The sequence below is a fragment of the Lynx rufus genome, unplaced genomic scaffold (genome assembly GCF_022079265.1).
Source record: "Lynx rufus isolate CCGP_SWC_20201006 ecotype Redwood Valley unplaced genomic scaffold, mLynRuf1.p SCAF_1, whole genome shotgun sequence".
In the NCBI taxonomy this organism is placed as follows: Eukaryota; Metazoa; Chordata; class Mammalia; order Carnivora; family Felidae; genus Lynx; species Lynx rufus.
In genome coordinates this window covers 19,923,269-20,163,205 of record NW_025814823.1, presented here as the reverse complement: position 1 = coordinate 20,163,205, position 239,937 = coordinate 19,923,269, and the positions used below count along the sequence as shown (strand labels likewise).

Genomic DNA, 239,937 nt, shown 5'->3' with positions numbered 1-239,937 from the left:
CTGCCGTTAAGCCTTTGCCTTCCCTGTAACGAGAAGCTCAGATCCTGTCCCAAACATCCTGGATATTCCCGGCCTCCCAAATCATAATATGCTCCATTTTAAGTAAATAAAAACACGATCTCTTATAATTCTGGGCCAGGAGAGAGCAAACTTTTTTCTAGAAAGGGCTAGGTAAGGAACATGTTAGGTTTTGCCAGCCATTGGGTTTCTGTTGCAACTACTCAACTCTGTCATCACAGTGCGAAAGCAGCCATGGAAGATGTGTACGTGAATGGGCGTGGCTGAGTTCCAGTAAAGCTTTCTTCACAAGAACCGGCCTAAGCCTCGTGCTGGACTGAGGATTTACGATCTCGGGCACAGTCCACAGTAAAGCTTCTCAGTCTGCAGCCCTCTGCTGCTGTGGGGTCCTCACGTCATGCCAGTGACTACAGAACCACAGGGCTCAGAGCAGTGAGGGACTTCTTTCTGCTGAGATGGTTCCTAGAAAGCCACTAGCTGTGTACCTCCCCTCCGGAAATGTGACTCATGGCAGCTGAGGATGAGAAACAACATGTTAACGTTAGGGAAGAGAAAACTCTGAGGTGTCGATGCAGCCTCTGAGGAACAGGAGGCAAGCTCATGCGTAGCAAAGGTCCATGAGACATAAACAAGTGGACCAACTGCCAAGTTTGGCTCCTCCTGGCTTCCCCCCTACCAGTACCCTTATTTTACTTGCATGCACCCCCAGGATTGCTTTGGAGCCCAACCCTGATGCTGTCTGGTCCGATCCCTTCTTTGTGACCCACCCTCAGCACAGTCCAGTCTACCCAGTTCAGCGACCCCAAAGGATGTCAGTGATTCCATTTAAAAGCAGGAAACGCAAGATGCCCCTGTAACACAAGGGGAGCACTGAGGGAAGCCCACCACACACATTCATGCATCCCCCCCCCCCTTCCCTCCCAGGCTGTGGTCAGAAGTGGCCGTACACCCTGTGCAGAAGAATGTCACAGAGAGATGTTGACAAAGCCCCAGCTTCAACTTCTGGCTGTGCACCAGCATTTTCCTCATCCAGGAAGTCTCCTGACACCCACTGGGGGAGCCGCATTACTTTTGTTGTGATAGATGCTGACATACTGTAAGTGCTCAATAAATTTGTTCACTTGAAACACACGAGGCAGTCTCAAATTATTTCCCTCCTGGATTAGGCTCTGTGGTGTAGGAAGTCTAGATTTTAGCCCTAGTTTTTTGTCATTTAATGGAACCCAATATCTTGTTGACCTTCTATCTCCCCCCAGCGTTGCACAGGGGGTGGGGCATGGTGCCACATGTCCTGGTCTAGGACAACCCATCTCTTGTCTCTTTTCCAAAAAGACTCCCCAAATTACTGCTTATGGTCCCACCGTGGTCTACTCTACCACCCAGTATGGGCTAGAAAGATCAAATGCTTCTTAGTTCCTAACTGACCTGCCAGCCCCTACAGAAATCATCTTGGGTCACCCATGGGGGGTGGGTTGGTGAGCTACCAAAGATAATTTTGTGATCGGAGGGCTGATGTCTGTACAAAATGGAATATAGTCCTGGGTGTTCTTTGAGCCCTGTGACCCAAGAACAGGGGAACGGTCACATGGAAGTCAGTGGGACCATGCTGTAAAGTACGTTCCAAGTAAGACCAAATGTTTACTTTTATTGGGAAAACCACGTAAATCAGGAGAAATACAGGAGTCTTTCTTTCCCCCTGCTGGAGTCTGTGTAGACGAATGAATTCTCCAATTCATCAGGTAAGAAACACCTAAGTAGATTCAGAATTCCTGGAAGAGATTCTTAAGGACAAATAAAAGTAATCGTGAAGAGCTCCTCCCTCCCAAACCCCCAGAATGCTATCAACGAGCCATTGTGGTCAATGATCTCAAATCTGGATTTCAGGAGAGCAGTGGAGAGAGCTGAATAGTCCTCTTTCCCCCTCCCTGCCCACCGCATCTCTCCGTGTTTCTGGTCTCAACACAAATGCCTCTTATGATTTATAGGGTTCTGTTTCTCTTTAATTCCTTGGCAATACAATTGATCAGATACAGTAGAGGCTTGAGAAAACTAACATGAGAAATTGACTTTACATTATAAAAATGGATTCAGGAGGGGTCAGGAACCTGAATTTAAAGATTTTTATATAATTAAACTCTTTCAACTTTTACTGAAGGCTGTTTTCTAATCTTGGGCATAGAAGTCTAGATACAAAATGTCTTTAAATCACATAATTTGAGTGAATAACGGAAGAAATATCAATGGTAATGTTGGTACACTTTGGTCTTTAATAATTTTTCTAGAGATGTGATAACTATTGTCCAATTATGTCCCCAAAGTTAGGATCAACATATCCATTTCAGACAGAAGTCTCCAGAGTTATTTGGTGAGACTGAAAAGGCCCCTTCTCTGGGTCCCTATGGCATGCTTTCTGAACTCTCCATCTGTGATGAGGGTCCCACTTCCAGCTGCCTAAGATGGTATAGAAAAAAATGCTTAGATAGATGAGGCACAGGCCCCAACTGGCCTAGTCCAGTTGGAGATTGCTGCAACCACCCCATTATTTGAAACACTGGTCTTATAATTTGAGCATCTGGAAGAAGCCAGACAGGCTCCCTGAGGTCAGCCTTGCCCAATCTCTAGAACAAAACCCAGAGCATTTTGGAACAGGAGCAACTCCACATGTGTGTGGCACAGTCCAAGAAAGGGCCTGATGAACAAAATCCTTCAGGCCAACTCACCTCGCTAGCTACGTGGTTGTGGGAAAGCTTTGGTGCCACCTGCTGGCCGCCATGCCCAGGAGGGCCAGCAACCACCCTTTTCGTTGAAGACGGCTCCACCCAGATGAACAAGAAAGCATTTCATTTCCACTTGTTATTCTGCATTTATTTTATTTCTACTACAAGGTATCACAGCAACTGAAATCACGACTGAAGACAATGCAAATAGAAGTAGAAAAGCAGGGCCAAGGGCTAAAGGGTCCATAAATATGCCAACCATAAAGAAAGAAAAACCTAACTGTTGTGGATGACTCTCCCAGAAGCCAAAGCAAAAAGGGAAACGTGAATAGCCTGGTTCTCACATAGGATTTGAAAATCTAGTGACATTGCCTTATATTCATTATAATTTAAGTTGCCTTGATGGTATTCCTCAATGGGAACCAAGTTTTCCTTAGCACAGATTTCTAAAAATCACTTAGAAAGGGATTTCCAGGAGTGATTTTCTCTCAAGGGATACTAGTTTGGTCCAAGTTGATAGCTTTCTTGATTGTAGGATGGAATTTACAAGATCTGGAGGAGCAGACACAACCATGGGTTGACTGAGCCTTGCTAGACATCTCCAGCCACACTGTGGGGAGAGGGCAGAAAGCCTGAAGGCTGGCTTCCTCCACTCTGGAGACCAAATCTATAGTTTGGCACGTGGAGGGCAGGTGATGAGGCCAACATCCCACTGAGAAAGCAGAGGCTTCTCCCCATGGTTTTCGCCTACACGCATAGAGAGTCCACATCTTCTGGAGGCCCCTCTGCATCCTCACCCGTGCTCTGTGGTTCCAAAGTCTACTCCACTCTCTACCCCTCTCCCTGGCATTTGGAAGCCCTTCCTGGTAAGTTACAAATCCCCTCAGCATCCCTCCCCGAGCTTCCTGAGAATTGATACGAATTCATTGCTCTGAAGAGATTCACTTATTCATCCAACAAGCATTTACTGAGCTCCACTACGTGTCAGGCTGGGTGCTCGGGACCCGGGACTGAACAGAAGAGACGTCGTCTCTCCCTCAGAGAACCAGCCGCCCCTACTACCATCATTAATGTTTAGATTTTATAGTCCCGCTGATCTCTCTGATGGAATTAACCTCTGGTGCAAGTACCTACGTGTTCAGATTTTGGCATCAAGCAGGCCTGGCTTCCAGTTCTGACCATCACCCACTGTGTGAGCTGAGGGCAAGTTATTTCACTCTCCTGGGCCTCAGTTTCACCATCTGTAAGATACGGACAATACCTACCTTGGGGGATAATTAGGAGACTTAAATTGCGTAATTTGCATGAAAGCCCCGCGATGCCTACAGCACAGCCATACTGAGTGAAGGCTGAGGTTCTTTCCTCCTACACTGGGGCTGCAGGATGGCACGTGTTCTGACCCCGGGGCTCCAGGCTCCTCACATTCCCTAGTGCAGAGAGCACGGCGAGGGCTGGCTTCCCAGCGCTTTTTACAACACAAGTTCTGCTGTCCCCTCACCACCGTCTCTCTGGACGATTCCCCCCGACAGGAAAGTGCCTGTCCGTCATCACATCCTCAGCTTCCCGGCTTCTGTCTCTCCTCCGTCTCAAGCGGCTGCCGGCAAAGCCAGACCTTGTGCTTGTGCCCACCTGCCGCCGCTGCTGCTCCCAGATCTCCAGCTGAGCTTCCCTTCGCCAACCCCCAACGCCTCAAGCCTGTGCAACCCGTTGTGCCTTCCCGCCTCTTCTCTCCTTCGGGCGCCGCGGGCCGTGTGGCACCTGCAACGCTCCCCTCTGTCCTGTCCCTGCACGCGCTGGCCCGGCCTCACTGCCCGGCCTCCCCGGGGCGGGGGGCTCACCCGTCCACCCCACCTTCTTCGCTGCTTGGCCAACTTCCACGCAACTCACAGGCTCCAACCGTCCACACCTGCTCCGACTTGCCAACCGCCCCTCAACTGTCTGGGTTTGCACTGCCCTCAGCAGCGAGCCTGCCCCCCATCCGGCCACGACCAGAACTGCCCACCGTCCCCTCGGCCTCCCTCCTCATCACCTGCCGTGTGTCTGACTCTCATCAGAGAGGACACAACACTAATGGGTAGAACGGATTGACCGCCAGGTCCTCTGCCCTTGGACATGGTTTAAAGACCGGAAATGCAGCCCAGCTCAACAGAGGAAGCCGATCTTGAGCAAGGAGAGTCCTGGTCCTATTTCCACTCCAACAGTTATGTTCCACTTCCTGCAAAATGAGCCTCCTGTGTCCTATACAAGTAAATCACCCCATGCCAGCAGCTCTGGAATTCTCCTTAGCCATAAAGCTCAGTGGCAGTCTGGGTCTATGACCTGAGCTGGCTGTGCGGACCCACAGGGACCCCTTTGCTTCTTTGGTCAGTGTCCGAGCTCACGGCCCTGCCCCGTACTTCCCAGGAGTGATTCCCTGTCCAGCTTCGCCTTTGTGACTTTGCTGGATCCAGGGAACCGGCGGCAGCTGTGGAGGCAGGCTCAGGATCGTGACCCAACCACATGTGACCACCCCCAGGAATTCTGCCTGGTCACGGTCCTGCTCTGGGTCTAGCTGGGCCCTAGGTCTGCCAAACCCTGCCTCTCTCACACATCTGGTCACACTCTTTCCTGTGGGCCAGCCCGGAACTCTCAGCTTCCTGCTACATACCCCACATGCACACATCCGGTTCCCAAATCAGTGTGACCCACAGCCAACTAGCACCACACTCACATACCAGGCAAGACCAGCTCCTTCGCCGTACGAGTCCTCAGTTCTGTTCATGGTTTCTTCTCTCTTCAGCATTCACATCCAAAAAACCAGATTTGAATGTCATCACTGAGACATACTGGCCGTGTGACCCGAATCAAAATACTTCATTTCTCGGGGCACTGGGGTGGCTCAGGTGGTTGAGTGTCCAACTCTCGATTTCAGCTCAAGTCATGATCTCAGGGTCATGGGATCAAGCCCGGCGTCGGGCTCTGGGCTGAGCATGGAGCCTGCTTAAGAGTCTCTCTCTTCCTCTCCCCTGCTCACTCTCTCTAAAAAAATTTTAAAAAGAGACAAAAACAAACCACCTTCATTTCTCACCTTTGGTTTCTTCATTTATAAAGTGGAGGAAATCAGAGCTGGGCGTAGGGCACTCGCCTCAGGAGCAAACTGAGGCAGAAAGGTTAATAATATTTTAAGAAACGAGGCCTTCTTCATAGGGTCATTCTAAGGAACAAACGAGATCAAGTGGCCAAGTCCGGCACAGCAAGAGGTCGTTTTCACTTTTCAAGTTAGCAAAGGTTCTTAATACTCAATTTATGTTTCTACGTGGCTCTTAGCAGTAATTGGTGCAACCTTTTTGGAGAGAAGCGTGGCAATAGATCTCAGTAGCCTTACAAATGCTCATGCCTCGTAACTCAATTTCCAGGCCTCTATCCCTGGATGGATAAAGAAATTATCCAAGACGGAAGTAAAGCCTTATGCATCTGTTGGTCATAGTACAATTTGTAATAGCAAACCACTAGGAGACAACCTGAACACGTGTGTATAGATTGCCCTTGACCATGTAAAACAGTGCAGAGAAACACAGACTGCCAAGGAGTATGTCAAAGCAGAACAGCTTTTGCTTCCGGATAGTATCATCATGGGGGGTATTTTTTCTGTTTCATTTTCTTTTTTGCACTTGACACATTTTCCGTGATAAACATTAATTTTATAATGAACAAATAAGGATTGTAAAACTAGAGACACCCAGCCACTTTGAGGGTTCTCAATTTTCACATCACGTCTGTCCCCATTCCTGCTTCTTCGCCCTCTCCAGGTTTTACGTGCCTTCTGTTCCTTCCCCCCAACCCTAGCCACACAGGTGTTGTAGACTAGTGATTAGAGCAAGGGTCTTCTAATCCTGGCTCCTTCCTTACTAGCTGTGAAGCCCTAGACAAGTTCTGTAACCTTGCATGACTCCATTTCCTCATCTGTAAAGTGAGGGCGGTCAGATACGGCAAGGATGACAAGGTTGTCAGTAAGACCACAAGAGACCAGAGACCCTTCCCCAGTTCACCTACCATTAATCCTCCTGGACTCCTGTATGTCCCCATTCGGGGGAGGGCAGCACTCAATTGTAACTACAGTGGAACTTCCCTACGACGCACAGGATGATGGCTCCACGTCCGAATCAGTTTGATTTACAAAAGTATTTCTGCACCCCTGATGTTGCTGCCTGAGAGCCACGCCCACTATCCAGTGTCTTTATAAACCGTGTTACCACTGCCCTCGTCTACGGCCACAGACTCCCAACTAGTTTCATGGCCCCCACATCTCCCCACTCCTGCCAATTTTTTTTGAGACGTGCTTTGCACACCCTCCTGCCATGGCCCCTTCTTGCCAACCAAGCAAAAGTACCCGCTCCCCAGATACACCCTCAAGGTTCTCCCCACCTGGCCCCTGTCATCTTGTACATACTAGCGCTAACTATTCTATGCTCTGGCCAAACAGGCTCTTAACTCTCCACTAAATATACCCTGTGCTTCCCCGCCCGCATGCCAAAGCTCAGCTTATTCCTCCAACTCTCCGCCCATGCAACACCCAAACCCTACCTTCCCCCAAGGCCGGTGCGAACAGCGCCTCCCTCAGGAAGTCTGACCGGTTCTTGCTGCCAGAGCACTTTCTGGTGCCATTCTGTGTAAGCACTCGGTCGCCCGTAACTCAGGACAAATCACAGGTAGTCTTGCAGTCTTAGGTACAAGGCTGATCTACCCAGGCAAATTATAAACTAGGCCTTGGTCCAAAGCAGAACCTGAATAAGTAAGATTCAAATGAGCACATGAGGGAGGCATTCACGTTTGTCACAGCTCTTCAGCGGCCTCGCTGGTGTGCCGTTCAGGATTAATCCCCATTTTCACATTCCCCAGTCGAGGCCCCTGACCCGCCTCAGGCTGTTCACTTCATGGTTATTCAACCCAAATGTCCTGCAGGGGGGGCCGGTGAGGAAGGAATCGTAGGCAAGGAGGAAGACTCCCCAGGCCATGCTGAGCAAGTCTGGATGTACACAGAACCTCCGCCATTTTTAACTTTGTTTTCTGTTTTCAATCCCATCTGCCTTTATGCTTCCAGACTGAAAAACCCTGACTTTTCTGATCTGTTTGTATGGAATTTTCTCTGTTCCTCCCTCCTCACCTCTGTTTAAATTTCAGTTATTATTTCTGGGCCCTTCGTTCTCCCCATTACGTATTTCTGAGTCACTCTATCCACACCCACATTTGGATCCAGACACACCCTGGTTTGGACCAAGAGTAACACAGACTTGTTACTCTGACCTCTAAAATGTTTCTTGTCTTTACAAACATTCGGGGCTAAACATTGAGGGCACTTGCTCACGGAACCTTTTTCCAGCCTAGAATTTGCCCATATTTCCCTACAGACATCCTATGTGTACATAGCTATTTTTAAACTCTACACCCACAAAACTCTTGGCAAAAACACCAACTGAATGGATTTCAAACCCAGCTGGCTTAAATCCACATGTTTGAAGAACACTGAAATGGCATAAACGCACTTACTTGCTCTCTTTAATGTTCCTCAGGTTAGAATCCCAGCCTTTCAAGGAAGATCTGAGGGCTCAGGTATTTGACCTGTTTCTTAGCCTCAGACTGAAAATCATTTCCATCATCACCTTCCAAGATTTCCCTCAGGGTAGACCAACCCAAGCCCTTGGAGATTTTGTACCCTCCAATGCCACATGTGTAACACAAAACAGCCCGGGGTCCCTCGGATGGGGCTGTGCATGGAGAATCTCATTCAGAGCCACAGCCGCGCCCTGGAGCTGCGGGTCCCATTTTCACCATGCCCGTGCACTTACCATGCAATTATTCATATACTTTAAAAAATCTAACAGATGGGGCGTCTGGGTAGCTCAGTCGGTTAAGCATCCAACGTCAGCTCAGGTCATAATCTCACAGTTCATGAGTTTGTGCCCCACGTCGGGTTCTGTGCTAACAGCTTGGAGCCTGGAGCCTGCTTCAGATTCTCTGTCTCCCTCTCTCTCTGCCCCTCCCCTGCTCGCTCATTCTCTCTCTCTCTTCCCCCCACCCACCCAAAAATAAATAAAACAGTAAAAAAAAAATCCAACAGCTAGCAGACTCAACACTAGGGTATAGGAAATGTGGTGCAATAACCCAGCAGTGTGAGGCAAACAATGATCGAGGAGGAGGGAGGCCACCTGTCTGTTTCAAGGGCATTTCTCAGAGCCCTGGCCTCCCTCTTAGTGCACCAGCAGCTTTGAGGCCACCTTCCTCAGATTGGTCAGACCTCAGGAGGGCCAGCGTGTCCCTCTCTACCCTGGGAGAAGAGGCAGCACCAGATTGCCTGGGAAGGTGCAGGTAAGAACCTCCCTGCATAAGACACCGCAGGAGCTGGTGAGGCATTCACAGCCCAGTAGAAAAATAAAGAGGAGAAGGTGATGGAATCTGTGTGCTGGGTCACGTCACTGTCCCATTTCAAGTCCTTCCGTGGCTTCTCATTGCCTTTGGACTAAAATTCCATTTGCCTGTCTCCGAGCCAGAGAGGCCTACATGACCTGGTCCCTCATCTCTTTCAACCTCCCTCCCAACCCCCCTCTCTGCCTGCCTCACTCTCTGCTGATGCAACATACTTCTTACAGGTCACCCAACACTCCATAAAATCTACACATGCAGTCCCTCCACCCGCGATGCTCTTCTGCCTCTGCTTTGCACCTCGATTGCCTTATTCTTTTGGACTCCAAGCAAATGCCATCTCTTCTGAAAGGACTTCCTTGATGGACCATTCGTCTGTGTCTTCTTGCCACCTATCTATACACACATGTATCCCCTTCCCTGCATTCCTTTCCTTCTCCAGGCAGCCTCTGGCCTTTCTTCCAGATACGGATCACAATTTTTAAGTGTCTTCTCCGTATATTGCATTATTTTTTATTTGGCACCCTGACTAAAGTACCCTCCTGACAGCAAGGCCCTCCTCTAACTCGCATACCGTTGTCCTTACATTTGACAGGTGCTCAACAAATATTTGTTGAAAGGATGAGTAAATGAATATCCACACAAGTGAGGAGCACTTATTAGGTATTGAATGACATTCGGTCACATCCCTAGGGTACGTGATCTATTGGATTCCTTTGTTTCCATGGATCAAATGTCATCTACTGAAGCACTGACCTGCCATCCCCATGTCCCCATAGGAAATTTATCCTGGCCTTCACTGGGGCTCCCACACCCTCTCCAGGAATCACATAATAATGTGGGCTTACTTGGTGCTGGGAAATCAGGAGAGAGGTTGGGGCTGGGGCCGGTCCATGGTGGTAGCCATCATGGCCATTGGAGTAGCACTCTGGTCCCAAGTATAACAGGCACTTTGCCCCAAGGAGGCTCAAAGAAGACTCCAGAGATGGTCTTCTCACTGTCCCCAAGCCCTTCTGTTACAGTGTTAGAGACATAAACAAATCCATACTTTTTAGTGGCTCATAGTCTACCAATAGACACAAACCTTTAAACCTTGCCCTACAGTAAGGTAATGGCAGTGACCCAAGTAAGAACCATATGTGTTGCCCAGAATGAGGACAAATAACTCTTCCTGGGGAATAAGGAAAGCTTCCTGGTGGAGGTGAATGTTTGAGTTTGGTTGGGGAAGATGAGTGAAAGCCACGATGCCAGAGAAAAGGGATACAGAACGACTTTGGGGTAATTAGGGAAGGTAGAGAACATGAAGAGAAAACATGCTGGGTACAGCTTTTTGAAAAAAGAATCTCTGGTGAAGAAAGTGCCCCCACCTCATTGTCCACAGATATTAGCCAAACCTACTTGATTGTTGACTTGAGGGTCATAGATTGCAAAGGTCTCTGCTTGCTATGGGAAATGAATGCAGAGAGAAATAAGGCATTAATTCACCCTTCCTTGTAGAGTCCTTTTCAAAGAGCCGACTACTCAAGATACCACCAAAGGCACACTGGATCACAGGGAGACCAACGCGATATGCACTCACTTGATAATGGACAAGATTATCTTGGCTATAGATCAAATTTATGATGAGGCTGAGCTGTATTTTTATGCGGTGAATGTATGCTTAAGAGTACATTGGGCCCTTCTGGAAACCTGCCCATTATTGTATAGAGAACTTGAAGCATCATTTTACCAGTTGAAATGACTCTAGCTTTATTGCTGTTACTTTGCTTTTATGAGATACTGTGATCATATCTATCCTTCATTTACCACTAAGCCCTTGGTCAGCAAAGAAACCACCTCACCTCCAGGTAGCCACTGAAAAACTGCATTCCTTGTCAATGATGATAAAACAAACAGCTGACATTTATTGAGAATTCAATGTGCCATGCCTTGTGCTATTTTATACACATGATCTCATTTAATCTTAGACGTATAAAGTTGTAGTTTTCACCATTTTACTCACGAGGAAACAAGCACAGAGTCGATAGGAAATTGTCCTAGATCACATAGCTAGGAAATAATACATTATTATCATTCATTCATTCATTCATTCTGTTAAATAAATACACTCAGAATTTCTAAATGACATCAAAACATACAAAGTTCTATGTAACTTGAACTTCCCCCTCGGGAATTTGTGGTACAGCAGGTGAAATGAAACAACACAGACAACCTAGGAGGAAGAGTGAGGTGCCTGGCAAGTGATAGGAGCGTTCTGTTCTTGTAAAGAAGTGAGGAATCACTCCTGTGAAAGCAAGTAACAACTGTGCTGCGTTGTGAAGAAGGCTGAAATTTTAAGAATAAAATGTGAGAAAGTTTTTCTAGGCAGAAACACTTCTTAAGTTGAGATTTCCCAAAACAGGAGTAATTAAACCAGCAACATCCAGTATAGCATGCATCATTTTCTCATTCTTTTGTTAACAAAATATTAATACATTTTATTTACTTGTTCACAAATTTAACTGTAAGCAGAATTCACAGGATGGTTCTTCTCAGACACGACACCTGATGGGGATAGCCCAGGAGGAGCAGCACACAGTTGTCCAGGGCTAAATTCAGGTTTCAGGAGTTATCAGCAGATTCTATTAGAATTCTATCCCTGTGACTTAATTATGGTCATTAACAAGACTAACTAGAGAGAAACCCATCTCCTTTTAAATAGGAAGGCCCTGCTTACATCAGATGGAAGTGGGGTGTGCCAACTTACAAGTCTGACCCTGCCTTTGGAAGGTCATCAGGAATATCCAGGTATAACACATGAAAGATCTGGTTCTAGGAGAGTCAAATACACAAAATTCCAGGCCCATCCATAGTCGGCACACTGAGGACCACATAGTTGCGTTTCAACGGTCTTGGTCACATTTGTGATTTGACTGGGAGACCTAGCTGTTCTCTCTGCAACCACAGAGCCTGGAAAGGGGGAGGAGTCTCTGCCTTCCTTCCACCTTCAACCAAAAACCAAATTCTTCCCACCATTTTGATGCTTGAAGCAGAAGAGAAGAAGACATGGAAATAACTAGGGGGTAAGAGGAGCGAGGACGGAAGAAATGAAAGCAGAGCTCCACACTGAGCTCCCCACAGAGCTCCTCAGTGCTGTGGTTTTGAGGGTCAAGAGACATGGGGAGGCCTTAGCAGGGTACCTGGGTGTTCCTGGGAGGCCCTGACTCAATGCTGTACATCAACACCAGTGAAGCACTCTTCACACTCTTTACTTCAAAGTGGGATGGAGAATTTGCATCTCTACAGTGCCTTTTGGTGGCCATGGAGGGCAGGTATTTTAAAACGCCAATCATTGGGTCACCTGAGTGGCTCGATCCGTTAAGCAACCAACTCTTGATTTCAGCTCAGGCCATGATCTCACGGTTTGTGGGTTCGAGCCCCACATCTGGCTCCACGCTGAAGATGCGGAGCCTGCTTGGGATTCTGTCTCCCTCTCTCTCTACCCCTCCCCTACTCACTCTCTCTCTCTCCCTGTCTCAAAATAAATAAATATAAAAAACATTAAAACACTGATCACAAATTAGCACGATCAGGCATTGAAAAGGCATCATAATGTGTGCACGATCACATAGTTTACAAAAATCAGATCTGTGACATTTTCAATTAGGTCAATAGAGGTCACAAAATTTTCCAAACAAAATTCATTTTCATTTGCTCTCTTTGGAAAGTTATAATGTCTACCTCTGGAATCAGGAGTGGAGTAGAGGGCTGGGAGCATGCAGTTGAGCCCCCGGGTCATCAGAACGAATGAAGCAACGAGATGAGGCATCTGGAACGCGCAGGCAAACGAGTCCCATGGTCCCACACACGGATTTCACTCCTGAATGAGGGCCATTTGCACAAAGCCTGTCACAGAGTTCCCTCGGACCATCAGAGTTCATCCAGCCTTTCCCCAGCTAAGCACAATCAATTTGGGAATGGGAGTATTTGATTGTCCTATCACAAATAGAGGGTCCTCAAAGCAACCATCCTGCCTGTCTGGATTTTTGTCTGCTCATTTAATGACACTGTCTAAAATTCCTGCAGCGGAAACATAGCACTGTAGTTAAGGCCGTTCTGCTGAATTGCAAATGTCTTCCATTGCATTTGGCAGCTTCCTCCCCTACCACATATCTTTAGCAAGGCACCATAAATCAGCATGTTCTAAACGGCTGAACCAGAAATAACCGAAGAGGATGTTTGGACCAAATGGAGAGGGAGACCAGGAGGAAAGATTTAAACACGAAGGAAAAATGCATGATGAAGGAACAAAGAGATATGAATTAAGCAGAAGCTGTTTTTATAATGTGGAATAAAATATCTTTGCAAAAGGCTCGAGGAAGTCATGACTGATACCATTTTTTTTGTTCTTCTCCCTCTGTCCCGTCCAAATTACTACTTTCAGGGTCACTGTAACATTAGCCTAATCAGAGCCAGTGATAAAACCAACGTCTAGTGTAGAAAGACCTGACCACATTCTAGAGAGACAGTACCTGACCCCATTACTGGCTTCTGGAGAATTCCAAACGCCCTCTGAAACATGACAGGTGGAAAAATATCTACAGGGGACAGAAGGAGGAGCTTTTACTTCCAGCCACTTCCAACCTTTTGCTTTTCATCTTTATGACTGAAAAAAAAAACAAAACGTTTTAAATAATCTAGTAGGTTAAAAGAGAAAATATATGTATGGTTCACTGGAAAAGTTACCCTTTCATTTACTGAGTATCAACTACATGCCAGGCACCATGCTAAAAGCTTTATAATCATTCTATTTTTAATCCTCAGAACAACCCAGTGTGATAGCTTTGATTTGATCTATGAGAGAACAGAGATTCGGTGGGATTTCGTAAGCTGTCCAATGGCATACAGCTAGTTAACGGCTGGGTCAAGTTTCAGACCCAGATCTGTCTGATTCCAAAGACCAGGCTCTTAATCACTACACTGTACTTCCTCCCCACCGCTTGGTTCGAAGTCATTCTCAGCCACAAGCAACAGAATCCAGTCTCTTACTTGAATCTGGAAAGAGATTTCTTAAAGGATGCCAGGCAGAGTCTCTGGAAGAGGCAGAGACCCAGGCTTGACTGCCACACAGCCAGGAATAATGCAGCCAGGAGCGATGCCAAACTGCTCTGTGGCATTCTTCCGGCAGAAACACCGCCGCTGCTCTGACCCGTGACTGGCGCAGATTATGCCCAGGACTGGACATCAGATTCTCCACTAAAACTGCCCCAGAAGAGCCAGAGGCCTCTGCCGCCATGCTTGCCAGGAGATCAGTCTCCCTGTGTCGCCTGCCATTGCTGATTTTCCATTCAGATCTTCTGTGAGTGCTTCTAATTAGGGGACTTTGAATCACGTGTCCACCCGTAGGTAGAAAGGGAGGCTGGGAGATGTATCCTAGGGACATTTTTCTTGGGAAGGTGAGACTCACGATATGGAAACTATGAAAATAAGGAGAGAGTGAGCGAAAAGATTTAGGTCCACTAAAAAGGGCATTAAATAAGCAGTTACTGAGAGCCTACTACGTGCAGAACAGCACACTAGACTCAAGGCTTTCAAGTATGAAGAAACATGGTCTGAGATCTGGTCCCTGGAGGAATGGAATCTGAATGGATAATGTGACCAATCACCCAAGGCAGCCACCCATGGAAAAGCCAAATAAGCAGAGCTGTGTGCGATTCCTATAAGCTGGGGCTTTAAGATGTAACGGATGAAAAGATCTCTCCAGAGGGTTTTCACTTGAAAGCCACAGATGTCATCCACAAAGAGAGAAGAGAAATGGATAGAGATGCCGGCCCTCTTCTCCATGCTAGCCTCCACGTGTGTGGGGCAGGGAAGAATGACCACACCCCCTCTACAGAGGAGGGGGATCTAGGATCTAAATTTAGCCAGACAATAGAGGGTCCAAGAGTGAAGGAACTTCACTGTAGTATTTAAGGGATCGCTAAGCAGGCCCGTGAGGGGAGGAGGCGGCCACCGACGGAGAGAGAAAGCACAGAGCATGGTGATCATGCAAGCGTGGAAGAGGATAAAGGTCCAAAGCGTCTTGCTTTTTGGATAGTGGCCTAAGGACGGCAGGTTGTAAGGTTGTGCCAGGCAGGGTTAGGAATTCCAAACAACAGTACCCACGCTAGCTTGTTTAAATAGCCAGAACTTGTGAATGACATTAGTTTGCTCACCAAACCTCTGGGAGGGCCAACGGGTCAGGTTAGAGGTTATGCAGCCGGGAACCACACCCAGACTCCAACCTGGGACAATTTCAGCAAAGACCCTCTGCTGCTGCCGCTAAGAGACCAACTCACAGCCCCTCAAAGCTTACAGTTCTTTCCCCAGAGCCAGCCCGCCATTCTTTCCAGGAATAGATCCCACAAGCACGAGCTTGCTCACATGCTCTGATCCAGGAGCAGCTCTCTGTGGGTGCCTTTTCACAAGCGTGTGCCCTCAACTGCCAGGTGGGGGAAATGAGTTCTGCCTTCTCCCTTTGGGAAGCAGACAAATATCATAAGAATATCGTTCAAGGATGTGGGAGGCCACATTCGTAACAAGTGTCCATGGCAAAGGCACAGTGTGAGCTGGCCTCTTGTATCAGCTTAGGGCACAGTAACGCTAGACTTGGCTTTGCATCTTCTGACCAGGAGGCAGTATCCCCTACAGCCACAGACGCAAGGGCCCCAGACTCCAAGTGGGGTGCTTCTGGACACCTACGCCTTGAGGAAAACTAAGAATCTGTACGCAGTTACTCATTCTGAAATGTGACTGACAAAAAATGCTTAGATGCTACCTTCTCAGGGATTCTGCTCTCTCATAGAAAACAGTACTTTAAAAAGGACAATAGGCCAATTGGCTACCTTTTTGGTAGCAGGCAGCCAACGGGACAAATATTTTCGAGTTGGCAAGAAGGGAGGCTGTGGCAAACACTTCCATCAGGCAAAAGGCATTGGATTGTGTATCCAGTATCCATTCTCTCATTGTTTTGCAATTTGGGTGGGTTTGCAGTTTGGGTGGGAGAAGACGGCAATGTACTTTTTAAAAATTGTCACCACTATGGGCGCCTGGGTGGCTCAGCCAGTTGAGCATCTGACCCTTGATTTCGGCTCAGATCGTGATCCCAGGGTTGTGAGGTCAAGTTCTGCGTCAGGCTCTGTGCCAAGCATGGAGCTTACTTGGGATTCTCTCTCTCCCTCTCGTGTGTGTGTGTGTGTGTGTGTGTGTGTGTGTGTGTGTGTGTCTCTTGTCTCTCTCTCTCTGTCCCTCTTCTGCTCACACTTTCTCAAAATAAATATTTTTTAAATGAGCAAAAGACCTGAAAAGACATTTTTCCAAAGAAGATATTCAAATGTCCAACAGGTACATGAAAAGGTGTTCCATACCCCTAATCACACCTCATACCTGTTAGAAGGACTATTATCAAAAAGATAATAAATAACAAATACTGGCAGGGATACAGAAAAAGGAACCCTTGTGCACTATTGAGGGGAATGTAAATCAGTCCAACCACTATGGAAAACAGTATGGAGGTTCCTCAAAAATCAAAAATGAAACTACCATATAATCCAGCGATTCCACTTCTGGGTATATATCCAAAAGAAACGAAACCACTATGCCAAAGAGATATCTGCATCCCCACGTTTATGTAGCCAAGACATGGAAACAATTGAAGTATCCATCAACTGATGAATGAATAAAGAAAAAGTGAATCTATATAAACAGAATACTATCGAGCCATAAAAAAAGAAAGTCTGCTCTCTGCCACAGCAGGGATGGACCTCAAGGGCATGATGCTAAGTGAAATGAGTGAGAGAAAGAAATACTGCAGGATTTCACTTACATGTGAAACCTTAAAAACAAAAACAATAGAAACTCATAGAATCAGATGTCAGATTTGTGGTTACCAAGGCAGGAGGATTAGGGGTGGGGGAATTGGATGAAGGTGATCCAAAGGTACAAACTTCCAGTTACAAGATAAATAAGTACGGGGGGGGGGGGCGCCTGGGTGGCTCAGTCGGTTGGGTGTCCAACTGCAGCTCAGGTCACGATCTCACGGTTTGTGGGTTCGAGCCCTGCATTGGTCTCTGGGATGACAGCTCAGAGCCTGGAGCCTGCTTTGGATTCTGTGTCTCCCCCTCTCTCTCTGCCCCTTACCCACTTGCATTCTCCCTCTCCGTCTCTGTCTCTCTCTGTCTTTCAAAAATAAATGTAAAAAAAATTTTTTAAGATAAATAAGTACTGGGAACAGAATATACAACATCATGAACATAATTAGTACTAATGTGTGGCATACCTGTAAGTTGCTAAGGGTGTAAAGTCTCATTACTAGGGAAAAAAAATTTTGTAACCATAGGAGATGGATATTAGCTAAACTAATGGGGTAATCATTTATAACACACATATTAATTATTATGCAGTACACCTTAAACATGCCGGGCTGTTTGTTGATTATGTCTCAATAAACCTGGAAGGGGGCAAAAAGGACAACAATCAATTATAAAATAGTCACTCAGCCTGGGATGGTCATTTGACCCAGTTTGGGCTAATGAGATACAAACAGAAGTCTACTGGATAGGATTTCTGGAGAAGTTACTATTTTATTGATGAAAAGGGATAGACTCAATCGGCCCATTACTTTTTTTTTTAAGTAGATTTTTTTTTAAGTGTATTTATTTTGAGGCAGAGAGAGCGTGCAAGTAGGGGAGGGGCAGACAGAGAGGGAGAGGGAGAGAGAATCCCAAGCAGATTCCACGCTGTCAGCACAGAGCCCCGTGCGAGGCTCAGTCCCACAAACTGTGCGATCATGACCTGAGGCGAAACCAAGAGTCGGACGCATAACCAACTGACCCACCCGATTTTATTTTTAGAGCCATTTTAGGTACACAGCATGTTGAGCACCAAGTCCGGAGTTCCTGTATACCAGCTGCCCTCACACATGAACGCTTGCCCCAGAGTGGTACGTTTGTTCCAACATCTGAACATCTGAAGTCTAGTTTGCAGTAGGCTCATTCCTGCCAGTGTATATACTCTATGGATTTGGGCAAATGTATGATGACATGTATTCACCACCAGAGCTTCACACAGAAGTTTCACGGCCCTAAAATTCCTATGTTCTTTCTATTCGTCCTTCTCTCCCCGACATCCCCTAGCAACCACTGACTTCGCTGTCTCCGCAGTTTTGCCTCTTCCAGAATGTCAGGTATCGGAATCACACAGTACACACAGCCTTCTCAGATTGGCATCTTTCACTTGGCAACGTGGGTTGAAAGTCCCTCCGTGTCTTTTCGCGGCTTCGTAGCTCACTTCTTTTGAGCACTGAACAATATTCCTTCACCTGGATGTACCAGTTTGTTTATCCATTCACCTGCTGCAGGGCATACTGGTTGCTTCCAGTGGCAATTATGAATAAAGCTGCCAGAAAAATCTGGGTGCAGGTTTTTGTATGAATAGCAGTTTTTAACTAACTTGGGTAGATAGCGAGAAGCAAAAACCCTGGCTCAGGACCCATCGCTTTTGGACTCTGCCGGTTGCCCTTCTTCCCGTCTGCACCTGGGGAGCAATACCGAGAGGAAGGGAGGTCAGCCTGCCACACTCCAAGTACAGGCGGTCCATACTGAAGAAGGAGCTGGAAGCTAGACGGGACCTAGGCCCACAGTAGCTTTGTCGAGGAGCTACATCGGCCCTGGGCTGTCCACGCCGTACGTTTCGTTGTGTGAGAAAAATAGATCCCGTTTGGTTATGCTGCTGTGTCAGCCGAGCTCAGCCCTAACCAGACAGAAGCCTTCCCAGTGTTTCTGAAATCACCTGGAATCGGCAGCTTACGGACAACAGGCTTGGTTCTTAAAATATTGTCAGCCTGGAAACAACTATGCAGTTTCCTTCTCTACCCTACCCGCACCACCCACCCCCCCCCCAACGGATTTAAATTCCATCTGAATCTTGAATCTTTTACCTTTGTTTAAAATAGATTTTTCTCCTTCTCAGAGTGAATCTCAAAGAACAGAAGTACGTTCGCCAGTGTTAGCGGCAGGGAGAGAGGAGGAAGGCTAGACCCTTTTCCCTCTTCATTAAATACCCAGTTGGGAATGTGAAAACACCATCTGCAATTCAGTACCTGCTGGGCAGAAGATGTGCATTCTGAGCAGAGAATCCATTTGCTTTTACGAGAGAGGTTTTTTCTTCTCCTGTGAAAGTCCTATTATAAAAACAATTAGTCTCGTTAAAGGATTCTGTTCTGCAAAAGAACTAATTCTCTGCACAGCTGCTCATCCTTAGAAATGGCCGAGCCCAAGTACCAGAGGGAGGGTGATCCCGATCCTGCTGTAGAACCCGCTTCTGGAGCCAGAAGCAGCTTAGCCAAGCAGGAGTCTGCCTCGGGCCGGAGACCAGGCAAGGCCTCTAACCCCTCTAACCCCTAACCTCTAACCAGGCAAGGCTGCTTTGTGGTCAAGGGGCCACAGCGACTAAATCTAAGGGGAGAAAAAAGGCTTGAGGCCAACTGGATCATGTTAGGGAGCAATTCCTTAAGACCTTGACACTTCACCGTGTTCAGCAGCTCTTGATTTAAATAGGCCCTTTTTAGTATCTACTGTTGTGTTGAGAGGAGATACACAATTTAATTGTGGATCTTCAATTTATGAAATATAGTCATAAGACAGATTACTTTCGAATGCACCATCATTCGTTACCAAACTCTACTCTTCTGCAGGGTAAGGACATTTTAGTCCTATTAACAGCTTTCAATCACTTTCTATTATTAACATAGTTTCATTTTGGTTACTCAGCCCTGTCCATTTTTGAATCACAGGTTCATATTTGACTTACATTCTTCCCCGCCACCACATGCTACGTTCCTGAGCCCAGGGACTTGGAGTCAGTGATGTGCTGCTGGACGTTAGACACCCTAACACCCATCTCAACTTGGAAGAAAGGGGAGAAGCACTGACCTCTAGCTTTTGCTGTTCTTGTGGTATAAATAGTCCCACCAGGCAGATTTGAAGCTGCCAAGGTGATGTCCCTGAACTTGGAGTTGTTGGAAGCTGAGCAACACTTTGTGGAGTTAACACAGGGATTTGTGTGGCCTGAATTCCCACCCCCTTTCCTGGGCCTGTTCTCCAGGTATTGGACTAGGAAAGAGGGTAAGAAGGCCAAAAGACAATTCCATCCGTTGCAATTGCATGGTGGTGGAACTGAGGTCACTCTCCACCTTTTATTGGTCATTATCACCGATCTGATTTGTGGTCCCCAAGCTTTGCTGGCAGAGGACACGTCCCCAGGCATCTCCCTCCTACTATTGACAGTGGCGTGACCCTGTGGCCTGGCTGTCCCTAGCTGGTGACTTCACACCATCGGGTGAGCCGCTTCGCCCCACTCCGCAGCCTGGCAAACCTACAGACCCCAGTTTTGTCTGGCCCCCTGGGTCAGAGCACCCGGGCAGGTTATGTCTTCTATGTGGCTAGAATAGGGACCTCAGGGGTAACAGTGGCTCCCTCCAAGCCTCTTCCTTCTGTTCGCATAGACCAGACTTAGTCAGCAAACACCATGGAAAAGCAGATACCCAGGCAGAAGACAAGGGGATACCCTCTCCCATCACCTTCCCCACCTGCTCCAACCACACTCGACACACCCAGAAAAAGTGACCTCTCACTCCCTTCCTCCAACCTTCTTTTATCTTGAGGGTTGTTGGGGGTGGTTCTTAGCAAGCCCAGTGGGGGAGCTGACTTGCCTGATAGTGGGTGGCTTTCAAGACTTAGAACGTGAAGTACTTAGTGCTTTTTTCCTTGTGGGTTGTAGCCACAATTTTGGAATAACAAACCATGCAACAGATTATTATTAATGTCACTTGTAACACTCTTATAGCACACAAAAGGCTTTCATGTGCACTATCCCATTTGATCCTTACAGTCAGTGGTCTTTAAACTGGGGTACATGTATCACTGGGGTCTCCAAACATTTTCCAAGAGGCACACTGAGCACGGATGGTTTTAAGAGAATCAATTTTCAGCTCTCAACTTTCTCTGCCCTCTTCCCTCTGCTGATAACTGATCTATCAATCTTTGGTGGAGGTCTTAGGAGGGAGTCCTTTCCACCTGCCTTTCTCCTGAATGCCTCGCACCCACCTGGAACTTTGAATCTGATTTTTATTATAGATCACCTGGTGGATTTTAGCACAGACCTCAGAAGGGTCCAAAGAACCACCTGAACTTGCAGTTATAAAATGCCTTCCATTTCCATCAACTTCTTTTAGTGAGCTAAGCTACTCAAAACCAAAATCCACAACATAAAAATCAGAATGCAGTTGAAGCTAAACTCTATCCCATTCCAGAAATAAATAATACTCTTCTGTTGTATGTGTTTTAAGAGCATTAAGAAATACATTGCCAATAAAATCAAATTTATTTGTTTTCTCTCATTATCAAAATTTGTACTATAGGTTGTTTTGGTAAGTTGTGTTCTGGCCAATAAATCATAACAATTCAAAAGAAATGTTTGCAACCAGCCTTATGTCACAGGAAATAAATTTTTTACATTTCACCTTACAGTCATATTTTTGCTTCAGGAAAGTACGTGAGGCTCTTGGAGCAAACATTCAACTGCCTGCCCTACAGTCATGGCGGCTCCCCTTATGCATCAGAAATAGAGTTTCTCTTCCAAAATAGATTCTCACTTTCCCAGGCAACTTGCCACTAAGCATTGGCATATGATTCAGTCTGGCCAAAGAGGTCTGAGCAAGTCTGCCAGGGGGTTCTAGGAAAGATTTTCCTCCCTGGTAAAAAAAAAAAAAAAAAAAAATTAGAGCCCCTTTCCCTTCTTACATTCAGATAGGTTGGAGAATATGAAGCTTCTCTCATTGCAGCCATCTTGTAACTCTAAGAAAAAAGGCAAGAGAACGAAAGCAAAGGCAAGCCAGAGTCCAGCCATCAGGAAACACCTTCCTCTAGATTCCCTGTTATGAGACAAGACCAAAACCTGATTTTTTTTTTAATTTTTAAAAATTCTGTTAAATTATTTTTAGTCAGGAATTCTATTTTCAGCCCAAACAAATACTGACGGAGTATGTATCCCATGCTAAGGATTCGGGACTTCAGGCGTCTGGGAGCTGGCACAAGATTTTAAGATTTGAAACATAGAGTGGCCTCTCGTTGACAGCCATTTGCAGAAAGGATTGGTCAAAGGAGAGAATGAAGGCAAGGGACCAGTTACAATCACCAGTCATTATAACTTCTACCTTCCAGAGAGCTCTCCCTGAAATTCAGTGTATTCCGTCATAAGAGTGCTCATTGCTATTGAAGAACAGCCCAATCTGCTGTACTCAACAAACACTACCATCCACTGGTGAATGATCTGGGGGAAATGGAATGGGGCTCATGGCAGCTCCACTGCCCTTGGCACATGGCTTACAAGGTCGCTCCTGTCTTTACAGGTGGTGGGAAGGGAAAAGAGAAGCCAGAGTAAACATGTTTAAGTAGAAACGCAGAAGTCGCATACATTATCCCACTCATATCCCACTGACTCACACTCAGTCTCATGGCCACACGTAGCTGCACAGGATGCGAGAACTGCAGTTTAAGGCTGGAGGCCATCTAGTGGAGAGCGGAGGCTAAAAATCACCTGGCTCCGTTACTAAAGGAAGGCAGCAAAAATGGACGTCAAAGAAACTTTAAGATTATTCACAAGTGTAGCGTAAGGTGTTTCTTGAGATCCAGCATCAGATTTCCTTAAAGTTAGTCAACTTTTTAAGAAGAATAGAGCAGATGACGTAGGCTGTAAGTATGGACAGCCTTACAAGTAAAGAGTTATTTCAATAATTCTCACTTCGTTGAATAATTACTATCATCACTGATCCAGTGACGTGCAGATTGAATTGGCCTCTGAATGTAGAGCAGGGGTCAACAAATAGAAAGAGAGTCTGGGTCAGGGTCGGCACCCAAAATAAGCAGCAGAGGGGGACAAGAAATGTGAGCAGACTCAGCACCTGATGGTACTTTCAATCTCTATTGAACCACGATGACAAAAAAAAGAAACGTCAGAAGATGTACCTTACCACTAAGGGAAATGAAGCTCTGAAAATACAATGGAATTCAGAAACGACGCCCATGGATGTACAATACCCTAGGGCAGGCACATCCGTCCACCAGGCATCTGACTCACCACACACTCACTTGTATCTGAAGTGAACGGCCACTTACCTGAGGCTTAAAAATGGAAACAGAGCAAGAGATTTAGCCAGGAAATCCCAAAGGCAGACTAAGGACAGCTTGCAAAAGAGCTACTGCTTTAAGCTCTATTCTTCTAGCTGCAAGAAATCATGAGCATATCAAAGGAAAACTCTGAAAGAGTTGAGGAGTTGCCTTATATTAGCAAAATAATGCTGTCCTTCCTGGCACAAATCAGTGGTCCTCAGTGAAGCTACAAGACTGCTGGGGTCCAAGTTTGAAGTAAAGAGTCTAACTTAACAGAGGAAGCAATCCTGGTGCTCTTAAGCCCAATTTAATATTTATTTATACCCAAGGGAGCAGGAGCACTAAGTAGCTTCCTCTCCTTGAGAGGATATATTTGTAAGAGTGTTTTGTAAATTATAAATCATTCAAATACTATAGAGATGTATGCACACATACCACATACATATTAATGCGTATTAATACTCCCCAGGAGCACTGAGTAGTTTCCTCTATTTGAAGAGTCTCTAGGATATATTACATATAATGGTGCTTTGTAAATGCTAAAGTCCAACACACGTGTAACAAACTGGTAGTATTCTATTTGACTTTTTTTTTTTCAATCAAGAAAGGCAGTACATCCTACATTGGGCCTCTGCACCGAGACCTGCCTGTCAGAGGCACCGTGCAAGAAAGGGACAGAGAGATATGCACCAGTGAAAGCCAATGTCCACACAGCAAGGACTCTGAGGTCCTGATGAAAACCAGGGTCTTTTGCTACTTTGATAAATACGGCTCTTAAATACAGCCTGAGAAGCTATCATGTGTTCCTTTTTGTGCTATGACAGGCACAAGGAATGGATAATAAGGCTTTCTTTGCCTCTCTGTTTAATGAGGTATTAGATTTACCCCCAAGTTTAAGTGATTAATTGATTAATAAAGCATTTAGCATCTTGTTGACTCCTGGAGATCAAAGGCAAATTAAACAATCCAAGATATTCACCCTTGACCACAAACTATTATTGTTTCTAAGTCCAGGGGCCCCCTCCCCTCTACCAAAGCTGTGAAATAAAAAAGGAAAAAAGTCCAGGCGACACATGATGAAGCACTTAAAGCACACTGTCACCAGACTGTCTCAGAAGTGACAGAGGTATTGAGATGAAAAAGAAGTATAGGTTCAAAGCATCATCGTAAACAGTCTTTTGCAGAAAAACAATTACAACGAAAATTTCCAAGGAGCAAAAAAGATCAGCCCCAGCCAGCAGTCCATTCATGTCGAGCAATATTAAATGCAATCTAGTTCAGGTGCAACCAAGATTGCAAACCATCCCTTGGAGTTTGCTATGAAAGCCCTTGGCCCTGAACTCTATCACACTTCACTGTGGCACACTTTATTTGTAAGGCTCCACAAAGGCAGCTCCCATGGGAAGCTCGCTGAAGCCAGCTTGGCCCTTCACATATGTGACCCCATGTGGCCAAGTCATCAAACAAAGGGTCTGGCTCTTCAGCTCTGCCCCTGGGATCACTTAGACCCTGCCAGGCCCTCAACTTCGATACATTTGGATTTTATCCAAGTCAAATCCGTTCGTACTACAGAGACTCCTAAACCCACTTCCCAGGCCTGATTCGGCCTTTGAGTCCCAAGCTACTGGCAGTTGGCTGGTACCAGCAGTTCTAAGCCACAACCATTCAAACCAGCCAAATGTCACCTCGGCTTAACAGATTGGATAATTATTTGACATGTTATTGCATTCTGCCTTTATCTGACATAAAGCAAAGGAAAGTAAGAATCTAAACGTTGGTATGAGTGCCATAGAAATTATCTTCACCGATACTGATGTTGGGGACTTTTTCTCCAGCACTACTGTCTCTGCTCCCCCTAGTCATTAAGGATCCTATCTTCTGTTTCAGGGTCCTGAAGGTACCTTGGGTCATTGGAAAAAGGGGTGGCCACATACAGAAGCCAAAATTGAATCTGATCAAGGCCAGAGCAGGCATCACATCCACTTCACCCCAAATATTGGTGACAAGGACAACCATCACCTCTCCCTCAGCACAGGGGACGTGTAGGGCTCCCTCAAAGTCAGTAGAGACTGTACACGTATGGGGATGTGGATTAGATGTGAACTCTTTGTGTTTTCTGCCAACTTTGCTATAAATGTAAGATGGTCCAAAGAAATAAAGTTTATTAATTTTTGTTAAAAGTCAGTGGAGGGTCTATAGGCATTGGCTTGGCTCATATGGCTTTCTGGTTTGCACAGTGTACCAGAACTGGGTCATCCCTCAACGTTAGCCACCTTCTCTCCTTTTCATGTAGTTCCCTTAGTTTTGGTCACCTCCATTCAGAGTCCACAGACCCTCCCTAAATGTATGCCACCGATGGTAGGCAGAAAAATGATCCCCAAAGATGTCCTCATCTCTGGACCTGCTGAGTGTGTTGGGTTACATGCAAAGGGGAATTAAGGTTGCAGCTGGAGTTAAGATTGGAAACTAAATGAACTTAATACTGGGGTGGGCCCCAGTATTGGGGTATATGGGCCCCAATATAGTCACAATGGGTCTTGAAAGTGGAAGGAAGAGGCAGACGAAGAGAATCAGAGAAAAAGTTGATTGTACAAGCATGATCAGGGATATGCCATGTTGCTGGCTTTGAAGATGAAGAAGTGGACCCATGAGTCAAAAAATGGAGACAACATGTAGAAGCTGGAAAGAAAACAGACTCTCTCCTGAGCCTCCATGGAGGAACACGGCCCTGGCAACACCTTGACTTTAGCCCAGTGGGATCCATTTCAGACTTCTGAATTGTAGAACTATAAGAAAGTAAGATTGAGTTGTTTTAAGCTGCTAAATTTGCGCTTGTTACAGCAGCAATAGGACACTAATACACCAACATTCAATCATTCCTTTGCTCCTTTGCAACCATTTCTTTCCTTTGATAACAATACTTCTGAGCAGTGTTCGTGCTTCTCACCACTGGTTGGGAGAGGCAGGTGGGGCACAGTGAGTAATACATAAAGGGATTCTCTTGGTTCTCCAGTGACACAAAGTAGAGGCCTCATAGTTTTATATACCTGGAAGATTTGCTGTGCCATGACTGGTAAAGGAAGATTCATTTCAAATCAGATGTCTCAATCAAATGCTTATTCACTCTACTACACAGCCAGGCTGTGTATTTCATCACTGCTTATTATTGATATAAAACCTTCATTAAAGAAATAGATGTACACTTCTTTAAGATAACAAAATAACCCCTTCTTCTCCTTCTGCCTCCTCTCCCTCCCTCCCTCCCTCAGCCCAAAAGTCAGCTTAATTAGGACATAGTAGAAGAATTCTCAGTAAAGGTCAGAAACAAGACAAGATCATCCACTATAACCTCAATTATTTAGCAGTGTTCTGGGGCACCAGCCAATACAATCAACCAGTAGGGAAAAAATGGAGGTATAAAAATTGGAATAGAGGAGATAAAATAACTATTTGCAGATTATAACATTGTTCACATGGAAAAACTGAAAGAACCCAAACTATTATAAACAAAAATTCAGAGGTTCCCCTCCAAGATGGCAATATAGAAAGTTCTTGAACTCACCTCCTCCATGAACATACCGAATCTATAACTACACATTGAATAATTCCATCTGAAAGAAATCCAGAAACTAGATGAGTGACTCTTATACATTCAGTGAATTAGAAAACCCCACACTGACCTAAGTAGGAAACATTAAGACACACTCTCACCATAAGCCCCACTCCTGGCACAACATAATCGGGAGTGAACCCACAATTCCCAGCTTCTCATTGAGTGAAGATTTAGGACCCACAGTTAGTCTCTTAGCTTTTAAGATTTCCACTGTAGGGATGGGACCCCAAAACATTTACGCCTGAAAGCCAACACAATTTGCATCCACAAGACCGAAGCAAACAGTTAATAGGCTTGCAAGACTTCACCAAGCTTATCCCACACCCTAGGGCTCAGTGCAGAGCCAGACAGATATGCCTAGCTCTCAGCCTTTCCTGGAAATAAGTCTACGTGCTTACTTTAAAATTTGCTGCCTGAGGGTCAGGCATATATCCAGCGACAGTCTGCAATACTCCCTAGAGATTGGGAAGGCTGGCAGACACCATCTTCCTACTCTCCCCTGTCCAGTTCTAGAACACTGGTGTCATCCTGAAGAGAACTTGTAAACACATGTGTGGCCCTTTTGTGGCTGCTGCCCAAGGGGTACACCCATTTACAGTAGGACTCTGGTGGCCAGTAGGACCTGAGTTCCAGATCCAACAGAACAGTAGAAAAGAAATACTTTTTAACCTGCTACTCCCCAATGCTCAGTAGAGAGGGAAAAGACAGATATACCCAACCTGCCTTTCCCTAAAAGAGGTCTATTTGCATACTTTAAAAGTTGCTGCCTGAAGGTCTGGCTTCTAATCATCCTGTATCTAAGTGTGGACAAGAATTTAGAACAACAATCATAAGACTACTAGCTGGGCTTGAAAAAAAAAGCATAGAAGACACTAGAGAAACCCTTGCTGCAGAGATCAAAGAGCTAAAAACTAGTCAGGCTAAAATAAAAAATACTAAACTAAGATGCAAAACTAACCAAATATAGTCACAACAAAGATTGAGGCAAGAATAGGTGATACAGCAGATAAAATTATGGAAAATAATGCAGCTGAAAAGAAGAAGGAAAGGAAATTATTAGATCATGAGGGGATACTTAGAAAACTTAGTGATTCCATAAAACAAAACAGTATCTATATGAGTCCCAGAAGAAGAAAAGTGGGAAAAGGGGGCATAAGGTTTATTTGAACAAATTATAGCTGAGAACTTCCCTAATCTGTGGAAGGAAACAGGCATTCAAGTCCCAGAGGCACAGAGAATCCCCCTCAAAATCAACAAAAACAGGTCAACACCATGACATAACATAGTGAATCTTGCAAAATACAAAGATAGAGAACTCTGAAAGCAGGTAGGGACAAAATGTCCTTAACTGACTAGAGTAGACCAATAAGGCTAGCAGCAGGCCTGTCCACTGAAAATTTGGCAAGCCAGAAGGTAGTGGCAGGAAATATTCAATGTGCTAAATGGGAAAAATATGCAGCCAAGAATTCTTTATCCCGCAAGGCTGTCATTCAGAACAGAAGGAGAGATAGTTTCCCAGACAAACAAAAACTAATGGAGTTTGTGACCACTAAACCAGCCCTGCAAGAAATGTTAAGGGCGGGGGTGAGGGGGCTCTTTGAGGAGAGAAAAAAAAAAGAAGACCAAAGCAACAAAGAACACCAAGGACCAGAGAACATCACCAGAAACACCAACTCTACAGACAACACAATGGCACTAAATTCGTATCTTTCAATAATCACTCTGAATATATATAGACTAAATGCTCCAATCAAAACACATAGGGTATTAGAATGGATTAAAAACCTGAGATCCATCTATATGCTGCTTGCAAGAGACTAACTTTAGACCTAAAGATACCTGCAGATTGTAAGTGAAGGGACAGAAAACCATTGATCATGCTAATGGAGGTCAAAAGAAACCCGGAATAGCCATACTTATATAAGACAAACTAGATTTTAAAACAAGGCTGCAACAAAGATGAAGAAAGGTATTATATCATAATTAAGGGATCTATCCATCAAGAAGATCCAACAATTGTAAATATTTATGCCCCCAACTTAAAACACCCAAATATATATATCAATTAATAAGAAACATAAAGAAATGCATTTATAATAATACCATAATAGCAGGGGACTTTAAAACCCCACGTACAACAACTGACAGATCATCTAGGCAGAAAATCAGCAAGGAAACAACGGCTTTGAAAGACACACTGGACCGGATGGACTTAACAGATATATTCAGAACATTTCATCCTAAAGCAGCAGAATACACATTCTTCCCAAGTGCACATGGAACGTTCTCCAGAACGGATCACATACTAGGTCACATATCAGCCCTCAATAGTTACAAAAAGATCGAGATCATACCATGCATATTTTCAGATCACAGCACTATGAAACTTGAAATCGACCACAAGAAAAAATATGGAAAGCCCTCAAATACATGGAGGTTAAAGAACATTCTACTAAAAAATGAATGGGTGAAATAAGAAATTAAAAAATACATGGAAGCAAATGAAAATGAAAATATGACAGTCCAAATCCTTTGGAATGCAGCAAAGACAGTCCTAAGAGGAAAGTACATTGTAATTCAGGCCTATCTCAAGAAGCCAGAAAGGTCCCAAATATACAAAGTAACCTTATACCTAAAGGAGATCTCAAAGGAGCAGCAAATAAAGCCTAAAGCCAGCAGAATAAGGGAAATAATAAAGACTGGAACAGAAATAAATGATACAGAAACAACAACAACAAAAAGCAGTACAACAGATCAGTGAAGAAAAAATATACAAAATCAATAAACCCCTAGCCAAACTTATCAAGGACACAAATAGATAAAATCACAAATGAAAGAGGAGAGATCACAACCAACATCACAGAAATACAAGCGATTACAAGAGAACACTATAAAAAATTACATACCAACAAACTGGGAAATCTGGAAGAAACATGCAAATTTCTAGACACTCACATACTACCCAAAACTCAAACAGCAAGAAACAGAAAATTTGAACAGACCTATAACCAGCACAGAAATTGAATCAGTTATCAAAAATCTACCAACAAACAAGAGTCCTGGACCAGATGGCTTCCCAAGGGAACTCTACCAGACATTTCAAGAAGAATAAATACCTATTCTTCTCAAACTATTCCAAAAAATTAAAAAAAATAAAATGGAAATAAAGCTTCCAAACTCCTTCTATGAAGCCAGCATTACCTTGATTGCAAAACCAGACAAAAACCCACTAAAAGGGAGAATTACAGGCCAATATCCCTGATGCACCTGGATGCAAAAATTCTCAAGATACTAGCAAATCGAATTCAATAGTACATTAAAAGAATTATTCACCATGATCAAGTGGGGTTTATTCCTGGGCTGCAGGGCTGGTTCAATATCCACAAATCAATCAACATGATACACCACATTAATAAAAGAAAGGATAAGAACCACACGATCCTGTCAATAGATGCAGAAAAAGCATCTGACAAAATACAGCATCTTTTTTTTTTTAAATGTTTATTTATTTTTGAGAGAGACAGAGTATGAGCAGGGGAGGGACAGAGAGAGAGGGAGACACAGAATCCGAAGCAGGCTCCAGGCTCTGAGCTGTCAGCACAGAGCCCAACGCAAAGCCCGAACTTACGAACCATGAGATCCTGACCTGAGCTGAAGTCAGATGCCCAACTGACTGAGCTATCTAGGTGCCCCAAAATACAGCATGTTTCTTAATAAAAACCCTCAGAAAGTCAGGATAGAAGGAACATACCTTAACATCATAAAAGCCATATATGAAAGGCCCACAGCTAATATCATCCTCAATGGGGAAAAACTGAGAGCTTTCCCCCCGAGATCAGGAACACAGCAGAGATGTCCACTCTCACCACTGTTTAACATAGTGTTGGAGATCCTAGCCTCAGCAATCAGACAACAAAATGAAATAAAAGGCATCCAAATTGGCAAAGAAGTCAAACTTTCACTTTTCGCAAATGACATGATACTCTACATGGAAAACCTGAAAGACTCCACCAAAAAACTGCCAGAGCTGATCCTAGAATTCAGTGAAGTCACGGGATATAAAAATCAATGTACAGAAACCTGTTGCATTTCTATACACCAATAATGGAGCAACATAAAGAGATATCGGGGAATTAATCCCATTTACAATTTCAGCAAAAACCATAAAATCCCTAGGAATAAACCTAACCAAAGAGGTAAAAGATCTGTATGCTGAAAACTATAGAAAGCTTATGAAAGAAACTGAAGACAACACAAAGAAATGGAAAAACATTCCATGCTCATGGACTGGAAGAACAAATATTGTTAATTTTTTTTAACAAATCTACATATTCAATGCAATACCATCAAAACACCAGCATTCTTCACAGAACAAACAATTCTAAAATTTGTGTGGAACTGCAAAAGACCCTGAATAACCAAAGTAATGTTGAAAAAGAAAACCAAAGCTGGAGGCATTACAATCCCAGACTTTAACCCATATTACAAAGCTGTAATCATCAAGACAGTATGGTATTAGCACAAAAGCAGGCAGATAGATCAATGGAACAGAAAAGAGAACCCAGAAATGGACTCACAAATATATGGCCAGCTAAACTTCAACAAAGCAGGAAAGAATATCCAATAGAAAAAAGGCAGTCTCTTTAGCAAATGGTGCTGGGAGAACTGGACAGCAACATAAAGTAGAACCTGGACTGGGGCACCTGGATGGCTCAGTCGGTTAAGTGTCTGCCTTCCACTTGGGTCATGATCTCACGGTTTGTGAGTTCAAGCCCCACATCTGGCTCTGTGCTGACAGCTCAGAGCCTGGAGCCTGTTCGGATTCTATGTCTCCATCTGTCTCTGCCCCTCCCCTGCTTGCTCATGTGTGTTCTGTCTGTCTGTCTCCCTCTCTCTCTCTCTCTCTCTCTCTCTCAAAAGTAAACAAACATTAAAAAAAAAAAGAATGAACCTGGACCACTTTCTTACACCATACACAACAATAAATTCAAAATGGATGAAGGATCTAAATGTAAGACAGGAAACCATCAAAATCCTACAGGAGAAAACAGGAAGCAACCTCTTTAACCTGGGTTGCAGCAACTTCTTACTTGATAGGTGTCTGAAGGCAAGAGAAATAAAAGTAAAAATGAGCTATTGGGACCTCATCAAGGTAAAAACTTTCATGGGTTCAAGCCCCAAGTTGGGCTCTGTGCTAAAAGCAGAGCCAGGAGTCTGCTTCAGCTTCTGTGTCCCCGCTTTCTCTGCCTCTCCCCGGCTCGCACTCTCTCTCTCAAAAATAAACAAACATTAAAAAAAATCGTTTAGGATAACAAAACCTCTGCACAGTAAAGAAAATAACAAAACTAAAAGGCAACCAACAGAATGGGAGAAGATATTTGCAAATGATCTATCCAATAAAGGGTTAGTGTCAAAAATCTATAAAGAACTTACCAAACTCAACACCCTAAAAACAAATAATCCAGTGAAGAAATAGGCAAAATACACGAATAGATACTTTTCCAAAGAAGACATCCAGATGGCCAATAGACACATGAAAAGGTGATCAACATCACTCATCATCAGGGAAATACAAAACAAAACTACATTGAGACATCACCTCACACCAGTCAGAGTGGCTAAAACGAACAAGTCAGGGAACAACAGATGCTGGTAAGGATGCGGAGAAAGGGGAATCCTCTTGCACTGCTGGTGGGAATGCAAACTGGTGCAGCCACTCTGGAAAACAGTGTGGAAGTTCCTCAAATAATTAAAAATAGAATTACCTTATGACACAGCAATGACACTACTAGGAATTTATCCAAAGGATACAGGGGTGCTGATTTAAAGGGGCACATGCACCCCAATGTTTATAGAAATGCTATCAACAATAGCCAAATTATGGAGAGAGCCCAAGTGTCCATCAACTGATGAATGAATTAAGATGTGCATATATGCAATGGAATGTGTATATTCCAAGAAGATGTGTATATATATATATATATATATATATATATATATATATATGCAATGGCATACCACTCAGCGATGAAAAGGAATGAAGTCTTGCCATTTGCAACAACATGGATGGAACTGGAAGGCATTATGGTAAGCAAAATAAGTCAGAGAAAGACATATCACATGATTTCATTCATATGTGGAATTTGAGAAACTTAACAGATGATTATAGAGGAAGGGAAGGAAAAGATAAAAACAAAGAGGGAGGCAAACCCTAAGAGACTTTAAATACAGAGAGCAAACAGAGTTGATGGGGTGGGGAAAATATGTGATGTTTCTACTCCTGAAGCCAAGACTACACGGTATGTTAACTTGAGAATAAATTTTTAAAAAATTAGGTAAATGTACCCTGGAGGGAAAAAAAATAGAACTATCCTACAACCCAGCAATTGCACTACTAGGTATTTATCCAAAGGGTACAAAAATGCTGAGTTGAAGGGACACATGCTCCCCAATGTTTATAGCAGCACTATCAATAATATTCCAATTAGGGAAAGAGCCCAAATGTTTATCAGCTGATGAATGTATAAAGAAGATATGGTATAGGTCTTTGGGTGGCTCAGTCATTTAACATTTGACTTCAGCTCAGGTCATGATCTCACAGTTTGTGAGCTCAAGCCCCACTTCTCTCTCCCTTTCCCTCTGCCTCTCCTGGGACTCTCTTTCTGTGCCCCTCTCTCACTTGCACACACTCTCTCTCCCACCCTCCCTCTGAAAAAAGAGATGTGGTGTGTGTGTGTGTGTGTGTGTGTGTGTGTGTGTGTGTGTGTACACACAATGGAATATTACTTGGTGATCAAAAAGAATGAAATCTTGCCATTTGCAACAATGTGGATGGAACTAGAGTGTATCTTGCTAAGAGAAATGAGTCAGTTGGAGGAAGAAATGATTTGATTTCACCTGTATGTGGAATTTAAGAAACAAAACAAATGCACATAGGGGAACGGAAGGAAAAAGAAGATAAAAATGGAGAGGGAGGCAAACCATAGGAGACTCTTAAATTCAGAGAACTGAGGGTTGCTGGAGGGAAGGTGGGTGGGGGAGGCACTAAATGGATGATGGGCATTAAGGAGGGCACTTGTTGGGATAAGCACTGGGTATTATACGTAAGTGATGAATCACTGGATTCTACTCCTGTAACCAATACTACACAGTGTATTAACTAACTTGAATTTAACTTTTAAAAAGAGAGAGAGAGACAAAAGTCACTATATACTGATAAATCTGTCAAAGCAACAAGAGTGTAACATTCATAAATACTTAACACCCAAAAGAAGAACACCTAAATATATAAAGCAAATAGTAACCGATCAGGAGGGAGAAATAAACAGCTGTGCAATAATAGAGGACTTCAGTACCCCACTTCCAACAATGGATAAATTATCCAGACAAAAAAATTAATGAGGAAACATAGGATTTAAACTCTACTTTAGACCAGATGGACCTCACAGATGTTTACGAAACATTCTATCCAACAGCAGCAAAATATACATTCTTCTCAAGTGCTCATGAAATATTCTCTAGGATAGATCATATGTTAGACGACAAAACAAGTCTCAGTAAATTTAAGACTGAAATCATATCAAGCATCTTTCCCAACCACAATGGTAGAAAACTAGAAATCAATTACTAGAAGGTTGAAAAATTCACAGATTAGCGGAGATTAAACAGCAGGCTAATGAACAACCCATAAATCAAAGTATTCAAACAGATAATTCTAAAAAAATACCTGGAGACAAATGAAAACGGAAATACAGCATACCAAAATTATGGGAGACTGCACAAGCAGTTCTAAGAGGAAAGTTCATAGTAATAAACACCAAACTCAAATAAAAACCTAACTTCACACCTCAAGGAAATAGAAAAACAAGGACAAACTAGCACAAAGTTGGAATGAAAGAAATAATAAAGGCCAGAGAATAAATTAGATACAGACAAAAAGAAAATAGAAAAAAAAGTCAATGAAACCAGGAGCTTGTTTTATAAAGATTAAAAAAAAAAATGAGACATCTTTAGCTAGACTTAAAAAAGAGAAGACTCAAACTCAAATTAAAGCGGAAACATTACAATGGATACACAGATAAAAAGGATACAAAGATACCTAAGAGACCAGGAAAAATTATATACCAACAAGTTGGACAACCAACAAGAAATGGGTAAATTCCTAGAAATGTGAAACCTACCAAGATTGTACTAGAAAGAAGTAGAAAATGTAAACAGACTGGGTTATTAGTAAAGAGATCAGATCAACAAACAAAAGTCCAGGACCATATGGTTCCATTGATGAATTCTTCCAAGCATTTAAAGAAAAAATTTAAACTAATCTTTCTAAAAAACTCTTCTAAAAACAAACAAACAAACAAAAAAAAAAAAACCAGAAGAGGAGAAAATATTCCCAAACTCATTTTAAGAGGCTAGCATTACCCTGATCTCAAAACCAGAGAAGGACACTACAAAAAAGAAAAATTTAGGTTAACATTTCTGAGGAGCATTGATGCAAATATCCTCAACAAATATTAGCAAACCAAATAAATACATTAAAAGGATCATACATCATGATCAAGTGGGATTTACGCTAGGAATTCAAATATGACTCAACATCCACAAAATCAATGTTATACATTAATAGATCGTATGATTTTTATCTTTCACTTTAATAGACGTAGAAAAGGCATTAGGCAAAATTCAACACTCATGATAAAAAAGAAGAAAAAAACTCTCAACAAACTAAGTATAAGGGGATATACCTCAACACAATAAAGGCCATATATGGCAAGCTCACAGCTAACATAAGCAATGGTAAAAAATTGAAAACTTTTCCTCTAAGATCAGGAATAAGACAAGAATGCCTATTCTTACCACTTTTATTTAACATAATACTGAAAGTCTTAGCTGGAGCAATCAGGAAAAGAAAAGAAATAAAGGCATCAGAATTGGAAAGAAAGAAAACTGTCACTGTTGCAGATAACATTATTTTATATATAGAAAATCCTAAATACTCTACCAAAAAAACCTGTTAGAGCTAATCAATGAATTCAGTAAAGTTGCAGGAACAAAATTCACATATAAAAATCAATAGCATTTCTATATACTAACAACAAATTATCTGAAAAAGAAAAAAGAAAAAATGATCTCATTTACAAAAACATCAAAAACAATTAAACATTTAGGAAGAAATTTAACCAAGGAGGTGAAAGATCGCTATATTTAAAAGTACAAAACATTGATGAAATAAACTGAAGAAGACACAAAGAAATGGAAATGTATCCCATGCTCATGGACTGGAAGAATTTTGTTAAAACGTCAATACTACCAACAGCCATCTATAGATTTGATGAAATCTCTATTAGGTATACAATGGCAATTTTTCCAGAAGTAGAAAATCATAAAATTTTCACGGAACCACAAAATACCCCAAATAGCCAAACGATAATCTTGAGAAACAAGAAAAAAACTGGAGGCATCACCCTTCTTCATTTTGAAGAAAGTATAAAACAATAGTAATCAAAACAGTAGGATACTGGCATCACACACACACACACACACACACACACACACCCCAATAGAGAGAACCCAGAAATTAACCCAAGCATATACAGTCAACCAATATTTGACAAGGAAGCTAAGAATACTCTATGAATGAAGGACAATAAATTGTGCCAGGAAAATTTGGATATCCACATGTAAAAGAATGAAACTAGACTCCTATCTTACACAATTCAAAAAAATGATTCAAATTGGATTAAATTAGATAACTTAAATAGTAAGACCTAAAGTCATAAAACTCGTTGAAGAAAACAAGGAAAAAAAGCTACTTGACATGTATGTTGGCTTTGATTTTTTTGGATATGAAAAATAAACTACAAGCAACAGAAGCAAAATAAACAAACTAAAAATCTCTTCATAGCTAAAGAAATGATCAACGAAAATAAAAAGACAACCTATGAAATGGAAAAAAATATTTGCAAGTCACTTATCTGACAAGGGGCTAATATCCAAAATATACAGAAAACTCATAGAACTCAACAGCAAAAAAAAAAAAAAAAGACAAAAACAAACTCAAATAATGCTATTCTAAAATGGGGAAAGGGCCCAAATAGACTTTAGTCCAAAAATGATATGCGAATGGCCAATGGATACATGAAAAGATGCTCAAGATCACCAATCATCGTATAAATGTAAATCAAAACCACAATGAGACATCATCTTACACCTGTCAGTAGGGCCATCATCAAAAACACAAACTATAACAAATCCTGGTGTGGATATGGAGTAAAGAGAGTACTTGTGCATCATTAGTGGGATTTCACATTTGTACAGGCACTGTGGAAAACCATAGTGAGTTTCTCAAAAATTTAAAAAAAGGAAACCACCGTATGATCCAGCAATCCCATTTCTGAGAATATATTGAAAGGAAATGAAAACACTGTATCAGAGATATCTGTACCCCCATGCTCATGGCAGCATTATTTACAATAGCAAGTCATGGAAACAAACTAAGTGGATGAATAGATAAAGATAGAGAAATACATAGGAAATAGATAAAATAGATAAAGAAGTTGTGGTATATATTAATATATACACACAATGCAGTATTATTCCACAATTTTAACAAAAGGAAATTCTGCCTTTGTGACAACATGGATGAATCCTGAGGGCATTACGTTTAGTGAAATAAGCCATACAGAGAAGACAAATACTGTGTGATCTCACTTATATATGGAATCTGAATTGAAAATAAAACAAAACTCATAGAGATCAGATTTTTGGTTACCAGAGGCAGAGGGTGTGGGGAGGGGAAAGTGGGTGAAGGTGATCAAAATTTGCTAACTTTCAGCTATAAGTGCTAGGAATATATATCATATGCAACATGATGGCTTATAGTTAACACCGTCTATGGTGTGTGTATATATATATATATACATGAAAGTTAAAAGAGTAGATCGTAAGAGCTCTCATGACAATTTCTCTTTTTCTTTAATTATCTATACAAGATGACAGATGTGAACCAAACTTATTGTGATAATCATTTTATGATATATGTAAATCAAATCGTTATGGTGTATACCTTAAATTTCTGCTGTATGTCAATGATATCTCATTCCAACCAAGGGGAAAACCACAGTGAGATATTACCTTATACCTGTTAGAATAACTATTATCAGAAAGACCACAGATAACAAGTACTATCCAGGATATGGAGAAAAGGGAACACTTGTGCACTATTGGTGGGAATATAAATTGATGCTCCTATGAAAACAATTTGATGCTTCTTCAAAAATAAAAATGGGCTCTGGTTCAACAGAGTGAGGTAGGAAGACCTCAAACTCACTACCTCCAAGAACACACCAAATCTACACTTATTTACTAGGCAATTCCTTCTGAAGAACTGAAGGCTGACTAAATAGCTTCTACACACCAAAAGATAGACTACATAGCAGCCAGAGAGTCAGAGACACAGTAAGGAAGGGAAACTCCACCCCAGTGCTGTGTGTTGAGGGACCATGAACAGGTGCATCTGCCATGGGACACAGAAAAAAAGCCACAGTTTGAAAGAGCAATTAGAATATAAAACATCCAGCCCTAGAACTCAGCCAAATGGTGGGGGAGCTGTGTGTATTCTCTCCAGATCTGAGGGGCTGGTGAGTGCCACAATTTATGTTCTCTCTCTACCTTGATAGCATGCATAGGAGCAGAGTCTGGGGCCCCTAGTGGCCTACCACCTTAGTAAGCCCCAGGCCCATAGCCCACACCCGTCCCAGCCATCCCACCCAGGTGGCCCCAGTGTAGTGCACACCAGGATACCCCTGATCAGTGCTCACGACAGCTGCAGCCAGCTTGCCAACACAACACAGGCGCAAAGCAGCCTGGAAAACTCCAGGACCACACCGTTTCAGCTCTAGAGGACTTGCTATGGCACCTCCAGGGCCGACTGCCCCAGGACCTTCTGGCCAGCACCCACCTTGGCTCCTGTTGCCCCACCAAGGTGCCCCCTGCATGGGGTGCCCTGGGACCTCCCAGACTGCACTCACTCCGGCGTCAGCTGTCCAGCCAGGGTGTCCTCTGAGTGGCGAGCCACAGGACATCCCCAACCCACACCCGCTTCAGCTTCAGCAGTCCTACTAGCCCACCCTCTGCATAGAGCGCCTGAGGTTTCCCTGGCTTGCACCCACTGCAGCTTCAGTTATCCTTCCAGGGTGCCCTCTGTGCAGAGAGCCCTGGGACTAGCCCATCCCACACCCACATCAGCTCCAGCCATCCCACCAGGGCAGCCCAGCATGGAGTGCTCCAAGACCCCCAGCCCACACCAGACATACCTCCAGCTCCCCAGCCAAAGTAACCAGACACACAGTTTACACAGGGGGTGATTACACTCAAGACCGATCCTTCAAGTTTAGGAGAAGTAGTTGTTCTGCCTAATTCATAGGCACAAACACAAAGTCAAACAAAATGAGACAGAAGAATATACTCCAAAGAAAGAAAAAAAACAAAACGTCAACAAAAGAACTAAATGAAACAGATGAGCAACATATCTGATAAAGAAATTCAAAGTAATGGTCATAAAGATGCTTACCAGGCTTTAGAGAACAGCGGATGAACTCAATGAGAGTTTCAATAGTGAGAACATATAAAAAGGAACCAAACAGAGCTTAAGATTATAATAACTGAAATGAAAAATACACTAGAGGGAATCATAGTAGATGAGAAGATGCAGAAGAACAGATTAGCAATTTCTAAGATAGGAAAATGAAAAACACCCAATCGGAACAATAAAAATAAAGACTTTAAAAAATTGGGAATTAGGATATGTCAAGGGATCTCTTGAACATCAGGTGAACAAACATTCATGTTATAGGGGGTCTCAAAAGGAGAAGAGATAAAGAGGCAGAAAACTTAGGTGAAGAAATACCTGAAAACATCCCTAACCTAGGAAAGTAACCAGACATCTAGGTTCAAGAAACAAAGAGTTCCGGGATGCCTCAGTGGCTGAGTTGGTTAAGCCTCCAACTCTTGGTTTTGGCTCCAGTTACGATCTCACCTTTGGTGAGATCAAGCCCCATTTTAGGCTCTGTGCTGACAGCACAGATTCTGCTTGGGATTCTCTCTCTGCGCCTCTCTCTCTCTCTCTCAAAAATAAAATATAATAAGAAATTTCCAAACCAAATAAACCCAAGGAGGTGCACACTAGAACACTTAATCATTAAAATACCAAGGATTAAAGTTAAGAATTTTAAAAACAGGAAGAGAAGCAGCTAGTTACCTACAAAGGAAAACCCATAAGGCTATCAGCTGAGTTCAGCAGAAAACTTCCAAGCCCGAAGGGACTGGCATGATATACTCAAAGTGCTGAAAGGAAAAAACCTAGAACCACGAATACCCAGCAAGATTACCATTCAGATTTGAAGGAGAGATAGTTTCCCAGATAAACAAAAGGTAAAGAACCACTTAACCGGCCTTACAAAAAATGTTAAAAGGACTCTTAAGTGGAAAAGAAAGGTCCATACTTAGAAGAAAATTATGAAAAGGAAAATTCACGTGAGTAAAAGCAAATATAAAGGTAGTAGAGAAATCACTTAAACGCTAGTGTGAAAGTTAAAGACCAAAGTAGTAAAATCAATTATATCAAAAAAAAAAATGAGTTAAGGGACTCACAAAATACAAGATATAAAATATGATGACATATACATAAAACATGGAGTGGGGAGTAAAATGAAATGGTTTCAGAATGTGTTAGAACTTAAGTGACTATCAACATAATATAGACTACTATGTACTTGGGATGTTATGTATAAATCTCATAACCACACATACACACAAACACATGTATTATACATATAGATACATACATAAAAATAAAGAGAAAGTCAAGCATAACACTAGAGAAAGTCAATTACACAAGGAAAGAGATCAAGAGAAAAAAAAAAACAGAAGAACTGTAAAAACAGCCAAAAAACAGTTAGCAAAATAGCCATAAGTACATACCTATCAATAATCACTTTAAATGTACGTGGTCTAAATGTTCTAATCAAAAGACACAAGGTGACAGAATGAATTTAAAAAAACAAGACCTGTCTAATATTGCCTATGACAAACTCACTTCAGACCTAAAGACACATAGAGACTTAAAGTGAAAAGAATGGAAAAAGATATTCCATGATTATGGAAGTGGGGGAAAAAAGCCAATATTTGTATCAGACAAGATAGAGTTTTATTTTTTTTTTATTTTTTTTTTATTTTTTTTTTAACGTTTATTTATTTTTGAGACAGAGAGAGACAGAGCATGAACGGGGGAGGGTCAGAGAGAGGGAGACACAGAATCCAAAACAGGCTCCAGGCTCTGAACTGTCAGCACAGAGCCCGACGTGGGGCTTGAACTCACGGACCGCGAGATCATGACCTGAGCCAAAGTCGGCCGCCCAACCGACTGAGCCACCCAGGCGCCCCAAGATAGAGTTTTAAACAAAGACTGTAATAAGAGACAAAGAAGGGCACTACATAATGATAAAGGGACCAATCCAACAAGGGATATAACAATTGTAAATATCTATGCACCTAACATGGAAGCATCCAAATACATAATCCAAATATTAACAGACATTTAGGGAGAAATTGATAGTAACAGATGAATAGTAAGGGATTTTAACACCCCACTTACATCAATGAATCGATCATCCAGGCAGAAAATCAGTAACAAAACAGTGTCTTTGAATGACACATTAGATCAGATGGACTTAACAGATACAAACAAAACATTCCATCCCCAAACAACAGAATACACATTCTTCTCAAGTGCACATGAAACATTCTCCAGGATAGATCACACATTAGGCTACAAAACAAGTCCCAATAAGTTTAAGAAGACTGAAATCATATCAAGCATCTTTTTCAACCACAACCGAATGAAACTGGAAATCAATTACAAGGAAAAAACTGGAAAAAAACACAAACATGTGGAGGCTAAAGCACATGCTACTAAACAGCCTATAGGGTCAACAAAGAAATAAAAGGTAATTTTTTTTTAAATATACAGTGACAAATGAAAATGAAAACACAATGGTACAAAATATTTGGGACACAGCAAAAGCAGTTCCAAGAGGGAAATTAGAGCAATACAGGCCTATCTCGAGAAAAAAAAAAAAAATCTAATTTTACACCTAAATCAACTAGAAAAAGAACAAAGCCCAAAGTTAGAAAGAAATAAGATGAGAGCAGAAATAAAATAGAGACTTATATAGAAAAGATTGGGGTGCCTGGTGGCTCAGTCGGTTAGGCGTCCAACTTCAGCTCAGGTCATGATCTCATGGTTGGTGGGTTCCAGCCCCGCATCAGACTCTGTGCTGACAGCTCAGAGCCTGGAGCCTACTTCAGATTCTATGTCTCCCTCTCTCTGTCCCTCCACCTCTCTCTCCCTCCCTCCCTCTCTCTCTCAAAAATAAATAAAACATTAAAAAAATAGAAAAAATCAAAGTATGGAAGAGATGGTTCTTTGAAAAGATAAAATTGATAAACCTTTACCATCCTCATAAAAACAGAGAAAAGACTCAAATAAATAATATCAGAAATGAAAGGAGAACAAACACCACAGAAATACAAAGCATATATACTATAAAAAGTTATATGCCAACAAATTGGACAACTCAGAGGAAATGGATACATTCCTAGAGACATAGAACCTTCCAAAACTGAATCAGGAAGAAACAGAAAACCTGAACAGTCCAATAAGTAACAAAATTGAATCTGTAATCAAAAAGCTCAACAAACAAAAATCCAGGACAGATTCTACCAAACATTTAAAGAAAGTTAATACCTGTCTTCTCAAACTATTCCAAAAAAAAAGAAGAGGGAGAAAAGCCTCCAAATATATTCTACAAGGCCAGCATTACCCTGATACCAACACCACACAAAGACTACAAAGAAGAAAACAAAAGGCCAGTATCCTTTGTGAACATAGACACAGACATCCTCAACAAAGTATCAGCAAACTGCATTCAACAATATATTAAAAGGATCAGGGGCACCTGGGTGGCTCAGTCGGTTAAGCGTCCAACTTCGGCTCAGGTCATGATCTCGCTCTCCGTGAGTTCGAGCCCCGCATCGGCCTCTGTGCTGACTGCTCAGAGCCTGGAGCCTGTTTCGGATTCTGTGTCTCCCTCTCTCTCTGACCCTCCCCCATTCATGCTCTGTCTCTCCTTGTCTCAAAAATAAATAAACGTCAAAAAAAAATTTTTTTTAAAAAGGATCATTCACCATGATCAAGTGGGATGTATTCCAGGGATGCAAGGATGGGTCCATATCCACAGCTCAATCGACATGATACACCACATTAACAAAACCAAGGATAAAACTCTTGATCATCTCAACAGATGCAGAAAAGGCATCTGACAAAGAACAACATCCATTAAAGACAAAAACTCTCAACACAGTGGGTTTAGAGAGAATATACCTCAACATAACAAAGGCCATTTATGACAGATCCACAGCTAACATCATCCTCAATGGTGAAGAACTGTAAGCTTTCCCTCAGACATCAGGAACAAGACAAGGATGTCCACTCTCACCACTTTCATTCAACATAGTACTGGAAGTCCTAGCCATAGCAATCAGATAAAAAAAGAAAAAAATGTATCCAAGGAGGTAAGGAAGAGTTAAACTGTCACTATTTATAGATGACTTGATGCTATCCATAGAAAACCCTAAAAACTTCACCAAAACTATTAGAATAAATGAATTCAGTAAATTTTCAGAATGCAAAATTAATATACAGAAGTTGGTTGTGTTTCTGTATACTAATAACAAAATAGCAGAAAGAGAAATGAAGATAAAAATTGCACCAAAAGGGATAAAATATCCAGGAATAAACTTAACTAAGGAGGTAAAAGACCTTTACTCTGAAAACTATAAAACGTTGATGAAAGAAATTGAAGAGGACACAAAACAAATGGAAAGCCATTCCATGCTCATGGAGTAGAAGAATTAGAATTTCTAAAATGTCGGGGCGCCTGGGTGGCTCAGTCGGTAAGCGTCCGACTTCGGCTCAGGTCATGATCTCTCAGTCCGCGAGTTCGAGCCCCGCATCGGGCTCTGTGCAGACAGCTCAGAGCCTGGAGCCTGCTTCGGATTCTGTGTCTCCCTCTCTCTCTGCTCCTCCCCCACTCACACTCTGTCTCTCTCTCAAAAATAAATAAACATTATAAAAAAAAAAAAGAATTTCTAAAATGTCCATACTACACACAGCAATCTACAGATTCAGTGCAATCCCTATCAGAATGACAATAGTGTTTTTGACAGAACTAGAACAAATAATACTAAGATTTGTATGGAATCACAAAACCCTGAATAGCCAAAGCAATCTTAGAGAACAACAAAGCTGGAGCTATCACAATTCCAGAGTTCAAGGTGTGTTACAAAGCTGTGGTAATCAAAACAGCATGGACTGGCACAAAAACAGACACATAGCTCAGTGGAACAGAATAGAGAATCCAGAAATAAACCCATGCTTATAGAGTCAATTAATCTGACATAGGAAACAAGAATATACGATGGGGAAAAGAAGTGTTTTCAACAAATGGTGTTGGGAAAACTAAGCAGCTACATGCAAAAGAATGAAACCGGGCCACATCTTACATCATACACAAAAATTAACTCAAAATGGGTTAAGAATCTAAATGTGAGACCTGAAACTATAAAACTCCTAGAAGAAAATGTAGGCAGTAATCTCCTGGACGTGGGCCTCAGCAACATTTTTCCAGATATGTCTCCTCAGGCAAGGGAAACCTAAGCAGAAATAAACTATTAGGACTACACCAGAATAAAAAGCTTTTGCACAGCAAAGGAAATCAACAAAATGAAAAGGCAACCTACCGAATGGGAGAAGATATTTGCAAATGATAGATTCAATAAGGGGTTAATAACCACAATATGTAAAAAGAACTTATACGACTGAACACCAAAACAAAAGCCCCAAATAATCTGTTTAAAAAATATGGGTAGAAGACATGAATAGACATTTTTTTCCAAAGAAGACCTACAGATGGCCAACAGACACATGAAAAGGTGTTCAACATCACTAATCATCAGGGAAATGCAAGTCAAAACCATAGGAAATATCACCTTACACCTGTCAGAATGTCTAGTATCAAAAAGATAAGAAATGACAAGAATGTTAGCAAGAACGTGGAGGAAAATGAATCCTTATTCACTGTTGGTAGGAATGTAAATTGGTGCAGCCACTGTGGAAAATAGTATTGGACTGCCTCAAAAAATTAAAAATAGAAATACCTATGATCTAGTACTTGTCCTACTGGGTATTTACCCAAAGAAAATAAAAACACTAATTCACAAAGATATATGAACCTCTAGATTTATTGCAGCATTACTTATAATAGCCAAGAAATGAAAGCAACCTGAGTGTTCATCAAAAGATGGATGGATAGGGGCATCTGGGTGGCTCAGTTGGTTGAGCATCCACTTTCAGCTCAGGTCATGTTCTCACAGTTTGTGAGTTCAAGACCCACATCGGGCTCTCTGCTGTCAGTGCAGAGTCCACTTCTGATCCTCTGTCCCCCCCTCTCTTTCTGCCCCTCACACTCTCATAAACATTAAAAAAAAAAAAGATGAAGGGATAAAGGTCTCTCTCTCTCTGTCTCTCTCTCTCTCTCTCTGTCTCTCTCTCTTGTACAATGAATAAGCCACAGAGATAAAAAGTACAATATAGGGAATATAGTCAATGGTATTATAGTAGCATTGTATGGTGACCGAGGTTAGCTACACCTATGGGGAACACAATGTAGAGAGATGTCGAACCACTATGCTTTATACCTGAAACTAATATAACACTGTCTGTCAACTATACTTCAATAAAAAAAATTAAGAATTGGGGTGCCTGGGTGGCTCAGTCGGTTAAGCATCTGACTTCAGCTCAGGTAGTGATCTCATGGTTTGTGGGTTCGAGCCCAGTCAGTTAAGCCCAACTCTTAATCTCTGCTCAGGTCATGATCTCGCAGTTCATAGAATCGGGCCTTGCTTCAGGCCCTGTGCAGTGCAGCACCTTCCTGGGCTTCTTTCTTTCTCCTTCTCTATTCCTGTGTATAGGAATTTCTATATATGATGTATATATAGAAATATTTTTATGTAGAAATCAGCAATATTTGTAGAGATAATTAGAAGGTAAAATGGAAGAAAAATCCTATTTCCAATAGCAACAATAAAATATCCCCTAGAAATAAGCTTAACTAAACATATAAGATGTGAAGAAAACTTTAAATCACAGAAAAGACTTGAACAGATGGAAAAACTTAATATGTTCTTGGATAGGAAATCTCTATATCATAAAGATATCATCAGTTCTCCTGGTATTAGTCCATAAATTTTAACACGATTCCAATTAAATAAGCGATAGGATTTTTTAAATGGACAAATTCTAAAGTTCATATGGGAAAATGGACAAATAAGAATAACCAGGAAAATAATGAGGGGGAATCATCTCTATCAGATATTTAAACATGAGGCTACTAAACAGTGTGATCCTAGTACATAAATAACCAGACAGATCAAGACACCGAACTGAAATTAATCCAAATACATAAAATTATTATATAGCAACAAAAATGAATTTCAAATCAACACGGAAAAGGTAATGGTAAATTAGCTGGGTGGTCATCGGAGGGGGGGTGGGGGGAAAGTTGGAGTTATTTGTTATACATTACATCAAAACACATTCCAGGTGGCAAAAACATTTAAGTTTAAAAATAAAATAAAATAGTATCATAAAACCAGAAGAAGTCATAGGAGAATTCTTTAGTTAACCTCAGAGCAAGGAAGGCCCAAGTATGGGTGGGGCGGGGGGGGGGGGGGGGGGGGAGTCCCAGAGCCAAAAGAAAAAGCAGATAAATTCTATTATATAAAATTTAAGATTTTTCAAGCTAAGAATCGCCATAAGCAAAGGCAAATAACAAGCTATGGGAAGAGCAAGAACTCATCTGCAATTCCTGCCTCAAAGGTCTATTTTCCTTAATACACAAAGAACTAAGCATCAGTAACAAATATCACCAGAGCAAAAGAATACAAAGAAACCTATGAGGAGCCCAAATTACAATGGAATTAATGTTGCTTATGGCTGACCTTAAAATTGAGGTGGACCAGGGACACCTGGGTGACTCAGTCATAAGCATCTGATTTCCACTCAGGTCATGATCTCATGGTTCATGAATTCGAGCCCCGCATCGGGCTCTCTGTAAGAGCCCGCTTCAGATCCTGTCTCCTCTCTCTTCCCCTCTCCCATCCTCTGTCTCTTTTTCTCTAAAACTAAATAAACATGAAAAAATTATTTTAAAAAAATTGGGGCTGAACCCAACTAATCAGAAGGATTTTTAAGGTGGAAGGAGGCAGAAGAGAGAGAAAGATGTGACAACAGAAACAGGGTCAAAAGGGTACATTCATACTAAAAAAAAAAAAAAAAAAAAGCTGAATTCATAATAAAAGAAATGTACACGAAAAACCACATTCCAATACTATTTTTTTAATCTATCAGATCGATCAAGATTAAAAATTTTTAAGACAAACTTTGCTGGCAAGGATGTGAAGAAAGAGGCATCTCCGTATACAGAAGGCAAGGGGGTACGAGTACTTCTGTGGACGACAGTTTGTGATAGTTAATCAAAGCCACGTGTACTGAATGCTACTATGTAGCAATTCTAATTCAAAGAATTTATCCTCTAGGCATTCTTGCATATATGAGAAATCATGGATGCAATGAAACATTGCTTATAATAGAACAAAAAAAATCGCAAATGAACCAAGTGTCCATTAGTAAGGTAATAGTTAAATGCATTCTGACAGTTTAATATTATGCAGCTGTAATAAAGGAATAAGAAAGACCTTTAGGGATATGGAACCATTTGTGAGTTGTACAGTCTTAAATGTAAAAGCATGGAGGGTAGTGCCTATGGTATGCTTGCATTTATTTCTTTAAAAGGGGAGGAAAGACTATGATATGCATACACCTATCGTAAAAAGTTTAAATAGAAACAAATGTGATTGTGTATATACACATATATATATACATATATATATACACATAATTGTTGGCATGAATAAAACAGAAACACAAGAGACCAGTACTCTCCGGCCTCAGAAAATTTGTGCCTCAGGTTATCTCAGCATGGCAGACCTGGGTGTTGGAGACACAGGAATGAGACCGTATTTTGCATTTATTCTCTTCTTTGCCTCTTTAATTTTGCAACCTTGTACTACCTTTTCTAAAACTCTTTAACTCTTTTCTAAAAGAGTTAAACTGAGGATCCATTTCGTTCGGGTCTAGTGGGATGTATTTATGTGTTGTTGTGAAGTCCCTCCCATGTATAATTAAGTCGTGCTGTCACAGTGGTTAAGATAGACTCCCTGGAAGGCCCCGATCAGCCCACAAGGCCAGGGGTCACATCGACATGGTGATGGGTCTTCTTTGGCACCTGACACCACCGACTCTTGTGGGGTAGGGAAGAAACACGGTTTGAAAAGGTCCAAGCCAGAATTTTGTGTGGAGAAAATCCTTCCAACCCCCAGACATATAAATACAAGCCGGGAATTCAGTTTTCAGATGCTTCACCAAAAGAGAAGTTCTCCCTTATAAGGAATATACTCAATAATATAATTATAAATATACCACATTTTTCTTTCCTATGGCAATTCTATGAAATAGAATTCCTGCATTCATAACACACAAACCTATAGCAATAACACAATCACTTTGTACTTCGGGATGTGAGGTCACATGTTTTATGCGTCCCATCAATTAAAATTTCATTTTATAGGTCAACATCAATAAAACTGGGGAAAAAACTTTTTGATCAAGCATACTACAGGAGGTCTAAATTATTTTTTTTTATTTTTGAGAGAGAGAGAGAGACAGAGAGAGAGAGAGAGAGAGGGAGAGAGAGAATCCCAAGCAGGCTCTGTATTGTCAGAGCAAAGCCCTAATGAACCCCCCAACTGTGAGATCATGACCCCAGCTGAAATGAAGAGTCAGATGCCTAACTGAGCCAGCCACCCCAGGTGCCCCTAAGTTACCTTATTTATAAAAGAGAACATGATTTCGTAGATCTTACAAAATCACTGTTATAGGAGGAGGTGGACAAAAGCATACAACCAAAAAATACAGGATAAAGTATTATAGACAAAAATGTAGGATAAAGTATTATAGAGGCACCTCAGGTCCTTTGTTCATTAAAACATTAGGCTATTTTTCTGGATTCTGTGATTGGTGCTATTTGTCAGATATTCACATTTTGTAATTTGTTGATTTCTTTCTTCATTCTAAGTATCCATCTGCTTACCTAATTTTAAGTATTTTCTATCCTTTGTCTAAAAGGGGGTCCCACAAATGATGTAAGCTTCAGGCCCCAGAAAACTTGGACTCACACCTGGAATCCACAGTCAATCTAAAATTTAAATTTGCCAATCTGCCGTGGGAAAGTCAGAAGTACGGAACAGCTACCCCCCCGTTTTTTTTTTTTTTTTTTTTTTTTTTACACCAGACTGACATCCAGATCAGCCAAGTAACTTGAATCTGCGAAAACCCTGGAAACAAAGCCCAGGTCATTACATCCCCCATTAGCTCCCTTCTCCGCCTTTGTCTCTTTGGGGCATACAGAACAAAATAGGTTCCCCCTCCCCCCCCCCCAATCTGCATCCGCCTCCGTCTGCAGATCGAGTGCTAGCACTCTCCCAACATGCTTGAGGCCTCTGTGCACTTCTCATTTCATATCTTAAAAGCCGAGAATTAATTAGAAGACTTAATTCTCTCAGTGATAGAACTTCCGCTGAGTGATACACTTTGTGGTCTCATCTGTAGGATTTGACATTAACCCAGCTTCTGCCAGGCAGCCTCGAATTCCCAGGCTGCTGTGCGGCTTTAAATGTTCTCACTGGAGAGGCTTTTTCTACCTACGGGCTATTATTATGCAAAATCTAATCATTCCTAGCAGGACTTGCCACCAGTTTGTTCTGTTCAGCTACTGAAGGTTTGGTTTTAGCTGTAACCTAAAATCTGTGAGAAACCCTCAACAGTTTTTCCCTGCGCATTTGGGGGGCGGGGGGGGGGAGGAATTCTCTAAACGGCCCGACAATGATGGGGATGCACCATTCAATTCTCCCTTCCAGGGAGCTGCGGCTGCAGGCAACGTAACTGGCGGTCAGCTGCTTCACCCTCTGGATGCAGAGCGGTTCCCAAGAAGCAAATGCCGGGCCTCCCTCCCCATCGCAGGATCCTCTGTGGGGCACTCACTGCTCTGGGGTTCCCTTGTTGCCTGGCCAAGAACTTCTCAGAGGTGCAGCAAACTCTCAAGGTCTCTCTCCTCCCTTTCTCTTCTCCTGGGGGTCCAGATCAGCATCACAGTCCAAGGAAGGCTCTCTGACCTCCTGCTCGCACGCGCTCGCGCGCGCGCTCTCTCTCTCTCTCTCTCTCTCTCTCTCTCTCCACTTCCCCCATGAATCTCCTGCAAATCCAATCTCATATTAGCATCTGCTTCTCAGGGATGGATACACTACACTGGAACGCTTAAATCTTGTGAGTAAGGGAGAAAAATGAATGCCATTTTGCTTTTACAAAGAAAGAAGGAAAATGATATTTATGGGGCCTCTACTAACTGTCAGATGTTGCTAGGTATTTTTAAACACACTGTCTCAATTTATAAAGGTAAGCATCATTATTCTCAGGCCTTAAAAAAAAAATCTAAGTGAAAGTCTGGTTGGTAAAGTGACTGCTGATACCCTCAGTGCTTACAGAGCTGTCGGCTCTACTCAGGTTTCTATAGAATTCTAGACTTGGAGTATAGATATAGTTCACATACAGTTTTCATTAGCCTGGGGTAAGGGATAGTAAATGCCTTATGTCAAAAGTTGAATGGAACGATCACTAGTAACTACAGTGTTCTCCTATCTTTCTATTATCTCTGCCCCTATCAGATATCTGCCAGTTGGCCTTTCCCTTATTGATATGCCCACCACTCTTGCTCTTAGAATTCTTTATCAAAGTTCAGACTGAATCTGAATCCACATGAGGTAGCTTCAATCTTCAGTTCAGGCAGCAGAAGTCCTACCAAATGGTGACCATAGAAGATCATTAATGATTGTTGTAATTGTTAAAACTCCCTAGACTTTTCATTTAAAGAGAATATATAAAAAAGGTAAAAAAAAAAAAAAAAAAAAAGAAAGAAAAAAAAACTCTTAGACGATTAGAAGGAACATACCTCAGCATAATAAAGACCAAATATAACAAGCCCACAGCTGACATCACACTCCGGGGTGAAACGCTGAGAGCTTTTCCTCTAAGATCCAAAACAAGTCAGGAATTCCCACTATTGCCACTTTGATTCAACACAGTACTGGAAGTCCTAGCCAGAGCAATTAAGCAAGAAATAAATAAATAAATAGAAGTCACCACATTTGAAAGGAATAAGTAAAATTGTCACTATTTAGAGATGACATATTATATATAGAAACCTTATTAGAATGAATTCAATAAAGATGCAGGATACAAAGTGTGCAAAAATCTGTTGCATTTCTATACACCAATAATGAACGATCAGAGAGAAATTAAGAAAACAATCTCATTTATAATTGCATCAAAAAGAATGAAGTATCTAGGAATAAACTTAACCAAGGAGGTGAAAGACATACTGAAATCTATAAAACATTAGGGAAAGAAATTGAGGAAGACACGAATAAATGGAAGATACTCTGTGCTCATGGATTAGAAAAATTTTGTTAAAATGTCCATATCACTCAAGCCAATCTACAGATTCAATGCAATTCATCAAAATCCCCATGGCATTTTTAACAGAAATAGAACTCACAATCCTAAAATTTGTATGGAACCATAGAAGACCCTGAGTAGCCAAAGAAATCTTGAAAGAACAACAAAGCCGATGACCACATGCTCCCTGCTTTCAAATTGTATTACAAAGCTCTAGTGATTAAAACAGTACGGTATTATCATAAAAACACACATATACATCAATGGCACAGAATAGAGAGCCCAGAAATAAACCCACATATATGTGGTCAATTTACAACAGTGGAGCCAAGAATGTTCAATGGGGAAAAGACGGTCTCTTTAATAAATTGTGTTGGGAGACAAACAAACCAAGAAACAGACTCTTAACTATAGAGAACAAAATGATGGTTTCCAGAGGGGAGGTGGGTGGGATGGGTGAAACAGGTGATGGGGCTTAAAAGTACACTTATGGGGCTCCTGGGTGGCTCAGTCGGTTAAGCGTCCGACTTCGGCTCAGGTCATGATCTCACGGTCCGTGAGTTTGAGCCCCGCGTCAGGCTCTGTGCTGACGGCTCAGAGCCTGGAGCCTGTTTCAGATTCTGTGTCTCCCTCTCTCTGACCCTCCCCCGTTCATGCTCTGTCTCTGTCTCAAAAATAAAAATAAAACTTTAAAAAAAAAAGTACACTTATGAAGAGCACTGAGTAATGTATAGAATTGTCAAATCATTATAGTGTATACCTGAAACTAATATAATACTGTATGTTAACTGGAATTTAAATTTTAAAACTTAACAAAGTAATTGTGCTGGGAAAATTGGGTAGCCACATGCAAAAGAATGAAACTGGACCACTATCTTTACGAAACACAAAGATAAACTCAAAATGGACCAAAGACATGAACATAAGACATGCAACTTTAAAACTCCTAGGAGAAAACACAGGACGCCTGGGTGCTTCAGTTGGTTGAATGCCCAACTCCTGATTTCGGCTCAGGTCGTGATCCAAGGATCATGGGACCAAGCCCCACGTCAGGCTCCATGCTAGCATGGATTCTCTCCCTCCCTCCCTCCTCCCTCTGCCCCTCTCTCCCACTTGCATGCATTTTGTAAAATAAAAAAAAAAAAAAAAAGAAAAGAAAACACAGACAGTAAACTTCTTGATACAGGTCTAGGCAATGATTTTTTTTTTAATCTTATGCCAAAAGCAAAAGCAACAAAAGCAAAAATAAGCGGGACTATGTCAAACTAAAAAGCTTCTGCACAGCAAAAGAAACTGACAAAACAAAAGAAGCAACCTACTAAGTGGGAGAAAATATTTGCAAATCATATCTGATAAGGGGCTAATATCCAAAATATATAAAGAACTCCTAAAAGTCCATCACATACACACAAAAATCCAATGAAAATGGGCAGATCTGAAGAGACATTTTTCCAATGAATACATACAGATGGCCAACAGGTACACGAAAAGAGGCTCTGCATCATTAATCAAAGAAATGCACATCAAAACCACAGTGATATCACCTCACACCTGTTAGAATGGTTATTATCAAAAAGGCTAGAAATAACAAGAGTTGATGAGGAAGTGGAGAAAAGGTTGGTAGGAATGTAAATCAGTGCAGCCATTATGGAAAACAGTATGGAGGTTCCTCAAAAATTGAAAAATGGAACTACCATATGATCTAGCAATTCCACTCCTAGGTATTTATCTTAAAAACCCCCACAAAACTCAAAAATATATATGCAACCCCATGTTTATTTAAGTATTATTCACAGTAGCCAAGATATGGAAACAACCTAAGTGTCCACCAATGAATGAATGAATAGATGGATGTGTGTAGTAAGTGTATCCGTGTGTATATGTATCTAAACACACATTCGTGTACACACATGTACACACACATACACACACAATGGAATATTATTCAGCCATAATCTTGCCATTCGTGACATGTGTGGACCTCATTATGCTAAGTAAAGCAAGTCAAACAGATAGACAAATACCGTGTGATCTCCCTAATATGTGAAATTGAAATCAGTAGCCAAACACATTGATACAGAGAACAGATTGGAGGTTGTCAGAGGCAGGGGGTGGGAGGTAGGAGAAATGGGTAAACTTTTTTTTATATGGGAAGGGGTTAGTTTAAGGATTTTTTTTAAAGAACATGTAATCAAAATGTTAAAAAAAATACACCCCAAAAGGCTTGGAGAACTGTATAAATTATGATAACACCAATTACTGGAATCATGATACCTCACTGGCTTAACCCAATAGAAACGGTGTCTGGCTTATACAAAGCCCCACGGCAAGGGTGGCAAGGTGGGTGGAAGGGGCATTGGCCTCACGTAGTCAGTCACTACCCAGGTCAACAGTGGCTCTGCCGTCTTCAATGTGTGACATTTCCAAGGTTGCCCTGGGTGTCAACATCCAGGGAATATAGAAGAAGGTGGAGGAGCACTTGTTTCCACATCACCTGTGCTCACATTACAGCCGTTGAGGAGAAGCAGTCAAGGGGCTGCCCCTGAATGCAAGGGAGGCTGGGGATGTGTCCCTGGCTGGGCAAAAATGTGACACTATGAGAGGAAAATGGGAACGTTTGGGGGCAAGCTGGCCATCTCTGCCCCAGCAAGCATTGCTACCTAGGGTGACTACCATCTGTTTTCCAGGACTCTCCCAGTGTTAGCATGAAAAGTCCCATGTCCTGGGAGAAACGCTCACTCCCAGACAACCTGGGATAGCTATCATCCTATTAAAAATTGACCAACTGTTTAAAACAATATCCACTTAGAAGATGGGAAAAAATGCTTTGATGTCCATTCAAGAGTTCTACAGATGCTACGAAAACCTGAGCAGGTGATCAGAAGCAGTTTTTAACTTTTTTTTTTTCCAGATGGAGAATTCCCTAACAGCAAAAATACAGTATTTTAAGAATTCGTGAAAACGCTAGCAATTAAGAGTCACAATTGCCTGACATTGTACTAGAAATAAGACATTATAAAAACAATAAAATCTGGAGCACCTGGGGGCTCAGTCGGTTAAGCATCCAACTCTTGGTTTTGGCTCAGGTCCTGATCTCAGTTTCATGGGATCGAGCCCTAGGTCAGGTTCTGTGCTGATGGGCAGAGGCTGCTTGGGATTCTTTCTCTCCCCCTCTCTGTCTGCTCCCTGCCCCCCAACTCATGCCATCTCGGTCTCTCTCAAGATTAATAAATTTTTTTAAATAATAAAAACAAAATCCAAAACTATTCAAAATGGTCAACATTCTAATAGGGCAGTGCTTAATAACCCATGAAATATTGCTCACTGCCCCTGTGGCAAAATAAAATTGACATCTGAAAGGGAAAAGGGCAAATTCATTTGTGCTAATTCACCATTTTGGCCAATGTGTAATTTTACACAAGTTTCGGCCATTGTTCCCAGGTGTGGGTCTCACACCACATCATGATTCTCTGCAGAAAAGCCCTCTCAAACCAGCCCACCACAGGCTTCCGTGCCTTTGCCCCTCCCCAGCTCCTTTTTGTTCTAGCAGCTCACTAGGTTTTGCTCTAGCCTGCATTACCATTTCCCTCCAGTTCAGATGCAAAGGGTTCTTCCGCTCTACTCACCTCTCCTGTCCTCCATCACCTCTCGATCCACAAGGCAACTCAAAGCAATGGAAGAAAGAGTCTGAGAAGACCAAGGAAATGATGCTTCATTTATCACCTCCCCAGACAGATCAGAGTTAATCGGTCCCTCCCACACATTTGTGTCATATTTCATTCAGTTGCTCCTGGGAGTGCTTCTCACTGGCCAGGGCCACTGGGAACCTGCAACTTCTCCTTCGATACCCTGTGACTTCCTCAAGGAATTCCTTAGGAATTTCACACTACATCTTCCTTCTCTTAGGAGCACAAAGAGTGCATCACGTTGATGTTTAATTTGAAAATACTACACAAAGATTAGACCTGCAAAGTTAGTCTCTTGGTAAGATGGAATTCTCCAGTGAGACTGGAACACAATAGCGTTCCCATTTAAACAATTTTGAATAGCAATTTCCATGAGAAATTGGAGCTCTGGAGGGGCTAGACATACAAATCAATAGATTCTGGCTTTCAGCTTTGGCTTCTGAGAACCATCAACGTTTCAATTTTGTCCAGTGCCTTTCAGCTTTCAGAGCACTGTCTCCAGCTAAATTTCCTGGGCATTGAGGTTAGTTTGTTTAGGTCATTGCTGATTTACAGAAAGGGAGTGGGACTGAACCAGCTTTTCACAGCTGTGACTCACAGCTGTGAATCCCCAGGGCGCTGAAATAACAGCACTGCGTGCTAATCCAATCTGCACTTTTCCCAGGGTCTGTCATTACCGCAAAATGAGGGGAACTTGGTGGGTGAAAGGCTCCAAGACGGCTCCAAGGCTGTGGAGTTAGCAGTGATGCAAAAAATCGCATCTAGGGCATAATGAGGGGTTGTGATCCTAGAAGAGGGTAACCGCAGGGACCCAGCGGCCATACTAATAGAGCCACTGTATATACTACCAATGTGTCATTTGAGCTGGGGCTCAAATATACACCCAGTGCACATACGCGTGCGCACACACACACACACACACTATAGCTACTATATATACTACATACATGTACTCTAAATAAGGTGTATACATATGTGTGTGTATATACACACACAACCATGGCCACTATAGGTACCACTACAGCTACTTGCTGCTCTACTGCCCTCTGTCCCATGCTCAGCAACCCGACTCCCACCACACTGGCCTCTTTCGGCACCGTGGGTATGTCATGGGTCACCCACTGCACGGCCTTAGTACATGCCCTTCCCACTTCCGAATCACTCTTCCCCAAACATCCCTAACTCATGCCAATCTTAGGGTCCCAGTTCAAATGTCACTTCCTTGGAGAAGACGGTCCTCTCAAATTGGATTACATCCCCCATCATAAGCTAGTCTTTCAGATTTCACTGTTGATTATGATTATGTTGGGCTATTGCTTTGAAATAATACGTCCTCCTCAATAGACTGAGTTACGTGAGGAAACAGACCTTTGCATCTCTGGAGCCTACAATAATAGCTAGCCATAGCAGAGGCTTGATATTGGTTGCATGGATGGATTTGGGTCTGATAAGCCCAGTAAGACACAGTGTATCTGGAGGAAAGGAGCAGACACCTGCAAGGCAGACTTCCTCCAGGTGCCATGGATGTGCCTTTTGGCCTCGAACAGTAGTTCTCAAATGTAAGCCTGCAATAGAATCACCTGGAGAACTTGTTAAAATGCAGATTGCCGGGTGTCAGCCCTAGAGTTTCAGCTTCAGCAGGTCTGGACTGGAAATTTCCATTTCCAACAGGTTTCCAGCTGATGCTGAGGCTCCTGGTCCTGGGACCCCATTTTAAGAACCACTGTTGTAAGACATGGGGCAGCTGGCATACACACAGCCTGCTGGAAGCAGCCCAACCACTCCCATGCGCTTCTGGAAGGTGTTCCTGGAATAACCACCACACCAAGCTCCTGGCAGTCTCACTCTTATTAGATCAGAGGTTCTCTGCCTTTAGTGGGCTGCAGAATTATCTGTGGAGATCCCCAAGGCTCAAACCAGAGGTAAAGTTTCCATTGGTTTGTGTGGAAGCCCAACAGCTAGAGTTATACCCCTTGCTCAGGTGGTTTTAAAGAACAGCCAGGGGGCGCCTGGGTGGCGCAGTCGGTTAAGCGTCCGACTTCAGCCAGGTCACGATCTCACGGTCCGTGAGTTCGAGCCCCGCATCGGGCTCTGGGCTGATGGCTCGGAGCCTGGAGCCCGTTTCCGATTCTGTGTCTCCCTCTCTCTCTGCCCCTCCCCCGTTCATGCTCTGTCTCCCTCTGTCCCAAAAATAAAATAAACGTTGAAAAAAAAAAAAAAAAAAAAAAACAGCCAGGACTGAGAACCACTGATTGGGATGACGGCTGGTAAATTCCATGAAAAACTGCAATGATTACAAATGTCTAACGTGTAATCACTAAGGTTTTCCCAAGAACTATACTGTGCCCCCTCACTAGCCTAAAGCCTAATACCAGTCAGCATAATTATGGGCAAAACAGAAGCCTCTTACTCAAAAACAAAACAACAGTTAAAGGAAACTGTGCTTGGGGTCAGACTGGAGACCAGAGCAGAGATCATTCATTCCTTCAGTTCTTTACTGGGGGAGGATTATTCCAGGCAATGTATTAGGTGCCTGGGGCAAAATGATGGATGGAACTTACTGTTTCAGGCTAAGTTGCTGGAAAATTCCTAGGGAAGGGTCCAGAAGACAGAGGCTGGGGACTATGAACATCAGAAGGACCCAGAAATTAAGAACAAGACCCCATTTGGTCCTGAGAAGCAGTCAGAACTGAGAGCACCCACCTGGTGTTCTCCAGGGCCTGGGGTATCCACTGTGGTCCCAGTAAAGCGGAGATGCGGAACACGGGTACGGATACGTCGGAGGCCTGTATGCAAACCTGAGAAAGCAAAAAATGCTTGATCGAGTGTGCCTCAGTAGGCCAGTCTTGGAAGTCTGACATACTGTGTGTCAAGGGTTAGAAGTGAAGTTTTGACTTATTACCCTTGGATTGCACCTTGGTGGAGAATCAACTGTGCCCTGGGATCCCACCTCGACTAGGGAATTCTGCCCATTAGAGGAAGTGCACATATGGGCACGAACATCATGCTAGCAAAATTGGAACCAAAATGTCATTAATGAGTGGGCAAATCCCCATACCTTTGAAAGGCAGGGCCCTCCAGAAGCAGCTGGTTGAAGCATTCAAGGCCAAATTAGAGCCTCCTGCTCCCTCCTCAAGTTCTTCTACAGCTACCTTTGGGCAGCTCTAGACCCTGGACACTCAGAGGTCTGAGAGCTGGCCATAGTCCCCGGAAGCTCGGTAGAACACTGCTGGATGGGAATCTGCTGTCCAAGAAGCACCCCAGGGGATTCTCAAGCTGTTAAGGTTTGAGGAGCCTGATCTCTGCCACTGCTTCTGAAGTTGGCCTCTTCTGAGGATCACCAGAGGAATTGTGTTCACCTCTAGGGAAGTTCAGGCGCCACCCCAGACCACTTAACCCAAAGCTGGCAGGGTGGAGCCCGACATTGGTATTCTAAGCCTGCAGGCCTGTGAGATGAGCTCACTCTGCAGAAAAAGTTCAAACAAAACAAATAAAATAAACCTCTTTTGGGGCCATTTTCCCAGGCCAGTGCTTCACTCCCTGGGCGAGGAGTGCAGGAGGGTCAGCCCTTTCTACCGTCCTAGAAGGCAGGCAGATATCCTTCCCTCTAGGAGATGCAGGTCTTGGCTCTTAAAATCAACTGACGCATTCCTACTCCCACGGAGTGAAGAAAGACAAGACAGGAGCGTTCGATCCCCCACCCTGGCCTTGGAATAGACAAAGTGTCCCCTCCAACCCCTGGCTTCTCTCTGGTAAACGCTGCCCCTTCATTTACTTAGCAAACATTTGTGGAGGAAGAAGAACTCTAGTATTTGCTGAACACTTGCCCGGGTCGGACAGTGTTCTGGGTCTGAGACAGCAAGGAACAAGTAGGTGTGCTCACAGGAAACTTATTCTAGGGCTGAGAAACAGACACAAATACAAACGAATAAATGCACACCGTTTCAGAGAAGTGACACAAGGCCTAGTGACTGGAGCTATTCGAAGGGGAGGGTTTCTGTGGCTTGGGTGGTCGGTAAGGCCCGTTTTCTGACCATATGACTTTTGAAGAGAAACCTGAATTAGAAGAAACTGGCCATTCTGAGGCAGAGAGTCCCAGGCAGAGGGAGTAGCAAGACACTAACAAGACTCAAAGACACCAGGGTGGAAAGAGCTCGTATCCATGGAGCACAAAGAGGGCAAGGTCGGGGAGAAGGTGGGGGCCAAATCATCCACCTGTGACAGGAAGCCAGGGAAGAATAGATGTGATAGGATTTGCAACTTTTAAAGAACATCCTGGCTGCTGTGCCAAGAGTGAAATGCCAAGGAGCAAGGGAGGAAGTGCCTGCTCCATTGTCCGGTCCAGGGGTAGCGGGCGAGCGGCCAGCACGTGTGCTATCGATAGCACAGGCTGCTGTGTATGCCCAGTGAGGCCTTCATCGGCTGCCTCCATGCAGAGATGTGGGGTGTTGTTCCCGGCTCTGTGCCCACAGCCTGCTTTTCCGGCCCTCCGAGAGCTTTTGCAAGCCACCAACATCCATGATATAAATTCTATTTCTGCTCGAAGCAGCCCAGAATTGGTTTCTGTTGCTTGCAACCAAGAAATCCAATACGACTCAGTGTATCTTGAGGTCAGTAATAAACAAATCACAAGTTCTTGTGTGTTAAGTGCCAGGGATACACTGACCTAACTCAATGTAGGATTTTCGAGAGCAGAAAACCACGGTGACACGATTTCTTAGTAAGGCCAATTACTCCAGTTTGCCAGACAACACTGGTCTGTATTTGTTGACAATAAAAAAAATTATTAAGTTCTCTTTTCAGTCTCAAAAGCTGTGATTTGGAAGATAAGAATCCTCTTACTTATTAAGTCCTGGGGCATAACTTGGATTCTAGGTTCCCACGTCAAAGGTTATTGAGCACACTTGATCTTAGATCCCGCCCAGGGGAAACAAGCTTCTTTTGCAGGACCAAAGGTCATGGCCACTGCTGGGGAGTCATCCATGATAAGCCCCTTTTTGGTATCCATACCAATGATTTCACTGTCGTGGGCTGAATTGTGTCCTCCAAAATGCACATCCCGAATCCCTAACCTCAGTACTTTTGAACGTGACTGTAGTTGGCGAAGAGGTCTTTGAAGAGGTAATGAAGTTAAAATGAGGTCATTAGGCTACACCCTAATCCCCCCTGACTGGTGTCCTCATTAGAAGACGTGGTTAGACACACACCGACACATACAGAGGAAAGACCATTTGAAGACACAGGAGGACAGCCATCTGCGAGCCAAGAGAAAGACCTCAGGAGAAACTAACCAACACCTTGATCTCAGACTTCCGGCCTCCACAACTGCGAGGAAGAATAAAGGTCTGTTGTTTAAACCACCCGGTCTGTAGTGGGTTTGTCACAGCAGCCCAAACAGAAGAACACACTCGTGTCACGCAACGTACGACAGGAGCCTCTCAAGACCTCTCCCTTGCACAGGACTTCCCATTGCCCTGACCTACGGTTAGCTCCACTCAGCTGAGGGACACTCAGCTGCTCCAATTTGGGCCAGCTAATCTGCCCAGGCAGATAATCCAGACCAGTTAATCTTCAGGACCTGGCAGCCCCTTCTGCACAATGACCAAGTAGGAAGAGTTAGGGGTTAACTGGGCTCCTTTAATCCATGCTGAGTGCCTGTCTCTGTGTGCACAAGGCATGGAAGGTTAAAAAGTATTAAGAACCTTAACCATGAACTTGACTCATGCTAGCTGTTACTGGAAAAGCAGGTTTCCAGGGTTACAGACTTGATGCCCAATCCTGTCTTCAAACATAATACTTGCTTTCATCTCTGGGTCCTGGAGCCAACTCGTGGATATGAAGTTTCTCAAAGAGAAAGGCTTGTCATGAGACTGGTCAGCTGTCTGATATCAAGGTCTTTCATGGGGATCAATCAACAGTATTTATCAGTTACTCCTGGCACTGGGGGAATTTCAAAGAAATATTACACTTGTTTCCTTGCCCTCAAAACAGCGACTCTATACTTGGGGCTTATGTGGTTGAAGAACTTCAAAAGTTAAATAAAAAATCAAAGAGCCGAGTTACTAAGCAGAGATCAGAACACATTCCTGATTCTGTCCCCAGTTAGCCGCAGGACCGAAGCACATTCTTCAACCTGAGTCTCAGGGGCCTCCTTTGCCAGATGGAAGCAAGAGTCCCTTCCTCGCAGGGTCCTTGGAGGATGAGTGAGCAGTGTATGTGAAAAGCGTCCAACCCAGTACCCAGCACCCAGGAGGTGTTAAGAAGGAGAAAGAAACCAGCGTAGGCCACACTTACAACAGCAGTGAGCAACAGGTTGCTCACAGGAAGCTAGGGTGACAGGTCTTTGCTCTTACATTTGTCCAGCATTTACTGAGCACCTGGTAGGTGCCAGAAACCCAGCTAGATGCTGGGAACACAAGACCAGGATGCTCCCGCTCAGCTGAACGGGCCATCACCAGACACCTGCAGGACAGAATGTGGGAGGGTGAGCTCACCTAGCTCACTGAGGCTATCCAGCATGCCACGTGTCATTTGCGCGCGCGCGCGCGCGCACACACACACACACACACACGGGTTTTATCGAGGTGCTCACCTCATTTTGAAATTCACTATTTTGCCTGTAAAGGCACCAAGAGAGCCATGTAGATTTAGATCCATTTTTCAGTTTCTGTAATCAGATGGGTTTTTGCTTTCTCCTTCCTCCTCTACAGAGAATGGAAAGATGAAGGTCTAAGAGGGTTCAAAATAGAAAACAGTTATACTTGTGTAGTCTGTTGTTTCCCAAAGTCCTGATGTTGGTTACATGCCAGTGTCCCGAGGCAGGCAGTTTGCTCACACCGTCTGTTGAGGCCGCAGGCAGCTGATCGGGGGAGGAGGAAGGTAGGTCTGAACAAGAGCAGACTGGAGTCTGAGCAGACAGCTCCCGCCCCAAGTGGGAGAGAACTGGGCCCCATCTCCACTGTCGTGCTTTGGGCAGCCCCACCTGGACCGGAGAAATACCTAAAGTCCGATGAGGGGGTGACACTGTAGCCCTCTAGGGTCCGCCTGTGTTCAGGGAGGGCCCCAGGCAGATATGGGGCGCAAGGTCAGCACTCAGACCAGGCAGTGGCAAGATTCAGACATAGCATTGGCTTCAGAGGGGCCTGGGCCAGAAGTTGTAGGCACAGGGGGGGCACATAACAGAAAGAAGCGAGATGCTAAAGGTAACAGTAGCCACCATTAGTCCAGGACTTATTCTGTGCCAACCGCCTTCTGCATAGCATCTTGGATGAGCCTCAACACAACATCAAGGGGTAGTTCTTCCTCACCTTTGTTTTGTAGATGAGAAATGAGAGGCTTGGAGAGAGAGAGCAGCAGCCCAAGATCCCAGTCAGCAGGCGGAAACCAGCAAAGGCGCCCAGGTTCCTGTCTTCAGCTCTACATCCCACTGCCCTCAGTAAATGAGGGTTCAGGCTAGCAACACGGCCAAGCTCCCAGTAGCGAGACAAACTCGAGACCACACCCTCTTGGGGAGGGAGAGGAATCTTCCTATTTATTGGCCCGGCCAACACTGGCTTCAGAACCAGGTGGGGCCAGGTTCACAGGTGCCTCACCTCAGTTACTCCAGCTGACGGGGGTTGGGGGAGGCAGGCGTGAAGCGCTAATGGCAAAATCAAGTAAGAAGTGAAAAATCCAGAGCCTACATTGCTTCTATCCCCAACATATAAAACAAACAGATCGATGGCAAACTGAGTTTTCTACTGTCTACCTGGATGTTCTGGCAAACAGATCACAGATGATCTCAGTTTTGCAGGACAGTGTCTGTGAGGGATGCCACCTGGTTTAGAATGCGATTCCAAAAGCAGCTCCCAGCAGGGTTGGGCCCCTCCAAACAGAGGGTGAGGTTCCTGTGTCTTCGATTCCTGCCACCGCCATAACAAAGTACCACAACTGGGTGAATTGGAATCACAGAAATATGTTGTCTCACAGTCACGGAGGCCAGGAGGCTGAGATCAAGCTATAGGCAAGGCGGCTTCCTTCACAGAGCTGGGAGGAGGTATTCGCAGCCTGCCTCTCTCTCAGCTCCTGGGGTTTGCCTGCAACCCTCACATTCCGTGGCTGGTGGAAGCATCACCCTGATCTCTGCCTTCATCTCCACATGGTGTTCTCCCCGTGTGTGCCGTCCCTAACCTCTCCCCTTGTAGTAAGGACACCAGTCAGATTAGATTAAGGACCACCATACTGACCTTCTCTTTACTTCACTACTTCTGCCAAGACCCTAGCTCCAGATAAGGTCACGTGCTGAGACACCGGGGTGTAGGACTCCAACATATCTTTTGGGGAGGGACACAGCTCAACCCATGACACCACTTTTTACCAGGACTTTGAGAGGCCAATGCTCCTTGGACTCAGCTGTCCATTAGGTATTTAGAAACACCAACAACTGGACCCCACCCCCAGAGATTCTGATTCATGTGGGCTGGCCGGGGGCCCAGGCGTCTACTTTCTACGAGGACAGGTGATTCAAAAGTACGGCCAGGTTAGGTCACTTCTGTCCTGGAAGTAAGACAAAGCAAAGAGCCTGAGACACAAGGGCCCTCCTGTGCCTGGGTGAGCCCCATGGCAGTCTCTCTGGTGGGAGCGGCGTGCCCACTGCTCTCAAGCTAGGGAGTGGCTGAGCCGCCCCAGGGGAGCACTGGATTGAGAGCATCAGCTCTTTGGAACAATCTTAAATGATGGCCCCCGTGTCTTAGGTTGAGGGAGTCTGGGTTTTCATGCTTCTCAACAACCAAATAAAAAAGGCATAATCAATCTTTCTTTTCATGAAGACACATTTGCCTCCGCCTACCCTCGGGAGAGTCCTAATGATTTTTAGAGCTCGCGATTGACCAGCCGGCCAAAGAGTCAAGGGTTTTCAGTGAAACTCAATATGATAGGGAAAACTGAGGCCGACTCCCCTTCCTGCAAAGTAAAACAGGAGACCACAGCCACATCTCCCTCCCAGGAAAGAGAAAAGCAATGAAGTCTAGACTAATGTGACAAGCCCCTTAAACACCTACAGGCCTGATTGTATGCTAGTCAAAATAATTTTGCTCTATTTTTAAACACTGTTGAAATCAAAACTAAATTAATATGGACTCAGATTTGAAGGGGGATAAAAGGCACCCACGTCCATAATGAACTGACAAGCTAATTAATGTATCTGAACAGAGGAAGGAAACCATAGAAACGGATTGGAAATCGTGTGGATTTCATTCATATGAGGGAGAAGGCAATGAAATATTCCCAGGCAAATTAATTAAATTTATAATGCACCCGGAATGTTCCCGTTCCAGCTTCTTGCTGTGTTCTATGGTAGAGGCTTATATTGCCTCCTGACCAATAAGAACTTCTAAAATGCATTCAGAAAATGTGTCTTAGAAGCAGGGCAGGAGAGACAAGCCGGATCTTTGTCACTGGGCCTGAGTACACAAGACCTTCAAATTCTGGTCCTGGCAGGGTCTAGGTTACACTCGCTGAGAGATGGTCACCCTGATGGGGATGAGCCTACCCAGCCTGCTTCTTTCTCCTGTATGCCCTCTACCCAACCACTGGCTGGGCAGGCTCAGACCAGACTCTGGGGGTATCCAGGCCCCGCTGATGCTGACGCCAGGATGCATGGCCCCTGGCAGAGCAGGTGGTTGGCACAGGCCTCTTAGCCCCTGGTCCATCGTGTCTCAAGGCAGCTGCCAGCCTGGCCCATCCTGAAAGCCAGCCCATGTCCAAGCTGAGATTATCAGATGATCTTGGAAGAACTGCAAATTTTAGAAGGGCAGGAATGTAGACATAATTTGGGTAATTCAACTTGCAGACAAAGGTGTCCGAAATTGGCTTTGAAAAGTATATTATTTTTGCTTTGCAAATTCACCTTGGCCAGTGAGTACTAGCTAATGTTATGTTGGTTGTACATAACAAAAACCCACTTTAGGAGGAGAAAAAGGAATATTTTGGAAGGCTAATTCCCAGAGAATTCTAAGGAGAGTTGAATAACTAGGGCTCGGAAAGGAGAACCCTGAGGGCTCAGGTGCATAGCCGGAGATTCAGAATCTTCCCTTTGATGTTCCGCCCCATGTGGGGCTCAGCTCCCACCTCCCACCTTTGAGTCTCTCCGTCCTAATCACAGCGAGAGAAAGCAGCAGGCCTGTGTGCGTCAGGTGTGCGCCCTTGGCCGTCACGTGGTCTGAACCCAGCTTCCAGGGTACTGTCCTCATGGAGCTAGCCAGGCCGTGGAGGGGGCTCTGCGATTACCCTGGTAGAGGTCTGCAGGCCGGCAGGGCTTCCGGAAGTCAAAGCAGAGCGCACCGTGTGCGCTTACGCCGGCAGTCACGTGACTTCCCCTCTGCCTGGTATATGTGCACACCCCCCGAACGCCACCCTTCCCGGCAGCTCCTCGGGGAAGGCTGGCGCCCACGTTCAAGGCAGAACCCATCATTCCTCCTGCTGGCTCCCACGGGGCCTCGCTCCTGCACCTGCAGCCCCTGGATTAGCCTTCTGGGTGGTCACCTGTAGACTCTCCCATCCCAAGTCCATCCTCCACACAGCTCTCACCGTATCCAACTCACATGCAGGTCTGACCAAGCGACTCTGCTGCTCAGATGCTCTGGGGATGGAATGTGCTTTTGCTGGAAGGAAGCAGGACCCCTGTCCAAACAGCACCCAGCCTTATCCAACACCGCATCCCCTCCCGAATCCTGCCTGATGCTCGGCCAGCCCTCGCTGTGCTCCCGCGGCCCCAGGCCCAGCTCTGTCAGTGCACCCACCAGAGGTTGGAAACTTAACGTTCCCGCTGCCTCCCCCGCCCTCAGACTCCACGGGACACACCACATCTTGATGTTTCTTTTTCTCTCCAGCACCTAGCCTGGTGCCTTAGTCCCAAATGATGCTCAAAAGATAATATCTAGGGGTTTATTAATAGGTGAATGAGTGAATTTTGGTTACAGTGAACTAATTCCGGGTCTCTCTTTTCCACTAAAAGGCTGGGATTCTGAGATAAGAGAATTTTCCTGGTCAGTTTGTTTTCAGCTTACAGATGCAAAGGAGCATGGTGTGCAACCGTGGAGTGCTCAGGACATGCTAGGAGACAGGACACACTCTGTGACAGTGGTGCAGACGTGGCTGTGTCCTTGAGGATGCGTCTCTGGAGCCCCTGGGCTAAGGCCAGCTAAATGCAACCCGCACTCCAGTATTAAAATCTTTCTCTATTCAGCTGGGCATTTCCCTAAAGTCACAGTCCTGGGTCCAGGAGATCGCGACCCCTGCAAGTACCTGGTCACAACTTACCCAGGGAGTGCTTCAGTGTCCCCTTCCTCACCGCATATTGGGAATACCCAAAACTAGAGAGTCAGGCAACAGGGGCCTTGACCTTTGCCAGCTGGGTGACCTTGGTCAACACTCCATACTGGGTGAGAACTCCCAGGTAATGCTCTCATTGTGCCTTTTACTCTTCCTACCATGATAGTAATTATGTTGCTTTTGATGCTGTGTCCTGACTATGTCCCCTCTGTGCTGTAAATCTCTCTGCAGACAAGGACTGTGTTTCCCTACTGACTCCCAGCGCAAGGCACAGTGCTTAGCCTATGGGAGGTGCTCAGTAAATATTTGTTTAACGGAAGAAATACAAAAGGAAGGAAAAAAAGAAAAGAGCATGGGGGGAGGGCAGGGAGAGGAGAGACAGGGACAGAGAGAAAGCAGGTTAGGCAGGAGGAAGGGAGAAAGAGAGGGAATTTCTCTAACCTCAGTTTCCACATCTATAACAACGGGCCCATAATTCCTATCTCCTGAGGTTGATGTGATAATTAAATAAGTCTTTGCTCCTTTATGTGTCTTCCCGTTGCTTTTGAACACAGCACTTAACATGAGCATTTATTTGCACGTCTGCCTCCCCTTAAACCACGTTTTTCTCTAGGGCACGGGCCTGTTTTTTCAGTGTGTGATCCTCGCACCAGGCCTGCTGGCATCTGGCACACGGGGGGCATTTCCAACCTGCCCACGCACATCCCACCCCTCTCGGGCACGCAGAGGCCTTGCACGCTTACCAGAAAGGGACGCTGGCAGAGGAGGCAGCCCAGATGTCCACTCCCCTCACCACCCAGTTCCGCAGCCACTTCTGGGCAGCCCCAGCTGCCTCCCTGGACAAGACTGAATGAAGCTCTGCTCGAGCCTATAGCGGGGAGCACCCCGGGAGAAACAGAACGGGAGAGACCAGTGAGGAATCAGAACACTGTTGCTCTTGTGGTAGGAAAAAAAATCCCAGGACTCACGGGCCCACCTGCTACTTTGCATAAATTTGCATCCCAGACTGAGCTGCTCCTTCCCCTCGAGTGCATTGCCTGGTGCAAGCTCTCCTATTCGGTGGGCTTAGCTGGCCTTACTCTCCTCCAGGCATTTCAGAAGATAGGGTCCTGGCCACCACCTCTGGAACTCAGCTCACTCAGTCCAGACTCCCAGAGCTGTGGACACAGCTGTCCGTATAGGGTGGAGGGGTTACCTGCACTGGGTAGACTCACTTCCCTGGTGATGGCAGGTGTTGCCCTTGTCCAAACTAGTTTACTTTCCCAGCCTTTACAATAATTAACAGCAGGGTCTATTGGCCCCCCAAACCACACAGGCATGGGGAAAGATCTGGAGGGTTCAGAAATTGAGATCTGTTGTCATTTCCTGCTATGATGTTAATTTTGTGTATCAACTTGACTGGGCCATGGGGTACCCAGATATTTGGTCAGACTTTCTCAGTGTGTCTGGGAAGGTGTTTTGGGGTGAGATTAACACTTGAATGGATAGACTAAGGCCATTTGCCCTCCCCAGTGGGGGTGGGCCTCATCCAATCAGTTGAAGGCCTGAATAGAAGAAAAAAGCTGAGTGAGAGGGACCTCCTCCTGCCTCACTGCTTGAGGTGGTCTTTCCCGGCCTTGGACTAACACTGAACCATCAGCAGTTTTGGGGTCTCGAGCCTGCCAGCCTTCAGGCTGGAACTTACACTATCAGCTCTCCTTGTACCCAGGCCTTCAGACTCAGACTGCAACCACACATTGGCTCTCCCGGCTCTCTGGCTTGCCAACCGCAGATCTGACGACTTGCCAGCCTCCACAATTGTGTGAGCCAATTTCCTATAATGATTTTATATATATACACACTCACACATCCTATCGGTTCTGTTACTCTGGGAACACTGGCTAATGCACCTGCCTAGGACAACATAGTGTAGACTGTGGGCAACAGACTCAAGCCCTCCATCCCACCTTCCTGCAAAAAGGCCTCCACTTCTGGGACTCCCTGCACCTTCCTGAGTCCCAGTGTGCACATCCCCATGCTTCTCCCCTCCCCTCCCACACCTGCTTTCTGGAGAGGGCCTGGTGCTGTCCACTTTTCCTGCCTCTTCTCATTCCATCCTCTGCCATGCCGGCCACCCTGCCAGGAATTCCCTTTTCTGTTCCCCTGGGTCCTGCAGGAGTGATCTTTTGCAGGCCGCCCTTCACTCCCCGGGCAGAGTATGTTTCTCCTGTGGGGACCTTCGGCCTTTCTGGTCTCCCAGCTCCCTGCAAGGGCCATGCAGTATCACAGTATTTAAATCTGATTCTTCACCTGTCTCTCTGCCCCCAGGCCTACCTGCTTGAGGCCAGGGATTGTGCCTTATTTAACTCTGGATCCCAAGACCCATCCCAGTGTCTCGCACAGAGTAGGACCTCAGAATTCACTTGTTGAATCAATGACTGAACTCCTCATTGACTCATTCATTCAATCAGTGACTCCTCATTGATTCAATCAATGAACTCCTCATTCAGTCAATCAATGACTGAACTACTGAAGTGAAAACCACAGATAAGACAGTATATACCCTTTCTACCAGGAACATTTCAATCTTGACTAAAGACATGGCAGTTCAGCAAAAGAAATGAACTCACCTAACTCCTGGGGTTCGCATAATGAAGCCTTAGAAAATAATGGCAAAAAAAAAAAAAAGAATAAACTGAAAAGTGCAGATTCTCTAAGCATGAGGTACATGGGTGTTGTGGCTGGAACTGTGTACCCCAAAAAGATATGTTGAAGTCCTAACCCCAGTACCTGTGAATGTGACCTTGTTTGGAAATAGGGTCTTGGCAGATGTATTCAAATTAAAATGAGCTTATACTCACCTAGGGTGGGCCCTAAATCCAATATGACTGGCGTCTTTACAAGAAGACCATGTGACAACAGAGGCAGAAAGCTCAGAGATGTGTCTATAAGCAAAGGAATGCCAGAGATTACCACCAACCACCAGAATCGAGGAGAGACATTTGGAGCAGATTCTCCCTCAGAGCCTTTAGAAGGATTCAAACCTGCTAACTGCTTGATTTCCAACCTCCAGCCTCCAGAACTGTGAGACAATCAATTTCTGTTATTCTAAGCCCCTGAATGTGTGGTGTTTTGTTAACACCAGCCCTAGGAAACGAATACAGTGTGGGTGGTGGTTTTTTGAGTGTGTACGTGGAGGGAGGGTAGGTTGATGATTTTTCCACATCTCAAAACAATAGCTATTATTAGTTTTAGTATTAGTATTACAAACGAAGCCTTATAACCACCTTCTGTGTGTTAAGCACTAGATGTACATGACCTCATATACTCCTTCATTTATTCTTCCTACCCATCTCGGAGGTAGGCAATATTATCTCCATTTTACAGACTGAGGAAACTAAGGCTTTAACAAGGTGAGTAATTTGCTCAAGATTGGAGTTGGGCATTTTTTTGAGTCCACCATCCATAACCCACACCCCCCTCCCAATTTTCCAAAACAGCCACGCCGTTGTTGACTGCTGTCCCCAGCAGCCAGCCCTGGAAGGCATCCTGTGGGACTGTCTGTGTTTTGGCCAGAATGACATGGAAGAAAGCCACAGAGGTCGCTGGCCACCACTGGCCACATCACTAGGGACCTGAGCCTGTGGTGGAGTTCATTTAGCGCTGAAAGAAGCTGACTTCTAGAATTCACCCCCTTTGGACAAAAGTACCTGACACCACACAACTCAACAAATGGCAGTGCCTGACAAATGAGCAAATCTACATTATTTATCATTTGTGTGTTCAGGTGCCTCTAACTGGCTGCCCGGGAAACAGCAATCTACCAGCCGTGTCAGAGACATCTCTTTCCTTTTGCCTGCCGATAAGCCCCTCCAGACCGAGACCCCTCTTGAAGAGAAGAAATCCCAGCAGACTGGTGGCAAAAGCAGGTTTCAACGGGCCGCACTCTTCTTGGGAGTTAGAAGGGCTTCACGGGCCAGGAAGCTAGTCCATTTAGGTTTACTTCTGGGCACGGATGGCTCCTAGAAGTGCCCTGGGGCCAATAACCTCTCTCTGTCTCCAACTCTGAGCTACAAAATGGGAACCATAGCTCACATCTGCCTTCTAGGCATCGTAAAGATTAATGAGATACAGGCAAGGCTCTTACTCCATGCCTGGAACATGGTAAGAGCTAAAAATGGGGACCGCTTTTCTGCCCTGACCCTTTTCCTGTTTTGATGGCCTGAGCCTGGCTGACCTCCGAGGAGATGGCGTGACGGCCACTAGCCACCCCACCTCAACCGCCGCTAGAGTCAGCGGCCAGCGTGCAGACCTGGGCGCAGGCCTCGCACATACACACACCTTTCCTGAGCCCTTCTTCCTGACCTGACCAGCATCGGCATTCCAGAGGAAAGGAGGAGCATTGAAGTAACCAACTAACAATATCACTGGGTCAATGGAATCACAGGTATTTTTTGTTTTCTTTACGTTGTCCTATTTTATTAAAACATTTCTGCCACGACCAAGAGGGGCATTTCCTCTGACAAGACGCTTATATAGATTAAATGAGATAATGCCTGTAAAAGGCTCAGCACAGCACCTGTCGATAAAAGTTGGCTCTCATTAAAAAAAAAAATCTAACTAAAAGCAATAATATACCTGTATAGGATTTCATGATTTACAGACTACTTTCATTTACTTTATTTCGTTTAGACACTCACAACTCACTTGAGGTGGGTTTATTACTCCTGCCTTACAGATTAGGAAACTGAGGCTCAACGACATTAGAAAGACTAGACCCCAGTGACTTAGTGAGCAGCAGCGTGGCAGAACCAGCATTAAGCTGTGGGACCCATGACAGTTATTCTGCTCATGGCCTCAGTGTGAGGGGCCATAGGGCAAAACTCTGCTCACAGAGTCGTGGCTCCTGTCCCTTTGGTGGCACTGTGGCTCACAGATAGCTCCCTGTGTCTTTCGGAGAAAGAAGTCCAGCATTGTCTGGCCCCTTATTTCTGACTCTGGGCTCCCTGTTCATACCTGAGTCTATAAACCAGACATCAGCACCTCCCACCCCCGACCCCAACAAGCCAACAAGCTCCTCCCCCTCTACAGAATCAGGACAAGCCACAGGCCTGACAGATACAGGAGGGACACTGGTTTGCCCCACGTGATGGGCAGAATGCAGAGCCCTTCGGCTGGTGTGGGACGAGAGCTTCCCTTCCTGGCTGTGTGGGCCGGCCCCCTGAGCCTGGGATAAGGAGCCAGGAGATCCCACGTTACCACGGATCCACCTAAAAAAACCAAAGGCAAAGTTTTTGAAGGATTTTTTTTCTTATTTGTGTAATGGCTAACACACCTGTTCTTCTTATCACATAAGAAACAGGTTTTTGAGTAAAAGGTAAGGCTTATGTAGTATTTTGGATTCCCTGGCAGTGGGGGGTGTGGGTGGACAAGATGTCTGTTAAAAGAATCATTCTCGGGGCGCCTGGGTGGCTCAGTCGGTTGGGTGGCCGACTTCGGCTCAGGTCACGATCTCACACTCCGTGAGTTCGAGCCCCGCGTCGGGCTCTGTGCTGACCGCTCAGAGCCTGGAGCCTGTTTCAGATTCTGTGTCTCCCTCTCTCTCTGACCCTCCCCCGTTCATGCTCTGTCTCTCTCTGTCTCAAAAATAAATAAACGTTAAAAAAAAAAAAAAAAAAAAAGAATCATTCTCCCAGGGTGACTGGGTGACTCAGTCGGCTGAGCATCAGACTTCGGCTCAGGTCATGATCTCACGGTTCCTGAGTTCGAGCTCTGCATCAGGCTCTATAATGACAGCTCAGAGCCTGGAGCCTGCCTTGGATTCTGTGTGTGTCTCTTTCTCTTTGCCCCTCTCTCGCTCAAGCTCTGTCTCTCTCTCTCTCTCTCTCAAAAATAAATAAAACATTAAAAAATTTTTTCAAAAAAGAATCGTTCTCCCATTCATTCATTCATTCATTCATTCAACAAATATGTATGGAGCACCTTCCATGTGCCAGATGCTGTTGTTGGAATCGGGAATATAGTTGTCCATGAAAAAGAACTTCCCACATTCCCACAGAGTACAGTGTCCAGAAAACCCAAACCCAAACTATTAGTACCCAATACGATCAGATCACCATTACTCTCCTAAGTATTCTTGGTACCATTTTGTTCAATGACATGTTCTCGAACCAAAGTAGCACGACGCTGTTTCCAGAATGAAAAACCGGCTGTACTGGAAAATGCAACTGCAGCGAAATACGTATTGAGGCGAACAATGGGTGGTGAGGGTAACCTACTGTCCAGTCCAGGATACGTAAAATGAATTTTTGTGAAGGATGTCTCATCCTCTATTTTAACAGGTATAAACAAAAACCTGTTTGCTGCGCTTACAACTGATAAACAAGCTTTTCCACCAAAAACATTCCTTTGCTTGTAAACATGTTTTTCTCCAAAGGAGTTAGAGTTATAAACATCCTTCCTCCATTACCAATAAGCCTACGGCTACCGCCTTCCAAGGAGATAAACATCTGCTGTACCCCCAAGTCATAAACATGCTTTGGGTAGTACAGAAAAATTATGGAATATATTGGTAAGTTGAGTCAATTTGCAAAGCATGTACACAGCCAATGATGTCATGGCTTATGCAGTTTGGGGTACGACCAATATGGCCGATGTAACTGTGAACCAATAGACTGTGAAGCGAGCTCAGTGTGCCCAGGCTCCCCATTTGGCATATAGTCCCCGATGCCAAGCCATACGAGTGCTGACAACTCCCTAAATCTCCTTGGCATGATCTGAGATGGTGGACTACAGGGGACCATAAGGGACTCCTGCCTCAGGGGAAGACGAAGACCAAAATCTCTGCCAGCTGAGACCACTGGATGTGCTGGCTGAGACTGAGTGGCGGCCAAAGCAGGAAGTAAGATGGGCCAGCCCAGGACATGCCTTCCACCCCCACCTCTCTGGCTGGCTGCAGGGGCCCCTGAGCCTATGGAAGGAAAGAAATGCCTGAGCCCTGTTTAGGCTAATTGATGTTCGTACGTGAGGCCTCCGAGTCCTTGACGATCTGAACCTAGGTTCTTGTTTTCACTTGAGGTGTATCACCAGTCCCATTATTATATACATTGTCAAACCCAACAAAGAGGTTCTAGGGAGACTGCCACGTACGAATTCCCCACTTCTCCATGAACAACCCAGTTTGAGCGCGATTGGACTGAGGATATTCTCAGAGACAATGCACCGGGCCTTTAAGGGGCTACGGTTTCCCCAAGACGTGTAACCTCATGATAGACCTGACTTGCCCCCTGAAACCCCCACCCCTCGCACCCCCAGCTAAGGGGCCAGCAGGACTGACAGGTCCTCATCCTCCAAAAGACCGGCCCCCCGGCCTCCCGCAGAGGCTTCCCCAGGGTCTGCCTTGTGTCTGCCACCAAGCACCCCCAGCCCCCAGCCCGCAGCCCCCAGCCCGACACGATGACCATGAAGGCACTGCTGCCCGTCGCTTGCTGGGCTCAGAGCATTGGCTGAATCTGTGCTTTTCTGTCATCGCTCTTCCTAAAACATTGTGTCTCTGGCTTGTGCGTCCAGAGCCGTTCCGGAATGGTACCAGCATTTGAGGTCTCTCTGCTCTGCCCCCTCCCCGGCACTCACAGGCTCTCGCGTCCTCCGCCCCTCTGCCAACCGAACCACATCGCTGTTACCGCCATGGGCGCCCTTGTGCTGGAACCAGAAATGACAATGCTGTAAACTCTCACTCCCACACCCCCCACCTCCTCTCACCTCCTGCTCTCCCGAAGGGGCGAATTTCCCGGACGTGCGTGCTGGGAATTCCGCCTCCGCTTTTAAGACACCCCCTCACGTTGCCTCTTCAGGGCCTCCACCCCATCTCAGCGGCAAAGCTTCGAGAAGGAGGTCGGCCTCCCTGGTACGCACAGTGGGGGCCGCTCTGAGCCAGGCCCCCCCAGTGTAGGACACAAACCCCACACACCACCGTGCCAAGGGCGGCTTTTGATGGTAGAGCTCTCACAGAAGGCTTCAAAGCTGAAGCACTGAGTGGTTGAGTGCTTGCTCTCTTCACCCCTCACCCTACCTCTTCTCCCTTCTCCCTCCACTGCCCCCCCCCCAAAAGGGTGATAATTTGCTTTACTGGGCCATTTGAACATAAAATAATCATTGTGTTGATGTATCCGTGTGGCTTCCTGCTCCCTGCCTCTTCCCTGGAGTCCTCAGGGTCTGCTCAGGGACCCCACAGCCCTGTGCCCCAGCCCCAACCCCTCCTTCAGGCAGAATTTGTCTAAAGCCACAGCTTCAAGACTTGCCCCATTCCCCGCCTCCCTCCCCCACCCCCGCCTGGCCATTCTCACCCCAACTCACACACCCCTGCACAGCTTCTCAGTGGCTCGTGATTTTTGCTCAGATCGTGGCGCCGGTGTGAGCAGCAGTGCACATTTCTGATGTGGTCGGCTCAGGCCACACGGATGACGCACAGGTAAAGAAGAGATCACAGCGGCACAGCCTCCACAGGAATCCTGGCCACAGCAGTGGCCTGCCACGGCCCCGTGTTGTTGTCTGGGAGCTCCCTCTCCAGGCCTCAGGGTTCAGGGCCACCTAAGTGTGTCTGCAATCTGTCAGCGTCTCCTCGGCGTAGAGTAATCGTACTGAAGCAGCTTGGCCACACGCCTGTCCGGCCATGTCATCCAGTGGCCAGCAGAGTCCTGAGCTTGGTGGGTAGGTTGACAGGAGGTCACTGGGGTTTTCAGAGCCAAGCCAAGTCTCCTTTTGTGACCCTTCAGGGGTGACAAGTACATTTCTTCCCATAGTCTACCATGGACTGAATGTTTATCCCCCTCACATTCATATACTGAAGCCTAGATTCCCACTCTGATGGTATTTGGAGGCCTTTGGGAGGTAATGAGGTCACAAGAGTGGAGCCTCACCCAACACCGGATCCGCTGGTGCCCTGATCTTGAACTTCCTAGGCTCCAGAACTGTGGGAAATAAATGTCTGTAGTTTAAGCCACTCAGGCTATGGTATTCTGTCATAGCAGCCCATGCTAAGACGTGGACCAGCTATGATAAATTAGAAGTAGGTCCACCAAGTCCTATTCTCTTTTTTTAATTTATTTAGAGAGAGAGAGAGAGAGAGAGAGAGAGAGAGAGCAAGTAGGGGAAGAGCAGAAAGAGAGGGAGAAAGAGAATCCCAAGCAGGCTCTGCACTGTCAGAGTGGAGCCTGACGTGGGGCTCGATCTCACAACCATGAGATAATGGCCTGGACCAAAACCAAGAATCGGATGCTTAGCCAACTGAGCCACCCAGGCGCCCTCATCAAGTCCTATTCTGAGAAGCATTGTAGGTCAAGGGCAAGTGCATGGAAGGCTGTTGTAATAAGTCAGTGATGCCCATGGCTCCGTGGGGGAAACAGGTGAGGCACATGCCCTGGACTTACAGCTCCTGGGTTGATTTTTCCTACTGACTCCACCTACCAATCCCTGAATAGTCATGTTGGCTCAGTGGGGAAGGGCCTCACCTGTCTAGTTATCATAGCCTGAGTGCGAGAGAGGAAAACATGGACTGATCCCAACTCTATTTTTTTTTCCTATTTTCTAATTCCATCTATACAAGAAATTGCCGAGATTCTAATTATACAGAAATGTATGAGAAAGTAACACTGAAAGCAAGATATAAAGAACCAGAACATCCAAACACAGTTTGATGCATTTTTTTATATTTTTGACCTGAGCTACTCTCTGCTTAATTTGCTCTGTTTTTAGGATTTTTCTCCAAACTAAGTAATAATTGCATTTAGCTTATCCCAAAGCCTTATTTGTAACTGGTTTTTGAAACAGAATTGCTATTCACACTGGTTCTGGTACCAAACTGAACTACAGAGCTGTTGGGCTGGGCATTAGAGCTCCTCAGTATGAACAAACCCACAACAGGCCCTGAGAATATGGCCCCAGCATTGGTAATGTTCCCAAACCCCTCCCATCCCTTTGTCTTATCACTTAGTCTCTTACTTCTAGTACACAGCACATGGCTTCTCCGACCATATCTACACTTTAAACTTCTTATAACCACAAACGTCACCCTTTCCAATCAGAACCAAAGCATGGCAATAAAACCAAACCTCACTGTGAATCCCCCTATCATGTGCCCAATACTGCCTCTAATTCAGGGACATCCATCCTCTATTACAACCTTAGAGACCATGTCAACCATGCATTGATCACATCATCTACTTCTTTTTGACCCTTGAACACATTTACCATTTTCCATTCTACAGATTTCTCATAGAGACAAAGAATTAAGAGTTGAAAGGACAAGCCACCAACTGGGAGAAAATATTTGAAAAAACGTATCTGATTTAAGGACTTGTGCCCAAGATATACAAAGAATCCTTAACACTTAACAATAAGAAAACAAACAGACACGCTGACGATGCCAAATACTGGCAAAGATGTGAAGCAACCAGAACTCTCATTCACTGCTGGTGAGAACCCGTAATGGTACAGCCACTTTGGAAGACAGTTTGGTGGTTTCTTACGAAACGAAACATACTCTTACCACACAGTCCAGCATTCATGCTCCCAAGCATTTACTTAGTTGAGCTGAAACTTATGTCCACACAAACACCCACATACAAATGTTTGTAGCAACTTTCACACAACTGCCAAAAATTGGGAGCAATCAAGACATAAGGGACTGGATACGTAAACTGTGGTACATCCATACAGTGGGATATTATTCATCAATGAAAAGAAAAGAGTTATGAAGCCTCAAAAAGACATGGAGAAATCTTTTTTTTTTAATATAACGTGTTGTCAGGTTAGCTAACACACAGTGTATACAGTGTGCTCTTGGTTTTCGGGGTAGATTCCCGTGATTCATCGCTTACGTACAACACCCAGTGCTCATCCCAAGTGCCCTCCTCAATGCCCACCACCCATTTTCCCCTCTCCCCCACTCCCCATTCACCCTCAATTTGTTCTCTGTATTTAAGAGTCTCTTATGGTTTGCCTCCCTCCCTCTCTGTTTGTAATTTTTTCCCCTTCCCCTTCCCCTCCCCCACAGTCTTCTGTTAAGTTTCTCAAGTTCCACATATGAGTGAAAACATATGATATCTGTTTTTCTCTGACTGAGTTATTTCACTCAGCGTAATACCGTCCAGTTCCATCCACGTTGCTACAAATGGCAGGATTTCATTCTTTCTCATTGCCAAGTAGTATTCCATCGTATATATAAACCACAGTTTCTTTATCCATTCATCAGTTGATGGACATTTGGGCTCTTTCCATGATCTGGCTATTGTTGAAAGCACTGCTATAAACATTGGGGTACAAGTGCCCCTATGAATCAGCACTCTTGTATCCCTTGGGTAAATTCCTAGTAGTGCTATTGCTGGGTCGCAGGGTAGTTCTATTTTTAATTTTTTGAGGAACCTTCACACTGTTTTCCAGAGTGGCCGCACCATTTTGCATTCCCATCAACAGTGCAAGAGGATTCCCATTTCCCCACATCCTGGCCAACATCTATTGTTTCCTGAGTTGTTAATTTTGGGCACAGTGGCCCCGTGTGCTGGGTGCCCTCGTGTTGCTCCCTGGTATCTCAATGTAGTTTTGATTTGTATTTCCCTGATGAGTGATGTTGAGCATCTTTTCATATGCTGTTGGCCATCTGGATGTCTTCTTTGGAAAAGTGTCTATTCATGTCTTCTGCCCATTTCTTCACTGGATAATTTGTTTTTCAGTTGTTGAGTTTGGTATTCTTTATAGATACTAACCTTAAGTAAGTATCTTTTGGATACTAACCCTTAATCCGATAAGGACATGGAGGAATCTTAAATGCATATTGCTAAGTGAAAAAATTCAGTCTGAAAGGGCATGTACTATATGATTCCACCTCCATGACATTCTGGAAAAGGCAAAACAATAGAGACGATAAAAAGATCAGTGGCTGTTAGGGGTTGGAGGTGGGAGATGGGAAGGGACAAGTAGGCAGAGCACAGAGGACTCCCAGGGCAATGAAACTGTTCTGGGGGCGCCTGGCTGGCTCAGTCGGTAAAGCATGCAACTCTTGATCTCGGGGTTGTGAACTGGAGCCCCACACTAGGCGTAGAGTTTACTTGAAAGAAAGAAAGAAAGAAAGAAAGAAAGAAAGAAAGAAAGAAAGAGAAACTATTCTGCATGTTACTACATTGATGGACACACAACATAATACATTTGACAAAATCATAGAACTACACAACACCAAGAGGAACCTTGAAGTAAATCATGGACTTTAGTTAATAACAGTGTATCAATTGTAACAAATGTATCACACCTATGCAGCAAATTAGTAAGTAGAGAACTGGGGCAGGGGGCAGAAGACAGGAGGGTGGTGTGGAGTGAGAGAAATTGTTTGATGAAGGGCTTGATGGGAACCCTGTACTTTCCACTCAATTTTTCTGGAAACCTAAACCTTCTTTTAAAAATAGTCTTTTGGGATGCCTGAGTGGTTCCTTCAGTTAAGGGTTGGACTCTTGATTTCAGTTCAGGTCATGATCTCTTGATCATGGGATCGAGCCCCATACCCAGTCTCTGTGCTAGCAGCACAGAGCCTGCTTGGGATTCTCTCTCCCTCTCTCTCTCTCTCTCTCTGCCCTTTCCCCGCATCTGCACAAGTGAACACACACGTTCCCTCTCTCTCATGAGCACATTCCTGAAAGGAAACAAAATAACAAAAGGGAAACCTTGCATGCACCAGTGTGATGATAGGGCATGAAATAAAGAGAAGAATCAGCTCCACCCTCCACCTCTGAGGTCACAACACTGAATGACTTACTTCTTACAGGTTAGATAGAAATGAGCTCGGAATTTACATCCATTGTTCCTTGTTAAAGTTTCCAACCTTTATCCTACAAACCATCCAAAAAGATTCTTTGTCATCGATTCACATCCTAGTCAATTACATGGTGATTCTCAAAGCCCCTTTCTGTGCGAGCATGAATGTGACCTCAGTGGTCCTTTCTTTAGATGAGACTAGAGTTGGGTGCATTATCCAAGGACCATGCTGGGGGCTTTACAGAAGCTGTCTCATTTAATGTGCAGAGTGAGAGGTGGGTATTATGATGCCATTTTGCAGAATCAATAACTAAAGCTCAGAGGAATTCAGTTATGTGCTGAAGGTATATAGTTAGTATGAAGCAATTCCCTTTTTTTTTTTTAAGTAGGCTCCACACCCAGTGCGGTGCTTGAACTTACAACCTCGAGGTCAAGAGTCACAGGCTATACCCACTGAGCCAGCCAGGCACCCCAGGAAGCACTGACTTGCAGCCAGGCCTTTGTGCTGTCCACACCACGCCATACTGAAAGGCGTTACAAGCTGAGAAGGTGCAGTGGTTCATTTTGAGTCCGTGCACTGGGTACCTGTGAAGAACTGGAAGGCTGGGTGTCAGGCATCACCTGTGACAGAGGGAAACTCTGTCTCTTTCCTGGAGGGACAGGCGGGGCCCCCTGCCCTGTTTCCCTGGAAGGACTTGCTGGTTTTGTCCCCATCTGTGGCCCTGTGTGCTGGGTTCCCTCGTGTCGCTCCCTGGCTTACTCTAGCAGTGCCCGGGACTCCTCTGTTGTGCCCCCACAACAGTTTGGTCACAGTGCCCTCTTTCCACGGCAAACTTCTCAAGGGCAGAGAAAAAATGGGGACTGTCCCTGTACAACCCCAGACAAGCAGGCCACACCACAAAGAGGAGATGTCCTTCTACTAATTATGTACTAACAGAATTCAAATGCGCTGCTTCTCTCCATCACGTAGTCGGTAGACCTCTGGGTTCGAAGGCAATTTGTTTATACCGGTAAGAAGTCAGGCTGGGAAAAATTAAAAATGATAATTAAAGGCACTGCACGTCACAGCAGTCTCTCTACATGTGATTCACCATAGCATTCCTGGTGAATGTGGGAGGACTGCGCACACGTGATGAGCCAACAGTCTGGGCTGGGCACTAAATGTCCTCGAACCCCACAGCCAAGGGGGATTTCAAGCATCCCGGGGTTCCTGACAGACACCAAGACAGTGGCAAAGAGCGTGAGCCTTGGAGTCAAGTGTTCCTGCTTCAAACCCAGCTTGGCCTCTAACTGTGGGGTCTTAGGCAACCACCTTAAGCTCTTTCAGCCTTACTGTTGTTATCTGCCAAATGGGGCTAACAATACATTCCTCGTAGGATCGCTGTGAGGACTCCGTGCAACTGTAAATGCAAAGTATATAACAGAGTATCTGGAATGCGATCTCAACAGTGTCCACTATTTTTGTTGTTATAATAGTGTATATATATCTCCGAGGACGGAGGCCTCCTTAGCAGTAACACCAACGTCCCTACAAGGTAGAAACGAGCGTGATTACCACAGAAATGGGCAGGAAACACAGTGGCTTACCCAGGGTCGCGGCTGAGTACACAAAAGAAAAATCGGTTGCAGTTCATCTTTCGTTCGTGTTGAAATGTTTAACCCATACAGGAAATATTTCTTGTGCTGAGTTACCCTAGCATTTTTCCTTGAGAGCGTTTTTATTTTTATTTTTATTATTTTTGTTTTTTTAATGTTTAGTTTTGAGAGAGAGAGAGAGAGGGAAGAGGAGAGGCAGAGAGAGAGGCAGAAAACAGAATCTGAAGCAGGCTCCAGGCTCTGAGCTGTCAGCACAGAGCCTGATGCGGGGCTTGAACCCACAGACCGCAAGATCATGACCTGAGCTGAAGTTGAATGCTCAACCAACTAAGCCAACAGGCCCCTCTTGAAAGCGTTTTTAAAAAGCAATTTAGAATAATATATTCTTAGACTTAGGAGGGCAATGTTGATAGAAGTCATGTAGCCCGACCTTTTTCCAATTTGGGAAATCTTTTTATAAGCATCCCCCTAACCCCACCACTGGCAAAGAGTGAATCAGCTTATGCTCAGATAACAGCCCTGGGGAACTCACAGCGTTGGGAGACAGCCCTTGTTAAGTTACCACCATTGTCCTTATGATCAGCTTTCTTCTGAACACTGTCAGCGTCGACATCAAAAGCCTGCACTCAGTGGGACAAGCCTCTGGGTCTCATGAGAGCTGAGCCCAGGTTGCTGGTTCTGTTCTTCATCCACAGGACCTAGCACAGGGCCTTGGAACCTAGCAGGCAAACGAGAGGTTATTTGTTGGATGGATGGATGGATGGAAGAAAGGAAGGAATGCCCTCTCTGGGTGCTATAGAATGAGATATATATACTTATTCCATTATCATGCTATGGCTTAGAATCCAAAACATGCCACAATGCACTTTATCTAAATTAAGGATCTGGGGAGATGTGAAGTAAAACAATTATAGAACTGTAACTATTCTAACACCGAAAAACTATCCCAGGCCCCAGGGTCAGAAATAAACCCTGCTTTAAAGCAAATTGCCCACTGGTAATGGCGGTATGAGTAGCGGTCAGACAAAAAAAAAAAAAAAAATTTAACAAGCCTCATTCCATTTCAAACATTAACACTAACACATGCCTAAGAGATAATTACTAAGAATTGCATTCATTTCGAAATGTCATTTTCTTTTCTTTAACTTGTAACAACCTATAGCCTATCCTCTATTTTGAACTTAATACAATGCCTAAGACCTTAATAGAAATGTATGGAATTCTGAATTGGTCACAAGGACAGACTTTTGACAGAATCTGCTTATACTTGCTGCAAACGTGCACTTGCTCATGGACAACATAGTCTCTTTCTCAAATTAAGTCGTCGGATTTATTAAGCATTGTATGTAAGAAGAACAAGACTGTTAACAGTGCCCGTATTACGCATAAACGAGTGCATGCACTTTTATTAACAATAAATAAGACAAGTTTCAATTTTATTAGGCCATATCTTGCATCGTTTCTTTTCTCTTCTGCAGAATTTCATTTGCTACACGTGTCCAGTGCCCAATGACTGATTTATTGTTTTCTCCACAGGAGGAGGGGAGAAGCATTAGGTACCTGGCACCCAGCAAACCCCGGGACGGCAGAGTTATCAGTGGAATTCCTCAAAGTGACAAAGGCTAGATGAGGGGTTCCTTGCTGGTACAACCAGGTCACAAGCCTAAGAAGGCTTGACGGGTGTGGCTGGCTCCCTCCCCAGGGCCTGCTCTGTTTCCGATCTGGGCTTTGCTGGCCGGGGCAGTGCTTCTCCTGGCTCTCTGCAGGACCTCAGGCTCCAGGAATTTGGACCGAGTGGTAGAGACATCGCCGGCAGAGACGGCAGTTGCCAGCTTCCTCGCTGCGCTGTCTTGTGATTCAAAGCAGACTCTGCTCCACTTTTTAAAAAGGGGAGCACGTTAATGCTGGAGACCCACAAGAACAGGATCAAGCAAGGAGACACAACAGTCTGATGCAAGAGTCCGTGAGTAAGCATGGTGAACCATGGCGGGCAGGGATGTGGTCATGGGGAGCCCAGGAGCACAAGGGGTTGACTGCAGAGTGTCCTTGTGGGAGGTTATAGGAGCTGCAAGAACACTGGCACTGGGTCATTTCACAAATGACCCTGGGCTGGGACCTGCCACCTCCCAACACATACACAGAAAGACACCCCCCACACACACATCCCACCCCTATGGTACTAAGCCATCCAAACACTATATGTGGGCTTGGCTGCAGGAAAAGTTAGTGAAGACAGGATGTTTTTCCACCTTGAACCTTTATCTGAAGTAAACACCATTGAGCCCAATGGCCCTATTTGCAAACGTATAGGAAGTGACTCCAGACGAGGCTTCTCTTGCACCAATCCTGTCTGATACCAAAGTTAGACAACTTAGCAAAACCTGTTGCAGGCTGTACGTGTGGCATAGTCATTGAAAACACCTTGAACTTTCTCTTCTTTGCATTAATTTCCAGCTAATGCTCTGCTCCTTGGAGAGGTGCCTTTCCTTGGTAGGAGTGATATTGGTATAACTCCGCTCTCCATGAAAGTGCTCTTATGAGAATAGTTCACATCACAAGCATGTGATATTATAGGTATAATTACCTCGTGTATCAATACCTTCATGTGCATTTCTAGCCTTAGTGTTTTATATACCACTCATGGAAGACCAGGGCTTGAGTCATGTGCTTTCCCCACGTGTTTTCTTTTCCTTTTCTTTTTTTTTTTTTTTAATATAGTGAATCAACAACTCCATCACAAGTGCACTCCTTAATCCCCATCTCCGATTTAACCCATGCCCCCACCCATCTCCCCTCTGGTAACCCTCAGTTCTCTATAGTTAAGATGCTGTTTCTTGATTTGCCTCTCTCTCTCTCTCTCTCTCTGTTTTCCTTTGTTTGTTTGTTTGTTTCATGAATTCCACAAAGAAGTGAAATCATATGGTATTTGTCTTTCTCTGACTTATTTCACATAGCATAATACTTTCTAGCTCCATCCACGTCACTGCAAATGGCAAGATTGCATTCTTTTTGATGGCTGAATCACATTCCATTGTGTGGTATTTATGTGTACGTGTGTATGTGTTTGTGTCCGCCACATCTTCTTTATCCATTCATCAATTGATGGACACTTGCCCAGGTGTTTTCTTCAATGGTTCCCTGAGTGCCCTAAACCTCCTCCTCTCTGTATTTGAAAGACAGTGACAGCCACCTTGGAAAACTGTTGTAATGATTAACTGAGAAAACACAAAGTCCTTTGTAACATACTGTGTATTTTTTTATTTTTGTTGATGATCATTATACATAATAGATATGGCACAGCTACAAGCTGGCTAAATGCCACGAAATATGAGTCAAGTGTACTTCTTACATGTCTTCTCCAACTCAATGGTTTGCTTCTGACCAGACCAGGACCTTGCCCAAGGTCATATATTTAGTAAGTGACAACAAAGCCTCAGCTCACAGTGTAGCCTCCCGGCCCATATTTCTAATGCGGACACAACAGGATGCAGTAGAGGAGCGGGGGGTGGGTGGGCCCCGGGCTGGTAGGCAGGGAGGGAGGGGGTGCTGCGGGCACACCTCCCTCGGCCATCGCCAGTCCTGAACACAGACCAGTTCTCTGCGGGGTGGGACTTTCTGCCTCACCCTGGTCTCTTCTGTCTACACTGCAGGAAGATTCCCTGCCTCCATGCAGCCGGCCCTGTTCACGCTCTTCCTGCTTCACACCTGGCTCCGTGGAGGACAGGGCGACCTCCGTGAGGACCTGACCTTGCTGAAGACCGAGCTTGCGCTTCGCCTCTACCAGGGTGCAGCGGCCCCTAGAAATGAAACCAACGTTGTCATTTCTCCTGCTGGCGTGTCCCTTGCTCTGGAAATCCTGCAGTTTGGAGCCCAAGGGAACACCGGCCGGCAGCTGGCCGAGGCCCTGGGTTACACCGTCCATGGTAAGAGGGCTGCTCGTGCCCCTGTTTGCTCTGCTGCTCCCACTCAGGCTGCCTCAGGAGGTGGGGTGTTCCCGAATCCAGTGGCTGGTGCTGGATGACCACCAGTGGAGAAGGGTGACCGCCTGGCAAGAATGCAGCAGACGGAATTCGGACTTCACACTGTAGTCCCCATGATGATCTTTGAGTTTCTCTTCTAAACTTAGGTTCCATGCCAATTTTTCTTGTATATTTTTTAATGTGTTTATTTATTTTTGAGAGAGAGACAGACAGAGCGCAAGTAGGGGGAGGGGCAGAGAGAGGGAGACATAGAATCCGAAGCAGGCTCCAGTCTCTGAGCCCAACACAGGGCTCGAACTCATGGAGCGTAAGATCATGATCTGAACCAAAGTTGGACGTTTAACCGACTGAGCCATCCAGGGGCCCCTCCATGGCAGTTTTTCCAATTTCATGTCACAAGCCCTTCTGCAGTGCCTACCAGGTGCCAGGAAATGTCTGAAGCACCTTCCAAGTAGTAATTTAATTGTTACGACAACAAAATTGCCATTATGTCTTCTGATGCTCAGAGAAACCACATACAATTGCTAGCCCTGGATATGTGATGGAATTATATCATCATCCCTATTTTATTTTTTTAAGTTTATTTATTTTGGCAGAGAGACATAGAGAGCAAGCAGGGGAGGGGCACAGAGAGAGGGAGAGAGAATCTCAAGCAGGCTCCACACTGTCAGCGAGGAGCCCGACACGGGGCTCAAACCCACAAACTGTGAAATCATGACCTGAGCTGAAACCAAGAGTCAGACGCTTAACCAACTGAACCACCCAGGCTCTCCCATCCCTATTTTATAGATGAGCCAATAGGCACAGAGAGTTTACACGACTTGCCCAAGGTCACATAGCTAGTAAGTTGCAGATTTGGGACTCAAGCTCAGGTTGAGGTCAGCCATGTTCAGGTCAACCTAGCTTGCACTCAGGGCGTCCGGCTCAAAACCTGGCCTCGGAACCAACCTACCAACTCCATGCGAACACACACACTCACGCACATCGCTTTTCCTTCTCTATCTTAGAATAAGATACCAATAAAAAAGGATGGGCATTAGCCTTGTATAAATCAATATGTGTTAGGAAATCCAAGAACGAATACCAACACAGTGCTGGTGAGAGCTTCCTTTGAGCTAGAAGCTCGGGGTGGCAGGTAAAGGTTAATGCTGAAGACGCCAGGTCACAAGGCACCAGTCATGCGTCCAGTTCCCCACACCCCATCCACATCCTGTCCCCTGCCCAAACAGCTCTCGTGACCCCGCTGGCCGGCTTGATTTTTCTCAGCAAGAATATCACAGAAATGCATATATCCCTGGTCTTCTTCTTCAGCCACATGAGATCGGCTGCAGTGCCGATTCAAGAACTCAGTTCTTGAATGATGCGGTTCAAGAACTCAGCATCCAGACAGATAAGGAAAGCTCTCAACGCGAGCAGGTCAGTGTCACAGGAACGATGCACACAGAAAGACACCCTCGTGCAGTGCAGCAAGTGTATTTATGTGACATAAATTAGCACAGGGCAGGGAATGATTTATTCCACTGGCTGAACAGAAAGATGCCCCGGAAGACATGCCATCTGAGCCGGGTCATGAAGAACAAACAGGCGTGTGAAAGAGAGGCGTTTCTGCCTTAAAAAGGAGGCTCACAAAAGTCACAACTGGGGGGAAAGTGAGAAATGCAAGTGTGGCTATCCTCCAGAGAAAGGGAACTGATTCCAGTTGATTCTTTGTTGTCAGGTATAGTCAGGGTCCCTGGCTAACCGAATATGATGATTAACAGCGTTTCCATGGACCCCATTCGAGAATTACCAAATGTGAGGAATGCTTAGCAGTCAAACTCTGTGGAACATGATCCCACCATTTTTCTTACTCATAAACTGCTTTGTTATCTTATAGAACCGTGGCTCATTATTATGAACAGGGATGTGCAACTTCCAGAGTTCCAGTTAAGAGGGTACCCCCGTAGCCTGGTTTGACCCAACATAGCTCAGAGAATCATGTGCACTGTTTAAAACAACCCAGCAGTGCCCGCTACCTGCCTAGGTCCAGCCTTCCTTTCAAAAGTCAATACAGACCAGTAAAATGTACAAAAAGCAGGATCCAAAGCAACGCCAGGGTCTTAAGGCATCTTTCCGGTTTAATCAGCAGGAAGACCTATCCACATGTGCAGTGGGACACATCAGCACTGTCTTGTTCTCCCTGTGTTTCCAGCCAATACGTGACAACTAGGAGCTTTGCTAGGGTTCCCACCTGCGGGTCAGACAGGCACAGCATGAGACTCAGAACAGACCCCAGGGGTATCTACAAGGATCACCTTTGCTTTCACCGCACAAGACACAATTTCCTGATGTTCCAAGTTCTAAGGAGTTCTGGTGCTTTCCTAGGTAAATTGATGAGGAACACTTTAAGCTCTCTAGCTTTCTATTAAGCATAAGAATAATGCTAGGAACAGAGGCCTCAGAAATGAAGGTAGCCTGGTTCTTGGGAAAGAGTTCTGTTTGATGATAATATGAATTTCACTTTTACAGTTATTATGGCATTTGATCCTCATAGAAACCACATACATTAATTAATAACCCCAATTTTACAAATGAGACAAGAGGCTAACAGTTTGGCAAGACTCTGCAGGTGGAAGAGACAGGAGTCAGGTCCCAGATTCTCTGACCCGAAATCCCATGTTCTTTCCAAAATTCCTTCATCCTACTCTAAGTCACTGAGCAGAAGCATAAAGGTATAAGGACATTGTCTTTTCTATTTTTCATCAGAGATATCCTCATTATTCCCTCAGCTCAACCAAACCCTCTGACATCATCCTCAACTTAGGCCTCTTGTAATTCTCAGGCAAGTAAAACATTAGCATCGCTGTTTGTAGTTTGAGAATTTTATAGTCATGAACTTTACAAAGTCAGATTCAGTGTCACGTTCAGGAAGCTCAGTTCAACACATGGATTCAAAAGGAAGGCGCTCTCCACACTGGGCTCACAAATGAGTTAGAAGGCTCAGCCGCCGCAGCAAGAGAAATTCATGAGAAAACATCATGTCTTCTTCTAGCACTTTCCTCCCACTCTGTGCGCATCCCAGGGACCTTCTCCTCAACCTTCCACACCGCCCTCATCACAGTGCTGATGGAGTGCAGCACCCAAGGGTTTTCTTCTTTCTGCTTCCTTTCTTCCCAGACCCTTCCGTAAGATCTACCTGACCAGCCCTCCAGCAAGAAAGACGCTCTCTGGCGGGGCAGGGAGAGGAATTAAGCCAGCGGTGACAGGTTCCTCTTTCCAAGGCTGCTGGGGAGGAACAGTCTGTAGCCTGTCATCCCTCAAAGAACAGCTGGTCCCCTGGCCCAGATTGGGTGAGAGGGCAGAAGGGAGGTCACGCTACACTATGGACCGGTGAAACATCTCACTTCGTTCCTGCAAGATGGTCAACATTTTACAGGGACATGATTCTATAAATACATATGACCTTCCTCAGTAGAGGAAAACCTGACAAGAAGTATTATTTTCATCCATTTCTTTGCTCATTAAAATAAAAGCAAAGGAGTCAGGCTGCAAATCATGAGATATACAACCCGAGTCTGTTTTTTACAGTCGTGGATTCTAAGAAGCAGCTTTGGTAGTGAAAGTTTTCTGGGCAAGTGAAATCTGTCCACAGCTGTGGGCTGCAGCCCGGTGGCTGGGCGCCCCGGCCAGGGTGTATTGGGGGCATCTGTGCCCCTTCAGAGAAGTTTTGCCAGGCAACTTGGGGCTCTGCTGCTGTCCCCTGAGTGGGCCTCTGAGACATGAAGGGTGTTGGAGTGGATGGGCCCCAAGCCAGGTCAGAGATCCATCCCAACAGGTGTCCTGGGAGAGGGACAGGGCAGTGCAGGAAGAAGGGACAAAGTGTGGGGGTAGATTTGTGGATAACCACAGAGCTGTGCCTAAGAGGAAGGAGAGGCAAGGAGGAGCAGGGAAGAACCATGTTCCAGAGGCAGCCTGCACAGGAAGGGGACCTGACTGCTGGAAATGCCCAGCTTCCATGTGTCAGGAGAAAGAAGCTTGGGATGCTCAGCTGTGCCCTGACTCACCAGTGGGCGAGAGGCCCTGCTCCAGCTCCAGATTTCCTCCTAGGGGAGAGTAAAAGCCACAGATTGTAAATACTATCTTGAAAAAGAAATCCACTATTGATTATGGAGAGAAGGAAGAAATCTCCTGTGTAAGTAGTAAATATAAGTCCAGCCAACCCCCGCCCCAAGAAGGTGGAAACTATTGACTCTCTCAGATGCTTATTATTTCCTCAACATTCTTCTAGGTTCTTGGTGACATTAATAGCACAAGCTGTCCGCTGGGTCTTAGGGAGCAGGGGGATGGGAGGCGCTCTTACCTTTCCTCTGTGTTCCTCGAATCGATAGCATAGTTCTGAAAGAGGCCACATCTGAATGTCCCTCAGGCTTATGACATGCAGTTGTGGGAACGGATCTAAGGCCCTAAACAAGATACAGTGACAATTGGTCTGTCATTGTTATTTATGACATTCCCCATAAATCGATTGACTTCTTAAATATTTGAAGCCTCCTCACCCTGCACACCAGACCCACAGTTTTGCCGGCTCTCTGTATTCTAGTGCCCTCAACATGTCTGTCTCAAGAAGTTAAGGAGGAATAGCCTCTGGGATATTGGCAGTATTTTTCTATTTGACTTCATCACAGCCTGATTTCTTTCTGATCTTGCATGGCTTCCCCCCACCTCTCAGCTCTTAATCTATGATTCGGGATAATTCCTGAGCAATTGAGTTCTGATTTATCCAAATTGGCTGTAACTGGTAGATGAGCCTTGTGAAACAAGAGTGGTACCTGCCGGGGCCCCATTTCAGTGCAATGTGCAAAGAGAGACAGGGCGAACTCCTTACTTACGCTCACCACTGTCAATTTATCCCAACACCTTTTTCACAGACCAGAGGGTGAAACAGTTCTTACACACTGTTTACGCCACCCTGCCCAACTCCGGACGAGGCACCAAAATGGAGCTGGCCTGCACTCTTTTCGTGCAAGCAGGAACGCCCCTCTCCCCCTGCTTTGTGGAACAGATCTCCCAGTGGGCCAACAGCAGCCTGGAGCCAGCCAACCTCAGGGAACCCAACAGCACCAGCATCGGGGTCAACGAATGGGCCTCCAGGCAGATGGCAGGTAAAAGAAACCATCCAGTTTAGTGAGGCTGATTTCAGAGCGCTATAAACACAGATACCAAGCATTGCTGGTCAGAAGCCACATGGGTGGAGACTCAGGCCACCCTCGATTGCAACAGAAGTCTGTCCTCTTGGGAGACCCTACCCTTAAGTGCGGTGCTCTATGAAGCAAGCAAAGCTGACCTTTGGCCCCCTCTGCCCATCCCCCACCCACCCACACAGCAGGGGGCTCTTCAGAGCCTCCCACCTCCAGGGGAGCCCTGCAGGCTTTGTTCTGTGCACCTGTTCCCCTCAGGGGAATCCCCCCCACCGAGCTCTGCGGTCACCTACAATTAACACCCTGCGACAGCAAAATTCAGTGGGAGCCAGAAAACTTCTTGGAATTTAGCTTCAGGAAATGATTCAAGGGAAGAAAAAGTTATATATAATAAGATGCTTAGCCCAGGGTTAGGGTTACCCAAGAAAAAGACTTAGAAATAACTTAACCCCCCAGCCATTAGGAATGATCCCATTAATTACAGCTCCCGCACATCATGTAGTTGTAATTATTAAAGGTGGTGAAAATCTATTACACTCACTGGGGTTCCATTTATTGACTTATAGCGCTTTTCCTAAGTGCTCTGTGTTCATTATGTCTGTTCACCCTCGCAGTTGTCCTGGGAGATAGGTGCTGTTACTAGCGACGGGTTCACAGATAGAGGAACTGAGGCACGGAGAGCTACGCCTGCTGCCCAGGGCCCAGGATCCCTTAGAGCCAGGATCCTAAGTCAGCCGGTCTGCCTCTGGCATCCCTGAACATTACAAAGGCTACACAGAAACAGGGAGAATGTTCAAGACCCAGTGTTGTTTAAAACACAGAATAGAAGGTGATGTGTACTTTATGACTGAACTGAGAACAACACGTGGGTGGCCAAGGAGCACAGAGCTGCAGCGCAAATACGAAGATGTTCATTGATAGCTCAGTTGTCTCCAGCGTTTCATAATGTCTTCCCAGTTTACTTAAGAAATGTTTAATTCCCTGTCTCGGCTCATTGTGCTGCTGGGGTAGGGGCGTGGGGAGAGGGGGCGGTTAGGCAAAGCCACACAGTTAGCTGCCGTCAACCCTCTGGGGTGAGTGTCCTCCACAGAAGAGGGGCAGCCAGGAAGAGCCTGAAGCTCTGGGGCCAGGCCGCTTGGGTTCAAACCCAAGGTTTCTGTCTTGAGCAGCGGGCGGATGGTGGCTTTGCCACTCACAAGTGTGTGACCTGCGACAGCTTCTCCAAGCCTTGGTGCCCCCATCTGTAAAATTAGGGATAACAACAGAACTGGTCAGAGGAGTCAGTGAGGGTTTGTTCAAGCATTTAGAACAGAGCCTGGCACAATGTGTGTTTTTATTAATAAAGGGCTGGGGCAGTAGTCAGCCTGCCCTCTTCTCTCTGGTAACGCGTGGAATCTCAAGAGCATGCCCTGGATGTTGCTGTCTAAGCAAAGGCTCTGTCAGGGATGAGGCCCAGCAGCTGGGGTAGCGGGATTTGCGGGAAGGGTGGGAGGGACACAGCAAAGTGGCCCCCACCACAGCGCCCTGTGCCTCCCAGGAGTCCACCTGAGCAGTGTGTGTCTAACAGCCCTAGGAAATAGCCGCTTCAGACAACCTGCTCGGAAAAGGATAAAAGCACGGTCTTCAACAACAGCTAGTTATAGACACCACGGTTCTGCAGGTGCAAACCCAACCTCGGGGATGCCCCAGCACCCTCCAGGGCAGGTGCACGGGTCTCAGCCACACGATGGCTCTCCTGCTTGCAGGTGACAACCCGGGTGGCCTGACATGGGAGCGCGGTGGCGGTGCATTTCCCCAGCTGGCACTTGTGAGCACCATGTCCTTCCAGAGCACTTGGCGGCAGAGATTCTCCTCCAGGGACACTCAGCTCCTGCCTTTCACCTGTGCCCCGGGCCTCGTCCTCCAAGTCCCCATGATGTACCAAATGGCCGAGGTCAACTACGGTGAGCTCCTTCCCACCTGTGGGCCCTCTTAAGTGACGGGAACAAGGGAACCACGTGGGCGGAGAGAGGGGGGCCACGTCTGCTCTAGAAGGACCCGCGGAGTGTCTCAGCCTTCCCTCTGCAGTGAGATGTGTGTGCAGTAAGGAGAGCCCCAGGGGCCCGAGGACCCAGAGAGGAGGGTGAGGAAGCAGAGGGGGAAGAGAAATCCAATCTCACGCTTGACATTTCCCTCTGCACCTAGTAAGAGGTGTTAGTGTAAAACCAAAACTGTTTGAATGGAACCACCCCACCCTCGGCAGGCAACCGCATAAAATGAATAGCCACTTGGTGCTAAGAAAGGGCAAAAGATGGAGAGTTCAGTTTAGATGGCTCTCAAGAGGGCGCCCACGCGGGCTTGACATTGTCCTTCCACCTTGCCTGGATGGTTGCTCATCCCGGCCCCTTGAGGGTGCAGGTGCCCTGAGTGCGGGCCAGCGAGCACCAGGGGAGAGGGGGCCCAGCCCCAAAGGCTGGCTCCAGGTGTGGACACCGCCGTGGGGCCCCCACAAGGCAAGGGGAGAAGGGACCCGGCCACCTGTCCCCACACACCTCTCTCACAGCCCTTGTTTGCAGGCTCAGCCTTTCCAGCTGTGGGATTAATTCTGTTCTTATGCAGGGAAAAGTCGCTGAGACTTAAAACAGTGTTTCGGGAACTCTGGCGCTTAGAAAACTCACTACCTTCCTGCTTCAATTTCATGCAGGACACGTTGTGAGTGTTTTTATTCGTTTGTTTATCCTGCCAGTAACTATTAACTGAGGTCAAGTAAGGGGAGCGTAGAGAAAGGTCAATTGGATATGTAAATATATATTTATGACTATTATAGTTCTTGTGCCTAATGTTTTCCCGTCGCTGCTATGACTCATGCTGGTTGATCTGTCAGCTGCGTAACACTTCCCAATTTTATATGATATCTGGGTTCAGAGCTTTTGTTGAAAGAAAGATCTGGGTCAAAGAGCCTGGGTCCCCACATGGTCACAAAAGGCCAGGATTGGAATGGCTTCCCCTTTAAGACAGTAGATGGCTCTCCCACGTGCCATCATCCCCACTGTGTCCAGCCGATGCAAGCCCTGTGAAGGTATCATTAGAAATTCTAGGTCCTGGGGCGCCTGGGTGGCTCAGTCCGTTAAGCAGCCGACTTCAGCTCAGGTCATGATCTCGCAGTCCATGAGTTCGAGCCCCGCGTCGGGCTCTGTGCTGACAGCTCAGAGCCTGGAGCCTGTTTCAGATTCTGTGTCTCCCTCTCTCTGACCTTCCCCCATTCATGCTCTGTCTCTGTCTGTCTCAAAAATAAATAAACGTTAAAAAAAAAAAAAGTTAAAAAAAAAAAAAAAGAAATTCTAGGTCCTAAGATCAGAAAAGGTGACTAACAGTCTTTGGCCTCGAACTGCTTCCTGAAGGTGAGGTAGACAGCCTGTTAATAAAACGTACGGTTCCCAGTTCTGTGAGCTGGCCCTTCCCAGGGTCTGGCACTGTTTAGTTCCCTGTCTCCTGGGACAGAACTAATAATGCCCCATCCACTGAACCCCCAGGCCAGTTCCAGGACCCTGCAGGCCATCAGGTGGGGGTGCTGGAGCTGCCTTACCTGGGAAACACAGTGAGTCTGCTCTTGGTTCTGCCACGTGACAAAGACACCCCGCTGAGCCACGTTGAGCCACACCTCACAGCCAGCATCATCCGCATCTGGACCTCCAGCCTCAGGCGAGCCAGAATGGACGTGTTCCTGCCCAGGTAAGTGGCTGTGTCATCCTTCTGGGGTGCTCTGCAGCCTAATCCAGTTGGCCAGGCCTGGATCAGAGAACCCAGGTGGTCGGACTCTGGGGTCTGTCCTTAACCACTGGGCCAACTTGTCTAATGTGCCCTGAGAGGTTAGGCCAAGGGGGAGTTGCCCTAGAGTGTGGGTCCAGGTCAGAGTCTCTGCGGACTAGTTCATGATGCAGATGGAACAGAGTTAATTTCCTAGGTCTTCTCAAGAGAAGATATTCTGTGTTCACTGGGCCAGACTGCAGGCTCCAGGCCTCATGCCACAACCAGCTCTCTGAACAGGGAAAGAAAAGCCATGAAGTTACCTTGGAGGAATGTGCCCCAAATCTTATCACATCCTAAGAGTATACAACTGTCATTTTTCCAAAACCAAAGAGGCAAGGTAGTTGATGTAATTGAGCAAACAACCAAGATAATTCTGACTGGAAGACAAATTAAAGCATAAAAATTGAAGACTTTTAGTCTCTATGCTGAAGGTTCTCATTGTTTGTAAATAGAGGTGAGCCATTCTTTGAGAAAATCCAATAGGTGCAAATGCAAATTGTCAAAAAGTTAAATGATGGTTCTAGATTTTGCTTTTCCAAAGCAAAACCTACTTGCAAAACTCATTACTTTACAAAGAATTCCTTTTTGAACTTCTTTAAGTGACAAGCTTCTCTGGCACATTTGAAACCAGAGTAAACCTGTAATTAATTTGTAGACCAGCATTAAGTGAGGAATGTTATCCCAGGGCTCAGTATGTGGATTCTTCATGCTCCTTCCTGCTGGCTGCCACCACCTGCTCTGTTGACCAGGCCCTCAGCAGCACTGAGCCAGAGGCCTTGGCAGAGCTCTTTTGAGCGGTTAAAAATAAGTCCAGACACTGAAATAAAAACACACAAGGAGAGACCCAGTGAGTTAAGGGCCAAGGTCCAGAGTGGGATCTGGCATAACCAGAAGGTGAACGTAACTCTATGATAAAGTTTATGTCTCTCCAAACCAAATGCTTGGACCTCAAATGAAGGCACAAAGACAAGAAATTTCAACAGATCTCTCTGGCATGGAAAAGAAGCAACTTTCATCTTTCTGTCATATTTGAGAGAAGCTCAGCGAAGGAAGAGAAGCTTTCAATGTTAAAAGTAGGGAGACAGTGCGACCTGGTGCAGGAAATTTGTCGGAATCTTTTCAGAATTAGGAGACAGATGGCTGGCCTCATCCTGGAGCAGCTGCTGTAAGGAAGAGTCCCCAGGAAAGTGCCCAGCTCGTTTGCGAGTCCTCCGCTGTCTCTGATGCCACCTGTAGAGCTCGCAGCGTTGAGGAATGATGCTGAAAGACCCTGAAGACAGGGAAGAGATGGGAAGGCAAAGATCATAGTAACACAGCATCAGTTAACACTTGTTAAAAAAATATTTGGTTACCATAATTTATCTCCCTAATGCTATCAAGACTGACATCCAAGAAGGATAGAAGGTATTAGGAAAATGAGGCTGTTTCACAAAGCCAAACTCGCCAAGCAAAGAAACCAGCTTCAAAATCCTTTAAGGAATAAATAGAGAAAGAATTTCAACTATCTTAGGTCTAAATCTGGGTACAAAACTTTGGACCGTGGTCGACCAGGTCAACTTTTGGGCAAGAATTTACCTCTAGTTCTGCAAATCATTCATTCCTCATTTAATATGATCTGCTTTATAGTTACCCTGCATTTTTTTTTTAATTTTTTTTTTCAACGTTTATTTATTTTTGGGACAGAGAGAGACAGAGCATGAACGGGGGAGGGGCAGAGAGAGAGGGAGACACAGAATCAGAAACAGGCTCCAGGCTCTGAGCCATCAGCCCAGAGCCCGACGCGGGGCTCAAACCCACGGACCGTGAGATCATGACCTGGCTGAAGTCGGACACTTAACCGACTGCGCCACCCAGGCGCCCCTACCCTGCATTTTTCATTTAGCAAGAGCAAACACTTTTGCACACTGTGGGTAGCGGTGCAAATATCGTGTGGCGGTGAGGTGAGCCTTAGGATTAAGCTTCACCAACGGTGTATCCATAGATTCTGGATGAATTATGATATCTAGCTTCTGAGGTAATATTTTATTTATGAAGAAGTGAAATAAAATGTATGGGGACAATTAGTCTTCATTAGGGACCTTAGCATACCAAAAGAATAATCAAGAAAGCCAACAATGAGTGTTAACAAGGGTCATTTATATCCATAATAATGTAATGCCTCACAAGAAAGACTAATAATGTCAAATATATATTTGTTTAATGAATAAAACGTTTGGTTATTAGATCAACATAGTAGGATGCTAAGCATGAGCATTTTTTTTCTCATAATAGAAGTGATGTATTTTTTTATTGAAGTATAACTAATGTATAGTGTTATATTAGTTTCGGGTGTACAGTATAACAAATCAGCAATTCTCTGCATTTACTCAGTGCTCATTGTAAGTGTACTTTTAATCCCCTTTATCTATTTCACCCATCCCCCCCCCCCCCACTTCCCCTCTGGCAACTGCCAGCATGTTCTCTGTACTTCAGAGTCTGGTTTTTGTGCGTGTCTCTTTTTCTCCTTGTTTGTTTGTTTATAAGTATCTTAAAAATCCATCAGATCTCATATATTCAGAAGTTTTGGGCTTCCTTTCCAAGAGCTACTGATCATCGTCATGTGTGGATTGTGTTTTTCTATGGGTATTTTCTTTTTTTTTTTTTTTTAAATGAAGGTACAATTCACATAACCATAAAATTGTTTTAAAGTGTACAGTTCAGAGGTTTTTAGTATATTGGCAAAGTTGTGCAACCATCACGACTATCAAATTCCAGAACATTTTCATCACCTCAAAAAGAAACTCCATACCCATTAGCAGTCACTCCACATTCCTTCTCCTCACTACTCCTAGGCAACCACTAATCTACTTTCTCTCAGTGGATTTGTCTATACTACTCTACCTTTCACATAAATGAAATCATGCCACATGTAGCCCTTCTGTGTCTAGCTGTTCTCACTTAGCACGATGTCGTCAAGATCCGTCCTTATCAGAGTATCAATACTTCATTCTTTTTTATGGCTGAATAATTTTCCATTGTATGAATATACCACATTCTACTTATCCATTAATCAGTTTATAGACATTTAAGAGCCTGGAAACTTTTTGCTTGTTTTCACTTTTTGGGTCCTATAAAACTTTCATGTGCACACTTTTTTTATGATATATATTTTCAATGATCTTGGTTACATACCTAGGAATGAAAATCCTGCGTCATGTGTTAACTCTACACTTTACATTTTGAGGACCTACCAGACAGTGTTCCAAGGGGCTGCATCATTTTACATTCCCACCAGCAATCCAAGAGGTTCCAGTTTCTCCATACCCTTGTCAACACTTGTTATTGTCCATCTTTTTTCATAAGTCCCTCTTCATGGTTAATGGTACAGACTTTCAGTTTGGTGTGATGAAAAAGTTCCAGAGTGGTGGAAAGATAACAGTGGTGGTTGGACAGCAACGTGGATATTCTTAAGGCCATTGAATTATGCACTTAAAATGGTTATGTTGTGTATATTTTACTACAATCTTGTTTTGAATTGTGGAGGGAAGGAAGGTGAGGAGAAGACAAAGACTGGCTTCCCAAATTTGGGTTAAAAAGTAGGGTTGTTATAAAGCTAACATTTAGGAAGTATATAGTTATTCTTAGTTACATTACCTGGGAAGACATCGCCTCCTCTGCCCTCCAGCAATGCCATCCTCTGTGTTTTGGCTTCTCGGTCAGGCTGGAGGCAAGATGGATGCAACCTGTCTGACCCCACAACAGTAGCAACAACTACAGGAGAAGAAAACCCCCATCTTTTTTATTGTAGCCATCCTAGTTGGTGTGAGGTGGTTTCTCTTGTGACTTCCATTTGCATTTCTCTAATGACCGATGACGTCAAGCATATTGTCATGTGCTTGTTGAACATTTACATATCTCTTTTGAAGAAATATCTATTTGAATCTTTTCTCCATTTTTAAATAGGTTGTCTTTTTATTGTTGAGTTGTCATGGTGCTTTATATATTCTGGTTATTAGTCCTTTATCAGATATACAATTTGCAAATATTTTCTCCCATTTCATGGGTCGTCTTTTTACTTTATTGAGGATGTCCTTTGTTTTTTTTTTCAATATATGAAGTTTATTGTCAAATTGCTTTCCATACAATACCCAGTACTTATCCCAAAAGGTGCCCTCCTCAAGACCCATCACCCACCCTCCACTCCCTCCCACCCCCCATCAACCCTCAGTTTGTTCTCAGTTTTTAAGAGTCTCTTATGCTTTGGCTCTCTTCCACTCTAACCATTGAGGATGTCCTTTGAAGTACAAAAGCTTTTAATTTTAATGAAGTTCAGTTAATTTATTTTTTCTTTTGTTTCTTATGCTTCTTTTAATGTCGTATCTAAGAAACCATTGTTTAACCAAGATCACAAAGATCTATGTCTATGTTTTTTCTAGCAATTTTATAGTCTTAGCTCTTATATTTAGGTCTCTGACTCATTTTGAATTAATTTTTGTATGTATAATGAGGTAGAGGTCCAATTTCATTCTTTGCATGTGGTTATCCAGTTGTCCCAGCATGATTTTTTTTCTTCCAAGATTTTATTTAAATTCAAGTTAGTTAACATGCAGTGTAGTATTGGTTTCAGGAGGAGAATTTAGTGATTCATCACTTACATATAATACCCAATGTTCATCCCAACAAGTGCTCTCCTTATTGCGTATCACCCATTTAGCCCATCCCCCCACCCACCTCCCCTCCAGGAACCCTCACTTTGTTCTCTAAGAGTCTCTTATAGTTTGCCTCTCTCTCTGTTTTTATCTTATTTTATTTTTCCTTCCCTTCCCCTAATGTCATGTTTTGTTTTTTATATTCCACATATGAGTGAAATCATATGGTATTTGCCTTTCTTTGACTGACTTATTTCACTTAGTGTAATACACTCTAGTTCCATCCCCATCATTGCAAATGGCAAGATTTCATTCTTTTTGATGGCTGAGTAATATTCCAGTGTGTGTGTGTGTGTGTGTGTGTGTGTGTGTGTGTGGGTGGGTATAAATCATAATATTCTTTATCCATTCATCAGTCGATGGACATTTGGGCTCTCTCCATAGTTTGGCTGTTGTTGATAATGCTGTTATAAACATCAGGGGGCATATACCCCTTTGAATCTGTATTTTTGTATCCTTTGGGTAAATACCTAGAAGGGCAATTGCTGTGTCCCAGCACCATTTATTGAAACGACTATTTGTTTTTCCATTGAATTTTCTTGGTACCTTTCTTGAAATTCATTGACCATAAATGAATGGGTTTATTTTTAGACTTTCAATTCTATTCTATAGGCATAAATGTCTACAATTTACTCAGTATTATTCAGTCTCGATTACTATAATGTTTAGAAATCAGGATATGTTAGTGCTTCAACTTTGTTCTTCTTTTTTCAAGAATTATTTGGCTATTCTGGGTTCCATACATTTTCATAGGAATTTTAGGATCAGGTTATCAGTTTTGGCCAAAAAGGCAGCTGAACTTTTGATGATGATTATATTTACTCTGTAGATCAGTTTGGGAATATTGCTTTCTGACAATATTAGCTGTTGCAATCTGTACACGGGATGTTTTTCACTTTATTGATGTTTTCTTCAGTTTCTTTCAATTATGTTTTTTAGCTTTTAGTTTTCAGTATACAAGTTTTGCATTTCTTTTGTTAAAACCCTAAGTATTTTATTCCTTTTGATGCTGTTATCAATGGGATTTTATTTTCAGACTGTTCATTGCTAATATAAAAAAAGCCATTGACTTTTTGTACCTTGATCTCACATCCTGTCCCCTTGGCAAAATCATTTATTAGTTCTAGTAGTTTTTCCTCTGTGTGTATATATTCCTTAAGATTTTCTATATACAAGACCAAGTCATCTGTGAATAGAGATAGGTATACTTCTTCCTTTCTAATCTGGACGCATTTTATTTCTTTTTCTGGCATAATTGCCCTGCACACCTATCGCTACGATGTGAAATAAAAGTGGTGAACATCCTGGTCTGATTCCTGATCTTAGGAGGAAAGCATTCAGTCTTTTACCATTACCATTCAGTATGATGCAAGCTGTGGGTTTTCTGTGGAGACCCTTTTTAAGGTTGAAAAAGTTCTCTTATATCCCAAGTTTACTGAGTGATTTTTGTTTTCATGAAAGAGTGTTGGCTTTTTTTCACACGCTTTTCTGCCTTTATTGAGATGATCATGTGGCCTTTGTCCTTTATTCTGTTAATACGGTGTTTGACATTGATTTTCATATGTTGCATTCCTGGGATAAATCTCACTTGGTCATGATGGGATTTATATGTTGCTGGATTCAATTTGCTAGTATTTGTTGAGGATTTTGCATCTTTATTCATAAGGGATATTTGTCTAGTTTTCTCATGATATCATTGTCTGGTTTTGGTAAAGGGCAATTTTTCCACTCAAGATATTTTTGAAACATTTCTTCTGGGCTGGCCTTCATAGCCATATAAGAAAGAAATTGGGTGCCTGGGTGACTCATTTGGTTGGGCGTCTGACTCTTGATTTTGGCTCAGGTCATGATCTCACGGTTCATGAGTTCAAGCCCCATGTCGGGCTCTGAGCTGACAGCACGGATAATGCTTGGGATTCTCTCTCTCCCTGTCTCTCTGCCCCTCCCTGACTTGCGCAGTCTCTCTCTCTCTGTCTCTCTTCAAAATAAATAAATAAACTTAAAAAAAATTACTCTCGCCTTTTAGGGTCATACCTCACTATTACCTTTAGTTACTAAAAATGATATTACCCAGTTTTATCAACTACCATAATCACCATATTTGGCTTCCAATATCCCTTAGCTTTTTCTTAATATTCCTGAGAAACACTAAAACCACAATGGTAGCATTGAAGTGTATGAGCTGTACTGGGCATTGTTCTAAGCACTTTACAAGAATTATTTCGCTTAATTTTCACAAAGCTAAGAACTAAGCACTACTATTATGCTCATTTCACAAATGAGGAAACCGAGGCAAAGAGAGGTAAAGTAACTTACCCCAGGTCACTCAGCTAGTAAGAGGCTGAGCTGGGATTCAAACCCTGGCAATGAACTCCCAAGTTCATGCTCTTAACCACTGTGTTTCAGTATTAAGAGTTTTCAAAAAGAATGTGTTTTAAGCATTTATGAAAATTTCAGAAGAGGTAATGCAAAATTGTTTTGAGAATGTCAGCATAGTTGGAGAAAGCATATGTATCTTTTTGGGAAACCGTTCTAAAGATCCAAAACATATATTTATGGGAAAATCTGATACTTCTGTTTAAAATATTGGGCACATTGTCTTGTATGGCAATGAAAACCTTTGATAGTAAATGGTCTTTTCCAGTATTTTTACTCTTGTACAAGTTCTGGAGAGTTTATACAAAAAGACCGTCTAAATGCCATTTCAAACTTTTTTATTTTCAAAGAAAAATAATGTGAGCAATCCTTTTAAAGCCTCCTTGAACAGTAAAATTGCAAATGCCTGGCCCTTGGAGAAATATTACAAAGTTGGTGTGTTGATTCTTCCTGCTCTCAGGACTTATTAGGAAAACCAAAACTTTAACTTGCATTCCTTCCCTCCTGTGCATCAAAGACACACACTGCACGCAGCAAACAGAAAAATATGTCTTATCAAATATAAATATGTTAAATGAGACACTCTATTAGTTGTTGATTAGTCAACAACTTCTTTTCTGCACCTACTATGTGAGATGCCTCAGGAGACAGGAGGTAGCAAAGTGTAGATGCCAAGGGCACGGGCTTTGCACTCAAACAGCCTTGCTTTGAGTTGAGCTCCACCACGTACTCTTTATGTCATCTCGGGCAAGTGTCTTATTCTCTTTAGGCGTCAGTTTTTTCACCTGTAAAATGAGGATAATAATAACATAATTATGTGAAGATGAAATTAGATAATCCACATAAAGCACATAGGTAATCCACATAAAAAAACTAGTGCCTAGCACATGGTGAGCACCCATTAAATATTAGTTACTATTAGGAAATTAAAAAAAACTGGGATAGCGTCTCAAGTCATTTACAATATCATAGATAACAGTAATAGGAAGCAGAATGTTCTATACATCCAAAGAGCAGAACATAAAAAGTGTTAATGGGGCTTTAAAGACCAAATGCCACAAAACAGCTGGAGAGGGGAGGAGGGGACCACAATTGAATTGGACTTGGAGGAAAGAGTAGTAACTCAAAGGCAATCAAAGGACATGGGAAAGACCTGGAAAGAACAGCAGAAGCAAAGATACAGAGGTGGGAGAGAGCCCTGTGTGGTCAGACTAGTCAGTGTGTAGGGTTTATGAGAAGGAACTATGAAATACAAAGCTGGAAATGAGGCTGGAGATCCCTGACTTCCAAGTTAGGGAGTTTGGCAGTCGTGGTGTGTATGAAAATATTTTGAATGAGATTTTTAAATGAAAGTTGATGGTTTGCTTTTGTTTTTTAGATTCAGGATCCAAAATCATTTCAATTTAAAAAGCATTTTAAATTCTTGGGGAGTCACCGATCTTTTTGATCCACTCAAAGCTAACTTGAAAGGAATTTCAGGTAACACTTCTTCTTTCAAGCTTTTTGGCATTGTGCTTGGGGGCAGCTTTGTCATACTTTGATTAAGGGATTTTCATCTACAGAGGTTTCAATGGTACAGTCAGAGTTAACATTTTTAAAAGGATAAAGAAAGAGCTTTGCTTTATATAAAAATATGTTGCTTCAGATAACAGTCAGATTTGAGTTGGACTTTGTGGAGAGGAGTGTTTCTTGAAACCTTTAAGCACCGTTTTGGGAGACCACCTTCAGGGCGAGGTCAATGGCCGTAGAACACAATACAACTCACCCTCCCTCTGCCTATCATGACTAGGAACCTGCCAGAGACAGTGTTTCAACAACAGAGGTCTTCATTCTGACCTCCCACTGTCATGCCAGCCTCACAGTCGCCCTTTGTTCCTCCCTCCTCCCTCTCCCTCCCTCCTTGTATCACTTCTGGCTTCTAATAAGTTAACCTTGAAACTTTCCCTCAACCACCCAACTTCCTTTCTTCAAGTTACTCACGTACCTGTAACCTTGCCCTAAAATGTTCTCCTTCCCAAAGTCCATATTAAATTTATTTGCCCCTAGTGGACATGCTACTACTAATCAATAGGAACTGTATTTGCTTATGATCTGACAGGGAACTTACATCAAAGATTTAAAAAGAATGGAATGCCAAAACCTTATGTTCCAGAATCCTCTCAGAAACCATTAGATAAACTATTTCTAACTCCAAAGGCTCAGGTTTGTTTCTGCTCTGGATGCTAATATGCATCGGCATCTTCATGGACCTTGATGCTTTCTGTGCCCAAAGAGCTTCAGAATCTCCACTTTATTTTTTTTTATTATTTTTGTTTAGAATCTCCACTTAAAATGCTAGAACCTCATAACACAGAGTTTTCTAAAGCATTACTCAAAATCTTTTTTAAGCAATCACACACACACACACACACAACACACACACACACACACACACACACAGGAATTTGGTCCACAAAAGCAGTCTTGGCTTGTGCTTTAGATGTGACCAGACAGACTAAATGGCAGTTACTTATCAAATAAAGCACAGGAGGAAGGATCTATTCTAGAGTGTTTAAAACCCACCAGCTGTGTACTCATTACCTAGACATGCAAAGAGATAATCAAAGCACTAGTCAAGTTTGGGCACAGTGCCCCCAACAATGCTTGGCACACTGTGGATATCCAATGAATACTGTTGACTTGGTTGAATGACTCAACCAGAAAATTTCCATGGTGATGCAGGCATAATCTGACACTGTAGGGAATAGAAGAACAGTAGAGTGAAAGGATCAGAGGTCAAGGAAAGAGGAAGGGATTAAGAACTTTAGTATGTTCTATCTGTAATAATGTACAAAATGCAATCACAGTGTCTTCTTGTGACTCCAGACCTCAGCTAGGGCATTCCTGTTGTTGATGATGATACTATTCTTCTTTTGATCATTCTAGTTCAAAACTCTGGGGCCATTTTTACCTTTTCTTCTACAACACTACATTCAGTTAATCACTATGACATTGATTGTTCCTTCATAGCTCTTAATCTCTCTGCCTTTATGTCCTGGAAGTACATCTCAAAGTGCCATTAATCCTGTGTCCTCAAACAGGACTGAGCTTGACCCACATCATGCAGCTCCCCCAGTGGTAAAGATTTTCAAGGCCCATAAGCTCTCCTGACAAGATGTAACAAGCAACCTACTTTAGAAAGAACATTTTTTTTGGTACCTTTTTTTATAATGCAATTAAGGTTCTATGTATGTTTGTTCAAATCAGCAGAAATATAGGCTCATTGATTTAAGTTGTTAACTACTTATCAAGCAGTTAGCATGTGCCAAGTGTGAAGTTTGAATTCAAATATCTTACGTGATAAAACACATCAGCCTTATCTTCTCCCATAAAGTTTTGTTCCTCTAATAAGATGTATCACCAAATAATGACCCATCCCTGTTTTTATAAAGTTTTAATGAAACATAGCCACTCCCATTTTTTTACAGATCATCTATGGCTGTATTCCTGCTACACTGCAGAATTAGGCAGTTGCAACAGACGCCATATGGCCTGCAGTTGCTAAAGTATTTAGTATCTTGACCTTTACGGATAAAGTTTACCAACTAAAGTATTGCTTTCCAATGCCCTTCTTTAAACATAATCAAGAGACTAGTCACTTCTATGCTTAAGTGGGCTGTTGACTTAATTATAGAGACATGGTGACTGACTCTGTCTAACAAATAGTTTCATCATTCCTAAAATGAGGTCGCTACCACCCATCTCATATCTTACTTATGGAAATAAAATTCCTCAACATATCGCAAACTATCAGCAGAGAGCTTGCCAGAAAATAAGTCATCAGAAAATGCTGGTCTCCCTTCTTACAATTAACGAGAAGTTACTAAGTAGTTTTGTACTATTGACAGAAGCTCAAACTACAGGACATTTGGCCTTTTCTCTCCATTTGGTTCCAATGCCCAGAATCACTTTACTCAAGTTCTCCTTCCACATTTAAAAGTCACTACTCGCCTATCTCTTCCTTCATGGCATTAAATCCTTTTTTGCTGCCTGAAAAAAACTTGTTCAATATCATCTTAAGGCCCAACTGAGCCTAGGCTATCGTTTTTCTCCCCAGGCACCCTTGATACTACATGTTATAAAGCTTTTAAGAGTGATTCCAGTTTCACTTACACTAAAGATATCAGCTAGAGATTTACTTCGTGAGTAATCAGAAGGATCAGCAGGCTTTGATACAAACCCATGCTTCCTAATCCAAGAAATACTTCTTTTGCACAAACTTAAACCTTTGAAGAAACTATCTTATTCTTGACTTTTACAAAGGAGTAATTAGGTTCTGAACTCTGTTCGGTAAGAACTACAAGCTCCAAGTTACTACAACTTAAATGAGCAAAGCACACATAGTTGTTTGGTTGCATACTGAAGTTAACTTATGCCACACCAGATGACTGATCGGCACTGCACTAGGTCGGCAAGATTGTCAGATAGATCATTCCCAACTTCAGTTCCCCTCCCAAGAAGGCCACCTAACAACTATCCATAGACAAGTCACCACTGTGAAAATCCCAGCTCCCAGATGTAAGCTGAAGCACCCCTCTGAACCACAGAGACCGAAAAGGACCACATTAGAAAGGTAAGAGGAGCAGCTACACTCGGACTGCATCACCCTTCCTCCAGGCTGACACGGCAGTGCACCAAGAGGGCCTTTCCAGGCCTACTACAGTTTCTCCAGTGAGAAAAGGGAGCCAAGGTGGACACCCAACTCTTCCAGGACACTTTCTAGAAGGTCTATTCAGATATTGCCTCCTGGAGATAACTAATATCAGATAGAGATGGGGCGGGAGGACAAGCCTTACATGAACCAGCCTTCAAACCTTGGCAGACCATGTTCCTGCCTGTAGCAGTACCCAAGCAAAGATCTCAGCTAGCAGCAATTCCCACTTACAAAGCCAGCCTGGTTGCCCCATCTTGCTAGAGAGCTTGGTTGGCAGTCTTGCCTGATTCTACAGTCAGTGGACTATACTACCTAATCAATGGACCGTACTACCACTCTACCTTGAAGAAAAGTGAATTCACAGCCCTGCCCGACACCTAAGCATAATCTCAAGAACCATCCATTGAGGAAGCCTGACCAGAGAACTCAGATAGCTGAGAAGCCCATCCTAAAGCTGTGCTTGGGCAGAGATCCTGGCCAGCAGCCCTGCCCAACTGTTGAGCATATCCCCTACCCCCAAGTAACCAAAGAGCCTGAAGAAATGACCTTGGGAAGCCTTGCAGCCCAGCCCACAGTGTTACCAAGTCACAGAGCCCAGTCTGCATCCCCACCCATCTTCAGGGCACAGCTGGCAGCCCCACCTGAACATGGAGTCCAGGCGGCAGCACCATCCATTTGGGAATCACAGTGTGAGACTCCACCTGACCAGGAAGGATCGTGGAGCCCATCCCATAACTACCCAGTCATGGTGTCCAACCAGTGGCACTACTCTGTCAGGGAACACAGCCTACAACCCCATTTGACCAGAGTTGATTGCAGGGCTAGTGGCTTAACCTGACAGTGGGTCATAGCCAGAAGCCCCACCAAAACAGGGAGCCGACCCAGCAGACCCACTTGAATACAGAACCCAACCAGCAGTCCCACCCAACCACAGAACCCAGCCAGCAGCACCCCCCTGCAACCTCAGAGCACATGGAGAGGCTTTGCCCAAATAGAGATCCTGATAGCAAGCCCCACCTACCCACAAATGCTATCAGCTAATTGGTAAAAGTCTTTACTTGCCAAAGCAAACCTGTAAAGCCTGGAAAAGGAGACTACTTACTTAAATGCACAGATACCAATACAAAGAAGCAAGGATCATGAAAAATCAGAAAAATATGACATCATCAAAAGAAATGAATAAAGCTCCAATAACTACCCCAAAGAAATGGAGATGTATGAACTGTCTGGCAAAGAATTCAGATAATCCTCTTAAAACAGTTCAGCAGACTACAAGAACACACAGACAACTAAACAATATTTGGAAAACAATGCATGAACAAAATTAAAAGTTCAAGAAAGAAATAGAAACCATCAAACAAAACAAAACAAAAAAACTAAACAGAGATCCTAAAGCTGAAGAGTACAATGACTGTACCAAAGAATTCAATAAAGAGCTTCAACAACAGACTCAGCCAAGCAGAGGAAAGAATCAATGAACTAGAAGATAAGTCGTTTGAAATTATCTAGTCAGAAGAGAAAAAAAAAAAAAAAAAAAAAAAAAGAATGAAAGACTGAAGAAAGCCTATAGGAATTGGGGACTCCACAGAAAAAAACATATACTCATAATGAGAATTCCAAAAAATGAGGGATAAAAAAGAGAAACTACTTAAAGCAATAATGGCTGAAAGCTTTCCAAACATGGGGAGATGAAAGGGGGTTCCAGATTCATAATGCCCAAGGAATCCCAATAGGTTGAACCCAAAAAAGGCTACACCAAGACACATTATAATTAAATTGTTGAAAGTCAAAGAACTTTAAAAGCCGCCAGAGAGAAGAAACAAGTTACATACAAGAGAACCCACATAAGATGACCAATGGATTTCTCAACAGAAACTACAGGCCAGGATATAGTGGCATGACATATACAAAATTTTGGAGGGGGAAAAAAAAACCAACCCTGTCAACCAAGAATAGTATACTTGGCAAAGTTGTCCTTCACAAGTGAAGCAAAGATAAAAGTTTTCCAAACCAACAAAAACTAAAGGAGTTTATCACCACTAGACCTGCCTTACAAGATATGCTAAAGGACATTCTTCAAGTTGAAATAAAAGGATGCTAATTAATGTTGTAAAAATGTATGAATATATAAAAATTATTGGTAATGGTAAATATATAGTCAAAATTAGATTCTCTAATACTGTAATAGTGGCACATAATTACAATAAATCAATGAATTCAGTAAAGTTGCAGGATACAAAATGAACATGCAAGTATCAGTTGTGTTTCTTTACACTAACAATGAAGTACCTGAAAAAGAAATAAAGAAAACAATTCCATTTCATTTATAGTTGCATCAGAAACATTAAAATACTTAGGAATAAATTTAACCAAGGGAGGTGAACTATCTCTACATTGAAAACCACAGCACATTGATGAAAGAAATTGAAAAACATACAAATAAATGGAAAAATATCCTGTGTTCATGGATCAGAAAAATTAATATTGTTAAAGGGTCTATTCTACCCAAATCAATCCTCAGATTCAATGCACTCCCTATCAAAATGCCAATGCCAATGACATTTTCCACAGAAATAGAAAAAAAAAACTCTAAAATTCATATGGAACCAAAAAAATCCCCAAATATCCAAAGCAATCCTGAGAAAAAAACAAAGCTAAAGGGATCACACTTCCTGAGTTCAAACTGTATTATGAATATATAGTAATCAAAACAGTAAGGTACTGGCATAAAAACAGACACATAGGGAAATGGGACAGAATCAAGACCCCAGAACTAAATCTATGTATATACAGTCAACTAATATTTGACAAGGAAGCCAAGATTACTCAATGGAGAAAAGACAGCCTTTTCAATAAATGGTGCTGGGAAAACTGGATATTCAGATGCAAAAGAATAAAACTGGACCCCTATTTTATAACATTCACAAAAATTAACTCAAAATGGATTAGAGACTTAAATGTCTGAAACCATAAAACTCCTAGAAGAAAACATAGGAGAAAAGTTCCTTGAAATTGGTCTTGGCAACGATTTTTTGGATCTGACACCAAAAGTATAAGCAACAAAAGCTATAAACAAGTGGGACTACATCAAACTAAAAGCATCTTCATAGCAAAAGAAACAACTAACAAAATGAAAAGGCAACCTACAGAATGGGAGAAAATATTTATAAACCACATATCTAAAAGATTAATATCTAAAATATATAGGGAACTCACACAACTTCATTGCAAATAATAATAATCTGATTTTTAAATGGGACAGAGTATCTGAATGAACGTTTTTCCCAATAAGATTATTCAAATGGCCAACAGGCACATGGAAATATGGTGAATATCGCTAATCATCAGGGAAATGCAAATCAAAACTACAGTGAGATATCACCTCATACTTGTTAGAATGGCTATTATCAAAACGACAAAAAATAACAAATACTGGCAAGGATATAGAAAAAGGAACCCTTGTGCACTATCGAGGGGAATGTAAATCAGTCCAACCACTATGGAAAGCACTATGGACGTTCCTCAAAAAATAAAAATAGAACTACCACATGATCCAGCAGTTCTACTTCTGAGTATGTATTCAAAGGAAATTAAATCACTGTCAAAGAGATAACTGCACCCTCGTGTTCACAGCAGCATTATTTGCAATAGCCAAGATACAGAAAAAAAACCTAAGTGTCCATCAACGGATGAATGGATAAAGAAGCTGTGGTATATATATTTTGATGGACTAGTATTTAGCCATAAAAAAGAAGGAAATCCTGCTATTGGCAACAACATAGAAAAACCTTGAGGGCATTATGCTAAGTGAAAAAAATCATACAGAAAGACAAACACTATATAATCTCACTTACATGTGGAACCTAAACCAAAATCAAACCTCATAGAAATACAGAGTAGATTGATGGTTGCCAGAGGCTAGGAGCGGGGGAGTTGGGGAGTTGAGTGAAGGTGGTCAAAGGGTACGAACTCCCAGTTATAAGTTCTAGGGATGTAATGTACAGCATGGTGACTATAGTCAACAATACTGTACTGTCTACTTGAAAGTTGCAAAGACAATAGATCTTACAATTTAATACACGCAAAAAAAATTGTAACTATGTGAGGCAACGAATGTGTTAACTAATCTTATTGTGGTAATCATTTTGCAGTACATACATGTATATATCAAATCATCACATTGTGTACCTTAAACTTACATGTTATATCAGTTATAATCCAATAAAGCTAGGGTGGCAAGAGAAGTGGACAAGAGGAGAATAGAGAAAGCAACAAACCACATCCTGGCTTCAGGGGCCATTTCAGATTCTTTTTAGTAATCTCTCTCTATATCCTGGGCTCAGTGCTATTCCATATTTTACATTCCATATTTTATGGACACATTCCGTATTTTACAACTAAGCAATAAAAAGAGGAGAAAGATAAACTAGAAGGAAATTCTGGTAATAACTTTTTTAAAGCCACTAAATTTGTCAATAGTAAGTAATAATAATTGGAAAGGCAAATAACACAGCAAATGATGTTTATCCTACATTATGAGAAGCTGAGGATCAAATGTTGGGATATTGGTTTACATTTTCCAAGTCTTGTGTTTACACAATGTCATTAGGAAGAAGACTCTTAAGCCTTTTGAGACTGATCAACCACACACAAAGAATGATGGTCTCTACGAACAAAGGGGAAAGAGGTCTCTACGAACAAAGAATGATGGTCTCTAAGAACACTGAAACAGTCGTTTGGGTGAAACTTGCCGAAGACCTATTCTGTACTGTACCCCTATGATTTTATAGATACCAACCAACATTTCCTTACAGGTGAAATCAGATTGAAGAATATTAAGGCAGCTGTTTTATGGAGAAATGAAACAAATGTACATGAAGAGTGTCTATTATTCACTCACCCAACGTTTACTAAACACATAGATGTACCAAGCATTATTATGTTAGGTGAAGTAAAAAAGGTTTAAAACTGATAAAATAGCTTCTGCCTTCTAGAAGCTAACAATCTAAAAAGAAAGGTTGACATAAACTCTTGACAATATTATGGAAGAGTGGAGAGTATGCCAGGAGGAAGGGTAGGAAGAATCTTACTACTTTGCTTTGGATAATGAAATGTAATATAGGAGCAAATGGTTTATAGGGGGCTACACTTTCCCAGAATGCTAATCTGGTCAATTAAGAGACAGGGGATGGTGTGGGTCTTTCTATGGTTAAACACTACATATTACAGTCTTCCTGCAGAGATTCACTACAAACAATAGCAAATAATCAGCTCTAAGAAGTCCACTAGTAAAAACAAAAGCACAAAACTATTCAACCTGCATTTCCCATCTTAATTCATCATGGAACCCTTTTTATAGAATAGCACCTATAAACAATCTGGGAACAAATTTGGGGAAAACAGGTTGTATGACCCTCAATGGCACAAAGCAACTGCCAACAATGCCAACAGGAAAAGATGAGCCCAAAGTAGGAAGATTCCTCCGTGCTTGGATTCTTCTAGGTTGACTTCATTAGTTGCATAACATTTCAGTAGCTACTTGACAAAAGCAAGCAAATAGGGATCTGTAATACAAGATCACACAAGAAGAAAAACGCAAACCTACAGATGACTCCTGAATTCTTATTTTGATCACAAATGTTGGTCTTCTGAAATGTTAAGTCTTACCAGAGATATAATTTAAGAGAGGTGTGGATGCTGGGGCAAGACAGGCCACGGATCTTGGCTGTGCCAACATGTAACTGTCAATTATCGGGCCACTCCTGTAGTGCGATGGAGAAAAGCTCTTTAAATGAAGCTCCTTGGCTGCAGTATCCAGAAATTGTAATAGCCAAGTCTATCTAACCAAAGACTCACTCATACCAATTGGTCCCATTTTTCACACTGTGTCAAGGTGCCTGGTCTCTAACACAACCACATTTACTACATTTTAGCTGATACAGAGTTTCATAGTGAACTTCTGCTAACTTCATTAACACTTATTTTAAATGTTCAGACACCATACCATAGTCATGAAATCACAGATTAGTAAAACTTCATGACCATCAAAGAACCATTTTTTTTTCATCCACAGAATTCTAACTCTGGCACTGCATTTGTTCATTCAACGAATGAGAGAGACAATTAATTAGAGATAAATTTACTTTCTAAAAGATCCTACAGATCCTAGAGAACCAACTAGGTCTCTAAATAAATCTAAATAAATCAGATTCTTTACTGGTTTTAGGACAAATGATACCAGATCAATGTTTCCATTGATTTTTCCCTTCCTCTGGCCCTTGTCTGGTCCCCTTCAATGATGCTGGAAAATAACTGTTTCTTACAACAAATACAGCCAACTCACAATTTCCTGGGTATACCTTATTTAGAAGATGGATGAACCTGCTGCATATCCTATACTCGGCTGGTTTTATGCTCTCACGACATTCATTTGCTTCTCCTTGTATGTGCATGAAAAATGCAAAACAATTTAATTAGTCTAAGATGAAACACAGCTCTCTCTAAATACAACATGTATATTGAAATGACTATTTTAAGGCTCATGCCACAGACCCCTTTCCAGTGGCATGCGAGAGGGGACTAGAATACACTTTTTGAAAGGTGGCATTGTTTGTGTGGAGGGGTGGGGTAGAAATGGGTGCTGCACGGTCAGAAAACCTGCAAATGCCCAAGTTCTACTTCTATCAAGTGCATGACTTCAGGTCACTTAACAGCTCATTCTCAAATGAAAGGGTTGGTATAACTGACTTCTGAAGTTTCTTCTAGTTCTAAAGGTTCTTACTTTCCTTCAATATTATGTCGTCAAGTACCATTTCACTGTGGAGAGCTGTTTAAAAATGATTAATGGTTAAATTACAAAAAACCTGTCAGTTCCTCCAACTTAATCACTCCTATTCCTATTTGCTAAGCTTATATCTTTGAAGTTGATAGCACACAACTATTATAGTTCTGACCTCTCATTATCTTTCCAGATGCTAGCCCATGCAAGTTAATTGCCTAACTGATATACCTCAGTATATAGAATGCAGCTTGAGACACATTTTTAATACAGAGTTATGCCTTTTAAGGCCCATAGTACAAACCTGTAACTGTCATTTAAAAGTGGCTCTGAAAATGCAGTCCAAGAAAGCATTCAAGGGAAACCATCTCAGAAGCTGGCTGAAAAAGGATTCTTGGACTCCAGAATCTGCATTTTGACACATCCTCTGGTGAAAATACTGGCTGAGGATTTCAATATTAACTACAAGTTACTTGGGAAAATTAACATTGAAAAAACAGGGCCCAGCTCTAAATATTAATTTGGGAGGGGTTATTTATTAAACTCACCAAATCGGAGGTTTTGAAAGTTACATAAAAAATCGCAGCTTCAGAATTTTCCAAACAAATCTCTCCCTAGCTATAGTAAGCAGCATGAGACTGTCATTAAGTGCGTTCTTTAAAAGTACACTCAAATCCTTAAGCCAAATGCATTAAAAATGGAAATAAGCAATTCACATTTTTATTTCTTGGGATTAGGCCAAGATGGCTTTTATGTTTCTGAAGCGATCCACAAAGCCAAGATTGAGGTTTCCGAGGAAGGCAGCAAGGCGTCTACGGCCACCGGTATGTTCATCAAGGGGTCAGCAGTGCTCAAGTCATACCTCTTGCCCTTCTATGCCTTTGTTAGGTTTATCCAGTTCAATCTCCACATTTCTAAACTTTCCCACTCAAAACCCCAAGTCCAGATGTGGTATATGTGGTATAGCATTTTTTAAAAAGGAAGGTTAACACAAAGAGTTTGAAAAATGGCGAGAGAAGAGAAATCCAGTCTGAAAAGGATTTGTACCATCATCCCCATAAACAAGGGATGAAGTCATTCTGAAAATTACCTTCAGTAAGGAATTCATTCCATGGAACATTTTGAAAATGGGACACAGGGTTGCTAAGTGGCATCTTTTCTCTTTAATTTTCCCATTTGTACCCCATCATAACACTACACAAATACATTAGGATGTTCTGATTTCTTCAGAAATCAAGGGATATAACTGACCTCGGCTCCAATTTTAATAGTGACTTCCCTCAAATGAATAAAAAATGTAATAGTCTCCTATTCTTTCCCTCCTGCAGCTCTGTTGTTACTGAAAAGGTCTCGGATTCCTTTTTTTAAAGCAGATCGGCCATTCTTCTTTTTCCTGAGAGAACCCAACACAGGTATGACAGTATTTCTGGACACCATTCAGATATATTAAATATTTATCAGCATCTCTCTAGCAACAAGCGCCCATTTGTCCACTGCAGCCTAAAACAAGCATTCCTTCTAGCTAGTTTCTATGGTGCTTCAGAAGCTTCCCAGTTTCTTGTCGCGTATCCTGAGAAAGGGGAACATTTCTTAACTACAAAGGAAACTAATACCCTCCGTGTGGTTTTTGGCTTTTCGGCTCATTTTTTTGTTGATGTGGATTTTTAAAAATTCAGGTTTCTACTGCTGGGGAAGACTCAGAAAGATCATGAAAGTAATGTAAGTGATTCATCTTGACTCCCCCCCCCCCCGCCCCCCATTGTTGCCTCACTGTAGGACAAAAGATATAGCTCCTTCAGGGCACTCGTGTGTCCAAGGAGTCTTTCGACTCAGCAACCCCAGTATTCTAGTGAATGCACCTAGATTTCTATAGTTTTTCTGTTGGTCTTTCTCAAGCTGGCCGAAATTACACAAAAATCAAGTGTTTGCCCAAGTACTTCTTAGTTCCACTATACAACCTCATCTTAAGCCAGAAATGGTATGGACCAGGCAAAGCCTCAGCACATCAGAGGGACAAGCGGAGCTCCTCTCATTTCAGCGATGATAAAGGATTCTAAGTATTCCTCTCCGTGTTTCCCCCTCCCCCCTCCCCATTATTTATCAGCCTAGGAAGGAAAAGAGATTCTCAGTAAAGAGTTGTTGGCAAGTCGAAACAATGTGTTAAAAAGAAATAGGATGGAACAAGACTAACAAAATCAAGCAAAAGTGGATCTACTTTAACTAAACATCAGGCATTATTTTTATTTATGGAGAGAAAAAAAAGTCAAAAGTTAGAATAATGAAAATTACGCATAAGTTTTACACAAATTGTTAAGGAAATACTGTCAACATCATTTTATCTGAGAATCATTTGCATACTGCTGTAACTTGTGCTGGAAATCAAAGGAACACTTTTGTGACAAAAAGGATGAAGATAATCATTCACTAGGAAATAATCTATTGGGGGATTATTTGGGGAGAAAAAGTCCATCAACAGAATATATCCTCCTAGGATTTCACCATGATCATTCCATCCCCATGTTTATTAGATGAAATTGTCACTTATCACTCAGAACAGGCAACAGAGAGCCCTCTCTTAGAAAGGATACATGTCCAAAAAATGAAAGATGAAAAAAGTGACAGGCTCTACTCCCTCAAGAAACAGAGACAGGACTAAATGCAAATAGGAAGGTCATTGTCAAAAGCTGATAGCCAATAAAAGTTGATGACAGTTAAAGAGACCGATATCTCTTTTGGAATTCAGCTGCGTAACAATGACGTAAAACCTCTGCACTAGTAAAGGACACACCACTGTTTCGATGATAGGAGTTTTCAGAACTGCCTCAGTAAACACATGAACATAAAAGGCTAATCCAAAACCAGTTCCATAATCCGCCGCACATCTGAATATAGTCTTTGTGAATTTATTTACCTCTTTCTGGGAGGTACTTGCCCACACCACACACGGCACAGTGACTACTCTCCTGGTGAGAGGGGTGTCGAAGAGATAGAAATCAGTCTCAGCCTTCAGTACACCAAATGGACACATCTTACTGATAAGGGCAAATAATGAATCCATTGACAAATGGGACACATATGGGAACGTTAAGAAAAACGATCTTAATCTCAAGATTAAACTGTTAGAGAATATCATTTGTCCAGCCTAAAGTCACCCAGTGACCTAGAGGGCCAAAAAAGACAGGATATTCCCCTTAAATTCAACCCCCCGTTGCTTACAAGAATTCTATAGTATTTCACTAATTTAACTAATATGCCCAGTTTCTTAAAATGTAAAAAACCTTCGAGATGGGATATTAAACTTGAGTTTTGATTAGTTTCAAACCTTATGACTAGGTTTTGGATGAGGCTATCGAGTATGGTGACAGAGAGATTAAGGACAGAAAGAGGAGACTGAACAAACTGCTCTTCCCAGATTCATCCCCAGAATGTAATCAAGGTGAAGGGTTTAAAGATGATCACCTCAGGAGCAATCTATAAAATGGAAATAAGAACTTCCTGATAAGGAAAGCTGCTAAACATCAGAATAGACTGAATCCCCTTCCTAAATATTCTTGTTAAGTATGAACTTTTATCTGAATGACTTGTAATCCCTTCTATTAATCTCAGAATCTAAATATACATAATTTAAGACAATTAAATCCAGACAATATATTCTGGATTTTGTGTAGCTCCTGAATTTAGCAGTGACTGCAGGTAATTACCTTGACAATTCCATCTATGAAATGATATCCTGCTTTAAAGGTATTTTGTAGAGGTAAAAAAGGTTTAAAGAATTGCATATGAAAATACTATGTAACGTTACATTAAATGCTTCTTTTTCTTGACAGGATTTGTCTTCAGTATTGGGAGCGTTTCAAATCCCCTAGACTAAATTAAGAGATCTCAAGCATGTTCTCCACTGTCAACTATGCTTTTCTTCATAAAAAGTTACAATCGCATTCTGCTATACCCCTGAAATTTTAAAAATGTTCCGCGAAAGTGTAAAAAGATAAGGGTATGTGATTTTCAAATATTATGAAACTAAAATTCCATCAATTTTACTATAATTTTATAAATTTATTTTGCCCTCTGTTAATCTAAATGTATTTTAACCTTCTTTTCTATTGGTTACCCCAAAAGCACTACAAGGCACAGCAGTGATCTATGAAAGGTGAGTGAGGAGTCTGGTCACAGGGTCAACGTCCTCAGTGAAGTCATCTGAGGTCGTGTTGGACTGAGAGTGGACAATGAATAGTGTTGGTTTTTCCTTATCCTGGGTATTTCAGGGGGAATACAAAATGAGCAAAGTCATCTTAAATGTTTCCTTTCCATTTAGCTTCTAAACAAAATGAAGAGTTTAAGTGTAAGAACAGCAGAGGAAAACAAAGAGATCCCCTTTGAACTCCCAATTTGTCGTGGGACTTCTGTAAGCATGGCATCAAGCTGCCAAAGGCTGGCCATTTCAGACTATGTGGTGTGCCCCAAACTTACACCTCCCTAACTGGCAGCTTCAACTTAGTGCCACCCATAATCCTAGTGAGAACGGAAAAAGACGTTGAAGGGGAGTAAGGAAACCAATAATGTCAAAGATGTCTGCGTTTTAAACAGCTTCTAAAGTGTGTGCCTATTTGCCACAGATCCCATCTTTTCTATTATCTAGGCAGAAATGGGAGTATGTTGGTGTAGCCAACAAAATCTAAGAACATAGAGTAAAAAGACAATGCAGATTATGTAACAGATAATTACAGTTAGCTTTAACAAATATGAACTTCAAGTGGTGTATTTGTCCAATGCTTAAAAAGCAAGGCCTTTAAAATTCCATTATCCTTAAGATGGTTTTAAATGATTACTTTAAATGTGATTATTTCCTAAACCACACAAGAGTAAAATAGAGCATTTATTGATGGAATAACAAAAGTGCTTTTCTTAAATATTCTTCAAAATACATTTGTACAACTTACAATAATATATCCAAAATAACTGTATATACAAAACATTACCTAGTTTTAATGTATGTGCTTTTTTCCCCAAAAATTACAAAGTAACTTTTTATTATTTTTTTTTTTTGGCAAAGTTCAACCTTAACAGAGGTGACAATTTTAAAGGTTGGTTTAAGAAAATAGAACCTGAGGGAAATTGACACGCAAGAGTCAATGACAAGCAAGAGATTTGGAGGAATATTTTTAGTTTGTTAAATAAAAATGTGTTTTAGAGTGATATTTTTCACATTACAAAAATAAACCAAAATGAAGAAAAGGTCACTGTAAAATGATGGAAAAAGGATCTGTAGACTTGCTCTTAGTATTTCAAATAGCCAACAATGCATGTCAAAAAATGAATTCAAGATCACAACAGTCTTGTATTTACTTTGTATTTGGAGAAGATAGTGAAATAAGTGGCCACATTCTGTTTTCTTTTAATTGCTATTAATATGGTTGATCTGATTGGCTCGTCGATGAATTTCATCCAAGAAGTTCTCCAGTTGTTCTATTAGCATTCGCTTTTTAAACCTGTATAAAAAAATAAGTGATAGCACTCTCAATTTCTTTTTAATGGATATAGATCAGTATAATGCTTTTTTTTTAAAGACAGAAACTGCCTTGGGAAGATTTTTCAAAGTAAAATGAAAATGAAAAACAACAACTTTATGATATATAAAATCCACTGGAAGATAATAAGCAAATTATTTTATCAGTGCAGAACTGCAGTTTGTTCCTAAAACAAATAATCCAGGCCCAGGTACAATGGAAGTCAGATATTTGTTCCACAACCAAAAAGAAAAAAAACCCTAACATTTACAAGGGTTACAAATATTCCAACAAAATTTGGACTCCTAAAGCAATGATTCCAATAGCTTCTTATGCTCTTTAATTTTTTTTTTTAATGTTTGTTTATTTTTGAGAGAGAGAGAGAGAGAGAGAGAGAACGAACAAGCTGGGGAGGGGCAGAGACAGAGGGAGAGACACAGAATCCGAAGCAGGTTCCAGGCTCTGTCAGCACAGAGCCCGACGCAGGGCTCAAACTCACGAACCGTGAGATCAGGACCTGAGCTGAAGTCGGACGCTTAACTGACTGAGCCACCCAAGTGCCCGTACTTCCTATGCTCTTTAAAAGTTGTATGTTGAAAGAATGTGAACAAAGTATGAATATAATCCCCACAAAAGGGAAGAAGAAATGACAGTTGGATAGTAACGTTTAAAAACCCTGGTGTTCTACTATTACAGTTTGAAAGCTAACAAATCAAGGATAATTAGACATCTGCAGTATAGGATAATATAGCAAACATTGCAAGTTCAAGTGGCAATTTAAAATTTTCTTCACTAATATAGTAGACTAAAATTGCATTCGTCTACATAAGTTATTAATACTGCTGATGCTTTTTAGAATATCCAAAAACACTGTCCAATCTATATCCACTTCCTCTCTACTTGTAAATTAATATGAATAGCCACCATAATATTACACAACTCTCTAAAAGGTGTTAGAAGTAGAGAGTGCAGGCCACCAGGAATATGGCTAAATCCATGATGAAGTTTGAGCTGACAGAATGTTACATAAAGAATAAATACTCAAAATAAGTAACATGAAAAGTTACTGCCTTATTTTGAACCCTCAAAGTGGTGTATGCTCTAGCTACTCCAAAAAAAACCCAAACAAACAAAAAAAACCAAGTAACTGCTCTATCTAAAAATGCCTTTAAGAATAGCATGGAAGAAACTGGGGGACTTTTAAAGGCTGTGTATATTTGAAAGGTCAGAGGAGATAACCCTAAGTTTTCTTATAATACTAAAGAAGTCTTCAAGGAAAAATGTTTTGTGTACTCACTACTCATACAACTATGCTTTCCAGTTAATTGCACTTCATAGTTACCATTTATAATCTTGATCCACATTCCTTGTATTAAAGTACATAATCCTGGGCTACTGAAGCAATCAGAATAAGGCCCATTTGTCCAACTCTGCTCCCCTTAATTACATGTTTTCCCACATACAAATGAACAGCATTCAAATATTGTCTTCCAAGGTTATTTCTAATCACTGATTAATATCAACTGTAGTCCAAATATATAAAGGAGAAAAGCTGAAGGCTATAAAATATAAAGACCCCAAAAAGGCACAGAGTAGGATCAATGAGAATTACGCAAGTATCTATAATCTACAGGGAGAAAAGGTCCATAATTGGTGAAGAATTTGTGTGTGGCTATTTTTTAAGTGAATTTCTTTCAATAAACTAAAACAGAGGAGGAGGAGGAGGAGGACACACATGGCTGTGTCATATGCATGCATAACACAACAAGTATAGATAGTGTTATAACAGTCACAACTGTTACAACACTGACTATAAACTGGGGACTCATTTCATAATCATTTCATAATGTACAACAGATTATTTACCTTGATGCTTCTTTAATGACATTTTGCAAAAATATTAGTCTTGTTTGTAAACTGCCTTGCACATGCTTCAGTAAAGTGAAGATTCTTTCATATTCTTAAAACAAGAGAAGCAAAGAAAAAAATTAGTGGCTTTTCTATGCACTCTTATTCAATATTTTTCTACTGCAGTTTACGGTATCAAGATATGCTAAACCAAACCAAAATATTCTACCACTCATTAATACACATATTTCATCATATATCAATCAAGATAAAATAACTTGGTAAACACAGAAGTTTTGTTAAAAGTTCCCATTAAGATATCAAACATAAAGCTTAGAAAGTACGTGACTAGCTTTTGGTACTGGCCACTGAAAAAGCAGAAGCAAGTAGCCTTTATAAAATTGCATACTTATAATTTAAATTCTCAACTCCAGTTAACAAGATGGGGAGGGGCATATGGAGACAGAAAAAATGGTTAAGAGTGCTAGTTCAGTTTCAAGTTTTCACCTAAAATTCTGCCAAGGACTATAAACTCCTAAATGGCAAGGGCTGTCTTACCCACTTTTGAACCACCCATGGGTGTTCCATTAAAGCACACGGTCCGTCAATCTGTCAACATCTTTGAATGGATGTCATAATACTGAAATTTTATGCCAAAGTTCTTTTATATTCATTTCATAGATTGCTTTTATAACTTTAGGGTTTTGGCCTAAACACATCCCTGCTCACCATCATAGTTTAACCCTTAAACACAGTGGTAGACACTATGTCAGGAACTCTACAGAGATGAAACTATTTAATATTCGCTACACTTTTGGGGGTTTGCTGCTACATTAAATTCCAGTTGCTGTTTAGAAGAATACTCAAGACTACGGGTTCCTGTCATAGTAGGAACTATGTGTAATTTGTCTGTGTGTTCTTCAAGCTCTGCTCTCAGTCCCTCCTGCTTACCATATCTACACCATACTACTTTGGATATAACAGACATTTAGTGTTTGTAGGCTGAATAAAGATCAAATCTTACATAGCTCAAATGTTGTTCAAAACTGATCTGGAATCAGGTATATGCTTCTAAATTTTTTTTTTTTTTTTTGGGCCCACACAGATATCAAATATGGGGTTTGCCTCTAATTATACATACTTCTTCCTGGCTTTCGGATCTCTTTCATTATTTGTGCTTTTAGTTCAGTGTTGACCTCTTCATGGCTTCTGCAATGCATCAATTTCTTTCCTTTGTTGAGTGAAGATGCTGGTATATTCTCTTCAGGACATTGTTCTTTATCTCTTGGCTCCTCGTGATTTTCTAAATATCCACCAACAGTGAGGTCATTAGTTCCTAAATGGTCATGACCAAGCGCCTCTGTATGATTGGTTGGTCGTTCCAGTAAACTGGCTGGAGAAGAAGTTGAAAATTCAGTATCCATAGCATTTGGTGTAATATCTGATGAAAGTTGGTCTGCAACATGATTTTCAACCACATCATCTATTGTCGAATCATTAGTGGCTTCCGAAACTAAAAACAAAGATAAGAAGAAAAAATTGACATGAGCCAACTTCAAAGCACACAGTAAGAAAAAAGCTGCAAATAATATTACAGCAAATCACAACTAATCTCCTTGATGGATGCAAATTAACAAATAATATGATATGGTTCTTAAGATTTGCCAAAGAGATGGTGGGTTTCAATGTGAAACATTTACACTATTTACAAAATCTTTAAAATTTTTGCCCTTAGGAAAAAAAATAAAAGCCAATTTCACACAACTTTTAGTTCTCTGCTTTATTCTATGGCAATTTTATTGAACAAGCAAATTTCTAATGCTTTAGGGGAACATATATGACCAAGATTATCAGGGTTACCCTTTCCTTAGAGAGTCCTAACTCATTCCAACTTACCTCTGCCTTATACAGTCTACTATCATTTAGAGGCAAAAGTAAACACAGGGAGTCCGAAGTGTTCAATATTCTGCTGGGAACCCACTGTCAGGTCACTTTACAGTACACTCTTTTCTTATAACCACTCATCCAGTCTTTAGTTGAGCAACGCAGAACAGTGCCCACAGCCTGGTGCCCACTGCAGTTCATCAGATTACTGGACTTAAAAAAGCTTGCAAACACTTGCCCCCCACAGAAAGCAGCTGAATTGTAAGTTCCCTGACTGCTCACCAAACCTCCAGGACACCCGCTGAAGTCATCTCTACTTCCCTCATTTATCGTCCAAAGGTAAACTCATGCCCACAAAAAGCCCTCAAACTTCTGACTCCCTCCTAAATCCCCGTCCATGATTTGCAAATTTTCCTAAGTATTCTCTGTAACGACTCCCGCTTTAACTGAAACGCAGCTCTCTGACAAAGAAACTGCTCTTCTTTTCAGACTTGGAGTTAGAATCTGCTTTCTCTCAAACACTCCCCATGGACTTAAAATAAGGAGGTACAGTCACCGATTCCTTCACCTTCCAGTGCCACTTCAAGTTACTTTCTCCTGCACTCGTATAACACTCTTGCTCTGATAAATGGGAGGGAGAAAGTAGAGGCCACTACACTCATCCTCTCTCTCCTATCACTGTCTTTATTGATCTCTAAGGCACACCTCTCTGGTCATACCTGGCTCGCAGTCTTCCTCCCACCCTGATGTCCCTTGGACATTATCCTAGATCATTACTACTCAAAATGTGGTCTAATACAAGCAGTGTTAGCACCATCAGAAAGCTGGCTAGAAATGTTCACCTTGAGCCCTGCCCTAAACAATGAATTCAGAATCTGCAGTTTAACTAGATCCCCTGGTGATGCAATGACACATTAAAGTTTAAGAATTACTGTTGTATGGGACTTCAGTGTCTAAGCAGATCACCTGCCAAGAACATGGCCTCAATTCTTTAATGTCTCACCGTGTTTGGCTCTCAAATCAAACACAAATTCACGGGCAGAGGAGCATAACCCTTATCTTTGCAGGACTCCTGCTGTTGGCTCTGTAACTCAGCCAGACTCTTACTTCAGCATTTCCTCCACTTTCTCCCTCCCAATGAGCAGATCCTACCTTCTAGATTCCTCTTTCTTGTCTATCCAACTTATATCCCATATGCATTACTTTTTACCAATGTCCTCAATTCTCTCATTCTATTGTCCTCCCTGCCAGGCAAAACCCCAAATCTGCCAACTCTATCTGCTTGCTCTAGATGTGCATTTGGAATGATGAGCACTAGTGGAGAAACAGGACCCAGCAATCTTATTACAACATTTCCTCCCTCTCCCACAAAAGATCATTCTAACCTTCTCCGCTCTCTTAACATCTCGGACTTTCCCAATCCCTGCCTCCCACTCAGGAGCATACATCACCTCTCACTTCACAGAGGAAAGGAAAGCAGAGCTGTGAAACAGGAACTTCCTCTACTTGCCACTGTTCAACTTGTGCCCATACCCTTTCTGCTTCACTGGAAGTAGCATTCTTTCTTCTGGGCTCTGGACCACTCCTGTCTGCCTTCCCAGTGATTTTGTGGGAGCAAAACTGCTCTTGCTAAGGGAGCCAAAGACCAATAGAACTTTTCTAATCCTTTTGACTGACCTGTCTAAGAAGCATTTGAAACCACCAACCACTCAATTCCCTTTCCCTTTAGCTCTCACGACACCAAATTCTTCTCATCTCCTATTTCTTGGATTCTTCTTTCTCAATCTTTCCTGAAACTCATTTCTCTCCTTAACTTTAGTACTTTCAAAGTTCTGTTCTAGGCTTTTTCTTCTCATTGTTTTCTTTGGTGTGATTTAATTCACTTCAATTGGGGCTAAGACTGCCTCCTGCACCTCCCTCTTTATCCCAGTCTCTTCTTTAGTTCTAAACTAAAATATCCATCTTCTACCTTAGGATCTCCATGTGGCTAACTTAATAGGCACCTCTAAAATCACTCATCATCTGCTCTTCTACTCCACCCCGTTACCCTCACCTACCAAGCATCTCTCAACTCCTCTCTTGCCCTGACTCCAACATCCAGCCAGTCGTCATCAAGTCTTTACTGATGTGTCCAAGTATTTCTCAAATACATGTTCTTCTCACAACTCCACTAGCAGGTCATTGGCTCTTCCCTGGGTTCCTTAACTGCTTTCTGTGCATCTAATAATAATTTAATGACATCAAATATCCTATCAGTGTTCACAATCTCTAATTACTTTATATATTTTCTGTCTGTGGAGGGAAGTTTGATTTTGTTTGATTCAGGGTTCAAATCACGCCTGCACACTGTCATTGGTTTATAGGTCGTTTAACTACCTTTTAATCTATAAAATCCTTCTGTACTTCTCTTTTTTTCTATGCATTTTTTCTGGAGATACACATATCCCATATTCTTTGTCTTACAGTGTCCCACCATCTGGATTATGCTAATTGTCTCCCTATTTTGTCATTTAATATGTTTTCCTATCCTTGTATTTCCTATAAATTGGTAGTTAGATCTAGAGGCTTGATCAGGTTAAGGTTCGATTTCTTTCTTTTTTGTTTTTTGGCAAGAGTATTTCAGAAGTGATACTGTATAAACCCTTCAGGAGTTATATAATATTTGGTTCTCTCCAGTTATAAGCCACAAATGATCACTACCTATAATTAATGATTCCATTAATTTACTAAGAGTTCCCCTACATCCATTCTTGTTCTTCCCTAACAGTACTCTGCACAGGACAGTCAGCCTGGTCTTTATAAAATGCTAACCGGATGAGGTCACTAGCTTCTCAAACCTTTCAAAGATTCTCATTGTCCTTAAAGTCTGGAATCTTTACAATGGCCTCCAAGGCCCTCCGTGATCTGGCCTCAACCTATCTTTCATCTCTCATCTTGCCTCACCCCCAACACCTTTGCTATACTAGAGTTCTTCCAGCCCCTTAACTGCTTCTCTTTACTGTATACGTTTGTACAGACTCTTCTTATACTACTTCTATACACATAGTATGCAGCAGACTGCTTAGCAAGACTCCTGAATGCACAGCTTTAGTGAAACAACTCCCATTCATCCTTCCAATGTTGGCTTAAACGTAACTTCCTCAATAAAGTGCCTTGACCCCACAGACTAAAATCCTCTTGCCACATGCTTCCAAAACATACCTGACTTCCCTTCTGAACATTCACCACACTTCTAATGTTCAATGTTCAATGACTGTCTTTCCTCATTCTAAATGGGGGCAGAGATCACTATTGTCTCGTTCACTGTGATACCTCAATGCCTAGCACTGTTTACCATAGCATATGTATTTAATAATTAGTTGTTGAAGTTACCTGTAATTGAAAACCACCTTTCTATGGGTATTGAGAACATCCCTATACCTGTTATTTTGAAATACTTAAGGCTTATAAATGATATTTAGATCATGACAGCTAAAATAGAGCATAATAAATACATGAAATGTCCAAATGTTCACTAAAAGGACTGTGATTACACGCTAATTTAGAATAAACAATTATCTTCTCTAGACACTCTTAGACTTTATCAATTTTTTCTATATTTTACTACAAAAATCTCTTCCCCACACAAAAAACAAACAGCAGCAAATAATGTTTATTTTTAAAAAACTCTTACTTTTATGAAGAGGAAGGGGTTTAATAAGATCTGGCTGTGCTTGAGTCATAGGTACAGGTGGTCCTTTTCCTCCAATATGATTGTTCACAACTGGATTCTGTTGTCTGCCTCTCAGCAGTGGAGACATACAGCGACGTCTTTTAGGGATCCCTTGCATATTTGGTTCTCCGGGTCGTTTATGTTTATTTTGAGGTCCAGCCACAAATTCATCTGCTTCATCTATCATCATACCCTGTAACAAAAGAGAATATAATTTCCCTAGATTTACATACAGTTTTTAAATGGCACAACTAATTCCAGTTCCCATTAAAGCAACTAGATTATAACTATGTTAACATTTATTAGTCTACCAACAAAACAGCTTCAGCTTACTTTAGTGAAATTAGAACTGTTAAATCCACAAATAAGTTATACAATGGAACGTTTCAAGCTTACCTTTTTATCTAGCTTAAATGGGTTGCCAAATGTATGCAACCTTCGAGGCTGATCAGGATCAAGTTCTCTTAATGGAGAAGGTACTTGCTTGAGGTATTCCTGGTAATTCCCCATTTGTGCTATAGGAACACTGTGCACTTGATCTTTTCAAACAGAACAGAGCAATAACAAAAGTTAACCTCACTGAAATGATACTCTGTTTAATTACCAAATAATACCTTCTTATATTTGAATGCTATCTGGGGTTATCCTAGGCAGTCTTCCCTTCCCATATATGCAAAATTGGTTTGTCATCATAAATATTGTGACATAAACGAAGTCTTTGAGATTTTTAAAATAAAATTTAAAAGAACTGATTTTACCTTCTAAATAAAACAAAAATATTGCAGTTAATTTGAGTGTATAGAATAAGCAAATATGTGTTAACATTACCATGAAAAGGAAATGTCTCTTCTATTATATTCCAAATAAGCAGAATTTAATTATAGCAGAATTTATAGAAAAGACATATCACATATAGATAACCCTTTTTATATAAAGCTATGGTGGGAGGGGTCCCCAGATGGCTTAGTTGGTTAAGCGTCCGACTCTTGATTTCGGCGCAGGTCATGATCTCACAGTCGTGAGATGGAGCCCCGTGTCGGACTCCGCGCTGAATGTGGAGCTTGCCTGGGATTCTCTCCCCACCCACTCCCCTCCCCAAAGTACGCTTGCACTCTCTCGGTCTCAAAATAAATAAATAAACATTTAAACAAATACGTAAATAAAGGTATAGCTGGAATGCTTACGTCAGAGATGGCAAAGAGTTAAATTCTCATCTGACTTGATCTGTGGTCAGTGCCATGGGTATAACTGAAGGAACAGGACATGTATTCACCATCCAAGTTAAACCACCAGATGCTAGTATTGTGTATCACAAGAAAATGATTGTGCATGTGTGGACCTGTGTGTGTGAATGCATGAACAAAGCCAAAAAAGATACTAAGCTGCTAACAAAGGGTGTCACCTCTGGGGAATAAAATTTGGGGGAAACAGTGATGGTAGAAAGAAATTCTGAGACTGAGTGATGACTCAGTTTTTACTTCATTTGTTTGAATTTACAAAGAAAATGAGATACTACAATGCTTTAAAAGCTACACTACTATACTATGTTTTTTCAGTATAAAGAAATTCACAAAAGAAACACCATTATTGAAACTATGATCCAACCTTCATCCTGTCCTTTAAGAAATCTGCGGGTGCTCTTCAAAAGATTAGATCTCATTCTTGTTAAGTGATCCAAAAGATTCCGCCTTGGTATGTCATACGCGTTCCTAAATGTCTGTGGCTTCAAATCCTATTGAAAAACATTCAAAGGCAAATTTATTTTCAAATATAGAATTATAAGAGACTAAAATCTCTAGCCTGCAGTAAAGGTTTGGAAATAAGATATACAAGTCTAATTAGCTTTAAAAATAGAATAAAGAATTATGATGCAATCTTAATATACTGTTTTGGGAACCAGAGGATAAAAATTGGTAGTGAACTTACCAAATAACTCAAATTCACATCTCTTCAAGATTTTATTATATATTCTGCCTAAGGAAAGTAAGTATCTTATAAAACAAATTTCCAAATTTTAAAGACTGAAAATTTAAAGAAAAAGAGCTTTGATTTACATACCATAAAATCACCCATTTTAGGTATACAGTTTGATGAGTGTCAGTAAATTTACAGTTGTGAAACCATCACCACAATCTGGTTTAACAATACTTCCATCATCCCACAAAAGTTCTTTGTGCCCATTGTAGTCCATCCCTTTTCCTATCCCCAGGCAACCACCGATCTGCTTTCTGTCTCCCTACATTCCATTTTATAAACGGAATTTTGCTATATCAAATCTTTTCTATCTAGCTTTTTTTCACTAAGGATGATATTTTGAGATTCAGTCACATTGTTCATGTATCACTAGTCTGTTCTTTTTTACTCCAGACTAGTATTCCATTCTATGGATATAGCATATCTTTATCCACTTTCCATTTGATGAACAGTTTTCTTTACAGTTTTTGGCTATTATGAATAATGCTACTATGAACATTTGCATATAAAGCCTTTATATGGACCTACATCTTCATTGCTCTCATGTAGATACCTACAAGAAGAACTGCTAATTATATAACAAGTATAGCCAGTGTAGTGGATGGGAAGTGGGATCTCATTGTAGTTTTATTTTGCATTTCCCTAATGACCATTAAGGTACAGCATCTTTTTACATCATGTTCAATCTGTATATCTTATTTGGTGGAGTATCTGCTCAGATTTTTGCCAATTTTTAATTAGATATTTGTCTTTTTATATTGAGTTGTAGGAGTTCTCCATGTATTTTGATACATATTCTTTATTCTGTACATACTTTTCTCCCAGGCTGTAGTTTGCCTGTTCATTTTACCAAGTTTCTTTTATAGACAAAAGTTTAAATTGTTTTTTGATTTTTTTATTATTATTATTTTTTGTAAATAAAGTTTTATTGGAACCCAGTCACACCCATTCATTTACATATGGTCTATGGCTGATTTTTTTTAATATGAAATTTATTGTCAAACTGGTTTCCATACAACACCCAGTGCTCATCCCAACAGGTGCCATCCTCAATGCCCATCACCCACTTTCCCCTCCCTTCCACCCCCCATCAACCCTCAGTTTATTCTCAGTTTTTAAGAGTCTCTTATGGTTTGCCTTCCTCCCTAATTTTTTTTTCCCTTCTCCTCCCCCATGGTATCCTGTTAAGTTTCTCAGGATCCACATAAGAGTGAAAACATATGGTATCTGTCTTTCTCTGTATGGCTTATTTCACTTAGCATCACACTCTCCAGTTCCATCCACGTTGCTACATAGGGCCATATTTCATTCTTTCTCACTGCCAAGTAGTATTCCATTGAATATATAAACCACAGTTTCTTTATCCACTCATCAGTTGATGGATATTTAGGCTCTTTCCATAATTTGGCTATTGTTGCAAGTGCTGCTATAAACACTGGGGTACAAGTGCCCCTATGCATCAGCACTCCTGTATCCCTTGGGCAAATTCCTAGCAGTGCTATTGCTGGATCATAGGGTAGATCTATTTTTAATTTTTTGAGGAACCTCCACACTGTTTTCCAGAGTAGCTGCACCAGTTTGCATTCCTACCAACAGTGCAAGAAGGTTCCCGTTTCTCCACATTCTCTCCAGCATCTGTCTCCTGATTTGTTCATTTCAGCCACTCTGACTGGCGTGAGGTGATATCTCAAGTGTAAAAGTTTAAATTTTAATGAAGTTCAATTTATCAAGTTTTTTATGTAGGTACCTTTTGTGTTAAATTTTAGAAATCATCAATGACCCCTGAACCCAATGTCATGAAGACTTTCTCCTGTTTTCTTCCAGAAGTTTATAGTTTTAGTTTTTACATTTAAGACCATGAGCACTGGTAATGTAAGGGTCAAGTTTATTATTTTGAATATGGGTATCCAATTGATCCAGCACTATTTCTTTTTTTTGTTCATTTTGTTTTTACTTTATTTTATTCACACTCATGTTAGTTAACATATAGTGTAGTATTGGTTTGACGAGAATTCAGTGATTCATCACTTACATGTAACACCAAGTGCTCGTCTCAACAAGTGCGGTCCTTAACGCCCATCACTCATTTAGTGTGTCCACCCACCCACCTCCCCTCCAGCAACCCTCAGTTTATTCTCTGTATTTAAGAGTCTCTTGTGGTTTGCCCTCTCTGTTTTTATCTTATTTGCCTTCCCTTCCCCTATGTTCATCTGTTTTGCTTCTTAAATTCCACATGAGCCCAGCACTATGTCTGAAGAGATTGTCTTCTTACCCACTGAGTTATTCTGGCACCTCTGTTAGAAATTAACGGATTATACGTGTGAGGGCCTACTTCTAGACTCTCTTCTGTCCTACTGCTCTATATGTTTACCCTTATGTCAACAACAGAACATGTTGATGATCATTACAACTTTACAGTAAGCTTCAAAATAGATAGTGTAAGTCTTCTAACTTTATTATTTTTTTCCAAATTTTTTTACCTATTCTAGGACCTTTAACTTTCCATATACATTTTAGATTGGCATGTCTGTTTCTACAAAAAAAGGCTACTGAGATGAAGAATTTTTTTTTAAAGTAGGCCCCACGCCCAGCATGGAGCCCAGTGTGGGGCTTCAACTCATGACCTTGAGATCAACACCTGAGCGGAGATCAAGAGTTGGGCACTTCACTGACTACTGAGCCACCCAGGCATCCCTGGGATGAGGATGTTTATAATAATGAATATTCATAAAGTATTTTAAAATCATGCTATGCACCCAAGGTCATCAGTTTAAGTACCAAACTACAGTGAACTCTCCCACTAGCTATGTAACTTTAGGCAATCTTTAAGCCTCTGTATTCTTTCCTTCTTTTTTTTAAGTAATCTTTACATCCAACATGGGGCTCAAACTCATGACCAAGACAAGAGTCAAATGCTCTACCGTCTGAGCCAGCTAGATGCCCCATCTGTTTTCTCATCTATAAAATAAATGGGGACACCTGGGTGGCTCAGTCAGTTGAGCATCCAGCTCTTAATTTCAACTCAGGTCACGATTCTAAGGTGGTGGGATTGAGCCCTGCATCCAACTCTGTGCTGAGTATGAAGCCTACTTAAGATGTGTCTCTCTGTCTCTCTCTCTCTGCCTCTCTCCCCTGTTCTCTCTAAAATTAAAAAAAAAAAATTTAAAGAATTTAACAAATAAGTGAATGGGTTGGCTTACTGATCTATTCATCAATTTGGCATGTATAATTTTTTAATTCTAAAATTCACTCATTCAATGATAGTATTAATGATCATTAGTCTACAAAGGTATAGAAGTATTCCTAAAGTTTGGACAAACTAAATATCAGCTAATAGAAAATTTGATTTATTCAACAATACAACAGAATATATCCAGAGCAGTATTAAATTCATAGAACTATTACCTTATTGAGCAAAGCAACCTGGAACCCAGTGTATTCTTTCATATTAAGGTCTAGCAGTCTGTGAGGAACATCCTCTGAAATTCCCTGGAGCAACTGTTGAAAATCTTTCCTATAAGCCATTGATAAACCATGTGATCGGCTTCGGACTTTAATTCCAGTTTCCTGTACTACTTTTTTGCCTACAGATCCAATGACTCGATCAGATTCTATTTTGGCCTAAAGTAAAAATAAATAAGAGTTGGTCTCGATATAATCTAAATTAATAAATTAAGCACTAATAGTTTTGGTCTTCTATAAATTAAATACATATTTATATTTTAAAAGTATGTAAGAAGTTAAAACCTCAAGTAGCACAGTTTATGTCAAGTTCTTGGTAAACTAAATATAGCTTAAATAATAATGTCTTACAGTTTTAAATCACTATAATAACCTTCTGGAGCAGGGCAAACAAAAACAATTTCAATTTTATTTTATTTACTAATAGCCACTACACTTAAATCATGAAATGTTTAAGTGCATCCTAAATGAAAATATGTATTTCTAAATCAGAGGTGATATAAAATTAGGGAAAAAAATCTCATCAATATTTACTTAAAGACACTATTATTAGCACATAATTAAATCTTCACAGGTATAACGAAAAGTGATGTAGTTTTTCACTGACAACAAGTAGCAATATTTTGACTCTTTCCAACCTACATCTCGATTAGCAGTTAAAGTAGCAATGGCAAAAGTACCGGAAAAATAATGTATTCTATACAGTAGTAGTATCTTGGCAGTCTAACTGCATACTGCTTGACTACCAAAGAATCTATTACTGTGATATGCCCCAAATGACAAAATCAGCGTTTTCAACAAATATTTCAAAAGAAAGTCCCATTTTGAAAGAAAAAAACTACAGGTTTTAAAACATAAAGCAAAAGAAACTGATTTTTAAGAAAAGCAACTTTCTAACATACATTTCTCAAAAGAAAACATAACGAATGTTCACAGAATTTCTAGGACACTAATGAGGCCACTTTCATAAACTAGGAATTATTATTTGAAATTAACATTCCAAAACAGCATACCACGTACTTGAGACTGAATTATGTTAATATATATGTGGTTTTAAAACATGTAATGTATTCATATAACGTAATTCCATCAGAACCAGGAGAACTAACATTTGCATTGAAAACCATTCAAAATACTTAATGGTTCTATTTCTTAACATTACCTGTTGACTCAATTTTTTGAGGTATGAAATGACACTGTAACTAAGTCCATATTCCATACTGTCTGCTATTAGGTTAGGTGCTCCCATCATTCTAACAGCTTTCTTCAAAGGCTATAGGAAAAAAGAAAATATCACTCAATCCTAAACTTGTCAAAAACTTATGGCTACATGTATTGTCAGTTTTGAAGATTTTCCAAGAAAGACTTTCTTCCTTTCTTCAATAAGAGAGTAACATGATCATATTTGTATTTCAGTGAAATGTTTGCCTTAAAAAGGACTAGAGGCTATATTTTACCAACACACGGGCAAGAAAGGGTAAAGTCCCGGACTCCTTAGTATCATCGGAGATACTAAGTTTGGAAGAAATGGGGAAGATACAGATCACAGAGGTAAATTTGATAGAAATTAAGTAGTAAGTGAAAAGAAGTCAAGAAAAATGGAAGATTTCTACTTTGGGTAACTGAGTGGGTTGTGGCTCAACCATTCACTAGCTTTGTGACCCTGGACCAAGTTATATATCACCTCTCTGTGTCTGAAGTTTTTCTTTTGTATAACAATAATAGTCTCTACTTCATAGGGTTGCCATGGGATTAAATGAACTATACACGTAAAGCACATATAAAAGCATCTGGTACACAGGAGGCATTCAGTAAGTGCTAATCATTACTACTGTTACTATTAGCTGAACTGAAAAATCAAAACAAGCTCAGAGGGAAAAATAAGAAGGAAAAGCCAGTTTAACATTTGCTATGTATAGTGTAATACTTTTCAATTGTAAGGAGAGCCCAGTCGAAACCACTTGTGCAACGAAAAAAATCACCAGTATATTTGAGCGGGATACAGTCAAAAAAGGATGACAGCCATTCACTGACACCAGAAAGTGTATATGCACTGGTGTCAAACTGGAATCAAATCCAGCTCTGACATCTCAAATCCATGTAGCTTTGCCTGAATTCCCCAGGTTGCTAGGAAAATGATAAGTCAACAGACCTAACAGTTCATATTCAGTGCGTCTTTCTTTTTACTCTCTTACATGGCAGGCGCTATGTGCTAGACACACAACTTATCTCTTACAACTCTAAAATATGATTTTCAAAGCTCAAGACACTAATGCTCTTAGTAGAGACCATTTAGAAGGATTATAGTCAAATGCTATACTATTCCTCCATTTTTAAAAGTAAAAGTAATGTTTAAAAGTGCTTTTAGCATTGGTCTTTTTAGTAAGAGGTTACTTTTTCAAAAAGTAAATAATATATTTAATAATATATACATTACGGTCTTATCTACTGTGATACACTAGGTTGTTAAGTACAGGTGGCCACTGAGCAACATCGGGGTTAGGAGTGCCAACCCCCGCACAATAAAAAATCCGCAGATAACTTTGACTCCCCAAAAAGTTAACTAATAGCCTGCTATTGACCAGAAGCCTTACTAATAACATAATCAATTCACACAAATTTTCTGTGCAATATGTATTATAGACTGTATTCTTACAGTAACTCTGAGGTTTATCTTGATTTTTTTTTTTATATTTTCAGGCTATACGATTCATCTGAGAGTTTTTCAAATTGCCACATATCTAAAAAAATTTTTCCATTATATTTATTGAAAATAATCCACATATAAGTGGACCTATCCTCTTCAAACCTGTGTTGTTCAAGGGTCAACTGTAATCACAATCTCGTGGTTCTAAAAATAGGAGTCTATAAGAATATATACTTATCTACCTAAAAACATGTTTTTAGAGATTTGGGGAATAATGCAACAAAACTATTCTGCACCCTTAAGGAATAATAATTATAAAACTGCAATTTAACAAGGCAGTACAACAATTGGAGCTATTCTAAAAGCCAGGCTGCCTGGGAGTAAATTCCAGTCTCCCACACAAGTAGCCTTGGACAAATTACTTAATCTTTTAATACCTTAGTTTCCTCATCTATGAAATAGGAATGATGATCTCTACCTTGAAGGATTACCATATAAACTAAATGAGGTAAAATACTTAGCATAATATCAGGCCTAAGGTAAGCATTATGTACATGTTCTCATCGTCATTATCATTGCCATCATCATTATTCCACAAATCACTGAAACCTTTCTTTCCCATTACATCTTTATCGGTCATTTGTACACTCAATTTTCATGACATTTATATATTCTATATATTCTATAACAGCAGTAAATACAAGTAAACTAGAAGCATAATGTAAAATTTTGTAACAAGTTCTATTTTTAACAATCACATTCTTACCCCAAGATAGTAGGGAGGCATTGTCTTCAAATAACTTTCAAATGACTGTCTCCACTTCAATGTTGGTTTTGCTTTATGTACTTTAAACAAATCATCTATAAATGAATGTGAACAAACTATCATCATTTTTTTCAGACACAAAAATCAAGTCAAGCACGTTTCATTTTTAAACACTGCTTTCTTATTTGTAAGAGAGTAACATATCAGACATCAATTTTTAACAAAATTAATAGTGGCAAAATTTTGGTTCTGCCATTGAGCAGTAATACCATTTTAAAAACAAAAAGATGCTAATCATGATCTAATATTTCATGAAATAAAGGTAGAATCAGATAAGACACAAGAAAATCTGTACACTATCTAGACCTCAACATAAAACAGATGTGAGGACAGAAACAAAGTATACACAATGTTTTCAATAAAATATACCTACTAATATTTTGACTAGAAATTTTTTTTGACGATAATATTTAAATCTGAAATGGTTCCATACATAGAAGTCTTCTCCAACAGTACTGCTCAAACATTATAGCCAGAGGGTCCCCAGAAACTAACTTTAGGCTTTTATTATATCATTGGAACACATTCATTCATTTAAAAAATATGTGCCTGGATGGCTCAGTCGGTTGAGCGTCCGACTCTTAATTTTGGCTCAGGTCATGATCCTAAGGTCCTGGGATCAAGTCCCACGTCAGGTTCTGTGCTGAGTATGGAGCCTACTTAAGATTCTCTTCCTTTCTCTCTGTCCCCCTCTGTCACTCTCCCCCACTCACATGCACACTCTCTCTCTCTAAAAAAAATAGACAAGCATGTGCCAAATGAAAATTATAGATAAATTCTTAGAAAGAAAATACATTCAGATCTATAAATATATGCTTCTACAAAAATCCTTATTTACCAAATACAAAGCCTCTATTACCAATTCTCACTATGTAAGAAAGCTAACTTGTAGAAAACTTGGAATACTTAAAAATTTAAAACACAGTTATCTTCAATAGTTTGTAGAATCAAAGGTGTTTTGACACTGACTTTTAATTTACCACAAACATACACAGGTTGCTATAAAACAACCTTAGATAGGTTCGATATTTCAGAGTATTAACAACAGTTCCGTTAATTTCCACAAAACATGAGAACTTACAAAGACATGTTCCCAATCTTTGTTTTTAGGAAAATCAGTATGTATGCTGAGCCACTGAGAATGGGACACGAGTGACTTACCTAGAAGGGGCAAGAGGACGGGGTAATTGTAAGGCATCACAAATAAGTTGACACAGTTCAGTGCTGTACTGGCTTTCAAGTAACCAAAGGGATGACCGAGCTCGCTGTATTTTGCACTATTGCTCACATATACCTGTTAAAAGGGAGTGGTTGAAACTTCACATTTAATAACCTTTACAGAATGTTATTGAAACCATTGATTCAATTTAACTTTAACTTAAAAAAAAAAAATCCAACTTCAATTTTTAGGTCACTGTAGTTGCTCAGCTCACCTGCCAACATGTTTGAGGAGATTTCCTTTCCAGGATAAACTGAGTCAGTGGCGAAGGTTCCAACTCATATTTGTCAAAAGGCAATTTGTCAATAACCATCGGTTCACAGTCTGTACAGGAAAACTTCACTACAGGATGAGATGTACGAGGTGGCTAGAGAGGAAAGTCTTACTATTACTATTTACACAAAATACCAGAACAAACTCATTTTCCATATCCCTCACTATCAAAATTTACTCAAGTCCTCAATTTTGCTGGTTAGTTTACTACTGACTACACTATTAAAGCTGAAAGAAAATACTTTAAAATGTAATGCTTAAATTTTATATAATACAAGAAAAAGACAAACCATTTATATATAGGATAAAAATCTTTTTAGGTGGTAAAATCAAATTTGTCAGAAGTGCAAAATTTTGGAATAAGTGAGTACTCATAAATTGTCACATCTAGGAAACAACTGAAGTACAGAAACCTTACTAAGTTCTCAACTGTAGCAATTTAATTTCTTGTATAGAGTGGTAGCTTCCAAACTGATAACAGACCTTGTGGTCAGTAAAAATTGCTGAATATATATTAGGACATATACACATTTACTTATAAATTATCTGTAAATTAACGTATAAGTATGTAATAAGATATATACCAAAATAATATTAAAATTAGGAGAAAAATATACATAAAAAGAAGTTCTAATGTTTTCCTTCCCTATTCCAGTAGACCATTTGGTTACCTCTGTGGTATATACACACTACTTTGGAGAACCTGATCTAAAAGTACAAAAAACCAAAATACCTTAAAGGAAAAAAAAAGACATGTTAGAATCCCTGCCCGCCAAATAGTCTCCTTCCTAAAAATCTCACCAATTGAAGGAAATGTAAGCTCTGAAGAAATAACCTGAAATTTCACAGTATGAAAGACTCTTATTACTCCATTACTACCTACGCCCTGGTGGCTCCCAATCCACCGTGTTGGGACCAGATCTCTCTCACCTCTCTTATGTTCCAACTGCCTACTAGACAGAAGTCCCTCAAATACATTATTATGCAATTTGTTACTTCTCCCCTAAGCTACAAAACCTGTTCTAAAAACCTAGGGGTTGGTTATCCTTAACATCTCTTTATCCTCCATATTTAACTATCACAAAGGCCTAGATAAAATCCCGCAAATTCTAAACCACCAGGCAGAACACATCAACTTGGCAGGTGCTCAGTATTTAGTTACTGCCCTCTGTCAGTACTAAATTCTCACTCTCTAGAAATTTATCTTTTATTTCTTAGTATTCTAATTTATGCCATCATCATTTCTCAGACTAGACTAGTACAACTACTTATTTTTAATGGCCCTAATTAGCTCCCTCCAATCAATCCCATAGCCACAAAATATAAATATGATCATGTCATTTCCCTATCTGCAATTATTTGGTAAAAGTAGCAAGCTAATCACCTAAAAATAGGACCCAGACTCTTTTCTCTAAACATCAGATACAAAGAGCCTTGATGATCCGGTCCCCATCTGCCTTCAACCACCGCACACCGTGTACACCCCACGCTCCAGCCATGCCAAACGACTTGCAAGTTACGCAAGTAGATCATCATCTTTTCACACTCCTGCTTTCATGTCATTCCTGGCAGCTTTATTATTTTCTTCCTTGCATATTGGCAAACAAACTAAGTCTTGAAGTCTGAACTGGCAAGTAAAATGTCTCAGAGATTTTCTCCCTGACACCCTTTCTTGCCCTACACCCCCAGGACATACCAGGCATTTAGGCATCACCTCCTCTCGGCTCTGCTCCATGCCTCTAGCACAGTTAGAGCACTGTAGTGTACTGTGTTTACAGTTACAAGTCTGACCTTCCTATGGAATGGTAAGATGCCATCGTTTTAGAAGGTAAGCACCATCGTTTTACTCATACCGTGCTCCTGTATCTTGCATGTAACTGACACATATCTTACTGAATCAGTCCATGAAACTCACTTATCTTTTTGGATTAAAATATTGAGATCCAAGAGCAACAATGTGTGTTGGTGAGAGAGGGTGTCTTCCAGAACGTGACAAAGAAAATTTTGCATTTATTACTTCATTTAATCCCCAAAACAATCCCATGAGATAGGAGCTATTATCTCCATTTAACAGACAGGAAATTGAGGCATAGAGAAGATAACAGACCAAACTCACAGCTAATAACTCGTGGAACCATGATTTCAATTCAGAACCAGGGGCGGCTGGGTGGCTCGGTCAGTTAAGTGACAGACCCTTGATTTTGGCTCTGGTTGTGATCTCACCGTTTGTGAGTTCCAGTCCTACTCTGGGCTGCAGTGACAGTGCAGACTCTGCCTGGGATTCTCTCCCTCTCTCTCAAAATAAATAAATGAACATTAAAAAACATCTACTTAGAGGCACCTGGGTAGCTCAGTCAGACTCTTGGTTTCGGCTCATGTCATGCATGATCTCACAGTTTGTGGGTTTGAGCCTCGAATCAGCCTCTGTGCTGACAATGCGGAGTCTGCTTGGGACTCTCTCCCTCTCTCTCCTTCTCTTTCTGCCCTCTCCTGCCCCCACTGCCTCTCTCTCAAAATAAATAAATGAACCTAAAAAAAAGGTAGGTATCTTTCAAAACATAAAAATAAAAAAATGAAAAAATCTGTTTAAACAAAACAAAAAATAAAAATTCAGAACCAGTTGCTAAAACTCACATTTAATTTCAGTATCGTTGCATCTTATTTGAATACTATTATTTATAAAAATTTCATTTCCCCACTAATATATCCTTCAGTACTAAATCTTGCCAGTGCTTTCCAATATTGTCTCTTTATGATTCTCTCTTCCATCATCTTAATTCAAACTCTCAACATTTCTTACGTGAATCATAGCAATAGCCCTCTAGATAACCTGCTTTCTTTCCAACTCATCTAATATTGCTGCATATGACAACCACCAGATTAAATTTCCTACAGCATCACTCTGTTAAAAACATCTTCACTTATTCTGTGAACCCCAATGAGAAAAGCTCAAATTCCTTAACCATGCATTTAAAGTCGTGAGTACTTTGGTTTATTTAATAGTATTCTCAATGTCCCACATACATGGTATGACCCACCTATACTCTGCTATTTCTCATTCCTCTAAATACACCTTGTTCTTTTTTACTTCCATACTTTTTCTCATATTGTTTCCTCCCCAACTGAAATCCTACCCACACTTAAAAATCCTCTAACAATTTGCAATAGGCCATTAGAGCAGTATTGATAGATTATGCTTGTGACACTGGTTTTGGATTTCCTTCTATTAGGACTTAACAAGTACTACACATATACACAATAGAATGAATAACCAACAAGGCAATATTTGACACAAACACGGTATCTGTTCTATGAAAGTTGAATGGACACCCAAAGGGAAAGTAAAATGACAAAAGAAATTAAGAGTTTATCTATAAAGGCCAGATTTTAAAACTATGATGATTCAATCAGAACAAGGAAAGGAATAAAGAAGATACTTCACTAAAATTTATAAAGCCTTAATTTCATGTATTACTTCATTAAATCCCTACTAAATAAAGGAAATATCACTTTATAGACCTGTATAGAGTAAAAGTAAAAAGTACCCTGAAGAGTTGATATAGGTTTAAAGTATAAAGGTTTCAACTTGTGCACTCTTGGTGGGAATGCAAACTGGTACAGCCACTGTAGAAAACAGTACGGGGAGGTTCCTCCGAAAGTGAAAACTAGAACTACCCTACAATCCAGCAATTGCACTGCTAGGTATTTACCTTAAGGACACAAAAATATGGATTCGAAGGGAGATATGCACCCCAGTGCAACACCATTATCTACAACAGCCAAAATATGGAAGCAGCCCAAGTGTCCATCAATAGATGAATGGATAAAGAAGATGTGGTATATAAATACAATGGAATATTATTCAGCCATAAAAATAATGAAATCTTGCCATTTGCAACAACATGAATGGAATTAAAGAATATTATGCTAAGCAAAATAAATCAGAGGGAGACAAAATACCGTATGATTTCACTCATGTGTAACTTAAGAAAAAACACAGAAGCAAAAGGAAAAAAATAAGAGACAAATCAAGAAGCACTCTCAATTACTGATGGTTACAAGGGGAGGTCGGCAGGGGATGGGTGTAATAGGTGATGGAGATTAAACAGAGCACTGTGATGAGCACAGGGTGATGTATGGAGGTGCTGACTCACCATATTGCACACCTGAAACTAATATAACACTGTATGTTAACTAGAATTAAAATAAAAATAATGAAGTATAAAGGTTTCAGAAAGGGTTCAGTTTAATTCATATATGATAACTGCATGAAACATTGTTCAAACTGCTTCATGATCTTTGAAATACAGTTCCTATCTTCTAAGGGTAATAGCAAAGAACTACTGTCATGTTCTCCCACACAGTATCCTATAAACCTTCAGATACCAGAAAAAAATGTTGATCTGAAAAAACAGTGTATTAACAACACTGAATAGATATTAATTTACATAAGGTTATCCTATCACTATAAGAACCATATAGTGAATACTGATAATTCACAATGATCATTCAAGAAGCCCCACTGTTTCTAAAAATAATTCATGTAAACAAGACTAGAAAGTCATTTCTACCTTAAACTTCTGAATGAGAACACTGAACATAACCTAAAACCATGAAAGTCTACATGAATTTCTAAGACTACATCCTAAAAGATTACAAACAAACAACTGGAACTATTTTCTAAACTTTCATTTAAATTCTAAATTGTGTCCTAGAGACAAACCCTCACATTATATTATATTTAGAGATCAAAGAGAAACTCTTGTTCCATCTATGATTTTGCATCCAGATGCCAATCATAAAAACATAAGCATAGTATTAGATTCTAAAGAAAACAGACACCTTTTTTTCCTACTACTTCATAACAATACAGTGTACTAAATCAAGTAACAGCTTACCATAGCACTTTGAACATTGTCTAATTCTAATAGATTAGCCACACCTTTGATAGCAGTTCTTAAAACTAGTATGAAAAGCAGTTAAGCGGCACCTGGGTGGCTCAGTGGGTTAAGTATCTGACTACAGCTCAGGTCATGATCTCACAGTTCAGGAGTTCGAGCCCCACATCTGGTTCTGCGCTGACAGCACGGAGCCTGCTTGGGATTCTCAGTCTCCTTCTCTCTCTGCCTGCCACACCCCTCCCCCCTCCCCCCCCCGCCACACATGTGTTCTCTCTCTCTCTCAAAATGAAAAATCTTAAAAAAAAAAAAAAAAAAGAGCAGTTAAATAGTTACTATTACAAAGTCACAGTCTCTCAGGTACTTACTAGTGTTGGAGAATTCTGATCTGGCCAAAAAGATTCTGGAACGGGCCAATGACCTATAGGAACCCCAGTTTTAGGATTTGGTCTCACATATATGAGTTTGTGACAGCTATGCCAGGGCTGTGATCCAAAAGGCCTTGATATATCTGGCTGCCCATCTGTAGCAAAGAAATGAAGACAAAGAAAGCATATGTCAATAAGGAAAAAAGCAAAAAAGTTAAATTATATCCACTGTTACGCTGCTTAATGAAAATGTCTGAGTTTTCTCATTTTTCTTGAATGGTTCTACTATCATGACTACTTAACATTTATACTAAAATCATTAGAGAGTAAATTCTGCAAATTCCAACTATGAGTTCAACATTTGAAAGGAGGTCCCACAGTATCCTTTGCTTGCCGAGTCAGAATATGTAAAACCTCCTTTATGGTAAATACTTGTTTAATGAATGATAGGTTTTCCCTACCAGATGATAAGGGCAAACACCCAATCTCTTCATCATCATTCTTAGCTTAGCAAATGCTAGGTAAATACTGCTAAATGAATATTTCTTCCAAATCATTTTAACTAAAGCCTATTTAACTAAAAAAATTTAATATGCAAATCCAGATACAAAGCACCTACCTTTAATCTAAACTTATTCTAGCAAAATAGCAACTGTCTTCAACAGTTCAATAAGCATTTACTTGGTGCCTAACTCTAAGCCAAATATTAAAATAACTCAAAAATACATTCCATGTCTAAGAATTCAATTAAAGAAAAAGCTTGTTTGTTTAAACCAGAGACAGTGACATAATTTCTATAATCTTACCATCTTCTGCTCCTTCCCTATAATCCTCCTCTGAGAGTACCCATTTTTTTTTATCTTTATGACTTTTCTCTTCTCCCAGTTACCCACTGTAGTGGACAATCTCTGCCAGGTGTCATTAATGACTTTCTAATTCTTGTTCTAAACAATGCCATACTACATAGAGGGTCCCAGATATAAGCTGTCCGTTGGTTCTAGTATAACCCCTTATGCCCTCTAGCTAATAGAAATAGTTCATGATAACAGAATATTAAAATAAAGTCAGGTGGGGCTTAACTAGAGTTAATAGAGTCCAGCTTAATGGCAAAGGCTAGTTTCTCATTTTTGTAACCACACAAACCATTTATTTGTTTCTGACCAGTTTGATCCTTACAAAATGCAGCTAAGGAAATAAACACCTAGGATTGAACACTCTTGTGAATTATGGGACACAGGAGAAGCATATATGCTGGGGAGAAGCAAAGTGGCACCCTTTTTCCTAAAAACGAAATATAAGGTGGCTAATCTGCAAATGGTTAATAAGGTTTTCGACTCCTATAAAAATTTCAGGCTGTCAACAATCAATATAAAAAAGTGATGCTACTGAACCACTAGCAGTTCACCTTGACTTTCCTGTTTAATTTTCCCTCTTTACCAATAGCCATTTTGTCATCTCAACAATTTGACCTTGTCCATGTTAAAGCCAAATCATGGTAATTTTTCAGTTCTAGTTCAATGATGAAATTTAGAATGTCTATAAGAAAAGTATAATAATACCTTCTACGGGGGAAGGATCTGGTCCTGCTTTTTCAAAGTTTATTACCACCCCACTTTGCACTTTCTGTACCAAGGACTCCAGACATTGATTAAGCATTCTTGGAGAACATACAGAGTATGAACGGCCTGAGATAAAAAGAATAAAGTTAGTTGCAGAAATTTCTACCTTCAGCAAGACAGAACCATAGTGAGGTTTCTGATACTATTAACAAAAGTTCAATGGTAAAGTCTGACTTTATTTCATGATCTTATGGAAAAATGAAGAAAACTAGTTATTTTTAATCAACCAACAATTCCATTTTATGAGAGTATGTAAACTTTTTCTTCTAAATATAGGTATACAGAAAATAGAAATTTGGTCTGAACAAACAACAATGAAAAAAATCGCATTATATACTTATATATGTAGTATATATGCATATTATATAAGATATAACTTAAAATGCATTTATAAAATTATCTCCCAACTGTTACCTATTTATCTTTCATACACATACACAACATCTCATAACTAACCTTCAAAATCTTACTCCTGCTCAACAAAAATATTATCACTAAGATTAATGCTAAGCACATGGCAGATAATCAATAATTATTTAATTGGTCTGATGGAAATTATTGCATATTTTAAACATTTGCACTTTAACAAACAGATGGTAGCATGGGCTTTTCTGAATTTCATCTGGTTTGCGTAGTTGGGAATTAACCTATCTTCAATGAATTTCCCTTTTGTATATTTTAACCTATAGGATTTTTAGTACAAAGCATTTAAAATGCTAGTGGTTAAGACAAAATACTAGTGAAAAGATCTCTTAAACAGGGATTTTCAATAAATATATCTAGAGCTGTGTTATCCCATACTGTAATCATCAGCCACATATGGCCACTGAGAACTTGAAATATGACTAGTCCAAATTTAGATGTATACTAACCATAAAATATACACCTGATTTTGTAAAGTTAATAGGAAAAATGTAAACTATTTCAATAATTTTTAAATATCATTTTCATGTTGAAATATTTTTATTTATTGACTTAAAAGATATTAAAATTAATTTCACCTTTTAAGTGACCACTATAATATTTATGATTACATATGTAACTTGTATCATATTTCTCTCATAGGTGTTGATCCAAACCAATGCTGAAAACCTTCAAACATCTTACAATGTTATCTGCAATAAGCTCACTATGAAAACAGTCCTACTCTTTTTTCTGATTCCATCAATTATTTCCAAATACAGTTATATGATTATATTTGACCTATCAAATTACTCATATCACTTTATACTTAACATGTGATTTGCGAAAGGCTACTCAGAAAAGAAAACATTAGGCAGTAGTAGGATTCAAATCCTCAGAGTCAGCTCTACTTAGAAAAACAAGTATCATATAACAAACAACTTACCTGTATGCAATAATAATAGTCGTAATCATAAAAATACCTACCAATTACTGAGTGTCTACATGCCTGGCACTATTCTACTTACTTTATCATATTAATTTTTTTAATCCTAACCACAACTGTATGGGTTACTTTCTTCATTTTATAAGTGAGAAAACTAAAGCACAGAGAGGTTAATTTATCCAAATTAATAACAGCAGTAGAGCCAAGAGTCACACCCTTACAGGTTATTAGAAACTTTAATCTGGGTATACTCTTTTCCCTGGAAATCATGATGTTAATTTGAAATTAGTATTTTAAAAAGAATGCCTAAATGGAACCACACTTATTTGAAAGAATTGGCAGATTAAAATATTTTTGAGTCAAACATATATAAAGCAATATATAGAAAGGCTGATCATCTTAATACACAAAGTATTTAGAAGATTATATAAAGGCTGAATATCTTATTTCATTAAATTTAAGCATATTCCTAAGAAGTCATAAAAAAAAACAAAAGTTTCTAAAGTGTAATTGTAGCAACTCTCTCTGTTCTTCTAACCTGTGTCATCATCGGTTGATTAGAAAAATATGAGTAAATGAGTTATAATCTTAGTATAAAATAGAATTACAAAGATACTTTATTAAAATTAAAGAAAAAGCTAATAAACTTAAGTTTCCTGGCAAGTAATAAAAATCCATTAATTCCTTTGAAAGTCAAAGAGGAAATAGGAAATTTTGGCATCTTTACAAAGTAAGCCTATATCCTATGTAATATTTCTTTTATTCTCTAGATCAAAACTCATCTCTTGTACTGTACAACCCTTTGTATTGAAGCAATAAGTTTCTAGGATCACTGCTTATGTTTGTGAGACAAGCAAACACCTCACAGTCAAGAAGCTGGCTCACTTATTGTTGTGTAGAGTCCACAAAAACATCAAACTAAATAAAGTGAGTCTAAAGGCAAAAGTGAAAAAAAATATTCTCCCACAGAAGCCTACTATACCAGCATTTTAGTCAAATGGAAAAGAGATAAAAAGAATATTTCCAGTAAGTTGAGCAACAGTCCTTGTAGAGGCTAAGAAAGTTAAACTGATTTACTCTACAATCTTACACAATTTTTGTAAAATGCTTCTACCATCATCTCCATTGAGCATTTTTTGACTTGATAGCCCTGTACCGCCTCCAAACCTGCTTCTCCCTGGTGTGCCACCTCAGTCCATGTCATAGCCATTTACCTCCAATATTCAGGTCATCCTTGATTCATTCTTCCCTCACTGCCTTCATCCTTAGTTCCCCTTTGCATCAGACCACCTCTCACCACCCACAAACCCAGCACTTTAGACCAAAGTACTGTCATCTCTTAACCAGCCTCTCTGTTTCTATTCTTGCCACTTTACGCTATATTCTCATCCAACAGCTGAAGTGATCTTTCAGATAAAGAAATCAGATGTCACCTCCTATATAAAAAGCCCCCAGTGCTTCTCGTCATATTTGGAAATAAACAATATTTATTATAGCCTAAAAGGTTATTCGATATTTGTCCTTTGCCTACTGCCCTAAACCCACCTGTTTACTCTCTACTTCACATCAGCCTTCCTGCCGCTCACCAGAATACAGAGTGTGTTCCTTCCCTTACTACATCTCTCTGTATGGTTTACTCCATTATTCAGATCTTTGCTCGAATGTTAAGTAGACTTACTGTGAGGGATCATTTTACGATATATAAAATATCCAATCATTATTCTATATACTTGAAACTAATACGCTGTAGGTCAGTTCTTCCTCAATAAAGATTCAGTGAACATGCTGTAACAATACTTTTAGAGAGATTAATATTTTTAAGACACAACTAAGATTGATTTAATCCCTATTAAAACAAGCGGCTTTACCTTTAAGGTTAGAGATATACAAATGTAATTTATAAAATAAATGTTGTTGGGGCACCTGGGTGGCTCAGTTGGTTGGGCAACTGACTTCAGCTCAGGTCATGATCTCACAGGTCGTGAGTTCGAGCCCCGCGTCGGGCTCTGCGCTGACAGCTCGGAGCCTGGAGCCTGCTTCGGATTCTGTGTCTCCCCCTCTCTCTGCCCCTCCCCTGCTCATGCTCCGTGTCTCTCGGTCTCTCAACAATAAATAAGCGTTAAAAAAAAAAAAATCTCTTAAAAAAATAAATAAATGTTTTATTTCTTTAAACAAGTATAATAATCTGAGGATAACTAATATATTAAATTGATTCAAACTAGGAGGGGTAAGCGTATCTTTTAGGTTTATGGCTTAAAAAAAAAAGTCACCTCCTCAAAAGACCTTCTAAGAACACTCATTCTCTGCCTCAAGTTATTCTCTACACCCTTACCCTACATTTTCTTCACAGTAAGTAGCACTCTCCAATAGTGTTTATTCATTTTATGATTTTATCTATCACACAGTCCAAAAAAGTAGCCTTTGCTTATTATTGTTCCTGCTGTATTTCCAGCACCAAGAACAGTTATATAGAGTGGATACTCATTCATTAGCTGATAATAAAAGAAAATTGCTTACAATGACAATTATATAATTTTTTTAAAGTACACATAGAAAACATAACAAAATACTAATGATTTTGGCAACACAGGCACATTTCTTTCCAACTTTTCCTTAGTAAACAAGAATTATTCTATGAAGGCAAAATAAATGAACATACACTACTCTTACCATTAAGTTTAAAAATGCACAGGAATTGTTAGTAGTGATTATATATCTGGATAGTGCAATACTAGTGGGTTTAACTTTTCTGTTTTCTACTTTTCTAGTGCCTTATCCTCAAAACTTTTGTTAGTAAAACTTTCGTTTTAAAATAATAAAAAAGGAATACGTATTATTCAGATCTATGAAAAGGTGAGTGGCATTTGAGCAGCTTCTCATTATTGCTATAGCAAGAGCATGAAAAGAGGCAAATAAACCACTACATCAGGAGACATTCAGGATATGTATTTGGGGAAGCTTTTCCTGACCAAGGTTTCTGGGTCATTGAAAGATATTACCAAGGGTGACTTCATCTGGAGATGTTCCTTTCAAAGAATAAGCAGAATAGCTTTAGTACATTACTGCCAAAGGCACTACATATTAACCACTACATGATCTCTCAGGTTCACTGCAGACCCTCTCTGCTTATACCACTCACTTCATTTCACACTCTGAATATTCTTGATTCTAGAAGACCAAAGTTACAGTACATATAGTCCCATAACTTTATCCTAATTCTGAGTAAATAATATATAGTAAAAAATTTTCCAATGCAAAAGTGTTAATTACAGCTTCAAGGACTTCAATCTGTTAATTAAAAACTAGAACTAAAAAAAAAATTATATTATCTATCTACCTATCTATGTATAGAGATAGATAGATAGATAGATCAGGATTTTAGCAAGTAAGTCAGTTCAAGGCTAAAAACTAAACTTTTCTGAATACAAATGTGAATCTACCCATAGAACAATTGGGGCTGTCACTGAAAAATATTATTCATGCACAAGGAATTGTTAGCAGTGAATTTTCACATTTCGATAGACAGGTTTTCCCTTTAAGATGTATGTATATAACTTTTTTTTAATATAAATTAAACTGAAAGAATTATAAGAGTTCACCAGAAAGTACTTCTATAAATAAGAACATTTAATAATGTGAAAACAACTTCCTAATTATCTACTTGACATATCTGTGTAGGGTACCTGTTTTGTCTGTGAATTTTGCAGATTTCCAAACTCCCCACAGAATTGAAGGAAGGTACCTAAAATGTTAATTAAATCTCCTATTTTCCTTTAAACTGATACAGCTGGCTATGACTGTGTCTGGAGACTAATAATGTCACAGGCCTCTGACACAGGTGAAATAGTGGTATGCCAGACCTGGACATTTTAGTATCAAATTCCTTAGGTGAGAACTAAAATGCTCCATGAAAGCAAGAATACCGTTGCCTGTCATACTCACTACTGAAGTCTGAAAGCATAAGATAGTGTTTCATACACAGTAGACACTCAATACCTATCGGTATGAATTTAACCCACCTGCTGACCAATTCCACATTACAGAAGTTCTGAGTCTGTTACATATTTTCTTTCAAGAGTATCATTACTGTTCACTTAACACAGGGACCAGATGGGTAAGACCTCGCTACCTGGTCCTCTAACCTGCTATCCAGCTTTCTCTTTGCCTCTAGGGAAAACAGCACTTAACCAGGCATTGATCATTATATGGTTGATGAGATGATTCTCAAAATTCTCTGCATTTTTCACAGAAAATAATTCTGCCACACTTGTAAATACTGGTAATCTTTATAGAGAAGAAAAAAAGTTTAACAACTTCAAATACTAGCACTTTCTATATGGGTAGAGAAAAAGACCACTCATTTCAGATCCAATAGTATTAAACCCCATTCAAATCAGATCGCAGACATTCATCAATGGATTTTTAAAACCATGTAGGTCTACTAATTCCTACCATTAGCGTGTTGAACGACAACATGGAGTTTTTGAAATGTGCATTTTAAAACATTCAGACAAACTCTGCCTTAACTCACTGGATTACTGCCAGGAGAAAAACTTACCGCCTGTCACTTCACACATTGGTGTGATCGCAGAGTCATCTAAAGGCACACCTGTCAACTGTTCTGATTCTACTGACATGGTGCCAGGCAACCGCAACACTAGTGCAAAGAGTCTCTGATCCCAACGAAAAGGTTCCTTGGTCAATTCACTTCCAGGCAAAGGAGAATTAAGAGGTAAATGAAGCTGAAAATAAGGGGGGAAAAAGGTAAGATTTCCACATGATGTTTTTCTCAAAAGGCCACATTAATTACATGTATATTAAAACTATGTATCACGAGTCTCCTATCACTCAAAAAACAAGCTCAAGAACAAAAGCTTATACAGATACAGCTAAAATAAGCACATGAGACATAGTTACTTCATTCTCCTAAGTTTTTACTCTAAAGACCTCGATTGAAAAAAATCTGTTACTGTAATGCTTTCCAGATTTCCATTCAACTGACCACCAAGTGCTGGACTGCTTCCAAATAAATCATTTCATTTAATCATTAAAACAAGCCTATCACAAATATCTTATTATTCCTGTTTTCTAGATTAAAACAATGTCTTGCAGAGAGTAAGTGATTTGGCCACCTGGGTCCAAGTCACTGCTTTTTCTATTACACCACAGCAGCCTCAAACATCTCCAGTTAATAATTTTAATTATGCTCTATTTGTGACAAAACATACATTCCCCAAAGCACCTGCATAAAAGTAAATTTTGTCACTCTAATTACATGTTAAATGTATTAAAGATAATGATTCTTCCCACATCTGAGTAAAGGTAGAGGGTTTTTATTTCTCCATGTGTTTTTTAATAGATGTGTTTTCCCAACCCCATCAGACCTGCTAAAATAGAATCTAGGATTCTTCAGAATCTTCAAAAGCTTTGAAGTAATTCTAATGGGCACCTCAGCACCAAAAGAGTAATAGAGTACCAAGAGAATCCACACATTAATCTTAGAGTAACTAAATGGGGACAACCAGACAGAATATGTATCAAGAAGTGACCCAATAGCAAGTGCATAACACTGAAAGGAAAGAAAAGGGGAAAGGGAAAACTAGGCTGAACCTAATCAAGCCTTTCATTCTAAATACCAGTTTACAGGGACTACTGGGGAAAGGGGATCAAGTTAAATACCACCCCAAGAAGCAAGAAGTCAAAGCCAGCAAGTGGGACAACCTACAGGGCAGAGGAGGACCTGATTTCTCCAATAAATCAATGGCCTGAAAACGCAAAGAGTGGGGAGTGGGGAGAGCTGGTGGAATATTATAGATAAAATGAAGCAATCAAAAGCAAAGATTTTCGAGACAATTGGGGAAATTTGGAATAATATTACTGGAATTATTAATTTTTTAAGTGTGAAAATGACATGGTGCTTAGGGAAAAAAATCTTTATTACTTATATAATTTATAGAAAAATAAAGCCTGGGATCAGCATACTCAGGATTTATTTAGAGTTTTCTCTAAAATACAGAAAACACTTAATTTTTTAATTTTTTCTTAATGTTTTATTTTTGACAGAGAGACAGTACGAGCAGGGGAGGGGCAGAGAGAGAGGGAGACACAAAATTCAAAGAAGGCTCCGGGCTCTGACCCATCAGCACAGAACCTGAGCGGGACTCAAACTCCCAAACCACGAGATCATGACCTGAGCCAAAGTTGGACATTTAACCGACTGAGCCACCCAGGGGCCCCCAGAAAACACTTTAAATCAACACCTCTAAATTAACTGCCAAAGTTTATACTGCTTTGGTCATACAGTGAACCTAATTGTATTGTTTACAGCCTTTCTATTTCTTAACAAAGAAGATTTCTAATCTTGATAAATTAGGAATTTAAGTCATTCTACACTGACTTAAGACTCAAGTTTCTTCATGAGTTACATTAAACCATTAAAAAAAAAAAATCAGATTCTATTCTAGGAAGAGAATTCCTAGTGAAGCCCTGCTAAACTGGCACCTCTCTCCGAAAGGTTCATGCCAAGAGAATATGCTGCAGGATCAAAATCAGCCAAGGTTTTGTGACCATGGCCAGGAGTCATGAGCTTTTCCTCTGGCACTGATCCTACTTAAAGCAGAAGTCAGTGGCAGTAAGGAATGTTGAAGAAATCTGGGCCAGGATGTTCTGTGATGAAGGTTCCCTAACCTCAAAGGCTCCGTGACTCTCGGAAAACAGTTCAGGAACTCCAAGCCCTTGCTAATATTACCACACTGCCAAGAAGACAAAGAGGAAAAGCCTATTTCTATCAGCTCCTTTACTCCAGACCAGTTACCTCTGTACCTGGGAAGCACAACGATTTGGTGCTTGGTCATTTTCTCTCTAAGATCACAAAAACATCAAAGCACAAGTGGCACTGGAGGAAGAGGGTTTTGAACTGTTAACAGAATTACTCTGGATGTCATGAATACATGGAATTGTCTCAAGAATCCAGTGGATAACAGCACTGCACAGACCTCATATATAAGCAGCAGACAGCACACTGACAGACCACAAACTATATACACATACACACGAAACTCATCAGGTAATAATCTCTCTCCCTCTCTTCCTGCCCCTCCACACACACACACACACACACAAATCAGATAATGATAAGCATCTACAAGGGAGACAATACACAACGAAATAACTGGCCTTTGTAGAATGCCAGATCTGGAATTTATTTCAAATACATAAATCAAACAACTAAGAATGGTCATAACCATATTTTATACATAGTTATATTAATTGTATAAACTTGTCAAATTTTTATTCATTTTTCTATTTATCATTTCCCCTTCCCCATATCACAACTACCCTTTCTCATCAACAAAGAAGAGGGATAAAAAAGCCCCTATAGCTGAAATGTGCTAGTAAAACTGGAAGGAGCGATGGCAGGCAAACAGGGACAGGACAAAGGGCCTGAAGGAAAAATATTCTTAGGAAGGTTGAATTACTCCAAAGCTAAAGTCTACAGCTGAAATTCTAGCAATGTGTTAAAATCACAAATGGAGGTCTCTCTCAATATATGGACTTTGAGAATCAAGGCAAATTGCACATAAATCAAGAAAAATGTTAAAATTAACCATAAAAAATGTACAAAATTATGAACAGGTTATTTCCCAACAGTGAAAAATGGGGGGGGGGGAACCCTGAGAAAATCCATATGGCCACATAACACAAATTACAATACTGAGGAGATACCATTTCACACCCATCGTATTAGCAAAATTTTAAAGGCTGACAAAAGTGATGACAAGTATATACAGCAATGGGAACTTTCCATCACTCCTACATACAATCATTTTGCAAAATAATTTGATAATATCTGGTAAGCTAAAGTTGAGCTTACACTAGGACCCACTAATCCCACTTCTAGTTATACGTCTTAGAGAAACTCTCATATATTTTTACAAGAAGCCATGTAAAAGAATACTGTCTACAACATTATTTGAAACAGGAAAACAGGAAACAACCTAGAAGTCCAGTAAAGGAATCAATAAATAAACTGTGGTCTGTTTATAAACCAGAGTTGAAATGAATAAATGAGACCTCTAAGATCCAATATGAATAGATCTCAAAACAATATTTTTTAATATAAAATACATACAATTCATGCATGCATACGTAAAATAACATAAATCATGTATGGACAGCTTGATATATTTTCACAAGTTGAATGTCCTTGTGTAATTAGCATTTATATCAAGAAACAGAACCTTACTAATTTATGCCTCCTCCAGTCATTATCCCTCTCCCATTGATCAGTTTTTCTTGATTTTGAACTTTATATAAATGGAATTATAGAATATGGTCTCTCTGGTTTATAGCTCCTTCCATTCAATATTATGGGGGTGAGATTCATACTGCTGCATATAAGTGTAGATCATTCATTCCCACTGCCATATAGTGTGTGAGTCCGAGAGAGAGACAGAAGGAAAGAGGGATAGAGAGAGAATATGTACTGGAATTTATCTACTTTTTTGTTGATAAGCACTTAGGTTGTTTCTAGTTTGGGTATATTATAAACAGTACAACTATGAAATTAAAGCATGTATTTATTGGGGCGCCTGGGTGGCGCAGTCGGTTAAGCCTCCGACTTCAGCCAGGTCACGATCTCGCGGTCCGGGAGTTCGAGCCCCGCATCAGGCTCTGGGCTGATGGCTCAGAGCCTGGAGCCTGTTTCCGATTCTGTGTCTCCCTCTCTCTCTGCCCCTCCCCCGTTCATGCTCTGTCTCGCTCTGTCCCAAAAATAAATAAACGTTGAAAAAAAAAATTTAAAAAAAAAAAAAAAAGCATGTATTTATGAAAAACATTAAGTATGCATTTCTGTTGGTATATACCTAGGAGCAAAGGTGCTCTTTTGTGAAGTGCCTGTTAATGTCTTCTGTCTACTTTTTAAAAATTGAGTTACCTGCCTTTTTTTATTGATTTGAAAAATTATTAATATATTCTGAATGAGTTCCTTGTTAGATATACATATTGTAAAGATCTTCTCCCACTTTGTGACTTCTTTTACTATTCTAGTGGTAGCTTTTTATAAATTTATTATAAGATCTTATTTTTATTAAGTTATATCTTAATATCTTATTTTTCTTCCATAGTTAGCACTTGTTGTGCCCTCAAAGATCATGAAAATGTTCTTCTATTTCCTAAAAGCTTTATTATTTTACCACTTACATTGACACCTGAAATACACCTGGAATTGAGTTTGTTATATAAGGTAGAAATGAAGGTGGATTTTTTTTTTCTCAAATGGATATCCAAATGACATGCTACTGAAAAGAACATCTTTTCTCTGCTGTTCCAAAATACCATCTTGTTCTTACATTGGGCGACACTACAAGTGTGAGTCTATTTGTGAATCAAAACAGTATCAGATGAAAAGAAAGCAAGATGCAAAATGGCATACATAGAAAAGCATTTGTATGCACTGTTAAACAAGTACTTCGCCTTTTTTACATATGTTTAACATGTGCATGTAGCAAAAGAAATAAAAATGAACTAAAAAGCTACAGACATTGGGGCGCCTGGGTGGCGCAGTCGGTTAAGCGTCCGACTTCAGCCAGGTCACGATCTCGCGGTCCGTGAGTTCGAGCCCCGCGTCGGGCTCTGGGCTGATGGCTCAGAGCCTGGAGCCTGTTTCCGATTCTGTGTCTCCCTCTCTCTCTGCCCCTCCCCCGTTCATGCTCTGTCTCTCTCTGTCCCAAAAATAAATAAACGTTGAAAAAAAAAAATTTAAAAAAAAAAAAAAAAAGCTACAGACAAAATTCATGATGGGGTGGGGATGAGGAAGAGGGAAGAAAGTTAACACTGAGTACAATGTTCTTTCATTCACTAAATTTTTAAAATTTTTTTAAGATTTTTATTTTGAGAGAGAACACATCATTATTGAATCATAATCAATAATAATTATGGAAACCATAATCTACATTTTTAAAAATCAAGTGTTGACATTATCAACAATAGCCAAACTATGGAAAGAGCCCAAGTGTCATCGAGTGATGAATGGATAAGGAAGATGTGTTATATCTATACAATGGAATATTACTCAGCCATCAAAAAGAATGAAATCTTGCCATTTGCAATGACGTGGATGGAGCTAGAGTGTATGATGGTAAACAATATTAGTCAGAAAAAGTCAAATACCATATGATTTCACTCATATGTGGAGTTTAAGAAACAAAACAGATGAACATAGAAGAGGGGTGAGAGAGAGAGAGAAACAAACCATAAGAAGCTCACAAACTGAGGGTTGATAGAGGGGGTGGTTGGGGGATGGGTGAGATAAGTATTAAGGAGGCCACTTGTAATGAGCACTGGGTGTTGTAAGTGATGAATCACTGAATTCTCCTGAAACCAATATTGCACCATAGCTAACTAACTAGAATTTAAATTAAAAATTGAATAAGTAGTCCCATTATCACAGAATAGGAAAAAAATAAAAATCAAGTGTTGAAATATCCATATTTAAAAAAACTAACTAAATGGAAAAAAACTTTAATTATGAAAATAAGTACTTTTAGAAAAAAAATTTGAAGCATCCATTTAAAAATCTAGTGAATTTAAGCCACTAATCAGTATATCTTATAAACAATTTATATTGTTTTTACAAAGCGTCCTATGCTTTTCCCCTAGTTACTCTTTTATCCAATGGAGAGAGATAGCAATATACTCTCTCCCTTTTGCTGTTCTCTCCCAATTCTCAAATACATGAGAATAACAATAAAAATACACAATAATTAATAGCTAGCATATTGAGCACTTACTATGTGCCAAACACCATTCTATGGGCTTTTCATATAATATTTATAACAAAACAACACGGTAGGTACTATTACTATCCCTGCTGTAGAGAGAAGTTGTAATATAAAATTCCATGTCAAGAGAAATCAGCTTGGAGAATACATACTCAAATAATCCGTGCTGTATAATCAAGTTGAGAGCATCTAAGGACTGCAAGTTTTAAGAATTGGATAAATCATGCTCAATTTAACAATACAATAATTTTTCCATAATCATGGTATTGGTCTTTATTAGGGTCTTCATAAAATTATACTTGGCAAATTTCAGTCTAATGGACTAACAAAGAAAATTATTGTTTATACTAACAAAGTTTTATTTTTACTTGTATACAATTGAGGTTTTCTATATTATTTTAAATGATTCATTTCACTGATACCACCATTACAGACATTTTTGTAATTATCTTGGTAGCTGACAGAAAAGAAAACAGAACTCCAACTTAAATTTAGGAAGACTGCTCTATTTCCCCTCTTTCCTTTGGAGATCTATCTTCCTGCCTTGCCTGCCTTTTCACCTCTGAATCGTTCCTGAACTTCTTATTTAAAAAGAACACAATTTATTTCTCCATAGATATAAAAAGCCAAGGGCAGGGGCACCTGGGTGGCTCAGTCGGCTAGGCATCCAATTCTTGACTTCAGCTCAGGTCATGATCTCACAGTTCGTGAGTTCAAGTCCCATATCGGGCTCTGTGCTGACTGTGAGGAGCCTGCTTGAGGTTCCCTCTCTCTCCACCCCTTCCCCTCAAATAAGTAAACTCACCAAAAAAAAAAAGTTAAAAAAATAAAAGTAAAAGGCAGATTAGGTAGGTGATAGTTCATCATTAGTCCTGCTCAAACTTCGTTATAAAAGTACAATTTGTCCTTTATTCAATTGTTTTGTGTTTGATCACAGGTCAGACCGTAATTATTTGTGACTGTGCTAAGAATGGACTAAGGCTTAACTTCGCACTGAGCACCTACTAAAGCATGGCACTGTGTCAAGATTTAATAAGAACTATACCAAAGCCAAATAATATTTGAGACATTTTAGCTGGCTCACCTTAAGAAAAACTACTATAAAACCTCAGATAACCAGAATTCTTACACATTACTACTTATTCTTTAAACGTGCAGAATGTAAAAAATAAAAGTTAACAAACAGTAAAAGAAGATAAAACATTTATTGTTAAAACATCTTTAATTCAGGAATCAAGCAGATCTTCCCGGCACACAGCCTAACTGGCTCCTGGATGAGGACCACACCAGAGCTGACTACGAGAGCCGAGACTGACGAATCTGTACCAACACTTAGGTGGTTTCCCCTTGCACTTACTTAGATATTCTGCCGCCTGGTCCTGTTACTGAAGTAATTCAAATAATATGTCCTTTAATAATACTTCCCACCTTATGTTTTAATAACCTATTTACCAATCTCACCAGTTTGAGAGAGGGCAGGGTCAGGGATCTTATTCTTTTCTGTGTCCCCCACCCCCCATCATAGTACTTGTCCAGTGAAATCAATGAGGTCCTACAGCCTAAGGAAAAGCACAAGAATAAGGGGGGCAGAGTGAGGGCAGCAATGAGAACCTGAGCACCTCCGAGTCCTGCCAATAGGAAGACCTGTACTCCCCCCCACCGCAACGCACTTATGGATGGAGATGAAGACACACAACACAGACTCTATGATAATGTTTGTGGTGGGTCACAGAGCCAAGGAGTCTCACCTCCAAGGCTGGAAAGATGATTCTCTTGCCATGTATGTACTTAATCTCTATGACCCTTGTATGTGCTCACACAGAAAGGACACAAAGACATGAGCTGCAAAACCTGTGTGGCACCTACAGCAGGGGATGGAGAAACAACCATCCCATATGTTGAAGACATAAGAAGTACTCCACCTAACTTAGTGTACAATACTCATAATGAGAATTTACATATGGACATACTTCACTGAGGCCTACACAGAATATAACCACCAAATTCTTGCCTTATTCAGAAATACAAAGACCGTGACCATGTATCATTTCTTGCAAAATTTTTTGATCTCACACTCCAAGAGTAAAGTACAAGGGAGAGAAACTGAAGATTTTAAGAAAGCCTTTAAGAATGAGTAAGGTTTTAATATGGGGGAGACAGGAACAACATTCAGGGAAAGTGAGCACGTGGGGGAAGAAACCAGAAACATTCAGGAAATTAGAGACGATTTTGGGTCAAGTTTAGAGGAAATATAAAGGAATAAAAAGAACTTTTTCTTCAACTGCTAGTCATTCCCTAGTCTCTTCAGTCCACTAAAACAATTCTCACACTAAGTCACCCATGATCTTTTTCTTTTTTTTGGTCATTGTGGTAAATGACAAGTGTGGAAAGCGTGCCAGTCCTGAGTCTTAACAGGCCTCACAGTTTCACTATCACCCTCTCGGGAGCCAGCCACCACATGAAGAAGCTTGAACTAGACCACTGACTAATGAGACATCACGTGGAGATAGAAGCCACAGGGACAAGCAGCAAAGTGCCCAGGCAACAGCGAGAACCAAGGCCCCAGACTTAGGAAAACACCATCTTCAGTGTTCCAGCCCCAGTTACGCACCCAGCTGAATGAAGTCAACCCACAGAATCTTGAGAATAATAAACTGTTGTTTCAAGCCTCTAAAATGTATGATGATTTGTTACACAGAAATAGATAATGGTGCCATTAAATCTAGTGGAGAGTTTTCACATTTAGCTTCCCCCCACCAGCATTCAAAAAACTATTTACAACTCTTTAGAAAGACACTCTTCCTTTCCCTTTCATGCTAGAATATTCTCCTGGTTTTCCTCCTCTGGCTGTTCTTCCGTCTTCCTCCCTCACCCACAACCCAGACTAAACCTCCAATACCATTAAATGCAACAGATCCTCAAGGCTTAGTTTTAAGCCTTGGCCAATTTATACTCTAAACCCTCAATCCACCTACCCACAGCTTCGTTTACTATCTATACTCTGATAATATTAAACATTTTCAGATGCCCAGCCTAGATCTTTCTTCTGAGCACCAAATATTCTTCTGTCTACTTAACCACCTTCCCCTTGAATGGGGAACTCAACATGTTCAAAACTGAACTCGTGATTTTCCTCCACCCAAAATGATACTCTTTCAACATTTCCTAGCTCAATGAATGGTACCATAATCTCTCCAATATTGCAAGGAGTCAATTCCCTCTTCCTTACATCTTCAAATGTACTATGTGTAAGCAAATTTGGTTGATTTAACCTTCTAACTACCTCTGAAAATGACTGCTTCTTTCTATCTCTTCCACCATCACCAAGTTCCTTGGCCAAGCTATTGGCAGAACTGATGCAACAAAGCCTAAATGGTCTTCCAACATCCATTTGTCTTCCTCGCCTCCACCGAGTACCTCCAAATAAAACCCTTGGATGGCCTCCTATTGCTTTTATACTGTAATAACATTACTTGCCATTGCTTCAAAGCCCCTTATGTGGTCAAGCCCAAGCTTCTTTTCCATTTTATACAATGATCCCTTTTCTTTAACGCTCTAAGTCACATTAGTCTTTTCTAGCCTTGTTCTCAAAACATATTCCCTTTGGGAAAAGAGTCTTTGTACAGTCCCCCCACCTGATATGATCACCTTTCCCACTTTTTGCGAAGTAAATCTTACTCACCTCTTCATATCTTAACTTTCCATGACCTCCTTGACTAGAACTAGTGTGCCCTTATTGTAAGCTCTTATGGCACATTCTTCTCTTCTTTGCAGGATATATTCTTGCAATTTTACTTTTATCTGTGCGATATTTTTATTAATGTTTGTCTTCTCAACTAGACCAATGGGGGGTCGGGGGGGAGGGCAGAGCTCCTGCTTGTTTTTTACTCATCATGTGATCCTCAGAACCTAGCACAGTGTCTGGTTCATAGAAGAAACTCAATAAATATGGCTGAATGAATAAATGATGTATGGATAAGTAAGGCGACTGGCTAAACTGTGAAGGGTCCTAATCTAGTAGACGATAGAAAGCAATAAAACATTTTGAACAATAGAATAATGCACTCAAGTGGTGTGCTTTAGAATAATTACTGCCATGGTATGACAGATTGAAAAAAATAAAAAATTAGGAAGCTAATGTAATAGTTTAAGAAAAGCACCAGGGTGACTGATGGCAAAAGGAATAGGAATGAGAGGAAGAAACAAGTTAATGAAAGCAAAAAAAAAGCAAGAGACTGATATAAAAAACAATTATAGATGAAAAAATATACAATATGTTATGTCCTAAGGCCATGACACTTTCTCTACCTCTGCTATTAAAGTGATGATTTAAGATGCTCAAAATGACCAGAGTACTTAATATATAAAGCATAATTTTGTCAAACTACAAAACTAAATTTCAAATACACACACAACCAGAAAAGAATATTTTTCTTAAAAGATGTACAATAACATAAAACTACTCAAAACTGTTAAATACTGTCTCAAATTATAAAGAATTCAACATTAAAACTATAATCAATTATAAAGTATTAGGTCAGAAGTTTAATTTAAAAGCATGTTGGTAAAGAAACCTTAAAAAATAGTAAAAGCTTTCTGAATCATTATGAGGGTCATTATTTTCTAGGTAACTGAGAACACCTAATACTTCAAGTATGAAAAGTTTTCAAAAAACTTTCTACACTAAGTTATGTATATCCTTATCTTCTGGAAACAGACTGTACCCCCTAAAAATAATAAACTTTTCAAGAAGCAGAAAAAAAAATTTAAAGACATCTTGTTCATACCAAATGCTGCCCCAAGTCACACAGGAAGTTAACAGCCTGACAATTCATCACTTGCTAAACTCTGTACCAGATTTTCAATTAAATCTCCTGCTTAAATCATCTCATTCAGTCCTCCAACACACCTATTACTTATAACTTATGATTCTAAGGCCTATCATCAATTTAACATATTTCTTTGGTTCCGCAAAAGTTAACATTAAATGTGTATAAAAATTTCCCCCAACAACAGCACACAATTATCTATACAGCTCCATGACCCTTTCTTCTTCCAATACCACTAAGTTTGAGTTTCAGGATCATATAGTTTGAGTCTGTGTCTTCTCCATCCTGGGTCTAGAGGTTCTTCTGAATCCCTTTTGACTTTTAGAAATTAAGCAGAACATCAGTCGTTTTTTATAGCCTGTTTAGCTCCTTCAGTTTAACCTTTAGTTTAACCTTTAGTTGAAGAGTATTAATTCAAAGACTACCAGTGTTTCATCTGCATTTCCATTTGATTATTATCTCCATTTCAATTATAAGTTACGAGATGATACAATGCCTCTCTTTAAAAAGTTGACTTTGGCCAAATGTTTGATTTCTCAGTAACAGTTCTTCATAATCAGGGAAAGTTTTACTTTCAGAAGTCTGCAATTCTAACTGCCTTTCTTTGCCTCACCTATTTATTGCATGCCTATTCCATGGATCATGTTTTTTCTCACTTCAGTGTTAATTCACCATACGGCAATAAGTTCTCTAAAAATTTTTAAGCAGGAATTAGGAAGCCAAATTTCTGTTAAACTTCTGTGAAACTTCTCATTAAAAATACATAACAATCAGATGTAATATATGAACTGTGTTTGGATTCTGATTCAAATAACTGTCAACATTTGTGAGACAATTAGGGAAACTGGGATATAGACTAGATATTAGACTCTATTATTGATTGGACCCCTTATAATTTTTGGTAAGCTATAAATTAATTAAAAGTAATTTAACTTCATTATTTAAAACTTAAAATTAAATTTAAGGGCCCCTGGATGGCTCAGTGGGTAGAGCCATGTGACTCTTGATCTTAGGGCCGGGAGTTCAAGCCCCACATTGGACTAGAGTTTACTTAAAAAAAAAAAAAGATTAAATTTAAATTTAACAAAATGTCAAAATATATTTAAGTTTCATTTGGAGTATGGAACATTGCTGATGTATACAGACAGATACATTTTGCTGTCCTTAGATGTTAAAAGAGACATACAGAAGTTTTTATGAATGAAATGATAGTGTTTGGAATTTGCTTTAAAATATTCCCACCAAAAATGTGTATGGGGGGCGGGTAGGAGCAGAACAGATAAAAACAAGACCAACAAAATCTGTGTAACAATTGAAGCTGGGTAAGGGTTCTTGATGTTTATTATTTTATTTTCCTTATTTGTATATATGTTTGAAAGCTCCACAGTAAAAGTTTTTAAAACTCTGGATATATGTGAATAAACACAATTAAAAATGCAAGTAATTAGAGCACCTGGGTGGCTCAGTCGGTTAAGCGTCCGACTTCGGCTCAGGTCATGATCTCACGGTTTGTGAGTTTGAGCCCCACATCGGGCTCTCTGCAGTCAGTGCGAACCTGCTTTGGATCCTCTGTCTGCCTCTCTCTCTCTGCCCCTCCTCTGCGTACTCTCTCTCTCTCAAAAATAAATAAACATTTAAAAATTTAATTTTTTAATGCAAATTAAGACTTTATGAAAAGAAAATGAGAATGGGAAGGAAATCTTACCTTCCTTTAGTAGCTCTTCTGTAAATATATTAGCCAAACGTTCATGTTAAACTGAAACATTTTAACTCTTTTAAGTAGAATATAAAAAATTCACCTAGGTGCTGACAGCTCAGAGCCTGGAGCCTGCTTCAGATTCTGTACCTCCTTCTCTCTCTGCCCCTCCCCCACTCATACTCTGTCTCTCTCAAAAATAAACATTAAGGGGCGCCTGGGTGGCGCAGTCGGTTAAGCGTCCGACTTCAGCCAGGTCACGATCTCGCGGTCCGCGAGTTCGAGCCCCGCGTCGGGCTCTGGGCTGATGGCTCAGAGCCTGGAGCCTGTTTCCGATTCTGTGTCTCCCTCTCTCTCTGCCCCTCCCCCGTTCATGCTCTGTCTCTCTCTGTCCCAAAAATAAATAAACGTTGAAAAAAAAAAATTAAAAAAAAAAATAAACATTAAAAAAAATTTTTTTTTAAATTTCACATGACATGAGGTGCTAGCAAAGCAAATAAGCAAACAGTTCAGCCTGAATGAGACCTCAATGACCCACACCTATGCCTAAAACATGCACTGAGGTAGGCATGACCAGATACGAGTCCATCACTTGTTACCTCCCTGCTGAAAAAGCCAACACATTTCTCCTGATTTCAGAAAAGCTGAAGAGGGTAGGGAATGGGTAGACAATGTTTCTTAGAATCAAAGAAATATGGAATTATCATTTGGAGGTGGGAGGAGGGTAAGGAAACCCTGATACAAAGAGATGGATACATGTGTCCAAGTTACTGCAGGTTTAGGAAAAAACAAGATTTAAACCCACAATCTCCCATTTTGCTATATCTTTGTTATTTATTGGATTCCCATCTAATGTTTACACTGTGCCATATACTGTCACCTTACTAAAATCTGTTTTTCTGTCTGACTTTATAGCAAATAATTCAGAATGCTGCTTTCTGGGTTCCTGTGTTTGCTTACTTACATCACAACTTTTGTGTATCAGCTTTCTAATCTTTACAATATATAACAAGGTTACACTCAGACACATATATACATACACATAAACAATGTTGGTTTACAGCAAAAATTAATAACTCACGGGGCCCCTGGGTGGCTCAGTCTTGGGCGTCTTCGGCTCAGCTCATGATCTCATGGTTTGTGAGTTCCAGCCCCACATCGGGGCTGACAGCTCAGAGCCTGGAGCCTGCTTCGGGTTCTGTGTCTCATTCTCTCTCTGCCCCTCCCCCACTTGTGCTCTGTCTCTGTCTCTCAAAAATAAATAAATGTAAAAAAAAAAATTTTTTTAGGGGCACCCGGGTGGCTCAGTCGGTTAAGCATTCAACTTCGGCTCAGGTCATGATCTCATGGCTCATGAGTTCGAGCCCCGCGTCGGGCTCTGTGCTGGCAGCTCAGAGCTTGGAGCCTGCTTCAGATTCTGTGTCCCTCTCTGTCTGCCCCTCTCCCAACTTGTGTTCTGTCCCTCTCTCTCTCTCTCAAAAATAAATAAACATTAAAAAATTTAAAAAATATATTTTTTTAATAATTCACTATAAAATTTAAAGTCATGATGATCTGAACATATGCATTAAAAACAGACAAAATTCAATACCTATTCATGATTAAAAAATAATAATAACTCAGCAAACTGGGAACAAAAGAGAACTTCCACAATCTGATAAAAGGAACATACCAAAAACCTATAGTTAACATCACACTTACATGGTAAAAGGTTTCACTCCCCACCCCATCTCCCAAGATAAGGAACAAGGCAAAGATGTCCATCCTCACTGCTTCTACCAGTACATTTAGGCAAGAAAAGGAAATAAAAAGCAATCAGATATGGAAAAAGTAAAGTAAAACTGTCCATATTCACAAACAACATGATTCTGTATGCTAAAAAATCTAGAAAAAGCTACTACATGGTATGTGAATTTAGGAAAGTCAGAGATTACAAGGTCAAAATACAAAAATCAACTGCATTTCTATGTGCTAGCAACAATCAGAAATTGAAAGCAAAAAGACCAATTAACAATAGCATCAAAATATATAAAAATTACATATATGTAAACTACATATATGAAAAGTACAAACACTGCCAAGAAAAATTAGCCTTAAAAATTCTGAGAGATATACCATCTCCATGGATTAGAATAACTAATAATGTAAGGTGTCGACTTTTTCCAAAGTAACTTTACAGATTCAGTGTAATTCCAATCAAAACTACAGCAGGTGGGGCAGCTGGCTGGCTCAGTCAGTAGTCAAGCATGGGACTCTTGATTTGGGGGTCATTAAGTTAAAGCCCTCCGGTGGGCATACAGCTTACTTAAAAAACAACTGTGGTAGGCTTTCTTGTAAAAATTATCAAGCTACTTCTAAAATGATATGGAAATTCAAAACACCTGGAATACACAGAACAATTTTGGGGGAAAAAAAAAAAAAGCTGGAGACTTTAACTGACCTGTAGACTTATAAAACCAATAGACTAGACAGTGTTGTACTGGCAAGAGACAGACACAAAAATCAAAATAGAATAGAAAGCTCAGAAACAGACACAAGTGGCCAACTGATTTTCAACAAAGATGCCACAACAACGCAATGGGGAAAGGATTATCCTTTTAACAAATGGTACTGACACAATTAGCTAATGATGTGTCAAAAAATGAAATCTCAATACTTTCCTCCCATGAGACATAAAAATTCTAAATGAATCATGACTCTGAAAGTAAGAGCTTACACCATAAAACTCCTTGAAGAAAATATAGGGAAAAATCTTAGTAACACTGGGCTAGACAAAAATTTCTGTAACAGGATACAGAAAGCACAAACTATGAAAGAAAAAATTAATTTAAAACATTTGCTCTTCAAAAGACACTGTAAAAGGCAAGACATAGATTAATAGGAAATATTTGAAAAACATGTATCCAATAAAGGACATGTATCGAGAATATGTAAAAGATTCTTAAAATTCAGTACTAACAACACAATCCAATAAAAAATGGGCAAAGGTTATGAACACTCACTTCACCAAAGAAGATATACAGATGACATATAAATATACGAGAAGATGTTCAACACCATTAGTCCTGAGGGAATGCAAACTAAAACGAAAATGAAATTCCACTACACACCCGCTATGTTGTCTAAAATTTAAAAGACTGAAAAAATTCAAGTGTTGGAAGGATGTAGAGCAACTAGAACTCCCGTATATTACTGGCAGGAATGCAAAAGTAGTACAGCCACCCCAGTGAACAGTTTGGCAGTTTCTTATAAAGTTCCATATACACTTAGCATATCACCCACCAGCTATACTCCTATGTATATGCCTAAGAGAAGTGAAAACTTATGTCCACAGAAGGACCTATACGCCAAGTACGCAGTGGCTTTATTCACAACGATCAAAATAAATGGAAAAACCTAAATGTTCTATCTAGTGACTGAATGAGCAAACTGCAGTATAGCTAGACACTGGACTATTACCTGACGATAAAAAGGAACAAACCACTGACACAGGAAGCTGTGTGGATGCATCTCAACAGCATTATGCTAAGTGAAAGAAAGCAAGACCCAACAGACTATGTATACTCATGCGTCCACTTACGTGACATTCTAGAAAAGGTAAAACTAGATAGATAGACGGAGATAGACAGATAGACAGTCAGATGCAGTGACAGAAAGCAGATCAGTTGTTTCCAGGAAATGACGACAGAAATTAACTGCAAAGGGGCATGGCGCAACAAAATGTTTTTGGAGTTATAAGACATATTTTACATCATAACTGTTGTTGACACAATGTTTATTTACTTCTGTCAAAACTCATGTTTTATACTTGAAAGTACTATACTTATACTGCATATAAATTATGGCTAAACAAAAAGGACAATAAAAACAACAACAAAGTAAACATAAACCAATACAAACAGTGTACCATATCCAGTGGCACAAAAAAAAAAAAAATGCGCAAGTGGCAAAAATCTGCAGAGAATTAAAAGTTCCTGATTTCAAAGAAATTGGATCAATTAGTAGTAGTTCCCAAGCTATGGCAGAGCTAAGAATAAGGCAACACTTATGAAGTAACTGCAGAAAAATAATATACATATATAATCAAATGCTAAATTTTGCGGTATTTATAAGTGCTGTAAAAATCATTCATGGTATGAATATCAACTGAGTAGCTACTCTATGCCAGGCACTGGGGTTACTGTGGTAAACAAAAGGAACACACATTACCTGTAACTAGAGATCATGCTAAAGGCTATGAGGAAAAAGGGCTTTTGTTTTTTTAAAGGTCAAAACAAAATCTTAGGCTCCAGTCTTAACTAATGGAGATCACACCCACTGGTTAGTCTCTTGTCTTGATAAGTTTCTAAATATTTCTATATCCCCCTAAGACCCTGTCTTTCCTGACAGCATCAGCGTCGCCTTCCCTGTCTTCTCTGGCCTCTATGAGAATTAGAAGCTCTCCTTTTTGTACTGTAATAGAAAATAATAAAAACAGTAACATTTCTTAAGCTCTTATTATCTCACTTAATTATTACAACAACCATGAGATATAGTTATTATTGTCCCCGTCTTAAAAGCTGAGGAAACTAAAGCTTCAAACAAGAGAGAATTAGGTTACATCTTTAATGTAGGATTCCAGGTCTGGAGCAAAAATGCACAAGATAAACCTAGAACAAACTGTCATACTAGAAAGTAGTTTTGAAAGCTTTTAAAATAAAATTAATTTCTTTAACATACATCTTATTTCAGAAACTGCTAACTGCTTCTTAAGATCTAATCTCTCTTCCTTCTAATCAAAACCCCCAAATTTTAGCTAGACACATAGCCACCCAAGCAGAGATTACATGCTTTGTTCTGCCTCACTAAGTATGGTCAAGTTCTGGTTGATGGACTTTGCTTGGAGCTGCTACATACAAGTTTTACGTCACGCTCACATTAGGTGGCTGCCTGCCCTCCATATTCTTTACTCCTTCCCACAGGGTGAAATTCATTTGTAGCACTGAACTAGGTAGAGTACATTGTTAAACCAGTTACCAACTCTACACATAAAAGCAAAGACAAAACAAAAAAGGAGAAGGAACCTAGGACTTAGACACAGTTTGGAGCAAAACCACCCTACCTCCCACACCACTAACCACTTCTGTCTTTGATGTGAGAGAAAAGTTTTCCATCTTTTTAAAGCCACTGTTACTTTTGTCCAATCACAGGAGCTGAACCAATACCCTAAAAAATAAACTTGCCAGAAGATTTTCAGAATTCTTGAAGGTTCAACTGGATGCCTGTCAGTTTGTTTGCTTTGTTGCAGAACATGCAGAGAGGCACAAAATGTGTACTAAAGGCAGAGAAGCACACGTTCTAAACCAAATTAATGATAAATGCCTTTGTGATTTAATAAATAGAAAGCTGGCACCTCCAGGATCAAGTCCCACTCTAATGCCAATTACTCAGATTTGCTCAGATAATATGGATGAAAAAAAGCTTCAAATAAAATGTTAACATTTTTGGTGAATCTGAGTATTTCTTAAATTTCGTTCCGCAAATAGAACACAGCCTTAGTTCTTCCTCAGAACAAATAGTAACAACAACAAACCCACATAACTAGGATTAGGCCCTTAAGTTTCATTTCAGTTTCCTCCTTCCCAGTAAATGTAGGAATAGTTCTAAGACTCAAAACTTAGTCCTTCAACTTCCTTTTTCTCCCTAAGGTTTTACCCTTCAACGGTTATAACCCTCAATTCTTTTTCTGATTATTTCCATGAACAGTTGAACAGCCAAAGATACCAAAACTGAAATTATCTGGTTGAGAAAAAGGTATATGCAAGAAATCTACTATCCCAGGATTTGCTGCTTAGGATTAAAGAACCAATACACTCTGTTACAGCATCTTTAGATTTCTTCCCAGTATGAGAGTTTTATTAACGAGGAAAGGTTTACTAAATGCCACTGAATTATGCAAATTTCATCTCAGTAAAACAATATACAAACTTTAGCACAAGCCAAGCCCTTTACCAATCCAGTTAAGGAAAACTCCAAGAAAGAACAAAGATGGAAGAAGGACAGAAAAGATAAATAAGAATAATGAGGATAACAGTAACGGATAAATTCAGGAGTCAGAAGAGAGACACAGATGGGAAAAAAATATATCAAAGAAATAAGTTAAAAGATAGGAGTTTCCAAACTGAAAGACGTGTGATAGGCCACCACAAAATCTAGTGGCAACAGAAGCTTACAAGTAACAGAATGAATATAAACTGGGGTAAGAGTGATAAGAATTAAGCCCCAGAAGTACAGAGAAAAAAATGTGACTAAATGCCTAAAAGCTTTATAGAAGGTAGCATTTGCCCAGTGTCTCAACAAATACTGAGTACATTTTGGGAAGAGAGAGGTAGGAAGAGATAGGAAGCACCCCAGAATCATGGAACAGGCACGGGTAAATAAAGTGTGATGGACTCAATGAACAACATTTTGGTGTTGGTGAAGCACTCAGATGCAATGTAAACCAAATAAAGCATGGGGAAAGTTGGGATCAAATCATAAAGGGCCTTTTATACCTGGTAAAGGGAGTACAGACATCCCAAGGTAGGAAACAAAAGGAAAAGGGAGAATGCCCAAGTGCTTAGCATCAAAACTCAATGAGAAAGATAAAGGTGGCTGGGGGCGGCAACATGGGAGAAAGGGGACAATAGGTACAAACTTCCAATTATAAAATAAAGAAGTCAGAGAGCTGTCATATACGGCATGGTAACTACTGTTAATACTGTATTGCATATTTGATAGTTGCTAAGAGAGTAGATCTTGAAAGCTCTCAACACAAGAAAAAAATTTTTCTGTGTAGTAATTAATGTTAACTAGACTTATTGGAGTGATCATTTCATAATATATACAAAATATCAAATCATTATGTTGTATATCCAAAACTAATGTTTATGTCAATTATATCTCAATAAAATACACACCCTCCCCGAGAGCAGCAGTGCTCTAACAGTTTATACTGTAACACCATTTGCATGCTTAAAAATTAATGAGGACCCTAAAGAACTTTTGTTTATGTGGGTTATGTCTATAAACTGACACCATCTCAAAAATTAAAAGTAAGAAAGTTAAAAGATAATGGCTAGAAAAACACATCTTGGTAATCTGTTTAGAGATGGAAATCTGTATATACTGATGGATGAAGCTGTGGGAATAAATGAAATTGCCTGAAATGAACAGGTCAAATGTAAAGGCAAAAAAAAAAAAAAAAAAAAAAAAAAAAAAAAAAAAAAAAAAAAAAAAAAAATCTAAGTAACAAGGGGACAGATAGGCATAAAGCAAGATCAATGATTAAATGGAACCAAAAGCCAAATAAAAGCCAGGAAAATATAAACCCAGAAGCCACTTTTAAGAAAGAGTGTTCAATAATGCAGGCAAACCTTCATGGAAGAGAAAACTCAAAAACCTATGAATGAATTTGGAAAATGAGAAAGCATTATTGACCTTACTAAGAATGGAAGAAGTCAGAATGTAACAGATTAAAGAATAAAAAAGAAGGTAGCAAAGTCAAGGGGATATCAGAAATAATTCCTAAATTTGCTACAAAAGGAAACAAGATTTAAGAAAATCATTAGAAAGGGAAATAGGGTACATGAGGGTAAAGACACAAGTTTTTCCCTTTGTTTTGTTTCATGTTTTTAGAATGGCTGACCCAGGGAGGCAGAATTATACAACCATCACCACTACGTAATTTCAGAACACATCCATCATCCAAAAGAGAAACCCCATGCGCATTAGCACCAACTCTTACCCTCAACCCCAGCAACCCTTATATATTTCTGTTTCAATGGAATTGCCTATTCTGAGGATTTCATAGGAATGGAATCATGTAGTAACTAGGCTTTTGTATCTGGCTTCTTTTACTTAGCATGTTTTCAAGGTTCGGCCATGTTGTAGTATGTCAGAATTTCATTCCCTTTTAAGGCTAAACAGCATTCCATTGTATGTATATACCACACTTTGTTCATCTGTTCATCAGTTAATGAACACTGGATTGTTTCTACTTTTTAGCTATTATAAATGATACTGAGACATTTTATGTGGACTTACTTTCATTTCTCTTGGGTACATACCAAGAAATGGAGTTTGGGGGTAATAGGTAACTCTACGTTCAACTTCTTGAGGAACTGCCAACTAATTTTCCGTAGGTAGCAGCTGCATCATTTTACATTCTCACCAGTAATGTATGAGGGTTCTAGCTTCTCTACATTCTTACCAATATTTGTTACTATACATTTTTTTTATTATAACCATGATAATTGGCATAAAGTGGTATTCCATTATGGTTTTGATTTGCATTTCCCCAATGACTCATCATGCTAAACATCGTTTTCATGCACTTATTGGCAATTTGTATGTCTTTAGAGAAATATCATTTCAAATCCATTGCCTATTTCTCAATTGGGCTGTCTTTATTTTTGTGTTATAGCAGTTCTTTTTATATGCTGGATACTAGGCCCTTATGAAGATATATGATTTGCAAATATTTTCTCCTGTTATACGGTCTTTTCTTGATAATACCCTTTGAAGCACAAATGTTTTTAATTTTGATGAAGTTAAACTTTTCTACCTTTTCTTTGAATGTGCTTCTACTGTCATATCTAAAAAACCGCTCCCTAATCCAAAGTCATGAGGAGTTAGCCTATATGTTTTCTTCTAAGAGTTTCAGCTGTCACATTTACACTGCCCACGTATTTTGATTTCATTTTTGTATATGGTGTCAGGCAGGAGTCCAACTTCACTCTCTTGCATAAGGATATCTATCTAGTTGTCCAGTACCACTTGTTGAAAAGATTCTTCTTTCACCATTAAACTCTTGGCTTCCCTGTTGAAAATCAATTGACCACAAATGTATGGGTTTTATTTCTGAACTCTCAATTTATCCATTGATTTAGACGTCTATCCTTATACAGTACTGTATTGCTTTTTGTTTTCTTTTTAAATCCCACACTAGAGTGTAAGGAGCAATAAACCTGAAGTAAAAAGAAAAAACCCAACAGACTAGTCCTAGCTATGCCTCTCAATTGAGAATCAGCTCTACTAACATTCATTTTCCTCACTGTCACAGAATTGGGAATTGAGATGTGAAATTACCTTGAAATAATGAAAAGTAACGAAATTAAGTCTTACACATTATTTTCTTAATGATTACATTCAATATAAATTATTTTGGCAGCCAGGAATAAAAGAAGGTAACATAGTAAGAATCTGTTTCTAAGAAACAGTGCCTAGCACATAGTAAGCCCTCAATAAATTATTTTAATTAACCATTTTCCAATTGCTTTGCATTCTTTTCATTCGTTTCTAATGACTATTAAAATTGTGAAAAACAACTGACAAATTAAAATCACCATACTTCAGGTTCTTCCTTTAGCAATTATTTCCTCGAAAAAAAAATCAAGTACATTTCCCTTAGGCTATTTTTGCTTTTTATTTATTTTTTAATGTTTGTTTATTTTTGAGAGAGAGAGTCAGAGCGCATGTGGGAGGAGGGGCAGAGAGAAAGGAAAACACAGAATCCGAAGCAGGCTCCAGGCTCCAAGCTGTCAGGACAGAGCCCGATGCGAGGCTCAAACCCACAAGCAGTGAGACCATGACCTGAGCTGAAGTCGGATGCTTAACCAACTGAGCCACCCAGGCGCCCCCTATTTCTAGCTTTTTATGTTATTATCCAATACAAGCATTTAAGACAGTTCTCCTCATATGATATTTAATAAGGAAAGGAAAATTAAGAAATTATTAGTCAAAGGGAATTCTATAAAATTTAGTTAATAATCTGAATCATTTAGTTGGTAGTTTCCACATAGTTACTTACAATGCATATCCTTTAAGTTAAAAAAAAAATCTTTTTTTTAATCTAGTAAATTTAAGAACACTATCTGTTCAGAGGAAAGAGCACTTATTACTTGGCAATCAATGATATGAAAATAATTCTTTCACAAAGTTTTACTCCAACAAATTTCAATGGTGAGGTCTAATATTTTAACAACTTTATTGAAAAATAATTACCCACCATAAAATTCACCCATTTTAAAAGTGTCCAATTACTTTTAGTAAATTTGCATAGTTTGCCATCACTACTATCCAGTTTTAGAACATTTCCAGACCTCAGAAAGATCCTTCATCCCCATTTGCAGTCAGTCCCCAGCCCACCCCAGGCAACCACTAATCTACTTTATAGATGATCCATAAAAATGGAATCATACAATCTGTGGTCTTTTGCATCTAGCATAATGTTTTGGAAGTTTGTCCATGTTATATAGCATGTCAGTACTCCATTTCTTTTTATTGCTCAATATTATTCCAAGTTCCTTTATTTTATTTCTGGCATAAAACGACCCACAGACAATTTTGTCTTTTATAAGGAGGTTTAAAAAAAAAAAAAAAGGTGCCAAAATTACCTACAACTTGTTTATTCTACACTACTGCTACTATTTTTCTAAAATCCAAATCTGATCACTTTCTCCTATACCAAAATCTCTTCAATGGTTATTACCGTCAACCTCTAAGACAGTCTACATTCCTTGGCAGGGCATACACAATGGGCCATGCCATCTGTCCACGCTCATTTCCTGCTGCTTCTTTCCTGAACATTCTGTCAACTATCAGTGCTGAGGTGTATAAGGTTCTCTTCCTCTCTTTATGCCTTATGCTCATCTACTTCCTTTTATGCTTTTACACTCATCTGCTTCACAAACTTGAATTAATCTTTCAAAGACCAACCTCAGACATCATTTCCCAGCGCCACCCTCACTTTCTCAGCAGCTTGTGCTGTAATCATTTCACTTCTTACACCATGACCTGTTGACCTCTCTGTCACCAAACTCATACTCCTAGCACCCAACCTTTTGTCTGAATATCACTGGTTTCAAGAAGTATTTGTTCAACTAAACAATACATTCTGACCACTAGTATTTTCTGCTCACCTCATTAAGCAAGATCAACTACACTCTAAAACTCATGGTGAAAAGGACCTGAAAGTAGTATAACGCACTTCAGTGGTCTACAAAACAAGACAGACTCCAGAGGTCAGCAAACTATGGCTCACCAGCCAAATTCAGCCCATGTTTGTTTTGGTAAATAAAATTTTATTGACTACAGCCACACTCACTGGTTTAACACATTGTCTATGGCTGTTTCTGCCCTACAGCAACAGAACTGAGTAGGTTTTAACAGATCATATGGGCTGAAAAGTCTACAATGTTTACTACCTGGCCCTTTAAGTTTGCAAACTCCTAGTATACATTATGATGTGAGGGAAGAAAATATCAGAATTTCCTTTGTATAAGTTTTTTCATCTCATCTTTAAAAATTTCTATTTTTGTAGATATTTTCTAATATTAATATAAGGTGTGTGTATATATATACGTGTATAATTTATACGTTTATAATATCTAAACATAAAAATGTACAAACATTGGGGGTAGTGCATGCCCATATTATTTTTTCATTTTTACTAATACAGGCAACTCAACAACAACAACAAAATAAATAAATAGATAAAAACCCTATTGAGTCTTAGGACAAATTTTTAGAGTTTACTTGAAAATCTGGCAACCAAGAAGTTATTATATGACAACTGGGTTTTGTAAGTGCTTCAAAGCACAAAGAAGTCTAGAACGAAACTTTTTCCAAAACAAAATGCTCAATGCATCTCTAAAAGATCTTTTTATTGAGTCTAAAAATGTTATTCACATAATGCAACAGTCCTAATATTCTTCAAGTTGAATGCAATAGAATACAAACTACATAAACTACTTCAAAGGTAGTTAATTTTTCTTAATTATAACAGACAAATCAAATGCAAATTTGTCCATCAGAATCCTGAAGCCCAACTGCCTGATACACATGATCAATACATGATATACAAATTAACACATAATAAATATATAAACTCAGAGATTACCTCACTAGCTAATTTTTTTAATCCATCTGTACTTATCTGATTTTATAACCAAAATGTTCCTTAGCTATGATAGTAGGCTACTTACATTGAAGACAACAGATACTAACCTAAGGTTCTGAAGGGCCCAGGAAATCTCAAACTCCTCCCCTTACAGATCTTAAGGTTAAGAGGTTATTCGTTTCTAACAACTCAAAAGTTGGGGTCTGATCATCATCACCAAACAAATGTATAAACTAAAGTTAATTTACCAGTTGAACCTGGATTTGTCAAGTTAGGGTTGTCATTCTATGTTGAATCATATTCTCCAACCAATAGTCACAGCCCCCAGAGAGAACTACACTCTACTCTGCTCACCTTTAAGGCTTTTTCTGAGGCCTTCCGAGATGACTAGCATCAGACTTTTGAGGAAGGCTAGCCATTAGACAAGGCTTTTCCCCACGATCTGACTGCTTGAAGTGACATCCAGGATCAGGTCGATCCTGTATCCAGGAATCATGACCCTCCCTGAGGCACCAGTCATCATGAGACAGTCAGTGCACTTTGGCACTTCTTGAAAACCACTGGGCTGCTCCTTTAGCTGAAAGGAAAAAAAACATCAAAACCACAACAAACAAAACAAAGGGGGAAAAATCAGTAATTCAACCTGAAAAGACAGAGCGTGGGGAAAAATAAACCAAACAGCCTTGTCTAGATCAAAATGCAGCCTTGCCTTGATGTAAAGACCATAGTTCCAGTTCCAGTCACTGCATAGTTTATTCCTAATACACAAATCTAAAAAATTTTATATCTATTTTATTACGTCTGAAAAGAACAATTGAAAATGGAGGTTTATATAAAATATTTATGGAACACAGCTAAATAAGTATAATGAAGGTATTTATAAACAACTAACAGCCTATGGCTTATGGGATTGTGCCTCACCAGTATTGAGACCAATACTCAACTTTTTCATGCTCTCAAACTGTAATCTGACTTAGAGAGGCATAAAATACATCTAACAGGCTCACTTTCACGGAGTTTAATTGGCAGAAAACTACCAGTGCAGTTAAAGCCAATCTACAACTATTCTTAAATCACATACTGATAAACAGAAAAGAAACTGGGTTTGCATCCTCTTCAGTGGACCTCACACTAGTACAAGGTGTCCTCACACACACAATGCTGTTCTCCCAGCATTCTCAAGTTCAATGTTCACACTTACTTGAAATAAGCAATTTTAAATGTTCATATATCACTATGACTTAAATTTAAAAACTTAAGGACCTGATAAATAAGTAATAAAATGACTTAAGATTTACTTATTTAATCTGCTTCAAAATACAAACTCTATCAAAATTTAGAGATAAATTCTGCTTATTTCTTTGTTTTTAAATACAAAATACTTTTCTTAGGACATAATGTTAAAAGGCAAGAAAAAGTCTTTGAACTATTGTTTTAAAAGTTGGCTTGTAACTCCTTTAAAATATTGGTACCCTCAAGATATCTTACCAAACAATTATTTTATATTCCTTTCTACTATATATCCAATATCCCCATTTCAGTTAACACTAACAACATCCACACAGATCTCAAGTTGGAAACTCTGAAATACAACTAGGCCGTCTGTATTTTTTTTTTTTTTTACTTGTTTGAGAATATGGTTAAAGCTACAGACCACTGTCCCCCAGAAAAATGTGGATAATTGCACAAATGGACAATGTCTAGTATGTTTTCAGGCAATTCACAGAACCCTCTAAAGCCCAAGCATGGACCCTGGTTCGGAATCCCTTTCAAAGGCTGATTTTTTTTCTCCTACTTTACCATCTCTGAAGACCTGCCTAGTTAGCATACCCATCAAATCTCTCACATTTCTGCCCTTCTATCCAGCACTGGCTTAGTTTTAGCACACCCCATGTTTCTCCTGGATTATTTCATGTCGTTTGCTAATTCTTCCCAGTTTACCATCCTTCAACCTATCTTCTTTCACCCCTGCAGGCAGAGTAAGCTCACTAAAATGCAAATCTGATCATGACACTCCACTGCTGCTCAACACCTCCAATACTTCCTCTACAAATGTTAACAGAATGATGTCTAGTCTCCTTAGGGGGTTCTTCTGGCCTCTACCTACATTTCAAGGAACCAGTTCTCTTGCCTATGCTTTCTATACTCCACTCATATAATTTCAAGTCTCTCCATATACTGTTTTCATGCCTTCGTACTTTCACACACTATTCCCTCCTCTTGAAATATCATGGCTCAATTCCTTACTCATCTCTCATAACCTAGTTCCCCTGTTTATGCTCCCTCAAAAGCTTTTATTTCTGCCATGAGATTTATCTCAGTGTGTTACAAATGCTTATTTCCTTGCCTATCTTCAAATATGTCTTCTGGAGGCAAGAGCCTTGCTTAATTTCATCTTTGTGTCCCCAATACCTAGAAAATAGTAGTACTAAATATAAATGTATGGTGTGCCACTATTCTTGTACACAAGCAAAGTTACTATACCACACCCACACCCACACACACACAATTACTGATGAACTAATCTAAAATATACTTTAAGAATTGAAAATCAGAACAATTCATTAGAGAAGGGTATTTTAGCAGGAACTCTCTAGAAAGCAAAAATTAAGCGTAACTATCACCAATTCTTTATAAATTGCCCTCATCTGAGTCAAGTGTGTGTGTGTGTGTGTGTGTGTGTGTGTGTGTGTGTGTATGGATGGATATATATATATATATATATATCCATCCATATTAAAATAAATATATATTTACATATATATACATTAATAATGCTAGCTATGAATATCCAAACCAGGAATTAAAGCACAATAAGGATAACAGAATACTATGCAGTCCTTTGAATAAAAACTCCTTAAGCCAGTGATAGCAAGCACATGACAGATAATATGAATTAATTACTCCTTTTTTCTTATCCTCTCCTTTCCTACCTCATCTCATATTCAGGGTCTAAAAGCCCTCCTCAAACTCGGCATACCACAAATGCAGTAATTATAGACTGACTGTGGTCAGCACACATGTTAGTATTTCAGGGCTATCCAATAATCGATTCTAAATCATATCAAACACAGTAAAAAATATTCACAGAAGACCTAGTCCATATTCCCGGGAAGCCCATTCCCAAGTTTAACAATTCCAAAGGTCAACAATTAATTTTTATCTTAAAATATTTTGCTAGCATTGTAAGTCAAAAATGGTGAAGGTGTTTTGTTAAAGTTGTTCACTTTCAAATGTGTTTTTTATAGTTTAAAATACATATTTGTAATTATATTGTATTCTAAAACTATGGTTTTCAAATATGTGTATCAGAACCAACTGGGACATTTTCAAAAATACAGATTCCCAGGTTCCTGTCACGATCAACTAAACTAAAATTTTCAGAATTAGAGCTGAGCCATAAATATTTTATAAAATACCCTAGGTGATTTTGATGCAGCCATTTGAAAACTAACGTTCTAAATATTATAGTAGTCTATATATGGAAGAGCTGCAATCAGAAGGGTAATAGAAACATCTCTAAGTAAATTTTTCCTTACATGTATGGCGTCTCTGATTGCTTATTGGTTCTGACAGGCTAATAAAATGCAGCGTGAAACTGCCTCACCTGCTGAATAAAAATTATTTTGATATATCTTACCACAGAATTCTAGATAATAGATTACTTATTGTAGCCATACAGCTTCATTAAAGAGTGATAAGCCAGTATTTAAAAAAAATTATTCTATTGAAATGTTTGGCTAGGGGCAATCCATCCTTAAAGGGTTTTTCTTTCCACGTGCCCTTGAAAAAAGATATATTCAGTAAGAGTACTGTAAATGTGTTGCTGAAATTCACTATAGGTTATCGAATTGAAACATTTCATCAACTTCTATTATAAATTTGTATTATAATTTACATATTTTCAATATACATATATTTTGTTTATATATGTATATAAATGTATATATAATATTTTTATATATTATATACATATATACATATTACCATTTACATATTTTCAGTTTTCAATTACAGATGTATATACATTTCTATAGCACACTAGGAATAATAAATCCAGGAGTTGAGAGAATAGGGCCAAAAATATGGGTATAAAAAGAAAATACAAATGATCCGTATCCAACAAATTCTTATTAAATGTCCTTAGAAAGTTGAATTGATAGAGACTAACATATACAGTAATGTTATACATATGTTTAGAACATTTAAATCACAAACTACTAAGACACAAATTACTGAGTCCCTAGAAATCAGTAAGAGGCATCACTGCTAAGGGATGAATGAAAACTCAAAAAAATGCATTTACACACAGATCCTTTGGGTACATTCTATGATACTACAATGACATTCCTCAAGATTTCTTAGAGGTTTTTTTAAAAAGAAAAAAGAACGAAAAAGTTGCTCCAAAATTCTAAGTGTACTGGGGAAAAAAACTATTTTAAATATGTATTAAAAGTCTTGACTGATATAATTAAAATAGTTTTGACACAGGGCACCTGGGTGGCTCAGTCCGTTAAGCATCCAACTTCAGCTCAGGTCATGATCTCACGGTTCGTGAGTTTGAGCCCCTCATTAGGCTGTGTGTTGACAGCTCAGTGCCTGGAGCCTGCTTCAGATTCTGTGTCTCCCTCTCTCTTTGCATCTACCCCACTCACACTCTCTCTCTCTCAAAAATAAATAAACATTAAAAAAATTTTTTAAATAGTTTTTAACACATTTTTAGGGACTTTACTAAAATAAAAACATTTATGGCAGGAGAGATGAGATTTCAGAATTACTTCAGGTACAAGAAAAAACTCAAAAAATTCTGGATTGTCTTGATCAGTACAGATCACAAAGAGTTAAATAAACCATAATTATAGATCCTAAAGATTATCCTTATAAAAGGTAAAACCATTTACATTACAAAGAATGATCCAGAAAAATCACTAACACTAATCCACCTCTCAAAGGCTGAGGGACTTCTGCATCAGTTTTTGAGAACTGACAAGTTCAAAGATAAGACCCTACCTAATCTGTAGCCACTTCAACACAGAGCTGAGATTACTCAGACATTCTCTTTCTACAGAAGCCCTTTCTGAACATTTGCCAAGAAGTTATAAAAGTAGTTGTCCTAGTTTGTCTTAAAAAGCTGGGAAAGTCATAAGAAGGCAAAACTTTTTTTTTTTAATGTTTATTTATTTTTGAAAGATTGAGAGAGAGAGAGAGAGAGAGAGAGAGAGAGAGCATGAGCGAGGGAGGGGCAGAGAGAGAGGGAGACACAGAATCCGAAGCAGGCTCCAGGCTCTGATGAGCTGTCAGCACAGAGCCCAATGCGGGGCTCAAACTCACAAACTGTGAGATCACAACCTGAGCCGAAGTTGGACGCTTAACCAACTGGGCCACCCAGTAGCCCCAAGAAGGCAAAACTTTTAATGTCAAAAGCCAACATTTTATTTTTTACTGCAAGTATCTTCTCTAAAACGTTAGCCTCCAGCCTCCAGGGCAATCACAACATTGATAAAGAGATGCAGAAACATTCTTCAGCATATAGAAATTTCAATATTTGAAAGATAATACTACTATTAGCACTTTCAAGGAAGAGAAAAATAACTACTACACTACCCTGGAATGTCATTCATCGCCAAGAAGGTACTGGCAGGATTTCTTCTGGCTACTTTATTGAGCAATATAGTTAGCCATGTGTTCCTGGAATCATAGTAAGAATAGTTTTCCATTGCAAAACAGTGCTAGGGAGGATCTTTGCAGGAAATTAAAAACAGAACGAAATTTTTTCAATAATTCTGATTTTGTGATTCTACCAAAACACCTGATACATCAGTACTAAACATAATGAATGGTACTGTAATTGGCCATTAGTACGTACACTTATCAACATCAAAGAATACCACTACGAGGCTAAGCAATACAGTTTTCTTGTGTATCAGAATTCAAAATCCTATCTAACTCACTCTTCAAAAGTGAAAATATTGTGAACCGATTTTATCAAATAGCTACACTTAAAAAGAAAAAAAAAAAGAGGCAAAAAATACACACATACTCGTCCAACACAACAATCACTAAGTCCTAGAGAGTTATTCAGAAGTACTACACTAGAAACACACTCATGACACGTCAGACAATAACCTGGACTTTCATTAAATGAAGCCAAAAGACAATTAAAGTCATGAAATAAGGTAAAACGATCATATACAGCTCAAGATTTTTGTCTGCAATACAAAACCGTTAGTCTCCTAACTCCTAACACACTGCTACGTGATGAACTATCACAGAGGAAATGGTATCCCTATATGATTTTGACAAATAAGTTACAAGAAATTGGGTCATTCTGTCCTCAACAAACTTAGCCAGGTCAAGAGACAATATGACACCAAGTTTTTCTATTAACTATTTTCTAGGCTCAAAACAACTTTATACCAGGCTTCTTTCTAATAATTTCAGATACAAGCTAAGAGTCACATCCTAATACAAAATCATCCACCAGACCCTTGAATTCAATGAAAATTTAAATGATGATAAAAATTCACAGTACACAGGGTTTAACACATACACAAAACAGGTCATATTAACACTCCCCTCCCTCTTTAGTGCTCCCACTTAGTATATATCTCTATTTAATAAAACTATTTAATGAGTAATCTCCCCCCATAAGACTGTAAACTTAAGAACCAAAGATCTACCCTGTTCATCTTTTATAACCTCATTGCCTAGAAATGAATGCCCTGGTCATAAGAGTCATTCAATGAGCACTGAGTGAACAAGAACATAATGTCTACATCACAATTGTATAGAAAGGTGAAGTAGACAAACAGGAAATCAGGTAAACAGAAGATAAATTTTAGGACAAAACAAAAAAACAAATCAAATATAGAGGCAGGAGATATAACAGAGAAAAAGCACTGGTCTGGAGGGGCTGGGATGTCTTTGGAATTTATACATCAATTCTAATCCAGATTTTGGCAATAAAAAATGTTATAACCTTGAGCAAATCACTTTGTCTCCCTGGATCTCAATATCCTCATTTGTAAAATAAAAAGACTACACGAGCTCTAAGTCGTCTTATACGCCATAAGGATGATTTTAAAGCAGCAGAAACACGTATTCCTGAAAAATAACATCAACAGATCAAATATAATACCCCATGTGAGATAGTATAACTCTTTTGAGCAGAGGATATCAGTCAGGTGGGACGCACAACTCCATAAATAGTAACAGGTCACATCAATAGCAGCCACAGGCAATCAAAAATTATATATACACAAGCGTAGAAATCACTGATATATTCACTCATTCAACAAATCAAAAAAAGAATCAAGTTCTGCCAAAAGCAAAGGTTCAGAGATCTGAAGAGGAAGAGACAAAAGACAAAATTCTGTTTCTCATTGTCTAGTAGAAATTTTGACAACATAGATCACATGTAGCACGCATGTGCACACGTGCATGCGCGCTCAGACACACACACACACACACACACACACACACACACACACACACAAGCAAACAAAAAGCATCTTTATACTTTTTATTAATTGAAAGACTCCTTAAAATGAAACACATAATTTAATTACTTGGGCTAGAACAGACCAACATTTCCCAATATTTTAGCAAAAATTACGTTTCAACTATATGCACATCTGGGGTACATTCTCTCTGCCCCACAAGAGGAGTCTTGTTGAGACATTAAGAACCAAATGTGCAAAGGATCAAAAACATTCTTAACCTTGAAAACCAAAACAACTCACAGACCTATGTTCCAACTACATTAGCAAAATAAACCTTTGCCTTAAAACAAATGAATCTTCTGCCTCTGATAAATAATAGTAATTTTCATCTTGAGGACTACCAAACTCATACCATAGTATCTATAATCAATATTTTTTAATATAAACTCTGTTCACAGTACTAGACTAACTATCATAGAAGCTACAAGAGAACTAAAATGGAAGATGCTTGCCCACAAGAAAATCTTCCCAATCTTACTTGCCAGGTAGTTTTAGATTACTGTAAGCACACAGTCCCATTTCTCCAATATCCCTCCCAAAAACCTGGGAAGAAAGATGAGCAATTCTAATATCCATTTATACTTCAAAATATGTTTAAAAGTTAAAGGAGGTCCTGCAAAACAAATATTATAAACATGACGAATCCAGTTATATAGGAACAAAATACATTGTACCCCAAAGGACATTTCTACAAAGGCAGCAAGACAGAGCATCCTGAATGAATAATCTTACATGTAGGAATATTTTACAAAAAATAGAAATATTTTGTCAGCCATCACAACTATAAATCAAAATCATTAAGGAAGGAAACAAACAAACCACCAGAAGACTTAATTGATATAAAATAAAGTTGAAGAAATTACTATGGGTTCTAATAATACCTCCGATTTGATTATTGATACCTAAATCTTCCTCTCAAATTTTTCAAAAGGAGAGTAAAGTGGGAAAAATCAACTTCAAAGTTTCAAATTTAAAGTTAAGCAACATTTCTACTCCTTGTTCATATATATAATTAATACCCATCTGGGTCCTGATAGTGGCAGGACATAATTGGCTATGCATGTCAACCTTAGTTCAAGAAAGTCCAAAAACCCACTAGATTCAGCTATGTAGCATTCCAATGCTACTAATTATGTATAGACTATAAATTATTTCATATGAATTTTAATCTGCCTAAAATTTTCAGTTCTATCTCTATGAATTATATCCTAAATTCCCTTTAACATTAACTGCTCAAACAAAACAATTCTGGTTCTCTTCCACACAACTCAAGATCAGGCAAAGACAACTCTACTGGTTCCATTGCTTCATGATAGAACAATACTACGCTCACTGCTTTACAGCCTAGCAAGCACTTTGACCTATATTATTTCATTTCAGTCTTCCAACAAAACTATGATGTAAGGCAAGAATTGCCAACTTATTTCATGGACAAGGAAAGCGTATTGGAGAAGTTAGGTAACTGGTACAAAGTCACTGCTAGAAAGTAACCGAACAAAGACCAGAACGCACGCATCCTGACTCCGTGTCCAAGTGACATTCCACAACATCACACGAATGAAAGTATTTCTAAAAGTTACTAAACTTAAAAACTATACTCTTCCTACTTAATTAAACCCTTTGTAAATACAAGAATTAAGATTCTAAAGCAAATGCAAACAGTAAAAAAAAAAAAAGTAGTCTAAAACACCTCCCATCTATATCAATATATTCTGAAAAACAAATACAGTTGCTCCTTGAACACAAATTTGAACTGCAAACATCCACTTGTATACAGATTTTTCTCAATAAACACAGTACAGCACTATAAATGTATTTTGTCTTCCTTATGATTTTCCTAATAACATTTCTTTTCTCTAGCTTACTTTATTATTAAGAATACAGTATATAATGCATATAACATATAAAATATGGATTAATCGACTGTTTATGTTATTGGTAAAGCTTCCCATGAACAGCAGACTATGAATAGTTAAGTTTTGGGGCAGTCAAAAGCTATACACAAATTTTTAACCACAAGGGAGTCGACAATCCGAACCCCCACACAGTTCAAGGGTCAACTGTATCAAATACTACAGTAAAAACAGCTTAAAGTTAAAATAAGTCTATTGTAGCCACTCTATCATACCACACGCAACCAATTCTGCATAAAGAATGCTAGCAGAGAATAGGTGAGGCTAGCTTTAAGTCATGACTTGAATAAAAGTGTCTAAAAACCTTCAGTTTTCCTAGTCTTAAACTCCTCTTGGCTTTGCTCTAGTCTAGTCTAGAAGTCTCCACAGTAGAGTGCACATGACAATCCACTGAGATATGGAAGAAATTATTAGCGTGCTGTGCCTATTTTTTTCCAACCTGAAAATAAGATTTCATTTTCACTAAATTTACTGTATGAACTGACACTGTCACCCTCACATAAACTCAAAAATACACGTGGAGTTGGAGAATGGAGGGAGGCTCAAAGTTTTTCACAGAAATTCCTATTCAAGAAAATCTGGAGATCACTGCTATGAACAGAGAAGGTAGGTAAGTCCTAGGAGACAAGTGACTCTAGACCGCATCAAATAATCAAACCTATTTAAGGTGCTCAGTACCCTACAGTACATATACAACTAATAATTTTTCAACTGCAATTGCATAATCTATGCTGATAGGAATATAACTTACCTCATCCTGGACTCCACTGGTAGTAGTCAGCTTGCTCCCATCAGTAATTGTAATAATTATTGCTGGCTCCAAAAAAAAAGGGTTTCGTCCCTAAAGTCAAAAACACATTAATTGCATTAAGGTCTAGACATCAGCTTAATTTTTCTGAGTAAAAAGCCAATTCTTAGAACACTGTATAAATCCACTTTTCTTGTTATTAAGTTTTATATACTGTATATACCTTTTGTACATTAAAAAAAGGTTCAGAAAGAAACATGCACTAAACAGAAGTTAACCTTAAAGAAATGGGATTAGGTAGAGGAAAAGTTAGACTTTTCACTTCTTTCTACATTTTTCTATCATTTTAATTTTTTACAGTGAGCATTTATACTTAAATAACTAAAAGTACTCAATTTTTTAAAAGGAACTCTATAGCTCAATTCTAATAATCTTATTTAGATATTCAAAATTAAAAGACAGCATTTTTCTGAAAAACTTGTTAAAGAGAAAGGCAACATAGTACATGAAGATAACAATGCAATGTAATTGATGCCTATAAGGAAAACATCTAACCAAGTGACTGGATATATGCATGGAAGAGCTCTAAAATCTGGTTCCGTGGGAACACAAGGGCTACTCTAAGGTTAGTGAAATTTAATGATAGCCCAATATGAAAAATTAAGAAGGATGGTTACTTAAATTGCTCGGCAAGAGAAGGTACAAAAACAACAGTGACAGAGGCAATGGAAGACAAGTGACACAAAACTCTCAAATGCTCCATATATAAAGTGAAAGAACTTTGGTAACTTCCACTCAAATCTCTGGCCAAGTTACTCAGTATGATGATCAATTTTAAGGGACACATTCTATGAGGGAATCAGATAAACATAAACTTATCTTTTACATATAAATGGCTCTCATTTAAGATATTAAGGCACATTTAAGACAAAATTATGACCAAAGGCTAGAATTTCAAGACAGTAAACCTTGTGTTTGAAAATTATCAAATTCTCTGCCATTAACACATTCAAGAAAGGATGCAATGAAGTTTTGCTGGATATGATGCAGAACAGCATATGACAAATTTTAATGTGTATATGAATCACTTTGATCTTGATAAAATGCATGTTCTGATTCAGTAGGTCTGGTTCAGTAGGTTCCACATTTTTTTTTCTAATGTTTGTTTATATTTGAGAGACAGAGCGTGAGCAGGGGAGGGGCAGAGAGAGACAAGAATCTGAAGCAGAATCTGTTCTGTCAGCACAGAGCCCAACACAGGGCTCCAACACTCGAACCGAGATATCATGATCCGAGCCGAAGTCAGACGCTTAACCGGCACCAGGCACCCCTAAGGTTCCACATTTCTAACAAGACTGCAATGTAGGAGATGCTAATGTCCACAAACCATATTTGGAATAGCAAGGATGTAGAAGGGTTATATGCATGTAATATTCTATAGTTCAATAAACTTCCCTTACGCTTATATAGCTCTCAGTCACTAGCATATTACAGCACATACTCTATTTGTTAAATGTATTTACAAACACTTCACATACACTGTGATTTTAACTGATCTTCATAAAGTGGGAAGAGGAGATTTGGCAGTTTAAATTTCTTGATCAAGTCATACAACTTGCAGGTGGTATATACATTTTTCAAACAGGTGTCCAGGAAATAATGATTCCAAATGGGGAAAGCAACCTCTGGTCAAATTAAAATATGTTGGCTATAACTTTTAGAAGATTTCAAGTGCATAGAAGCATCCAAATGTTACAGAAGACTTGCAGGGGATTAAAAAAACAAACAAACATGAATTTACCTTCCCTTCCTTCTCCACAACATTCATGGTAAGTGGAATACATTTGGAGAAACATTACACTATACTACCTGTCACACCATTCACCCCCAGCATAAATAATAAATTCTAATAATGTAAGTCTTCTCATAGATCTATAAACAGGCCATGTTCATTGTCACTGCTGAACTTCACCTGGTTCCCTCTTGTAGAATGTCTTCCCTTTTCCCTGCCCACAACCCACTCAATTCCGAATTTTTCTTTAAGGCCCAGTTTAAGTCCTCTTCTTCCATGAAGCCTTCCCTGATTAGCCTGCCCTTAAATAATTTATCGTTCTCCCTCTCCAAATTCTAATAGTGGCAGTTTTCAAACTTAATAAAAATATAGATACATAGAATGTTTCTTCAAATAAAACTGGATTTGGAGTGGTGTCATGGAGTACATTTTGTCTCTTTTTTTTTAAGTACACTCCATGCCCAATGTGGAGCCTAACACAGGGTTTGAACTCACAACCCTGAGATCAAGGCCTGAGCTGAGATCAAGAGTCAAATGCTTAACCAACTGAGCCACCCGGGCGTCCCCATGGAGTACATTTTGAATACTACTTCCCTGCATTTAACCTCTCTCCTTCTCAAATTATTTTTAATTTAAATATACAACACCTTGCACAACAATGTGAATATACTTAACACTACTAAATTCCACACTTAAAAACGGTTAAGATGGTAAATTGTTATGTGTATTTACTATAGTTTTTTAAAAATACACCATCTTGTATTGTTCATCATTGCTTCCTGATTCTGAGTAAACTGAAGTCAAGGAGCATGTCATTATTTCTTCCTCAGCACTGAGCACAAAATATTTAAGCACTGGGCACTTAAAATACTCATTGATTCACTGACTGAGGCTTAATACAAACCTGCCCAAGTTCATGGAACCATTGAGAATTTTTCAAACTTCAACAAGCTTTGAAAGAAGATATAGATACTTTACCTATATCTCAATATAAATGAGTGCTTCCCTAGCTTAACACATAACAACTCGTGAATTTGCTAGGATACAAGGGTACACTGCCTCTGTCCTGTGTCAGTCTAGCCATCCACTCTCCATTTGCTCATGTTTGTCACTCAAATGTTAACTGAGTGGCTGCCATACGACAAGCATCGTGTCAGGTGCCTGATAATCCAATCTCAGCAATAATAAATGTACCTATGTACATAGAACTCTCTTCTCCTGGTCTCTACAAATACCACGATAGATCAAAAATTGGCAAAGGGAGATAAAGGCCAAGATATCCTGATAGCTTCAGAATTATTTTATCTTGCTTCTACCCTTAACCTACAACTACGTGGACCAAATAATTGGAACAGTGCTTCTGTAGCACCTCTACACCTAACTCAAATTTTCTTCTATATTTTCTGAATGAAAGTCTGACATCAATTTTTATTCCTGTATAAGCACACTGAGAATTATCCTTCAGAGGCCAGTGGGTTACATTTGTAATTAAAGAACAATGATCTATGACGTATTGAACTTTATGAATGGTGATATGCATCCAAAAACCAGTACATACTTTAAGGACCATCATATCTAAAAATCGAATTAAAATGTATTATAATTCAGCAAAGCCTTTGAGTTAAAATGTAAGCTAAATTAAAATATCAAAATATAAGTGACTCTTTCCTTGATAACCAACTTTTAGTTGAAACTTTACTGGAGTCATACACATAGTACTCTCCATAGCGACTATACCTGAAATTACTAATAATCAGGTACTTGATAATAACAATAAAACAGTCACATGATCTCATTTAACCCTAAAAACATGGTACAGTAAAATATTCACAAGATTAAATAATATAATCCAAAGTTACCCAGCTGGTAACTAGCAAAGCCAGAACCTTATTCCAGTTCTAAATATCATGGTCTTTCCACAGCATCTAAAAGTCCTGTTGGTAGCAACTAAATCTCTTGCATACAGTTCTACACGAACCTAGACTGTGCCATGTTCACAGAATAATGAATAGCGTTACAATCAGTTTGGTTTTATTTAATATATTCTATCTACAGCAAAATTAACTACAGTGGAGCTATTCCTTTACTTGGTTTCCTGTTGTTTTGTGATTTCTCACCCACAAAAAAAAAAATTTTTTTTTTTTAGAGAGAGAGAGACACCAAGAGACCATGAGCCGGGGATAGGAGCAGAGGGTAATTAAGAGAGAAAAGAGAGAATCACAAGTAGTCTCCACACTTAGCACAGAGCCTGATCCCACAACCCTGGGATCATGACCTGAGCCAAAACCAAGAGTCAGACACTCAACCGACTGAGCCACCCTGGTACCCCTAAATTTTCTATATATAAATCAATATACCTCTCCCCAACAAAAACACACTGCAACAAAATACAATGTAAACAAAATGGAATGTTTACTTTTGAAAACGAACGTCAACCAACTTTCAGAGAGCATAGGTACAAACGCAAGGTAAAACAATATTAAGATCTTTAATGACTTTAAATTTTGGAAAATTGAGATAAAGATCAAAGGTAGAAAAAAGTAAAGAAAAATATGACCATCTTCATTTCACCTATTTAATTATTTAACCCTAACATGGCTAATTATTTAATTATTTAATAAAATAAATTATTTAATAAAATAATTTAATAAAATAATTATTTAATTATTTAACCCTAACATGGCTAAGATCCCTTCAAGAATCACACTAAAAAAGACAATAGGATTAGTCATGATAAAAATTAGAATAATAATGACTTACTGCACATATATACAAGAGGACAGTTTTTATTTCTTCAGGAACAAATTATCCCTACCTCTATATAGAAATATAAATGTTAGAATAAATTTATTTAAGCATAAATTTCTAAATCATCTGCAACAAATGATCAGATGATGTTGCTCCAAGACAGTTTTCTTCTATACAGTTTACACTGCTCCTCCCCCACCTGTGCAAGTGCATTTATGCTTGGCAGAAGCACGGGAAATAACTGGCATCTTTCTCACACATTTTTACCCAGTAAATTAAAGCACATTTCTGGGTGTCTACCAGTATCATGAGACAATTTTCATGTGTTACAAAAAATAATTTAACATTTCAAAGGTCAAAAGTTGTGACTTCTAATGTCATTAACTATCTGTTGCCAAGCCAATGCAGTTCAGTAATTCCCAAATCTTTACATTTTTATTCCTTGTATGTTTATGAAGTCACTCAATTTGGGGACAGTCCATATTAGAATAGACCACAAAATTCACCTTGGTCATAAAGTTATAAATAGCTTTTACCTTAGTTACAAGATCTCCAAAAAAATAGTAATATTAGGTTCTGCTACATCAAAGGCAACCAGTAGAGGGACTAAAAGTTTACTTTTGCCATTAGCAGAATTAAAATCAGATGGTTCTCTCAGAGCTGTACTTCTTGGTGCAAAGAAATCTAAATATGTCCCTAAAGGATAGAGTACAAGGTATAATATTCTACCTATTTACGAATGGAAATCTTCTCATTTAGAAAATTTATTTAAAAAAAAAAAAACAACCGATTTTACTACTGGTCAAAAACCTCAGGTAAAAATTCCGCTAAAGATAACATCAAACGCAAATGTTAAGTTCTTGCAATAATTTAATATTATCATGGGGTTAGCCAAAACAATGAAATTAAGGCATAAAATCTCAATAAGAAAATTTAAAGAATTAAATTAAGTAATCTTGGAGCACCTGGGTGGCTCAGTAAACGTGTCCAACTTCGGCCCCCTTCGTGGGTTCAAGCCCCGCATCGGGCTCTGTGCTGAATGCTTGCTCAGAGCCCGGAGCCTACTTCAGATTCTGTGTCTCCTCTCTCTGCCCCTCCTCCACTCACACTCTGTCTCACTCTGTCCCTCAGAAATAAATGAATGAAAAAAATAATAATAAAGTAATCTTACCCACTAGAACCCATTTCATTTTTGCAAAAAAGAAGTTTTTGAAAATTTTAAAACATTTTCCAAAAAAAATTTTTTGAAAATATACAAGGCTCAATTTCCCTCAAATACAAACTAACCTGGTTCTCAGAATCAGAATTTCTAATTTTACCCAATAAATTTAAAATGTAGTGGGGGGGGGCTGGAAGAGATACAGGAATTTTACTGTACCCTTAAATAAGGCTTAACTTATCTTCCAAAGCAAAAGCAAGGCATCCCTGAGTCTTCAGTAAAACTTTCATTGGCTATCTCTGCTATGGTACCAAAGGACTCATTTTCTCCCCGTGCACCATGCTCCATGTTATCAGTCCTTGGAACAACCTCATAAGGACAGCCATGGCAAAGCTACTTTTCCCATGGATTAAAGGGGCTACTGAAGAGAAAATGTGCACCAAATGTCAGCCCACCAGCTCTCCTGTGATGGCATTTTCAGCTACTTACACCTACTATTGTCTAGTTATTTTGCCATATGCCCAGAAAGGTACAGTCAAAAGAAATCAACCAAAGAGATGTTAAGATGTATAATGTCTTACACATATAGGCTAAAAGCATATTCCCTAGCAAGAAAATCAGAAACTTCCACAAACAGACTATGCTTTTTCAACCTAAAACTTCCTTTTCAAGTAATAGCAACAACAGCAACTATGTTAACAGGAGGAAAGAATCGTCATGAGAAGTAAGTAGTGCATTAGTAATGGTTCTCATGCATATGCCACTGGACAAGTACTCAGTAGGACAGCTATTAAAAATTTTTTTAATGGTTAAGTTGCTAAACTAGATGTTTAGGTCCCCTATTTACATCTTTGTAAAATCTACATAAATAAGAACATAAAGCTGGCATTATCAATCCGATTTTCCTCTACTACCATATCTAAAAAAGAGGTAACAATATATGTTCCTCTAAAATATGACCAACTACTTCATTCTCATTTAGAAATGCTGACACTCCCTTTATAATCTGTCAAAATTCAGATTCTATAGAGAAAATATAAAACACAGAAATATTAATATTATTGTTCTGTGTTAGATATAGATGTCATCTACTTCATAATATTCATCTCCTTTAAACTTATTTCTAAAAGAAAAATATCTTAGGATGCAATTCACTTCCAAAGACTTGTCATAATACTGATAATAAACACAATTACAACTACATAGAAATGAAAAAAGCAGCTTTTAATACATACTTTGCAAATACAAGTCAACTAGTATATATAACATTTAGTTCAGTATTGCTCAACTTCAGGCAACTGCATACCACAACCAGAATTTTGTCAATATCTGCTTATTACCTGTACTAATATTTATGTACTCAATATTTCTCTTGAAGTCAGTTATTTTATTTTTGCCTCAAACTATATCAATAATATCTATGAAATCACAGTTTTGATGTGCTAATTATATCTTCTATTCAATAATTCACTGTCGTTAACACAGTTTTGCTTCTTTTAAAGGGTGGGAGGTTCATTACAGGAATGAATCACAACTGGTTAATTAAACATTCCAAACAAAATTACTTAATATTAATTACTTAAGTCAATAAAGGCCTGACAGCCTTATATTTAAATCAATATTCCAAGGCCAGAATTACAAGTTTTATGTTTGTTTTAGAATTTAAGATTATTACTTTTATAGTTATGATCTCAAGTGGTATGGCAAAAATGAGTCTTTTGATAAAAAAAAAAAACTCTAAAATATCCATCTTAGGAAATTAGTGCTTATAAAAAAAATAGCACCTCTGAATATATAGAAAAGATCTCTGAAAGGGGAGCCTGGGTGGCTCAGTTGGTTGAGTGTCCCACTCTTGATTTCAGCTCAGGTCATGATCCCAGGGTCATGGAATAGAGCCCCACATCAGGTTCCACACTGACCATGGAGCCTGCTTAAGATTCTCTCCCTCTCCCTCTCTCTCTTCCCCCCACCCCTGCACTTCCCCTACTCTCTCTAAAAATAATAAATTTTTTAAAAGATTAAAAAAAAAAATAAAAGATCTCTGAAAGATACATTACAAACTGATTAACCATGGCTGCCTCTGAACAATGGAAGTGAGCAACTGTGTAACTTTCTATAATGCTTGAACTTTTTAACCATGTGCATTTATTACACATTCAAAACAAGTAGTCAAAATTAAAATGTGCTTAGTATCTAAAAATAAACCTTTAAAAATCTGCTAGTGTATGAAAACCTAGCATCTTAGAATAAATTAAGGTCTATAACTACAGAAAAACATCAAAATTAAACAATTAAAATTCCACATTAAAATATATATTCTTTTAGTTTCAAGTAATTCCATTATACAGTTGTGTACAAATACAGTTCCTTTACCTAACCATACAATTCCTTATGTTAAAAATATTAGCATCATTAAAAACAGATGGAATAAGACTTAAGAAAAAGCCAGGGGAATCCCATATATTTATTTTAATATAATGACCAAGAGCAATATCCTAGAATTTGATTCAATTAATAAACCAAACAGTAATTATGTAAGAAATACTATAGGAGCGCCTTGGTGGCTCAGTCGGTGATCTCACGGTTCATGGGATTGAGCCCCAGGTCGGCTCTGCACTGACAGCAGAGCCTGCTTGGGATTCTCTCTCTGCCTCTCCCCCATCATGCTCTCTTCTTCTCAAAAATAAACAAACACGGGGGAAAAAAAGAAATACTGTAAGAACTGAAGAACAGTTTGACTTTAGGACAAAAATGTTAAGGAAACTCCATAACATACAGGGCTAAGAAATACTGCATCAAAAACCAGTAATATAAATCCAATAGGTCTAAAATATTAAATATTTAATAACTTCACAGAATTTGAGTTTTACATTTGAACTGGAATCTAAAATTTAAATAAGATTATTCTACAAATAAATAACTGGTTTTGGTAATATTTAAACAGTAATAGCAGTAAAAAAAAAAAAAAAAAATTGGGGGGTACCTGTGTGGTTCAGTAGGTTAAGTGTCCAACTCTTGACATTGGGTCAGGTCATGATCTCACAGTCATGATCAAGCCCTGCGTCGGGCTCTGTGCTGAGCATGGATGAGCTCATGTGCTGCTTGGGATTCCCTCTCCCTCCCTCTCTCTGACCCTCACCCTGCTTGTTCTCATTCTCAAAATAAATAAACTTAAAAAAAATACTAACATTCTAGATAAAAAAAACCTAATATGCTCGTTATATTAAATGGACTAGGTAATATTAATTTGGGAAAAAATTCCAGCAATGAATGTAATAGTAAACATGTTGCAAACATGGCAGAAAAAGAAAAAAAAAAGCCAGGATGAAAACCTATTTTCAAAGACAGATGAAGTTATATATAGCAATAATGCTGGAAAATTAATTTGACATCAATAAATCACACAGACCTACCTATACTATCCAGACTAATCATCTCCTTGAGGTGTTGATTACCACCAAATGTATAGATACTACCTTTGCAAAAGTCTGGTTAAATCATGTCTTTAACTATTAAGAGCTATTTTTTCCTAAACATCCACACATGTTCACAAAAAAATCATTCACACACACATCAGCTCTCCTACACAGAAGATGGAATTCAACCACAGCATTCTATGTAAGTATCTTCATGAATACAACTGAAAATGAGAAGGAACTGCCTAATAAATGTTTCATGTCAGTAAAGTTAGCAATAAAGCATTAAATTTAATAAAGCAAAAAAAATTCATGATAAGCACTTGGAAAAATTGACAGTCTATTTTTTCCCATGTGCTATAGCTGAAGGCCAACTGAAAATAATTTAATTGGATAAATCATAATTCGAGATTAGTTTTAAGGGGCTCTGCTTTGTAAAAAAAAAAAAAACATGAATTTTCACTTTTTAGGAAAGAATTGATGGTAACCCAATTTCAGAAGGTTTTTTAGAAGGAACTATTAAAATTTCTCCAAATCCATTACAAAAGGTATTTGTACTCTGTACTCCCTAGGCTCTGACTCAAACATTTACTGATGCTTAGTACTAAGTCCCTTCCCAAGTGTTTATAGATTTAAAATTTTCCAAATAGGTGACATGTTTAGGAAATGAGAAACTAACCACATAATACTTGGGCCTTTTGCCAAGAAAAGTATATAAGCCCTTCTAACTATACATACAAATCCACAAAGGTTTTACCTTAGAAATGAACCTCATGAAAAAGCAGAGGTCATATGAATGACTGGATAGTTGTCACACGTTTTTGATAGTTGCTCTAAGCTCATTAAAATGGAAGCTCTAAGAATGACTCTTTTTTTTATTACATTAAGAGTTACATTCAATATAACGTTGTTTGAGATTAGACATTGTCCCTTCTGGATTAACAATAAAATTTACATATAAAGACCTTCTAAAATTTTTTTTAATATTCATTCATTTTTTGAGAGAGAGGGAGAGAGAAAGAGCACATGTGCACGTTAGTGGGCGAAGGGGAGAGAGAGGAGACAACAGAATCTGAAGCAGGCTCCAGACTCTGAGCTGTCAGCACAAAGCCCAACATGGGGCTCGAACCCACGAACCCACAAGATCATGACCTGAGTTGACACTTAATCAAGTCTGACACGTAATCAAGTGAGCCACCAGGCACTCCAACATATAAAGACTTTTTACTCTATTATCTGATTTAGGCCCAATTTTCTGAATGCAATTTCTTGGTTTTTCTAACTTACTGCTTTGAGAAATGGATTGACAACTAAAACTGTACAACAAAAATTCAAAATTTTACATTAGCTTTTACCTGCCAAAGTACATAAATGACCAGGAATTACCAACTCAGGCATTATCAGAGGCCACAAAGACATCATTTTGCTTACTCTCAATAATCCAAAAGGACTGAATGCTGTCATCATCTTGTAGATGGAGCCTTTGTAACATCACTTACTGAGGTTTGCAGCCTAACCTTTCACAGAACACAGAATCATCTTCAATTCCGGGGATTAAAAATAATCTATTGTTGGGGCGCCTGGGTGGCTCAATCGGTGAAGCATGAGACCTCAGCTCAGGTCATGATCTCGAGGTCAGGGAGTTCAAGCCCTGCGTTAGGCTCTGTGCTGACAGCTCAAAGCCTGGAGCCTGCTTTGGATTCTGTCTCCCTCTCTGTCTGCCCCTCCCCAGCTCACGCTCTGTTCTCTCTCTCAAAAATGAATACACATTAAAAAAACAAAAAAAACAAACAAACAAAAAAAACTATTGTTTTTAATCCTTTCAGAATAATTGTTGGTATGCTTCCAGTGTTCAAACTCCAAAATAACCAGAAGACTTTGTTGATGTTTCCTAATATCTAACGAGGTTTCCTTTAACATGCCAGCATCAATACTGCCATTGAGGAGTTTCAAAGTACATTACTAATAGCTAATGCTACAATTACTTTTTCTCACATACTCAGAACTGTTTTTATCACTGTAACAGTTTGTCAGACAATATAATCCTTCTGAGGACCTTTACCATTGAGTCCCTCAGCTTATCTAGGCAAAAGCAAAAAATGGAAAATGTTAAAATGCCATATCCCTTTAAGGAACAGATTAAAAAAGCAAGAGTGCATAGGAACAAGAATAAATCTTGATAAAACATCACTAGCCTGATATAAATTTGTCCTTTGGTTACAAATAATCCTCTTAATTGTAAGATTCTTATGTTAAAATATTTTCTTATGTGCAACTATACCTCACTATACCAATCATCGGATTTTAGATCACGTATGCTCTAAAAAAGAACTATTATCATATAGAAAAAAATCCTTCCTAGGCTTATCCTATTTTTCCCACATAAATCTACATTACAAATAATAAAAGGGATCATAACATTTCACATTTGACCTTTCTTCTGTACAAGAACATCCTCCCTCCACCCCATCCCAACCAACACCAACTCGTATTCTAAAATATACTATTTACAAAGCCCTAGAAATGGACTCAGATCTAAGTTTCCTCAAAAAATTAAAACCTTCTTTCTCTGAAAATCGAAAAACATGTTTGCTTTATTAAATTAAACATGTTATCAAACTGTTTTTGAACAAGAAATAGAGATTTTGGAGAAAAAACTTTTCAACAAACACCAAGGGGAAAATATTTTTGGAGCTTCAATTTAAAGCCAAAACCATTATGTTTGTTCCTTATGGCACAAAATTTTACATTAGCTGGAAATACTGGCTAGCTAATTCTAGCTTCTTACGATGTTTATGATAGATAGATGTTGGGTTATGGAACTTCTGTCAAAGGTTTCGGATTACAAAGCTTTGCCCTGTTAAGTGTTTAACATAACATTGGGCACGACAGTTAATCATCGTCATCTGAGTTCCTACCATGTGCCAAACAGGCACTTTGCTAAATGACTAATATTTCTAGTTCTTACAAAAATTCCCAAGAATTATGCTATTTTCACCATTTTGTGGATAAGTGATTTGAAGTTCAGTGAGGCTAAGGGGACTTGTCAATACAGCCTAAGCTAGTAAGTGGCAGAGCCAGGCACGACCAGTTCTAATGAAGCAGTTCTTTCTGTACCACACTGCTTATACTGAAAAAAGCTGTATAACATACCATGTGCCCACAATTCCAGTCTTTAAAATGCAAATAAAAGGAAATTCATAAAAATGAGAGTAAGTGTTACAATAAATTACATTCCATACCACTTCATCTTCACCACAATCCTGCAGCATAGATCCTTTCACCTCATCTTCCTAATGAGGAAACTGAGGCTGAGAGGTTACATGACTGGCCTGGAACTCACGGATGGAGTGGGAACAGATAGAACCAATCAGAGTTTTCTAAATCTTAAAAGACGATGCTAAGAGGTTTTCAAAATTACTTATATCTGAGCGCCTAGGTGGCTTGGTAGGCTAAGCATCCAACTCTTGATTTTGGCTCACTCAGGTCGTGATCTCACAGTTTGGGAATCTGAGCCCTGCAAAGAGCTCCATAGCGAATCCACACTGACAGTGAGGAGCCTGCTTGGGATTCTCTCTCATATTCTCTCTCTCTCTCTCACTCCCTCTCTGCCCCCTCCCCAGTGTGAGCAGGGAAGGGGCAGATAGAGACAGAAACAGAATCTGAAGCAGGCTCCAGGTTCTGAGCTGTCAGCACAGAGCCCGACACGGGACTCGAACCCATGAATCACAAGATCATGACCAGAAAGTAGGACGCTTAATCAACTGAGCCACCCCAGGGCCCCCAACGTTCATATTAACTTTTTTCCAAGGGAGTGGGGAGGAACTCCAACTGCATATAACAGTATTTTCATAGTGTTACAAGAAAGGTTAAATGTAACAAACTGGCAAAATGAATTGCCTGGTTTTCACCAGAGGAAATGAAAAAAAGCATATTCCAGTAGAGAACCACAGACATACCCCTAAAAAGGGACTTATATCTACTGGTTACACTTGTAAATAAAATTTGTTCTTTAATAACATACAAGTTGCTAATAAAAAAATCTGTATAACTGTTCCATAACCAATTTTAATCTTTTAAAATATTTCATAAGTGTAAAGAAATCAGCCTTCTAAACTTTTCTGGGCTTTACTTTCTTCATGTATAGAATGAGGAAGATGGAGTAAACTTCTAACAGGACTTGCAATTCTAAAGTCCCATAAAACAAAAGTCATAATGATACATAAAGTCCAATGAAAATTTCTGTCAGGAGATACAAAAGTTCAATCTTGTTCTCAAGAACGTATATAAAAATTCACTAAGCTTCACACTTAAGATTTGTGTATTTAAGTTGTACCTCAATAAAAAAGTTGGGGGAAAAAGAATCTGCTTCTTCTGACAAACTAAAACAGAAACAAAAAACTTTAGTATTTTGTCTATGGTCTGGGACCATGTTTAAATTAAGAAAATTAATAACACTGCTAAATAAAAATTAAGTTTACATAAGGGCAATACTTTTTTTTAAATGAAAGAACACAGGGCTAGTAACATATGGGCACTGCTGAAGCAAATGAAAAAAGACCACCAAGATGATTTTACATATACGTTAGAAACTTGAGTGAAGGGTTATATTGGCTAAGGGTTATTTTAAATATTTAAAGAAATTTCAAGTTATAAAATGTTGCACAATCTCTTTGTAGAAACCTATGACATGAACGTGTCTAAACAGTTCTCTCCTTACTCCTGACCACAAATGACCTTAAATCAACTTAAAATACTTGAAAAGTAGAATTCTTTCATTCAAATATTACATTTGTTCCCAGCCTTTTAATTTTCAGTTGTACATAATTTAATATGTAATTATTGACATTCCCTTGCATGAAGGGAAAATAAAATTCTCTTTGAAGAAGTAAAACCTATTATTTTTTGCTTTTTATACTTATAATTTCTTACATAGTAAGAATTACACAGTAATTTCTAATTAAGAATGCAATAATGTCCTTTGGATATCCTTTTTCATTTTCTTTTGAAAGATCATGACAAAGCAATTTTTTGATCCTTCAGAAAACAGATTTAGAGCATAAATTATGAAGAAAAGTGACAGTAAGTGTTTTCAAAGAAAATAAAATCTAGGTCTTAAAATTTTTCATTTAAATTACCACCTTTAAAACTAATACTCAATAGGAAATAAATCATACCCACTTCATGCTACTTTAAGCTCAAACCTTCTTATTAAAATATCCCTTGATATACTCGACAGAGGTGTTCCTCAAACGTCCCTTGCAAAACAAACTTGTGTAAATCTCATCTTAAACGCACTAGGGGGAGCTCCCATTTGAGAGAATCCTACATGTGCTTTTGTTCTACATAAAGGTCCCTTCTTCTCTAACTTGTATTCCTACAAAAAAGAATGACTTTCTGACTTATCTGAACCTTACAAACCATCCCTATGCTTCGTCATATTTATCAACTGCCATTAAGACAACTCGGCCAAGTGATAGTATTTACTTTCCACACTGCTTTCTCAGGAAGCAATACAAAGCCCAAGGGAAAAAAAAATACATATTTAATAGGCTGTTAGATTTCAAAGCATGTAATAAAATTCTGCTTTAAAAATCACCACATTTTTATAATCAAAATTTCAAATTTAAGGTCAAAAAATAACAGAAAACTAGAGGTAAACAAACTAACCTATTGAGGGAAAAAAGAAAGCTTTGTGTCTCCTTGGCACTTGACAAGTTTGAAAGTACATTTTTAATATACCATCCCATTTACACCTCTAATCATTTCTATAATAACAGTACAATGGCTTCATTATTAGTAATCTGGAATATGAAGAAGCAGAGGCACAGGGTGGTCAAGCATGTTACACAGTAATTCAGTATCAAGGTCAGGACTGGGATTCCAATTTTCACATTCCTGGCCATTGTGCTTCTTTTATCCAGTTAAAAAAGATGGAGAGAAAAAACTTTTAAGCAAATTTGACTGTAGAGTCCCCTATCCATCAGTAAGAATTATGAGCCAATAAAAATTATTGAAGATAAGTTTAAGAGGTTTATAAGAAGTTCAAGGACTGGCCAAAGCCTTTCAATGGGGGAAAGGAGAGTCTCTTCAAACAAATGGTGCTAGGAACACCAGATGTCCACAGGCAGAAGAATGAAGTTGGACCCTTACCATATACCATATACAAAAATTAAGTCAAAATGGATTAAAAACTTGAATGCAAGACCTAAAACTAAAACTCCTAAAAGAAAATGTAGGGGGAAAGCTTCAGAGACATTGGGTTTGGCAATGATTTCTTGGAGAGGATACCAAAAGCATAGGCAACAAAAGAAAAATTAAACTGGAATCCATCAATAATTAAAACTTCTGTCATCAAAGGACACAATCAAGAGTGAAAAGGGAAACCATGAAATGGGAGAAAAACTTGCAAATCACGTATCTGGTAAGGGGTTAATATCCAAAATATTTAAAGAACTCCCACAACTCAACGACAACAACAAAAACCAAATAACTTAATTAAAAAATGAGCAAAGAACTTAAACAGACGTTTCTCCGAAACCAATATACAAATGACCAACGAGCATATGAACAGATGCTCAATATAAATAATTGGGCAAATGCAAATAAACCAGTAAGATATCACTTATATCTATTATGATGGCCCAAATCAGAAAAACAGAAAATAGTGTTGACAAGCATGTGGAGAAATTGCAATTCTTGTGCCCTGTTAGTGGGAATATAAAACAATTGCAGCCACTATGCAAAATAGAGGAGTTTTTCAAAAATTTAATAAAATTACAGGATCCAGCAATTCCACTTCAGGGTGTATATTCAAAAGAATTGAAAGCAGGATCTCAGAGAGACATTTGCACACCTTGTTCATAGCAGCATTATTCAAAATAGCCAAGAGGTGGAAACCCAAAAGTCCATCACGGATGAATGGATATGCAAAACGTGGTATATACATACAATGAAAAATTATTCGGTCCTAAGAGGGAGTATAAAATCTTGAAATAAGCTACCACAGCGATGAATGGTGAAGACATTATGCTAAGTGAAATAAGCCAGTCACAAAATGACTAACACTGTATGATTCCATTTATATAAGGCATCTCTAGAGTATTCAAATAGAGATAGAAATTAGAATTGTGGTTGTCAGGGACTGGAGGGAGGAAAAAATAAGTTATGTTCAACTGGTATAAAGTTTCAGTTATGAAAGATGAAAAAGTTCTGGAGACTGGTTGCAAAACAGTGTGAATATACTTAATACTACCAAATTGTACACCTAAAAATGATTAAGACAGCAGGCAGACCAGGGAACTCTTGATTTCTGGGTTGAGTTCAAGCCCCACACGGTTATAGAGATTACTTAAATAAACGAACAAGCAAACAAACAACGGTTAAGATGGTAAATTTGGTATTATGTGGGTTTTCTTTTTTTTTTTTTTTTACCGCAATTTAAAAATTAGGAAAAAAAGTTCATGGACTTAAAAATTTTACAAAATACCATTCACCACTCTTTCCAGTTCATACTCAGCACAGAAGCACGTTCCAGTACAAAAATCTACTTTCTTTTGAAAAAAATGTCGACAGGTCAATAAATACAAAACTACTGGTAATATATTTCTTGACAGCCTAAGGGAAACAAAAAACCCAATGGGAATCAAGTTTTCATTACTTCACCAACATTACAAGAAAAGCCTGTATTTTGTACTACCTTAGTACTAAATAGACACTGCCTAGGTAAAAGGAAAAAAGTAGTATTAGAACTCTACCTGAATTTGCTAAGTTCACAAATATTTATGCTGAAGAATAAACTGGTTAAAATTCTTCTCCCTAAGATTCATTCAATTTGATCTTGTCTAAAAAGTTACTATTTTTCAAATGAGGTAAAACTTGGCATTGAAAATCCTTTAAAAAATTAAACACATATTGTATCTGCTTTTAGGTACTGCTCAAGGATTCTCTTCATCAGATTTTCCGTGGTTCTCAAAAGATCAGCATTATTTGAAACTCTGGTGAATACATGTAAAAAACACATGTGTCACATTTAGCTGCAATGATAAGCAATTTAAGTGTTGCTATAATATCCAAGGAAAAGACTAGAAAGAAGCTATACTTTGTTCCATGATTGCAGAAATATCAGCAAATGGTACAGATTTTCAAAATGAAATATTTATACGGACTTCTATACGCAAGGAAGTTTTTACTGGGATATCCAAAGTGCTTGAAGAAAACAATCACCAAGATGCGTTTTTTTTCTCAGCTACTTTAACCTTACTTACACCCTACAAATTCTGTTAGTATCCTAATTACTAACATCTCAAAGACGATTTATTTGTAGATATACTTACTAACTTAACACAAGCAATACAGACATTGAAAATACCCTTGGGATTAGTTATGGAAAATCACATATGTACATGTATGTGGGGAGGGAGTAGCTATGGGGGTATCTAATATACATACATATACATCCACATTTAGGTATTTAAGAAAGTCATTCAGAAATGTACATAAATGTTTTTAGATGCTCTCTAAAAATATGCTTTGTCCCTTTCATCTAGCTCACGTTATCTCATTTCCTTTCACGTACTAAAATTATATACAAGTATTTAGTACTGTGGGTCCTACAGATCCTTGTAGAGTATGAAAGGGGAAGTATTTATGTAAAAACACTGAGGTTACGGAATAAAACTATTCCACAGAAAACAGGCAAACACAAAGTACTCTTAACAAAGAAAATACATGAACTATATTTAGTGTTAAGTATTTGAGACATCCAAAATTCTTGATAATCTATTCTTTAACAGAAAATGTGTAATATTTAAATCAGCGAAATAAAGACTTATGGTGAGAAATATCTCTGGGAAGATGTTTTCTTCTAATTAAGTGCTTTACTCATTTTCATTTGAAAATTATGGCTTCCTCAATTATTTTAATGCTAGTGTCATTTTTATGTGCCAATTCAGGACATAAGCACTAGTACTACTCCATGCATCCTTGCTTACTCATCAAAATAACTGAGAAGCATTATCCCTCCCCCTTCTTGAATTAATAAATCCGAACATGCAAAAACATCCTAATCTCCAGGCTCTTCTCTTGGTCAAAGTGGTAACAGCCCAGCAGGACCACCTTCAACCTCAAACATCATACGCTTTACAGATAAGAACTTAAGCATTCTCTGGTGGAAGATGGCAACTGGGAAAAGGAAAATACAAGTTTAAATTGCAAATGTCCTCAGCCTCTCCATGACAATCAGCTTCTCTAAAGAAGCACCCTAAGAAATATTTTTAATAGGTGGCAGGAGGTAAATGTGTGTAAATGCCTTATGAAATATGATGCAGAGAAATAGGAAATAGTTCTTCCATACATTGACACCCGGACAACCAAATTAAGAGTAACCAAATAATGGCAAGTTTCAAATTTGTCTTTGAACTCAAAGAAGCTTGGATCAAAACCTTCACCAACAGGCCTGTATATCACTACGTATAACAAAGAAATAGAAAAGGGTAAGAAATCTATTTTACAGATTCTTGGCAGAAAAAGTTCATGACAAACCTACCTAAATTACAAATATTGCAAAATAAAACAGGGTAGAAAAACTTAAAGATTTATGTGGTAAGAAAATAAGCATTTACTGAATTAAACAATGGAGGTGCAATTCAGTAGAACTAGAACAAAATGACTCTGAATCATGTATACTTAAATGCTATAGGATTATATTCAGTCCTTTCCAAAAATGTTTAGGTGCCCAATAGGTACCACTAAGCAAAGCATAAACATTTCTAAAACAAGGGAATAATTCTGTTTCTTCCTATATAAAGCAACCAAAAGTTATAATCACTGGAAATTTTCCTGAAATTTGTCAAACTCATGAAAATTGTGGCTCATGGACCTTGAGAAAAGAACAAAATGTATTCCTAAATGTATCATTTGTGGCAATAATGTTTCTGCACTACAACTTAAAAATTGAACTTGGAACTAATATTCCTTTGTTATGTGTAACATTACACATTCACCAGTATCTTTAATTTTCCTGGCCAGCAATCTCAAAAATTACAACGGACTACTTTGCCTTATTTCATAGTGAACCATCATATGGGGGGGGGGGGGGGGTAGATAAAGAAAATTCAAAAAGCCTCTTTTCCAAAAGTATGGAGCTCAAAAATAATAACAGCCTCTGGACCCATGATTTAATTCAGAAGCGAATTCAGAATTCTTCCTGCATAGATGCTTACTGTGGATGCTTCAACAGCTGAAAAATGTTAATGTACTCAGTTACTGCACACCAATGAAAATCTTACCTTTCAGAATAACTATAAAATATGGTTAAATTAAACCCCGACAAAAACAAAAATTCCTCTGATGTTTTTACTAATAAAAAAATGAAAACCACTAGTCAACTAGTGTCCAGAAGTCACTGCAGGAGTTGCACAATTGTCTGTGGGTAGATTATCACAGAAACTGAGCGTGGTGAGGCAGAAAGTTTTCCCCTTTAATAACCTGAGTGAACTTCAAGGGATTAAAACCAAATTCATGTCAATGCTACAGCACAAAAATTCAGACTCTAATTCTGAATACAAATACATTTTAAGAAAAAAAAAAATGAGGGCTTTAAAGCCAGTAAAATATGGTCAGTTTCACTTTTGTATTATGTGCATATCGTACTTTAATCTGAAATGCTTCATACTTGTATTTCATGTTATATAGGTTTTGGACTTGACAGTGTTTCTCCACAAAAAGAAAAATCAACTGTTTTCCACCTTAATATTCAACCTACCTGCCCATAGTTGTCTATGCCAGTTACTAATCTATTTAAATTTAATAAATCAAAAGCTGTCCTTAGGGATTGGCCAAGAGTCGTAAGTCCTTCAGCCTGAAGGTTTTTCAGTTCATTCATAAACGTTGCATGGTTTTCTTTCCATCCGGCCTGTAAAGAAAATGTAAGAATTTTTTTTTTTCATCCTTTAAAGCCATGTACACATGGGCGGCCGTTACAATATGCCGTTCGCCAAGGAGCTGCTTTGCTTCACTTTACAGTATGGTTAGATTAACGTGTTAATACCGTATCACTGCCAAGGAAACTCTCTTCAAAGGTGGCCAAGGATAAACCTGCTGGCTCTACAGCTTTTGGTGGCTAACAGCCTTAATACTTTATAACTTCCCTGGGAAATTTACTCCCGAACCTACTACCCAAGATTTGGGCATGCAAAAGGTACTGGTGGAAAGCAGAAGTGGGCAGGACTTCTGAAGTTAACCTGCAGCTGTCCCACTGGCCCGCGGCCCTGTGAGGAAGAATCCGAACACCAAGCTCCGCAGCCCCCCACCCGGCTCGCTCGCCAACCAGGGCGAGCGCGGCCGAGCCCCGGGCCGAGTCCCCTTTAATGCAAACCCGGGCTCGGCGCGGCCGGGCCCGGCTGTCACTGGGGCTAACTTGAATAAATATCCCCCACAGTTCATTGCTGCCGCTCACGCCGCGGAGGGGAAATGTCGGCCATGTTGATCGCAGCGCCGCCGCCGCCGCCGCCGCCGCCACCACCGCCGGGCCGGGCTGGGGAGGGGACGGCGGTGGCCCAGCGACTCCGCGCCGCGCCAGGACGCTCCGGAGCGGGGGAGGGGGTGGGAGCCCGCAGGGGAAAAGACCTCAGCGCCTGGAGCACAGCGGGTGGGGGAGGGGAGCATAATGAAGGGTGAATGGGGGGGCGGGGAGGGCGAGCGAGGAAGGAACAGGGAAGGGAAGGGGGAGGGCGAGGGCTGTTACCTTGATAGCATAGGGCGGCTCTTCGAAAGTGACCAGCATATACCTGTCTCCTCTGCTGGCAGGGTCCCGGGCACGGAGCTGCGGGAGAGCGGGTGGGGGACAGGAGAAGGAACAGGGCGGGCGAGAGGGAAGCACAGAAGCGAGGTTACGATGCGAAGGGGCGCCGAGCGGCCCCGCCGCCCCCCCCCCCACAGTACCGCACACGCAGCGGCCACCCCTCCACACCGCCCCCCACACACAGATCGGCCCCCACACACCGCCTGGAGCCCGGGCCTGGGCCGAGCCCGGCTCGCAGCGCCCGCCCGCCCGCCCGCCCGCGCGGTGGGGGAGGGGGTCCCCGAGCCCGGCAGCTCCCGCAGTCAGGTCCCCGACACCTCCGCCTCGCCGCCCCCGGCCACCCTCCCCCCCACCCCTGCCGCCCGTGGGTCGCCGGGCCCGGGTCGCCGCCCGGGCTCGGTCAGTCGGTACCTTCATGAAGGTCTCTACCGCGCCTTTGGCCGTGTCCAGGTAGGTGGTGCCCAGATGGCTGCGCTGGTTCATAGAGGCAGACGTGTCTATCAGGAACAGTAAGATGGGCATAGTGCTGGCCGGGGACACCGGGGCCCGCGGTGGAGAAAGAGGAGATGGTAGAGGTGGAGGCGCCGGTGGCGGCGGCGGCGACCGCCGCTACGCGGGGCGGGGGAGCGCGGCCCCCGGGAGGAAAACACCGTCTGGGTCTTTCCTCCGGCTGCGGGGAGTTTCTCCCCCGATAGTTGAGAGGAAACTCCCCAGACCCAGTCCTCCCCGTCGTACCCCCGCCTCCGCCTCCTCCTGCCTGCCTGCCCGCTGGGGCGGGCGCCCGGCCGTCTGTCTGTCGGTCGGTCCGTCCGTCCCCCCCGCCTCGGGGGTCCCGTCCCCGCTCCCGGCCCCTGTGTGTGTCCCAGCGGGAGACGGGCCTGGCTCCCCACCCCACCCCCGGTGCAGGGAGTGGGGACCTGGGAGCTGGCGAAGAGGGGAGTGGGCTGAGGGGAGATTGGCCCTGGGGCTGTTGGGAGAAGTTTCAGGGACTCCCTCCGCACCCCGGCGGTGTCACCACTTTCTCAGCCCCTCTCGCTACTGAAGCGCTTTTCTCTCTCACACTCCGGTTTTAACTCGGGCAGGGTCTGCAGAGGCTCCGCCCCTTGACACGTCCTCGAGCCACGTGACGCACCGCCCCGTCACCCTATTGGCTAATCCCAAGCTTCTCATTAGCATATTCAAACAGCTCAGGGGCGGGGGAAGCTTGTAGGCCGGCTCCGGGAACAGTTATTGAGCACGCGCGGAGGCGGGGCATCGGGTGCGCGCGAGAGCGAGCGCAAGGGACGAGCAGGCGGGCCAGCAGACGCGGAGGCGGGCTCCGGGAAGGGGCGGGGACCGGCCGCGGAAAGACCGTGGCGTGGGGGAGGGGGCCGCGGCGGCGCGCGCGGGGCGGCCGCGGATGTGAGTCTGCGCGTCAGTGCCGCTGGCCTCTCCTTGGCTGTTGGAGGTGATAGGGGTCGGAGGAAGGGAAATGGAGGCTGGCCTCACCTCCCCTTGCGAGGTCGCTGTATCAAACCCCTTCCCCCGGGGGCGAGTGAGGAGGGGATGAGTAAAGTAATCAAATACCCGCTTAGAAGGGGGCCGGCCCGCGCGGTCTTCCCTGCGAGGAGAGCTCCGGGGCCTGCGGTCGCCGGAGGAGGATCCTTGGGCCTGGGAGGGCCGGCCCCTGCGCGGGCGGGCCCGGGGCGGGGGAGGGGAAGTGAGAGGTTGTTTATGACCTGGGACTAATCTCCGCCAGTCCCACCGCTCCCGGCGGGGAGTGGGGATGAGAGGCCAGCTTCGCCCGCAGTCTCGCTCGGCCTTGGGGAGCGACCTAGGGTGAGGGCTGGACCCAGAGCACACCAGGAGCTCTCGGTGGAGGACCCAACAAAAAGAGGACTAACCTTCTGTTTTCCTAACTCAGCCCTTTAAAGGACATGGGGAAAGACTCAAATATCGATAAACAGTTTGTTGCGCTTTTTATTCTCGGGGGGGAAAAACGATTCTACCAAATAACCTCTGTCAAGCCAAGTTTTCTTAGGACCAAAGAACGTCAATTTCAGAGTTAAAAGGGACCTTAGAAAACCGTAGACCAAGAACTCGTTTTTAAATGGAAAAACTGATTTCAGCTTGCCTAGGTGACAGAGTGGGTTCCTCATAATCCTGCCAGTGCTCTTCCCTTTCACTGCATGCTGTGTCTAAGACTGGTTCCGAATAATGTATGCGGGAAGTCGTTCTTGGTTAAACGAAACCCCTATTCACCCTGCCCGAAGTAATGAATCCTTTCCTAAATGTCCGAGGAACACTGTTCACTCAAAAATACTAGTTGAAAAACTGAAGACCGTGCCTGTGTGTTAGAGACACACAACCCTTATAAAGACTATGTAGATGTCTTTAGGACCTCTCCTGCTAGTCTTGCATTTCGATTTTTTTATCCTGAAATTCTTATTTGCCTGCTGATCATTTAATGAAATTGTTCCTATCAGACTCAACACAAAAGAGACCGGTTTTGTAGCACTTTTTTAAAATCTTGAGTTTCATAACTTGGACTTTTTCCTAATACTTAGGACAACCTCTGAACTTCTTATGAATTTATAGTAGGGCTGTTTCAGTCATACGCTGTTCTGTGAGTATGTACGACAGAAGAGAGAGATTTTTAAGAGATTTGGACTACAAAATAAGATGGAATACAGGTCTTACATCCAATATTTGCTGAGGACCAGTGGAGTTTTAAAATGACTAAAATGTGGACCCTGCCTTCAAAGAGCTTATGGTTTTTTTTAGAAAAATACTACATACATATTATTAGCTACTACAAGGCAGAGAGTGATTAGATGCTAAATAATTCAGAAAAGAGAAAAATGTATTACCCTTGGGTGATGAACATTTTCCAGGGCCAGTATATTTAAGATGTTCCTTAAAGCCACATTTCTCTGAGATCCTAGATCTGGAGATAAAAAATCAAGAGTTCTTTGAGACTTTAAAATGTGTGTTTTCATTTTAATGACAATATACAAATTGTTACACCAGTCGTAAAGACAACATTTTTCTTTCAAAGTGATAATTTGCAAATGAAAGATTTTCATAGAACTGGCCTTCTGTTTACAAGCTGGTCCATGGACTCCTGCCTATCCTAATATGTATTCTCTAGAATGACAGGAATTTCCTTTGCATTACTCAGGTTTGAGAAACACTGCTTCAAAGAATTGGTAGGATTTGAATATGTGGGTAAAGCAAGAGGCAGCTGCTGATGAAAAAGTCCTTTTCGACATTGAAAATGTAGCGAAGAAAGGAAGCTAACAGCAGTGCCAGGGGCTTCCTGGGGAACAGTGTAGTTCAGCTGAGCTGGAGCACTAGGTATGTGAAGAATAGTATTAAGATCCAGAAAGGTAGGTCAGATCTAGACAGTAGAGGACCTTTATTCCAGACTAAGGATTTTTTTTTTCCATATAAATTACAGTTCTTAGTTGGGGTAGTAAGTACAAAGCAGTGTTTGAAGGAAATCAAACTCAACTACTGAAGTACATGAGCATGCATTAATAATGACTTTCCCTGTTATAGTTATTTGAAATCATTTCCTATGGAGACATCATGGCTCTTTCTTCCCTGACTCAGTGGAGTTGGCAGATTGTCATAAATGGAGATGTATGGTAGAGACAGTGTTAGATGCAAAGATCAGGAGCGCCAAGCATAGAACCAGAACCTGTGCTTATGATGGCTTCTGAGATCAAAGACCAGGTTTCCAGTTCAGAAGCCCAGAAGTGCTGGAAGGCAAGGCCAGAGGCAGAACAAGAAAGAAATCAGGACATATATAGGCAGCAAATCAAGAGGCAATCAGAAACCAGGAAGCATTGACGAGTGGTCCCTAGACAGAATTGTGAAATAGGCCAAGTTTATTCTTAGTGACTCTGGTTGACAATTAAGCTATTGGTTGATGATGGCTTAAAGCAGTGGTTTGGGGCCAGGAAATGCACATCAGCATTGCCCACAGAGTTAAAAATGCACCAAATCCCCATACCCAGAGGCAAGTGATTCAGTAGAATTGGGATGGGCCCTGGTCATCTCATTTTTTATAAAGCTCTTTAGGTGAATCTTAATGCTGATTAAGAACTATATGCTTAAAGTATAAAAATAATGTATATGTCTACATCTAGTAGTACATACTAAATAACTTTAAAAATTCACATACCCTTAGAGTTATTACATTTCTTAAAAGAAGTTCTTAAATAAATCTGCAAAGTAAAGGGGGGAAAAAAACTATAAATGTGACACTAGTATAGATAACCGTGGATTCGTAGCATATGCTTATTTAAATTGCAGGAATTCAACCATGTTTGACAAAAAATAAAAAGAGAAAACTAAATAGTACCAGAGCTTTCCAATCTCTGTGATTCTAGAACAATTCTGGTTTTATGCAGGCTTATTTATCTAAAACATGGCCCCTAAATGTAAGCCAACTATTTCATCAGACTCAAGTGAAAAAACGGTGAGCTCTTGCAATGCTAGAGGGAGAATGAGTTGGGAGTATGTGCGCTAAATCCTGTGCTGTTGCAGTCTCGGGGATTAGGGAAGGTTTCTCTGGGAGGACATTGGTCAGAAGAGGTATGTGGGAGAAAATTTGCTCTTTGTTGTTGTTTTTTAAAGGAATGCTGCCTAATGCTAGGGCTCCAATTTAAAAGGGAATGAATAAATTATATGAAAGCCTCTGAAGGAGTGGCGACTCTGGCTTCAACAATAGCCTAAATTGTCGAAATAGGGCTATTTTAACAATTAAGAACTGATGAATTAGATTCATTTGTAGGAGCCAACCAGCACCCTGCTAAATTATTTTAAACCAATTAAGCAGGATAACACAGTTTAAAAATAATTATGTGCCAAGGACTTGGCTTACTGTATCTGGTTGTGCCATCTGAACAGAGTAATCAGATGAACCCAATGTTCCTCATATGTAACCTAACAAAGTTTGTTTTGGCTGTCTTACCATTTTCTCAGCTCTCTACTTTACTCTTTGAGATCACAGTAGTCAATGATGACAGGTTGAGAACATTAAAAAAAAGAAAAGAAAAGAACACACACACACACACACGCAAAACCAAGAAGTAATAAGCATAAAAATTGAGATGTGAAACTAGACAGCAGAATGTATTTGGATATTACATATATAAAGAGATTTAATTTTGGTCATCCTAATCAATCCTCAAGGGAAAAAATGCTACTAAGGGACTACTTCTGAAGAGGAAATTAAACCTTTCCAACAAGCAGTATTTCACAGTAACAGTTGATGGCTCAGAGGATTCAAGATCAGTCCTGGAAATAGACACAACCAAATTGAGAATTAGAATCACAGTGGAGCAGTTTCTCCAGCTAAAGAGCATGACCATTGCTGTAATTCTTTCAATTAATGTTAATTGCATCCCTACTATGTGACAGGCACTATGGTAGGTCATAGAGTTTGTAATCTAATGGAAAGAAGACAGACCAGCATAATGAGACTGCACTATTATGATAAGTCAGCAAACACCAAGCATGATAATAAGACCTGTCTTAAGAGGATTGGTTTGAAAATGCAAGGTTACATACCATATTTCACCAATTCTGAGACACCACGGGTTCTAAGAAATGCCATTATTTTTGGAACACTGAAAGAAAAAAGGTGCTAATTAAACTATGACACAATGGTTTTTTTATCGATTAGAATTTTTCCACAATATATTGAATTCTACCAACCTGGAGCTTTAACGATGGAACATGTTATAAAAGAATACTCCACTATTGTCTTCAGTATTTTCTTCCAAACCATAGGCTTTTATTCTACAAGTTTTGATGCTCATGCTTTCTTGATCCAACTAGAAGATGTCAGTGAAAAAGTTTTCAGACCACAATCAGGATTTATATCCTCTCTCTAAATGGTTGGTTGACTGAAATGTCTAGGGTTTGCAATTGCCTAGGCTTGCCACCAGGAATAACCATGAATTTTGCACATGTACAGCTACATCACAACTGCCTTCTGGTGACAGCATTGTAAGATGCCATTATTGCAAGTTGGCTTCCAATTTTAGAGATGTTAAAGTAGAAAGAAATGTACATTTTAGAATCGGGAAGATACCATTTAGTGCTGGTAGCTCTTAAAATAAGCATCGTTAGAATACACAAAGAGCTCTGTGAGCACTGGGGATAGAGCAGCTGATCTCACAAAGGAAGTGATATGCACTCAGATAGAAATCATATGGGAATGGGACATGTGTGTGGACGTGTGGTGGAATTGAGGCCAGACCTGAAAGAAAGGAGAGACAGAGCTGAGCCCATCTCTAGGGGAAGCCAGAGTTTATCCATTTACTTTACTGAAGTTGAGGAAAACATTTGTGGTTTGAAATGCTAATACGTATTAACCCTCTGAGAGGGTTTCATGTCCAACTAGGAACTTTTGAATTTTATCTTTGGGTGATAGGGAAACCAAGTTTGGGGGGAAGGGAGTGATATAATCACATTCTCATTTTAGAAAGATGACTTCAGTAAACAGTTGGAAAGGAATGATTAGAACGGAAAGACCATGGCAAGGAGACCGGTGAGGCAATTTCTGCCTCACTACTCCTGGGGAAGTGGCACCAGGAAAGAAAGGAGAGGGTCCAAAAGACATTGAGGTGCTAGAATTGACAGAACTTGGTGAACTGAGTGGATGCAGGCAGAATCATCTATTTTGACATTCAATCCATCTTGTGTCATGTAAAGTGAATATCATCGAACTATAACTATAGATTCCAATAATAACCAATGGTGTTTTCTCAGTCATTTGTTCAACAAATACCTCTCTAGTGTGTGCGGGAGCTGGGACTTTAGCAGTGAATAAAGCACAGGAAAATGCCTGTCCTTATGAAGTTTACATTCTAGTGGGAGAGGTAGGCAATAAACAAGGTCAATGAGTAATCCTATGCCAAGTGTACTCCATGTGCTAAGGAGGAGGAATAAAGCAGGAAAGGAAAAGAGTGATGCAGAGGGAGGAGTGTTGTGGTTTTAGATATGGAGAGCAGAAAAGACCTCATTAAGAAAATGACATTTGAGCAGAGACCTGAAAGAAAGGAGAGAGAGCTGAGCCGATCTCTAGGGGAAGCCAGAGTTTATCCATTTACTTTACTGAAGTTGAGGAAAACATTTGTGGTTTGAAATGCTAATACATATTAAAGTCTTATCTGCTGGTTAGTTTTCTTTGTTGATGCTTAATAAGTATTGTTATTCATAACAAGTGTAATTAATAATGGTTTGCTGATACTTAATTATATTCTTATTAATAGCAGTATTCTGATAAGTATTCTTTGCTGACATAGGTTCAATTATTCATGAAATATTATTGAGACACTTACTTGTCTTCAGGTCAATAGGTACTGTTTTAGATTCTGGGGATTCAGTGCTAAATGAGATAGACCTAATCCCTACCCTCATAGAGTTGCCAGATAAAATCCAGGACTCACAATTAACTCAGAATTTCAGATAATGCATAACTGTTTAGTGACATTACAAATTTAGTAATTTGACATATTATTACAAATTACATGGGAACATGTAATTACAAATGTTATCTGGAACATATAGGAAAAAATTATGTGTTGTCTATCTGAAATTCATATTTAACTGGTGTCCCGTATTTTTATTTTGCTGAATCTGGCAATTCTGTGACTTCACTGAACTTACAACCTAAGTACCAGAGTCAGAGATTAGTAAATACAGCTGGCATCCAGTGGCCATGTACAACCTGGGAAGGCATAAAATGGAAGGCACTGTGACTCTAAATGTGTGGAGAAAACCTGCCTGCCAAGGAAGAACACCCACCCTTAAGAGCAAGAAATAAACTTGTGTTTGAGCCATGTGTTTGGGATCCATTTGTAACATTCTTTCTTTGTTTTACCAACCTAGCCTAACTTAATGTGTCAGCCCCTGAAGTCTATGGGCATGCCCAAATTTACTCGAGAATCAAAAGTTTCATGTAATGTACCAACAACTTAAAAATATGTATGTAAATAAAAGCAACAGAGAGGTAGGCCAAACCCTTAAAATGCTTGTCCTATTATAGCTTTAAACCTTAGTGTTTTGAAGGCAGTCATGAAGCACATCAGAGCAATATTTAAGAATTACGTAATTTAATGGTTTCCCTAAGCAACTAACACTATGTATTATTCCCAGCTATTAAAACATTTTAAATATCTTTTCTTTCAGTTATTGAATGTAGACAGGTGTTGTAGGCATTGAAAATTATAAATAAGACATGCTCTCTGACTTTAGAAAGTATAGAGCCCAGTAGAAGACATAAAGATATATAATAGTAGGCAAAATACAATCAGTGCCAAAAGATAAGTGCAAATTGTATCTCTAATTGAAGTGAGTTCAGACCAGTTAGAAAAATAGAATATAGCAACTGAATGAAAAAGCACTTTTTTCTTCAAAGCTTTACAATTTTCTATCTTCACATTTCACTTAAAAGAATGTGTCAAAAATGTACCAAATACGAAAATAATAGAAAAATAAAAATCACTTTAATCTCACTACCTGGACAGAGCCACTGATAACATTTTAGTATATATCTCCTTTATATATTAAATTGGGGTCTTTTTAATATGATTTTTAATATGCTTCCTGTCTTGCTTTTTTTTCTACTTAATATAATGTGAGCATTTTTCATGCAATCGTTTTTAAATATGACTTTTAATAAATGTAGACTATCCCATGCCATGGCTATATCATGACTTACTTTCCTCTTATTAGTAGATACTTTGTTTATATGCAGATGTTTTACTTTTATAAATAATGATGCATTAAACAGCCCTATACCTAAATCTTTGTAATATTTCAACAACTACTATTTGAACACTACCTACTGCTCTGGATTTTTGAGATACATTAGTGAACAAATAGTCCCAAATCCCTGCCCTCCTGGTGGGGAAGGAGAAAGAGAAACAATATATACGTAAATTATAGATTACATCATATATTTATAAATGCTCTGCCGAAAAAGCAGGGAAGAGGAATAAGAAGTGGTAGGACTAGATGTTACCCTTTTATTTATTTTTTAAGTTTATTGATTTTGAGACAATGCATGAGCAGGGGAGGGGCAGAGAGAGAAGGGGAGAGACAGAATCCCAAGCAGGCCCTGCACTGCCAGTACAAAACCTGATGTGGGACTTGAACCCACAAACCATGAACCGTGAGATCATGACCTGAGCAGAAACCAAGAATCGGTTGCTTAACCACCTGAACCATCCAGGCGCCCCTAGGTGTTTCCCTTTTAAACCTGTACTATGGAAATAATTAAAACAGGGAGTGGAATTTGATAAATGCCAAAAAAAGAAGTTAAAAAATGCTATGAGGAGCATTTACCTAAGAGGACAGGCCAAGAAAGAGAAGCAAACGCTTAGCAGGAAAAAAGATGGACAACCAGGTACCAATTTGGCCAAAGTAAAGAGAAAGAGAATTTCAGAAAGGAGACTGCATTTTCAAAAGTTACTGAAATATCAAATAAAGTAGAGGCTGAACAAAAACTGTCAGGTTTGAGAAAGCCATTGTTGACTTTTACAAGGGTCTTGTTAGAGGAATATGGACACAGGAGAAATAAGGTAAATTAGATCACTAGGGATTTTAGTCAATAGAAGGCAGAAAATATAAACTCTTTTTGCACTAAAAAAGGAGATGGGATGGTAGGTAGCTCAAAGGACCAAAGAGAACCTTTATTTTAAGGTAAAGGAAAAACCCAAACATGTTTTTAGGTAAAAAGCAGAGGAGGGGTGCCTGGATGGCTCAGTCTGTTGAGCATCTCTTGATTTTGGCTCAGGTCATGATTTCAAAGTTCGTGAAATTGAGCCCTGAGTGCCACGTTGGGCTCTGCGCTAACAGCAAGGAACGTGCTTGGGATTCTCCCTCTCTCCCTCTGTTTCTGCCCCTCCCCCACACTCTCTCAAAATAAATAAATACACATTTACTTAGGTTGATTTATCTTGAGAGAGACAGAGAGAGCATGAGCGGGGAAGGGGCAAGGAGCGAGGGAGAAAGGGAGAATCCCAAGCAGGCTCTGTGCTGTCAGCCATTAGCACAGAGCTGATGTGGGGCTCAAACCCACAAAACTTGCAAGATCATGACCTGAGCTGAAATCAAGAGTCGGGCACTTAACCAACTGAGTCACCCAGGCACCCAAACATTTGTTTAAAAAGACAGAAAAAAGGGATGCGTGGGTGGCTCAGTGGGTTAAGCGTCCGGCTTCAGGTCAAGTCATGATCTCACAGCTTGTGGTTCGAGCCCCGCGTCAGGCTCAGAACCTGGAGCCTGCTTCAGATTCTGTCTCCATCTCTTTGCCCATCCTCCACTCGTGCTCTCTCTCTCTCTTTCTCAAATATAAACATTAAAAAATTATTTTAAAAAAGACAAAAAAAGAGCAGAGGAAAACTGAAGGTGTGAAAGAGGTGTGGTGGGTCTCAGGATCAGGAAAGACAGGGTCAAGAGCATAGGTGGGAACATTGGGATGTGAAAGAAGGGGTACTGACTTCTCTGAGACCAGAAATAATGACAAGAATACGAACAATGCCCAGCACAGTGCCTTGTACCATGGTTAATTTTTTGTGTCAACTTGACTGGGTCATGGGGTGCCCAGAAATTTGGTCAAATGTTATTCTGGGTGTGTCCGTGAGGATGTTTTGAATAATGTTAACATCTGAATGGCTAGATTAAGTAAAGCAGATGGCCCTCCTTAGAGTAGGTAGCCGTCAGCCAATGGAAGACCTGACTGAACAGAGACTTACCCTCCCGTGAGTAAAAGGGCACTCCTCCTGCCTGACTGCATCCAGCTGGGACTTTGGTCCTTTCCTACCTTCGGTCAGACTCAGCACCGAAACACGGACTCTCCTTGGGTCCTGAGCTTGCTGAGTGGAGGACTGGAAGTATGCCATCAGCTCCCTGGGGTCTCCAGTGTGCCAGCTGCTGGTCTCAGGACTCCTCTACCTCCATAATTACGTGAGCCAATTTTTTATGCTCTCTCTCTCTGTCTCTGTGTCTCTTTCTCTCCTGTTTCTCTTGGTTCTGTTTCTCTGGAGAACCCTGCCTAACACGCCAGTACCTAGTACTAAAGGTTTAACGTGTGTATGTCAAATGACAGAAGAAGAATTACAGAGAATTCAGAGGCAGAAAGGACGTTTGCTGAGCGAATTGTGGGAAACGGATGGCCACCCACTCTGACCAGTGACACCCAGGGCTAAGCTGAATGCTCCAGGGAAATCCCTTTCGTGCTAATAGGGGACCGTATGGAATGGGGCGCCTGGGTGGCTTAGTCGGTTAAGCATTGGACTCTTGATTTCGGCTCAGGTCATGATCCCAGTGTTCCTGAGTTCAAGCCCTGCACCAGGCTCCGCTCTCCTTGGGATTCTCTCTTCTCTCCCTGTCTCTCTGCCCCTCCAGTGCATGCACTCTCATACGCACTCTCTCTCAAAATAATTAAACTTAAAAAAAATACCCTTAAAAAATAGGGAACAGTATGGACAAGCAAGCAGATCATCTGGACTCTCAGTGGGCAAAGATTCTGACAGGCAGGTGATCAAGCTCGGAAAAATTCAACCAACATTCCTGTAAGAGGTCAGAGCTTAGAGTCAGGAGAGTGATGCGAATGGGTAAAGACCAAATGTTACTGGCGTCGAGGAAATGGGAAGAAAACAAACAATTCATTGCCTGCTTGTGCCAGGCACTCTGCTAGAGCTCACCACAATCATTTAATCTTCTAACAAACCTGCCAGCTAAGTGTTATTACTTTTTCAGAAAAGGAATCAGGAGACCAAGTAATATTAATGAACATAGTTCAAAGTCACAAAGCAGAAGAGCACGAGAACCTGGATCTGATTTCAGAGGCATAATTCCGGGAAAGTCTGGAAGGAGTTATTGTTGACCCCTCGGTGGGAATTGGTGCTTGGGGACGGAGCTCCACTCCCTGCGAAGATGAAGAACCGGGACACCTGGCGTGAAACCAAGGTGGAGACTCGGGCACAGAGGAAAACGACAGGGAGACCCATCAACAAAATCTCTTACAAGGGGAGAATTTGCTCCTAGGAAGAAGATGGAAAGGATAAAGGGGTGAGAGCTTCTAGGATATTAGTGAGAATGTCATTTTAATATTTAGTTCACTAGCCTCCACAGACCCATGTTCTAAAACGGTGAGTAAAATATCTTAACCTGTTATTATGCAGTATCTATCATTGCTGATGGGCACATAGGAGCTCTCATGACATCCACTTAATTTGCCAGATTAAATGATGCCCCTTGTTCCCTCTTTAAAACATGCCCACAGTATGGTATATACTCAAAAGTAGTAGAATTCCCTTTAATATAATTGTGAACTTCCACTCTCCTTGCAGGCTCCAGGCTTCTTCCCCCAAGTCCCTGTATACCAGTTGAACTTGTCGTTATAATCCTGTTAATTAATTCATATCGTATAAACCAATGGAATGTAAACAAGTCACTGAAGAAATTGCTATCAAATGGGATGCAAGCAAGGAAACTACAAAAGCCCAGAAAACTTAAAAATCTACAAATATTTTGCATTTCAAAAGATTGACAAATGAAATGTAGTTCAGGTTAAAATTAAAAGTTGAAGGTATGTAGCATCGTTTTTCTTTTCTGTGCTTTTTCTTTAAAAATTTTTTTTAATGTTTATTTTTGAGAGAGAGAGACAGAGTGTGAGCGGGAGAGGGGCAGAGAGAGAGGGAGACCCAGAATCAGAAGCAGGCTCCAGGCTCTGAGCTGTCAGCACAGAGCCCGATGCGGGGCTCGAACTCAGAGACTGAGAAATCATGACCTGAGCCGAACTCGGATGCTCAACCGACTGAGCCACCCAGGTGCCCCTTTTCTGTACTTTTTCAATTCACCAACAGTACCGGTGTTGGATGAGAATGCTTTTACTCTATCTGTATTGTACTTGTAGAGCACTTTCGTTCCTTCTTTCTAAAAAAGCACAATCTGTCTAGAAAAGCAAAATTCAAGATGGGAGTCCATGTTCTTTTAGTGACTCCATTTGGCACTTTTCTGTGAAACCTCCGTACAGAGTATAATGCTACCTGTTTGATTAGGCTATTCCTCTAAATCTTAGGGATAGCATGACTCTTATGTGTTCAGTTTTGCATTGTGAACACTAATAGCTCACTAGCATTCATAAGACTGCCCGGAATCATGCTTTTGAGGGCCAGATTGTTGCTGTTGCCTTTTTATAGGCCAATATGTACAGCATTTTAATAGTTCTGTCTTTAAGGAGTCTTAGACATAATCGGGCACAATTTTCTTGTATTAAAGATAAGTACACTGAGGACTAGGGTCAAAGACACTTGTCCAAGGTAAAAAAATTTATTAAAATTAAGGGAAATGTTTATATCTCCCCTATGCCATACAGCACTTTTAATCCAAAGTTCTCAAAGCACTTTTGAATCAGATCATTAATGATTCTGATGCCCGAGCATCCAATTATTATCCTATTTTCTACCTGCTTGGTTGCCTCCTCTCAGACACGGAAAGGTCAATGTTTTCTTTGCAGGTGAATTGGTTGAGAATTGCATTCATCCATAAATAAGAAACCTGAAAAACAAGGGTTATTTTTATCACATATACCAGTGGAAGACAGTCCAGGCGGGCCTCATTTGTCCACTCTGTTTTAGAACGTCATTAAGAATGTGAGGCGTTCTCTGTTTTCTTGTCCAGCCCATCTTAATGCATTCTTGTTACCTGGCAGTTAGCTATTTCACCTCAAATATTGTAGGTTTGCATTGGCAGAAGAAATGGAAGAAGAAAAGAAAGCACGTCAGCTGATCTGGACTTGCTTTGAAAAGAGATTTTCTGGCACCACACTTAATAATTTCCTCGTCGATCCGATTGGCCAGCTGTGCTACTTGGCCCCTCTTATCTGCATAGTGGCTGCACTGTGTGTTGGGAGGGCAACCAGGAGTCTTTATCACTGCAAGACTGTTGCCAAGATTAAGAAGAAGGTAAGTGCGGTGCTTGGCATGCGCTTGGCCCCCAGTAGACGCTGAAAAATTGGTAGCTCTTACTCTGAAAAAAATGAAACCAGCGGTGACGCCTCCAGATTTCTTCCGTAGTAATTACAAAGAAAGGTTTTATACGTATAAAGAATCTAGTGTGGTAATAAAATAAGTTTTAGTAGAAAAACAAATTTTTACTAAACTTCCATTTGGCACTAAAATATTGGTATGGCAACTTTTAAAAATTCATTTGAGTAACCAGATCATCATTCTGGACAATGGTCAATAGTCTCAAAAATATGAAATGCAAATGACACTTTCTCTCTGAGTTGGAAAATATTTATTGTATTTAATTATCATTAAAAGAACTTTATATCATGGGGCGCCTGTCTGGCTCTGTTGGTAGACAGAGAATGTGACTCTTGAACTCAGGGTGTGAGTTCAAGCCCCACATTGGGCATGGAGCCTACTTAAAAAGAGAGAGAGAGAGAAAGTAGTTTTTATCATAACTAAATCATGTTCAAATTAGTGATAGGTTGAGAAAATATCTATTGAACCATTAAATCTACCACAAATATCCATTCGTATTATTCATATATTCATTGTTAAGTAAAGACCTTGACCTTCAAAAGATGTATCTGTGGGAATCACTGGGTTTCTGACTTCAATTGTAAGAATTTCTAGTTTGTAATAAGCACTGCCGTTAGACTGGCAATACCAGAAGTTTTATGTGAGGTACTTCATTTTGTGAAGCAACAAGAAGAAAAAAAAAAAGAAAAGAAAAATATGTATTTTATAAGAAAATTAACCATTTTTAACATGAAAAGTATTAGCAGAATTTCATAGATATAAAAATACCTAAAGTTAACATCTGCCTCATCTATAGGAAATATCATGTATGTACTGGTCAATCCCATGATAACACAAAAAGCTCAAGCACAATCCATTACTGTGTTATACTGGACTATTACTATGTAAATTGTTTTGAAATGAGTAGGAAAAAAAAAAGTTCACATAAACCATTGCCTAAAAACTTTCTTTAAAATGAACTAAATGTTAGAGGGGTGTGTGTGTGTGTGTGTGTGTGTGTGTGTGTGTAATAAAAGGAAGGGAATAAGTTTAAAATGAACTAAATGTTAGAGGTGTGTGTGTGTGTGTGTGTGTGTGTGTGTAATAAAAGGAAGGGAATCTAGCCTTTTTAAAAGTCCACCTAGGAGTCATTATGCTTAGTGCTTTACAAATACTTGTATTTCACAATCTTTACAACAACTCTGAGACGCTAATACTCCAGTAAGGGGAAATCACACGGAAAGGAGACATCAGAGAGATTCTTAAGTGTCCCAAACAGGGACTGAGGGGCTACAATTCAAAGGTGGATCAGATTCCTCTGCTCTGTACCCTAAACACGTGATTGTCCCGTGAATATGACTTAGCCTCTTTGTCTTTCATGTAGCAGTGTTGTGACTTTTGACGTTAATACATGTATTGTGGATGTAAATAGATGTATTTGGTTCAAGGTTACTCTTCAAAGTACAACCCAAGAAAATAAAAGCATTGTAGTATAGAGAAATGCATAATTAAATGAATGTAGCCGAATTTATAAAATCTGAACCCAAACTGCCCCTTGATTACAAAGTTTGCCTTTTTTTCGTCTGTAATTACCAAAATACTTAACTCAGTTATGCACCTAACTTTATATATGTATATGTCCGTGTGTATACGTACATATATCTGCAAATTGCAGTTTTTAACTACCATAGTTCTGCCAGGGAGCATGTACATGGTTTTTTCTTTTGTCTTTTTCTTGCTTACTTTTCCCTTTGCTTGAATCTATCCCATCACATATAGTTAAGCCTGTAGTATGCAGGTCTTTCTCTTCTTTAAATTATTTCATCCAGGGGCGCCTGCGTGGCTCAGTTGGTTAAGCATCTGACTCTTGACCTCAGCTCAGGTCATGATCTCACAGCTTGTGAGATGGACGGCACAGAGCTGTGATTCTCTCCCCCTCTCTGCCCCTGCCCCACTCACGCTCCCACGCGTGCTCTCTCCCTCTCTCTCTCTCTCTCTCAAAATAAATAAATAAACTTTCTAAAAAATTATTTCATCTAGCCTAATTGCACCTCTTCCAGTTCCATGCTGGAACCCTCACCCCAACTCCAAGGTAGCACATGTCCCGCTCTGGCCTATGGCTCGTGCTGCAACATTATCGCTCCATTGGCAATATTCTCACTGCTGGAAGCCAATCTCAGCTGTGAAGGAGAATTTGTTTAGGCATAACAATATCAACATTGGAAAGATATTTTCTATCTCTTCTGAAAAGAACTCAAGTCAAAAGCACATCTCTCTTTAATCCATTGGATCTTTACAGATAAAAAAAAAATGAAGTTCAAGTGCCCTTCATTTTTCTCACTAATGCATCCAACAAAATCCTTTTACTCCTTTTAAGGAGTACCATTTTCACTTTCATAAAGAATTCTCAAACCTATTAGCTGCTCAGATCTGATAGTTTGCTCCCTTCCGCAGGTCAAGCTGAGCAAACTCCCACTGCAGCAAAGCCACCAGGAACTCTAGTTACTGAAGATGGCCATATTCCTTCACAAAAAGGGCCTGGAAAGTGCTAGCAATGCCCTGTTCCTCTTAACTACCTCCAACCCTCTCTCAAGGAAATGGCCAAAGTTAAGTAAAAATGGCTGGCATGGTAGATTTTTTTTTTTTTAATGAAGTAAAAATGTATACTCACATTATGAAAAAACTGTGTTTTAAAGTATGCCCTGCCTTATTTTCTCAGGTATAAACAGATTTCAAGGCAATGTCAATAAACCAGGTTTCAAGAAACTACTAAAGCATTTTTTGTGAGTTGCTTTCATTTTATCTGAATTTTAATATGTATTTCAACACTTGGCTATACCAGAGTATGTAGGTTTGTCTGTCATTTCATAGCTGTCAAAGGGAAATTCTTATTTTAAACCTCTACATCATCATTAAACACTTCTAATAATAAAAGGCCTAAATTTTAAGCCCTCGGGGACATCAAAGTATCTCATTTACTATGTTGATCCAGCTCTGCCGGCATGTTGCAAAACAGATACGGAATAGGCGAAAGAGGGTCAGAACAAAACCGAACACTGTTATCTCGTTGTTGACAATACCTAAGATGATAAAATATTTTGTTTAAAACTGGTGGGCTGTCTTAGTAAGTGAACCAAGAAAGGGTGGGGGAGCTCTTAAATGTATCTATTTTAGGCTACATCTTATAATTGACCCTTTTTCCTTTTTAAGTAAATGTATGCCTCCTCCTACCTAGCTCAGAGCCTTGTTACAACATCCTTAGGAAAGAAAGCAGTCATTTAAAAATGGAGTTGAAAGTCCACATTTCAGCCTTGTAATGTGGTTGCATCGTGTGGTGACCTTGGAGACTTAGCTCCAGTTGTGCAAAGTCTCATAATGCGGACGAGCACAGCTTAGAAAATAACAAAACCCCAACATTCTTTTTTACTCTACTCAATATTTTTACTTGTTACAGTCTCCTTGAGGAAGTGTTGGCTCTGATAAAAGGGCAACAGGCATTTGCCTCATGGTCTGAAGTTTGATAGCCAAAAATAAACATGGGTGGGTGGGGGGGCGATCATGACTTTCAGACGCATGACTTTGAGATTTGGCCCAGGCCGAACTCAAGTTTACCTTTGCACTGTAAAAAAAAAAGTTTGCCAGGCAAATGGGTAAACGGTAGAGTTTATCTCACTTAATGATGAATGTCAAACTATCCAAGATCCTTCAGGCTCAAAATTGTTTATTCATGAATAACGAGAGCATTGCAAACCCTTGTAAAAATCACCTAATTTTCATAACCTGATCCTGTGTGTTGGTGTATTTTTAAAGTTACGAAAGTTTTTTTTTTAATGCTTATTTTTGAGAGAGAGAGAGCAAGAGAGGGAGAGGGAGAACATGAGGGGGATGGGCAGAGAGAGGGAAGCAGAGGATCCAAAGCGGGCTCTGCACTGACAGCAACAAGCCCAACGTGGGGCTCGATCTCACGAACCGTTGAGATCATGACCCAAGCTAAAGTCGGTCACTCAACTGACTGAGCCACCCAGGTGCCTCTAAAGCTATAAAAGTTTTTAAAAGTTACAAACTTATAAAAACTTATGAAACTTTTAGAAAAGTGGTGATGAGATAGATGGGGGGAGAGAGAGAGAGAGAATGTATGTATTTATTTATTTTTATTTTAAATTCAGTTGGTAATTCTCAGGTGGAGACTGTTAACTGGGAAGTTTTTGGAAATGTACAAGGGCACTTTTGGTTTCTCAGGGACAGAAGGGAGATGTGCAGCAGGGAACTACTGACGTTCAGTGCCAGGAGCTAGGAATATGAAACATCCTGCTAAGTTTGGCACTGAACAACCATGAAATGCCAATGGCGCGCTCACCCTTGAGAAACCCAAGGGACCCATCGATTACAAGTAAATGACGTGTTGTGAAGAAGTACCGAGGCAGAGGAGTCCAGGGGTTCTGTGTGGGCTGTGGAGCCACACAGCTGGAGCTCAAATCGAATTTCTGGCTGAATGACCACAGCCGTGTCAGTTAAGCGGCCTAAGACTCAGTTGCCCCACCTGTAAAACGGGCATACTAATACCTGCCTCACAGAATTTTGTCGTAAGGGTTAAACAAGTTAAAATATATGACGTGCTTGGCATATGGTAAGCTCTCAATGTTGGCTGCTGCTATTACAAATTCACTCAAGCCCTTCATTTTATATTAATTGGAGTGGGTAAGAGGATGTACAAATACGTTCTTAAATACCTGAGGCTTCTACATTTAAAAATATTCGGTCTGGAATCCATTATGTGTCTGAAGATGTTTCTTGATGACGACGGCCATGTTGTAAGCCTGCTCTCAGTCATTAAATGCGTTCAGATGAAGCAGTTAAGAGAAGATGGAGTGGGAGCAGGAAGCATACCCAGGTTTCAGACAACTTGTGTGGGCCGTCAAAAAGGAAGAGCGTAAGGTGGACACTTTATTCGGTGAAGGGATGCAGAGGAGGTCTGACCAAATTATAACGGTGGGTTTGCACCGTGGTGATCATAGCTGGTGAGATACAACTGAGGAGAGATCATTACTAACTTAAAAACATCTGTGCAACACTGCACTTCCGTGGGGTCGGTGAGCCTTGAGCCTATCAGTGGAGACGTGGAACATTCTGAACAGTTAAATGCTTCTTTCTGTAAAAGAGGAGGCTCTCTGCTCTGCAGTGAAATCTTGGACTTGTTTGCACACAGAGCGCCTTGTTTGTATAACACTCATTTTTAACTGTAATTCAGTCTTTTGAGCCTGTAAAGGAAAAGCCAATGAAAACAAGTTTTACTTCTATTAAGACTTGAAAAGCCCAAAAGTGACTATTAAATTAATCTTAGTGTTTTATATATAAAACAACAACAACAACAACAACAACAACAACTGAATCCAAACAAGAACGAGGTTAGTGCCCGTGAGAAGAATAGAATAGCTCATCACAGGTGGATGGACCGTGTTTTTCATAAGTACAAATTCAGCAGGAACTAAAAAGACAAAAGGATACCAGTTACCCTTCCAATTTGCTAAATCAAAGTTCTGTGACTGTCAGATGATTTATGTGATGATTCAAATGATCAAATGCTTTAATCACAAATAGATTTTAGTAATATCACCATTAGTAGACATCTAAACATAGCAGCAATAGTACTATGTTGATTCATTCCCTTTCAAAGACTGAATCACAAAGTACAAGATCTAGTGAATTGGAATTCATCAATTCTGTTCCCCTATATGTCTCTCTTGGTGCCTCTGCCACACCCTGAACCTTCACATGACTCAAGATTCAATATCCTCCATTATGTTCTTTAGCTATACCTTTGCATCAGGCACATACATCCTCTATCCGGACACGTTCTTAAAAGTCACCTTACTGGCACTACAGTGAAAGTTTCTCAAACCTCTGTCTCCAGCATTGTCCCCTTGCTTGTCCTCCAGTCATCATGTTTCCAAGGACTATTAGAAACTGCCACCTAAGGGGCACCTGGGGGGCTCATTCAGTTGAGCATCAGACTCTTGGTCTGGACTCAGGTCATGATCTCAAATTTCATGAGTTCAAGCCCACATGAGGCTCCATGCTGGCAGTGCGAAGCCTGCTTAGGATTCTCTCTCTCCCTGTCTCTCTTGAAATGAATAAATAAACCTAAAAAAATATTTTAGGAATTGCCACTTAAATACAAAAATTCTACTTAAGGGGAGTCTGGGTGACTCAGCCATTTAGTGTCCACTCTTGATTTTGGCTCAGATCATGATCCAAGAATCATGCAATGGGGCCCCGCATTGGTCTCCATGCTGAGTGTGGAGCCTACTTGGGATTGTCCCTCTCCCTCTGCCCCTACCCCCCTCCACCCGAGAAAATAAACTTAAAAAAAAAAAACTTCCTTAAATGCACACATTTCCTTCTCACATCCAAACAATCAACAAATCTGGTCTACGTTCAAAATATATTCAGAGTCTGGTGACTTCTCTTTGCTCCAGCCTGGCCCAACGGCCCACCCTTACCGCACCTCACTCTTCTGAACACAGCAGCCATAGTGGTGCCTTTAAAATGGAAGTCACATCCTGACACAATCGTACACAAAGCCCCTCAATGGCATCCCATTTCATGCAGAATAAAGCCAAATCTCTTATGATCTGTAAGATCCCACCCGATGAGACCCTGACCTCGTCTTTTCCTCTTCTTTTCCTTGTTCACTCTTCTCATTGTTTCCTCTGGCTGGAATGCTTACCTCCAGACACCTGCATGACCCTTGTACCCTCCTTGAGGTCTTTCCTTGAATGACTTCTCCGTGAGTAGTTTTCTGACCACCTTGAATCCCCCTTCCCCATTTTTTCATTCCACAACACTTATCATTGACATCAACTTCAGTTTACTTATTTGTTGTTTTGTTTTGTTTTGTTTTGTTTTAATCTCTCCACACTGGAAAGTGTGGGGACAGAGATGTCAGTCTGTTTTATTTACTGGCGGATCCCCAGGGTCTAGAACAAGGTCTACCACACAAATATAATTGAATGAATATTTCTTGAATGAAGCCAAAAGTCTCTGATTCTTCTAAAACCAGCTTCTCATAAGGACTACCCTATTTTTTCTAGAAGTTTCCTGTTTTTGCCTGTTAAAAAAATCCATCCAGACTAAAAATTCTGCAACTGTCTTTAGCTCTGTCACTATGATATCTGACGAACTGCTAAATTCTTTCAGTTCCACAGTGCTATTGGACTCTGTGCTCCTCCTTTTTAAAAATTTTTTCAAGTTTGTTTATTATTTATTCTGAGAGAGGAACAGAGAGAGTGAGCAGGGGAGAGGCAGAGAGAGAATCCCAAGCAGTCTCCACACTGTCAGTGCAGAGCCCGACGCAGGGCTCAAACTCACAAACCTGAGCTGAAATCAAGAGTCAGAGGCTTAACCCACTGAGCCACCCAGGCACCCCCGTGACCTTCCTTCTTATTTCTGCTGCCACTACCTTCACTGATGACAGCATAGGTTGGAATCAGAAGACCTGGGTTTGAATTCCCTCTCTACCATTTCCTAGTCATAAGGTCTTGGGCAAGTTCATTTGGGGTGGGGTAGGGGAGAATGTCTCAGTTCTTCATTGGTCAAGTCACACCTACTTTGTAGGGTGGTTATGAGTATTGAATAAGATAATGTATCTAATGCATATATTTGTGCCTGACACATAGTAAGTGATGAATCTATTCCTTCATGCCTAATGCATGGCAATAGATTTCTAACTCATATTCCTTCTCCTTGCCTGATTCCTTGCAAAATCTTTTTATAGATAAAGGAAATTATGATTTGAGTGCCTCCTATGCCTCAGGTACCATTATATATATTTCATAATTTGATAATTTAATAAAGCCAAACCAATTCATCTAGCATTCAAAGCTTACCCAAATCTGCCTCTCTTCTTCTTAGCTGTGATGGCTAATATTATGTGTCAGCGTGGCTAGCACAGTACTCATATATTTGGTAAGCATCAGTCTCGATGTCATTGGAAAGGAATTTTTAATTAAAAAAAAAGTTGTTTTTTTTTTCTTTTTGAGAGAGACAGAGCATGAGCAGGAAAGGGGCAGCGAGAGAGGGAGACAATGAATCCAAAGCAGGCTCCAGGTTCTGAGCTGTCAGCACAGAGCCCAGCGCGGGGCTCGAACCCACCAACCGAGAGCTGAGTCAAAGTTGGACGTTTAACCAACTGAGCCACCCAGGCGTCCCTGGAAAGGTATTTTTGGTTTTGTTTTTTATATTATTTTATTTTGTTTTGTTTTATTTATTTATTTACTTATTTATTTATTTATTATTTTTTATTTATTTAAAAAAAATATTTATTTATTTTTGAGAGAGACAGAGTGTGAGTAGGGGAGGGGCAGAAAGAGAGGAAGACACAGAATCTGAAGCAGGCTCCAGGCTCTGAACTGTCCACACAGAGCCCGATGCAGGGCTCAAGCTCACCAACTGTGAGATCATGACCTGAGCCTAAGTCGGATGCTCTACCGACGGAGCCACCCAGGTGCCCCTGGAAAGGTATTTTTAGATGAGATTAACATTTCCATCAGCAGGCTTTAAGTGGAGCAGATTATCCTGCATAATGTGGATGGGCCTCATCTAATCAGTTGAAAACATTTAAAGAGAAAGATCAAGGTCTCCCAAGGAAAAAGGAATTCTGCCTCAAGCCTGCCTTCGGATTTAAGCTGCAATACCATCTTCCCTGGATCTCAAGCCTGCCTACCTGTCCTGCAGAATTCAGACTTCCAGCCTTCACAATCATTTGAACCAATTTCTTGAAACAATCGCTTTCTTTCTCTCTCCTCTCTCTTTCTCTCTCTCTCACTTCCTCTCACTCTCACTCTTCCTCTTCCTCCCTCCCTCCACCGGGACATCCTATTAGTTCTGTTCTCTGGATAAGCTTAATACACTAGCCATATCAAGACCTATCAAGACAAGAGGGATGTGCTCCATGTCCTCCCTAATCTGTCACCATTCTAGTCAGAAGTAGTTAGTTTTTTACTATAGATTCCTTGAATTCTTCAAAAACCCTTCTTATGGCAGTGGCTTGTATTTGTAGTAATTTCCTTACGAAGAAGTATGCTATCCCACTCCTGCCACTGAGCTACCTAGTGAAAGTGACTTCACATCTCTGAGCCTCTATTACCTCATGAGGATAATAATTTTCCTCAATAGTAAAATGAGGATAGTAATTTTCTTACTGAATTGATAGGGAATGTGCATGCTCATTGTGAAATACATAGTTTGAAAATTGTATTTAATTCCACTGATCTCCAGGCAGTTTGTGTGGAAACGAGCCATATTATGTCCCGCCAGGCTTAGGAATGAAGACAGATCTTCAGGGTGAGGTGGTAGCTGATAATCTCAGAGCATAACCCATCTGTGGATCTAAGATTCAGCACACAAGGAGGTAAGTGTGTAAGGCAGCCCTACAAACAGAAGATCCACCCAAGACACAGATTGTTGACTAGGCTGAATACTCGAGATCTAGGGCACCCACCCACCTTGGGAGAGTGCCAGCAACCACCAGTATTTCAAGTAGACGGAATGCTCAGGTTAGGGAGTTCCTATTTTCCTTCAGCAAGTAGGCCCCAGAATTTTAGCAGGACATACAGACTCTCAGAATTGATTCCATCATGCAGACTCCCTTGCATCTGCGTGTTGCATGGTCTTGGGGTGCAGAGCAATGTATGTGAGTTGGGTGTTGTAACTTTAAAGAGAAAGAACATGTTTCCCTCCCCCCTTTTTTCTATTTTTCTGCTGAATATAATTAGACATCTTGGATCATGATGACAAGGACCACACCCTAGCATAGCAGAGCAATCAGAGTAAAAGCCTGAGTCTTGGTTGTTGTAAAGCTGCTATATTGGCCTTGAACTGCCTAAACGTATACTTTAATATTGTTTAGTGTTAGGACAGCCAAACTAACAGACAGCAGGGGATAGGAAAGACTGTTAATAGTTAAACGGTAAGATTTTTCAGATATAGCTTAGGTATAAAGGACAGGCTAAACCTACAGACCCAGTCTGTGCTTTCCCTGGGAGGTGCCAGTCTTGGCTCCAACTTGTGGCCTGAAAATTACTCCCTTACTTATGGCCACAATTGCTGAATGCTGCCGCAGTCAGAGTTCCCGTGACCGAACTCCCTTGTGTGGTTTGATACAGGGCTGTGAGAGCCACTTCTGGACTCCTTGACCCTTTCCTAGGCAAGCCTGATTATGTGTTGGCATGTGGTCACAGTCCTTAGCTTCGTTCCTGAAATTCTCTCCTGGTTTCTGATGGAAAATAAGACCTGGAGACTTAGACTTCAGAGACCACTGTAGTGAATGAGGAATAACCTGTCCGGCCCTAGAAGCCACTGGGATGATCACTGATTTAGTGCTTTGCATGTCTTTGCCCAGTGAGTATGAGCTTCAGCCTGAGATCAGCACTTCAGAAATTCCCTATAGTGGGGTGGCTGGGTGGCTCGGTTGGTTAAGCGTCTGACTCTTGGTTTCGGCTCAGGTCATGAGCTCACAGTTCGGTTCATGAGACTGAGCCCTGCATTGAGCTCTGCGCTGACATCACAGAACCTGCTTGGGTTTCTCTGTCTCCCTCTTTCTCTGTCCCTCCCTTCACCTTTCTCTCTCAAAATAAACATTTTAAAGAAAGGGAATTCCCTATATTAAAATGGAGAACTCCGTTATCATTAAATATCTTGAAACTCATTCTGGGTCCTACATACACTTTGCAGATTTTCTCCACATTGCAAAAACTCCAAAACTGATAAATACAAGTCTATTTCTATTTCTTCCTGTGATAAAATATACACAAAATAAATTTACTATTTTAATTATTTTTAAGTGTACAATTCAGTAGCATTAACTACATTCTCATTGCTGTGCAACTATCATCACTCTCTATCATCCCCAACTCAAACACTGGATGTATTAACTCCCCATTACTCTCTCCCTCTAGACCTTGAATAACATTCCACTGAATTATCCATTCATCTGTCAATGGATACTTGGTTTCCTTCCGTGTTTTGACTGCACAGAAACTTCTGCAGCTCTGAACATGGGTGTGCACGTTTATTCAAGTCCCTATTTTCAATTCTTTTGGGTATATACCTAGAGGTGGAATTGCTGGATTATATAGTAATTCTGTGTTTGATTTTTTTGAGGAACACCATACTGTTTTCCACAGCAGCTGCACCATTTTACCTTCCCATCAGCAATAAATAAGGATTCCAGTGTCTCTACATCCATGCCAATGTTTGTTATTTTCTATTTTTTTTCCTTTATGGTAGCCATCCTAATGGGTGTGAAGTGGCATCTGTCTCTCATTTTTAATGCCCTCAGTCAACGAGAATTTTAGAAGGTCCTACCAGGCAGTGGTAGTGTGAGTCTTGTAGCTCTGACTAGTCTTTGATAAAGTGGTTAATAGAGAAGTTAGATATGGAATGGACTTGTCCATTGGTTTTCACACCTCATTCCTCAAAGCTCCTTCCCCAGTTTTCAACCAAACTACTTCTGCCTCTGATCTCATTGCTTTTACATAGTGCATGTCTGAGTAAGACTTTGTCTGATAAGAGATCCTTGGCTTAAAAGAGAAGTTTGAAAATTTCAACCTAGTCCATACTCTCTAAGGTTCAAAGAGATTAAGTGACTTCTCCAAGATCTTTCGGCCAAGTAGCAGAGATAGGATTTGAAAAGAAATGTGTCCAATGAGACAGAAAGCACGCCTAGTGGCAGTCATAACAAGCATGCATCCTTTCAATTATTCATTCATTTCTTCAACATATGTTACACACATAATTTAACCGCCAAAAACAAATTCACTTACAAAATAGACTAGACTTGGGGTACCTGGGTGGCTCAGTTAGTTGAGCATCCAACTCTTGATTTTGGCTCATGTCATGATTCCAGGGTCGTGGGATTGAACCCCACAATGGGCTTAAGATTTTCTCTCTCTCTCTTTCATCTCCCTCTGCCCCTCACATAGGCACTCTCTTCCCCCCACCTCATTCTCTCTAAAATTAAAAAAATAGAGAGAGTAGACTTTACCTTTCTCTCCCACCAATTCGACAAGGAGAGTGGTAAGGCACCAGGGGAATGAAACATGCTCGGTGGGCACCTTCATCTTAGTAGACAAGAGACCAACAATAACAACGAAACTTCATTCCTCCTAAGAGGAACACACGTGAAACACAGTTATGTTGGAGAAGTATGGGCAGAGTCAGTTCTTTCTAAAGAAAAAAAAAAGTATCAGAAGGCAAAATTTAAAAATAGTTATGGAATTAAAAATATTTCTGTAAAATGCACTGCATTAATACCACAGGAGATACACAGTTGAAGAAAATGGCATAGGCCATGCTTAGAAGAAGCTATGGCTTAGGACAAGCATCCAAATTACAACAAGCAAATACTTGAAAGGTCTGGGTAAAATAACAGTGCTGAAAGTTTTTTTAGAGATTTAAAAAAGAGAACGATCACGTCTGGTTGGGGAAATTTCAGAACAGCGTTGTAAAGAACTTTGTGAAAGAGGATGCAAAGGAGAATGCCGTGGCATATGCTCTGAAAGGTGGTTAGATGTTCAGCAGGTACCATGGGAAGCAAGGGAGAGGAGGCCAATTCAAGTAGGAGAAAGGATGAGCAAAGACACTAATGAGGCCAATTGCAAGTCATATTCCAGAATGTTGACTTTAGGTAGAGAATTGGCTATATATAGAGTAGTTGCATCTAAAAAGATGAGTTGAGAACATGTTGAAGGCATCGCCTAGAATGGCAGGCTGCAGAATTTATGCTGTACTAATTAGAAGGGTGAGGAGGAATCATCAATGGCTTTTCAGAGCACTGGGATTTCGGGACAGATTATACCGACTAGCAGTTTCTCTGTGCCCCAGGTTGTCATATGCAAAATGAGGGGTATGTGCTAAACGCACTGCTTTTGGAAGATTTCTCTCCCTTCCAATGTTCTATTTCAAAGAGGACAGGGACAACAATTATGGCTGTATCAATGAGGCAACTTGGTGCAACACACTTAAATATTTGTGCATTGGAATGAGTACAGAGTGGATTGGAGCTAGGGTTACATTTAGGAACTTATTACAACAGTTTAAGTAAGAAGTAAAGGCCCATAACTAGGACAATCATGAGACTGAACACGTAGTAGAAAAGCACACTGGAAGAAGGTACAGGACTTTGCAACAAATGGAGGGGAAAGGAAGAAGAAGGAAGAGAAGGAGGAGAAGGGGAAGAAGAAGAAGAGGAAGAGGAAGAAAGAGAAGGAGAAGGAGAAGAAGGAGAAGGAGAGGACAGATAAGCATGACTGAGCTTAGAGTAATTGATAATTGGGAGAATGATGGTCCTATTAACAGAAGTAGTGTAAGTTAGGAGGAGGAGCCAGTTTGGAGTTGTGGTAATGGAAGGTTATGGATTTGTTTGGGGACTTATTGATTTTATAGTATCAGTGGCCCTCTGGGTCAAGTTACTCAGCAGGCAGTTGGATTAGCTTGAAGCTGGGGCTACATTTCTAGGAACCAGGCACTATGGTGAGAATTAAACCCATAGGTAAAAGAGGGAGGCAGCAAGAAGTGTGGAGGGAGTCCTGAGACATGAAGCCTTGCGAGACAGTCATGTTTAAGAAAAACCTAGGGGAGATGAGACGTAATTAGGTTGATTAGAAGGGTAAGTAGAAGGAGGTCCTATTGTGCTTTGGAAATCCATGGGTGCCAGATAATAGGTACTGGCTCCTCCAGATTCACTCCCCACCCATCTCCATTCTGTTTTCAGCCCCAGAGGCTGCCCCGTATGGCTCCATGTCTTTGGCTTCAAGATGGGTATAGTCAAAGGGGTGTCTGGCAAGAGACCCAAAGGAGAGAGGACAGGGAGAGGTTGCCTTAGGGTGGATCTGACTCTTATCCAAACGTCACTCATAGGTCCTCGCAAGGCAACTGCTATACATGATTCTCTATGCTTACAGGCTCCATAACTTTCCCTTGCCTTGTCCCTTTTGGGGCCAAGAATGGTTAACTGCCCAGCTTCTGCCATGTCTGAATTAATCCTATCCACATGGCTCTCTTAACTCTACCTGCATTTTATAATTAGTCCCTTATAAATATTCCTAACTTATCCTAATTCAAGTGTTCTGTTCTTCTCTTGTTGGGACCCTGATTGATATATCTGCTAAACCCTAATATGAACAGTAAGTATTGACTAGCAGTCTGACTGGGAACACTGAGGTTGCCCTAGCCTCAATCAATAGTTCTTTTTATTTACTGGAATCAACAGCAAAATTTAATTTCAGCCATAATTCTACGCCGTTCTTGGACTCCTACCCAGATCCTGCTTGCAACTGATTAAAAAGAACCTTTCATAATCAAACTAAGCTAGGCCTAAAACCAAAACACACTTTTTGACCAAGATGCTGATCTATGCATAAAGAAAGTGAGCACACCTAGAGATAAGAGAGAAGCATCCCTGGTTCTTGATCCTCTCAAGATGGGCACATCTGGCAGCCTCGACTAAATGCTCAAGATACAAAAGAATCCCAGCTCCTTGGCCATGTGATACTCCTAGTGCTGCCCGGAGGTCAGTAGCCATCCATTGTTGGTGGCCCAGCTTCTCAGGAACTTCTTGACCTCCAGAGCCATATCTTACACTGAGTTCCTAGCTTAAAGAAGACTCCAAGACAAGAATATCCAACTCCAGGTATCTAACCAAATCAATCCCGGGAGCCCGTGGAGACAAACTGAGCATTTAGTGGTCTTTTTCAGTGAAAATATTTTAGTGATGAGAATTACAGAGGGAAACTCCTGTAAGCCTGGGATAAGGAGGGGCATAGAGAGATTGGTTATGTTTCTGAAACTTGGCCTGTCCCTGCAGTGTTGAGGAATTTCTAAGGATGGGGTTGTGTGGCCTTGGCAGGGATAAGTTTTAGGTTTCAGAAGAGAAAAAGGTAGTCTCTGATAGTCAAGGAAACACGTCTAAGTGGTGAATAAGCACAAGCTCTGAGGTTTCAGGAGCAGCTGGGGTGGGGATACGGAGCTGTTGCTCATCTTATTATCACGTAGAGGCAGATTTGTGAGGCCTCCGTGTATTTCTTTGGTCAATGATCAGACCTATGGCACAGCTTCCCTGATCCCGAGAAAACATTGAGAATGAGCCATTTCAGAGACTTCTAAGCTCTTCAGCCTTGCAGGGTTTGGGTGGGGGTGGGAGGGGGTTGCAGATTTCTGATGAGTGACAAGTCCTGCTGTCAGGATTCTGCAGCAAGAGTCTTAAGGCTGGCAGACGCTGCTATAAAAGCAAACACCTTCCACTCAAGGCAGTGCTTCTGGCATTTTACAACTGAAGTAGGATATACTCTGGGGGAGAGCCGTGGTTTAGTGTTGGAGAGAAGAGTGGCTTGGCAGGTAAACTCTGACCCCTCAGCTTAAAGAGGATGCTACGGGGAAGGGATCCTGAACTGTGCAATAGGTTTCTGGGGTGGCTTATATTATCTTTGGGCTTGTGGTTCCCATAATTATTGGTATTCTCAGTCTCACCTTGAGGATCTCAGAGTGAGAGTGTTATCTTAGCCATCGGCAGTTTGATGGGTATTTTTTTAAGTTATTTCTTCAATGCATTTAGTACCTTCAACAGAAATGCCTGCCAGGATTTGCTATAAATAATCCTGATCAGGATAATCAAAAGCTGTAGCCATGTGACTTCCTATTTCCCCTTCGCTTTGATTTATATCTACAATGTTCTTTGAGATACAGCTACCCCTCTTTGTTCCTACTAATTCCTTGACCCAGAATCCTCCTGAAGGGTAGGTATCATTTTCTTTTCTTTCCTGAATGTACATGCATGTTAAAAATCTTTCTTGTAAGTGGGGAAATTTATAGCAAACAGAAAATGCTGCATCAGTTCAAGTTATCAGAGAAATCCTTCAGGAAGTGAAGCAAGTACATTTAGCTAAGCTGAGCAATAGCTACACAGTGATAATTTTGGGGAAAAAGAGGGAAAAGCATGACTGGAAAGTATAGGATGCAACAAAAGGGCAGTCTCAAAATGATAGCTCTGTGATATGGATATGATATTAAATTCATGTCTAATAACCAAATGTCTCATTCGCATAAGTACTTATTAAGTATCAGACACTGTTCTGAGCACGTTGCCTACACCATCTGATTCAATCCTCACATCGACACTCTGAGGTAAGTACTGTCATTATGTATATTTGCTGATGGTGACTGTACCCAGGTCACACTGTTTGTAAGTAGTAGATCAAGCATTCAAATTTAGGGGCCAGCTTGGAGGCTTGTTACTCCTATGCCCATATGAAAACGATGGTGCTTTCAAAGGGGTGTGTGTATGTCTGTGTGTGTGTGTGTGTGTGTGTGTGTGTGTGTGTGTGTGTGAATGGTTGGTTTTCTTACAAGGGGACACTTTGCCTTTGCAAAGATGTGTGCAGAGATTAGGGAAAGTGCCCAGAGCTAGAGGCAGTAGAATTATCACCCCCAGGCACACAAAAGGACAGGAGGGAGAAGTTGGTGGGACTCTAAAGGAGAAACAATCATGCTATTCTGTTGGGGGACACAGCCAGCCGTGTGCTAGGACACACAGGAGCTGATTGCTAGCATTTTTGCCCAACTCTGCATTCGGTGATGTCACATTGGCAACCATATAGGTTGTGATGATAATACTATGCCACAGAAATCAGCAAATACTACGAACAAGAACTCCTCCTCCTCCTTTTTTTCAGGGAGCCAGCTGTTACACATTTACAAGCACACTGCTGGATGCAGCCAACCTGACGCAATCTCTCAATGAGGAAGCTGCGAAAACTCACACCTACATCTTGCTCTCAAGATGCAGACAGGACCAAGCTCAGTAGGAAGCCAGAGAACACTGGAGCCAGAACACTTTGTCCTGTTCAAACCATCCTCTGGGGGAGACAGCAGGTGGAGGAGGGTGGAGAGTAGACAGATACCTTCCAGTCCATCCTTATCACCCCCTGATTTCCCACATCAGTGGAGGTCACTTTGGCAGACAATTGGAAATACTGGATTTTCTAGTAGGGCCAGCAAATTAGTTCATCTTCTTCTTTTTTAAACAATAGAAAGTGACTCTAAGTTATTTTTTATTTACCTTTATTTTTATTTATTTATTATATATTACATATAATTATATATATATATATATAATTATTTATTACTATATTATTTATGAGAAAGTTATGAGGTGGCTCAGAGAATCAAGAAAGGACCTAAAGAATAAGGCTCACGAAGGACAGAACCAGAACAGCTCTGGTTTAGCTAAGTGGTAGGAAGTAATCAGTGATGCCTTCAGAGCATCTCTGTTGAAATAAATCCCATTCCAATTTTTTTTTTTCTTTTAACAGTCCTTCAGTGACCCTGCTCAAGATGAACTTAGAATAAAATTTGATTGGCCAACTTCAGTCAGTGATTACTCTTGGCAAGTAGAAGACAGGGTTCCTTGACAGTCCCAGTGAGACTCTCGTAATAAGAAGCCAGTAATTTCCAACAAGGAATTTGGACTGCTCTTAAAAAACGGGAGGGCGAATGAGTGCTGGGAAGCCAAGGAACAGTGCCCACTACCATCTAGGACATGACCTTGCTGCAGGGTCCCTCCTGAGTTGGGGGGCAGAGACCATTAATGTGGAAGTAACTGAGAATTAATTGTCCTTTAAAAATCTCCAGGCATAATGTCAATAGTTCAGAGTGTAACACTATTTGACATTAACAGAGTTCACACTGAAAAATCACAGGTATGTAAATAAATGTCGGAATGAAAACAAATAGGAAACTGAAAGAAAAGCTGAGATGTGCTGATGTTTAAGGAAGATCATACGTCACTGTTTTGCCAAACTTGATGAACAGATAAGTATGTTCCAGCAGCATTCAGAGTGAGTAGAAATTTTACAGTTAAACATGGAGCCAGGCAGGGGCGCCTGGGTGGCTCAGTCCATTAAGTGGCCGACTTCGGCTCAGGTCATGATCTCACAGAACGTGAGTTCGAGCCCCGCATCTGGCTCTGTGCTGACAGCTCAGAGCCTGGAGCCTGTTTCAGATTCTGTGTCTCCCTCTCTCTTTGACCCTCCCCCGTTCATGCTCTCTCTCTGTCTCAAAAATAAATAAACGTTAAAAAAAATTTTTTTAAATAAAAAATAAAAAAAAAAGGGAGTCTGGCAGTAAGTAGAATGGGTTTGTAGGAGATTTTGTAGAGCACAAAGCTGTAAATACAATTTAAGAGAAAATGCTTGACCTTCCAGGCTGTGGCCCCCGACCTGCAATGTCCACCTGCTCTTTTCTCCATTTCATGCTCCGCTGCCCTTCAAGACCCAACACACATGTTTTTTTTCTCCCAGACCCTTCCTGGACCAGCTCAATCCAGCCCAAGCCATAATTGAATACCACTTTTTGTCCTGTGAATTTGGCAGTTCCCAAATGACCCCTTGTGTTGTTACACAGTTCCGGACATGTGCCTCCAGACCCTCATCTGGGGTTTAGGAATAATGAAGGCAGGATCTGTCTGGTGGCGAGAAGTTGGCTGTTGGAGATTTCATGTAACTTTGACAAAATTTGGTCTTTCTTCCCTTTTCTAGTTCCTCATCTGCCAAAACCGTGAAAATAGGGACCTTAAGAAGGGTTTGTCCTTCCTCTCTCTTTTTTCCTACCCCACAGTGTTCTTGAGAAAATCAGTGACAGTGAACACATAACAGCCCACATGAGACTTAATATTTTGTCTGACGCTCTTTGCCCTATCAGTCAAGATCTCCCGAGCACGCAGGAAGATCCTTGTAATGGTTGCAATATCGGTAGTAGTTATCTCATGCTGCATGTTCTTCCTCAATGACTTCATCTACTTGGGCGGTTTCAGCTGTGGTCTTTAAGGGGCTAACTCTCCATCTGCCTCTAGCTGACCCATCTTCCAAGCCCCAGGCCCATATTTCCAACTGGATGTTCTGTCGACATCAGTGTCAGTATGTCCTGAATTGAACCCATCCTTCCATACAGACCTAGTCCTTCTTTTGACTGAAGCCCCTGACCACAATCAGAACTGGGCTGCATACCGCTTATGCTTGACATCCTGGAAATATCGAAGTTCCAGCATCTCCCCCATCACTGTCTCCCACCCAGGAACCCGGTTGAGCCTACCACTGTGTTCCTAAGGTTCCATTTTCTCTGCAGCCCCATACCTGACCTTCATTAAATCTCAGCCTTGCAAGAATGTCCTGATTAGTCTCTGCCCATCACCTCAGCCCATGCTCTAAGCTGTCATTAGAGTTCTGTTCCTAAGACACTGGCAAGATTGTGTCAAACCCCAGCATCCTCTCCACCCACCAAAGCTTATAGTCTCCCTGCTCTTGCATATGAAGAGCTGTGCAACTCGAACTGTGCACAGTGTGTAGCCCCAATAAAACTTTCTGGCCTCGTCTCCTCTACAATCCCCAGACCTGATGCCACCCACTCGTTTCACGGTTCCTGAATACGCCCTCCACTGTCACACAATTAACTTTGTTGAAGTTATTTCCTTTGTCTTGAATAGTCTTGTCACTCAGGTTCTGCTTAATCTTACATCTTCCCAGACACTTTACTAATCGTCACAGTTAAAATTAATTGTTCCTTCAAGTAGTAACTGCCATTATAGGGAACTGAGCCTGCACCGGGGGATTTACGTACATTATCATGTTTAGTCCTCACCATGCTTGGGCAAGTTAGGTGTTACAGGCCCATGATCTCTCATCCAAAGCCTTGAAGCCAGCTGTGCTTCCAAGTTCAGAAGTCTAGTTTTTAGAAAGGTAATGTAGCGGCAAGTGTCTCAGTTTCCCCATCTGTAAAATGGGGGGGGAAAGGTACTAGCCGAGTACCTCTCTCATGGGATTGTTATGAAATAGGCAATGTGTTCCTTCAGAGGAGGGCCTAGCGAAGTGCCCTTATTAAGTGCATTGTGGGGTCTATTTACTTGATTGTTATAAATAACATATAATAGCTTATGAGCAAGACCTCACTAGGAAAATAAATGGCTCTCACTTTTATAGTTACCTAATTTGTATCGGGAAAGCAATTTGGATGGTGATAAGAGCCCTCATTTTGCTGGATGTTGTGTTTCTCTTTCTTTCTTTACTTTCATTTCCTTCCGCTACTTACCACACCCTTTACTCAGCATTTCCTATCAAAATCACAGGCCTCCTGCAACTGCAGTCAAAAGTCTTCCTTCATTTTTCTGGCCTATTTTACAATTAATTCATATTTTTCTCTGGCAAAAAAAAAGTTATGCTAGATCGTTATTCCCTTCTTCTCTGACAAAAATACTTTATGACAATTATGCTAGTTTTTAGTAATTCAATGCAAACATCACCAACACACTCATTTGTTTTATTCTTTTATGGGCCCTGGATACAGAAGAGACCAAGAATGTAGTGCTGGCTGGCAGGGACCTTGAAGATCAGCTAGTATGCATGACCTGGGTCTATTTACTTATCTTTTCTACTTGAAGAAACAAAGGAGAAGAGGGCTCCTTCTCAAGCTCGCACAGCTAGTTAGTGACATAACACTTGCTAGATCCCAGCTGCCCCCACTCCCACCTCTTCCCCCCAATCCCCAAGCAACCACTGATGCCCTCTCTCTCACCGTAGATTATTTTCCTAGAATTTCACGAAAATGGGATCAAACGCTATGTATTTTTTTGACTCTGGCTTCTTTCACTCAACATACTGTTTTTGAGACTCATCTACATTGTTGCCTGAATTGGAAGAGTCTTCTTTTTTATTGAGTAGTATTTTCTTATAAAGATATATCACAATGTATTTATCCATTCTTCTGCTGATGGATGAGTGTGTTATTTCTGGGTTCTGACTATTATGAATACAACTGCTATGACCATCCTTGCATACGGCTGTTTGTAAATATATATTTTCATTCCCTTTGGGTAAATACTTAGGAGTAGGCTTGATGGGTCATAGGATAAGTACATATTTCATTTTGTGAGAAATTACCATTTGCTTCATCATGTCCACCTAAAGTTGGGGCTGTCAGTTGTATTAGCCAGGGTTCTTCAGAGAAACAGAACCAATAGGCTATAAATGAGATTTATTATAAGGAATTGGCTTATGTGATTACAGAGGCTGAGAAGTCCCATGATCTGCCATGGGAGACCCCAGAAAGCTAATGGTGTAATTCAATCTGAGTATGAAGGCCTGAGAATCAAGAGAGCTGATGATGTAAATACCAGTCCCTGGGCCAGAGAAGATGAGATGAGATGAGATGAGATGCCCCCACTGAAGCAATAAGGCAGAAAAACAGGGGGGAATTCCTCTTTCCCCTACCTTTTGTTCTAGTTAGGCCCTTAATGGTTTGGACGATACCTACCCACACTGAAGAGGGCTGTCTATTTCACAGAATCCATCAGTCCAAGCACTAATCTCATCTGGAAAATCCTTACAGACACACTCAGAAATAATGTTGAGCCAAATACCTGGTGAATCCT

General features: G+C 40.5%; 2 protein-coding genes and 1 long non-coding RNA gene across 4 annotated transcripts; 2 read left to right on the top strand and 1 right to left on the bottom strand.

The window, feature by feature from the left end:
• The first annotated feature begins 83,004 nt into the window (after nucleotides 1–83,004).
• Nucleotides 83,005–116,473, top strand: SERPINE3 (serpin family E member 3). Its single transcript, XM_047079266.1, has 9 exons — nucleotides 83,005–83,020; nucleotides 84,704–84,976; nucleotides 89,941–90,174; nucleotides 91,956–92,153; nucleotides 93,723–93,921; nucleotides 102,442–102,542; nucleotides 113,272–113,358; nucleotides 113,863–113,946; nucleotides 116,362–116,473. The coding sequence occupies exons 1-9, from the start codon at nucleotides 83,005–83,007 to the stop codon at nucleotides 116,403–116,405; spliced, it is 1,236 nt and encodes a 411-aa protein (XP_046935222.1). The 3' UTR covers nucleotides 116,406–116,473.
• On the bottom strand, nucleotides 101,410–205,481 carry INTS6 (integrator complex subunit 6). 2 transcript variants are annotated; one of them, XM_047079255.1, is made up of 19 exons: nucleotides 204,838–205,481; nucleotides 204,370–204,447; nucleotides 203,389–203,538; nucleotides 183,512–183,601; nucleotides 148,678–148,861; nucleotides 142,712–142,837; nucleotides 141,153–141,307; nucleotides 135,828–135,980; nucleotides 135,556–135,688; nucleotides 134,335–134,429; nucleotides 132,084–132,194; nucleotides 130,865–131,080; nucleotides 127,091–127,217; nucleotides 125,882–126,024; nucleotides 125,447–125,678; nucleotides 121,031–121,402; nucleotides 119,908–120,001; nucleotides 117,881–118,023; nucleotides 101,410–101,848 (listed from the first exon to the last, which is right to left on the bottom strand). In XM_047079255.1, the coding sequence occupies exons 1-18, from the start codon at nucleotides 204,946–204,948 to the stop codon at nucleotides 117,930–117,932; spliced, it is 2,664 nt and encodes an 887-aa protein (XP_046935211.1). In that variant the 5' UTR covers nucleotides 204,949–205,481; the 3' UTR covers nucleotides 101,410–101,848; nucleotides 117,881–117,929. The 2 variants fall into 2 exon arrangements, with proteins under 2 accessions (XP_046935211.1, XP_046935204.1); XM_047079248.1 differs by lacking the exon at nucleotides 101,410–101,848 and having other exon boundaries at nucleotides 114,750–118,023.
• An 11,314-nt stretch (nucleotides 205,482–216,795) lies between these two features.
• On the top strand, nucleotides 216,796–221,157 carry LOC124510959 (uncharacterized). The gene is made up of 3 exons (XR_006961791.1): nucleotides 216,796–217,021; nucleotides 218,174–218,399; nucleotides 220,917–221,157. It is a non-coding gene; the product is annotated as an uncharacterized LOC124510959 (long non-coding RNA).
• Nucleotides 221,158–239,937: the final 18,780 nt, after the last annotated feature.

Coding starts and splice junctions, on each gene's coding strand:
- INTS6 (XM_047079255.1), bottom strand. CDS start 204,948: ATGCCCATCTTACTGTTCCTGATAGACACGTCTGCCTCTATGAACCAG. Junction 127,218..130,864: donor AGGTTGCTTTGCTCAATAAG/GTAATAGTTCTA, acceptor GTTTTTCAATAG/GATTTGAAGCCACAGACATT. Junction 118,024..119,907: donor GTCATTAAAGAAGCATCAAG/GTAAATAATCTG, acceptor TTTTTTATACAG/GTTTAAAAAGCGAATGCTAA.
- SERPINE3 (XM_047079266.1), top strand. Junction 84,977..89,940: donor CCTGGGTTACACCGTCCATG/GTAAGAGGGCTG, acceptor CCTTTTTCACAG/ACCAGAGGGTGAAACAGTTC. Junction 93,922..102,441: donor ATGGACGTGTTCCTGCCCAG/GTAAGTGGCTGT, acceptor TTTGTTTTTTAG/ATTCAGGATCCAAAATCATT.